General features: G+C 42.0%; 1 protein-coding gene, 1 long non-coding RNA gene and 4 other non-coding genes across 8 annotated transcripts; 1 reads left to right on the top strand and 5 right to left on the bottom strand.

The window, feature by feature from the left end:
• Positions 1 to 48464: 48464 nt before the first annotated feature.
• LOC141762272 (small nucleolar RNA SNORD67) lies at positions 48465 to 48578 on the bottom strand. The gene has a single exon (XR_012592773.1). It is a non-coding gene; the product is annotated as a small nucleolar RNA SNORD67 (small nucleolar RNA).
• A 1408-nt stretch (positions 48579 to 49986) lies between these two features.
• On the bottom strand, positions 49987 to 50100 carry LOC141762260 (small nucleolar RNA SNORD67). The gene has a single exon (XR_012592769.1). It is a non-coding gene; the product is annotated as a small nucleolar RNA SNORD67 (small nucleolar RNA).
• Positions 50101 to 50550: 450 nt separating this feature from the next.
• Positions 50551 to 50664, bottom strand: LOC141762271 (small nucleolar RNA SNORD67). The gene has a single exon (XR_012592772.1). It is a non-coding gene; the product is annotated as a small nucleolar RNA SNORD67 (small nucleolar RNA).
• A 1250-nt stretch (positions 50665 to 51914) lies between these two features.
• LOC141762265 (small nucleolar RNA SNORD67) lies at positions 51915 to 52028 on the bottom strand. Its single transcript, XR_012592771.1, has one exon. It is a non-coding gene; the product is annotated as a small nucleolar RNA SNORD67 (small nucleolar RNA).
• Positions 52029 to 55417: 3389 nt separating this feature from the next.
• lrp4 (low density lipoprotein receptor-related protein 4) lies at positions 55418 to 206282 on the bottom strand. 3 transcript variants are annotated; one of them, XM_074622837.1, is made up of 39 exons: positions 205941 to 206282; positions 142215 to 142361; positions 116407 to 116523; positions 106996 to 107109; positions 106744 to 106860; positions 104878 to 105006; positions 96808 to 96927; positions 96456 to 96581; positions 94681 to 94806; positions 93418 to 93552; positions 91828 to 91953; positions 91131 to 91361; positions 89211 to 89367; positions 88469 to 88686; positions 80763 to 80939; positions 79349 to 79474; positions 78335 to 78543; positions 78046 to 78127; positions 77851 to 77956; positions 76908 to 77109; positions 76475 to 76664; positions 75502 to 75633; positions 73843 to 73983; positions 73661 to 73747; positions 73401 to 73572; positions 72529 to 72691; positions 72044 to 72269; positions 70310 to 70613; positions 69852 to 70070; positions 68966 to 69100; positions 68423 to 68531; positions 67914 to 68106; positions 65654 to 65767; positions 64434 to 64545; positions 63748 to 63809; positions 62040 to 62127; positions 61757 to 61898; positions 61453 to 61514; positions 58423 to 58557 (listed from the first exon to the last, which is right to left on the bottom strand). In XM_074622837.1, exons 1-38 carry the CDS (start codon positions 206002 to 206004, stop codon positions 61473 to 61475), a joined length of 5460 nt encoding a protein of 1819 aa, XP_074478938.1. In that variant the 5' UTR covers positions 206005 to 206282; the 3' UTR covers positions 58423 to 58557; positions 61453 to 61472. The 3 variants fall into 3 exon arrangements, with proteins under 3 accessions (XP_074478919.1, XP_074478928.1, XP_074478938.1); XM_074622818.1 differs by lacking the exon at positions 61453 to 61514 and having other exon boundaries at positions 55418 to 58557; XM_074622827.1 differs by lacking the exon at positions 61453 to 61514 and having other exon boundaries at positions 55418 to 58557; positions 67914 to 68058.
• Positions 80957 to 83832, top strand: LOC141760221 (uncharacterized). Its single transcript, XR_012592296.1, has 3 exons — positions 80957 to 81567; positions 82879 to 82980; positions 83766 to 83832. It is a non-coding gene; the product is annotated as an uncharacterized LOC141760221 (long non-coding RNA).
• Positions 206283 to 288358: the final 82076 nt, after the last annotated feature.

Here is a 288358-nt window from a genome sequence, read left to right as displayed (position 1 = left end):
GTAAACCGTTCCCAGATTGGGATGAAACGGCCCTACAGTGCCCTACATTGCCCATATGTGTAAATGCGTCTGTCTACTTGTGTTGCCCCCTGTGACCGGCTGTCAACCTGCCCGGGGAATATCCCGCCTCTTGCCCAATGCATGCTGGGATAGACTCCAGCCGCCCACAAGCCTAAACAGTAAGCAGTTTAGAAAATGGATGGCTAGATTGATCTATTTGATATATCTTCCCACGATGCTCTCTGCCTGTCAGTATGACGTCACCCCTCGCCATCAGTGTCCACAGGACGCTTTTCCAATTCAAATTCAATCAGGGAGAAAATGAAAATCTCACTGGGCTGTATTATTTATACACAGAGACCCCGCTTTCTTCATGCTGCGATCAGCAGTCTGCCCTCATTATGCAGACACATAAATAACACACACACACACACACACACACACACACACACACACACGTCATGCACATATTTTGCATTCACATGCTGTTGGTTATACTGTACGGCAGAGAGGAGGAACTGGAACCCTGCCCCTGACAACTGTGGTAGGCAGATAAACTGTAAAGGTATTCCTTAAAAGCATTGTTTTCTGTGATCTGTGTTTTTGAGGACAGTGACTAATGTACAGTGACCTAAGGAGTCAATTGTTTAATGAGGTGGTTCGTGTCTTGCCAAGATTTAGAAAAAAAAAAAAAGAAGCATGGCAGCTGAGTGAGAGTAACCTGAGTACACTGGAAAAGTCCAACTACATTTAATGTAAGAACCATTCAAATGGATTCTAAAAGCAAAATCTGAGAATATTATTCAACATGAATTCCCCTGGTAAGATGTGGTAACCTATAACCTTCAACATAAAAAGATGAAGTCTTATGCCAACCAGTTCACAAATTCCAAAAATAATATTTAGTTGTATCTCCCATGACACAGATGTCACTGTCGACAGTTTTTATAGGGACTATTTCTTCAACAGAAAGTGGTTTCAATGAAAACTGTTGGCAGTGAGGTCTATTTAGAGCCTGTACATTTAGAGTATCAGGCCATTTAGTATGTTTTTAGCTCTTAAAACCAGGCGGCAACCTCCGGGTCTGAAAAGTGAAGCCAATGCAGAAGTTCCTTAAACGTGCATTCTTTCTAACAGCCAGCAGGGGGCGACTCATCTGGTTGCAAAAAGAAGTCTGATTGTATAGAAGTCAATGAGAAAATGAGCCTACTTCTCACTTGATTTATTACCTCAGTAAACATTGTAAACATGAGTTTATGGTCTCTATCGCTAGTTTCAAGTCTTCTTCAATACAGCATGATGTTCATTTAGTAAATTATGGTCCCATTAATACTCAAATAGATCATAAAGCAGAGGATGCCCTAGGACGGGGCTACCTTGTGATTGACAGGTCGCTACCACGGAGTTGTCTGGCCACCTAAAAATGTCTTGTTCAGTGTTTAGTTTAGCTTAGATCCAGCCTCTCGTGTAACTTCTGGTGGCAAAAAAACAAGATGGCGACAGTCAAAAACCAAGATGGCAATGGCCAAAAACCAAGAGGGCGACGGCCGAGATGGCGACGGCCGAAAACCAAGGTGGTGACGGTCAAAATGCCAAACTCAAGGCTTCAAAAAAGTAGTCCAAAAACCAATGGGTGAAGTCACGGTGACTACGTCCACTTCTTATATAGGCTACAGTGTATGCATACAGTATATGCGTGGCTAGATACCACTAGGGTGCATAATTAGTTGAGCCGACTCATTAAAGGAAGTCTTTTCTATCAATTTGTTCAGCTGCAGTACATCCATCTTTGTTTACTGCCTTCCTGGCTTTGAGTTATTTTGACAAATGGCATACCAAACTGGTCGATAACTGACCAACTAATTTGTATCCTTAGTAAGTGAAAAAACTTATTTAGTCCATTGGATATTATAAAGTTTTGTGAAAAGTTACATGAACTGACAGTTTCACCCACTGCGAGGTGAATCGTTACAGCAATTAATTTCATGGATCTGTGTTTCCGCCACATCAACTGGGGGATTAGAGAACAAAGGGAGGAATAAAAGAAAATGGGTGAACAGTGCTGAGTTTAGAGGACGGCATGTCATGGCAGCGGGGCCTTAAATTCTGACGAGGAGCAGGATGTGACAGGGACCATCTCCCTGACACTAGAGAGGTTTAATCATCTCTCATGGTTTCACACATCATCGCTCCTCACTCCAGATTAGATAAATCACTCCTTTTAATAAAGCCTTTCTGGGAGTTTGCAGACTCTCAGAGGAAATCGTGATCTACCGTGTCTCAGACTCTGGTAATGTCAAATATCTACATAAGTCCCTTACCAATAATACGCTGGTATATTACCTTGTTGGTCACAGAAGGTCATAGCACTGACGCTTGTCACCATTTTCTGCTAAAATGAAGCAGAAGGTAGAAGACGACTCTGGCAGCTCTATGGCCCCAGAGGGTCTGAAGTCATCAGCCCAGTCTGCTGTACCTTTACACAAAGCCACGGGCGCAGCCAACAGTTCAGGTAGTCACTGTAATGGATGAGCTGAGATAATACAAGATCCTGTCAGGTGCTTTCAAACGAAGGTCCTGTTGAAGTTCAAATCATTCGGCATTTGAACTTTTTCTCTTCTGGATATTTCGCTCGCACAGCTAACTCAGGCCGGATGGATAAATGTGTTGCAGTGTTTTGGTCCCTGAATTTTCAGATGGCTTTTTAAATGTTCACTGTCCACATTAAAGGAACAGTGTGTAGGATTTAGTGGCATCTAGTGGTGTCGTTGCAGACTTCAACCAACTGAATACCCATCCACTCACTCCTCCCTTTCCAAGTCGCCGTGAGCAAAACTATGGTAACGCCGTTTGCCTCGCTCAGAGGCCATCCTTACCATAACAACACTAACTTACTAATTCTTTAGGACAGTGGTTCTCAGACTGTAACAAAGTAGAGCCGCACAGAGTAGTTTGAAGCTTCATTCATAACACCGAATTATTGTTAAACTTACAGAAACATTACCAACCTTCCACCTTCTCTTCCCTCCTCTCTCTCAAACACACACAGAGCGAGCAACGCGGCGCTCCGTCCGTCTCAGTAATTATCTCAGTCCAACAGTCAAAATTTATTGAAAAAAGAGGGATCGAACTATTTCCAAAATTCCCTCCATGGTTTTTATTGAATGGAATATTCTGCTTCAGTCCATATTTTTTGTCGTTCAGCCTTTCAAAAACAACAGTTTCACTGCGGTTAACAACAGTTTTCTCTCCGGCACGCACGTGTAATGGGGCGGTCTAGCAGCAATCCAACAGCATCTTATATTACATTTATATAAATAGAAATAATCATGAAGGCGGTGGGAGATGAGGAGACACCAGTGTGTATTTTATGTCTGAAAACTCTGGCAGCTGACAGTATGAGACCCAATAAATGAAGCAGACATTTAGAAACCTTATATCAGTCACGCCAATAAAAAATGTGGTTTGATAAAGTTTAAACCTCATCCTATCAACCTATTAAACATACTGAGACTACCGACTGAATAAATTACTGTAAGAAACAACCATCATAGAATAGTGAAAATATGTCTTGCTCCAAATGGGGGAATGACGGAAAAAGTTTGAGACCCACAGCTTCAGGAGCAACGGAAGTCAGACGGCGGCTGGCAGTACCACGGTTTTGCACTCTGCGGCTCACATTACCGCAGTTTCACAAGTGTGTCGAAGAACTACGGTGGCCTTCAGGTAATGTAAAAACGTAAAAGGCTGTCTCTAGAGCCAGTGTTTGGTTTGTCCGTTCTGGACTACTGTAGAAACATGGAGGAGCAACATGGCGGACTCTGTGAAGAGGACCCGCTCCCTATGTAGATATGAAGGGCTCATTCTAAGCTAACGAAAACACAACGATTCTTAGTTTCAGGTGATTATACACCAATGAAAACATAGTTATGAATATTAAATTACATTTCTGCTAACAGATCCCTTGAAATGCTACACACTGTTCCTTTAAAAAAAAAAAAAAATGATAATAGTAATAATAATAGCAAGTGGAGCTTAAAAATAAAATTCAAGTAGTGCAAACATAATCATACTTATTTTTCTTTAAATGTCTTGTCATACAAAGGGTATCAATGCAAGCTTTTAGTTCACTACAGTGCATCCCTTTCGTTCATCTCTATCCCACTCCATCTCTCTCTCTCTCTAATGATGGGCCATTGACACCTAAAAGAGACCCTGCTATTGAGTTACAATCGATTCATCCTGCTGCCACGCGAAGTAGCCCGGATGTCCTTTATTTAAATCACAACCTCCAGATTCTCCTGGGGGATCCTGAGGCAGATCCCAGTGTGTGTTGGTTTTACCCCAGAGTCTCCTACTAGTACCTCAGGGAGATGTACAGGAGGCCATGATCAGGTGCCCAAACCACCTCAATCAGGTCCATTCAGTGTGAATGAGCAGTGGCTCTACTCCTAGCTCCCCTGAGGGTGAGACCACACAACCTGCAAAAGGAAACTCATTTTGGCCTCTTGCGTTTTCAATTTTTCAATTTCACTCTCACTCTCTACCCAGAGCTTGTGGCCCCAGACGAGGACATGAATGTAGATTGGTAAATTGAGACCAAACTCTCAATTGACAAACACAATCTGGTACAACACACCCATCGCTGCAGAAAATGCACGTATTGTTTTGTGAGAGTAATTCATTCAAAAGCTCTTTGAACGAGAGCTGCTGAGCTTTCAGTGAGCCACTTTGGATACTGGTGTGTAATAACTGATTTTCTACACAATATCCTTCTTGTTTGAGTTTGGAAAAGGGGATAAATCATTTTAAGGTTCAAGGTCAAGTGAAGTCAAAATCAGTCCCGGCGGCATGGATGGGCACTGGGGGGGCTGGGACCACCCACCGAGTCACCTTGTTTATTGTTTATTGTTTATTTGTTTTGCATAATTTAAGACTATACAACATAACAAAAAAATAAATGAATAATATACAGTGCAGGAAGAGGCAAAAAAAACACTGGGCTTATCTGAAGCCTCCACCTAGAGACAAGTTTAATATAAAGAAATAATATGACTAAATAATAGTGATAACAAACAATTAGGACAAGATATATATAATAAAAACAATAACAATACAGTAAATATATAAAAAAAGACACGTTTGTATGAGTGTGTGTGTGTTGCGTGGAAGTGTATGGTTAGTGTTTGTGAGGAGGATATTGATTTAAATATCTATAAAGACTTTTGGGTAACCAAACAACATTGTGAGTGGGAAAAAATAAAAAACATAAAAACAGATACATGGACAACATGGGGAAAAGCAATTACACAACAGCAATTAAATGACCCTTCAAGCGACTTTTGAAACATTTAACAGATAAACAGTTTATTGATAGATGTGAAACGCTACTCCATAATTTGGTTCCCCTAAATCTTATCGAAAATTGACCTCTACCAGTGAGAAATTTAGGAGGATGAAGATGTAGAGATTGACGGGTTGAGTAAGAATGGACCTGAGAATCTGTTTTAAAATAGGTCTTGAACTGCTCAGGAATATTCCCACCAGAAAGTATCTTATAAATAAAAACACAAATTTGAGAAATATGGATATCATAAATAGTAAGAGTCTGGAGTTTCTGAAATAGAGGAGCAGAGGAGATGTGTGACTCTGATCGAGTTGCAATCCTCACAAAACGTTTTTGGAGAACTAAACATTTTATGAAGGTTTGTAGGAAAAGTACTCGCCCAAACTATATTACAATATGAAAGATAGGGATAAATTAGACTATAATAAAGAGTAAGGAGACAGTTTGAGGTGACAAGAGAACTAACCCTTCTTATTATACCAATAGATTTATTTGTTTTTTTACTAACACCTGTGCCCGCCATGGACGAGCCTCCGTCCCCAAACACGGACTAGTAGTGAATAATACACACACACACACACACACACACCCACACACACACACAGTGTTGCCAACTTGGTGACATTCTCGCTGGATTTAGCGACTTTTCAGACCCTTTTAGCGACTTGCTGCTCAGAGTAAACTCAGTCAGCGGCTCCTCTGGCAGCAGCACAACAACAACAACAGTTTTTATAGTGACTATTTCTTCAATAGAAAGTAGTTCCAATGAAAATGGTTGGCTGTGACGTCTGTTGAGGACCTCTACATTTAGGGCATCAGGCCATTTAGGAAGTTCCTAGCACATAAAAACCAGGCGGCAGCCTCTGGATCTGAAAAGTGAAGCCAATGCTGAAGTGCCTTAAACGTGCATTCTTTCTAATAGCCAGCAGGGGGCGACTCCTCTGGTTGCATAAAGAAGTCTGATTGTATAGAAGTCTATGAGAAAATGACCCTACTTCTCAGTCTTCTTCAATACAGCATGAAGTTCATTTAGTACATTTAGGGAGTTGTCCGTGTTTTCGTCTTAGAACTTTAACCCTTTCCCAGTGTGTTTTCAATTCAAGAAAGTTAATTGTAACATTTTGGTCGCCTAAAAATGTCTTATTCAGCGTTCGGTTGCACTTAGCTCCACCCTCTCGTGTCACTTCTGGTTGCAAAAAAACAATGACGATCTTGAGGCTTCAAACCGTAGTCCACAAACCAATAGGGAAGTCCATTTCTTATATACAGAATAGACTAAAACTATATGCGTGGCTAGATACCAGGAAAACATTTTGCAGGTCATTTTGTCACGGCTTAACCCTGAACATTTTGAGTGTGGCCCCGAAAATAATTTTAAATGTGAAGCTTGAATTTGAGAAAGGCTACTCCTCTTAACACAACAGCCTGTCAAATAAGTGCAGGTCTCTGAACTAACTCTGTGCTTGGGGGTCTGATGGTCAATCCTGAGCTACACAAGTTACAAAATGATCTTGAATCAAAATTAAGGGTGGGAAAAAAAAAATCGATTCACCTATGTATTGCATTTTTCTTTTTTTTTAACATTTTGAAATAAAAATTTTAATTCCAGAATCGATATATTTGCTTCATTTGAGTTTCCGTGGAAGTAGAAGGAAGTTACCGCTTTTATTGTTGTAGTCTGAGTAACGTGACCTCATATCCGTTTAGTATCCTTCAACCAAAACAAACCGCAGCGAGCTGAAACGACAAAGCAGAAAACGGCGAAGGGTCCCCATGGATACGACCTGCACCCTCACATATTAAATCCAAAGTGGTAAACACTACACATCCAGTAACGTATGGAAACACTTTGGGTTTCACATATTGGCAGGAAAAGCAGAGCTAGACATCACGGCTAAAGCTGCATGCTAACTCTGTCATGGACAGGCAACGTTATTGTATTGCAGTAACGTGCGGTCAAACCATATACTGACATTTAATTTAAATGTATTCAAGCGGCTCCGAAGGAGCTGACCATGGCTGTATAAAGAGAACAGAGTTGACAGGAGAGCTTGCGACGGACGTGGAAAAGTATACACGTGTGACTACGTCCGGTTTTCAAAATAAAGTGTTAACAAACGGTACAATATGTACAAAATACATAAACGTCAATAAGACGGATTGGATTATATTCACTAGAAATATAAAACATTACATACCTTATAAATTAAAAAGAAAATACCACTAATTTGTGAGGGAAATGTCTTTATTCTTGGATTTTTGGGTTGCTAGAAAAAAATTATAAATAATGCCTGACAATGACTGATATATTTGACTTCAGGACATCTCTGACTACAAACATGCTGAAAATCAAACATTTTTACTGTATTAATTTAGAGATTTTCCAAAGTAAAACTCCCTAGAGGTGTATGATTCAACTGTTTCTCATGGTCTAGTGTTAAAAAAAATCGTAATATTGAAACGGATCGGAACCAAAGTATCCTGATAGCATCGGATCGGGAGATAGGTGTATTGTCCCAGCCCTACTCAAAATAAAGTTGGAAGTCATGACTCCAGTCCGGACCAATGCCCTGAGCTGAGACATTTCCAATGCACGTTTTCAAATCACACAGATGCATCCAGCCTTGATTTGCACTGCATAAACCAAAAAAATCCGTATCTGATTGCATCCAGCTGCATCAGCGAATGGATTCATGCCTTCTCTACAGTTTGCTCCACATTCAGTCTGAACACACCTTTGAATAAAAATAGACGGAACTAATGCTGCACATATGATATATTTACCGTGCAAGTCATTACATTTGGTGTGTTCTCACAAAAAAAACATATTTTTCATAGGGGAAACCAGTATTCCATAAAAAAACTGGAAACAACACACCCTGATGAGGGCAAGATGCAAATGTATCATGAATAAAGCATGGCGTGCTGGAGAAGAGTTGTGCAACATGTATTGAAGCTCACACTGGTCTGCACCTCGCTGTGTGTGCAGCAAAGTTAGTATTTTCCTCTCAACGCAAGAACACAGATCTTTTGCTGAACAGCCCTTACCGTTCGTAAAAATGCATAATTTATTTGGTGTCAAAAGTTATAATATTCTTACCATACTAATGCTAAATATACTATTTTTTTATCATTATACTGCAGGTACCAATAGCTATGTTAATACATAATACCACCCAGTACAGCCAGCTCTCTCCAGTCGGTTCAAGCATTAGTAATTTCGACTACAAATTCCATTCATTTAACCTTGGTGAGATAACATGGCGAGGAAGCAAGATGTAGGCTATAGCTAATCATGTCAAACACATACGCACAGATTCTGTCAGTCTCGGGGGAGAGGTTAGACAAGATGAAGGGGGAGTATGAGTAGCGCACTGCACAACACCGCGGCGGTGTGAGAGACGATGCACGTCTGACAGCAGGAGCAGGTGAGAATAATTCACAGGTTTTCTCGTCGGAAGACACGGAAGAGATGATAGATGAGACACTGTGGGCTATTCACCACAAATGTGTTACAGTATCCTTGTTCCCTCTCCGAGGCTGACAAGATAAACAAAACTCTTCGTGCTTAACTGTAGTTCCATGCTAATTAATTAAGCTTCCGGGGCCCTCGGTGGGGCAAGTAAAATGTAGATTTTAATTAAGAGCTGAAGCTGCGGGGTTTCTCCGGTCCTCAAATTATTTGGACTGTTCATTCCTTAATTCATTTCTTTAAAAATGCTCTTCTGTTTTTATAAAGGCCCAAATGCAAAAAAAAAAAAAAAAAAACGTTAATCTGAATAAATTTAAAATGTCCAGTTTCTCTGAAAAGAAGTTAGCAATATTTTTTTATAGTAATGAATGAAATGACGACATGCTATGTGAAATATGTCACTTGTACTGTTGTGTCCAATCCACAGAGACTGTGTTCCCCTCAGCTATACGGAGTGTTTTAGCATCTTTTAGCTCTTTGTTTCAGTATTACGGGTAGGGGTGCAGCGATACCAATATCTAAAATCAGGCTGATACTGACTCAAATAGTTGGATTGGGTATTGGTGACATGTTTATATACTATATACATTAAATACTGGAATTTTAATTCCTGTTTAAGTTTTGACCAATTTGTTACTGCATTAAAAAAATCCTGAAAGTTTTGAGGATTTTTTACCAAGTTGCTGGTGTACAATTTATTAATAATATTTAATAATAAATAACAATTCAGTGAAATTTATATCTATGTATTTATTGGTCACATTGTGTTTTACAAAGTTAGGAAAGCAATGTTTAAGTCCAGCCTGATGTTTCCTCACACATAAAAGAATGATCTCAGTCACTTCCACACAGTGAGGCATACAGCTTATTAATCAAACAGTGATATCGGATCGGTATTCGGTATCATCCGATACCCAAAGCCCAGGTATCGCTACCGGGACTTAAGAAGTTGGATCGGTACATCCCTGATTACTGGCTGTAATTTTACTGTTTTAGTTCACCGTCAGCACTCTCATCAGCCTCATTTCCAGCAGCAGCACGCAACAGTTTTCAGCAAAAAGCTCTGATAAAGCATGTACACTACCTGCCCTGCCCCCGATGGCAGACAGACATACAGTAGTTAGCGACTAGCTGGTACAGAAAGTGGAACATTTAGCGATTAAAGAGCCAGGTACTTCCCCAAAAAAACAACAAAAAGGAGCGTGAATGTTGAACATTCACTAAGTGGTCAGAAACACAACTCCAAATGAATGCTAATGTTGCCCCACATAAGTTGGATGTGTAAAACCTTATAAAGGTGCTAAAATATAGTGCTGTGGTTGCAGCTTGTTGCCCTGCCCCCAAGTAGCCAATAAAAAAAGAAAAATGTATTTAATAATTTACATCACTTGCCAATCACATTGAGTGGAACCAGGTGAGCTGAGACTGTGGTGAAGTATCTAGACCAATTATTTGTCCAACTCCATTAAGAGAAAAAAGAAACCCAAGGACTTACTGAACTTGGTGAAGAAGGAGGATGATGGAGGGAGAGACGGAGCCGTGGCCCGCAGCCAAAACCACACTGTCTGTATAGATGAAGGTGACGCTCCGCTTCTGTCTAAGATCCAGATGAAAGAAGGGTTTAGCTGCTCAGAAAGCTCAACAGGGAAAAGTGCTATCTTCAAGTTAACCGTCATCACAGCTGTCAGCTGTCATAATTATCACAGAGGCCTTGAACTGATTGCCATAAAATGATACGAGGTTATCTTCATGACAGGCCGATTGAATATTAGGAGACAAGCCGGGGCTGGCCCAGGCATTTTTCATCGGACCTAGTTTGCCCCCTTTCTCAATTCCCCAACGTCAACCTCTCCCCTGGTATCTAAGCAAATCTAAAGAGGGACATTTAACTATTTAGCAATAGTCCACCATAAATATAACATTTTTGAGTATAAAACACTCACCTCTTGCATCTTTGCAGGGTACGGCAGCTGCAGGAGAGCTTGGATTCGCTGACCCAGTTTCACTGTAAAAAAAAAGTATCAAAAGGTTCATTGAACATTCTTCAACCACGACTGCAGCAAAGTCTTCTTCTGCACAGTCCACCAATTTGGTCAGTGTGATCCAAACACTCTTTTTTGCCAAAATTAGAATAAAGGTATGAAAAGGTTTGTATTATATATTCAATAATTTTTGGGGGATTAATCACATGATTGTCCATAGTTAATGTCGATCAATCGCATGATTGTCCATAGTGTTGTTGAAAAAGTACCTTAAAGGTAGATTTATCAACTCTGGAGTGGGCAAATATGCTTGCATTATGCAAATTTTGAAAATGGCCATGCCAGTTTTTCCTTGCCAAAATTTAGCATAAATTTGGAGCGTTATTTACCCTCCTTCGCGACAAGCTAGTATGACATGGTTGGTACCGATGGATTCCTTAGGTTTTGTGCCCGCTACAACCTAAAAATCGCAAGTTGCATTAATTAAATTAGTGGCTCTAACATGAATTAGCATTAACACGTTATTAACTTTGACAGCCTAATATATATATATATATATATATATATATATATATATCAGCAAACAACTATTTGCTATTTAAAGATATAGTAAATTAGAGTTGCTCTCCCTCTGTATGTGTTGTAATCTGAGCTTCTCTGTGCTTTGTTAACATAGCCGGGCCGGCCCGGTATTGCATGCTTTTTAGTGTATGTGAGTCCCTCCCTTTGAAACTGTTGGCCTTCCTATATTGATAAAGGCATTTTAGCTACCTAAGCATATTTTACTTACTTACTATGTGTCTTAGGTAGCTAGCATTAGCAGGATAGCTGGTGCTCTAATGCACATCTAATGGATCTGAATGTTGTATATATAACCTGTAAGGGTTAAGTTAAGGCAACAGGATGAACAGATAATGAAAAAAGACTAAAAATGAAGAATCTTAATCATGACGACAACAGAATATTAAGGACATGTTGAAATAATAATTGAAATTTGAAAAAGTAAAGGTGTAACATTTGGTGGAAAATTTCCAAGTTGTTATGAGAAATAGACATCATATTAAATTCAATTCAATTCAATTTATTTTTGTATAGCGTCAAATCACAACAGAAGTTATCTCAAGATGCTTTATCTATAGAGCAGGTTTTAGACCGTACACCATAGTTTAGAGACCCAACAAGATCCACCAAGCGCGCTGTGGCCAGGAAAAACTCCCCGATTAGTGGGAAGAAACCTTGATTAGAACCGGGCTCAGGGTGGGCATATCAGGAGACATATCATGAAAAACTCACTTTTCAGTGCTTGTGTTCATACATCTGGGTATCTGGAGTGCCTACCAACCCACAAACTGTGAAATAACACAACCCAGTTAGTTTTTTGTGGGCTGCCAAAATCAGAAAACATGTGATTCAACAAGCCAATCAGAGCAGACTGGGCTTTTTCAGGAGGGGGGCTTAAAGAGACAGGCGCTAAAACGGAGCGTTTCAGACAGAGGGTGAATACAGGTATATTCAGACAGACAGTATGACAAAAATTATGTGTTTTTTGCATATTAAAGCATGGAAACATGTTCTAGCAGAAACCTCAAATACAAGTATGAACCTGAAAATGAGCATGATATGTCCCCTTTAAGAGAATAAACATTTTTCAACAGTGTAGCCTTGCTACAAAGGCAGGTTATGTCAGACAGAATGCTCTTTGGCAGCATTTTTCAGTGGATAGTTAATCTGACCATCATCACTTCAGTGTGCATGTTTTCATAGCAATATGAGACAATTTACACAGTGCCCCAAAGAGTTTCATCAGTTGGTATTTTACACTGAAACCTACACATTTATTTAACATGCAGCATGTAGGAAGTGTTGTGTCTGTGTGATCACACAGTATCTGCCGAGCCCAGCTGCTGGTTCATCACTGTTTAAAGCAAGCTCTTTTTTTTCCTCAAGAACCACATAATGCTCTGCCACAAGTGTAATTATTCAAGCAGCCACGGTCTATGAATAACAATGGTACATTGTTGTTGTTTCCTCCCATCTGAACACAAGTCTTTCTGTAATTATTTCTGTAATTACTGTTGTTACTGTAAATTGCCATAATCCAGTATGATGGTGGCAGTTTTTAGCCACACTAGCGGCTTTGCTCTGGGGATTGATAGCGGTTGAATTGGTCTGTACAGCCTTTTGGTCCAGAGTTAATTGACAACAACTACTATATTGCCATTAAATTTGGCCCCCCGCAGACAAATCCTGATGACTTTTGTGATCAACTCAAGCGCCATCAGCAGGCTGCCATTTTTGGTTTCAAGTGAAATGTCTCAATGGCAATCAATCCAATCAACTATTGGATTGATGATGATGAGATGTGAACTGACTTTTCAGCTGGTGCCATCATCAAGTCCAAATTTCAATTTGTCCAGTTCTTTGATGAATAAGAAGAAGAATAAGAAGAAGAAGTCAGAGCGAGGGGGCTGCCCCTGACAGGCGCCCCGAGCAGTTGGGGGTTTTGTGCCTTGCTCTGGGGCACCTCCGCAGTGCCCAAGAGGCAAACTGGCACCTTTCCAGCTACCAGTTCACACTCAGTACTTGGTTCATGCGTGGACTTGAACCGACGACCCTCCGGTTCCCAAGCCAAGTCCCTATGGACTAAACTACTGCAAACTTTTTTTTTTTGTGTGCAACAAAGTTATAAGCCGTGTTTCCATTCAATTATCAAGCCAATTTTAAGCAAATTTGCTGATAAATGGCACATCTGAAGGTGCGATCTGACCACAGGCTGTATATAAGAAGTGGATGATGTTTTTATGCCTCAAGTTCGGCATCTTGGTTTTTGGCCGTCACCATCTTGATTTTTTTGCAACCGGAAGTGACACGAGAGGGTGGAGCTAAGTACAGCCGAACGCTGAATAAGACATTTTTAGATGACAAAAATGTTACAATTAACTTTCATGAACTGAAAACACACTGTGAAAGGGTTAAAGTTGTAAGACGAAAACACGGACAACTCTCAGACCGGACAACACCGTGGTAGCGACCTGTAAATCACAAGGCAGCCCCGCCCTAAAGCATACCCTGCTTTATGGTCTATTTGACTCTAAATGGGACCATAATGTACTAAATGAACATCATGCTGTATTGAAGAAGACTTGAAACTAGCGATTGAGACCATAAAATCATGTTTATAATGTTTACTGAGGTAATAAATCAAGTTAGAAGTAGGGTCATTTTCTCATTGACTTCTATACAATCAGACTTCTTTTTGCAACCAGAGGAGTCGCCCCCTGCTGGATATTAGAAAGAATGCACGTTTTAAGGCACTTCAGCATTGGCTTCACTTTTCGTTGGCACCTGGATCTGACTAAATGCAAAGCAAATTTTTAAAAGGTGCTCGGTTGCTTTAGCAGTCAAAAAGGCGCATAGGATAAGAACAGACAAAGACTTGAAAATGTTTCAATTTGAGTGAAAAACTTCCCGAAGCTGTACATGAACATACATTATTCAAGCTTTACATATACTGTTCACACCAGAAACAAACTTAAGTAAAACTGCATATTATAGCTTTTTTTCCCATGAACCGAAATGAAAATCCAGCAGTGTCTGCAGAGCCCTCAGACAGTTTAACTGAAACCAGCAATTGCTCCACATCCACCCCACTGCTGTGTTCCTGAACAGACTGAGCCAGACAGGTCGACAGGAACAAATTATCTGGCAGAAACTGGACAGACGGCCGACGAGAGTGACATGAGGGAGGAGGCAGAGAAACACAGCTGCTATCAGTCCAAGAAAGGCATAGAAAGACACGTCATGTTTCACAGTCTTATATGTGGCTGGAGAGAGAGTTGGCAAGAGCACTCATTACGAAGCTACACGGTGGGGGGAGATAGCCTGTAGATAATAATGCTTTTCACCTGCAAACTGTAATCAATCACAACCAAAGAAGTGAGAAAGAAATAATTTTGAATTATGTGGAATATGCAGTTTTTTGTTATTTATATACATACTTCCTTTACATATTTTTTGCGCTCAGTACCTGCACAAAATTGTACGTTACAAGTATTAATTTTACAACATAAACGGCAGCCTTTGCTGAATGGTTTTACAGTAGCTGTGGTTTTATAGAGCCACGTGACAACATCAGTGGACCTGGCTGTGTATTACTGCAGGAGGTCACAACAGGCAGCCAAAAGCCTGCATATAATGCACTATTCTGGGGCAGATATAGCGAGGTGGTATTACACCCATATGGGAAGTACCAATAAATAACCCACATCTAGTGATTATCCTTATGGAGGTGCTATAATTCACGGTAAAAGAATGTGAAAAGGCGAGTGATATTTCAGATACCACTGAGCCAATTTTGTACAAAACATGGTTGAAATGGCCAGAGGAGGAGAAATAATCATCATAATTTTTATTCAAAGTTATGCAAAGGAAATAGTGGACTCCCACACGCTGTCAGCAGTGCATTTAAGGGAGCTTTGGTCGTACACTAGGGCTGCACAATTTTGAAAAAAATATCTATTTGCGAGTATTTTGACTGATATTACAATTGTGATATGATTTGCGATATTAGAGGGGTATGATAGTTTTTACATCATAATTCTCATTTTCAGTGAAAAACATATTGAAATGATTATGGTGTGACTTTTGCAGGGATCTGTACCAAACAAAGACGTTTTCTTAAGTCTGCAGAGGATGATGTGTAGGCCAGGACATCTCTGCAGCACGACAATATGTAATTTAAAATGGTATTTTGACACATATTTCACCTTTAACAATTATTGCGATTTCCTCCTCATCCTGCGATTTGAAAATTGCAGTAGGCCATATTGCCATTTCAATAAAATATTGATTAATTTCCCAGCCCTATCGTAGAGCATCAAACACACAATATAATAAACAGCCCCTTAAAACTACAGTCACCGCTGCTCATTAATGATCAAATTACATGAGAATAGTAGATGTTTACGACAGAAACATTACTTCTTATAATAAAGTCAGCGCTGACAATGGTGGAAGTCAACAACCTTTTTATACTATTTCATTCACCTAGACACACATGTCTACCAAGGTCTGCAATAGAGTATATACATGTTTTGCATTTACAGTTTTGCACCCAAACATCATTACACAAATTGCCACCAGAGCAGTAATTGTATTACCATTACTGAACCTATACTGTCAGTTCAGACATCAGCAGATTACCCAGACACTGTGCGCCTGAAAGGGACAATTCAAAGCAATCTGCTATTTCCCAGTAGAGCCTCTTCTGAATGTATTCATGTGAATGTATCAGGGATGAAAGAAAAAGAAAAAAAATGCAATACGCACATTGCTAAACACCCACAGTTCATTTCTCTGTGCAGTTAAGTGCCGGTCCTTCATGCAGTAATATTTGTAATGATTGTAGAGTTCCTGTCGTAATTACGGTGATGATTACAAATTGTATTGCCTCTTGGATCTATGAAGGGCAACATACGGCGGCAGCGTACAATGGGCCTTGTGCAAGAAGCGATATACAAACAGATTTCCTCTTATTTTTGTTCATAGCCACGATTTGTTCTTATTTTGTTGGCACCCATTGATTTCTGGATTCACCAATGTTTTCTTATTTTTGCTCTTCTCTTAGGTAAGAGAACATTTTATGAGGGCTAAAGATATACAATTGGTCCATGGATCCCAATTAAGACTATAAAAACCCTTGGCTGATATTGCACAGGTTCAGCTTTACATACTGCTTTTTAATTTTCCTGTAACGCCAGTACTGACGCTCTGAAAAATCGAAGTTTATTTTGCGGGATCTCTCCAATTCTTGGTCATATTCCTGATTATTTGCAGCCGGCACAACAACTGCCCTTATATAGTGTTTAGGGGGCGTTACCTATGTTAATATATATAATAATAATAATAATAATAATAATAATAATAAACATATGGCCACATGCCTCCAATTTACGATCATTCAGCACACCTGGGTAAGAGCAGATTTGGATGGTTAAGAATGTTTGGTGCATAATTATTTTTTATCTTAACAGAAAATATGACAATGTTGCTGCATGAGGCCAAATGTGTGTCAAACATGCACGTCTATTGTACAAAGTGAAGTGTAAATAGGAGTTGCTGGAAGTCATATCTGAAGGGATTAGGCTAGCATTTTCCCCCTTCCCCCTGCTTGTCTGCAAAACTAGGCTAAAAAAAAATTCACAGAGCCACCTCTGAGCTGCCAGCCGATAGGACTGTTGTCAGGCTATTAAATAGGCGTTGTCAGTCGCTATAAGCCCCATAGATGTGGGTCAATAGAGCCTTCTACACCCACTAGTAGGTTTTATCATCTCTTCACATGGTAGATCCCCGAAAGAAGGTATAAAAGAACATGACAGTGACCTCTAGCGACCGTAGTAATTATGACAGGAGCAGAAGCGGAAGTCAGGCGCTATAGTATAGACGGTGTGAAACTCCATAATGGGTGGAGGTCGGGGGCGATGGACGGGACACAATACACCGGGTTTTCACCCAGGAGACCAGAGTTTGCATCCTGTAGTTATGTTTGTGTTCATAGTTATTTTAACCCAAAACACAATGCTTTTCCAACTTAACTGTTTTATTGTTGCCTAAACCTAAAGAAGTCATAGTTTGCTGCTTAAACCTAAAGAAGCCTTTTTTGTTTTTGCTCAAAACGCGACATTAAAACGTGTTGCTTTTAAGTTTCACTTTCACTTCTAAAACGTAGTAGACATAGTAGGCCCCCACTGACCCACATCTATGGTGCTTATAGCGACTGATAACGCACATTTAATGGCCTGATAACAGTCAAATCGGGTGCAGCTGCGGAAAAATATATTCAATTTATATTGATTTCCTTATCTCTCTCTCAGGAAAAAGCACATTTCAGAATGTTGTAAGTTTAACAAGTATTCCTTTAAATGGAAAAAAAATAATGAATCTGCCTTCTCACATACTCATACTCAACCAAGCAAAGAATAGTTGAGGAGCTGATCTGATAGCAACTTCTTAACAAAAGGGAAATGCAAAGCAGTTTCTTGTACCCTTTCTCAAACCCAACAACTGCAAAAGTAGACATAAGTTATATATCGTCTACTTTTAATATAATTCTATTCACATGATAACTCTAAAAAGGCCAAGCACAGGAAATTTAAATGAAGAAATTTTCCAAATGTGACCTCAATTATCACTTTCCTGTCTGTCTACTTTCACAGGTTATGAAATACATAGGGTTCACTTTCAGTTCACACTCTCTCTCATAATTTATTTCACTGTGAAGGTGGATGGAGAAATTGAACCGAAGACATACAGCGGAGAAAAGACATCCCTCCGTCTCTTTGCACAGAGCGGCAAAGTAGAAGCCGGGCTTAATTTTTCTTTGCAGGTTCACTCACTTCGTGAAAAGGGGTTCATTTATTCATGACACCTCAGCTCAAATGTGTGTGGACATGTTTAATTTGTGATTTTAGTGTCAATGCCAATCACTCTCAAAACATTCCAAGTTGTTTAACTGTTCAATTTTTTAAAACCTATTTTACAACTCTTTAACATGTTTAACAGGTTTTATCACTCGGTGATAAATATTCACTCGTGGAGTCGAGCTGCCTTGACGTGTCACTTTGAGCTTGGATTGTTGGAGCGTCACATGAGATATTTCTTATAATTTTACACAAGACAAAATCGGATACTTTGTTCTTACCTGGAAATACTGTAAACATATGCAGATCTGCGTAAAAGCAACAAGGCTGACTGATTTTGACTTAAGGGCAGGAAAGCAGAACCACAAGCTGCTTACCTTTTAATCTCTGTGCGGTTCCTGCGGCATTCAAATCAGCAGTGATCATCCCTGCAACAAAAGTAGTGCGTTATTAGCATTTTAATGACAACAGGCTCGCTGCACCGAGCTCATTTGCAATGAAAGTCTATTACCACCTGTCGAATGTTAAGTTAGACCCCCACCAGTTAGTGTATGGGGCTGGTGGGTCAGTTGATGACGCTGTATCCCCTAAATGCAACGCACCCTGGCTGTGTCACAGAGTGTCAAAGGGCTTCACTTGATGCATAGAATGCAAAAATTATCGTATCATTTTATTTATTTATTTATTTTTTACAAAGGGCTTCATAGTTCAATGAATCATATTTTTTTAAATCTACAATAGTTAATAGATTACGTTCTATTCTAACAAATCTATAACTCTTAGAATCTGCAAATGTGTTCAATACATGTCTAATATCTTTCTAATACATTTCTCTGGTGTTCTTTCACATAACTAAGGGGTAAGGTGTCGTTTGCTGAAAAACATTGATAACTTCTGTTCTAGAGAGTTAGACAGACGATGGGTGCTTTTACGCAGCTGAGGCCTGTACTACGAAGCGAGTTCAACATACCCAGGGTATCTTGTCGTTATCTGGCTTAACTAACCCTAACAACCGCGATCACGCTAAATGGTCCTACGAAGGTGGTTATCAACTCGGTAAATCAACCCAGGGTTTCTAAATCTGGCTGTGAGCACGGTGTTTGCAGCATTTGACCAATCACAGACATGGACAGCAGAGTGGCACATTTTCACAAACTATAATATATAATATAATATAATATACAGCATAAGTTACCATGGTGATCTACCCCGGTAAGAAGTGAACCACCGTCGTAGGATGGAAAAACCCTGAAGGGTTAACCCTGATCCTGCTTCGTAGGACAGGCCTCTGGTTTGTGTTGCCTTTAATCTATCCTGCAGCATATTGAGGCCCGTGCCTTTGTTTTGTTTGATTTGTTCATTGATTATAGGCGAGGAAGAAGACTGCAGGTAGCTACTGTAGCAAACATGGGTGTAAACAATGCAAAACAAATTGTCTCCTCAAATAATTAATGGGGAAAGAAATGCAATCACCATGATTATAGGTCTCAAGGATATACACACATCTTGGTGAGAAAGACTAAATGTAAACATAACTGTGTTTATTTACAAGAAAACTCCACAGGGTTCCTTTAAAGGGGACATATCATGCTCATTTTCAGTTTCACATCTTGGGGAAGGTATTTTTCTATTTTAACACGACCATGCAGCCATGCCCAAAGCCAGGTCCATAAGGTTGTTGTGCAAGAATTGAATAGCCTGCAGAGAGCCCTGACCTCAACCCCATCCAACACCTTTGGGATGAACTAGAACGGCGACTGCGAGCCAGGCCTTATCGCCCCACATCACTGTTGGTCCTCTCTAATGCTCTTGTGGCTGAATGGGAGCAAATCCCTGCAACCAGGTTCAAAAATCTTGTGGAAAGGGTCTTCAGAAGAGTGGACGCTCTTATAGCAACGTATTAATGCCCCATGGCTTTGAAAGTAAATGATCAAAAATCACATATAGGTGCAATGATCAGGTGTCCACACATTACTTAATTTTGTCAATGGCAAAACAACGCCAAGCCTTTCCTCTGACAATGGCCCTGTGCCATGTCTTAAGTGGTGGGCACACTACCAACGTCAGGAGCGCGTGGCGGCTGCGTTGCGTGGTGGCTGCGTTGCATGGTGCAGACGTGTGTTGGCTGCGTATCGGCTGCGTGTCTGCTGGGTTTCTGCTGCTGCTGTCAGCCCTTTCTTTCTGCATAGAGTTTGCCTTTTAATGGCCATTTAACTTCATGATAAATATAATTTATATTTATTTTAGACAGAGAAAGGTTCAGAAATGTGTGGTAATTAGCAAATAATAGTAATAATCCACAATTAAAACTCCGTACTATATTCATTCATGGAACTCTCCAATTCACTTCATGTTCTAGAACACTGTCCAGCACATATTTCAGAATAAAATGGCCATTAAAAGGCAAACTCTATGTAAAAAGAACGGGCTGACAGCAGCAGCAGAAACCCAGCAGACACGCAGCCGACACGCAGCTAGTGTGAACACCAGACGCGTGTATCACTTAGCCACCAAGCAACGCAGCCGCCACGCGCTCCTGACGTTGGTAGTGTGCCCACCACTTTATGGTTGCATATTTTTGTTTACGAATACAGTATGACAAATTCCTAGCAACTGTTTATGAGGCAACAAATTATTGAGTCTTGAATCTGAGTGAAGACTATATAATTAATCTACGTTACATCTGAGTACATTGTAAATATCCATTTTAGCCGTCCTCATCTCTCTCCAACCCTGTCTCCTACAAAGTTACATTCCCATACAACTAAACTGCGTTTCTAATTACGTTTCGAGGGAAATGTATTTTCTCCCGGATTATGGTCACAATTTAAAACCAGTTTTAAACCGTGGTTAACGTTGTAAATTGAAACAAAATAAAACAAAACAAAAATACAACAAAACTACTTGTTTAGGTTTAGTAAAAAACAAGTTATTAAGCTACGGACGTAAATTTAAATAAATCAACGTTGACTTTTGGTTTCACACGAAACACAAACAGCCGTCTCCTGGGTGAAAGTCCTGTGTTTGTTGGACCCATCCACCACCCCGACCTCCTGCCTACGTGGACTTCCACGGACTATCATTACAAACGTATTTGTGATACATTAAAGACAAATGTAATCCGCAACAAAATATTTATCGCTCGAAATGTAATTGATAATGCGGTTTCGTTGTATGGGAACGTAATTTTTTGGAGAAAGGGCTGCTCTCTCAGTCTATTTCAAATCTGCTTTGAAGGCCTGGCAGAGCCCAGCCAGCTCCTCATTGACAGTCAGGGCAGCTGCGTCTGAGCACATCTTACCGGCAAGCTCAGCAATGCACAGATGGCATCAAATATACTGCTTAAAGTCATCATTCACTTTAATGTTGCAGCTGCACGGCCGGGCGAAGGCTGCGGCTCTCCTTCTTTCTGTCTTTCTCTGGACACTAAAGTTACCTGTATCACCCCCCCGCTGACTCACATCCACCTACTCTGTATTCTTGACCGAGGCTGAAGGGCGGGAACGCTCACCCCTCACCTGCAAATTCAACAAAGGAAAGTAGACTTCATACTAGGCAATTCTGTAAGTTATCTGCCCACTATATGGTCAGCAGAAATAACAACGTACCAGCCAAGAGCTGTCATGCCCCTTTTAGAGTCTTTCAATGGCTGTTTTCAGAGAAAAAATCCAGCAAACACAGCACTTATTCCATCTTTTGTTCTGCAGTCTTGAGAGATTTCTGCTTGCATGAAAAAAAAAAACGACATCATCGGCACTCATACCTTTAGAAAAATGGATATATTATCTCAAAGTAAAATACTTCAACTTGATTTGACTTTTGTCCTCACGTCACTCCTTTTGTTAAGGAGAAAGTAGTGAGCACTTTCTAACAATGAGAGCTATAGCTGTCCTATGAAGGTGTGATATTAGCAAAATGGGTGACTCAGAGATAATCCTCACTATGAAGTGATGATTCATCTGGATGTGGGGGCTTAAAGTGGAGAGAGAGAGGGCTGGCGGGTCCCCACAGGATTTTAAACAAGATGTAAGGAGAGAAACCAAACACAACCGCAATTGGACTTCGCCACTTTCTAATCACTCACTGTCTGCACCCGCACACTCCAAATGAAAGAAAGCAATTGGACCAAGACATGAATCTAAAATGAAATCCTTTTGTGGAATATCTGTTTCATGCTCGCACATCTGGGGAATATTAATATCCCATCTGGGAGAGAATTTACATTGGGCCTCATTTTTGTTCCTGTTACCTGGCGTCATCAATAGTAGGACTGTCCACGACTGAAAATTGCAATTCTAACCAGTCCATTTGTCTGAAAAAATTATAGACATACATTGTATTTGATTGTATATTTTGGCTGAGCAGTTTCAGCCTGCTTGATAAATTAACACTGAAGCCATGACAGCAACCTAATCTTGGGAAGATAGGCAAACTAACATCAGCTTCTTGGAGAAACCCACGTTTCCCTAGGAGGATGGAAACAGAAACAGCGGTATAAAGCCAACATCAAAACCCACCTGAGGAAAGTGCTTCAACCTCAACAACTAGGACAAGGTGGCTCTCAACAGAAACCTACGGAGCAGGATGATATACGAAGGCAAGGCACCATGGATGTATTAAGAGAACTGGATACAGTCTTTTTGGGCCCAATGGCATCACGTGACGGACACGGAAGTTTTAGTCCCGTCGTTTGGCCACTACAAAAATTGGCATCAACGACCGTAGCTCTTCCTGGGGTCTTGCACGGCACAGCAAGAAAAAAGACCTCCACCATGCCACAGAAGAGAAGAAGCAACTAAGAAAGGAGAGGTCCACCACCAAAATGGCTCCTCAAACCACCACTGCCATTGACGTTTCAACCACCCACAAATGTCCACTTTGCAACAGAACATGTGGATCAAGGATCGGCCTCTACAGCCACCTGAAGACCCACAAATGACCAGACCCACCAACAGGACAAATCATACTTGACTTCGAGGGATCGCCGATGGTGATGGTGACCTTCTTGATATTTCTAATCCAAGAAAATCTATTTTCAATTAACCCGGTCCACGACCTTTTTTAAAAGGTATAATATGTAACAGTTGTCAGTTTGTAAACACACAGCAATCAAAGTTGGCCCCTCCTCCTCCTCGGCTCAACGAGCGAGGAAGGGAGAGAGAGAGAGAGAGAGAGAGAGAGAGAGAGAGAGAGCAGCAATGGTTGAGCGAGCTGCAGAGTGAATGAAGACAGGGAGCGGCGTTAGTGAGAACAAAGAAGTGATTCGGAGAAATAAAACGTCAATGCTGAAACTCAGAAACAACCCGAACACAGCAAATAAGGAGATAAGAGAAAATGCAGTCTGTCTATGTAGATACAGACACCAGCACACACTTCTAGTAGGGCCAGGGGAAAAAATCAATTCACCTAAGTATCGCAATTTCTTTTAATGATTTTAAAATTTATTTTTTTAATGCCAGAATCGATATATTTGCTTCATTAGAGTCTACGAGGAGGTAGAAGGAAGTTACCGCTAGTATTGTTAACCGTCCCGTATCTGTCAACCACAACAAAAGGCAGACGGCTGCTGCGAACCAAAACAACAAATGGCGGAGGGTCTGCGTGGATACGACCTGCACTCTCATTTTAATCCAAAGTTTGGATTAAAATGAGTTGGGGGTTTCACACATTGCAGGAAAAGCAGAGCTAGACATCACGGCTAAAGCTGCATGCTCACTCTGTCACGGACAGGAAACTTTATCGTATTGTGGTGGTAACGTGGCGGTCGAGCCAGCCGTCACTCTCATCTCTGTGGTGAAATCATCCGACGCTACAACTGTAGAGCACCCATATACTGACATTTAGGTTAAATGTATTCAAACAGCCCCGATGGAGCTGACCGTGAATGTATAAAGACACGGGAGAGCTAGAGACAAACTTGTGAAAAGTCAAATGGATGCAAATGTTTTTCTTTGTTTGTTGGATGTGTAAATAAGACTCTGTTTGCCTGCATGTTCGTTATATCAATTTAGGCGATAGATAATGTCAAGGTTGTGTTTACAGCTTGCTGTGCTGCCCGCAAATGAAGATGTTAATGCAGCTTTATATACAAAAGTTTATAGAGATGATGAGTGTAGGGCAAAAGCCTTAGCATCATAAGTTTTTAGTCTACAGTGAATATATCCTTGATCTGTTGTTTACTTGAATTTATTTGCCAAGCGCAGTAAAGTACAGCACCTTGGGCTCAGATTTGTTCTCTCGCTTCAGAGGAAAGGCAAAGCAGTTTTATTTATAAAGCATGTTTTATACGCAGAGGTAGGTTCAAGGTGCTGGAGAGTGTTTTTCTATTATATTTTTATGTCATTCTGATGAATATTCCCTAATAAAGATGGAAAATTTATCGTTGAATCTGTCATTTGTGTGCAGTTTATCTGGCCTGACAGTCATCTGTTGCAGCACACAGACAGTTTATGGCTGCAGTTTAATTAACGCTCAAGATATGAGAGTAGATTGGAGCGTCTATTAATTTTAATCTATACTTTAGGCTGATATAATAACAGTCTGAGTCTCCCACTAATTGATGGCTGCGTCATGACAGTGCACCCACACGGTTTGACTTCCCAATTTTCACATTTTCCCACATTTTGTACATTCAGCGCAAAGTAAAAACCATCAGTATCACTCCTACAAACAATAGATTAACCTAGTTAGAGGAGTGCACTCAGTATATTGCCACTCTCAGTTTTCAGTGGCTTTCCAAAACAAAAGCTATGGGTTTCAAGTTAAAACAACTCAACTGGGACACCACTCGTGACTTGTACATATTACTAGAAAGCAACATGGTATGACGACATGTGCACTGGGTGAGCCGCGTTCATTGGAATGGATGCAATGCTATATAATGTACTGAAGTGTCTCAAGAGAGTATTGGGAAATCTAACGTGCCATTACATCATAATTACCACTTGAGGCTGCGCTTCAGTAAAAGTTAATTCAACTCAATTAAGCGAGCTTTAATTAACAGAAAACACTAATGTCGTTCCCAGATGTCACCTGCATGATGACTGAGCTGAGGGCTCCCACTGCTGCTGTTTGTGTCAAGACTGTCCCTGAGACTAGCCTGACCCACCAGATGGTTTGTTAGACAGAACCATCTGAGAAGCCGTCATTGGAAACTGTTTGGAAAAGGGCAGGCACGTTCAAAAAATACTTGGCAGGTGATTGGATGAACCATCTGTCAATCAAACTCTTGCCGAAGCCAGTTGGGAGAAGAGTGAAAACATCTCTTCCATCGCGAAAAGCCTACAGTGCCGTTCCTTGCTCTTCTTTCAATGAAGAAATACTCTCTAGTTCTGAAGCACGTTCTGCTAGTTCTGCTACGGGGATGACGTATTTTTGTAGGCCAACCAGGTAGTTAGCATCGCCCTGGTTCCCTCGACATTGGATTAGTGCAGAAAATAAGCTCTGTGGCAAACAAACGTTTATGATACATACACGTCTTGTTACGTAAGATAATGAACAAATGAACACTACTTTTATGATTTTTGAAGTGTAAATGCAATCGCCAGAAGTAAAAAGCTAACGTTAGGCTATAAACTAAACGACGGTCGCATGAGCGCAAGTATAAACAACAAGGCTGTAAAGGTGGACTTGTCGGCGTGATGACGTTTAGTAGTGTCATTTAGCCACTTGTTAGCAACCACCTTTTTTAAGACTTATAAAAGCTTAAAATATTTAAAATTCACAAGTGGGATATTTACTGACGTATCAAAAAGTTAAAATCTCTTCAGCTTGTGTTAACCACAGACCTTATTTCAGGCATCTAACTAAAAACCCATTGACTTCGAGACGAGGGACAAGAAGTGCTAAAATGCTAACTCATTTCTGGGTTTTAGGACTCCGCCTCTGTAAGAGCCACCATTGTTCTTTAGAATGAACAGTCGCCTCTTCTTGTTGTCTCACACACACCTAAGCCACTGCCGTAGCTGCCGGTAGCTCCTCACAGGATGCTGATTGGTCCGTGCTCAAGTAAAACGCATTACTTGAAGCCTGACAAGGTGGCTTTTAATGTGACATGTGATCCCACAATTCTCACGTGATCTTGTGACAACGCGAGAATCCAGCTGCTGTGCAAGGTAACCCTGAGACAGCAAGACAGAAAGCAGAGTCGGATAAAGACATAAACCAAGAGACCATGTTGGGATGTCAGATAAGCATCACAACAGGACTGCAGTGCAGTGTATTAAGCAGCGTAGGAATTTGGCGATTTGACGCAGTGTGTCCCTGTACAGCATGGTGTCCTGGTGTGTGTCAGGGTAGAGGTGTGGACAGGTGCAGGGATTTAGGGAACAAGGAGAAGGAGGGGCAGTCTGTAATGGTCAGAGGAGACATTTCATTCCCTTCAATACCACCTGCAGCTCAGGTGAATCCAAAAGTGCTACTGACTGACTGGACTTTAACTGAATATTATTCTACATCTAAAGCTTTCAATAAAAATCAAGGATACCACTCATTTAAGTCATTTGATCCACGATGAGAAACTCCACACTGACATGGACTCACATGCAGATGTGTCAGTGGACCAGGGCTCACTGAATCTGTCTACTGAAGTCTTTCAGCCTGATTTGTCCAAATGCTGTGTTATTTTCATTAAAGCTAACAGTGTGATGTCAGCAGACAGACTGTGTATTTTCTGTAATATCGTGTTGTGCAAATCTGCTGTCTTTTCTCCCAATTTCCCTTCTCTTCCCCTGTCTCTTTATCTCTCTGCCCATCTCCCTCTTGGCTGGTCACACAGTGCAGCGGAGGCTGGTAATAAGCGGCAGTCACACCGTACAGTCTGCTCTCCATCTGGATTCAGACGCCACAGTGGGAAGGAGGAGGAGGACGACGACGACGACGAGAAGGAGCAGACGAGTTGAGAGGGGCAGAGGAAATTTGGGTCACGCTTGAAGCCATAATGATGGTATAATGCACCAGCACAATCTCTGCTGCAGCACCGAATAAATCATAGATGCGACACCCTTCACAGATAATAACGAACGGTTCCTCTCGACACTCCGAGCCAGAGCACAATATGAATCTGCAACCAACAAGTCAGATAAATGGATCTGACATCTGACACTGAATACCCCGAACCACACACATCCTCACCTCTCGAACTCCAGCCAGTGACATTTCACAACTACCTTCGAGGCACCCAAACAAAGATTGATCAGAGCAAACGGTGTCAAGCAGGAGATTATGAGGCTGAGTTCCCTGAGTTTCCATTACCGGCCCCCTAATCCGTTTGTACGGATATGCTCTTAATGGGCATGAGCAGGGAGAGCTGTGTGCGTGAGGAAGAGGTCATCCATCATGGACGGAGCTCTGAGGAGGCGAGGGGGACAGCAGGGAAGGTTAATGTCAACCTGGATCTGACTGAGGCTCACATCTATTCAGCAGCCAGGTCTCCAGTGACAATCCTGAGCGATTTAGCCGCTTTCTTCTTCTGCCCTCGTTGACGTCTGTGATACATACCGTATGCCAGCAGAGCACATGCCACCTGACACACTGCACAACAATATCTTCTCGCGTGGCCTCAGTCAGGCTTAAAATCACCCTTTCCCCCCAAAAAACAGTGAAAATTCCTACCATTATGACATTAAGGTAAGACAGTTCCACCTTATAATGCAACCTGTTACCCACAAAGTCCGTCCGGAATCTGGGTGTCATGATTGACGACCGGCTAACCTTCAAGGTTCACGTGGCCTCAATTGCTTGGTCGTGACGATTTGCCCTGTACAACATCAGGAAGATCAAACCCTACCTGTCAGATCATGTAACACAACTCCTGGTAAAGGCTCTTGTAATATCATGCATTGACTACTAACAACTCGCTACTGGCAGGCCTCCCTGCATGCACATTCAAACCTCTGCAGATGATCCAGAATGCAGCAGCGCGACTGGTCTTCAACCAACCCAAAACAGCACACGTCACTCCGCTGTTCATATCCCTCCACTGGCTCCCAGTTGCTGCTCGCATCAAATTTAAAACCCTGTTGATCGCTGACAAAACAGAAACAAAAACAGCTCCCGCCTACCTGAACTCCCTCATCCAGGTCTACACTCCCTCCTTCCAATCTGAACTCCTTCATCCAGGTCTACACTCCCTCCTTCCAATCTGAACTCCTTCATCCAGGTCTACACTCCCTCCCTCCAACCTGAACTCCTTCATCCAAGTCTACACTCCCTCCCTCCAACCTGAACTCCCTCATCCAGGTCTACACTCCCTCCCTCCAACCTGAACTCCTTCAGGTCTACACTCCCTCCCTCCAACCTGAACTCCTTCATCCAGGTCTACACTCCCTCCCGCCCACTACGCTCTGCCAATGAAAGGCACCTGATAGTGTCTTGTCAACATGTTCTCATCCCAAATCGTCATATATTGACGCTTCGTCAGACCCCTCGGCGTCACTTTTCATTCGCAGTAAACACGTGCTTAACGTTGTGATTTAAACAAAAACACTTGCTTAGGTTTAGGAAATAAAACCAATATAGCTAGGTTTAGGATAAAACAACATGGTTCGCCTTAAAACTACTACGTTTGTACGGCGAAAATGACACTGAACGTTGTGAACACGGGCCACGAACGAACAGCTGATTGTAACGTAACACACGGGACACAAACAGCGGTCTCCTGGATGAAAGCCTTGTGTTTGTGGGAACCATCTACTTTCCCTCCCGCCTGCCCGGTGTGTCTCTTTTCGCTCTTAAAACTATATCATCACAGCACTTTACCTGGGCGTTTAATCTTGACGCGGATGGGTTTCCATTGTAGTTAATGGAAAGTCCAGTGCATCTCATGCCGACGCTCAAGGGTGCCTTGTGCATTGGTATGATACGCCGACGGCCGTGACAAAGCACCGGCATTTGACGTCCTGGGAATGAGAACGGGCTGGTATTTTCTGAAAATACTGCAATCACAAACTCAACTACCCACTGCCGGCGTATTTGCTGGGAATGCTTCTATTTCCTAGGCCCACTGAACTGTCCACTGGCTCTGTATTTTCTGGACAAGCTCCAATCTCCCAGGCCATCTACACAACCTACTTCCTATATTTCACAGTTCGTCTTAACTCCAGTATGTCATCATCTCATCTGTTGAGGTACTGATTTGGAGCTACAAGTCCGCTGATGTGCAGAGATCCCCCCTACTTACACACACAGGCAACCTCTGAATTGTAGGTCAAGTGGGTAAGCTGATGGGCTCACACGCAGATTTCATACCAAAGGAGACATTTTGAACAAATTAGAATTCCCTCTGAAATATTTTGGTAGCTGCAAGTTGCATATTTGATCTGACAACTTCCTGCTGTCTTTCTGATGGCTAGTGAAAAGAAGTTCATCTCCCCATTCGTGTTGGATTAAGTGGGACTGACTGTGAAAGAGTGAAAATGAGAGTTATGAGCACAGCAGAGAGAATAATTATCTGTTTTAATCTGCCCTCATACTCTTTCTGGAGTATTTCGGTGGATGTCTGCTTGGACGCATTTGTCAAAAACGCTCAACTATTCCGACTGCAAACATGTAGCTTCACACCTCGCGAGTGCTCTATCACCTGTCTGCCTCTGCTGGTGCACACGGATACAGAGAAGAAGTCATGATGTATTCATGAGCTTCACATGAATATGAAAATCTGAGGGGACATCCTATGACAGATCTCACCATAAAAATGCAACCAGCGTGACACGATTTCAGAGCAAAGAGGTGTTGCAATCTTTCTGAAAGCCTTCTCTGTAGGATATCAGAATGCGCACTCGTTGCTTTGATTTGCCCAAAGACATGAGCTTTATGAAAATAAACGGCGTGTCTTTAAACCAGAATCAATCTATTGAACGACAGACTATTTTAGGGTTGCCTTTTTCCTGGGGTGAAATAAACAAATGTGCGCTATTCATTTGTGTTCTCCCTTGTGGTTTGTTGAACACCTACACTGGCATGGAGCTAAGAACGAATGTGCTGCGCGTCACACGGCGAACAGAACTTCAGCCAAAGGCATTAGCTGTACCTAATTATTATAAACTGTTTCCAGTTTTAACCGTTTCCCACTTATGATGACTCATATTTAGATAAGCAGCTGTCAAGAGAATCCTCTGTATATGTGTGTCTCAACATAAGAATCCACTCGAACAGGAGAAACTTGAGCGAGAAAGAAAAAGTACAGGAATGATTCATTTGCATCAGTCACACTTTTCTGCACATACAAAACATGTGTTCAGGTTTGAGCAAATACAAATGAAGCACGCAAGAAGAATGTTTTTGAGTGAGGAATGGTTTAGGTGCATTAACATTTCTGTTCTTGTCTGTATCTTTTACACATTTACATGTACAGTATATAGAGCAATGTTGGTTGGTGCACACTCTTGTAAGACCCTCGCTAGTGTTTGTACAACCACTGATATCATATCTGATGCAAAGTGAAACTAGGGAGGACATGGGGAGAGAGACTTTCAGTGACAGTGTATCCATTCAATTGTTAAGCTGAATTTTGAACTGCAAAAAATGCAAATTAGCCGCGTTTCCTTCTACTGGTTTGGAGCGTATATACTCGGCTACAGCGTAGTTTGGTCAGAAGTTGGTACTATAGGCCAAGGACCGCCTCATAATCGTAACACCGATCAAGTATTTGCGTACTACCATTTTTACTCTTACATGTCATTGGAGCTATTTGTATTCTAAAACTTTTCAACCTAAATACTTCAGACCTGTTTGATAGTGATAAACAGAAACACGTTTCAATTTGAATCATGTTAACTCCACTTTGTAATCAGATGTCGCTTTAGCTTGGCCGGCTTCATGGCTTCGTTCGCTAGCACCTGAAGACACATTACACTTTTTGGTCTTTTGACGCTGTTCTCAATAAAACCAAATTCGATATAAGTGTCGTCATATTTTCTCAATTTAGCTAGTTCGGGCTTAGCGTCACATGACGATGCGAACTGACTCAAATATTTTGCCATACTCACCAGCTAGCTAGCTGGCTAATAAGCCAAACTAAGCAGGAACAGTTTGCTGTAGTGAAGTGACTGGTTCATGACCGATTGATGTAATTTGTCACAATCATATCAAAGTTTCTATTGGTCCAAAGCTAACGTGGGTGGGAGTAATGGACACAATATGCTTGTTTTATTGGCGCAAATGGTCCCCATCTGTAGATATGTACTTTTTAATATTACAGCACAATTTTATAATTTATAGCAAAATATTTCACGGACTCCCTGGCAGAGTGCCACGGACCCCTGGGGGTCCCCGGACCTCACTTTGAGAATCACTGCTATAGGCTACACATGGCTGTAATCCCCCAGTAAACCGAGTAGAAGAAGTAGAGGTTTCGAACCGGACACAAAACAAATCGCCTTGGCGGTCTAACCATCTACGAGAGAAAAATGATGAGAGAGGTCTTCAGGAATTTGTTTCAATGGGGGAAGTTTTAATTGTTCTTTCATGTCAGCTAGTATTGGCCATGTTTCATGTTGTCTGGAGACAAAGATAAGCATTCACAAATTATCTGAGAAGATGCCAGCAGCGGAAACAGCTGATCAGTCATGTGAGTTAAATGTTCATTACATCAGAATTTATTGGGCAAAGGCGTTTCCATACTCCATTTAGAGCATCAACTATTTTTCAACAAAGGCGCGCCAACTTTTTTCACAATTAAGGATGTTTTATCGAATTTTGCCGTTTCCATACAGCTTTTTTAATGTGATACTTCAATGTGAATCAAAATTGTAGCTGTGAATGGAAACACTGCTAATGGAAAGTTTGACATTGGACCTTACCTAAAGCCACGGTGTTGGAGGCTGCAATGGTGAAAAAATAAGAGTTGAAAATGAGAACACATTCTCAATCAAATTCATCTGTACTTTTGGATAACCGATAAGAAGTATGAGATGCATACATCGTGTTAATAAAACTACTATAAAAATATAATGTGAAATATTTTAAATGTATACAACTGTACATTATATTCACAAATTGCACACAGCAAACAACTGGTAGCTGGACAACAAGGAGGGAACTAAAAACATCCAAACATGCCAAGCATCCAAAAGAAAAACAAGAGTGATTGAGCACAGCTGGTCACAACTCTCCGACAGACTGCCTTACTGGCGCTTCCACTCTCCACGTATCTAATAGCACTGCAGCCAGTCATATCACGGCAATTTGGAAGGTGTGAACAGCACTTTGAGCAGAGGACCATATGGGGTCATATGGAGCAACGAAGGTTTTGAATGTAAAGATCCCATAGACAACGTGAGGGGACTGTGGTGAAGATTTTTTAAAACTTTGGTGAACTTGAACAATCATCTGCATCCAAACTACAAGACTGCGTCCACGTGGTTGTGAAGTGAAAGGAAATATTTGTGTGTAGGGTACCGGGAGATAAAGTCACATCCGCTTATTGCACAGACAATGTGAAGTGAATGACAGTCTAGGATGGCCATGAAACTCTGCTGGTTGTAAGACGAGCAACTGTGATAGAAAATACTTGGTTCTTTGATAAAAAGTCACAAAGGTAAAAGCCTGTGTTCATAAAAACGTAAGTAGAGAAGTAAACCAATCCCAAGCAGCATTATGATTAGAAACATCCAATCACTGAGCTCAAATGGCGCTCAATGTCGCGTGCGCCAAGGACAGCACACTGAAGCCGAAAGTTAAGGATTTGTAGTTACCTGATAAAACATTCATAGTATGGATTCTGGGTCATTGTTAGATTAATTAAATTAACTGCAGAACTGCAACAACAAAACATTACAAATTTTGTTGCAGCTCTGATTCACGTCCGACTGGTTTCTTCTCCATGGCAATGCCAGCTGTGGCTCATGTATCAAATAAACACGGGCGTCCGTCGAATTCAAAGACCTCCAAATCATCTAAATATTCAGCCATGACATTGAACTACACTTTCTGTACTCCAACACAACAAACTCTTGACAACACCGGCATTCCTCTCTCCAACTCTCCCTCGAGTTTCCACCGTTGTCTCCCGGCAACAAGTCACATGATAATAACAATACAAACAGACCTGATCATGTAAAAGAAGATGAAGAAAAAAGTTTTATTTCTCTGTAGGGTCCTTTCCACAATGCTGTGAGACACTTCTATTAACACGCTGAGCTCGTCAGTGGCAAAAACAAGCACTTTTAGTGGACCTACACTGACTGTGCAGAACTGACTTGCTCCGAGCGATTACACTGCAGCCTGTTTAGCGACTGCCAGCTGCAGCGCTCCGGGTTGAAAAATACCAAAGTTCTCCTTCAAAGGAATACATTGAAATTTTGGAAAACAGTTTTGATGTGCCAGACTATTTCTTGGCTCCTAGCAGTTGCCAGGCAACCAGCGGAGACTCCAGGAAGTTACTGGTCGCGGCCAAGAAATAGTCCGGCACATAACCCCCTGTAGAACGGTGAATTGACGTTTTCACACTTTGTATTTTTGTATGGATTAAACAAACTCAATATAAGTAGTTAATTAGTGAGATTTAGAGGTGCTGGTATGTGGATTTTGTTACCATCTGACCAGGGACGCTGGAAGTCAGTCGGAGTTGGGGGTGCTGAGAGAAAGTGAGTCTATATAATGACCTCATGGATGACTTCATGGTTTTTTGAAAAAAAAATCAATGGCCAGGATGAGTTATATTTACAACATTTTACACCTATTTTAAAACTACAACAGATTGAACTCCGACATACTGTATGTCAAAGCAGCCACACACAGGCAACACAAAAACTGCAAGCAGAGGACGAGGGAATGCAACCGTGCGTGCATGTAGGAGAGAGATGTGAACGTGTTTGATCAGACTTCATGCGAAGCCAATTTTAGAGGCGTGATTGCATATAAAGTCAGTGCAAATTTGATCTGAATGAGGCAAATTGAGGCAAACCCATCCGTGCATGCTGAATATGTTTCATTGATGCTACCCAGTAAATCTGAAATGCAGCTAATAACATCACATGTTCATCACAGATTGATCAGGCCCTTTAAGGCAGAGTGCTATACAACGAAAGTTTCTGCCCTGTGGACCCAACTGGGACTAATTATGTTTGTGCATAGCTCTCCATTAACAGGGATTATGACTGTACTATATGAATCACTGACACCGAGCTGCATCTCATCATTAACATGCGTTGGTGAAACGTGCGACCAGTATGTTTACATATTCATGCACACAGCTCACTGGGAGCTTGGGGGTTACTTCACTGATCTGTCATTTCCAGGAGCTCAAACAACTCAACCTGACCTGGTTAGCAGGAAAAGCCATTCTGGCTGTCGATATACTGTATGACACCTTCCTTTGATCGGCAGCTCACATCTGCAGAGCAACCTGTACCAGTGTGTTCAGAGCACCGTGAAAAGGTGCAGTTCCCCCTGGACCTGCACACTCGCACGGCAGCCTCCTCGGGCTGCACAGACATATTTATCTCTTTTAAGAGATGCCCCCTTCTCAGCTTCTCTCTCTCACTCTCAGGTGTCGGACATATTTTTTTTTTTACTCCCCGATACTCAGGAAACATCTGTGGGCAGCTGGATGTTCCTCGACTCCCCGGTGAGTTCAGTTAAAAGCAAAACAAGAGCTGCCTGCGGTCACAAAGCCTAGTCGATCAGTCCTCTATGATCACTCTCTGCACTCATGTCAAACAGCCCCGAGTCTCGGTTTTCTGCAGGGGCAGAGGGAAATGAGACGACAGCCCTAACTAGGAATGTGTTCTACTTGTTAAATATCCATCTACAGTGATAATTAAATGGACATATTCTACGAGATAAGCAACTCCGCCAACAGCCAATATAAATAAGAAACAACAAATCTGAAACAGCCACAAGGCCTTTTCAGCTACTAAGCCGTCACATTCTGTGGGTCTAAGAACAAAAACATGTTAGCACTGAATTCAGCTCATTTCAATGGCATAAACGCGACTGAAGGTTTCATTTGAGTAGTAAATGTGTGTGAAGCTTTTGTGTCAAGTCTTTAGATAATGCCATTTCATGCTCTGCTTCTCTGCTACGTTTAAAAATTGTAGTGCAAAAAGACCTCTGGTGTTGTCTGGTCTGGAGTCAGTCGTGATATTTGATCCAGGGTGTCATGTGCTACTGTTACGAGTGCATTTGGTGTTTGGATCAGTCATGTCAGTTTTGCTAATTGTAAAATACACCAATTAAACCATTTTTTTTTTTTTAAATAACGTTTATTGCAATTTTCTGATTAAATTCTCATTTTTATTATATATATGGTAAACTGTATATTTTTAGTCATATAAACATATTTATAGATTGAACTGCCAGCCGGTGTTTGTATCTGTCCAGTGTGCATACAGTTAGTGCATAATGTAACACACACCATCATCTATTGGAAACAGCTTGCATGCCAACACATTTTCACTTCCAACTTGCCAAATCCCGTCGCTTGGTCGGTTTACCTCGGCATCGGAGACCAACGCATGGGATACCACTCCTAGTCACCAGGATGACGTGTCAGTATACGCTCGTTACATGCACAGAGTCCTTTAGAAATAACCCTCCGTTTTCACAGGAAGGTAGGTTTAGGCAACACCACCACTTAAGTAGGGTTAGGAAACGGTCGTGGTTGATGTTAAATTCACTGACTAGCGATTCACGTGACTCACAGAGTCGACAATACTAACGACTCACGGGACCGACGATACCGATGAGTTGTGTGACTAACGCTAGTTCGTCACATGCTGCCGATAAAGGGTTTCCGTTATCGGAGGGCATTACCCAATCGACGGTATTTGACGAGTTGGGATTGAGACCGGGTTCTGCACTCAAATGCGTGCATATTTTATTGTTGCTATTACTGTCTCTCTACAATACACGCATGTTTGAATGCAAGCGGTCCTAAGATGTGTACAATTTTTCTACTTTACCTTTACTTTCTATGTCATTGTTACTTTTGACAACAATGTTTAGGAGGGGAAACGGGAAACGTCAGCTAAATGAACACTGTTTAACTAACATTAGCTAAGGTTAGTGGGCTAAGACACTTTCTAGGGGCTGCGGTAGTCCCACCGGATAGATTAACTCAATCAACTAACATTATCTGTGATTCAGTCAGCATCATAAACAGAACACGAACAAAGTGTCTGCTAAAGGTGTAGTGACGGCAGCTGTGTCCTTGTAAAAACCGTCAATTTTACTTATTTTTACTTCAATCTTAAATACACACCCCTCTGTGTTTATCATCTACGCCGACCATTTACATAAGTTAAGAGCAACCACGGACGCTTTCGGCTGAAAGTCACCAGTTAACACGGCTAGCAGACAGTAGAGTCACTTGCCACTAGTAATGCCGGCGCCGCTAGATGGCGGAACACACAAAGCGGTCGCTGGACTAGTCTATACTTTTCCTCCTTTACATTTCAGCGAGACATATTGTATGTTTTAACCACATTTATCTGACGCCTGAAGTTACTAATTATGTCGCAGATCCAGATTTCATATTCAACATGAGATAAAGAAGTCTGTATCCTTTTCCTTCCTCCCTCCCTTTCAATCTTCGACTGACCTGGTGAAAAGAGGGAAAACGCCATAAAACTAAAGACAGAAAGTCTCCACCCGACCCGGAAACTAAATTATTTTAGTCAATATTGGTGCTGAAACAAGTTTAAGGTTAGTTCAACTTTAAAGTAGTTAGTTAAACTAGTCAAGGTTAATCAATTAGTCGATTGACAGAAAATTTGTTGTCCACAATAATTGTTTGATTGATCAACGGTTTACGTCATTTTTAAAGTTGCTGAACATTCTCTGGTTTCAGCTTTGAGAATGCGAGGATGTATTGCTTTTATCTGTTTTCTTTACTTGTAAACTGAATATAATTGGGTTTCGGACTGTAGCTCAATCAACAGTAATCTGAATAAAATCCCCCACAGCTCTGGGAAACGGTGCATTTTTCCCCAATTATCTGTCTTCATGGATGATTTATCAATAAATCGAAGGGGGAAAAAAAACAGATTAAATCGGCAAAGAAAATAATGTGTAGTTTCAGCCCTATACCCTGCATACATCTGACACGGTTACTTCCACTTAAGTACAATAGAGAATGCGGGCCTTCTACCTTACTACTAATGGACTATTTCTGCAATGCTCCGCTGCAATTATGAAATGATTTCACAACTTTGCCTAGCAAACAAAAATACGCCAGAGTCAATTTATTTTGCAAAGCATCGCAATGTCTCGCCCTGAACCGTCGCAGATTCGAAAACAAAATGATGAAAATTGAAGATAATTAGTTTGTTGCTCCCTGACAATCAAACACAGCGAAGTGAATGAGAACAGCTGTCGCAACTGCAGCAGAAAGGAGGAAGAAGAAGAAGAAGAAAAGGTAAAGCGTGGGGGAGGATTGCTATCCTCAGACAGACGAGGGAAAACGGGACTGAAAGACAACACCACAGAGAACAGATCAAACATCACAACCCAAAGAGAGGAGTCTGGTTTATTATCAAAAAGTAAAACTGAAACTATAATGAAAATAAGCAGTGCAAATATTGTTGTAAACTGAAACTAAAGAAGCACGATATCTTTGAACTAAACTGTAACAATAAAATAATGTATAAAAATATAATAAAAATGAATGTAATGTAAAAAAAAAAGAGACAGCATGATTTTCAGTCAACTCCCGTAACATTGAACCACAGAAATTAAACAGACGTGACATTCCATTAGATAGCACTACGCCAATTTCTTCACAATTAATCCCTATTGTTTTTACGCATGCATTCTAGTCTTACATAATTAAAGGAACAGTGTGTAGCATTTAGGGGGATCTATTGGCAGAAATGGAATATAATATTAATTACTATGTTTTCTTTAATGTATAAACACCTGAAAATAAAAATTGTTGTGTTTCCGTTACTTTAGAATGAGCCGTTTATATCTACATCGGAGATATATCTTCACGGAGTCCGCCGTGTTTCTACAGCAGCCCAGAACGGCTTGGGCCGGAGTCTATAACGTAACTTGCTCCCGTTGTCGCCACCGCTCTCTCTCTCTCTTGCTTCACCACTCACTTCCCTCGTACACACACACTCTAAGCACTCTACTCATACAACAACTGGCTCTAGAAAAGGAAATTCTTTTTTTTTTGACAGCCAACGTAGCTCTCCTACACACTTAGCACACCGGAGAGGCTTCAGTTGGTTGTAATCTTCTCACCTCACCGCTAGATACCGCCAGAACCTACACACTGTTACTTTAAATAAGAACATGACTTAAAGGGGACATATCATGAAAAACTCACTTTTTCAGTGCTTGTGTTCATATATTTGGGTATCTGGAGTGCCTACCACCTCACAAACTGTGAAATAAGACGACCCAGTCAGGTTTTTGTGGTCTGCTTAGATCAGAAATCATGTGATTCTTCCTGAGAACTAGCTTTGCAAAGGTGCACCATATTTTTCTCTCAAGCCAATCAGAGCAGACTGGGCATTTTCAAGAGGGGGTCTTAAAGAGACAGGCGCTAAAATTAAGCGTTTCAGACAGAGGGTGAATACAGGTATATTCAGACAGACAATATGAGAAAAATAATGTGTTTTTTGAACATTAAAGCATGTAAACATGTTCTAGTAGAAACCCAAAATACATGTATGAACCTGAAAATGAGCACGATATGTCCCCTTTAAATATTGTAGAAAAATCAAATGCCATTCAGCTGAGATTTTCTCCTGAGGGTGTTAGTGAATGAGTACTCAACTTGATTCCAAAATCAAAACATCTACACAGTTCTCCAACCATGTAGATTGTATGTACTGTATATGTAGCTATAAATACTTCTGAGACATTATACCTGACAACAACAAACTACAACCACAGGGAAACTAAACATATAAGGTAAAATCAGCAAACACTGAACTGAACGAACTCAAACTAAACTAAAATGAAGTTGAAAAGTCAAAACTAAAATTCAATAAACACTAATTGAAATAACCTTGCTTTGAACACACAATTTCAGCAGCCTGCTTGCTCTATGGTTGCTATAGCAGTGGCTGCGGTCTAAAGTCTGTTCAGTCTGACAGGCAAAGTGCCCAGAAGGTGAGCATTGCTCAGCTCCGTGACACAGCCAGACAGCGCGGCTGATGTTGACGGGTTCAGGTGAAAAACGACGACTATATTGACGTAAGCTGGGAATCAAGTGCTAAAAATGACTCCCGCGGTGCTCCTCGGATCTGGAAAGTTAATGACAACGCTCTGTCATAAACAAGACGACGCAACCTTTGAGGCACCACTCTGAAAAGAAATCTGGTGTCAGTTTACAATTAACGAGATGAATAATTGATTTGTCTCTCGTTCTACATCAAATGAAGTCACAGAGTGCCCTTCACTGCAGACTTTCACTTGAATACAAAATTATCTTTTTCATAACGCAGTTGAAGTTGCACAATATTTCATATAATCAGTGCTCCCCGCCGTTAAAGAGATTAAAACTACTGTGAAGAAAGAAATAGTTTAGAACACTATACTGCAGGCATTAGAATTCTTTCCACCAGAATAACATCTTTCATCCCATATTTCAGAGAGGAAAAATATGCACACAGAACAACAAGAAGAAGTTCAGCTCTCACATAGCCTTCAGACCTCGGAGGTCAAAGGAAATCTTGTCTCCTGGTAAAACCGTCACACAGGTATTAAAATATGCACGCTGTAAAATCAGAGCTTGATCTTTGGTACGCTCTCCATTCAGTGCAGGTCTATCTGTACTCACTGAGGAGATGAAAAAGGTACGTGCAAAGGAAAGAAGCAAACACGGGCCATGTAAGCTAGACGGTTAATTAGCTGAGGATCATATGTACTATGTGCTCAAACTCAAAGGGTTTGTGTTAAGTTTGCCTAATCTGAACTCACTATAGACACTATGATCTGCAGACTGTTGTATAATCTTTAAGTTAAGATGATTTATTTATTCATAAGGTGACAATTGAGCTGCATAGAATATTGGTTACATCCAATGTTTGCATTTGATCACTTAAAGTTGAACATTCTTATACCATTAATATTGTTATATTGAAGTCAATCTAGAGCTAATTTAAAGTGTTATACAGCTGGGGCTGTATTATAGATGTAAGATAGGATTTTTCCCAATTTGGTATTACAGAAGCAGATCCTAACTAACTTTAAGAATATTATCTTATCTCAGGTAATCAAATCCTAAATACTCAATCCAACATCGCTCATCAACTTTTATGATTGTTACCTAGCAACCAACACTATTTTTCATCTTGCCGAGCTTAACAACTTTTTGTAACGATTGCTTTTCTCATTGAAACATACCGAGTCATACAGTGAAATGTATAAAACAAAAAAATGGAGCAAACCAACGGCTGGCACTTCACTTCAAGACAGATGAGTTAGAGGTGTTGGTAACATCTGTAGAAGAATCCAAATCTTTTTGGGAAAGTTACAGTGACTCTAACTCTGGAGATAAAAGAAAGAAGAGAGTGGGTTAAGATAGCAGACACAGTCTTCCCCGTATCCAGCATCCAACGGAGCGTTGATGCTATCAAAAAGAAAATAAGTACACTGACAAGTGGTACGAAGAGGAAGGCAGCTCTCATGTCCAAAGAGCAGAAGACAAGTGTTAATAAAGTGAAAGTTTGGACAGCTTAACAGTTATCCTAAAGTTGGGGGAGTTGATTATAAAGGGACTGTATGCAAGTTTTTACACATATAAACATTTTTAAATTGTTTTTTATATTGCCAATGTGTGAACAGGTTGTAACCTAACCTAAAAAATTAGACTTTCAGGGTTACCTCTATCAGCCTGTAGACAGCTTTTAATGTGAAGAAAGCAGGGCGTTTTTTCGGAGAAAATCAAACGGACGTGACGTCAGGCGCGCTCGCGAGTGCCTTTACTTTCTTCTGCTCCACCTCAGGGCTAACAGTGTGCAACCATAGCTAACGTTCAGTTAGAAATGGAGCACGCTTACAACTCAGACTCCAACACAAACTCCACGGGAGTACAAAAAAACAAAGTTATATCTGGTGAAGCCCGTCTTGCAAAACAGGAATGTGACCAATGTCGAGGGGAAAATTAGGATCATCATTGGCCGGGCCTTTGATTCATGGAGAGACCTTCGTCTGGTCAGTCAACATTACTGCCAAGCAGCTGAAATATAGAGTGATATTGTCGTTTTAGCTGGCTAATGTTGCTAACGTTAATCAACACAATGTCTGTCAATCACGTTCAGTCTCGTGTGTCGCCTCACAGTTTTGTCCGACGCTCGTTCACGTCTACGTAGTGCGAGCACAAGTGCGAGCAACAGGACGCTGACTGTCGTTGACTTAACAGCCAATAACAAGCAATTTCTGATTCTTCCATCTAGGCCCTTTAAGACTTTGGGAAGTTATGTTGCTTGTGTAATAAAATGTTTCTGTCTTAAGGTAATGGTTGTTTGCCTAAATCAGGTCCTAACCCTAATTTCCATGGATACCAAACAGTAAAGAGAGGATCTGCACGTTTAGAAGTTTCTGTAATATGGCCCCTGGAGTATATTCTTAGTCTTTCACACTTAGATCTGAACGATGTGTTACAGCATATCTGTGTCAAACTTAACAGCATAGACCTTTGTTTCCATCCAGAATCCTAGAGATCCCACAGGACATTCATGTAAATTAAATGATTCCATTTGAAATATTTTCTTAGCAAATAGGCCTTGGCCAGAGAACCTCTCAACTGTGATCATGTGTTAGAAAAAATATGAATATTTAAATTTTAAAAGGAATTTCAGAATCAAAGAATTTAGTGTGAACATGCCTGCAGGATGAAGCTTTTTATTGGAGCTGCAGCTTCACCCAACAAGATTTTTCCCTGTGGAAGCTATCGGCATTTGTGTGGTGCCTTCAGGCGCTCATGTGTTTCTGTAACAGAATAAATGCAGTGAAATGTGTTGCACTATTACACACCTGTGACTGAAAGAGCATCAGGCCACAAGCATCTGTCCACACACCGGAGGAACATTAATGTTCAACTGCCACCTGGTGGTAAGAATCATACTGTACAGCAGAGATACAGAGAGACATGGAGGGCAGCAGGTTGTCATTTCAAGACACTGTAGCTGCTCATTTCACAATTTCGAGAGCTCTCCAGCACTCGAGGAAGCAGTTCATCCAGAAAAAAGCAGACTGGTAAGACTTGAGTAAACTCCTACAGGATGTTACTTCAACACTGTCAGAGTTACACATGTTTGCCATTGCACATTCAGCTTTTTTTACAGATCTTCCAATAGCCAAACATTATTTACGACTTGCCATTTTCTGAATTTTTCAGAAGGAAATGTGTACTCCGACATAAGCATCATCTGTCCTAAATGTCCTTCTCTCCAAAAAGTCTCCATCATCACAAACAAAGCAATCCAATCACAAACAGCTAATCATAACAAAGTCAAAATATTCCCTTTGCACCTTGAAAAATGTAGCTAAAATTGTAATAGCATCACAATAGTGCAACTAAAGTAGGATTTGAATCAAGTATAACATTAAGTATATGGGCATAAATAACTAAAGATCAGCAACTGTCTCTAGAATTTACTATTTGCCAGCCATGCTTATTCATGCTGTTCATGATGGCTATTCAGCTTCGGTCGTCTTGTTGCATTCATTTGATAAAAAAAATAATAATTTAAAACACAAGTGGCTTAAGACTTAACAAGATATTTGTTTTAATTTTATTTGGTGAACAAAATCAGAAACAGTGGTTTAAAAGGTTTACTGAGTCGTGTCTGGACAACACCCATAGACTGTACTGTATATAAGAAGAGGACGTAGTCACCGTGTCGTCACCCATTGGTTTGTGGACTGCCTTTTTGAAGCCTCGAGTTTGGCATTTTGGCCGTCACCATCTTGTTTTTTGGAACCAGAAGTGACACGAGAGGGCGGAGCTAAGTACAACCGAACGCTGAATAAGACATTTTTAGGTGACCAAAAATGTTACAATTACCTTTCATGAACTGAAAGCACACTGTGAAAGGGTTAAAGTTGTAGGACGAACACACGGACAACTCCCAGACCGGACAACGCCATGGTAGCTACCTGTCAATCTCAAGGCAGCCCCGCCCTAAAGCATCCCCTGCTTTATGGTCTATTTGAATCTAAATGGGACCATAATTTACTAAATGAACATCATGCTGTATTGAAGAAGACTTGAAACTAGTGATTAAGACCATAAACTCATATTCACAATGTTTACTGAGGTAATAAATCAAGTGAGAAGTAGGATCATTTTCTCACTGACTTCTATACAATCAGACGAGTCGCCCCCTGCTGGCTGTTAGTAAGAATGCACGTTTAAGGCACTTTAACATTGGCTTCACTTTTCAGACCCGGAGGTTGCCCACTGCCAACACCCAATCTGTTAATAAGGTCAGTAATGGTGCCAATATCAATCTACATCAATCATTTTGCACTCCACTTATAATTTAGAATAACTGTTTAATAAAAAAAGGATAGTTTTGTGTGTAAAACACTGGTACACCCATGACTCCTTTTCATATACAGTATAAGCACGCCTGACAAACTACACGTCTATCTGATATTTGAGGGTCTGAGGTCAATTAATTCAAGATTCAAGAGTTTTATTTGTCATTTGCACCTATAAGTACATTGGAATTCTGAGCAGTTTACACCGAGTCAGCTTTAAGAAAAGAAAAGGTAGAAAAGGCACAAGGTAATTACAGTACAAAATAAGTAGCACATTCAATTCAACACAATAAATAAATATATTATTAAAACATAAATGAATTCCAGTGTTAATAAGGTTACAGCTGACCATATATCTCAAGTTGTGGATGACCAGTTTTTTTAATTTTCTCATGTACTTTTTGTCTACTTGGTAGAGAATCTTGCTCACAAGTGTTAGGCTATTGTTGCTTTTATTATTACTTAGGTGTATCAAGACTATGATATGGAATCCTGTTATTTCTCAGCCCTAACCTTAAGCACACATCACCAAGCCTAATACCGGCTGCTTGGCTGACAGAACCACAGAGAACATGCAGATATTTAAGATGAGCTGTGGCCCTGTGATGATGCAAGGCAATCCCATAAACTGCAATCCCTTCAGGAGGAATCCACAGGCACTGTCAAGCCATTCCGGTCACCTCTACAAAACAGCCCTCAGTAAAAGCCATTACGGTGATGTATTGCGACTGCGCCGACTCAAAAGGATTACTGAACAGTTGGATGCTGTGACAAGGACTATTTAGAAATATATATGATAGTTGTTTGTGCCTGTTTACTTCAGTATGTGTCTGGAAAATATGTTTTTTGCGGTGATGAGTGAAGCCTAAATGTATTTGAAGATGAATGTAGATTTCCCCTCTGTGTTGCTCACCAGCAATAAGCCCACAATAGAGCTGTAGAGCTGCATGAGGTCTGCCCGAGGTACACAGTGGTCTTCAGTGTTCCTGCTGTGAATGACATGCAGCTGCAACACTGTCGAGGTTGTTGGCCGTCACGTCTGACATGATGTTCTGGTCCAACACCTGTCGTCCATCTGCACGTAAAAATATATAGACAAGACAGAGTAGAAATGGAAAAAAAAAATGTCTCAACATTGCAAATAGTTTCTACAGTTGTTTTGTCAGCTCAGTATTTAATTTGTATTTTATTCACCATTTGTTCTAACTCTAATAATATGTCCTCACCTGTGTGGTCAGGTCCCCTGATAGAATCTGGGATGTAGCAACATGGAGGAAGGATTTAGGTCACGATGATAGGCAGCAGGAAGCAGGCGCAGCCTACAAAGAGAATAAGTCATCACTGAGACAGACAAAAACAAACATTGCTCGTCTCTGATGGTAATTTTGACATTACATGTGACCTTCCTGGTGTCATTGCGTGTTATTTACCAACAGCACAATCTGAACTTAAAGGGGACATATTATGCTCATTTTCAGGTTCATACTTATACTCATATGTATTTGGGTTTTCTGCTAGAGCATGTTTACATGCTTTTAAGTTCATGAAATTCATTATTTTTCCCTCATCCTGTCTGTCTGAATATACCTGTATTCACCCTCTGTCTGAAACGCTCTGTTTTACCTCCTGTCTCTTTAAGCTCCACTCCTGAAAAAGCCCAGTCTGCTCTGGTTGGCTTACGAGAAATATATAGTGCACCTTAGCAAAGGTAAGCCCAAAATGCAATCCGGTCCCTACATCCTCCCTCTCCGTGACGGAGTGAACGCCGTTTGTAGTCACACTCACAGCTCTATGAAGCTCCCTTCTTTAAGCTGGAGGGTAGAATTACAGCGGCCACTTCGGGACGAATTTCCCTTTCTCCAGCAAGGACATAAATAACTATCAGAATCAGAAATACTTTCTTGATTCCCAGGGGGGGAATTGAGTTACATTTTGATCCCAATCTGGAATAGAAATATATATATATAAATAGAGAAATCATAACAAAATACAAATATGAAATATGTATAACAGCAGTGGAAATGATGATGAAAAATAGGATCTATCATCAATTGTGTAAAAATGCAAGAATAGTATAAATAAATACGAATATTAGTTTAAATGTTCTGTATGAATAAATGCAGTGTTAACGCCAGAGTAAACCAGATTATTGCACAACTGAAATAATGCACTAAATTATTGCACAGTTGAAGATATGAATTATGGGGTTATAGCTGCTGATAGGGGTAAAACAATAATATATAAATATATATATACACACACACATACATACATGTCTAACGTTACCGTTTTCTAGACTAGACATTGGTATATTTATAATAAATACAATCTATTTACTTTAAGTTGATAACTTCTGTATGACAATAAAGTAGAATAAGTTAAATGTCTGTCTAATTTTCAGCAGTTTACGAGTAAATGTTTGTATCTGTAATCGCACGGAACTGACACTGCAGGCTCGCTGTTGGAGGGTTATATAACCCACTTTCACTCGCCCGCTGATAGGTTTAGTTTAGCACTTAATATGATGGTCCCTCCACGTGAACGGAAGTGGAAGTGGGTAGGCAGAGGATGTAAGGGGGTGGTTTGGAATTGGGCCGTAGTTCTCAAGCTGTGGGCGATAAATTCTAATGAGCCTGCATGTGACATAGGAAGGGGAGCCAAATCTGATCTAGGCAGCCCACAGAAACCTGACTGGACTGTCATATTTCAGTTTGTGAGTTGGTAGGCACTCCAGATACCCAAATACATGAGCACGAGCACTGAAAAAGTGAGTTTTTCATGATATATCCCCTTTAAATGGCCACAGCGCGCTTGGTGGATCTTGTTGGGTCTCTAAACTGTGGTGTATGGTCTGCGACCTGCTCTATATATAAAGCGTCTCGAGATAACATCTGTTATGATTTGACGCTATATAAAAATAAATTGAATTGAATTGAATTGAAATCACAGGTGACCTGTGGAGCTTTATGAACTCTATGAATCTGTTCAATAATTGAATGTTTGTTGTTCCGACATTCGAGTTACTGTTTCCTCCTTTGTCCGTTTACAGGACTGTTAAAAGCTTAATCATTACTTTCAGTCGGACAATCCGTGAACAAGGTCCCCCTGTCCTGCAGGTTTCTAGCTTGACATTGATTTGATACTACAGAGAGTCAGACCATTTTCAGTGTATGACCACAGGACGCTCTAAACCATTCGTATTATCTAATGTAACCTATTTGAATCCTCACAAAATCCAAACTCAATTCTAAAGTTTCTGAATCTGGAGTTCAATGCCAACGGCCCTACTAGTAGTTAACATGACTTTAGGACCTTATAAAATCCTTTAGTACAAGCACACATACTGGAAATGCGTTCCCCAGCATTGGGTCAATCCAGGTCGCAGTGCTGCATCTTAGGGATCAAGGACAGGTGGTTGTGACCTGGGATTGTACCGGCGGCTGCTGTTGTGGGGCTGAAAGGGTTTTCTGGGAATGAGTCTGCCTGCAGGGACAAAGGAGGGGGGGATAGGAGACAGAAAGAGGACATGGGGAATTTAAAAGTAGAGTAAAAAATTATTAAGTTATGGCAGTAATCGGGACCCAAAAGAAAAAGGAGGTAAATCTAGCAGGAAAAAACGCTACCGTGGGCAATTTTTGTTTTCTAGAAAACTGCAAGAGTCCAACTACCAAGTGGGCCACTGATCACAGCCGGCCTTCAGTTTTAACTGGGTCATAAGTGACCAACAGAGCTGTTAAATGATAAATAGAAATGTACTAAGTTATTAACGCAGTAAGAAATAAGTTTAATGTGCACGACAGACAGCGTAGCCTGCGCAGCATAACCCTTGCCAAGAGCTGACTGAGCATCTCTACCATCAAGCACACTGAAATAGGATTGTTCCGAATAAAAATCAATCATTTATTTTCACAGGATTTGGCCAGATAGCAGCCGACAAATGCAACAATCTGTTATATGCATTGATTAATTTACTGCTGTCCACCTCTACATGGAATGTTACACCACCTAAAATTCGATGGGTTCAACCATCTACTTATGTTAATGTTTTGGATTTCAAGACTTCAGTGCTCATACTCAGTGGACCCAGTTCTCTTATGGTGCTTCCATAAGGGGTGGAGCCATAGTTCTTGGCTGAATGCTAACATGCTCATAACTCTGACAGTTAGGGACAAAATTACACGAATTGGGCCAAGTACTGGCATGAGGCCACAGCTACGAGGAGGAGAAGAGCCTTCTAAAAACAAATTGCTTTCAGAAGGATTTTGTGAAGAGATGAAGGACCTATTTAAGCGTCATCATTACAGTTGTTACAAAGTTAACTGACGAAACAGTTTGGGTCACTTGTATGGAAATATTAGAGCTGCATACGAGTGTCAGCAATCCGTAGATAGTCTTTAGAATTCAAGAAGTGAATCAAGAAGCTGAGAGGAAAGCTTTTGAGCTGTGACTATTTAAATAAGATGATACATAGAAGAGGACAAAATTGGAAAAGATTTGCTCTCCACAAAAACACAAGAGTTAGACTGAATTAGGTCGTGTGTCCTCACCAGCTCTCAGGTTGGAGGTCTTCCACTCATTATGAAGGGAAAACTTTTGCTGGCAGGATACGGTTTTTGTTCATCATGTTCAGAATGGCTCATCCTGCATAACTGTGTCCCTGAACTCCCCCCCCCCCCCCCCCCCCACCCCCATCTTCAGGCTGGGAAAGGAAGAGAGCAAAACAAAAACACACAAATGTAAGAAAGGAAATGCAGAGAGAAAACCTCTAAGAGGTGCCCCCATGTTTCTCTGTCAGGTGTGGGTGTGACTCAGATGGCCCCTGTGCACAATGGGTGTCACCACAGGCTTCTCAGGACGGATCTGCTGTGCTACGGCAATCAGCAACCCGACTAATGGTGCAACTCATCATTGTCACACTACCCCACCTCTCTAAAACACTATATGGTATAGCAGGACTATTTAGGCTTGGATAGGGAAGGCATTTCAATTCATGTCACCCCATTCCGGTTTGTTTCCACTACATTCGCAGAGCTGGAAAAATATAAATAAATCAGATCAATGGACTTTTGAGATGCAACTTTTTTGCACACATACACCTCTGAAAGAGAGTCCCAAAACACCAGGAAGGCAAATATGTCCCTGGTGATGACAGGCTAGCATTTAGTTTCTGGTTTAGTACATACACATACACTGAATTAAACTTTGTTTCCCCTCACCCTCACTCTTTTAATATTAGTTGGGAAGCTATGAAACTGAATGCTGTACACAAGTTCTCACAGCCACAAGGATTTAGTTTGACAAGTCAGCATTACTCAGCACTGCTAACGCTGCCCCCGTAGTCTGAGCTATGGGACGGTTACGGGGCAAGGAACTGAATTTCACCCCGGTTCCCTCCGGTTGAAGCACAGGTTAAGTCCCCTGTCTTCCTAAATAGGTTTGTGCTAAACACTCTGGATGAATAGAGCTATCCGTCATTACTTACAATGTCAAGGAGTGTCATCATAAAACCTCCAGGATAAAAGAAAAATATGATTAAGTTGAAGTGATTCATCTAAAGACATGCTGCTGTATTGACTGCCATAACCAATTAATCTAATCAAATGGACCCAAAAGCAATCTGGTGGACTGAAGCCAATAGAGCTGCCCCCTCTTAGTCCATTAGTCATTTTTTTATGCTTTTTTCATGTTGAAGGACTTATTTCTAAGAAACTCCTGAGCCCATCTCTGGTAAACACCAGATTTAAAGTGGTGCTTTTGTGTGATTCTTTGTGGAGAAACTCAGTTTTACAGATCTGTCGATTAAATCAACTAATTGATTAGTTGACAAAATCATGAGTTGGTCGACTAAGAATGTCTTTGGTCGAGGACAGCCCTAGAAGCTAATAACACAGTAATTAGGGTACGTGGAGGACATTGTACTGGATGTTATGTTATGTTCAAAGACCCTTAGTCAAAGGAGAGGAAGTAATTCTCCTATAGTGAGGTAGACAGTACATCCAGAAACAAACCTTGAGCAATGAAAGAGCTGGCCTCCAGGTCAGTGAGCTGATTGAGGGAAGGGGGGGAGAGAAGCTCGAGAAACTCCACAGCACAGCGTCCTTCCTCTTCCAGACGGTAGACTTAAAGAATAACATGGGGACAGGAGGTGTTAATACAGATACTGGAAAATACACCACATTTATTGAAGAATTAATGGTACACAGTTTACTCTTCTGAAATGCAAAAGTTGAAGGACAGTATTCTTAATATAATATTGATTTAGCAGAGCCAAAGAAATCTGTGTGCACATCCATATGAACAGAACACACTTTAAAAAGGTGGAGGGTTGAGTCAGATGGCCCCTGTGCACACTGTGTGTCCTCAGGTTGGATCGGATTGGGGTATTGATGCCACTGCAACAAACACCCCAACTGATTAGTGCAACTCATCACTCTCACACCCTCCAGCCCTCCGACTTTAACATGCACCGCTGACTTTCCGGATGTGTTGGAGACACTATCATGCCTGCTGGGTTTGTGTTTACCTTGAGTTCCCATTCCCATTTCGACAGGAATACAAGATACTCAACTACAGCATATCTAAGTTACTGATGTTTGCTGGTTAAAGCTGGGTTACATCAGTTAATAGACATATTTTTGAGTATGATTAGTGCAGTATTCTTATTAATATCACATTGATTAAATCAACAGAGCCCCACAAGAAATATCAGACCTAATACAGATATCTTATTGCAAGTATATGATGTAGAGAAAATATTGGTTGTTGAAATCACAACATTTTTGGATAAACTGGATAATAAGATAAGATACGCATGTTACTTAAACAAACTTGTGTCTTGTTATGGTGTGCACCACACACATAGAACATACACTTGTAAATAGGTGGAGGGTTGAGTCAGATGGCCCCTGTGCACACTGTGTGTCCTCAGGTTGATCCGGATTGGGGTATTGATGCCACTGCAACAAACACCCCAACTGATTAGTGCAACTCATCACTCTCACACCCTCCAGCCCTCCGACTTTAACATGCACCGCTGACTTTCCGGATGTGTTGGAGACACTATCATGCCTGCTGGGTTTGTGTTTACCTTGAGTTCCCATTCCCATTTCGACAGGTAGCTCCATCCAGTCTCATCTCGCTGCGATGTGAGGACTTCATAGCAGTTAGCAGCAACGCCTGCGTACAACGACAAACCATGCAAACCACGCAGGTTAGCCAGAGCCATGTGCACAAACAATTACCCAACCCATCGTGAATAACTCAAATGTAAAAAGATAAACTGGCCTATGCGACATTGAACAAAAATGTTGGCTACTAATAATTATTTTTCATCAGCGTTGCAAACAAACAGTAAAAGGTGAAACTTTTTTCCTGTTGTAAACCCGTCATGTGCACACACTCACTTCACAAGGGCAACCTCTGCCGAGTATTTTGGTTTAGAGAAACTCAGATTAATTTGATTTTAAAAGTTGTGTTTGTAACCCTATTTTACCTCACACCTTACTTTTAAATGTAACCCTTATTTATTTTAATTTAAGATTTGTTTTAGTCTCTGTCATTGTGATTTGCAGAATATAAAGCACTTTGGAGATATTCATATTTTCACTCAACTGTGCGTGTGTGTGTAAAATGAGCACAGACACCCAGTGGCTTACCCCGAGACTGAACTTGATGTGGCAGGTTCCAGACCTTAGGTACTCAATACTCACCACAACTGTCCAAAAGTCAACATAGCTGCTGTCACATAGTCATACCGGTATATAAAACAGTCCACATACATATCATGAATATACCATTAAAGCACTTAAATGTAAAAGTATTCCTAATGAGGTCACAATGTAACATATCAACAGGTGCTTATGGGGTAAAGATTCACGGTGTTGCTGTATTTTTATATCTTTTATTACAAAGTTTGAATACAAGATACTCAACTACAGCATATCTAAGTTACTGATGTTTGCTGGTTAAAGCTGGGTTACATCAGTTAATAGACATATTTTTGAGTATGATTAGTGCAGTATTCTTATTAATATCACATTGATTAAATCAACAGAGCCCCACAAGAAATATCAGACCTAATACAGATATCTTATTGCAAGTATATGATGTAGAGAAAATATTGGTTGTTGAAATCACAACATTTTTGGATAAACTGGATAATAAGATAAGATACGCATGTTACTTAAACAAACTTGTGTCTTGTTATGGTGTGCACCACACACATAGAACATACACTTGTAAATAGGTGGAGGGTTGAGTCAGATGGCCCCTGTGCACACTGTGTGTCCTCAGGTTGATCCGGATTGGGGTATTGATGCCACTGCAACAAACACCCCAACTGATTAGTGCAACTCATCACTCTCACACCCTCCAGCCCTCCGACTGTTACATGCACCGCTGACTCTCTGGATGAGTTGGAGACACTATTGAGTTTACCTTCAGTTCCCATTTCTGATCGACAGGTAGCTCCATCCAGTCTCATCTCGCTGCGATGTGAGGACGTCATGGCAGTTAGCAGAAACGCCTGCGTACGACAAACCATGACAACCACGCAGGTTAGCCAGAGCCGTGTGCACAACATGTTACCCAACCCGTACACGTGTTAACTTACACATGACACACTGAAAGAAACTAGAAATGTTGGCTACCAATAATCAATTTCCTTCAACGATGCAGAACAGTAACGTTAAAGGCCGGTTGAACAAACAGCAGATTCTGACCGTTAGCCGATTAGCTTAACGTTAGCTGGTTGCTATGGTAGCATCTAGCTAACATTCGCTTCAGTACCGCAACGTGTCACTGCTCTTCCTTAAACAAAACATGCCAGCCAAAAGCTCCTAATACAGCCTTACCACAGAGGATCAGGTATGTAGGTTATGTGAATAGAACAGTATCTTGTGTTTCTAGCTCGTAGCAGCTGAACTAGCTTCCAGCATGTTGTCTTCTCATTTGAAGCAGAGTGCGTTTAGTGAAGCTCGTCGCTGATTGGCTCACACAGCTTCTTCTTCTTCGTTGGAGATTGACGGTAGCCCGCATCCGTTATGTTGCATTGCTGCCACCTGCTGGAACGAGTCCAGTACTGCTCCATCTTCATTCAGATCCTGTATACTAGACCAGTGACTCTGAAGAAGTCAAACAGACACTTTATTCATTCACATTTACCCCCTATACTTTAGAATACTTCTAATTGGAGGACGGTCTGCAGGACAGATAATAATGCACTATACTCACTTTTAACAGTCTTCTGCACTATATTCACTTTTTAATAGTCGTGTATCACAGCTGTTACCCTGCACTATATTCAGTTTGAACAGTTTTCTTCATCTCCTTGTATTTTTATATCTGGTATATTTTTTTGTACTTTGTACTTTGCACTACTAACCTTTTTACTGCCTTTTTACTAAAATGTTTTGCACTATGGAACTGTGATGCTGGAAACTTGAATTTCCCTCAGGATCAATAAAGTTACTATCTATCTATCTATCTATCTATCTATCTATCTATCTATCTATCTATCTATCTATCTATCTATCTATTGATATTTCTGTTAATCCCATTTTTCTCATTTCAGATAGCATCACTTCACTTTCTGTCCCATATACCTCCTACATTACACAAGTACATACTGTCTCTGGCTGCTGGCACTGTTGTTCTAATGACCCAGTTTGGTGTGTTGTTCAGATTAGTGTGTCCCAGTCTGATTCTGGTCAACTTCACCTGTTCCCCTCTCTGCTTGCTGTACTGTCCACTCTCAGTGTTGCCAGATCTCGCAACCGGGTCTATAGAAACAAGCCCAAAAGAAAAGAAGCAACTCTCCCCCTCAAAAAAGCCCAAAACAAGCGATCTACCTATACCTACCACAATATGAGCGAGAGAGACGACCACTTGATCACTTCATATATATGTATGAATTTATTTTGTATTGCATGCATTGCATTTCATTTTTGGATTGCATCACATTTTTGCATCCATTTTTAACTTGTAACTTTACATTTTTCTTGTTATAAACTTAATGAAGTTGAACAATTAATTACATTTTTGCATTTCGTTTCATTTTTGCATTTTTGCAAATCAGCATCGGCATGATGTGCTCCTATATCACAGTTATAAAAAATGGCAAACTGCATTTGAATCGTCCTCCACTTGAGGGCGAATCCAATCTTAAAGTTCATTCTCTTTTTCACAGTCTTTGTTGTACTTTTTGCCATATTTCGCCCACTTAACATGGTTAGCTAAGATTTGTCTCACAACAACAACTCTCGGCGGGCGGTGAGGAGAGAGACAAGAGCCCAAATAAGCAATGACACTTTAGAAACAAGCCTCAAAAAATGCAACCCGCGACTATTATTTGTAAGCAACTTTTCAGGAAAACAAACCCAAAGTCACTTATAATAAGTGGACTTGGCAACTCTGCCCACTCTGCTTTATACTGAACATAGGTGCCCCCCCTTTGTCTCCTGCTCCCACTTCTGTTGCTACTCCTGGTTTATTTTTTTCTTTCAGGCTCAAACAACTTATTGGATAGTGGACACATTTTTCCTGTTGAACCACCAATGACAAGTTGCATACCTGTCACATGCACACACTCACTTCACAAGAGTGGATTGCCCAGTATTTTGGTTTAGAGACACTTTATTTTAATCTTTAAGTTAATTGATTTTAAAAGTTGCGTTTGTAACCTTCTTTTACATCACTTTACATCTTATTTTATCTTTTTACTGTTACTGGTGTTTTCTGGTGCTGGTTAGTGCTTGTTTACATCAGTTAATAGACTGCAATGAACTGCTTCATCCTCTTTTAGCATCTTGTCTCTTCTCCCTCCGTGTGAATGGTATCTTTGTGTTTTACCTTTGTGTGTTTGTGGGGTATGTCCTTTTTCCAGGTCTTTGTGGTTCAGAGTGAGGTTTTTGGTTCAGGTCCTACCCGCTCTTGGCGGGACCTGGAAGTTGCTTAAAGAGGACCTATTATGCTTTTGTGCTTTTTCCCTTTCCTTTAGTGTGTTATATTGTTTTTTGTGCATGTAAAAGTTCTGCAAAGTTACAAAGCCCAAAGTCCACACCAAAGGGAGTTACTCTCCCCCACAGAAACACTGCTCCTGAAACGCCTTAATTGAAGACCCGCCTTTTCTTCTGTAATGTGGTGATGTCACAAAGTAACACATTTCCTTCGGGATTAATACAGTTCTATCTTATCTTATCTTATTTATACATACATTGTGGCTAGTTTGGCACACCCTCAAAGCGGAGTCCAAAGGTTCGTTCAATTGACCAATCACAACACTGGGCAACAGCTGAAAAATAAAGCGTTTTTTTGAACATTAAAGCCTGTAAACATGTTATAGTAGAAACCCAAAATAGAAGTATGAACACGAAAATAATATATTGCATAATAGGTCCTATTTAATGTCTTCTCTGATAACTTCTTACACTGAATATTAACATGATATTCAAAGTAATGTACTTGACTTATTTTGTCATTTTACAATGTAATTCTACTAATTACTATGTTTTATGCTATAAATATACTACAACTGTCCTGGGAGAGGGATCCCTCCTCTGTTGCTCTAAATTGGATGACTTGGCTTCATGCCTCCAGAACCCAGATTCTCTGATTACATCTCTGCTCCCGTTGTTATGACTGTAATTATCTGCAGAAGCAGACATCAGCTTTTCCTTTATTGCTAGATGATGATTGTGTCTGATGAGGAGGACATTTTGTCTGAGAGCGATACGTGCACAGATGACTGAGCCAAAGGTTTCATTGAAATGCAAATGCAATTTTATATTAAAAGATAGCAAAGGGATCATTCACTATATCACACAACACAGCTTGTTAGTACTGCCATGGAAATACATATACAGTCTTTTCATATTTACACATCAAGTGACAACCAAACAGAAAAAATCATAAATACCTCTTTTTGTTAACTTTACAACAGCTATACGCGACCAGTATTCCATAAGATAAAAGAGCACTATTAAATAACTGGCATCTTCCCTATCATTTACAAGGCTTGGAAACACAGTGGTTAAAATAATCCAGCAAAAAAAAAAGGTTCTTCTCCAGTGAGTAAAATTAATACAAGTCTAAAAACGGTCATGAAATCCCTTTGTACAAAAGACTATACAACTTAATCAACACAATATCTTCAACAGAAATGTTTGCTTATATCCGCATGATAAAATCTGTACAGTTTTTAGCATTTCCTGCAGCAGAGTTGGAGGGACTGTGAGCCGGGATGATTGGTTACTGGGTCGCTGTGATGCTCCGCGGGCCTACTGTCAACCAACCGTCGGAGACCGCAGTTATGTAGCTGCCAAGACCCTCTTTCATTGGCCTCAGTGCTTCGTCTAGCAGCAAATCAGCACGTTGCTGAGCTTGTAGCAGATACTTCAAAATACATGGTTCTATAAAGTCTAACCGATATATTTGTCAATATAGCAATATAGTATTTCCTCGTACCACGTTTCAACGACAGACAGAGAATGGTACTCTAAAGTTAAAGCAATGCATAATATCTTTTTACTTGTATTAAATTCATTTTTCAGTAAGTTGTCAGTGATACATTTCTAAACTATAACCCTCACTGTCTGATGGGGTCAGACATGCACAGTGTTCCTAAGTTACCCACTTGTTATTATATACTGTACTGTGGCAGATACTGCAAGTACACCTTTTGCATTACGGATTTTTGAGTTGATGGATCAAAACTCAAATTACAAAAAGAACACATGTTCTCATTTACCTCTAGTGGTGTTTGGCCATGCAGATACTTTTGGTTGGATTTGGCAGGATTTTGATATATTCACCTCTGAAACTTCCCTCCTACCCCGATACAACAGAGAGCCAAAGTGAAACTGATCACATTGACATTTGTAGTGATGCAAATATCTAAAGATCTAAGCCTAAAAGATAACCTCTCGACAATTTGTTAAAATTGTCGAGAGGTACATTTTTTTAGGCAGCTGAGATTACAGCAAAAATGTTGGGGAGTTGATATTATTAGAGAATGTGGGTAGATAGCGTTGGATAAGGGAATACTGGTGATGACGATGCATAATACACACACTTCCATGCTGGAAAAAAATTAGAGGGAGCTGTTTTTGGTTTTTATTTTTATTTTTTTAGTGCTAAAAACGTAGCGGTAAAAAACTTGTTTTAAACTTGTTAAAATCAAAGAGCTTCAAATTCTAAAAGTAAGTGCTATCGTAGATAATCATTCATCTGGATAGTCAACTCCAGGAACACATATTTTAGAAAGACCAATGACTCCAGTGTTTGGGGCAAAATAAATCTTAGAGATGTATTGTATGTCTAACACCTGGGTAAATAAAACCACAACCATCTGCATGGCTCAACAGCCCTAGTGGTACATGTCTGAGAAAATATGTTTTTTCTGTGATTTGGGTGACCAAACCCGAGTAAAAAGAATGTCACGAACATTTTTAAAACCCCTCTGAGAGAAAAAAATAATTAGGAAACTAAATGTTTGGCACTTAGGCTGTTACTTCATCGTGGCTTCCTCTGCTACGCCCGAGGATCAGCAATGGTTGAATTACAACTTTAAAAAAAAAAAAAAAAGGAGGCTCCTTTCGTGTTACTTTAGCAAAGGATGAATGGACATCTGCACCCAACTGAGACTACCAGCTGCAGAACGTCCATGCTTGACCTGTCGGGAGGCTGTAAAATAAGGAATCAGAAGCAGGTGGTGTCGTCACTGAGGTGTCCCCACCGGCGAGGGCAAGTCAGTAAAAGTCAAACGAAAACAAACATCCCGTAATTAAGATACATTTCTATTGAAGTGTAAATGCTGAAAAGAAGCATGGGGACTCTGTGAATCCCCACCCTTTGGCACTGTCATAAATACAACTCTTGAATACCCGGGTCCTGCGGCGCAAAGTTCTAGAACACAACACTCTCGCCGTTTTCTGAAAGTCAGCAAAACCCACTCCACAAGTACAAAAAAAACGTTCATAAATAGAGTTCATAGAGACATGAGTGGCATTGGAGAGAGAGAGAGAGAGAGAGAGCATCGTGGTTACATCGTCCGGGGAGTGTGTCGTTCTAGCTTCATCCCCCCAAAAAAAAAAGTTCACAAAAAATAAAAGATGTACACACAGAGAAGCGTTTTTGTCGCATTGAGAGTCTGCGTCCTTTAAAAAAAAAGGCTCCAGATAACGCTCGTGTCTCTCTGTTCACTTCCTCCCCAGAGTCTTTTGCTTTCTTATTCCAGCATGCTCATTAGTTTATCATTTTGCCTGAAGGCAGTAGCACTGAGGGTACTGTTGGAGGACTGTACTGCATGTGTGTGTGTGTGTGTGTGTGTGCGTGTGTGTGCGAAAGTAGTACGGAGCCACAGTTTCAGACAGGAGTTGTGTTTATGGGAGCTTAGTTGTGTCTAACTTGTACCGTTGTTAGTGTGTTTGCACCTATTTGTTTTTGTGTGTTTGTACTGGCTATAAATACAAGTGTGTGTGTGTGTGTGTGTGTGTGCGTTAGGTATTGGAGGTTGAGATAAAGCATAAGGGGTAGTGGAGGGTGTGGGGGCCTCCCTCACACTTCGCTCTCGGTGGAGGGCTTGCGCGTGGAGGTCCAGCCGGTGTCGGGCAGGCTGTGCTGGGCGTGGCGCTGCGGGGTGATGGCCGAAGGGGTCAGAGTGGTTATTGAGGAGCATTCGGACGCTTCCTCCTGGAGGAGCTGCTCCGTCTCGCCGTCGTCTAGCGATGCGCTGCTGGCCTGCAGGGACACGGTGTCCGTGCGCATGCAGGTGTGCAGGCCGCCTCGGGACGGCTTGATCTGTTTTAGGTCGTCCCAGTAAAGCTCCTCGTTGGACAGGAGGCACACGCCCTCCACGATGCGGATCTTCTCCTTGGTGTAGCCTCCGTCCACGCCACCCTGGACAAATGAGAGACGAGTAGTTAGTCAGAGTGATGGCCTCTATGTGAGCGGTTTAAAAAGGGATAATCCACCTTCAGGTACTCTTCAGTTTGTTAAAGTAAACACTTTGTAGGAGCCGATTTCCTTTATTTCTTTGTCACATGCACATTTCTGTCTTTCTTCCGCCCTTCCTGAACCCTTACCTCCTTTTTAAAGAATAATTACTGGTTATTGATGTTAAAATCTGCTTAATAAACATCTAGGGATGTCACAATACCAGAAATTTAGTAGTCGATACCAATACCAGCGAAATCCCGTGATTCTCGATACCCAATTCGATACTACGGTAAAAACAACAAAACAATAAATCCCATTTCTTCAACATACTGTACACTCCTTTATTACTGCACATTGTTTTTTGCAGATTTATTATTAAACCCTGATGATCCGCCTCATGTTTATCACCGAAAACTACAGTTTACAAGATTACATTTTAACACATCGTGATAACGTTATAATTTACCTACATGTATGCTCAGTATTTTTTACTAAATAGAGGTTGAACGCATCACAATGTAACTCAATGCAACCTCTGTACGTTAGCTGTTAGCTTTGTTGTTTAGCCAAGCAGGACTGTGCTGCCCACCGGCTGCTAACGGCTAACGTAAACTAGCTCTCCTCCAGACAATTTCAACATGGATTTGTTGTTCATAATGTAGCGTTGCCAGGGAGATATTCTATTGTCGCCGGGACGCAGTTATTCTCGAGCCGTGATCCCCGGTACCTACGGTACAGTAGACAAACGAGTACTGTCACGTTTTTCAGAATTTTGGAATCGACTTGGTGCCTAAGTATCGGTTCTCGTGACATCCCTACAAAACATCACCAAAACTTTAAAAGTTCAACCTGTTAAAGGTGGATTTCCCTTCGAGGATTAATCCGCGGCCAACTGCACAACACTCCAGAACAAATGTCACCTTCAAACACAACCCATGCACAGCGAGTTGGCACCTTTTAGCACCTGCTGTGCTTTCTTCTGGAGTTAGTTTCTCATTGTCAGATTAAGGTGAATAATACAAAAATACACCAGGCTGTCAGCCTAATCTGGAGTGAAATCTACTTCACTGCTTTATGGCACAAAAAAACAGGAGATGGTGTTGTTGCTCCCAGAGCAACAGTGCTGTGTATAACACCGCGGACAAATTATTCAGTCTGTTGTAGCAGGGATAATTTAAACAGGTGTCTCTTCATCTCCAGCATGAAAATACATAGGCGTGGTACACCTGTTGAAACAGAGGCTAAATGACCCAAAGCAGTGAGCTTGCATGAAAACTGCTGCTTTTACTAACAGCCCACAAACAGTTCAGCCATAAAGTTTACAGTATTTTAAATAAAGGAGTATTTTTTTCTACAGCTGGTGTAATGAGATGCAATAAACAGAGATTTGAAAAAGGATTTGGCCTTATTTATACATAGCTCATAATGATGAATAAAATGAAAAGCAGACATCCTTTAATTCTTTTCTCTCTTTTGATAAATAGCAACATCTTACCTGCAGTGGGAGCTAACAGGGTTTATGGGAAATATAGTGCTGAGTTTAAAGGGGACATATCATGCTCATTTTCAGGTTCATACTTGTATTTTGGGTTCCAACTGGAATATGTTTACATGCTTTAAATGAAAAAAAAACACATTATTTTTCTCATTCCGTCTGTCCGAATATATCTGTATTCACCCTCTGTCTGAAACGCTCCGTTTTAGCGCCTGTCTCTTCAAAGGCCCTGACACACCAAGCTGACGGTCGGCCGTCAGACAGTTTGGGGTCATCGGTGAGCGTCTGTCGGCCTAGGTTTTGCGTTGTGTCCCGCACCGTTGACTCTAGTGTGCCCGCGGCGGAGGCTTTTCGGCCAATTCAGCATGTTGAATCGGCAGCGGAGCCTGTCGCTGAAAAATATCACTCCGATTGGCTGTTCAGCTTAAACGAATCAGTGCACGAGAAGAGAAATGGAAGTGAGTAAAGTCAAGTGGACACACACAGAAGGCTCTTCTCATTTTTCATCTTCATCTCATCCGATCATTCATATGGACATGGCCATCTGGAATGAAGCTAAGTGGTGAGTGAGAGTGGTGTGAAAACGCCGCTTTGTTTCATGTACGTATCATAACAACGGCTTGTACAGTGTATCCGCAGTCCTCGGTCTTCCGGTTTCACTTTTTGAAAGATGAATACAGACTACCGCCGCCTGCTGGCAGGGGGAGTTATTTCCTCTCATGCAGGCGCAGAACGTACGTGCTAACTGGCCGTCGGCTGTGGTCTTTGCGGTGTCAAATGCAACTTGTCGGCCAAGACAAAGGCGACGTGAGGCAGCGCAACAGTAGGCCTTTATCGCCGCTAGTTCTTTGAAGTCAGGTCGGTGTGCTGGGCCTTAAGACCCCCTCCTGAAAATGCCCAGTCTGCTCTGATTGGCTTGCGAGAAAAATACGGTGCACCTTTGCAAAGCTAGTTCTCAAGCTGAAGGCGGTATATTCTAATGAGCCTGCATGTGACATAGGAAGGGGAGCTTGTTGAATCGCATGTTTTCTGATCTAGGCAGCTCACAAAAAACTGACTGGGTTGACTTATTTCACAGTTTGTGTGTTAGTAGGCACTCCAGACACCCAAATGTATGAGCCCAAGCACTGAAAGTGACTTTTTTTCATGACATGTCCCCTTTAAGAAATGCTACACGAAGCACCTTTAACAAATCTATCCGTACACTTTGATTCCTTGCCAGTTGAAATGTCAGTTTCACAAAAAAGAAAACCTTGTCATGCTCTGAAGCTGTACCAAAGAGAGAAACTGTTAATTTTGGAAAGCAGGTTGCATGCGGTGAAAGACAAAGAGGACACAACTCCTCCATGCTGTGTAACTACCTCTCCACGGGACAAGTGGGTCAAAAGATAAAGGGAGAGAGGGAGTTGTAGGGATGAGAGTGCTGCGGTGAGGAGAGAGAGAGGGGGGAAGAAAAGATGAGCGCTTGGCGTCTGTAACCTGCTTGTGTCACAACATTTCAACACAATCAATGAGACAAACAGTCAAATCATTTGTCTCCGTGGTTACCCACAATACACCTCCATAGTCTGTGACCATTCTATGGAATTATCATGGATTCACCTTAAATCCATTCATATATTAAACAAAGTGGTTTTTACTTCAGCGTCCAGACTGTTCCGTTACCTCTTTCTTATATCGAAGCTGGTTGTATATTGGAGGCTTTTGCGACGCCTCGATCTTGACCTCTTGTGTTGACGTCCGATACGAGGGATTACTGTAGGTCAGGTTGCTCACTCCCGGGTCGGCAAACTTCGACTTTTTATGTCTGTCGATCAAAAGCAGGAAGAAAACAGCTTAAAAAAAATTATCCGCTGTGTATCAAATGTAAGTTATATTTATAATATTATTATATTATACCTGGCATTTAAGACCAGGGAGTAAGAAAATGAACAAGCAGTGGACTGACCTGTAAATAATCAAAGCAGCGATGAGGATCAGGATGGCCAGGATGGTCAGAACTCCACCAATCACGTAGCTGATATGAAGTCCTTCTCCTGCAACAGATGTTAAAGACGGGTGTGTTTACGGAGCAAATCCATCGGCTTTGCTTAAAGGAACATTATAGACTATTTTAGGAAAATGCAGTTGTTTGCCATTTTACCTAATTTCAGTTTAATCTCAGTACAGAGACAGCTCTGAAAGTGTTTAGCCTGGCTAGCTTATGTCGCGTTTATGTCCTGTGGGACGAAGGTAGCATGTATTTACAACCGGTCAGCGTTCACAACATCAGAAGGTGAACGCCGACAGGTGTCACTGTGGATCTCCTACTACCTCAACACTAAATGAACAACAGCCTCAAACTTTCAGTGATAGTTGTATGACTACAGAGCTGGTCCTGTGAGGGTTAAAAACACTGCCGATATATTGATATATTTATTTATTTATTGTTGTTTTGATTTAGTTTTGTCAAGTTATTATGTTGTTTTGTCTTATTGTAAAGCACTTGTTCATCAAAATTGTTATTCAACATTTTTTTTGCTTAGTTTATAATGTAATAATTGTCTTATGATGTAATAACGTATTACATTAATGCACAGAACTGTTATTTAGTTATGCACTCATGGTTTTCTTACTTTATGCAGTTATAACATTATGAGTTGCTACAAGCACTTTGTTGCTGTGTTTTTGAGTAGTGCTATATAAATAACATTTTATTATTATTATTGTTACATCACTTAACTTGCATTTAATAACTTTTATTACAGACTCTGGCTGACTTTAGCATCCATATTTGTTTGCTTTTTCAGGCACTTCTGTATTATTTGTGCCAAGTCAAGTATATCTACAGAAGCCCTGAAAGGCAAGCAAGATTTTTATTTTATTTTTTTCTGGTGATCTATTTTTCTTAGTCTGATCGAAATTATTTTCTCCTCTGTGTTTACGACTTAAGAACAAGTGTTTTTTTGCCAGGATAATCTCTCTACGGTCCTTATTTGTCTGTGAAACAGGCAGGTTTTTTTTGCCTGATTTTTCTAATTCCTTTTTTTTCTTTGCCTCTTAGTTGATACAGATGGAAGAATTGTTTTTTTGATTGTTGTTGTAATGCTTATTTTGATTTAACTTCTCCATGCACTCTAAACACGAGGTACGTATAAACCAAAAAAAAATCAAATTAATTCTCGCTTGCCTTTCAGGGCTTCCATATATATCAAAGCTTTCAGAAAAAAAAAAAGTTTCCCACTCGTAATTGCCTGGTGGTTGATGTGAATGATAGTTACAAGTTGGAAATTGGTAATTACTGAAACTCTTGCGTGACGTAACTGTGGCATTAGCAAAGCTAAACTGGAAGCAGGAGGAAACTGCACCCTCTGACAACTCCTAAGCTGTTATCGTGTTAGCTAGCAAGCTAATAACCAACTTTGCCTAAATCCCCAGCAGAGCTAGGCTAGCAGTTTCCCCCTGCTTCCAGTCTTTGAGCTAAGCTAGGCTAAACACATCCTGGACCTCTCTCTGTACTTTACACTCATGGAAAAAAAATTAATACAGTGCTTTTCTACTGTGGGTAAGATGGTAAACTTGAATTTCCCAAACGTCAGACGTGAATGTCAGACTGTTCCTTTAAGACTGCATGTAGTGTGCAAAGTGCTGAGGAGAGAACGTTCTGGTGTACTGACCGTGAGGAGCCGTCACCACGTTGCTCAAGCAGCCTTCTACGTTCAGGTTCTTGTCAGTGCAGCTGTAAAAAATAAGACAGAAACCCAGATTGAGAATAATCAATGTATTAATTATTATTATTATTATTTATTTAATTGGGCAATTTACCTAATATCAGCTCTTAACAAGCTTATGAAGTCAAAATATTATAGTTTTTCCTGAAGATAACTCTGCAGGGCCTTTGGGGAGAGGCCCTACAGAATCTCACTGTGTATTCTGTTGAAGATGAACAATTACATAATACTCCTCTGTGGGATGAGAACATTATCCAACCTCTATAAAGGCTTCAGAGCACTCAGTGTTGTTTTTTTTCGAGCAAGGACAACTTCACTTCTCCAATTATTGCTATTTCTGATAAAGTAGTTCTTCACATTAGCTGAACAAAGTTGAAAAGAAGTACTCAAAACAGAAAACCTGGCAGCATCTGGTGTGGGACAGCACGCTGCTGTTTGAAATAGTTTTAAAAACAAGGCATGGGATTCTAAAGCAATGATGCCAACACTGTGTTTCTCAGTGGGATCATGTGAAAGTACTCTGAGAAACGTTGATTAAGTTATTGATCACATTTTTGTATCACTACTCAGTTCAGAAAGAAGCTTTCCTGTTAAAAAAAAAAAAAACGATTCAAATGGACAAAGAGACGTACTTGACCGGTGAGGCTCCTCCGTGTGGCGTGTCTGTTGGAGCTTTGGGGATCTTGTTGGGGACTGGAGTGCTGCTGGTTCCTCTGGTAGGAGAGGTGGGGATGTAACCTGAAACTGATAAATATACATGCGGGTCAGAACCTGAGTGTACTATTTCTTTGTGGATATATTTTTTAACTGCTCCTAGGATAATTACGGAAGCTCAAATAGGCAAGTGAGAAAAATAATAATTGTGGTGATCCATTTTCTAAGTCTGATCTGAATAGTTTTGTGTGTTAATGACTTGAGAACAGGTGAAAAAAAGGTTTTGTCAGGATAATCTTTTTAAGTTACTTTATGAAAAAAAGTTTTGCTTGGTGAGTTTTGATTTCTCCGTGCACACTAAACACAAGGTACAGTACATACCGTATATTGTGTGTTAGCAAGTTATGTAAATTAAAACTCACCTTGAAGAAAACATGAATGCTTTTATTCCTATTTAGAACATGGGGTAGTGGAGCACTTCAGCCTCTTGTGGCCGGAATGAGAAGTACAACAAACACTAAAAAAATAAATACTTTTTCACCTGCCAAAACTTTTTTTCCCACCTGTTTCACAAAAAAACACTGAAGGAACTTCAAAAAGACTATCCTGGCACATTTTTTCACCTGTTCTCAAAGAGGCCGTGTTTAGGATCTGGTGGCATCTAGTGGTGAGGTTGCAGATTGCAACCAACTGAAACTTTTCTAGTGTGCCAAGCGTGTAGGAGAACTACAATGGCCAACGCGAAAACGTGGTTTGTCCGTTTGGGCTACTGTAGAAACGGCGGACGGCTCTGTAAAGAGGACTCGCTCCCTATGTAGATATAAACGACTCATTCTAAGGTCATTAAGCTCAGTCTAACGAAAACACAATGGTTTGTATTTTCAGGTGATTATACACAAAAAAATAATTATATTATATTTAATTTCTGCCAATAGATCATCCCCCTAAATCCTACACACTGTCCATTTAAGTCATAAACACTGGAGAGAAAACATCTAGATCAGACTTAGAAAATGGATCACCGAATTTTTTCTCTCAGGGCTTTCGTAGATAATCCTAATATGACAATTTCTCCTTGACTAAGTATATGGGGTTAACGCTAAAACATGTAAACACGTGGGGCAAGGTTATTTTTGGTCAAACGTCAAAAAGTCAGCACATAAAACAGTCACACTGCACAATCACAGTGTTCACTCACTGGTGGAGCACGGTCGCCCATCTGGTTCATCAGGGCAGGCGCACACAAAACTGTTGGTCTTGGCAAAGCAGAGGTGAGTGCAGCCGCCATTATTTACCCCACAGAGATTGGTCCCTAAATGAGAGGAGAGGGGAAACTTCACAACCGGCAGCAAACAGTCAAACCAGGGAGTGTGTTCTCCTCAAGTCTGGTTCATTTCAACAGGTGAGAATGATGAGATCTGAATTCAGCTCGCATCAAGTAACAGCACTGTGAGACTGGAAAATGAAGGTCCCAGCCATCTCAGAGAGACCTGTGATGCTGTTTGCTACTAATTGAAATGCAATTCAAACTATATACCGAGGCTACGTCAAGTAAAATACTTTTTTCCATTAATTAAAAGCTTAACAGATCTATCCCGTTTAGCTGATTAACATTAGAGTGACTGGAATCAGATTTATTTTGACCACCCAAAAAACAAGCTTCTGTCCAATTAACAAGCTTCTTGTAAATCCATGTGACTTCTAATTAAAAGTGTTGCTTCATTTTTACCAGGGAGACAAAGATAAAGAGACTAATTATTTTGAATTTATTATTACATTTTGTTTTGATTTTGTCGAGACTTTTAGAGACACTGATTAAATTCAGTGTTCATTTTCGAGGCTGTAGTTTGTGGTGTTGTAATGAAAATAGCCTGTTATTACAGAGGATAACAAAAATCATTCAGTCTAACACATGATATGATATGAGATGCTTGTGCAGTCTTACAATTAGGGATGGGGGGGGGGGATTCTAAAATGATTAGCACCTTCCGAAAATCGATTTTTAAAAAACCAAGTCAATGTTGTGTCAAACATTATTTTGTGATTTGTTAAAAAAAAATCCCCAAAAAATCCCAGTTTTACAGTGTTAAATTTACGTACAATTTATTTTTGAAATTGGCAAGTTTCTGCGAAATAAAAAGGCAGCTAGCCTCAGCCTACCAACTGTATTTATGGAACAGGCAGCATTTTTATTTTTTGTATAACTTGAACTTGTTATTGTTGAAGTCACTGAGAACTGAGAAATGCTAAAAAAAAACGTTTTAAAAAAGTGTGGTAACACTTCTTTTTACAGGTCTGCAAATTTCATGGTAACTAGGTGATAATTAGTAACCTATTTGAAATTTATTTGGAATTACTGCCAAATTACCCCAACATTTGTGTAGACAATAAGTCACACGATGATGAGATTTGTGCCTGATCAGAAGTGTCTTCTATTATTTTTGGTTTTCCACCTCCGATGAAGAGCAGCCGCTTCTCAAGCCTAAGGGCCCTATTATAACCATTATATGCTATTTTAGCATATAATTATTAAATCCCGTTTATAATAAAGTCATTTTCGATACATTTTGAGGTAAATATTGGGGAAATTTGGCAGTAATTCCAAAGAAATTTCAAAAAGGTTACTTGCTAATTATCACCTAATTACCATGCAATTTGGGGACCTGTAAAAGGAAGTGTTGCCAAAAATGTTTAATCATGCAAGTTTAACATTTTGTGTTTACATTTTCGCCATCAGTTGATATCACTTTTTATTTCAAATATAAAAACTCTATAAATCGTATACACACTTTACTCTGCTTACATGCCATAAATTGCCACACTGCCAGTATTCGCACACAGCAGACTGGAAGAGATGCTGAAATTTGAATCGAGAATCGATTTTGAATCGAATCGTGACCCCAATAATCAAAATGGAATTAAATCGTGAGAAAGATTCCCACCCCTACTTATAATGTAATCAAGCAAAGTAGAAACATTTTCTACTCAGTAGAGGTTATACTGACAGACCGACAGATTCCCACATAGCACTGAGTGACTGAATATGAATATTTTAGAGCTGCGACAATTAATCAATTAGTTGTCAACTATTAAATAAATCACCAACTATTTTTATAATCGGTAAGAAAAAGTCAAAATTCTCTGATTGCAGCTTCTTAAATGTGAATATTTTCTGGTTTATTTACTCCTCTATGACGGTAAACTGAATATATTTGAGTTGTGGACAAAACAAGAAGTTTGAGGACATCATCTTGGGATTTTGGAAAAAAATGATTGACATTTTTCACCATTTTCTGACATTTTATAGACCCGCTCTGTACCTGCGTTCATCGCCTGCTACACATCACACATCCAAATCAGCCTCTAGCTGCCGCAGCGCTTTACCGGCCGAACACATCAGTGTCCTCCCAGATAAACACAGTGAGGTCTTTGGTGTCTCCACCTGTCAGCCTCCTTACCTGTCTGTCTGTGAGGCGATACCACTATAATGTCCATGAGGCCCTCCACGTTGGGCAGCACGGTTTCCTTGTTGCGGCCGGTGTGTTTGTCCACCCGCTGGATGGACTTAGTCTGCCAGTCCGTCCAGTAGATCCAGCGGTCTTGCTGCGAGAGTCGGGAGAAAGGGGTTAGAGGGGAGGACACCGGCTTCAACTGGGGAAACGAGGGAGAAGAAGAGAGGAGAGGAGAAAAACACAGACAAGGAGAAGGGGGATGAGGAAGAAAGGGGGAGGGGAAAAGGGGAGGAAGAAAAATGAGGGTCAGAGTGGAAGAGAAGTAGAAGAAATGGTTAAGTCGAATGGGCTCAGCATGAGTTGGAGGACGCAGAGACGAGCAGTGACAGTCACACGGGGAGCCGATGAGTGAAAGAGAGCAGGTGAGTGGAGGAGGAGGAGGAGGAGGCAGCCAGGAGGAAGGGTCAGCCCAGTCATTGACAGCTGAGGGTGAGGAGGGGTCAGGGCGGGGTTACCTGTGTCAGGGCGAACGGGTGGGACACCGGGCTAACGAGGACCTGCCGCAGTTTCCCGTTCAGGTCGGAACTCTCGATCCGGTCTAAGTGGGCGTCCACCCAGAAGATCCTGCAGAAAACATCACAGAGTCAGAAACACACTTCTGTCTGGAAATACGCTGTACATCTGACTGCACTGTAACCGAGAGTTTAAGGCTCTCTCAAGGCCAAATATACACAAAAAGTTGAGAAATAACTTTTTAACTTTACATTTTTACGTTATTATTTGTGGGTTGTGTTGTTGCCTAAATCAAAAGTTGTATCCTCCAGCTCTAGTTTGATATATATAGTGGCAGTTGTATAATGAATAACTCTACTTGCCTCGTAGATATACTTTCTGATACTGTGATGATCTGATTTCCACACAGGGATAATCACATCATGAAACATTCATAATAACCTAATCTATTTAAATTTACAAGGCTCTTATGTGGAAAAAAAACAGCCAGACAGGTAGCTCCTTCAACAGATATTCTTCTCTCTCTCTCTCTCTCTCTCTCTGACCTTCTCGTGTCGTAGTCCAGCGTGAGGCCGTTGGGCCAGCCCAGGTCGGTGTTGATCAGAACCTTTCGGTCCGAGCCGTCCAGGTGAGATCGCTCGATCTTTGCGATGTGACCCCAGTCAGTCCAGAACAGGTACCTGCAGAGATGAGGCGAACTGGTGAGCAGACCTTCTACTGTACAAAGTTGAAAAAATATCTCTCTTCACGATGTTTGCCTTCTTTCTGCTAATATCCCGCTTTTTCTTCTGCCAATTTCAGCGTAGTTCATCATCTGGACATCGTTTAACAGCTGCAGTAAAATTCTGCTAACGGCTCATGAGTCAAAACCAGGCGCAAACCTCCGGTTCTGAAACGTGAAGCCAATGCTGAAGTGTCTTAAACGTGCATTCTTTCTAACAGCCAGCAGGGGGCGACTCCTCTGGTTGCAAAAAGAAGTCTGATTGTATAGAAGTCTATGAGAAAATGAGCCTACTTCTCACTTGATTTATTACCTCAGTAAATATTGTAAACATGAGTTTATGGTCTCAATCACTAGTTTCAAGTCTTCTTCAATACAGCATGATGTTCATTTAGTACATTATGGTCCCATTTAGAGTCAAGTAGACCATAAAGCAGGTGTATTTTCAGCTCATGAAAGTTAACTAACATTTCAGGCGCCTAAAAATGTCTTATTCAGCGTTCGGTTGCACTTAGCTCCACCCTCTCGTGTCACTTCTGTTTGGAAAAAAACAAGATAGTGACGACCAAAATGCAGAATTCGAGGATTCAAAAAAATGTAGTCCATAAACCAATGGGTGACGTCACTGTGACTACGTCCATTTCTTATATACAGTTTATGGTCAAAACACAAATTCTAATCTGAGGGTTGAGCCCAGTTCCCTCTCTTACCCTTTGCTCGGGAACACTGCGATGGCTCGGGGTTCATCCAGACTGTTGTTGACCAGGACCTTACGGCTCGTTCCATCCAGACGGGCCACCTCGATGGTGTTGCGCCCGGTGTCGGTCCAGTACATGTTCCTGGACACCCAGTCTACAGCCAGCCCATCTGTGGTCTTCAGGCCCTGGCTGATCACTGTCTCCATGCCAGTGCCGTCTAGGTTTGCACGCCTACAGAACAAAGTAAATGATGGACATCATCATTATGACAAAGGGCTACTTTATTAGAGCAGATAAATGAATCCTGATAATATTATTTATATGTTTCCATAATCTACTGTATTTCTAAATCTCTGAGTGATTGACAATGACTGACTTTGATTAATACTGATAATCATAAAATCCTAATTTATGTAATGAAAGCTAAAACATAAATGGCAAGAGGGTTTGCATGTAGACAGGGTTCTCACCTTATAACATCCAGGGTGACGTCGGTGTAGTAAAGTTTCCCGTCCACGCTGTCGTAATCCAGCGAGATGACGTTGTGCAGCTCAGGCACCGGCACGTGCACGTCGGTGTGGTCGTTGGTGTCGAGCGAGATCCTGCGCACGCTTACGCGGTTGGAGAAGAGCAGGTACGACTCCGGGGAGTCGTCGCATGACCTGCCGTCTCCCTTCAGCAGGATGCCGGTGGGACAGGCGCAGGATGTGTCGTTGGGTCGAGGCAGGCACAGGTGGGTGCAGCCGCCATTCCTCCTGCCGCACTTATTAAAACCTGAGGAGGAGGAGGACAGACACAAAAGGATTGATGCAAAGAGACTCTCCAAGCCACACGAGAATCTGTGTTGCAGATTATTGTTTACACAGAGACGTCTTACTGTTTCTAGGCAACATGTAATCACTTGTCAATCACCTGGGGTGCTACACATAATACAATCAACAGAAGCTATATTTGGGATCATCGTGTAAGGATGCCACAAATAGAGGTGGAGAAACAAAATCCAGAAGAACTACAACAATTGCTATGGTGAGAGTGTAACAAAAGCCAGTTGGATTAACTGTGAAACTGCAGAAATGTACAAACTGCAAACAAACAAAATACATTGTGTAGAGCTGGTCATGATATAAGGAGTAAGGAATCCATTGGTACCATGTCACACTAGCTTGTCGTGAAGGAGGCTAAATAACAAACTTGAGCTAAAATTTGGTGAGGAAAAACGGTCATGGCCATTTTTAAAGGGGTCCCTTGACCTCTGACCTCCAGATATGTGAATGTAAATGGGTTCTATGGATACCCACGAGTCTCCCCTTTACAGACATGCCCACTTTATGATAAATGCAGTATCTGTGAGGGTTTCTGGACAATATCTGTCACTGTTTTATGTTAATAATTAATTTCTAATAATAAATATAAACATATATTTGCATAAAGCAAACATATTTGCCCACTCCCATGTTGATAAGAGTATTAAATACTGACAAATCTCCCTTTTAAGGTACATTTCGAACCAGTAAAAAATGTGTGATTAATTTGCGATTAACTATGGACAATCATGCGATTGATTGTGATCAAATATTTTTATGGATTGACAGCCCTACTAATTAATAGTCAAATTATCTCATAACATTTATTATAAGACAAAATCACCCAGCAAGTTACATTTCAGTGAGATACAGGGACTTGTTTTTTAAGCAATGATCTTGAATATCTTAAGTGAAAAAAAACTACTTTTGACCATTATAGGCTTATTATGACACACAACACTACTAATACAAGTGAAATATAGCTCTAATGAGTTTTCCCAGCTAATTTCAAGATCCTGAAAGGCCTGAATATTACAATTTTTTCAATAATTTCAAGAAATCTTACTAAGCAAATTTTCACTTGTTCCATTGGCAGATTTTTTTACTTATTACAAGCAAAAACATCTTGTATTAATTTTTTTTTTTTTTTACTTATTTCTGAAGTGACCTTTTTTCCAGTTTGACTAGGAGATGGAAATGAATGAAATGAGCAGTATAAATAGATGGAAACAGCTTTCCCATGAGACAGCAGGGCTGTTTCCATTGTACCAGTCACACAGCAGACACTTATGTGTGAACTAATTGTTGTTGAGTCCAATGATTTGAACATTTTTTTAACACAAACATTCTTTCATTCATGCAGCGACTACAGTGTGGTCTGTTCGTGTTCCTCGGACTCACCCAGCGGCCTCTCCCGGTCCACAGCCTGGATGTCCATCAGGCCCGGCAGGTTGGCTCGCACCGTGATGGTGTTGGTCCCGGTGTTCTTGTCGGCCCGCTGGATGCTGCGGCTCTGCCAGTCGGTCCAGTAGATGTGGGGCCCCAGCAGGGTCAAACCGTACGGGTGCTGGACCGGAGTCACGAGGGTGTGGCGATTCTGCCCATTCAGGTCGGCCGCCTCGATGCGCTGGAGAGGACCGGAGAGGTGAGAGGGATTACCGCCATGACTCCATAATGTACCGTTTGCATTTTAGTTTTAGCAATTTGACCTTTACATCTCTATTCATTTCTACAGACTTTAGTGCCTGTTTTTAATTATCTTGGTACATCTTTATGAATCTAAAAGGTCCTTAAAAACACAGAGCAAACCAGGGTTTTCATCCTATTACAATTTATGATTTGCGAGGTGAAAATGCGTGTGAGTGTCAGTAGGAGTCCGTGCTGACCTCAGTGTGAGCGTCGGCCCACAGTAACTGGGAGCCGGCCATGTCGATGGCCAGGCCGTTGGGCCAGCCCAGGTTGTTGCTGATGAGGACAGTGCGGTCTGTACCATCCATCGCTGAGCGCTCCAGCTTAGCGTGCTCTCCCCAGTCTGACCAGTACATATAACTGGAGAAGAGAGAGAGAGAGAGAGGGACAGAGGGACAGAGGGGTCAAAGGTCAGACACTGTAAGGAGACTGAAGCTGTGTTCAATTCAAAGTAGGACGTAAAATTGAGTATGTAATGCGTTCCAACTACATAGTAAGTGGATCTTGTGTACACGAGAAATGCCTGGATGTATACTACAAAGGCAAGAACATTTCTGAGGATGAGACGTGAGCTTACTGCCCCAAAATGCATTGCAGCTCTTCAGACTGTCCAATGGCGGACTGTGAGGCAGACAGTTTAAATAATTAACCGTTGGATAAAATAATTACATACGATGGTGAGTGACATTGCTTTAAATAATACAGGAAAATATTAAATTGAGTGGAGGACGTAATGCTTGAGAATACTTCAGTGTGAACAGTCGTGACGTGGTAATGATATACTTAATCGTTACTTTAGTATACAGTATGTAGTATGCACAGATTGAGTGTGTAGTATACAGTACGTTAGTATGTGATTTCGAGCACAGCCTGAAAGTAGGACAAATATAAGATGACCAGGACATGCTGGATCTAAAGACCAACAAATATTAGACATGTAGTTTAGACAAACAGGTCCAGATCCTGTACGATCATTAGTGATCACAATGTGAGATCTCATTTAATCTTTTCCAGTGTAATCACCCAACGTTCTGAAAACTAAAAAGCTATCCCGCTGTAGTAGCCTCACCCCATCTCGTTGTAGAGGGCGATGGCTCGAGGACTGTCCAGGTTTTGCCAGACGAGAACTTTCCTCATGGAGCCGTCCAAGTTGGCGACCTCGATGCGGTTGGTGCCCGTGTCCGTCCAGTAGATCTTCCTGCCGACGGCATCCACTGCCAGGCCATCGGTCGTCACCAACCCTACAGAGAGAGAGAGGCAGAGATGGAGACGTGCCACCAGGACTGGGTGGAGTAAAACAGCATCGTACATGTAAGCCCTCCTCCTCACCTGTAGATACGACTTCTTCTTGTTCTTTTCCGTCGATGTTGGATCTGCTGATTTTCTTCAGTGTGCTGTCAGACCAATAGACTTTTCCTGCAGGAGGCGCCACATACACACGTAAGGACTCTACATCACTTGTCTTTTTTGAAACGGTGCATTGTACATATACTTTGAGAAGACATACAAACCTTCTTTGGGGTCGACCCCGATGGCGATGGTGTTTTTCATGGAGCCGTTGACGGCCAGAACCACATCGGCGAAGTAGGGGATGTCCAAAGAGACCATCCTGATGTCCGTCCTCCGTGCAAAGATCAGGAAGCTGCTCATCCCTGCACACATCAACACACATCACAGCACCTTCCAGTCAGAATACAAAAGGGGGCTGACATGCTTTTATCATCCTGGAAGCAAAAACTTTGGAGTTTTTGAACTCGGTTTTGGTGCAGTTTTCTCTCCAATCATTCGCAGGCTTGTAAAAGATATTTGCTGTATTCGAAACCGCCTACTACATACTACTGACGAACACAGTATGCACTATACAGTACACACTGTATGCTGCGTTCCTCAGTAGTATGCAGTATGCGACGGTTAAAGCGATGTATTTTGCAGCATGCTAGACCAGGCTGTAGCATTTAAACCAGCTCTTAAAGCACTGGACAAAAAAACAAACTTGTACCACTGTTGCAATATTATCAAAAAATACAACTTAAATTTTGTTGTTTATGTTTGTTTACTTTATAGGATACTGCAGGTTTAAACTATTTATTCTAACAGCTCATAGTGAAGTGAGACAAACAGGATCATCAACAAGGGGAGACGGGAAATATAAAACATTGCTCAAGAAAATTTACGTCACTCAAACTGCTATCAGTTACAGCAACAAAACAGTGGACTGTTCTCCCTCCAGATATTAGAGGAATGTTAAAAAGTGTTGTGTTGTCTCAGCAGGTATCTCTCTGCCCCGTCAGAGGCTGCTCTTTCCCTCGCCACTCTGCTGCTCTGTAGCCGGTCTGTGAGCGTCACTGGCCGGCTCTCCAGCGAGCTACGCCCGCGGGCGATTGTGGAGCTTTTCAACTCCAAAAAGGCAGATAAATAAAGGTTCCTTTTAATTTCATTATTGATATTTGTGTTGTGATATTTAAACAAACTATCCGTCAACAAGGAAATAAAATCCCCTCGTCTACGAGACCGGTTTCTAGAGAGAGCTCCGGCCAGCTCATAGCGGGGTTTGTGAGCGTGACTACCCGGCTGGAGAAGCAGCGACCCTAGCAGGCGCTAGCTAGCTGTCCCGGCAGTTTGTGGAGCTTCTAACTCGGACAACGGTGTAGCCATCTAATATTGTAAAACTGTAAACATTCAAAATCTACTCAGTTGATTTCTCGCCTCAAAAACTTTCAGAAGTGAATTTAGTGATGAAATAGCTACGAAAAATGTAGAAAACGAGCCATTTTTGGCTGCTGTTGTTGTAACCGTAGCCTGTACCGTTCCAGTGCTTTGCATTGTGGGATACAGTAGGCGAAGTAGACTGGTCCGATACATACTGGAGATTTTTTCCAAATCAGTACGACATCCCGGTACTTTTGGCATACTGTAGATTTTGCTTTTGTTCACATACCACACACTACATTTTGGCCAAATCAGTACGCACTACTAGTATAGTATGAGGTTTTGAACACAGCCATTTTTTCAAGGATATTGTTAGCCTGTACTGTATGTCTTTGTACTTTTGGTTAATCTGCACCATGAAAATCATTTGAATTAGCTACAAGTCTTTACTGTTTGCACCATGAACATGTACGGGCAACAATAACTGGATTAGTTTTGACACTGAAGATGAAGTATCGTACCAGGCGTGCAGGTCTTCCCATCCGCCTGCAGGTTGATCCCAGTGGGACAGGCACAGCTAGAGGCTTTGGGAGCAGGAGCCAGGAGACAGAGGTGGCTGCAGCCTCCATTATTCACCGCACACGGGTTACGCACTACAGATGGGAGACACACAAAGCAAACTCAGCTCACACACCGTCCTACTTTCTGGGGTTTGCTTTGAGGCAAGGGGGACAAGGGGGAGAGGGAGTGGGAAGAAATCGGGGCGAACAAAACAGAAACACGCAGCGTCCCTTGAGGGAACACGGGAAAGCCCCACACATCAGTGAGATCAGTGAGGTTTCACTTTGGTATGAGCCCCCTGAGGCTCTCTCACTCTCTCAGCCACTGATCCGGGTTCGGTTTACCTGTAATCCTCTCAGTGTCAGCAGAGACACAGCGTCTGAGCTCTGAGAAAAGGCGGCAAAAATCAGAAAGTGACAGGAGGAGTTTTTTGTTTTTTTCCTTTGTCACAAGAGACTAAAGTTCCAACAGGACACGATAAGTGCAGTGACACAATTCTCATTTTTTTTGGTAAATTTCATATCTATACTGCAGCACTCTGGATTTGAAATGAAATAATGAGTTGAAGTGTTTGTGAAGTGAACTGAAGTGTTTTTGTTTACATGAATTCTGGATGAACAGTGTCAGACTCAACTAATGCTAACAGGACAAGCTGCTCCATAGTTCAGAGCCCTGGAGGGCTATTGGTCAAGCTTGGGCAAAAAACAGTAATTAGCTGCTAAAATTGGCTCAAGTTCCGACACTGTTCATCTGACGTGGATATAGACATCCTCAAATTACAGCTGAAAGTCTTTAGTACTTAAATCTCATTGTCATTGTTTCATTCATTTCAGATCCAATGTGTTGCAGCAGCGAGGCAAAACACTACACACACTACTTGCCGACTGCACCGTACATGTATAATCTCGATCTAGCATGCGGACGCACACGGACCTGTGTCTCTGTGTTGGTGGAACATGTGAATGTCCATGAGGTTCTCCAGGTTTTCGGCGAGCGTGTGTCGTCCCAGGCCGGTGAGCTTGTCGGCGCTCTGGATGCTCTTGGACTGCCAGTCTGTCCAGTACAGCTTGTCCTCGTGTACAGTCAGGCCAAAGGGGTGAGGCAGCTGGCTGCCAATCAAAACCTGTACGCAAAAACAGTCGCAGAGGTGCGGTGAGGTCTGGAAACATCTGTTTACAGTGTTGGTTCCACATGAACGGAGAAAGCTTGAAAGCAAATCTCAACTAAAGATGAACAATTCCTCAAATTGTTGCTAACAAAATACATTAAATTACAAACTATTTAAAGGAGAATTTCTCTAACAAATCAGCATGAAGACATTAACGTTGTGAGAATGACTGCATACTGTCATAAAAACACCCTTTACCTGTCGGTCAGAACCATCAAAGTTGCCAAATTCAATGGTCTTCATGCCAGCATCAGCCCAGTACAGGCGTTTGGTCTCGTAGTCGATGGCGAGCCCGTTGGGCCACGTCAGATTAGACGAGATGATGACGATGCGACTGGAGGCGTCCATTCCTGCACGCTCGATCTTTGGGTTGGCGCCCCAGTCGGTCCAGTACATGAAACTATGGAGAGATAATAAAACAAATGAGAAACAATGAGACTGCTAAATTCAGATTCATATTATGTCACAGCTAGGGCTGTCAAAGCTAACGCAATAATAACACGTTTCTGTAACGCAATAATACAATAAAGCAACTTATGATTCTTAGCTTGTAGCGGGCTCACTTTTAAAGCTAGAGTAAAGATCCTGATATCATATGGAACTAGAAAAACCTAAGGAATCCATTGGCACCAACCATGTCATACTAGCTTGTCGAGAAGGGGTCAAAGGGGTCCCTTGACCTCTGACCTCAAAATATGTGAATGAAAATGAGACATGCAGACATGCCCACTTTATGATAATCACATGCAGTTTGGGGCAAGTCATAGTCAAGTCAGCACACTGACACACTGACAGCTGTTGTCTGTTGGGCTGCAGTTTGCCATGCCATGATTTGAGCATATTTTTTTTATGCTAAATGCAGTACCTGTGAGGGTTTCTGGACAATATTTGTCATTGTTTTATGTTAATAATTGATTTCCAATAATAAATACATACATGCATTTGCATAAAGCAGCACATTTGTCCACTCCCATGTTGATGAAAGTATTAAATACTTGACAAATCTCCCTTTAAGGTACATTTAGAAGAGATAAAAAATGTGCGATAATTGGCGATTAACTATGAACAATCATGCAATTAATCGCAATTAAATATTTTAATTGATTGACACCCCTAAGTTCAACCTTTAAAATCATCTCACCCTCCAATCGGGTCGACGACAATATCCCTGGGCCGGTCCAGGTTCTCCCATATCAGGACCGTCCGCATGCTCCCGTCGGCGTTAGAGACCTCGATACGATCCGTACCTGAGAAACACAACACGTGACACCGTCAAGCAGGTGACGGCATCAGGAATATGATTGTATGTGACAATATGTGAAATGAGGCCGTTTACCAGCATCGGTCCAGTAGAGCTTGTTGGTCACCCAGTCAATTGCCAAACCTGCTGGGCTCTCCAGACTGGTGTCCACCACCACCTGGAGAGACGGGGACGACAAAGATCTCAATTACCCCCCAGTTCTAGTTCTCAACTACACCTACATTATCTTCTACAGAGCATGAACTGCTGTTGCACTGTCACATCAGCCCCAGGAGATGGCAGTATTGCCTAAACTTAAATCCTGCTGCTTCCCTCTGTTGCAAGAGATGAGTGAAATTTCAGTTTGACTGTGGACGTCACTGACCTCCTGCTTGGTGCCGTTCCACAGCGCTCTGTTGATGGAGTCGGTGGTGACGTCCGTCCAGTAGATGTAACCGTCTTTGGCGTCCCAGTCCAGCGCCACGGCGTTGCGCACGTCAGCCAGAGGGACGACATCGTCGGACATGTCCTCTGTGTCGAAGCTGATTCGTCGGATGTCCGTCCTTCGGGCAAAAAGCAGGAACTTGTCAAGACCTGATTAAAGACCAAAGGTCTTCTGTCAGTCTTCTAGGTTTAACAGTGGGGGGTCAACAGTGAACACAGCAAAAAACAGCACACTGACACACAGACAACTGACTGATTAATATCATAAATCATAACCCTTCCTCTAACATTATTATCTAGAATGATGATCATAGATGTTTTTTATGACTACAGGGTGTGTAAATGACAAATTATTCTATTTCAAGCGATGCAATAGCGTAGTGAAAAAAAAACTAAAGAAAAGGATTTATTAAAAATTTCTGCCAACATAAAGTCAATTTTAGTTCAGCACTTCTTTAGCTGCACTGAACCGTAACATGTCATTTAACTTGTTTAATTTCACTTTAATGGATGTCTTGTAATCCTCAGCATGTATATTTCTTTCTCGAAAATTGTATTTCCTTTTACAGTACGACCTTGACACTGACACTGACTGTTAAATCAGTAAAAAGTGCAGTCAAGTGCAGGATTTGTCTTTAAACTTGAACTTTTTGACTCTTTCTGAGCCACAGCAAAGATAGAGAGCCTCTGGCAGAAGACCAGATATGACCGTTCATAGGTTAAAAAAATGTTGTATTGATAATCAAACTTCTTATTCCAGATTCCAATTGATGAAAAATTTATAAATTCAACCACAACCACTAAAAACTACATACAAATATTAAATTGTATTTTAATGCGTTCAATAATTGTCAACTGGCTAAAATTGTTGTTTTTGGCATTTTTTTTATTTTTATAAATAAATAAATATGCAACATCCACTCAATATTAAGGATCCAGATGTTGAGGGACTGACCGTTGGCACAGTTGGAGTGGTCCACCTTCTTGAAGCCGGTGGGACAGGCGCAGGTGTGTGTCTTGTTGCTGGGGAGACACAGGTGGCTGCAGCCGCCGTTGTTGGTGCCGCAGCGGTTCCTGCCGCCTGAAGGAGAGACAGAGACACACACACAGCTCAGTATATGATGCTTTATGTGGTTAGAAAACTTTTTGAGGAGGCTATTTTTTATAATTTTAATTTAAATAACACTTTTTTTCACATTAAGATGCGAGCAAGAATCTGCAAGCCACTTTGTGACATTTTCCTTTATCGTGGTATCGATCTTCTCATCTAATTCTCGCAAGAATAAACTTATTTCCCATAATGTCAAAGTATTCCTTTAACTCTGAAGCAGTTACAGTGTATACTGAATGCATTTCATATTGGAAATAAATGATTTTTCTATTTTAGAAACATAATGAACTACACATGGACAGGCTCTGGATTTAACTTGGAGTTCTGAACCCTCTTTGTTCAAATCTATCCCACTCACACATGAACTCACACGACTCAAAACAAAAAGGAATAGCGCCAACACAGAGGCATATTAGTGTCCGACTGTTACAGTATTTTATCAGCATGATAACCAAAACTTTCTCTTGGACAGAACTCAACTTCAACACGGCGTGTTAGCAAAGAACACAAGTCCTTTGCTACCATGCTGGTAAAAACAGCTCAACCGGCCAGTTCACCACAGGGTCCGACACTAACAACAAACCGTTCTCTCATCTCTGGGTCGGCCACCATGTGGGGAAAAGTCTTCACTTCTGTGTGCGATGATACGCTTTAAAGACCGTTCCTATTTTCCGTGTCTGTCCTCAACCGGCTCATCTTCCAACTCTCTAATGGGGGTCGACTTTGTGTTTGATGTTTTTTGTTGTTCAGCATTTTGTTCTGCTGCATGACAACATGTTCTACTGCTTAGGGCTGCAAACTTTTCAAAAATAGGTCCATTGTTCTCACAACTGACTTTAAAAAAAAAAAAACCCCACAATGACAGAGAGATTTGAAGGGATGTGGGATGAGCAAGTGACCATAGAAGGAGCCTCTAAGCCTCATGAATGGAGAAGTCTTTTGCTTTCAACTCCAGCTGACATTATGTACAGTATAATATCTCTGCACGTCTTTTTGTCCATGTCCAGTAGGGCTGCTCAATTACGGCAAGAATTCTAATCGTGATTATTTGGCTCAATGTTGAGATCACGATTATTTAACACATTTTCTCATTTACTTTGGAAACATGCATTAAGAAATAAAATGTTGTACATTTAGCAGGTTAAATGCATCTATCTGGTGCACTTTGAGAGCTAAATTAAGATGCTATCACTGGGACATTTCAGGGATATCTAACAAACTTAAAAATGTAGCTTCCGACACGTGGCTGTGTACCGACCTGCTGGCTGCCTCTGGGGGTGCAGGGTGTGGATGTCCATGGGGAAGTGCAGCTTGTTGCGAATGATCTCCTGGTTCTTGCCGGTAAATTTATTGGCGCTGTTGATGCTTTTGGTGTGCCAGTCGGTCCAGTAAAGACTGTCCTCGAACACTGTGATGGCAAACGGGTGGGGTAGGCCTACAGAGAGAGAGAGAGAGAGAGAGAGAGAGAGATTTCAGAATGGCTGAGAGATGCTTGATGAAGTGTGCAATAAAACCAGAAACAGGCCGACGACATCTTTCATGAAACAATGAGCTGTTGTTTAAGGGATGTAAATAAACACAGGCGTTAAGTTCGGCGCCTTTATAATGAACAAATAATGATTCTGTGAGGTTCGTGTTGACGTTTAAATCCAAACACACACAAAAAATGGAAAGAAGAAATGCTACATTTGGCTCGTTCCACCAACGCTCTCCAAACATCCTCCCATTCAGCGCTGTGGGCTTGGCTGATGTCATAACGTCCCCATTTAGAGCTGCTTTCAATTACCCTGCCTCTCATTGGCCTGTAGCTGGTTTAGTTGTGGCCAGAGCGGCCAAAAGCGGAGACGCTCCATCGGCCTCCTTAAGTAATGTGACTTTTTTTCCGTCCAGAATCTGAAAGCAAGATCGAGAACAGCCCATAAACCGGGTCAGACGGGTGCAAGAGACTGATACTGGGATGATATACACCAGCTCTTGTCTTGACTTTGTAGATTTTAATCATTTTAATGGGAGATTTTAATCTGAAGGACTAATATATGCCAGAATTTCTCTCCATTTACAAGGTCTGTATACAGTGTGTGTGTGCTCTAATCCAAAAACAATCCCCTAAATGTAGGTTTAATTGGAAAGTTTTAGTGTCTGTTGATGGTCTGAATGCCTTTTAGGAGGTTTGAGATTAAAAAGAGAAAAAAACGTTGGTGGAAATGGGATTTTATTTATTGGTTTTGTTGTCTTAAAGGTCCCATATTGTAAAAAGTGAGATTTTCATGTCTTTTATATTATAAAGCAGGTTTAAGTGATATATAAATTAAGATAAATACTGTGAAAGTATCAAAACACTCAATCCATGGAGAAATACACACAGCCTATTAAGAAACTGTGCGTTTGAAATAAGCCGTTAGGATTTCTGTCCATTTGTGATGTCACAAATCTACAATATTTACACCATTTCACAGTTTTAAACGTAAACATACTAAATGTGTCCCAGTTTATTTCCTGTTGCAGTGTATGTGAATGACACCAGCTGACAGGATGTAAACATGGACCCAAGCTGTTTCCTAGCAATGCAATTTCGTTGCAATTCCGTTGAAATGCGCTAAAACGGAGTGTTTCAGACAGAGCATGAATACAGGTGTATTCAGACAGACAGTAGGAGAAAAATAATATGTTTTTTGAACATTAAAGCATGTAAACATGTTCTAGTAGAAACCAAGAATACAAGCATGAACCTGAAAATTAGCATGATATATCCCCTTTAAAAACACTTTTTTCATCTTAAAGGGACAGTGTGTAAGATTTGGCGGCATCTAGCGGCGTGGTTGCAGATTGTTTTGTGTTGGTGATTGATTTCCAATAATAAATATACACAAACATTTGCATTAAGCAAGCATATTCGAGTATTAAACACTTGACAAAATCTTGACGCGATTAATCGCGATTAAACATTTTAATCGATTGACAGTCCTAGTAAAAACACTAAAGGCTCTCTCTGGAGCCAGTGTTTGGTTTGTCCATTCTGGGCTGCTGTAGAAACATGGCATGTTACACACTGTTCCCTCAAGCATAGAATGTCATGAACATTTGTGACTAATCAAAGTTAAAGTTAGAAAAAGTCTAGCTGATGTCACTTTGTCCGACGGCGCTCCCACCCACTTCAAAGCAGTGGGAAGAACACAGAGAAAACACAAATACAAGAATCACTTATGTGATATAAGCGTGTGTTGTTGTAACTTTGGCAGCTCATAATGTGCTCATGTAAAACCCCGTTGCTTATAGTAAGACAAGTGGATTGTAAAAAATGAGGTTCGGGCCTTTAAAAAGTTGGATTTTGCATCGAGGCTTTGAGTCTTCGACTGCTTTTGTCTTTGTTACAGATTGTTGACAGCCCGTATCAGCGGAACCCCCGGCCTAAGCACTAACATGTGCAACGGGGAACTCCTTGCAGATTTGGCCTCCATTGGGAACATCTGCTCAGGGTGACTCCTCCACACTCGTCCAAATAAAAACGTTCTCTTTCTCGCTCCAGCTTAATCCTCCTCCGGTGAAGTAGCTGCACAACCAGTTGCAGGAGAGCGCTAAATGGATGGAAAAAGTGATTTCTGCTGCTCCACAGAGCCGCGGTGGTGGTGGAGGTGGTGGAGGTGGCGGTGTGGCGAGCGTGCCGGCGCAGGGCTTTTAAAAACAGCGCCGCTCATTTAATGACAGTGTTTTACAGCACGGCATAAATGTCAAGTGGTAAATGGGCAAAACTGGAGAGAGACCAGAATAATAATGAGCCACGAGGATCAGAGTAATTGTGGGAGTGCTCGATGATACAAAACGTTTTACCGTTTTAATCTATTTATATGTTTTATGAGCAACAAACTATTTGCCTAATGCCCCTTTGGTCTGCGCCTACATTAGTGTATACAGGAACAAAGAACGTATTTTACCTCTGTTTTCATCCAGAAAATGTTTTTCCTAATACCTCGAAGCTTTGTTATAAATTAGAAGCTGAAAGATAAATTCATAAAGAGCGAGCGTGTCATGTCCTGTTAAGAGTTTTATTGCAATAAATAAGGTTCACATTTGCAAACGCTGGCAAGAGAGAGATAGAGAGAGGGAATGGAGTTCAGATAAAGATACTTAGAGATAAAGATACGAAATATTTTATCCTTGGCAGAAGTTATGTCTGTAGATTCATGACGTCATCTCCTGAGTGTCTCTGTCTGTTGGGAATTTCATAGTTGAAGGTTTAACTTCATGACTTTGTTTCATACAGAATTGGCAGTGAAGCTGAAGGCCGGATTCAATGGGAGACAAAACGAGACAAGCCCTTGGGGAGGTAGGCCTAATATAAGACGGTATGATGTAATCAGAAGTGAATGAGGTTTTAACCTGCCAATACAGAAGCGATTTTATCTTATTAGAGGTGTATCAGGTTCAGCACGTGTTGGCTGATCGCCAGTACACAGTTTGTCCACCAGAGAGCATCGACTGGTTTATTTTTCAACTGTAAAATGGGCTTTTCAGAACATATTTTGGTCACAAGTCTCTAATAACTAATTGCTACGGTAAAACTCCTCGCATCGCGCCCTGTTGAAACGTGGATGTTACAGACTTTTTGGAGGACATGAGAAGCTCTATACGGGCTGGCTGTTATCTCAGCTTTCAGGGTACTAAGCGTGCAGCGTGCACATCTGATAAGACGGGGGCACATTGAGCAAAGACTTTATCAAAGATCACTTTATTAGATACATTACTTGGCTCCTAGCAGCTTGCATGTGTAAATGTGGATGATACACATTAATCATACTACAGATCAGTGGTTACCCACCTTTTTCCTTAAGGGACCCCGTTTCATCATTCATCAGTGAGTAAACTGATGACTCCTGACTAAGTGACATATTTTATGGATATATTCACTGCATAACAATAACAGTGCAGAACAACTGTACAATTAACCCAAATAGTGAACGCAATAACTGCAGGAAGTTTGTGTAAAACGAGCAATTTGGATGAATTTTGAGCAGATTATTTCCTGTGAATGTTTCATCAGAGATGATTTTTTTTGTGTTATTTTTAGTAACAGTTAATACAATTCTTTGTCTGTATTTTTTTTTTTTCATTTTTAACAATCATACAATAGGCTTCTTTTTTTTGACAAATTCTGTATTTTCTTCTCCCTGATGATTTGCTATTGTTCTATCAGCTCTTTGGTTGTTTTAACTGCGTACTTTTCTAATGCAGCACGAGGTTGTTTAGCAGAGAGGGAAGGCTCTGTGAATAAAAACTTGTGTTCAGTTATTAATCTGTTTATATCTTAAATAATTATCCAAACTTTAAAAATTATAATTTCACAGAAACAAATGAAATAATGAGCTATTTTATTACCTCTAATGTGTATTTTATTTTATTTATTTATGTATTAAATGTATCAACCTTTTTTTTAGCAATGTGTTGTATTTGCAGTCTCTATTGTACTTGGACCTTGAAGACTACAATTGTGAACTGCATTTCCCATGTGCACTTGCATGGCAATGCACAAAACGTACAAAGCCCTGACATCCATTTTATAAAAAACGGCACTGAAAGTTTGGCTTTATCATTAAATATGAAAACTGGACATAAATGTGTTTCAAGTGTTGATATTATACCTGACTTTCAGGACTAATCCCCAAACAATACTAATTCGATACCTTACTTTGAGAAATATATAAGTTAAATTAAGAAGTATAAAGTAATTTCAAGTTATTACTAAACAAAATATTTTAAGAAACAGGTGAAAACAATGTACTACGACGTCTGTACATTTTCCCTTGCCCCTCCTCCTCCTCAGACAGGTCCAGGTGTGTGTGTGTGTGTGTGTGTGTGTGTGTGTGTGAGCTGATATCGGCTGAACGTGTGTGTTTTCTGATCTTATCCTAACATGAGGGAGAGAACAGTGCACCCTGTTCCCTCCTCTGAGTCAAGGCGCCTGGTTTTGATACGGTCACCTTCTTCCTTGTCGTCTCTGCGCCCCCCCACGCTCCTGTTTTCCGGGACAGCTGGAGGAGCAGCTGCAGGCCGACAGGGCATCAAACGTCCCACCAGCCTTCACAGTAATGTCCCCTTTAACCTACATGTGGCACCTCCCAGTCCTTTCACGCCTCGCCTGAATCTGTCACACTCTCTATCTACAGGTCACCTGGTCGCAACACAGCGTCGCCTCCAGCTGGACACAACGCTACTCAGACTACAGTGTGACGGACTGCAATATATGGAACGTTTAGTGGCTTTTAATTCATGGAACAATTCAAACGGGATCAAAAAATGATTTGTCTCTCGTCGTTGACTACCATACATGTGTTTTTGCTTCTCTATGCGTTGTTGTTTTCAACGGCGGGAGGCAGCAATGAACTTCCCACATGGATGTATTAAGAGAACTGGATACGGCGTCGGAGGCGGGGCCCCGTTCATTCCTATGAGAGTTGTTCAGTGGCGCCTGAAGCAAAAAAAACAACCTGACTTCCGAGTATAAAATTACCCAGATCATTCGGCGATCTTCCGCATTCATTGGGCCCATAGAGCAAGCGCAGTGGCGTTTCCTTTAACTCCGCCTTCCAGCCCTCAGTCCAGCCTCGGTCCGGGTCTCATTCAGATGAGACGGAGGAAGAGAAATAACTCTGGATTCGGCTATTAGTGCATTTTACAACTTTTAGGACCTAATGATTTAAATAAGGGCTCTTCAAGTGTTCGTACTGGGAAGTTGATTTACCTCAAAAACAATTATCAACCGAGTTACAGACGTCTCTTTCCTAATGTCTAAGGGAAAAAGTGTTTTTGGGCCCAGTGGCATCACGTGACGGACACGGAAGTCAAAACAAAACAAACTGGGTTTATTCCTTGGTGTGTTCCAGCCAAACCAAATCGCCTAAGACGTTTGATACACTTGAGTCGTAATGTTACAGAGACTGTGATGAAGGCAAATGCAGATCCCACTGTTCAGATTGCATTAAAAACATTTTTAAACCCAGATTGTATGCATATGGTGGTGTTCTTTTTACTATGACAGTTTTCCTAAAATCAGGTTAAAAATCTTGCAATATATGGCCTTGCTTACAGTATCGCAATATATTGAATCGTAACCCCTGTATCGTGATACGTATCGTATCGCCAGACTCTTGCCAATACACAGCCCTATTTAGCGCTGTCCACTTATGATCCTAGATGCATTTTAAAACCGAGTGTAACCAGGGCTGTTGTGAATGAGGTATCACTGCAGTACACATGCAGCATTTGTCCTCAAGCAGATGTACTCTATGATCACGTCCGATACACACACACACACACACACACACACACACACACACACACACACACACAGCCCCTTCTCTTCCTGCCCCCTTCTCTTCCTGCCCCCTTCTCTTCCTGCCCCCTGCTCTCCCCCCCCTCCCCACCTGCACAGGTGCGCAGACTGGATAGCGGTGTTATCCGTGACACCTGCCCGCTGTCCAGCTCCAATGACAGAGGAGCTGGCACGCATCCAGCTAACACACACACAGAAAACTATAGGTGTAGGGAGAAAGGCACTCGTTAACATTCCTGGGCACAGAGGCTCAGAATGTAACCATGCACACACACACACACACACACACACGTCCTATTTGTCCAGTGTGTTGTCTCAGCAAACAGAGGCTGTGGAGGACGGACAGGGCCAATTACAGCTTTTTATCCTGAGAGCACACATTATTAAGGAGAGCGCACACACACCCTCATGAAACATTTCCCCCTGTCCCTCTCTCTTTTCACACCCTTAAACACTCTTGATCGTCGTTTTTTTTTTTTACTTACAAATTGGAATCTACTATGTCAGCTAAAACTGTACAGAGGTGCACGGATCAGCCAAAACCTGAGAAACACATGGAACTGCAACATGAGGTCTCAGAAGCAGGCCAGAGCGTGTGTTTGTGACACATCAGTACCCTCCTAGCCTCCTTACGTCTGGAAATGCCAGATCCACATGAAGCAACATCAGCATGCTACATCCTATATATAAATATCCCCTTGTGTGTGTGTGTGTGTGGTAATTAATGAGAATCTGAACTCCGGCCAGACCTCTGTAGACCACATCTCTCCTGTTTCTCTCCAGCTCACTCGAAGCCTCCAACGAAAAAAAAAAAAAAAAAAAACCCACCAGAAATGCGTTAATATTTTATCAATTCCAATTCTGCTCATCGATTCTTAGTTCCAATACGTCCAAAGCCTCAATTTCCTGAAGATTTGTGTTGCCAAAATTCTGTGATTCTTCCGTGCTTCCTTTTAAGTAGCTCAACCAAGTGCTGAATAATCTCCATTAATCATACCCTTTTTCCCACCAAAATTAGCACGTCTATGCAGGTTTTTTTAAACATAGGAAAACCTGTTAAAAATATGCGATTGACTCCTTTCCCATTGACAGTAGACAAGTATGCCTTTCTGGTTTTTTTTTTATTCTGGTGTGTCACGTTCGACATCACAAATCTGGTGGAAAACAAAGTTAGTAAAAATGTTACGCTGGTTGCTTCTTTTTTTTTATATCTGTTACTTAGGGCTTTAGTTCGGTTGAATTGAACCCTGGAGCGTTCACCCTCTCGGTGCGTTTCGTTAGGGCAGGTGTGAACACAGCAATTGCACTCGGGTGCAGCTCCAAAACAAGCGAACCGAGACCTCCTTGAAGGGGTGGTCTCAGTTCGCTTCCAAACGAACTGCGGTACGGTTCAGTACGCTTCGTTTGTGGTGAGAACATGATCTGACCTCGATCCGGCCCAACTGGAGAAAGCATTGCGCCTTTTTGGATTAAACCAGCTCCGGTAGCAAGCAGCGCTGTGCATGTCAACACCAGACACATCAGTACTAAACAGGTGTAACGTCAGGCTGTGTTGAAGACCATGGGCATACCTGATGGATCTTCGGTTCTTGATACCCAACCCTCGCCAGAAAAAACGATAACAGGTAGGAGTTTACCTTGGCTGATGACGGCCTTGCGGTTGCGTCCGTCCAGGTCCGCCCTCTCAATGACATGGTGCTTTGCGTCCACCCAGTACATGCGGCGGCCGGCGTAGTCGATGGTGAGGCCGTTGGGCCAAAACAGGTGTGTGTCTGCGATGACCCGCCGGTTGGAGCCGTCCATGTTGGCGTACTCGATGCGAGGCGTGTTGCCCCAGTCTGTCCAGTAGATTTTACTGAGGAGGAAAGTGGGACAGTCACGGTTAAGTTTACTTGTTGTTAAGAAGTAAACAGATTGCTGTCGGGATTCAAGACACAGCAGGTGTCTCATGGAATTAAAAGTCTCCTCTGTCCTCGACATTCACGTCCTCCCCATCATCTGCTCTGACCGACCTCAGAGGGAACTTTTTAAAAATATTTTTCAATTATCCCATGCAAATGAGCTACCTAATACGCTGAATGAGTTTTCTAGCTTAACATTTCTCTGGGGCTTCATCTAAAACTCCTTCCTGCCACTGCGGCATATGAAGCCGGGGATGAAAACACACTTAGCTGCTGCCCCTTTCATGAAATACTGGTTCCACACAGATGCTTGCCTGTGGGCACTGCTGTGTTGCCAAACTTTAATCCCTGCTCTGCTGCTACACTACAACTGGGACACATCCAGAGGGGATATGCATATATGAGTGTGTGTGCATTTGGAACCATCTGTAGTGAATTATAGTGGTGTGTGTCTGTGTGTGTATGTTTGGACTCGTACCCCTCTATGGGGTGCAGCGCGATGGCTCGGGGCTTCTCCATGCTCTGCCACAGCAGCACCTTGCGGTGCGTCCCGTCCAGGTTGGCCACCTCGATACGAGACGTCCCCGAGTCTGTCCAGTACAACTTGTCATGGATCCAGTCGATGGCCAGTCCACCTGAAGGAGACAAAAAAAACATTTTGAAATTGTCTGAATTTGAACCCATTTTTCAATTTAAAAAGGGACAGTGTGTAGGATTTGGTGGAATCTAGGGGTGTGGTTGCAGATTGCAACCAACTGAATACCCCTCCACTCACTCCTCCATTTCCAAGACCGCGGTAACGTGAGCCGCCTCATTCAGAGGCCACCCTTACCATAATAACACTTCTTTAATAGCAACGGAAGTCAGATGGCGGCTGGCGGTACCACTGTTTTACACTCTGTGGCTCACGTTACCGCAGTTTCACAAGCGTGTCGGAGAACTACGGTGGCCTCCAGGTAACGTAAAAACATGAGGCCCTTTCTAAAGGTTTGGTTTTTGGTTTGTCCGTTCTGGGCTACTGTAGAAACATGGTGGTGGACTCCGTGAAGAGGACCCGCTCCCTATGTAGAAGCATTCTAAGCTAACAAAAACATGTTTCTTAACTTCAGGTGATTATACACTAATGAAAACATAGTTATGAATATTATATTCCATTATTTGCTAATAGATCTCCCGATATGCTACACACTGTTCATTTAAGTCATGTTTTAAAACACAAGATACAATGTGTTAGCAAGTGAGCTATAAGAGTGTCTGTAGATGTTTTTTTTTTTTTTTACTACACTTTGGACTGAGCCAAGCTAGCTGTATCCCTCTGCTTCCAGGCTTCATGCTAAGCTAAGCTAACTAAGACGCCAGCTCCATGCTCACACAGACATTGGATTGATATTGATCCTCTCTGCATCGCTTTTACAAAAAAAGGAAATCAATGTATTTTACCACGATGTTGAACTATTCCTTTAAGTGTCATCTGTAACTAGTTGTTTCATTCTCTGATCTTCATATCACTATTTTGCATGTATTCATTGTATGCACTATTTACTTTAGTCTATGTATATGCTACCACAGCTTGTGATCAGAACATCACGTCAATAATTGCATTGAATTGGTTGTGTCTAGATGGTACCCCAAATTTGCAAAACTCTTGCAAGATGGTTAAGGTTAGGCATTGACCTTGAATGTCTAGGGTTTGTTTATTTTATCTTTATTTAATCAGGCAGTCTCATTGAGTTCAAGATCTCTTTTCCAAGAGAGACCTGAGAACAAGAAACATTCACAAGAACACACTCAGCAAAACAGAAACTGCACAATAAACAGGAATTAAAAAGTTACAAGAGTCATAAAAAAACAAGTTTAGGCATTGAGCTTGAATAGTTAAGGTGAGGATAGGAAGTTGGGCAACATGTCTCGCGAGAGTTTTTGCAAGTTTTTCTGCAATTTATGGGTTACCATCTAGACATGACCAACTGAACTGAGGCAGAGAGAGGAAGACAGGAAGCGCAACTAAAAAGAACAAAACAAGAGATGAAACAGATGAACAGTGAAACATACTGGAGAGAAAAAGGATGAAACCGACCAAAAGGGCGACCCAGAGAGAGTTCAAGAGACACTGAGGCTGAGAGAAAGCAAGAAAGAGAGAGACAAACTGTAAAAGAAAGAACAAAACAAGAAGAGTGAAAATAAGAGAGAAAGAGAGAGCAAAAAAAAAAAATACTTTTGAGTTTCAACAGTATTGATGTCGTGCTGCTGAACTCATACATGATCAGGGTGATGGATGAGGTGAGGGAGAGCAGAGTGTAGTTGGACAGAAAGCAGCAGAGTTAGATCAATTGGATAAAAGATAAATGGGCCCGTTGTCCCACATCTGAACCTGCGTTCCATTGGCTGCCGTACACACCTGGGCTCTCCAGACCGGTGGAGACGACCTCCTCCACGTTGGAGCCGTTGAGGTTGGCCTTCATGATGCGGTCCAGCGTCACGTCGGACCAGAAGACCAGCTCGCGATTGTGGTGGAAGTCCAGGGCGATGGCGTTCTCCAGGTTGTTGAGCAGCAGGGTGTACTCGGAGCGATGCGGCAAAACCTGACGGATGTCGATGCGGTTGGCAAAGAGCAGCACCGGCTCCGGACCTAAAGGACGGACGGGGGATGGAGACGACGAGAATTAAAGTGGAAAGGAAAACAGCGAGGAGCCAAACATGACTGGAATGTTGAAAAGAGACAAAACAAAAAAAAGTCTGAGTCAGGAGCGATGGTCACTTTTAATAACAGCGAGCATTAATCTGACAGGAGGTGAAGGTCGGGGTCATGGTAGATGTCTGACAGTCAGTCCTGACCTGGGTTTAGCTCTGGTCTGGTCTGCAGCAGATTGATGGGCTGCTGTACCAGGCCTGCACTCTACCTCATATCTAAATCTAGTCCAGACCCTCCAAATGAGCCAGCCTCATTCAGAGTTAAGACCCCGCAGCAGAGGAATGGATACAGTTACCGCTGAGCATAAACACTATGCAACCACTGTTTTTATTGGAGGTCAAACCCCCGCGACTTCTCCGCGGTCACATGTCAAGGTTGAAATACAGTACGGTGGTTTTCTTACCCTGGGCTTTGCAGCTGCGCTTGTCAGGTCGGAGCTCGTAGCCCTGAACGCACCAGCACTGGAACCCCCCCTGCGTGTTGGTACAGCCCTGGCTGCAGTAGCCTTCTTCAGCACACTCGTCCACATCTGGAACGGACCACGGAGGCAGAGGACAAGAGAGGGGAGGGACGGAGAGATGTTGGCGTCAAACTCCCGCAGGGTTAACAAGACACAAAGCAAAGGCCCAATTCCAAACCACCCCTTACACCCTCTCCCTACCCGCCATATTAAGTGCCATTCCAAACCAATCAGCAGGGAGTGGAAGTGTGTTATATAACCCTCCAACAGCGAGCCTGCATCGATGCTGACTTAACCAGCGGCCCTTACTGACGACATGCAACGCCGCTTTGTGTTCCTCATGGAACACGCTCCAATGTCAGCTCCGTACGACTACCTTACAATTATTTACTCATAAACTGCTCAAACTGATAGACATTTAATTTAATCTACTTAATTGTCATACAGACGGCAACAACATAAAGTAAATAGATTGTATTTAGGATCTAATATACCCTCGTCCAGTTTAGAAAACAGTAGACATGTTCATTAGATTGTAAATTGTTGTATATTATATATATATATACACACACACACACAACATATATATATATATATATACAACATATATTTATTATTTTTTACCCCTATCAGGAGCTATAACCCCATCATTTTTTAGATCTTCAACTGTGCAATACTGACTTAACAGTACAATAATTTGGTGCAATAATTTAGATGTGAAATAATCTGGTTTACTCCAGCATTAACACTGTATTTATTTATACAGAACATTTAAACTAATATTGTTATTTTACACTATTCTTGCATTTTTATAAATGCATGCATTTATATTATTATTCAGCATTATTTAGCATCAGCATTATTAATTGCACTGTTGTTATATATATATTTCTTATTTATATTTTCTTATTATTTCTCTATTTTTATATATTTATATTCTAGAACTAGAACTCAATTGCCAATCAATAGAAAAAGTATTTCTGATTCTGATATTTATTTCCTTGCAGGAGAGAGGGACGTTTGTCCTGAAGTGGCCGCTGTATTGATACCCTCCACCTTACAGAAGGGTGCTTCATTGAGCTGCTAGTGTGACTACAAACAGAGTTCACTCCGTCACAGAGTGGGAGGGTGGAGGGACCGGATTGGAATTGGGCCAAAGTGTGCAGAGGTGGCTGGAAGGTGAAAAAGTCACTCACACTTTGGGAACACATTCACGTCCAACTTCTTGTTACGCCCCTTAAATTCTAGATTAATTTCTTGACCTTGCAAAACACACTTGCATAGAATGGAAGATTGTCTCCACGAGTTTAAAAAGTCTGGCAATATGACTTTCGGCTCGAGGCAGAAATCCCAGATTCAGGTCCACAACAAATTCTTAATATCAATACTTTCTTAGCCCAAACCTTCATGAAGTTCAATAGAAATGTGTTCATGCTTTTGGGAAATATCCTGTTGACATAAAGATAAACTAACACACACACACACACAGACACACACACACACACACACACGCAGACACACACACAGCAGTACCCTGGCAGGCTTGGCCGTCGTCCATCAGGCGGTATCCAGTGTGACAGGTGCACTGGACCAGTCCTCTGACCATCTGACACTTCTGGGAGCAGCCTCCGTTATTCTGGTTACAGTTGCCCTCGCTGGAGCGCGGACCTGCTCGCCGCACAGAGACATTACAGGAACATAAACACAGCCTGCTGATTCAGTACGAATACAACCGCACACTGTAAAAAGTATGACTCATGTGGTGGTGAGCCTTGAAATATTTTAGGCCCGCGAGCAGCGACGCCTGAGGACGGTGATGTCGGTCAGGAAGCTCAACTAGAACAGTCCAGATTGTCATTAAAGCATTTCGGTGACATTTCTTCTCATGCCACCATTTAGGCCTAAAATCTCACCTTGACAAACATTTTCATGCTCCCCCACACAAGATTGTCAATGAATCTCAATAAACATCCGATAAGTTAAGTGCTCGTGTCGGTCTTCATAACTTAGACATTGGTATGCGAGTCTTATCCCTTCCAAGTAAGTGTTATTGCAGAGTCTGTGCATGCTTTAAAGAGGACATATTATACAAATTTTCAGATTCATACTTGTATTTTGGGTTTCTACTGGAACATGTTTACATGCTTTAATGTTATTCGTCTCATCCTGTCTGTCTGAATATACCTGTATTCACACTCTGTCTGAAACGCTCCGTTTTAGTGCCTGTCTCTTTTTGGAAATCAGGTCAGCTGAGTCATCGGAGACCCTCCTGATTTTATTTGAGTTTTAATTTCCTTGAACTGTCTTTCTATTTCTTTTAAATAATGTTTTATTTTTTGACATGTCCGTTTTATTTTACTGCCCTTGTGAAGCACTTTGTAACGTGGATTTTGGAAGAGTTTTATCATTATTATTATTAAATCCCCCTCCTAAAAAAGCCCAGTCTGCTCTGATTGGCTTGCGAGAAAAATATGGTGCACCTTTACAAAGGTAGTTCTCAAGCTGTGGGTGGTAATGAGCATGCGTGTGACATAGGAAGGGGGAGCCAAATCTGAATGGCTTGTTGAATCACATGTTTTCTGATCTTGGCAGCCCACAAAAAAACAGACTGGGTTGTCTTAATTCACAGTTTGTGTGTTGGTAGTCACTCCAGATACCCAAATGTATGAGCACAAGCACTGAAAAAGTGAGTTTTTCATGGTATGTCCCGTTTAAGGAAGAAAAAGGCTGAAATTAAATTCTTAATGTTCAGTCTTCACACCGCGGTACAGACGCAGATATAGTGCATCAACTCACGGCAGTCGTGGTGCGGGTGTTCGTCAGTCCCGTCTCCGCAGTCGTTGACCTCGTTGCACACCTTCCTCTGACCGATGCAGCGTCCGTTCCCACACTGGAACTGATCAGGAGCACATGGAGGACTCTCTGTGGGGACATGAGATAATAATAATAATATATACAGTGAGAAGGCAACAACTCTTTATCTCCCATTCTGCCCTTCACTTACCAAATAATTGTTACTCATTCATGAAAAGTTTTAGCTTTAAGTACAGCAGTACATTGTTTTTCATACACTGGTCAATTTTGGGCTTTTTTGCTTCTATAACATGTCTTCTTTCAAACTAGTGGAAAGAAAACATCCAAAATACACGTTTAGATGTTTATTTGACTACTTTGACTATTTTCATCTGTAGATTTCTCCTAAATTCACTAAAAGTTAACATCAGATAATACCTCATTTGCATATTTAAACATAACATTTCAGAAAACTTGTAATACAAAAAAGAATTGTCTTAATGTAAGTAATCATCTGGGGAAGTTTCATGGTGATATCTATTAGTTAACATTGTTTACCCTATTCACCTGGAGTGTCTTGCAAAATGTATGGAATTTCACAATATAGTATATCTTTAAAGATTGTTTTCTCAAAATTAGCTTTTTCTCAGACTCTGAGCCAGAAATCTCCACCTCATCAGCACTTCCATCCACCAAACTTTCCAGTTTCTTTCCCATCTATATTCTGAACGTTTTTACAGAGGGGTTTGTTCATACATCATTCATAGCCTGATTCATTCAACATTTTTTTCCAAAAAACATGTCGAAAATGGATTTTTCGAGTGATCCAAAATTCCCTCTGTAACAAACCTTTGACTCTAACATGTCAACACAATGAAACAAGAATTTTGAACCTGGCTGTATCCAATATTCAGATTTCTGTTCTGGAAATATACAGCACATATTTGATAACATAATGCCACATTTGCATATTTAAACATAACATTTCAGAAAACTTGTAATACAAAAAACAATTGCCTTAATGTGAGTAATCAACTGGGGAAGTTTCATGGTGATATCTATTAGTTAATTCTTTTACCCCATTCAACTGGGGTGTCTGTTTTTTGTTTTCCACTAACCTCTCCTTCCACATTAGGCCCACTACCTTAGTCCATCATTACATTTAACTGTTCATTAAGAGATTATTTGAAAGTCTCACAGAGGTTCCAGTGTAGCCAGAAACTCCTAACATGTCAGGCTGAACTACAGGGAAACGTACGAATGATTAAGTGTGCCACCATAAAGATGACATCATGGATTTGAATATTTCATTACATATGGATGAAGTGCTGCGACGAGCAAAAACAGAAAGACATTTCAGAAAAGTAAAGAAAGAAATACTTGGAGTGAGTACAAAATGTATTAACTTTGAAGCTGGGAATTTAAGGGAAATGTCAGGGTTCAAGAGGTTCATGCAAAGCGATCTGGAACTCCTCAGGTTATAGGTGGATAGCATCCAAACATCGAGTAAAAACGTTCCGTCTTTCTCTTCATTGTTCGATTCTATCTCAATACACAGGCCGGTTTCTGTAGTTTGTCTACAGGTTGGTGTTCCAATCAGCAGAGGAACTGCCAAAAAGATAAGTCAATATTGTTTGAAAGCAACTGTGTTTCTCAACAAAAAGGAAAAAAAGTGAGTTTGTGAGTCGAGGAGGGCTGTTCTGAGCTGTTGTCATGACTACGATTGAAGCTGGTGTTATATTTAGCTCCTGAAAACAAGATAACAACCACAGTCTCACCGGTTTTCTCGCAGCCCTCTTCATCGCTGCGGTCGGAGCAGTCGGGCTCGCCGTCGCATCTCCATGACAACCGGACGCAGCGTCCGGTTCCGCAGCGGAACTGATCGGCCGTGCACATGGACGTGGCTGCAGGACACACACACACACACACACACACACACATTTCATTCATTCAATCTCAGATGAGATATTGATTGCCTTGTTTTTCCATCAGTAACAGAAGTCAGATAAAAGGCTGAAATTGACAGAAACACTAACATGATGAAGGAATAAAAAACTATTTTGAGACACACAAGCCTTTACAGACAGAGCACATGTTTGTTCCGTAAATGTGACGAAAGCAGCTACTCACTGCAGTTCTTCTCGTCTGATTGGTCGTCACAGTCGAATTCTCCGTCACACCTCCAGCCCGCGTTGATGCACATCCCGCTGCTGCACATGAATTCAACTGATCTGCACGGCTGGTGGGAAGCTACACGCACACACACACACAGATACATACAGAATGACATCAGAAACACAACAACTACAGCAGCTGTAATTTAACCATCTTTATGGGGTTAAACAAATCTCTCGCAACATGATTTTTAAAGTCACAACTTTATTCATGGGGTGTTTATTATTATCACATCAGTGATGTCACAAAAATATTAATTTTCTATACCATTTTCGAAACCACGGTGAAAAATTGACACAACATTGAGGACATAAAAATTGGGATTTTTATTAAAAGATAAAGAGCAGTGTGTGTGTGTGTGTGTGTGTGTGTGTCAACTTGCTGTCTGAGAGAAAAGAGAGCAGAACCCACAGCTGGTACCCGTGTATCGATACTGTGGACAATCAGTATTGAAACCGTTTCACCTATTCAGTATCGATATGTATTGATACTTTTTTGACAACACTATATCATGTAAAAAATGCTAAATATCTCTCTGGTTCCTGCATCTAGGAGTAGGCATCACCTTGCTTTAAAAAAGGATTTTTTAAAAAGTTGAGATTTGTTGGGTTACATTTGAATAAAGGTACAAGATAGTTCCTGGTAACCAAGACACCAGCCCAGGCCTTATCCAAATGATATTCAGTGTGATTGGGTCGGGTAGTGTCCTGTTGTATCTTTCTATCAAAATGTCCAATAGCCTAGTGGATCCAAGCGGGTCAGCTCTGATCACTTGTTGTGTCATAAACATTGCAGGAGGAAAAGTTTGGCCTGTAAAATGCAAGAACCGAGGGCTGTCAATAGATTCAAATATTTAATCAGGATTAATCACACAAAATATTTTTCTTTTCAAATCTACCTTAGAGGAGATTTATCAAGTATTTATAACTCTTATCAACATGGGAGTGGGCAAATATGCTGTTTTATGCAAATGTATGTATATATGTATTATTGGAAATCAATTAACAACACAAAACAATGACAGATATTGTCCAGAAACCCTCACAGGTAAAATAAAAAATATGCTCAAATCATAACATGTCAAACTGCAGCCCAACAGGCAACAACAGCTGTCAGTGTGTCAGTGTGCTGACTTGACTATGATTTGCCCCAAACTGCATGTGATTATCATAAAGCGGGCATGTCTGTAAAGGGGAGACTCGTGGGTACCCATAAAACACTTTTTCATTCACATATCTGGAGGTCAGAGGTCAAGGGACCCCTTTTTTCCTCGCCAACATTTAGTGTAGCTTTGGAGAGTTATTTAGCCTCCTTCTCGACAAGCTAGTATGATGTACGACAAGGTCGGTACCGATGGATTCCTTAGGTTTTCTAGTTTAATATGATGCAATCTATCTTCACTCTAGCTTTAAAACTGAGCCCGCTGCAACCTAAAAATCTCAAGTTGCGTTAATGCGTTAAAGAAATGAGTGGCGTTAAAATAAATTTGTATTATCGTGTTAACTTTAACAACCCTACAAGAAACACAAATCTCTTACAGACTGTTGCTGCTTGTTGATTGGTGCAGCACTGTGCTGCTGCACTATTTGGGTCTGTTCGGGTCGACCACATTTTGGATCGGGTCCAATTATCCTGGGGTCTATTGAGATTGGGTCTCTGCCTCTATCTTTTTTTGGAAACGGATTGATGCACATGGGATTCAGGTAGGTTTTCCACAAACCAGTTTCGGATCAGATCCAAATGATGCACCTATAAGGTCCTCTAATACAAGATTGAAAGCTTTATCGTCATATGCACAGCAAATAAGTAAGCAATCTTAAGCTGCCCATACACTGTACGATTTTAGAAACGTGGTTGTGTAACTGTAGGTGGAAAATAGAAAGAAAAAAAAAAAGAAATTCATCCGACCGTCAGGCGGGAGGAGTTAATCGGTCTTCAGTCCCCGCCGTACGCTGCACGGCAAACGACGCCTAACGAAGCTGAAATTCGGTCCGACTCTAAAATGAGTCTTGTGGCTAAAATGGTCCAGTGTATGCCCAGCTTAAGTCTGCTGTTCACTCTAAAATGCTGTCCATAAAAAGTGCAAAACAAAGTGCAAAGATACAGTGTTTTATACCAGTGATGTTTCCTTCCCCATAGACATGAATTGGTTCTGTTTATTTTGGCTGCCATATGATCATCTCTGACTGCAGATCATAGCTGTCCCACCTTTAAATCTCCCACCACATCTCAACATGTGAGCGGATCAAAGTGAAGCTCAAACTGGCAGCAGATGAGGACGGAGGTGGACGAGAAGATTAAAGCTGAATCAGACATAAGCATCTTAAATCCCGAGTGTGTGTGTGTGTGTGTGTGTGAGCGCGTGTATGTGTCTTGGACATGTTTCCTCCTGACAGCACGAGTCGGCTCCCATCAAAGCTGTGGTGGGCGTGAGATAAGGGACGAACAAAAGTGACAAACGAGGGAATTCAGGGGAAATAAAAAAAAAAAAAGAGGAGATGTTGTAGAAGCTTCAAGCAGTCCGCGTGCGGGCTTATCAGCCGGGCGAGAGAAGAGAGAGAGAGAGAGAGAGAGAGAGAGAGAGAGAGAGAGAGAGAGAGAGAGAGAGAGAGAGATGATCAAAACAGCAGGTGGCTCTCCCACAGAGAGAGAGAGAGAGAGAGAGAGGTCAGAAGAATCAGCGTGGGATGCCGACAAACACACCGACGCCCACACACACTCAAATGATTCATCCACACTCTCTCTCTCACTGTCTCACACACACACGCAGCAACGATGCGCTTTCATCTGCTCAGCTATGCAGCCGAAAGCAGTATCAATGTTCGCAAGCGGTAACGAAGCATGCAGTTGTGAGTGTTTTGGGATGTGTGTGTGTGTGTGTGTGTGCATTCACATAAGGGAGAGGGAGGGAGGGGAGGCTTCTTCTCTAACAAAGCGCCCTTCATGTGTCTGGAGAGTCGATGCCAAGGAATGCTGTCTGAGGATGGGCCGTCTTATGCTTGTGAGGAATGCCTCCTCTGTGTGTCCACAAACTATCTGCATGTTTTGTAAAGCGAAGACGTCGTCAGACTTTTTTTTTTTTTTGACGCTTCATGAAATGGAATTAGTTTAAAACACTAAAAAACAGACTCTGGTCAGAAATAACATAAAATGAAAATAAAATAGCAAGCATAGACGGGCAGTTTGAGAGAAGAGGACATCAGGAAATTGATAGTTCGGGGACATGAGGTCCAGCTGGTTTCAGTACACCAGACAGGATGTAGATTGATCTATTAACCTTGTTGGTTTTTAATACAAAAAAGAAAAACATAAGAGTCCTGCAGAAGTAACTAACAGGACTTAGGGGCATTTTATGTGTTTGGGTTTATTCTGAAATCATTTAAAGGTCCAGTGTGTAGGATTTGGTGGTATGTAGCGGTGAGGTGAGGAGATTGCAACCGACTGAAGCGTCTCCCGGATGGCAAGCGTGTAGGAGAGCTACGATGGCCGACGCGAAAACGCGAATGACCCAGCTAGAACCATTTGGAGCAGAGCCAGTGCGTAGAGTGTGAGTGTAAGTGGGAAGTGAGTAGTGAGCAAGAGAGCGAAAGCAGTGGCGACAGGAGCGAGTAACGCTATTGATTCCGGCCCAAGCAGGAAAAGTTAACAGTTTTGTTTGTCCGTTCTGGGCTACTGTAGAAACATGGCGGTGCAACATGGAGGACTCCGTGGAGAGGACCCGCTCCATATGTAGATATAAACGGCTCTTTCTAAGGTAACGAAAACACAACCATTCCGGGGCCGGGTTGCATCGGCAGCAGGCTTAGCAGGGTATTCCAGACGTCCCTCTCCACAGTAACGTTTTCCAGCTCTTCCTGGGTGGACCCCGAGGCGATCCCAGGCCAGACGAGATATATAATCTCTCCAGCGTGTTCTGGGTCTACCCCGGGGCCTCTTGGCTAGTTGGACGTGCCTGGAAACGTACCTCCAAAGGGAGGCATCCAGGAGGCATCCTGATCAGATGCCCGAACCACATCAGCAGGACCCTTTGGGGTGTCCTGATGTCTGAGCTCCTCGCCCTATCTCTAAGGCGGAGCCCAGCCACTCTACGGAGGAAACTCATTTCGGCCGCTTGTATCCGCGATCTCATTCTTTTGGTCTCTACCCAAAGCTCATGCCTATAGGTGAGGGTCGGAACGTAGATGGACCGGTAAATCAAGAGGTTTGTCTTCCGGCTCAGCTCCCTTTTCACCACAACGGTCCGGTACAGCATAACTGCTGATGCCGCTCCAAACCGCCTGTCCATCTCCTACTCCATTTTACCCTCACTCCAGAACAAGACCCTGAGATACTTATATTATATAACTCCCTCGCTTGGGGTAGTGACTCACTCCCAACAACCTGGAGGGTGCAATCCACCGTTTTCCAGCAGGGAACATTTCAATAGATCCCCCTAATTGTTCCACACTGGTCCTTTAAGACTTTTCAAAGACCCCCCCAAAAAATAAACCAGGGTGTGTGTGTGTGTGCTGCACCATTATTTTAAGTATTTTTAGGACCAATCTCCTGTCTCTTTTTTTTGCTTTTTTTAAAGCTTTGATGCCAGCTCAACTTTCCAAAAAGACATGTCAAACACTTCAGAAGCGAGGCAGCAATTAAAAAACCTGGACGTGGGAGGAGACGAGGGAGAAACAGAGAGCAGCTCAGTCGACCGACATGACCAAAACCTTGAAGCTGTGCTTATCGCGCTGCAGATAAACACATCAAAGGGGGAAACCACTGTGTATGAGTGTGTGTGCGTGTGAGCGAGAGAGAGAGAGAGAGAGAGAGAGAGAGAGAGAGAGAGAGAGAGAGAGAGATGTCATGTGGTGGGCGGTTATAGACAATAAGCGAATGAAACAAACATGTGAGAAATCAGAGATGAGAGAATGAGGAGGGAGATGCTGAGAGATTTGTCAGCAGCAGGCAGCGTCTCTGGAGTGAGGGGAGCGAAACATGATAGTCTGTGTTAATCAGGACCATGGCGTCACGCTGTGCGTGTGTGTGTGTGTGTGTGTGTGTGTGTGTGTGTGTGTGTGTGTGTGTGTGTGTGTGTGTGCGTGTGATACAGTGACAGAAAAGATCTAACAGACAGTTCTGACAGATGCTGTGGAGCGGCGGCCTGCAGGAAGCAGCTGTTCCTGAGCTCAACCTGACGTCGACAATCGACACTGAATGTTGTGATGCTTTTCGGATGTATTTCTGTATAATAGCAAATATTTATGACTGAAAGGGCAAAGTTAGTGATAAAAAGTGAGGGCTGTCAATTGATTAAAATATTTAATCACGATTAATTGATTTTGAGATTTGTCAAGTATTTAATGCTCTTATCAACATGGGAGTGGGCAAATATGCTGCTTTATGCAAATGTATGTATATATTAATTATTAAAAATCAATTAACAACACAAAACAATGACAAATATTGTTCATAAAAACCCTCACAGGTACTGCATTTAGCATAACAAATATGCTCAAATCATAACGTGGCAAACTGCAGCCCAACAGTCAACAACAGCTGTCAGTGTGTCAGTGTGCTGACTTGACTATGACTTGCCCCAAACTGCATGTGATTATCATAAAGTGGGCATGTCTGTAAAGGGGAGACTCGTGGGTACCCAGAGAACCGTTTTTCATTCAAGTATATTGAGGTCAGAGGTCAACGCATCTGTTTTTCCTCATAAAAATGTAGCATTAGTTTGGAGCGTTATTTAGCCTCCTTCTAGTTTTCTAGTTTCATATGATACCAGTATCTTCACTCTAGCTTTAAAACTGAACCCACTACAACCACTAAAAACCCCAAGTTGTGTTAATGTGTTAAAGAAATTAGTGGCGTTAAAATTAATTTGCATTAACACGTTAACTTTGACAGCCCTAAAAAAAAGTTGAACCCCTCAAACCGTTTAATCATTCTGCTTCTTCATGACTGTCCGTGTTGTTCCAGCTTCTCAAATGTAAAGATTTGCCTTTTTTTCTGTTTTATGTCACTGTAAAATGAATATCTTTGGGTTCTTGGACTGTTGGCTGGACGAAACAAGCAATGACGGCAATGTCCTCGATGTCCTAGGCTCACAGGACTCGGGGTGGCATTTTTCCTAATTTTCTGACATATTAATCGAACACACTGACACTTTAAGATTTAAGTGTCGGTGTACTGAGTCACTGTGTCCACTTTGGATCTGATTCAGTTGGTGGATTCACTAAAAAAAAATGAGTAAAGCCTAAACTTAAGACTTCCTGTTCAGATGAACCTGTAACATACTTTTAAACTCCAGTTGAACTAAGTGCAGGAGGACAGGAGGATGACTGGCTGTTCTGGGACACATGTGCAGCAGTGCCACTGGGGTAAGTGGAGGGAGAGAGTGAAGCAAAGAAGAAGAAGAAGAAGAAGAAGAAGGGATGGAAAGAAGAAAGGCATCTGCCAGAGGGAGAGAAGAAACTTAACTCTCATCTGACGGCATAACAGAGGACTGATCTCCCGGAGGAGCTTCATCTTCTCCTCCTGCACAAGACGCTGTTTAGTGAGAGCCAGGAGCGCTGCCACGGATCATACAGAGTGTGTGTGTGTGTGTGTGTGAAAGGAGATAACAGCAGCTCACTGTGAGCTTTACACCGGCAGGACAGGCTGGATCAGTCACTCTACTGGAACAATACCTTCTGTTTTCTTCTTGGATTTCCACCAAGTTTGTATCTTGGATGTTCAAATTTAGGGAGGTTTTTGTGTAGTGATATATTTTGGCCAAATCTTTCCCTCTGCTCAGAGTTCATCTGAAGATGGAGCTTGCATTTAGGGTTGAGTTTGACAAACTTTGAGGTTAATTACTGTCTTTAAGAGGCTGTAGCGGGCTCAGTTTTAAAGTGGTGAAACTAGATGATCTTAGGCACGCATTGGTACAAACCATGTCATGCTAACAAAGGGGTCCCTTGACCTCTGACCTCAAGGTATGTGGATGTAAATGGGTTCTATGGGTACCCACGAGTCTCCCCTTTACAGACATGCCCACTTTATGATAATCACAGTTTGGCTAAAAAACATGCAGTTTTTATTTTCGCCTATTCTAAAAATGGTGTATTTGAAAATGAATGCATACTGGGGTCCCTAAACAGTCTTGAATTACATAAACTGGGTACCACTGTAAAGCTGAGACCCTTGTGGATTTAATTAACCCCATTATATTAATATGTGATGATGTTAGTCTTGATAGTAGCCATTTCATTGTAGTGAGACCATTTTTTTTTTTTAAATTGACCTCACTGTATAAAATGACCTGTGGTGACCTCTAGGATAATCACAGCCTCTTGAAACTTTACAACCACAAACTACAGACCTAGAGCATTCAGAGGATGGATGGCTTTCCTAGCTTTTCTGAGCAGTTTCCAGAACAGAAGTGCTCGCCATCTAATCGCTGAAAAATGCAATTCTTGCAGAAATCTCGAAATGTCAAAAGTTTTTAAACCAAATCACAGCATGGCTTCTTCTATGGTGTTCCTCAATGTCTTGGTGTCATAATGTGGTATTTTGGAGGGATTATTGATCTTTTTTATCAAATCTGGAGTGGTAAAACATGGATAAATTTAGCACCAAATCTGTGTAACAAATGGTATCAACCCCCTGACATAAGTAAGCATGGGAATGGCCATCATATACTTCCATCATAATGTTCTAAGCCCTTATACACTTATGATTAAAACAACTTGGCAGACGGTGCTGAGCAGCATCTCAAATTAATCTTCAGGTTCCCAGCTTTCAGATGATGTACTCCACTTCTATGTGACATCTACTGCTGACCTGCTATCTCCCCCTAAAGACCCCCCTAAAACAGACAAAAATGGGTCTAGAGGGTTAAGGTGGAAAGATTCGAGCTAGACTGATATATCGGCCGGTGGATTGGTGTCTGAGGGGGAAGATCTTTCCATTGAGGTTCGAAGTTAACGAACACCTAAAGCCAATGCTGGGTCTTCATAATGTTGGAAGTGTGTTTGTGTGCGTGAGCGATGGGGAACTTACAACAGTCCGACTCGTCCGACCAGTCTCCGCAGTCGTCGTCTCCGTCACAGTGGTAGATGTCCAGGATACAGCGGCCGTACGCACACTGGAACTCCTCCACGCTGCAGGTGGCTGCCATCACATCTGATGCTGCACACACACACACACACACACACACACACACACAGTCATGTTAAACAGATGCTGGATAAGATGGTGCAGCAGCTGGCTGTCTGAGGCTCTTTGAAGCCTCGACTCTTCTCTGCTGAGTCCGTCAGAAACTATACATGAAATGAACGAGAGGCTCAGCTCTCCGTTAAGACAGCGAACACGTGTATATGTTCTGCAGCTACTGTAAGATCTTAGTTTACATGCAGCTGGTCAGTAATTACCAGATTTGTCCCCTTCTTCTTGCGTCAACATCGTTTGGAATCATGAGGCTGCAGCCTGAGGAGTGTGGACTGACGTCGCATAGAGACAACAGACTCTCTTGTGATGTTTAAAGTTTACAAATAACGTATTGTTCAGATGTGGAAATGCTTGGATGTGGCTTTTCTTTTCATCTTGCTAATGATGCCACAAAGTTTCCTATTTGATTCACTCTCTTATGAAACCCCTATTTAAAAACCCAGTTAAAAAAACACAAACAAAAAAAAACAGCAATGTTAACCAGGACTCTTTTACATCGATTTGGGTAATTGGGCTTCTCATCGGGCGGCATCCTCCAGTACTGAGAAGTGAAACCAATCCCAAAGTGCCTTAAAGTTAAATTCTTTCTAACAGCCAGTAGGGGGCGACTCCTCTGGTTGCAAAAAGAAGTCTGATTGTATAGAAGTCTATGAGAAAATGAGCCTACTTCTCACTTGATTTATTACCTCAGTAAACATTGTGAATATGAGTTTATGGGCTCAATCACTAGTTTCAAGTCTTTTTCAATACAGCATGATGTTCATTTAGGGGATGCTTTAGGGCGTGGCTAACTTGTGGGTGACAGGTCGCTACCACTGCGTTGTCCGGTCTGGGAGTTGTCCGTGTTTTTTCGTCTTAGAACTGTAACCCTTACACAGTGTGTTTTCAGTTCATGGAAGTAAATTGTAACATTTTGGTCGCCTAAAAAATGTCTTATTCAGCGTTCGGTTGTACTTAGCTCCACCCTCTCGTATCACTTCTGGTTGCAAAAAACCAAGATGCCAAAATGTCGAACTCGAGGCTTCAAAACAACAGTCTACAAAGCATAAGCTATATTTAGAATAGTTTCACCGCTTTACGTTGACGTCAGACAGCCCTTTCTGACGGGGAACGGAAGCCATTACGCTCTTTTCAAAGCCACCAGACTCCATTGACAAAAACAGTCATTTTTCCTCGCAGAACACAGGAGTTGCTGGTCTACCGCTGCCTCGATCGGTTAGTTTGTTATTGAGTGAGTTTAGTGTTTTAAAGGGTCAGTTTGGTTTCCCCAAAGTCACACAATAACACAAACTAACCGATCGAGGCAGCAGTAGGCCGGCAACTTCCGTGTTCTGCGAGGAAAAATTACTGTTTTTGTCAACGGAGTCTCTCGGCTTTGAAGAGAGCATAGATGGATACAATGGCTTCAGTTCCCCGTCAGAAAGGACTGTCTGACGGCGAGGTAAAGCAGTGAAAATATTCTAAATATAGCGTACGCTTAAACTGATATTGATTTTATTAGGTGGCTAAATTATGTTTTGCTGCTTTGCTCCCGTGCTGGTACTCTCATCTGTTTCTCCAAACATCATCTACTGTAGGTAATACACTGACTATGGTATAAGTACCTCATACAACCCCACTGAGAAACACCTGAACTATTCCTTTAAGCCCTGTTTCTTACAGTGTCTTTCTTAAACACACAAACTCTCAGTAACTTACGGCAGTTTTCCTCGTCTGATCCGTCCTTACAGTCCGTGTCTCCGTCACAGTACCAGTGCTCGGCGATACAACTGCCATCTGTGCAGCGGAACTCCTTGTCCGAACATTTACGCATGTCTGGTATGGAGAGAAAAACAAAAACTCACAGTTCATATACAGCATATATATATATTTACATATATAAGATGGTGTGAGTGAATATGTGCTTGCATGATGGTGTTCACATGTGTGTGTGTAGATGTGTGTACCCACCACACTGTTCATCACTGTTGTCCCCGCAATCGTTGTCGCCATCGCAGTGCCAGAGGCTGCGAATACAGTAGCCATTTTGGCAGTGAAACTCGTCCTCCTCGCACTCTCTGGGAGCTGCAGGGGGAAAAAAAGAAAGAGCGGTATCAGAGGACAAGTAATGAGGATACAACAAAAGCAAAGAGCAGATACTGTACGAGAATGCGATAAGAGGCAGCCGTCTCTGAGCACCGCTGACATTATATCTACAGCTGCACTGACACAAGGGAAACCGTGGCCTTTTATGTCAGGCTCAGAGAGAGCCGGGGAGGGAAGAAGTAACTGAGATTTTTTTTTTCTCTCCGTAAACAGGCTGAACTCTCCCGAGGCTGCAGGTCCAGAGCTCAAAGACTGAATATCCTGTGGTTCCATCTCAGCACATAAGACGTCCCACCGACAGCTACTGCAACTCGGTGAGGAGGAGGAGGAGGTCTGAGGGAAGTCATACCGAGTGTGTGTGTGGCTGTCTTCACGGTCACCGACTGAGCAGAGCGAAAACATTTGCTATAATAATACCTTTATTTATACAGCACTTTTCCAAGACGTGTAACAAATGCTGTACAAAAACACATGAAACCAAACCGCCTTAACGGCTGGCTGTAAAATAAAAAATCCTCCCTCAGGGAGCACAAAGGCTGTGGTCAGCTTGAAGCAATGTTGGTTACAAACGGATGCCAATAGTGACAAGCTTCCATGGCAAAAAAAATCTCAAACCACAACTGAAGCATAATCCTCATCTCCATTGTCCCTCTGTATCTGTACCAGTTGTCGCTTAACCAAAATAGGTCTAAATACTCCGCATCCATTTCAATCCTCGACCCCGTTGACCTTACAGAAAGGCTGTTTTCCTATTGGTCAGAAGACGTTTATAGTTCAACTGTAAAGCAGTCAGAATGTTCAACTACAGTGCTTGTCGGATGGTCGAACAGCCTCCTCCCGCACCTTTAAGATGCCGGAATTGGGGGACTTGCATCCGACAATTTCTGCAACTCACCGGAACCGTCAATCATTCACACACATTCACACAGCGATTGGCCGGGTGTGTGGAGATGAGAAAGTGGGCAGGGTTTGAACTTCTCTCTCAAGCTCTCTTTTTATTCATTTTTTAACAAGTACTTCTGTCTCTTTCTGTGTGAACAGCCGAGTGCATCACTATGAAAGCCTTCCTGGAAAGATTGTTCAAAAATGTACACACTTATCTCCATATTTAAACAATTGTTGCGTCCAACCCCCCCTCTCTATGACGGTTGACTTGTCACTAGAGCTGCAACGATTAGTCGACTAATCAATTAGTCGATCAAAAGAAAAATAATCGGCAACTAATTTGATAATCGATTAATTGTTAAAGCAATTTTTCATGCAAAAAAATTGCAGAAAATTCTGTTTTTAGCTTCTCAAATGTTGCATATCTTTGGGTTTTGAACATTTTATAAACCAAAATATTAGTCATTAATCTAGAAAAAGATCTGCAGATTAATCGATAATGAAATTGATCGTTAGTTGCAGCCCTACATATAACTAGGGTGCACTGATCCAACTTTTTCAGTCCCGATAGCGATAGTGATACCTGGGCTTTGGGTATCAGCCGATACCGGGTAGCGATCCGATACCAGTCTTTAATTAATGAGCTGTATGCCTCCCTGTGTGGAAGTGACTGGGATCATTCTTTTACATGTAAGGCAATATCAGGCTTGACTTAAACATTGCTTTCCTGACTTTATAAAACAAAATGTAACCAATAAATACATAGATATCAATTTATTTAATTCTTCTTTATTACTAAAAATAATAAATCGTGCACCAGCAACTTGGTAAAAAAATATTTAAAATGAATGAGAATTACTTTAATTCAAGTGTAAACTTTTTAATGCAGCAATAAATTGGTCAAAACTTAAACAGGAATTAAAATTTCAACACATAACGTATATAGTATGTTAACATAGAATTGAATTTAATAGATCGGCCCCATTGTCACCGATATCCGATCCAGCTATTTGAGTCAGTATCGGCCAGATATCCGATCCGGTACCGGTATCGGTGCTTCCCTATTTTTCACCTCGTCTTCGAGTGTGGTTGCTTGAAAAAACTATGAAAACTACTTCATTTTGAGCATAACGACATCTTAAAATATCTTCATTCGGTACAGTGTGCAGTCACAACTCTTTGAGAACAAGTTTGAGAGATGTAGACCAAAAAACTGTAATTTGTTAAAGATATGGCCGTATAGAACATATCGGAAGTATATTCTCTATCTTGCCGTGCACAAGTTAAATGTCGTTTGTTGAGGTGGATGTCCGACCATTATTTGATTCTCCTACATCTGGTTAAAGAAACATGCAAAGGAGGAACACCATTCTTATTTCCATGTTTCAGTCCACCATATTGTAACAATATACAGTAATGAGCATTAATGTGTATAACGTGCAACATAGACAGGTCCGAACTCTTCTGTCATTTTCAGGAATCGATAAGTTGCATTAAAAAAACGTCCTTTTAAATTTGAAACCAGCTGAATACAGGCCCGGTTTAATCTACCAAAGCTGAGCTCCGGCAGCTTGTTGTACGTCTTAATTAAATATACTGGCTGCTGTACGTTAGTTGTTGTCTCACTAGACAGTTAACCTTGAGACTGAAGATAAAAGACACATTTGTCATTCACGCCAACAGCCGCGACGACGCAGTTAGACACGAGAAGTCACTCCCTCCAGTGAACTTCCAGCACTGTGACATTGACGGTGTTTCAGTTTCAAACCCTTTCATTTATCCAAACAACTCCTCCGCGCTGCCTCTTTAATCACACGGCCATTGAAAAAAGACCGAATGGATTTTCAAAACGCCGCCTTCTACTGTTACCGCCGGCAATCGATGGCAAAAACACAGCCACGCTCGCCTTGGGGCCGAGTAAACAGGCTCGTCAAGGAGAACCAATGATGGATGTCCCCTGGCAGGAGGTAATCTATAATTCATCGGTGCCGTGTGTGTGAGTGTTAAGACAGCGGAGACAAACAGAGAGAGATAAGGAGAGACAGAAACAGAAGGATGCCCACAGAATAGACGGGGCAGGGAGAAGAAGAAACAGAGGATGAAGCTTTTCTTTATTTCAGTGAGATTTTTCATCTTTTCTCAGGTGTGTTGCATCACAGCACGAGTCAAGGCTGCCGGAGACGCACTCCACTTCTGAGACATGACATGACATGAGGCCCCAGAGCCCGTCTGTTTATGTGCGTGTGTGTGTGTGTGTGTGTGTGTGTGTGTGTGTGTGTGTGTGGGTGTGTAAGCTGTTCTCATACACTGTTCTTGCTATACCTACGAAAAGTAATTAATTAGGGATGCTCCGATCTGACTTTTTTCAGTACCGATACCGATAGCGATACCTGGGCTTTGGGAGTCTGCCGATACAGAATACCGATCTGATACCATTGTTTAATTAATAAGTTATCCCATATTTAAACAATTATTGCATTTCACCCCGGTTGGTTGGAACAGCTGTAGAGTTGTCAGAAGACTAAGAAGAATAATGAAATATCAGCCGATATTTGTTTTTTCACACAAGCCCATAACATAAACAACATTTTTTTTTATAAGGATGCCTTAAAGGGCCAGTGTGTAGGATAGGGGGGATTTAATGGCCAAAACGGAATATGACATTCATAACTATGTTTTCATTAGTGTATAATCACCTGAAACTAAGAATTGTTGTGTTTTCGTGAGCTTAGAATGAGCCCTTCATATCTACACAGGGAGTGGGTCCTCTTCACGGAGTCCCCCAATGTTGCTCCGCCATGTTTCTACGGTTGCCGAGAACGGACTAGGGCTGTCCTCGCCTGAAGAAGTTCTTAATTGACTAACTTGGAAATAAGTAACTCAGCATGAAAAAAAAGCAAAAAGAATGACTAATCGACTAGAGAAATCGTAGTCGAGTAAAACCAAAACCACTGATTAGTCGACTAATCAACTAAGAGGGGGGGCAGCCCTAGAACAAACAAACCAAATACTGTGTTGTTTTAGTTTTCTTACGTTGCCTGAAGGCCACCCCTTAGTTTTCCGATACGCTTGGAAAGGGAGGTTGCAGTTGATTGCAATCTGCCACCTCACCACTAGATGCCACTAAATCACTTCTCCTTTAAATAAGGTTATTAAAGAGCTGTGAGCTACGTACTGAGCAGGGCAGCTGGTCACTACTATCTGAACAAGTAAGTAATGATAATAGAATACATAATGACATTACTGTTTATAAATTAGCGCAAATATATCTTTAGCGTTGATGAGCTATATATCGGCCAATTTATCAGCCCGGACGATTTATCGCTCTACTTTTGACAGCTAAACCTCAGCTGACCTCACCCACATCGCCCCCCGGTAGGTCCAAATGAAATTTTAATTTTACGTGCGCTGCACTATCGACATATACACTCATTTAATCTATTATTCAACTTGTAAGCCAATAATTGATTTTCTCCCCCTCTCTCTCCCCTCCCATCAGCGAGGTAAACAGAGAGAGGGGTCGGAGGTCAACAAGCCCCGAAGACGCTCATCATTCACACAGCAGCCAAAACGTCAAAGGGCAAAGGGCGCTGGGAGTCATTACCAGGCTCCCTGCATGTGCGTGCGGTGAAATGGTGTCATGTTTTTTCTTCTGCGAAACGTCTTTTAAACTTAAAGAATTCAGAATATCTCATGTTCAGACGCACACGTCCGCACCGAGACACACCTCAGTCTGCGTGTTTGTCTGAAAATCTTTGACAAGTACTCCGGTTCCAGCCGAGCGTGGAGGATTGTCTCCCCGTCTCTCTAAATAATGAAATAAAACCACTGCATCGCGGGGAGACACACCAAAAATATATATTGGGAGGTGAAAGACAGACCGGGGGTGGAAAAAAAAAAGTGGAGAGAAAGAAAGAAGCATGAAATAATAAGTAGTTTGGGGAGGGAGGGAAATTTACTGGGCATGAGGATGAAAAATTCATAGCTGGCTCGCAGCAGACAGACCCCCCATCAGGAAGTGATTCAGTGTCTGGCTGCTGATACAGCATGTGGGTCAACAGAGGAGGAGGAGAAATCACTAGATGACAGACTGATGTGAAAAATCATTCAGAAGAGAAGGAGCTAACCTGTACCTGCTGTACACACAAACTGCATGAGGTATATGATACAAGAGTTACTATGGAAAACTATTTTTCTGGTAGCAGATACCGCAATACTGACAAGTCAACTGTGGGGGATGGCAAGCAACCGCCACGCTATGTTCACGTTTTTTTCTTTTTTTGAACTCTTTCCAATGGGAGCGCTGCATTTTTACACTTTGCTGCAAACGGCAGCAGCGTGATGAGGTGCTGAGCGTCCATTCTGCGCTGAGGCCCACACGTATAGTGTTTTCTTCTGGTCATTGAGAGATTAAAAATTTTCAACTTTGGGTAAAACTCCACGACGACCAAACATCACATCACTACATGTTGCTACATGTGCTGGACAAAAACAACAATGGTGGAGAAATGAATACACAGACCGGCGGGTCCGTCCTCTCTCCCTGCGTGTTTCAGCCTTCCCTTCATCCAGAGCATGTACTGTATCTTGTGCCGATATTTTGATATTCCGTATCATAGCAACCGGATGCAACCAAAGCGCAGCTGAAAAAAATAAATAAAAACCCTGTGCCTCATTTCCCTTCTGTGTTCTGCATTTAACAATACGTATTTAATTTGTTTTAATACTGTCATCTTTGTCATTTAAAAAGCAACAATATACCTAATAATAGCCTAACAGTACAGCTTATTTATATAGTATTACAATCAGGATAAATACTGTGCACGTATCTGACTCTGTGTACTTTGTCAGTTTATTAAGTCCATTAAACATTGTGACAGCCATCCCACAGCAATAAGCCCTGATTCATTACTGTCTCTACCTGTTAGTCATTATTCATAACATGCAGGTCGATTTGCAGTCCGATAATACTAATAATGCTTCTAATCACTTATTTCTTTGTGACACCAAAAAACACAAATACAGAAATTAGAAGCATTAAAGTGCTGCATATACTTGATTTCCCAACGTGGGTTGCCTAGCAACCTCACAGTGATGTCAAGACTCCAGGAAGTTCCCCCCGTTTCGGTTACCATATTTTAAGCTAAGCCAAAGTGTTTTTTTTTTGTTTTTTTTTACAACAGCCGCTGCTGCCATTCTGGACTAAAAACACGTATTACATTTATGATATTTCATTGTTCAACTCAGGTGATATCGATAGAATATGAAGGCTTAGCTTTGCTGCTGGGCGCTGACGTTGCAATGGAACTAACAATTGACTTTCACTTCTTGGCGATATACAGTACGTTCTTTGGCTAAGCTAAACATCCACTGTCTGTAGCTTAATAAGTACCGTACAGACATAAAAGAGGTATCTATCTTCTCATCTCACTCCCAGCAAGACAACAAATAAGCATGTTTCCAAAAAAACTATTCCTTTTAGTGTTTCTTCTGACCAAAACTCAGTTGTTCCCACACTACCTTTCTCCTCTGCACATGTGAGCAGCCTCAAACTCAGAAATAATTTGAAACAAATAAACCAAGCTTTCATGAGCTAGATAAAAGGAAACCCGTTATGAAATCAACAAAACAGATAATTATTGATGTTAAAATGTTGCAATGAGTTATCAATCCTTTTCAGTTCCAGGGAGATGTAGAGGGGGGAAAAAAGAGCCTGTATTGATCTGGAGACTAAAGTTAGTCACTAAAAGGACACTGTCTGACTCCGTCTGCCATGTGTTGTCTCCATCAGGATCACGTCACGCCCTGGAACTATTCCTGTCCCCGCTCAGAGTGTTAAGTGTGATTAAACTGAGTCACCAAACTGACACCGGCAGTGTGATGGAACGACTCTGGCGTGCGGTGTACATTCACATGGATCAGATGGCACACATGGAGGCATTATGGGTAAACACAGAGACTAAAAGAGGACGATGTGTTCACAGAATATCTGACCACCGACTCCACCGAGACTAATGAAACAACACACACGTTCCCCTAACCTCACAACTCCAACCTAAACTTAACCTAATTCTAGCCTAAAAGGGTTACTATGGCGATAGCACTGACCTTCTATAAAGTTGGGGTACTGAAAGAATGAATAACAAATTTGACCAGACCTTCAGTACTTCTCAGTTGTTGATACTAGTTGATACTAGTTTTGGATCCTACATTTCCTATAATGCAACAGTATATTTTCTTTAGACCCTCCCTGGCTGGTAAATGCCCGTGTTTTTCAAACTCAACACCGACAGGTAGTCAGCTTTCAAGTCAGCATCCTGGTTGTAATTCAAAGTCTGAGCTCTAACTAGAAATCAAGGAATCTCTGTCCGTCTCTATGTACGTCTGTGTGTCCTTCAAATAGCTCAAGAACTATCGATCCGATCTACTTCATATTTGGCGAGTGTATTGCTGGATACCCGAGGACGTGCAGTGTCGAAGATGAAGCAATTTGTTCATGTGACACGTTCAATATTAATAAACTTTGACTAAAGGAGCGAACGGCGCTTTGTGCAGCAGCAGGGTGGGGGGCTTCGGGGCTCTGCGGACCGAGTTGAGCACGTCGTCCGCGGCGAGTCTTTACAGACCGCTGCTCATTGAATGCAATTCACTTTTGCTGCTGGATGGACGTTACAACCAAACTCTTCACTTCCCTGGAGTCAACGAGCGATGAGCGCTCCTCGATAACGCCGCAAGCCAGACGCAATCGGCCCGATCCGAACGGGCACGTCTTCCAAACGACCGCTCGCTCCGAATGTGCACGTCCTTCCACAATGCCGCAAGGAGCAATACCGGGAGCCGAGCAATCGGCTGGTTCCAAATGGGCACACGCTCCGGACGGGCATTGTAAATTTCTGCGACGGAAAACTACAGAAGCAACACAAAGGAATGCTGGCAAAATGGCTGCAAAGCCCTCATTACTCCAGCATCGACACTAATACAAAGTGTTCAAATCGCTCTAAATGTGTAACGCAGCAAAAGCATCTCATTTATACGAACGACTTCTGTCGGGCGTCCGGCAGAAGATTTTCCTGTTCCCTTTCCTTTCTGCTGACATTGCGTGAATGCAGCATTAACAGACCTTCTACAGATAACGCACAAGCTACGAGCACGCACAAAGGCGTTTACGCACAACGCGTTGTTCGTTGCAGTGTTCTCCGAAACGCCAGAGAGGCGTACGAACAAAATGTTCTTTGAAGAAGCAATAAGTCAAGGAGTTTTACCAGCACAACGCCACAAACCAAGCTCCTCAATGCCGGAGGAGGAATTGTAATTAACTGCAGACTCGTATCTCATATCCATGGACTTTATCACCTTTATACAATCCCTGTAAAGAAAGGAGTCAAGTATTATAATGAATTATAATGAAAGAAAGGTTGAAAGGTTTAGTATCCTGAAAACAATTTCATTCGGTTGGCAAAATATTTACTCAAATGTAGTTTAGATTAAGATCTCCTGCTCTAAAAGCATTTAAAAATGAATCATCCGTCTTTCTAATTCATTATATTTTTGCTTTTATTTTATTGTGGTAGTCATGTCTGAAAAGCCCTGTGCGCGGGCGCCTGGTTACAAAAAATCAGAGGTGCACGACCAAGCGCTGCGACAGCTTGCAGAGCATTTGTGCTTCACGCACAATACATGTCATTTTTGGTTCGCAAACCCTGGTGCCAGAGACACTACGGCGAGCAACCCCGGCTTTAACTCGTTAAACAGCCCTTTGAAGAAAACAGGAACAGACAAAAGGGTCTCCCGTTCCAAAACTGTGGTCACTATCAAACTTAACATGGTCCTCACAAAGATAGAAATACAGTAGCACAAACACACACACGCACACGCACACGCACACACACACACCAACCCACCAGGCAGCGATGCATACATGCATAAATACGACTGCAGAAATAGACACTCTCCTTACTTCACCCGCTGCAGGCCACATTCTGCCTGGCAAGCAGCTGAGGGGTATTTTGAGTCGAACACACACTCATGCAAACACACACACACACACACACACACACAGATAAGTCCACAGATCCAAAAAAGAACAGGATAAACTGAGGGCAAAGGTCAGAGTGTCCTGTGTGGTGACCGTGGGAGTGCTGACCTTGTGTGTGTGTGTGTGTGTGTGTGTGTGTGTGTGTGTGACAGCCTCCTTCAGACTCCAAACAAACACCTCATTGCACATGGCTGCCTCCAACATCTGTCCACTTTAATAACTCATCGCCCCCCCCTGGGCCTGTAAGAGTACGTCCAGAGTGTGTTTGTGACGACACATATCAGCGTGACTGCCAATGTTTGTTTGTATGTTTGTGTTGATGAGAGAGAGAGAGAGAGGGGAGGTGTACTACTTACGACAGTCCAGTTCGTCGGAGTCGTCCTCGCAGTCGTTGTCTCCGTCACACACCCAGGAGCGACGGATACATTTGCCGTTGTCACAGTGGAAGTCCAGCGGCGAGCAGGTGGGAAGCACTGCGAACAAACAAGGCCAGACAACAAGTCTGTCAGCAGGAGCAAACAAACAAACAGACAAACTGTGAGGCTGAAAGGAGAGGAGAGGAGAGCTAGCGGTTGTTTTCAAGAAATACACCAAATATGACTTTTGGTGCTTTTCTGTTAGTATTTTCGACTTTTAATGTCACTTTTCCTTTTGCTTTATTCTGTATTTCCCTGCTGGTTTCATATTTGTATGTTATGATACATGATGTTCCTATCATGTATGATACCGTAATGTTGCCCTGAGTGACATTTAATCATTAATATATGTTAATGATTAACATAGTTAATATATGATGTGTGACAGACATCGCGATGTGAGATAACATTTTGCCCTGATCACGGCCGGATTCCAAGAGTTTCCCGAAGTCTAGTCTCTGGAAGTTACTCTTTAATTCTGCATGAGATGAGTCAAAATAAAACACCTACACAGCCATACTGCATCGATTGAAAAAGTTGGGATTATTTCAACGCTTTATATGATGATGAAAACCCTTATCAAGAACTGAACTAAAAGTAAGTACACCGGATCAGATGCGATGTCAATCCAACACGGTGATGAAGCTTTGACCCACAGCTCACAGTCATCACTCCTGTATGGCAGCAGGCTGCAGTAAAGGTCAGGAAAGGTCAGAGTTTTACAGACACAGTTTAAATGCTGTCTGGTCTCAGCTCATCCAGAGCCTGAGCCTTAGTGGACGTCCTCCTCTTCTCTCTCCCACCTTCTCACCCTGAGACCTGGAGAGCAGCACCGAGCTCAGCTCAGCTCAGCTCAGCGCATTCCTCCTTAACTTCATATCCGCTCTAAGTGCAGCTACTCGCTATCTAAGCAGAGCCCGAATGACTGGCCCTTTGTCATCCGCAGACAGAGCTAATTTAATTACGGGCCAGAGAGGGATGGAGGGAGGAGGAGAGGAGGAGAGGAGGGAAGGGAGGGAGAGACTACTCAGGGTCGACTCTCACCCGCCTGTCGATACCAGATATGAAATATTGACCGAGCAAAGCAGACTTTATGAAAAATGTATGACGTCACGCGGCGAGTTAACCAGCGAGGCAGACAGGCGGACAAGTCGGGGCTCAGTGAGTGAATTAAGTAAGCGTGTGTGAGTGTGTGTGTGCGTGTGTGAGTGTGTGTGTGTCAGGGTGTGGCTCTGGTCTCCAGGGGAAGTAAAGCCCCACTGACCCACATACCCCTGAATGGATATTACATTATTCAGAGAGAGAGAGATAGATAGACATAAGCAAACAGAACCCCTTATTCTCTTCACCTTCTGATGACCTCTCTTTCTGTCTAAATTAAACCACCATACTGGCAGTTGAGCTAAATTTGCATATATAATACATTTATGCAAACAATTATTTACATCATACCTTCAGTTTCTTTATTTCCTTCCTCACAGGCAGCCACTGGTTTCAGTTCAACATTATGTCAAAATCAACTTAGAGATGTGCTAGAGACGGGTGATTCTCCATTACAGAAAGAAAATGACCACCTTTACATTTTTGCCACTGTTTAAAGGTGCTCCACACCAGGGGTTCTCAACCCTTGTCGTGTCATGGACCCCTACATTGAGACACATTAGGTCGCGGACCCCCCTTTTGATAAGATTTTGCTTCGAGGACCGCCATCTGAAAAGATTTTGGTTGTTAGATTAGATATGATTAAGACCATAATTCTATATAGTTGGCAGCTATAAAGGAAGTGAAACCTCTGACCAAAATAATCACTGTTCTCCGAGGGTCTCCGGACCCTAGTTGAGAACCACTGCTCTATATGATATCCAGAGCATTAACATAGCAACAAACAACTATTGTCTATGTAAAGATATAGAGGAGTAATGTCTACCTGAGCAGAGAATGAAGTCGCTCTCCAACCATGTCGAATGGACTATTTTTTATTAGCGGAAGCAATAAAATAAATTTTCTTTACTACATAGTCGTGTAATAAGTGGTGTAATAAGGGGTGAAATGTACTTACACATAATAGAAATAACAGGTAGGAACAATAATGACCACAATAAAATAAGAATACAATAATACAAATAAAATGGCTATATACAAGTCAAGTGTTCTGGAAGTTGTAAACAATACAAATAGTGCAAAGAAATAAATACTGGATGGATATACATGGACTGGATGACTATGTACAGTATGCACATGTAAAGATGTTCATATAGTTTAGCTTCTAAAACCTAAATATCTGTGTTTTCTTTAGTCTTTGATAGTAAAACTGAATATATTTGGGTGTTAAACTACGGGTCAAACAAAAAAGGTGATGTGTCGACTCGGGCCATGGGAAAGTTCAATTGGCTAGAAAAACAATCAACAGACTAATAAACTATGAAAATAATCACTAGTTGCAGCCCAAGACTTTAAAAAATACAACTTTGATTGAAAGTTGGCTCCAAGAGTCAAAAATCTAATTGCAAAATGATTAAAGATTCCCATAAAACATCCGAAAGCTACTCGTGTGTTCCTATAAGTTTAACAGATAAAAATCCCTCTCAGTTGACATGATTCACTTTCAAAAGGTACAAAGCTCAGCCTAAACGAAATAACGTCTGAGTCCAATATTTGCCAGAACTGCTGCAATAAGCTGGAAGTAAATTTCGTGGTGGTCCATTAGTGAAACATCCAGAGAGTCTGTCAGTGGAGTCCTGACGCCTGCACACCGTCTACAAACCGCTCTTTGTCAAACTGAAGCAGTTTTTGAAGCATTTTTGGATGCTTTTCCGACTGGACGTCAGCAGATTCATGGCCTCAACCGTCAAGAGTGGAAAAATGCTGCTTCTCAACATTTCAATAAATAATTCAGCTTATCAGAAGAGGAAGAGAGCGCGGCGTTGACACACACACACACACACACACATGCAGACATAAGCAAACCGTCGCTGCTCGGGCTAAATAAACACACTCGGTGCAGAATTGTTTAGGCACACAAATTGGGAGGGAGGCAAATTGTATGCAAATAAATACTCCACTCGCTCTCTTACTCATATGCACACACGCAAGGACGCGTCGTATAGATGGGGCCTGTATACTAGAGTATCAGGTGGATCAGCAGGGGAGCATGCTGGGAAGGTTGATGAGGTCTCTGGGCGCTTTGATCTCTCTTATCACACAGATTGTGCTCAGCTCAGCACTGCTCTTGTTGCTACCGCTGCATTCCTCTGAGGCTGACGCACGCACGCACACACACACACACACACACACACACACACACACATTAATTAACACGCTCGCAAGAGCCTTCCTAACATTAGCTTTGTCCACTTTGTGTTGTTTGTTGCATTCCAGGAATCATTAGGGCTGCGTATTGGCAAGAATCTGCCGATACAATACGTATCATTATACAGGGGTTACGATTCAATATGTTGCGATATATTGCATGACGATATATTAAAAAAAAAATTTTTTATCTAATTTTAGGAAAACTAAAATTAGATTTGCCTATAAAGAACACACCATCATATGCATAAAGTTGGTAAAAAAGTCAAAGTCAAATCACAGTCCCTGTAACATCCAACATCAGAGCACTACTTTGAGAGGATGCATATCTTTGAAAGAAAGGTATTGACTGAGTTAATCTTTGCATGTATAATTAAAAATCTATATTGTTTTTGAGAATCGATACAGTATCACAAAACATAATATTGCGATACTCAATATTTTTTATATTTTCTCACACCCCTAGGAATCATTATATGATGTTTTCTACTTTCCGTCCACCTGCCTCATTCCTACACAGAGTTCTCCAGGGATGATGTAGTTTTGTTGGCCAACCAGGAAGTTAGCACCGCCGTGGCACCCTCGACAAAAAGCCAACCGGATTTTTCCATTGAGTTTTGGATTATTGCAGAAAATCATAGATTCGTTCCGATACGGATACCAGAATTGGAAATACGTCCTGATACTGCCCAAAATTCGGGATCGGGTATCAAATTTGATCGGTTAAACCATCATTTATCAACCCAGAAAATTAAATCTACTTGTTTAAACAGATATTAATTCTTCTTCGCCGCTCCAAAACAGCAAACTTCACTGTGCCGTCGCCCTGGATGTATCATGGCTGCCAATACTGTTTTAGAGCAGCGAAGAAGAACCGATCGCAGGTAGTTTGTCACATCACGGTAGCAAACAACAACAATGCGGTGCTAGTGGAGAGGGTAACGTAACGGTAGTCAGAGCGAGGAAAATGTCAGCTATTTGGCAATACTTTGGCAAACACACATTTATGATACATCAGCAGGATAATCTCTACAAATGAACACCACTTTTATAATTTTTGCAGCCCAAAAACAGCTAACCATAGGCTATAAACGAACCGCACCACAGTCATATGACCACAAGTATACACAACGAGGCTGTAAAGGAGGACGAGTCGGCGCGATTACGTTGAAGTAGTCTCATTTAGCCACTTGTTAGCAACCACCTTTTTTAAGACACATAAAAGCTTCAAAATTCACTATATTTACTGACGTATTTTATATTGTAGAACAAAACAATAAAATCTCTTCAGCTTGTGTTAACCACAGACCTTATTTCAGGCATCTAACTTAAAAACCCATTGACTTCCAGACGAGGGAACCAGAAGTGCTAAAATGCTAATTAATTTCCGGGTTTTAGGACTCATTCCTGCAGCACTCTATTTCTCAGAATGCTTTTCCACCTCAAAAGGAAAAGAGGGGGGGTCTAGTGCGCTCACTTAAGCTGACGACAACATTGACGATGTAGATATTTTCCCCAGTTAAGAAAAAGGCGGTGAGAGCGCTGACAGAATTGTGCCACAGCAGAACCGCATCAAAGACGGTGCCACATTTCACAGGCTTCTGACGACAGATGCACAACACGTTGCATTCTGGTCCGTTTCCTGCCCCGGTGGTGCGCCATTAATTATGTAATACTGTCACATCCTCTTGAGCATATTCACACAACCGTAGTAGATGATACTCATGCATCCAACTTTTGGAAATTTGCTTCAAAGTTTGCATAACTACCTGTTTGACTAGTTCATTCACACAAACCCTGACCTTCACCAACGGGCTTTTCTCATCCAACCTACAGAACTCCCACTTGCATTCGACAGGTCATTCCCACACACACACACACACACACACACACACACACACACACACACACACACACACACACACACACACACACACACACACACACACACACACACACACACACACACACACACACACACACACAGTGAAGGCCTGTCTGTATGGACCATAGAGCTGCTCACTCAGTCTTCAGTGAGCGGTGAGTTCATTTTTAACCCTTTGAACTCTGCAATGGAGATGGTCCGTCTGTGCCTACATTGGTGTCTTTGCTTATTGCGATGTCATTTCTTAGAGTATATTCAAATGCTGCATATTCCTAAAATCTGTACAACCTAAGTTAAAGTCAATAATTGGTTCTATGGGTACCCACGAGTCTCCCCTTTACAGACATGCCCACTTTATGATAATCATATGCCGTTTGGGGCAAGTCATAGTCAAGTCAGCACACTGACACATTGACAGCTGTTGTTGCCTGTTGGGCTGCAGTTTGCCATGTTATGATTTGAGTATATTTTTTATGCTAAATGCAGTACCTGTGAGGGTTTCTGGACAATATTTGGCTTTGCCTTGGCTTTCTACTGCAAAAAAATTAATGCTCTAGCTATTATAGTTTTTATTTTACATCGATTTAAACAGGAATACGCAAACAGCGATCTCCCGTGGCCATTACGGGGCAATACATTGGCGCTACCGCGCGTTGTCACTGCGTATTACACCACCCATAACATAACATAATGACACCATCACGAGCATACAACGTGCGACGCGAAAGACAGAAGCCTTAATTTTCCCCTGCATAGTTAATGAATGCTTTAGCTGTTACGTTTTGTTTTTTTTAGATCGATTTAAAGCGGATCATGCAAACAATGATCTCCCGCGGCGTCCGTTTTTAAAGGGTTAAAGAGTTGATTCGCCCAAATTATGAGAAAAAACAAACATTTTATCCTCTTTTATTCATTTGTTTTATTTCACCTCTTGTGGTATACAGTCATACGGATAGTGTTTGTTTAAGTTGCTTTAAGACTGTCATACAAAAGTTGGTGTGTTTGTGTGTAGCAGTCTACTAATGTCAAACATGCACACAGATGCCCAGATCACCATAAATGTTTCCAGTACACAAGGGTAACCTTTGGGTGAACCGACCTGCTTTGGACTGAAAGAGAAAACCTTTATTAAAGCTCCTTGGATGAAGTATACTTGTTAGGCGTGCAGACTCCTCTGTCCTGCTGTGAGATTTCTGCCTCGACCCCAATATAATGGACCTGATGGAATATGTGTAGTGAGTCTGAATTATTACACGGTTACACGGATGCTGTTTCTGGAAAGAGATGTTGCTGTTGAGTTTTTTTTTAAGTGATTGTTTGGATAGTTTGAACTTCAGGTAGGGTTGTATGAGGTACTTATCTATAGTCAGTGTATTATCTACAGTAGATGACGGTCGGCACGTCCCCAGTTTGGAGAAACAGACAGGAGTACCAGCATGGGAGCAAAGCGATGTCCTGCTGTGGACGGGGGGCAGCAGCAAAACGTATTTTAGAAAACTCCAAAAAAATCAATATCAGTTTAAGAGTATGCTATATTTACAATATTTTCATCCCTTTACCTTGCGGTCAGACAGCCCTTTCCGACGGGAAACTGAACTGAAAGTGAAACTTATCCATGTTCTCTTCAAAGCCACCAGACTCCATTGACAAAAACAGCAATTTTACCTCGTAGAACACGGGAGTTGCTGGTCTACCGCTGCCTCGATCGGTTAGATTGTTTGCGTTATTGTGTGACTTTGGTTAGTTTGAGGTCACCAAGTTAAAATGCAAAGGCAAGGTAAAGTAGTGAAAATACTCTAAACATATATCGTACACTTAATGAACGAATGTTTTGTGCTGCCCCCGTTCACAGCAGTACATTCCTCTGCTCCCGTGCTGGTACTCCTGTCTGTTTCTCCAAACTGGTGGCGTGCTGACCGTCATCTACTGTAGGTAATACACTGACTATGGATAAGTACCTCATACAACCCCACTTCAAAAAATCGGGACTGTCCCTTTAATGTAGCTTTCTTGCTGTGCGAGCGCCGCAAACTTCAGTCCATTCACCTTCATTGTAATGGGGCGCAAAGCGATCTGCGTGGCTGGATATCCCTAGAGGTACGTGAGAAAACGTGTATTTTTAGGTGAATAAGCCCTTTAAAGTCCGTCATATATGAACACCTGGATTTGTTTTTGACAGGAACAGATTGGTTTAAAAGGATTTTTCAACATTTTTTGTTCTCCCATACTCAAGAGTTGATGTGTTTTCTGCTGTAAGAAACCGCTGATCATCGTAGTCCTCAATAAACAACCCTGAAAAACTTGAGCTGTTGATTAGTTGCCAGAAGCCATTTAACTAAGTTTAAGAAAAAAAGCTAGTGAATTTTTGTGTGTAAGTGTTTTTTCTTTATCTGTTTCAAAATAAACATTGGTATATCCAAGTTTTCTTTTTTAATCATCATTTTCTGAAAATAATGAGCCCTATGGATTTTGCATGCTTATTGCTGCTGTGTCATGTGTGTGTGTGTGTGTGTGTGTGTGTGTGTGTGTGTGTGTGTGTGTGTCCCAGGTCTTTAAGAAGATGTATGTGTGCGTCTTTAAGTGGCCTTGAGCAGCGGAGTTAATGGCCTCCCCTTTGCTGTAGAGCAGCTGAATCAAGTGGCTCTAATGGGACCAATATATCTGCCTAAACAGTGCTTATCACACCGGCTCAACGGATGGGAGGATGGACAGATGCGATAGAGGGAGAGAGAGTGAGAGAGAGAGGACGCTGTGTCTCACTGAAAAACAGATGTGGACTCCAGAGAGTCTGCAAGTCTAACGAGAATATTTCATCCCGAGGAGCTTTAATAAAGGTTTTCTCTTTCAGTCCAGAAGAGGTCGGTTCACCTCCAGATTACTGTCGTCTCCACTGGAAACATTTATTCACACTGGTGGTCTGCGTCTGTTTTCATTATTCTGACTCCGTGTTTGACATCAACCAGCCATTACGCACAGACCAACACACACCTGCATGACTGAGCTCCGCTGCAGCAGTTGAGGGTAAACTGTGTTGGCAAAAAAGCACCTTGGTGGTGCTGCCAGAGATGGTAAAAACATGTCTCAAAAATAATACATAAAAAAATCATCCCATGAGAGGGAAAAGCAGCAACTCCAAGAAGAACAATTTATGTGTAAAAATACTAAAAATACTTTTACTGAAACGGCCTCTTACTTTTTTTTCTAATTTATTTTTGAACAGCAGTTGGTGCGTCTCATTCTTGGGAGTTGCTACATTTCTCTTTTTTCCTAATACGTTTGTTTTTATATTAAAGTTTTCTTTCTAAACACCCCTAACCTGGAGGAAGCCCCTTGGTGCGCTGTCACATCAGAATACCGTTTTTTATTTTTTGTTTCAAACTTAGATAAAACTGTGAGAAGTTGCTGAAGGTCACCTTGAGCTTTTCGTGCTGCCTTTTGGTTCATGACTGCATCACCAGCAGCAGGATGTGGTATAAACACAGACTTTTTAAGAGATACAGACAGAAGTGTAAGGGTGTACACAGGTATTTTACAACACAAAGAATACACAGAGATAAGGTTGAAAACTGATGACATGTTCCTTCAGCAACAGATGCAGCAGGTATTCAACATGAGAAGTCATGCCCTACACATGCCCTAAACATCACTGACCAATACAGACTTCAGACAGATACAACAAGTCCAGAGACTTGCCTACAACTATACAATCTAGGTGGTTACAATATAAAATCTTACTTTGACTTGAACAAAATGTCTCTGTGTTAAAATGGGCCAAAGGCAGAATAATCCCACAACTGTCTCTCATTCCTTCTCTCATTGTATACTAGCGATGTTCCGATACCAGTTTTTCCTTCCCGATACCTGAACTTGCGTATCGGTTGATACCGAGTACCAATCCGATACCAGTGCATGCAGAGAATGAATGCCATAGAACTTTCTGTTATCATCTAGTCTGACAGATTTTCCAGTGTAAAATATTGCCAAATTCCTGACATTTTGCTAGCTCTGGCTAACGTTACACTCTCCGCTAGCACATGATCATGATATGATCATGTGCAACCCGATATCACACCAAAGCATGTAACAGACCCGCCTGTCCACCAGAAGATAGCGTGTCAGTGTCACGTTTTGCCTCGCAGAGACGTAAATATCACACGCCTGTATTAAAGTGCAGTACCAGCAGGGGGCAACAAAGCCACTGACTTAGGATCAGGCAAGAAAACCACTTAGTTAGGTTAAGGTAAAACATCATGGCTGGGCTTAAAATAAGTACGTCAACTAAGTAAAAGCTTTACGGAAACAACGTGATATCAGAATTGGAAACATGTGACAAATGTCACATGACAACTGTCACTACAAAACATGTGACAAATGTCACTTGCAAAACAAAACACCGGTCTCCGCCCACCATAAGTATAACTCTTTCTCACTTTATATATTGCATAACTAGCTCTTAAGTTAGACTTCCATCACTATACAACACGTGACAAACTCACTTGCAAACAAAACACTGGTCTCTAACCCATTTGAAAGTCCTGTGTTTGTTGGACCCGCCCACCATAAGTATACGTCTTTCTCACTTTATATATTAGGTAACTAGCTCTTAAGTTAGACTTCTGTCACTATACAGCACGTGACAAACGTCACTAATGTAACTTGCAAAACAAAACACCGGTCTCTAACACAGGTCTCCCATTTGAAAGTCCTGTGTTTGTTGGACCTGCCCACCATAAGTATACGTCTTTCTCACTTTATATACTACGTAACTAGCTCTGAAGTTAGACTTCCATGACTATACAACACATGACAAACCGTCACTACAAAACACTGCACCTTTGTGCAGGTGTGTGATATTCATGTCTCTGCGACACAAAAACGTGACACTGACGCTTTCTTCCAGTGAACAGGCCGTGAGACTGAGCTGTAATGTGATATTGGATCGGTGCATGAATCACGTATACTCGTGGATACCTGATCCAGCTTTGTAGACTGTATCGGAGGTGATTCCGATACTGTTATCGGTATGGGATAACTCTGTTATACCTTTGACACTCTGCACCCAAATTATTCGTGTTCTTGCATGTAAAGAGATTCTCCTCTGAAGCTCCAAACATTTGTCTGCCTTCGTTCTCTGGTTTCCACTTTTCTCTCTTCACTTCTCTCGGATTTCCTCAATTCTCCTCCTGTTTTTTTCATTTCTTTCCCAATTTTAAAACCAAAACAGGTGCAGTCTGTGCACGACAATTCAATAGTTCTTTTTCAGATTTTAAAAGCATCTCCCTTGTCCTGCCTAAAACACCATTCTCCAACTCAAACTAATCCCCTCTGTTCCTCTCATCCGTCTCAGTCCCTCCTGCTCTGCTCGCTCTTTATTTGCCTCTCATAGTCGGTCCCAACAGAGGCGGCTTATCTGATTCGAGGCAGCTCTGGTCGGTAGCCAGCGCATATTTCAGTCCGTCAGAGTGGAGTGGCGCTGCTGCCAGCGGAGTTTTTCTTGGCAATGCGTCCGGCGGTGTGGCCTGTGTGATGGGCTCTCTCCACCCTCCTCCACCTCTACAGTAAACAGACCTCCTGCCTCGCCGTGCACAGCCGCCGCAACGCCGCTCTGCATTCAGAAAAATCACTGCAGAATCACTTTTACTAGCTTTCTGAGTCTGGCGTCAATCTTTATCACCTCATTAATAAGCGTTAATCATAGTCTGGTGTATCAAACCCAACACCTCGGACCACACACTGTTTATCCATCTTTAACTTTTTATCACTCTCTGTTTTGTGAAGTAGTAAGTGGATAATATTTCCCTCTGAAATGTAGAGGGGTTTAACTACATCAGAACCGTACTTAAGCATACAGTACTCGTACTGAATGAACTGCAGACATCGTCACAAGACATTTTACTGTCCATCAAGGCAGATTAATGCAGAAACATTTGCTTGTTGCCATGACAAATCTCCGCTGAGTGCTTGACACCAGCGAGGAACACTCTGTCATCCATTCAACCCACACATTTAGTTCTTAAGAGGCTGAATGACGGGAGATACTCTGCTGGGGTCTAATGATGACATTATAAGACTATTATGATTATCTGTCACTGGCTGAATGAAGTTCTAATTTCTCCAATGTTACCTTGCCTATCCTTTGGACACCCACGTGCAGCAGCTAAATCATCTCTTTACGTAGATTATGCTTGGCCTACTTGACCGCTTACTGGCCAGGATAATTAGTTGTGCATGTGTAAAGCAAGAGGATTAATAGTCAAATAGAGGGCTTGAAAACAGATCGACAGCAAAAGGAAACTGTCTCAAAAGAGGTCAGAATGTGAAAAAGAGTGGAGGAAATGCATGTGATATCCTGTAGGAAAACTCACTAAATGAATATACATCAGACCGGCACATACGGGTACTTCGCAAAAAGTCAAGGCCACGCCCCCTTTCGGAGGAAAGACAACCAAAGATCCCCCAGACTCCAACGCCATTTGACGTATCTTTGGTTTGTAATTTTGACATGTTTGTATGCATTCATCTCTTGTTCGCCAAACGTTTGTTTTACACACGTCTGATGTTTTATTTTGTGATCTTGCCTGAACCTGAGCGTTCACGATACTGTCATAAATTAGGGTTAATCGCCGTCATGTCCCTTCAGTCTTACCCCGTCCAACACAGTGGCTAGATATTGCTCATCCAGACATCTCTACATATCTGATTGCATCACATTAGGCTAAGTGTTGTCTGTAAATAACCAACGTGTTAACAGCCAACTGTTTGATCTATAGGCTGAGATTTAGTCGGAGACGACAGTCTGATTCTGCTATAACGTTAATGTATGCCTGTATCACTGCAGCAGCCTCCCACTCAAGCTAACTTTAGCTAGCCATGCTAGTCACTGTCACTAGCATCATTTAGCAATTTACCACACTGACAGTGAATATTCACGTATCGTATGGGCCTCAGATCTCAGTGTGAAAGCCTCGGTTAACCCGCTACACAACAGCTTTTCATCATTTTCTCTCCTGTGACGGCGAGTTTCTTTCCCCCCAAACAGGAGCGCAGCCTCGGCGATGACGCCATGCTGGTCTGGTCTATAGCTTGGAGCCATAAAGCCCCTCTATTAGATCTTTTTTAGGACACGACAGGGGAACAAATCGGAGATCAGTGTTTTTGGGAGTTATTGTTGGTGCAACTAACTACACTGCAACTCTTCGGCATAGCGTTATTACTATTACCGGTTTGTTTGAAGTAAAAGTTTGGAGACATGTTTCAACTTTCTTCTGTTTGCTCTGTTGCCATCTCTGGACACGGGATTGTTTTCCCACTAAAAGGAGGTGTGGTCACGCGAGCCTACTCTGGATGACGTACTGCCGGTCTGATGTATAAAATAAAATAAATGAATTCCATTCCTTGACATTTCTATATATTTTGTGTACAAGTGGAAATTGTGGTTTGATTAAATATCAGTATCACCAAAATCAGCATTCTCTTGGGTGATTACGGATATTCATATCAAATCTTCCGATAATCTGCCCAGCAAGTTGTCGAGATATCTCACTCTGGATCAAAGACGTTGACTCTGTGTGTCAGTGCAGCTTTGATTTTAGATAATAAGGCAGTTTGAGAAGAGTTCAGGCAGGTAATAAACACACTGGCACACAAAACTGATTCACCCAAAGCAAACACAGCTGCGGTTGTCTGTCTGGTTATGTGACATTAGATGAATGCATTTGTCTACTTCAGACATCAACAGTTAACCTGTTGTTCTCATTGTGAGTGATGATGATCAACAAGTCACCAAAGTTCTGGTCAGGGCTGCAACTAATACATCCATCAATCATTATTTTCAATTAGCCCATTAGTTATTTAGCCTATTAAATGTCGAGCACAATGACGAGTGCCTACCACAAGTCCTCAGAGCCCGAGGTGATGTCTGCAAACTGTTTATTTTGTCTGGCTGTCGAGAAATCCAAATGAAGTATTGTAGGTTACATCATTATAAATTACAGTGATGAAGAGATGAAGGAAAGCAACGCTAAAAGCAAAAGAGCTTGACACACTCAGCAGTTAGTGGCTGATTAATTCTTACAGGTAAAATACATCCTCTCTAGCTGCCACTTTCTTCATGTAAATCACAGCTTTATCCACTTTAGTTGCACTCTCCCTCCCAAAAATGCAGCCAAACTGCAGCAGCTGTAGGTTATATATTTTACCTTTCTGATCTGTGGAGGAGAGGTCGCATGATGGTAACGAAAATGATGCAGTTGCTTAATTCACTATATCCACCTCAGTCCTGTTCAATGTTTAAGATCCTTATTGATTTCCAAGGCTCCAGACTAACTTTTCAAACTTTCTCAGGTTTTGGTACAGCATGGCTCAGTGGGTCTCTCTCTGCCTGCACTTTGATCATCAGTGGCATCACACCTCTTCATAACATACAGAGACCACGAACTGTGGCAAATGGAGCACAACAAATTGTCCAGATTAGGTATGCTAATTTAGAATTATTTTTTTTTTAGCCAACGCTCGTTAACCGATTATTAACTGTTAATCGACAAGATTAGGTGCTATTTTTAGTGCTAACAAACCGCCTAGCTGCAACGATAAGCCGATGCACAAACAGGTTAAATCCATCGTTTATCGCCAGCTGCGGGGTATGAGCACAACTGAGTCCCCAGGTCACCCGTCAGGAGAGTTACTGTAGCAGCCATGACGCTGTGTGTATTGTCCCAGTAAGTCTCCACCGCACCATTTAACGTTGCGAGGTTGTCAGCTGTTTGTCTGCCTGACGTACTCAACGAGCACGGCGTAACTTTAGCGAGTGTGTGACGACGGTGTACTCTTGTCAACCCGGGGAGCGAGTGTCCAACAGACCATGTGTGTGTGTGTGTGTGGCGGCGGTGAGTGCCGGGTTGTCGGTGGCGTTATAGCTGTGAACGTAGCAGTAGCGGTAAGTGTATTTACCAGTGAATAAATGCTACAACTCCTCAAGACCCAAGCCAAGCTGCTGTGTCTTGCCAGCCGCCCGCTGATAAAAGTGAAGGCGGTTTGCCCCGGCGTTAGCAACAACACCGTCTCAGATTCTCTTAAGGTGGGCTGTTAAGGTGGACCAGCTATTCTCCTTTAAGTGACAAGCTGCTCCTCTGAGTTTTGCTCGGCTTTTTAATTAATCTTTAGAATATATTTGAACCGTTTAACCGATAGCATTAAATCGGTTAAAATTCTTAATGTCGGTTAAACGATTGATTATTAACATCCCTAGTCCAGATATACTACTAGCGATGTGATATTGATTAACTGTCAGTTACTATAAAGGTTGATTTTAACCAATGGAAATAGGTTGGAGGCACACAAAACTTTGCATAAATAGAGCCAGGGTGAGCAGTTTTTCAAACAAGTGACACGTTGCAGGTTAGGACACGGGGCAGGTTAGGAAATCTCCATTGGGAAAAACTGAAACAATCCGATGCTCGCATCGCGGCCAGTTATGAAGAGGAGTAAGTCGGAACCTCTCGTTGTCTCTCCCTCCCCAACAGTCTATTCCGCTCTCTCCTCATTTTGCTTTTTAAAATAATCAGCTATAGGCCGCTTCATTTTTGGAACAACGTAACAGCTAAATGGATTGTTATGTAATGTTCTACGCCGCTACATATACGTACACACGCATCATGTGCTGTGCACCGCTACATACTGTGTGTATAGCATTTAATTAATCTCAAAACCCGTGCACATAAAAACCAGGCACGTGCACATTATACGAGCGCACAGAGCCGTATCAGTCTCCAGCAAAACAACACAGGGTTGTCTTGGAAATGCAACGTTTTTGCCAGATGAAAGACATTCCAGGAAGAACAGATAAGAATAAGAATAATCACTTCCAACATGTAGCATGCCAACCAATGTTCCCCACTTGCAATTACATTTTTTGTTCATATATCGCATGATAAGTTGATAACGTAATCATGACAGGCCTACATCTACAGTATGTAGTACATAATAATAATGTTCCACATAGCACTTTTAAACCTTAACCCATCACCTCGGTTGTGTTTAATTACACACAGAACACATTTAAAACCTACTCAAACAAGCATAAACCCTCCTTTACTGAGCAGGGAGTAAATATTTAGGCAGGAGGCGGAGGACAGAGGACAGAGCGAGCATTTGGAGGAAGGGGGATGAAGAAAGAGGAGGAGGAGGAGGATTATGCTAATGTGTCCAAACAACTACGGTCATATCCTGAGACAGAAAGACAAGAAGAAAGAGACAGGAAGACAGACGAACTAAGCGAGGGGAACAAACTCAACCACATAGGGAGGAAATAAATGAGAAGGCCTTGGGTAAAAAGAGAAGGGAGCTGGGGTAGCAGGTTTCCTGTGGTCAGAGGGCAGAGAGGAGAAGGATGCAGAGACAGAGGGAGGTAAGGAGGGAGGAAAAAGATGAAGGGACGGAGAGAGAAACTGACACATAGAGAAGGAGGGAATGGGGTCCTAATCTTCTCCGCTCCTGCTTTCGGATCAGCTGAGCTCCCGCGGTCACAGCTTCTCTCTGATTGGCTCAGACTGCAGAGAGCGGTAGATTAGAGGACGGAGGGGGTATTTCTTATTTTTTGGTGGTTTATATGTGTGTGTGTGTGTGAGTTTGTATCAATGCCCTTGTGAGAAGCAGTTAGAGTTTAAGAGTTTTGGAGCAAGGACGCTGCTGCGGTCATTCCTCACTTGTTTTGTTCAGGGGGGCTATAGTTTCAAGTTTGATCGAGGGTTAAAGGTCAAGATTAGACTTAAGTCTATTAAGCCAAAAACACATTTTAAGCCTTTCAAAAGCCTAACTCACCCTTAAAAGACTTTGCAACAGACACAGTCTGAAAAAAGAGCGACATTTGGAGATTAGAGTCGTCTTAAATTTAGAGTTTAGATTCCTGTCGGAAAAAAATCGAACGTGTCGGATAATCATGAGAATCAGGACATTCCACCACGTTTGCAGCCTAGTTAACAATCATGAAATTCTGACATTATGACATAATTGAGGTTTTTAAAAGCTGTTTATGATTGAATACACCAGAAACGTTATTATGTTAAGTCCAACTGTGTTTCAATAGCAAATAAGAAGCATATTGTACAATCAACTCCATGCTGAATTCTTCTAAACATAGTCTGAAGAAAACAGCATTCAACACAATGTAAAGGCACGGTCACAAATGCGCGAATGCAGGCGAGTGACCATCGCCTGGTCACCCCGCGATTTGCCGGAAGGTTCACCAGTTTAACTCGCAAAGATGCCGATTTGCTACGCCACAGGGAGCAAATGTTTTTTTCGCCCCTTCTCTCGCATGGAATGGAAGTGAACGGGAGGCAAATGTTAATTTTGTGCATGTGTCACCGTGCCTTAAAGGAACAGTGTGTAGGATCTAGCAGTGAGGTTGAGATTACAACTGATTCTGTGTTCCTGACGTGATGGATTGCTACGGTGGCCAACGTGAAAACAATAATGGCCCTCCCTAGAGCCAGTTGTTGTAAGAGCAGACTGCTTAGAGTGTAGTGTGTGTGTTTGTGGGAAGTGAGTGGTGAAGCAAGAGAGAGAGAGAGGTAAAGTGAACAGTTTTGTTTGTCCGTTCTAGGCTACTGTAGTAACATGGCGGACTCCGTGGAGAGATGACCCGCTCCCTATGTAGATAGAAACGGCTCATTTTAAGGTAACAAAAACACAACAAATTCTTATTTTCAGGGGATTATACACTAAAGAAAACATACACATTATTAATATTATATTCAAATTCTGCCTATATATCCCCCTAAATGTTTCACACTGGCCCTTTAATACCTTTGAAGGACTTGGATTCAAAAAAACATTCATTTTAACACTGAGGCTCGCTTCTAAAAAGAACTCGAGAGGTTGTGATTTCCAAATGGGAAGTCAAGTACACATTATGCTTGGCGTTGAATCGTTTTAAAATTGTGAGAACACTGTTGCTAGGCAACTGACAACAAAAGCAGACTTTGCCTATAGGTCCCTTTTCAGAACTGGTGAACGATTCTGTGTTTCTTGCATTTCAACATCATGTTACAGACGGAGCAACAAAATACATATATGTAGTTTGGTGAAAAGTAACTTCCAATCACAGGCTTCGGAAAAAAATTTTAAAACATCAGCATCGTTCAAATGGATTCTTCTCATAAATATGGTAAATATGACACCACCGGGAGGCCCCGTTATACCTCACAGATATCCTGAAATACATCCAATAGAGGGTTCTTATAAGTGTGCATGTGTGTGTGTGTGTGTGTGTGTGTGTGTGTGTGTGTGTGTGTGTGTGTGTTGAGTTTATACACCCATTTCCCAAACCTCACAGGCTTGTGTGAGCCGACAGCAGAGGAAGCCAAACCTCATGCAGCGCTTTCAATCACGCACAACACAGATTTTCCTCTTCCATTTCATCTCACATCCACCTAAATAACACACACACACACACACACACACACACACGCACACACACCTACATGTATCTCCTCTGCAGCTCTGTCTCCTCACTCTGGCCCAAAGCATTTACTCTTTCACAACCTCAGCTGCTTTCAACTCAGCAGGACTCCAACAGTGTGCCCATGCATGCATGTGTGTGTATGTGTGTGTGTGGGTGTGTGTGTGTGTGTGTGTGTGTGCTCACGTCCTGCTTCCTTCAATGTAAGTGGAACACAGAGAGAGGAATAACTTGAAGGATGATATAAAAAAACGGGGGAGGAGGAGGAGGAGGAGGAGGAGGAGGAGGAAGTGGGAGGAGACGCCTGGTGAAGTAACAGAAGATGTATAAGTCTTCCAAGGTTATCGAGCCTTATCTGCTGTGGTTACTGTTGTTATGAACATCTTATATCAGTGTGTTAATAAATCTTATTGCCTTGAAACGGAAGGAGGGATCAGGAAAACTGAGAAGCAGATAAGATATGAGAGAAGAAAAAGAAAACATAAGTCAGACTCAATTAGACTGTTGGCCTTTAAGTGTATCTGTTCTGGGTGCATCGTGGATCAACTGCACGTACAAAAAATGTAAATGTAGTTGGACTGACGGCCAAAACTACAAAAATAACATCCAGATTTTTAACGGGGGAGAAAAAAAGCATGTCCTTTGAGACTTCTTAAACATGACACTTGGAACTGAAGTCAAGACATATCAAAACAAAAGCATGTCAAAGAGTAATAAATCACAAGTTATAAGAGAAACTATAAATCAGAGAATGAATGAGATCAACAGGTTATAACCATAGACCGTATAAAAAGATGGACGACATGACGGCTCCCCAAAAGTGAAGCCAAAACGTCTCATATACTGTATATACACAAGTATAGATCATAAATCCTGCCCCCTCCGTGTTAGCAGATGGGACATGGGCCAAACTAAAAACTCAAAGTACACGTCACTTTGTCATTTTAGGTAGTTCTTAATCACGCTGATGTTTGTTCAAGTGTTCATTTTTCTGATGAAGTTTGGTTTTAATTAGTTATTTGATGCTATAAAAAAGGGGGTGGGACGTCATGATTGGCAGCTGTGATTGACAGCTGCTCTGAGTGAAGTAGTTGCGCGGCCGGAGGCTCGGGAAATGTACGAGAGAGGAGATGTGACTTTAACTTTCCATTAACCGTCACGAGTCTGTGTAACGGAACATGTGTCAGTTTGATCATGAATGAGTTATAGAGGTATTATGGTAAGTTGTTGTGTCCTTCTAGCCAAATGGCTACCGTGGTGCTAATGTAGCAGCTCAGGCTGGTCTCATACACCGTTCGTAGCTATACCTACGAAAAGTAAAGCACTGTAATTCGGATATATCACGTAATAATTCACGTAATCGTGGATCATGGAAATATAAAGAGCAGCGATCACCACATTGGAGCATTCGTGTCCCGTTTGAAACCAGAAGTCAGCGTTGATTATTTGCCACGTTAGTTCCGTTCTTAAGTTACGCCACCTCCGGAGTTATTTTAAGCCAAACCACAATCTTTTCTTAAACCTGACTAAGTAGTTGTGTTGCCTAAACCTAACCGAGTTGATATTTTCCAAAACAGAACTAAGTCGTTTTACTGCCTGAACCTAAGAATGTTGTTTCCTGTGAAGACGGAAGTTTATTTTGAAAAGACTGTATGCATGTAACAAGCGAAAATTGACCCGTGTTGCTGGACATTCATAAGAAAACAAAACTTTTTCGGAAGATATCATACGAACCGTTGATTGAGAATACGTTGAGCAGCTTGGTGGCTTCTGCTAGCAATCTGCGGCTGTGCTCGGATCGTGGGCGGGACCGTGATACCGTGGTTCCCACCCCCCCCACAATAATAACATTACACTTGTTGTGTTTCTTTACAATAAAAACCTGATTCTTAGATAGAAGAGCTTCAGTGAGGTAGAGGCTGGATTGTGAAGAGAGCAGTAAGAGGTTTAGCTGAAAGCACCGAGTGACCACAACATGAAGAATCTTCCTTTTCCTCACTTTCTCTGTCCTTCTCCCTTTTCAGTCACTTTTCACTCCAATTTCCCTCCATTGACTGGAGGGAAACAATGAACACTTTGCTGCCATTTCCATAGGAACCAGATTCATAAAGGCAGAGTGTAACCTTTCCTTCTCCTTATGAGGGTTTATGAACGTGGAGCCGACTGCCAAGAACATAAACATGTAGCCCTCTAATGGAGCAGCGCTTCGTGTCATGAGTCTCTCACAGCTCATACATTCGGCCTTACAATCAAACATAGCCAAAGTGTGTTATTGTGTCCGTGCGCCACCCGGAGCTGTGTACGCTTCCTGAGCTCAGACAGCTGGATCAATGAGGAAAAAGGGGTGTTATTAATTTGATGAAACGTCCGTGAGTTATGTCTTCATTAAATTGCATCAGGGCTAATTAGAGTCCTGTCCTTGAGATGTGTGACCCTGTAACGTGCTCCTTCCCGCTCTTCCACTAGCGAGGCAAAGATACCGCTATCGTCTTCAGTAGGGCAATACAAAGATGTAAAGTAATCTAATCTGTTTTTCTACCTCTTTTGTGCACTGCGGCTAACGAAGATCATCTGTGCATCCAGTGACGCCACATCTTCTGTCTTAGATTTAACTCAGAGGACATCTGCTATACAGCCATGTTTATTTGGCTATATTTATTCAAAATCACCCCAAAGCAATGCACTTCTCAATCAACCTGCTCTTGAACTGTATTTCCATCAAAACAATAACGTAACATTGACAAAAATAATTCAGATAGTGAAGGACTTTACAACAAAAGCAAGGTTCAAGAGGGTATGTTGATTTTCATAGTTCATACCATGGAAATGAATTGAAACCGATGGCTGCCTGGAACTGTAGGAATAAAACACCAGAAATGTAAAACTGTACTGTCATTTAAAAAAATATAATGAATGCAGGAATTGTAGATACGGGCATAAAGGGAGATAAAACTTGTAAAACACACCGGCATGGTCCGTTAAAGGCACAATGAGTAGGATTTGTCAGTTGCGGTTTGTAAACACAACATTCACAGTTGGCACCCCGGCTCAACGACACCAGAAGCTCACGCCCCCCGACAGCGGTTAGGGTTAGGATGCTCGCCAACGGGTGAAAGCCAACCCAAGATTCATTGTTGTTCTGGAACGAGCTTCGTCTGCTTGGCGTTTCGCCTCACTATTAGCAATGTCACGATACCAGAAATGTAGTAGTTGATACCAATACCAGTGAAATACCATGATTCTCAATAACCAATTCGATACCACGGAAAAAAACAAAAGTAAAACAATAAATCCCATGTACTTCAACAGACACTTCTTTATTTCCGTTGGCATACTGTTTTTTGTTAGGTAAGTTAAATGGGTCATAATTCCCTCTCTATTATCTATTTTATATTGCTGTGAAAACATCTTCAAACAACTGGATCTTTTCAAGTTTCTCACCAAAAACTACATTTTACAAGATTACATTTGAGCACATCATGACACCTTCGCCAAATACAAATTTTTACTGAATAGAGCCTGAACGCATCGTATTGTAAATCAATGGCATCTCCGTGTTGAATTCGGTAGAATGAGAGCTAGTTAACGTTAGCTCTTAGCAGCCGGTAAGTAGCACCGTCCGGCTAAATAACTGAGCAAACGGCTAACATTAAGTAGATCTCGTCCTGCCGATTTTAACATAACTTTGTTGTTCACAATGAAGCATTATCAGGAAAAGAAATAGGGTGCGTCCCCTGGACACGTCGATAGTGAGTTTACCGCGTCCCAAACACATGGGACGTTAGTCTCGAGCTCTGACGGTACCTGAGGTACCTGCGGTACTGTAGAAAAACAATAATTTGTCACGTATTCAGAATTCTGGCGTCGATTTGGTACCAAAGTATCGGTTCTCGTGACATCCCTACTCGCTGTATTTGCATTTTTTGGCACTATGTCCGCCATTTTTGTAGCTTCCTCTTGGATGCTTGCTTACGATCTAGCACCTGGTCGCTACGTTTTTATAGAAACACACCGCCACACACTTCTAGTGGGTCAGAAGTGATGATTGAGAGGGATTCTTTTTGTATGAGTCTATGTATCATTTTTTTAAGAATTCCTTCTGCCTTTAAGTTAATGAGTGATTTTTAAATGAGTACATTTATGATCACCTTCTACCCAGCGTGGTCCGCTACAAACAGACAGATGTTACATGCGAGGTGAGGAAGAGAGCGGCCGGCTGTAAAGGCCATTCCCTCCTCACCGTCACACACCAACAACTCCTTCTGAGTTCGATAGAGTTCCTACACTGACATTCACAACACCACATGCTCTATCCTTCACTCAAACACACACACACGGCTGTACAAAGAGAATTCCCTGCATGTTCTTCTCAGTCCCTCATCAACTCTTCTCCACTCCCTCTCTGGTCTCTGTGCAGCTATGAAACTTTATACGAGGGAACGCAAGCTCACGACACACACACACACACACACACGTGAGAACACACACACCGCACACAGAACAGCCACATCTGCACTACACGATTTCCACATGATTCCCACATCGTAATTAGATCAGAAGTTTACACGGATAGCTTCATAGCCACAGTGGGCCACTTTGCCTCCACTCCTGAGTTTCACAAACACACACACACACATTCCTCCATTGTGATTCAGGACAATTGTCGCTTTCTCTAGAAATTGTTAAATTGGTACAAATGATAAATACGTTAAAGCTCAAACAAAGTCTGGATGCCACAAGCTACACACTGCTTCAATTCTGCAGAAAAAGAGATATTCCTCTGTGTTCATCTGTGTGTGTGTGTTCATTGTGATTCGGCCTTCTCACGGTCACAAACGTTTGACTCTCTCTCCGCCATGCACTGAATCTGTGCCTCCGTAAATTCAATTCATCGTCGTGTTTGAAAGACGTCGTTAAAAACCATAAAATTTCACTCCACCGTTTTACGATCCGAATTGCCTAATTCAATCAGTGTAATGAGTCACGTGGGCCTCAGTGACACACAAACACACACAGAATGGCATTCAATTTCCAAACACACATGACACTAACAAAGTCCGTTACCTGAGGAAATCAATCTTCCAGTTCCAGTCGGGAACTATTCAACTCTGACAGCTCTCTGCTGGATTTACTCTCACCTGATGTTTGGAGTTACAAAGGTGTGTACACACCGAATCAATAGGTGATTAATCGAGTGCTCCAGGGATGACGTGTTTTTGTAGGCCAACCAGGAAGTTAGCATCGCCCCCGGTTCCCTCGACAAAAAGCCAATGGGATTTTTCCATTGAGTTTTGGATTGTTGCAGAAAATAAGCTCTGTGGCAAACGTTTATGATACTTACACATTTGGTTCAGCAAGATAATCCTCACAAATGAACGCGGCTTTTATGATTTTTGAAGTGTGAATGCAATCACCAGAAGTAAAAAGCTAACGTTAGACTATAAACGAACTACACCGCGGTCGCATGAGCGCGAGTATACACAGCGAGGCCATAAAGGCGGACGAGTTGGCGTGATGACGGTTAGTAGTTTAATTTCGCCAATTGTTATCAACCACCTTAAAAGGCTTCAAAATTCATGAGTGGGGGATTTATTGATGTATTTTATGTCGTAGAACAAAACGTTAAAATCTCTTAAGCTGGTGTTCGGAAGTGCTAAAATGCTAACTCATTTCCCTGTTTTAGGACTCATTCCTGTAGCACTCTATTGATACAGTCTATAACCCAACCCAGTTCCCACCCTTTTTGGTTTGTGCCCCCTTAAAGGGACAGTTTGGGTGTTTTGAAGCGGGGTTGTATGACGACCTGATCCCTATCCCTTTAAAACAAATCAACTTCTATTTGCAATCCCTCATCACAGCGTGTAGTTTAGATTTGAGCTCGGAGAAGTCCAAAAGCTTAAAGAGTGATTTTTCCTTCATTGCTGGTTCAATTAGAAAGATTTTCAGAGGCCTCAAGATCTAAAGTATCCATCATTTCACAAGAAAACAGTAAATATTAAGTACTGTAATGTCTGAATGTCTGAAATGAGCTCCGTGGTAACAAGATTAACTGGAGTGAGTCCAACAGGGCGAGCGTCCGGCTGCGTAGCGGTGGAGCAGAGGATCGATCAGACCGTACTAATGGATTAGGGAAGGTCCAGCTCGATGCTCTGATATCTGTCAGCTGCTTCCATGTGTCTCCTTAAATAAGTAACGCAGCGCAGATCGATATGCGGCGATCAGGCCTCGCTGAACATTCAACTGGCCAGAGATCAATAACACTTAGCATCCTCTCTCCCAACCCCTAACTAGCTTAATGTGACAGAGGAAGACTGATGGGTTGGAGACAGAGCGTCAACACACACACAAACACAACTGCACACCTCTCAGAGAGGCTTAGGAAGTGTCAAACAAAGGGGACGGCATCTGCTTTTCTGCTCTACGAGTGAGCGGGGGAAAAGAAAGACCCTCACACTGACATTTCACATCCAAGTGTAAAAGAGGAGCGGTGAAGATCTCCTCCACTTGACAAACTGACATGCTCTGCAGGAAAAATACTCCTGTCTGGCTCCGCTGCCAAGACTTCCCCTCCAGCCAAACGCCGTCTGGTGCCAGAAGTCACTCAAGCATATTTGTGCACGGGGCACACACCACGCAGAGCGCCTCGCTCTGCCGCTGCATCAGAAATACTACCCCGCCTGGACCAGTGACCCATTCACTGTTTCACTGGGTGATGATGGGATCCATATGGACCCACTTATATTTTTTCTTACTATTCTGGACTAGTTGCAGGAAAACTCTGCCTGAGCACACTTGTACCTTTCTGGCGAAATTCAGAAGTCCTGCTTTTACTCAAATTTGCAGCAGAGAGCTGCCAAACACAACCAGTCTTGACTGAGTGTTGGGACTTTAAGGCATTGCTCAAGGGGAGATTTTCTTTAGAGCTGCAATGATTGATTGATTAGTTGTCAACTATTAAATTAATCACTAACTATTTTGATAATTGATTAATCAGTCGGAGTAATTTTTAAGGGAAAAAGTCAAAATTCCAGCTTCTTAAATGTGAATTTTTTCTGGTTTCTTTACTCCTCTATGACAGTAAACTGAATATCTTTGAGTTGTGGACAAAACAAGACATTTGAGAATGTCATCTTGGGATTTGAGAAACACTGATTGACATTTTTCACCATTTTCTGACATGTTATAGACCAAACAACTAATCATTTAATCAAGAAAATAATTAACAGATTAATCAACAATGAAAATAATCATTAGTTGCAGACCTACTATTCTTTAGAACCACATTTGCAAGCTAATTCAACCTGCAACTTCCAGTTTGAATTTTTTTTAAATTACAGAATATCTTTAAAACCAAAATTGCATTAGTACAAATTAAATATACATATATAAATATTTGTATCAAAATTTTAAATACAGCAGTCTGAGTATCCAACCTTAACACTGGTTTGGTACTGACCAAAATGTGTCTGTAGAGTCCCAAAAAACTGTCATGTACTGAAAGTTAATATCAAACGTCTGGTCAGATTTGTAATCTTATGTACTTATTTTTTGATCAGACTCTTTTTTTTAAAGATTTTAAGACTATTTTAGACTAACATCTTGTACAGATGCTTGTGTAGGGGTTTGTCTACTTCTATATGAAAAGAAAAAATGAAAAAAAATATGTTTACATTAATCAAAGAAAGTTAAAATTTAAAAAAGTACCTTTTAGTAACCTCCAATAAAAAGCCGACAAATCCTACGCCGGGTTCTCTAATCAGTTCCGACAAATGTTTTGAAATCAGAGACAAAAGTTTGTATTACAATCTTTTAGAAAAACAGAACTCTCTGTCCAACTTCATCGGCATCACCAACGGGGCATTCATCGATTTCTACTTGATCACGGAGACAAAGTAAACTAAGAGCAGACGCATGGATCACGTCAGAGCCGGTAAACGGGATTCTGTTTGATCGAGTTTCAAATTGGACCAATTCAGACTCTGAATTTCAGAGTCAATAAATCTTAAGTAAGGTAAGTCAGGGTGAGATAGAAGCAAAGAGAGAAGGAGAGAGAGAGAGGAGGACAACATAGTAAGACGAGGATTGCCAACTCACTGCATCCGTCCTCGTCGCTGTGGTCCCCGCAGTCGTTGTCTCCGTCACACTGCCACTGAGCCGGGATGCAGGTACACTCCCCGAACGCACTGACCGCACACGTGAAGTGGTTCCTCCCACACGAGCACTCAGCGCTGCCCTGGACTCCTGAACACAGAGAGGTAAGAGAAGGTTAGAGATGATGCTTACTGACCTTGTTTTGTTACTGGAATTCATATAATAAGCAAGTAGTGATTCTGCAAGTTATACATATCTGGCTCATTTTCTCATCAGTTACTCATCACTGGTAGTTCTGTGTGTTCCCGGGACAAAACCCAGAAAATTCGGGCTGTCCCGAATACCATTTTTTGGGCTTCGAAGCTTCGGTGAGTAAATATTCGAAGGTATTCAAAGCTTCAGTACAGCGCCGCTGCCACACTACTGTACACACACACACACCTCTGCACACAACAAACAGTGATATCCGTCTGAGAATAACTGATAATAATTAATGATGAATAATGAATAATGTTGTTGGATTATTCCTTATTTCGTGGGCTATTTGGGGATTTATACATTATTATTACATATATACATATATATATATATATGTATATATTTAAAAAAAACTAAAACGAAGCATTCGAATACTGATTCTGAGGTTGATTACCATGGCGACGGTCAGCTCTACCAGAAATCCAGTGGAATATTAAAATTGACTTTACCCATGTGAGTTATTGCTTTTTTTTTTTTTTTTTTTTTTTTTACTATGATATGATATATTCGTCCTCCTTAAAAGGGACATATCATGAAAAACTGACTTTTTCGGTGCTTGTGCACATCCATCTAGTTATCTGGAGTTCCTACCAACCCACAAACTGTGAACTAAGACCTCCCAGTCAGTTTTTTGTGGGCTGCTTTAGATCAGAAAACATGTGATTCAACAAGCCATTCAGATCTGGCTCCCCCTTCCTATGTCACATGTGGGCTCATTAGAATATACCGTCCACAGCTTGAGAACTACCTTTACAAAAGGTGCACCATATTTTTCTCGTAAGCCAATCAGAGCAGACTGGGCTTTTTCAGGAGGGGGTGTTCTTAAAGAGACAGGCGCTAAAAACGAGGCGTTTCAGACAGAGGGTGAATACAGGTATATTCAGACAGACCGGATGAGAAAAATAATGTGTTTTTTGAGCATTAAAGCATGTAAACATGTTCTAGTAGAAACCCAAAATACAAGTATGGACCTGTAACTACTCCCTACTTACCCATCTGTATGTGTGACAAACGTTTCAGAAAACCACAGCCATGTGTGCGAACATCTGTTTAGAGTACTATAATGTGATTGTCTATTTGATTTATGCCATAGCAGTAAAGATCCACCTGTCTGGGACTCTGTGCAGATTAAAATTAACGTGGTTCCACTTCTCTGAATCACTGCTGCTCACGTCGGAAAGTTTGTCAGTCGTCTCGAAGGCGGTGTTCATGAAAAGGTTCCCCGGATGGAGAAACAACAATAGGATGCTATCAGGGCCTTTGGTACACGGGCTGCTTTACACAGCTACATTCATGTGCTGCTTTCTTTCTTTTAGCTGCATTTGCTGGGCTGCCGTCTGCCGCGCAGCTTCTCTGTCAGCGCTCCAACGAGCTGTGTACTGCAAACTGCGGCCTAATACGCTCCATACAGCCACACACTATGTCACCGTGTAGAAATGAGACTTCACAACCCTTTTGGGGGCCGTAAACATGCACCCATCTTCATATTGTGAATGGCTTTTATTAAATGAATCTCTCTCTGTCAGAACATAAACATGTGTGTTGAATGTGTCACAGAGAGAGACGGTATTACGACCGTGAGTACAGCTGTGCTCGTGTAGCTTCGGGGAGTTTTAGCCTCTCAGGGTCGGGAGGTTTTATAAATCGGTGTAAATTTGCATGTGTGAACGCGTACTGTGGTGTTTCCAGCTGAGACGCTTTGTGAGAAGAAGGACAAGCGTCTTTTAAAAGCATCAATTTATACATTTATTTAGTGGATTTTTCGCATGAAGGTTCTTTCTCGTCCTCGAAAAAATAACCGATATGACAGTGTTGGTGGACTGACACCCATCGGTATAATGATTAATGAAGTGATTAATTAAAAAAAAAAAATTATAATTTAGTCAATTTACCTGTCGGACAGAAAACAAAGGTGTCACTCGAAACACAGATACAAGCACAATGGCACAATATTTCTATTCATTTCCAAGGTGTAACATTATCAGCGTGCTATTAGTGAGGGTATAAATATATATATATATATATATTAAAATAAAATTATTTTGTGTCGACTATTTGATGTAATTATTCTAGTTATGCGTGTAGCTGTTAAAATGCACCTTTCTCTTAATATTCTGTTGCAAACTTAAACAACTTTCTCCGGAGCTACGTAACATCCGGTTGTAAATTCCGTCAGAGGACAGCAAAAAGTGAAAATATTTTAACTTTGGACAGCAATGCCGTCTCCCTTTACTAGGGGGTGGGAATCAACAGAGTCCCCATGATACGATATTATCACGAAACTTAAGTCACGGTACGATCTTATTGCGATTTAAAAAAAAGATTGTGATATGCAAAATGCATCCGTTTTATCTAATGAGATCCAATTTGCACTCTGTTCATCTCAGAGTTTTCATTCACATATCTTGAGGTCAGAGGTCAAGGGACCCCTTGGTCAAGCCAGTTTTTCTTCACCAAAATGTTGCGTATTTTTTCGGCATTATTTAGCGTTCATCCCAACAAGCTAGAATAACATGGTTGGTACTACTAACAATCAATTCCTTAGGTTTTCTAGTTTCATATGATGCCAAGAACTTCACTCTAGCTTTCAGACTAGCGGCCGTCGGATTGTTAAGAGGTTAATACTTTATAATAAAAGATTGATACTTGAAGTCCGTCTATTGATACACTATAACTATGCAAAATATTGCGATACTATGCTGTATCGATTTTTACCCCCACCCCTAGCAATTACTGTTGTTTTCTCTGCCGACATCACCTAATGTTACCGTCCTTCTCTCGTCCACAAACATGATATCCGGTTTGCCCTCTGCCTGATTCCATATGAAAGCAGCAAGTTTAATTTTGTGTAAACTGATGAGATATGGTCTACTTTCATTTATTGTCAACATAAATTCTTTAATACTGCCCTGATGTGTAATCACTCACTGACTGCTCAAACAAAGCAATGTCTTATTTGTTGCACCTGTCCATGAGTTGTGAGCAGTTAGCTAAAGACTCACTCATTTTTACTTCTCTCCTTAAGCTGCCTTCACATGAGCTCTTCACTCACTGTGAGGTATAGTATGCAGAGACTTGCAGACACAACAGGTAAAAGATCTCCCCAAAAAGAGCGCAAGGGACGCCATTCGCTGTTTCGAGGCAACAACAACGGTTGCGGTTTTTATCTAATTGGTTGCGCTTTTGAAAAGGTCATCAGCAACCGAGCTCAAAGTTGAAATAATCAGAACTTTTTAGCGCAGCGCTCTGTGGCGATTTTGAGCATAGAAGAACAATGGCACAGCCAGAGCAGAGCGATTTTACACCGCTGTGTGGAGGCTTTAGAGGCCCTAAGAAATAAATCCAGTAAATCGTAAGACAAGAGCAAAGATTAGAGCTAAGTCTAGGGGGAAAAAAACAAAAACGTTTTTACAGCCATCCACAAAATGGAGAGAGGGCTTTTTACTGCCTTGACCTTGGACTCCCGCTCAGGGACTTCTAAACAGCAGGAGCTTTAGCCAAAGAGGAAATTATGAATCTATGAAACATTTTTCAATCTCTCTCTACTGCAACTCAACCATATATTGCATTACATCAACAAGAAATATATATTAATTCTGTTCTATATCCCATAACACGTTACTTACTGGCCCTTTAATGTGGCCCATTTCGCTGACAGTATGCATATGTACACAGACAAACATCCCAAAATACATCGTCAAACACACAAACGCACACACAGGATCCATGCGTTCTGTACACTCTGCTCCGATTTCCCTCCACAGCAGAGATAAAACTCAGAGTCACCACATTCTCAGGCGCATCACAGCGAATCACGAGCAGGAGAGGAAATAAATAAAGGTTCCCCATTTTGCTCCCACTTTGAAGCCCATTAATGACCATCTGTGTGTGTGTGTATGTGAGTCTGTTTTGCTCAAACTGGCCTGCCGCAACAAACTCAGAGTTTCTTGGAACGCGCATGTGTGTATCAGTGTGTGTGTGTGTGTGGTTCCTGGCCTCCTCACAAAGGCATCAGTCAACCCAGGAGGGCCTGGCAGAGAGAGCTCAGTAACCTTCAGATCCCTCCCACAGCACTAAATTAATGGCCTCTTTCTTTTCATTTCCCTCTCCGTCTCCTCATTCTTGTCTTCCCACCATCCCCTCGTCACACTTCCCCTTCAGCTGCCTCCCTTCTTTTCTCCTCTTTCCTCACTTTTTTTCCCCTCTCTCTCTCTCCCCCCCTCGTCACCCTCGCTTCGAGAACTCGCCGCTATAACAGGAGGGGAAACGGGGATGATGGCGTCATCCAAGTCTTCCCGTCTGCAAAGTTGTCTTTCTAATATTCTTGAGCGGTCTATAGTTCCTACGGTGTTCAGACCCCGAGGGGGAGAAACGCCAATTTTTACCCCCCGAGACACAGACAGGTACAGACTAAGGCCTGAAAATCCCACGACTAATTCCTGAGACTACAACATAGATTAACACTGCAGTGTTGTGAGTTATGCTGGATTTGTAACTTTAAGCATATGTGTGTTTTATTCAGATGTGCATGTGTGTGCGTGTGTGTGTGTGTGTGCGGGTTTTCGACGAGCTAAATTAGAGTCCGTGAGCTGGAGCAGAAGTTGTGTCAACACGAAGCCACATCACAGGCCGTGCATTTGTCAAACATGCTTTAAAAAGCAGAGGCCGCTGGCTCCGACAAGAGCCAAAGAAACCGCCGTACGAACTGTGCTGCTGCACGTGCATGTGAATGTACCATAACTGAGAATAGGAATAGGCAATGTGACAATAACTATATGGCAAGATGAAGTAGGGCTGGACGATATATCGCTATTATATCGATATTGTGATACGAGACCAGATAACGTCTTAGATATCAGAATATCGCATAATGGTGTAAGTGTTGTCTTTCCCAGGTTTTAATAATAAAGTGATGTTATTTTCTAAACTTAGCAGACTGTTCTAGCTGTTCTATTATTTGGCTTTACCCACTTATTCATTATATCCACATTACTGATAATTATTTTATAAATATTTTGTGAAAGCACCAACGGTCAACCCTATAAATATCCATATCAAGGTATATGGTACAAAAAAATATTGTGTTAATTGATTTTCTTCCATATCACCCAGCCCTAAGATGAAGTATTTTGCATTTGTTATCATTTTTGGTATACTGTTTTCTGGTTGTATCCATTTCTTTAATATTTCTGGTTGTATCATCAGACCATTGTGGGAAGTGTTGCAAATGAAGAAGCAGGACTGTTATTTTGTCTATTAAATGCTTTCTCAAAATACTTTTCCAAAAAGATCTACTAAAATTTTACAAAATATGTCACTAATGCAATATGAAAATGACATTGATGTGACAGAAGATTGTATCCATAAGTCTTTCAGGATGCTCTTGGAGAGTTACGAGTTGTACCAATTCACCGAAAGTAATGCAAACACGAGGCAAAAGTGAGCATGGCTAACATTCCCCCCGCTCACTGCTTGACCCCTGCTAAAGTAGGGCCAAAGGTTTTGCCCTTTTGGAGAAATTTAAAAAATTTTGAGCACCATGAACTTCTAACCCCCAAAATGGACAACTAGACCAGACTGTCAACCATCATACCAAATTTGAAGCTCCTAAGTTAAATAGTTTTCGAGTTCTGCTCCGGAAAAAACAAAAGTGTGACACGTGAACGGACGGAAGGACGGACACGCGGAACGCTATATACCCCCGACTACGTTGTCGCGGGGATATAATTAGTCTCATACAAACATAGTCTTGTAACCCTGCCACCAAAAATAATCACAACTCCTAACTCCTTGGATCAAGGAGGACAAAAAGATCCTGATGAGACTGATGATGACGAGTGAAAGATCAACACGCACATTAGTTTAAAAATCAAGTATGAATGTGTCACAACCGGCAGATCAAGGATTTATACTGACAGCTACTGAAGAAGTAAAAACAGAATCATCACCACTCATTACATTGTTATGTAAGAGTCCATACAAACACACACACCATGCAGTAGCAGCCAGGCATGGCAGCCCTGCCTGCGCTTTCAAGAGCGCCAGCATGACAAGCCTCTGATGCATCGCAGATCACATGCCGGGCTGTGTTGTAGAGACAGCGGATCACTTTGAGCTGTAGTGCAAGTTAGGCGACAACACATCATTCAGTCTATTAGAGGGTGTTTAAGTGGAGCGGCTACAACCTGAGCAGTTAATTGATCTTAAACAAGATTTCCTTTTAACTGCCTGAAAAGCTGAGTTGAGAAGAAACTGAACACAGGCAGCAGCAACAGAGGGGCAAAGTGCTGCCAAAGTAGAACAGTACAACTTTTCTGAAGTTGTCGTGCTTCTTCTATAGCTGCCTTTCACAACAAAAGCCTTCCAGCCAAGAGAATGTGTTGTTAAGGTGCCACGGGAACCGTCAGTGGCAGAACTTTAGCATAGATAAGCATTAATCAAGTGGTCTAAAGCTACAAGTAGACATTTTTAAGCCACATTTCTATCAGCGGATTAGTTTGACACAGTGAAAATGTTAAGCGAAGAGCTGCAGGTGCGTGCTGCAACTTGGGTGAATATTTAAAAGGGAACTATTATGCGTTTGTGCTTTTCCTCTTTCCTTTAGTGTGTTATATCGTTTTTTTTATGCATGGGAAAGGTTTGCAAAGTTACAAAGCCCAAAGTCCACTCCAAAGGGAGTTACTCTCCCCCCACAGAAACACTGCTCCCGAACTGCCTGAAACGCCTTGATTGAAGTCCCGCCTTTTCTTCCGTAACGTGGTGATGTCACCAAGTAACCTTTGCATAATACCTGTCTAACAGCTAGTTTGTTACGGCCTCAAACAAAGCTAGAGCTGGAGCGGAGTCCAAGGAGTTTGATTCGGTTGACCGAATGGGCCAGCTGACCAATCAGAGCAGACTGGTCTTTTTCGGACGGGGCAGGAGCTCAAACAGAGCATTTCAGACAGAGGGTGATAAGAGGTGCTGTAACACAGCCGGTATGAGAAAAATAAAGAGTTTTTTGAACATTAAAGCATGTAAATATGTTCTGGTAGAAACCCAAAATACAAATATTCACTTGAAAATAAGCATAACAGGTCCTCTTTAATATATACAAGTAAGGTGAACACTGCCTGTTCTACCTGCGCCTCTGCTTTTAGCGCCTGTAACGTTGCAAGGATTATAAGAAAAGGATGAGTCAGTCAGCGGCCTCGTACAAATATTCATAAGAAGGTAACACTTCCAATTTTGTTTGTAGATTTGAGAAGTTGAAACTTGATTGTCAGCGTACCAAACCCACAAACAACCAAGTGAGAAAAGCTTCTATTTCAATCCAATAACAGGTGATGCAGGCTGACGCGATGAACCCACTCTTGAGGCCAACAGTGAGACAGACAGACAGACAACTAAATTATCACGTCGCCTGCTGCTGCCAGAGGCCGGTGTGTGAGTCAGAAAGAACCTCCAGTAGAGAAAAAGAAAACAGAGACCACCAAAGATCCTCTGCTGCTGGTTACTACCGCCTGAAACTGTCTAAACAGGCCTGGTGTGGAACAAGACAGGTGGTCCCCCAAAAGGTAAACAGAGATGATCCCGCAAACCAACCGGGACACCACGTCTCAACCTGACCCCACCTACAGCAGCCTGCGTTCACCAACCCAACCGAGCCGGAAGCCGCCACGTCGTACGGGAGTCTCAGATCTAACCAGGTGGCATTCAACCTCCATTTCACCAATTCACAATTTGCTGCTGTTAAATAGTGAAATGACGAGTGTGAAGAGTTGAGGGGAGAGCAGTGGGGCCAAAACACACAATGGTAACTCAGCCCTGCAGAGAGCGGGTGGCCACACGCTTTGAACGATGTCAAAAGGCTGCCAGTTAATTAGGCGTGGACCTCCCCGGAGACTACCTGGAGGGTCGGAGCTTTCGTCTTTCTTTCAGCGTGCGAGTGCGCCGCTATAAAAAGTGATAAGCGGGAAATTGGGGGGCGGAGGGGAAATGAGTCGTCTGACAATGTGAAGGGGTAAGACAGGAGCACGGACGGAATGAGTCAAGCCTTTTGTCCCGTCCTCTGTCTCCCTGCCACCCGTCCGCCGCTGGTGTCGAGCTGTAAAGGCGTCGCCTCGGAGAGACAGCTGCGTCTCAGCGTGTCGGCAACTGTTCAGCCCGAACCGTCCCAAACCAGCTGCATTCAGCTGCGCCGCACGGCGTCGCGCAGCTCTGCACAATGAGAATGGACACAACTGGCGCCCCACCTCGCTGTCAGGCAACAGTGTTCATCCTTCGTCACGTGTCGCCTTGCGAGACCGCTGACAGAACGAGACGCCCGACTGATCGCCGTGTACAGGACGGCTGTTCACCTGTGAGAACTGTCATTCAGCAGTTCACACTGAACAGAGACGGCTGACTCTGTGTTCAGGCTTTCCTGGTATTAAGATAATGAAAATACTGTTCCAAATAGAAGATAAACACTTTGGCAACACCTGTTTTTAGATAAAGACATTTAAAAAAACAGGTTTTGATATCCTGATATATCTGGATAAAGGCGGCAACTAACGATTATTTTCATTATCGATTAATCTGTCGATTATTTTCTTGATTAATCGATTAGATGTTTGGTCTATAAAATGTCAGAAAGTGCTGAAAAATTTGATCACTGTGTTTCCCAAAGCCCACGATGTTGTCTTCAAATGTCTTGTTTTGTCCACAACTCAAAGATATTCAGTTTACTGTCATAGAGGAGTAAAGAAATCGGAATATATTCACATTTAAGAAGCTGGAATCAAAGAATTTAGACTTTTTTATAGTATATTATCAAGAAGAAATAGTTTTATACAATCAAAGCAAGCAATCTTTTAGCTTATCAGGAAAAAACAAACCTGTCTAATTTTAACGTGACCTCAACTCACACAGCAGATTGTGTCACTTCCATCTTTCGTCTTGTCTGTCACATTGAGATCGAGTCGACATCGACGCTTCATTCATTTGAATAATTGTGAATCTGCATCAGAGGTGAAAGCCAATATCAGAAAGCAAACTGTTTATCTACCAGACTTTTTATGAGAAAGACAAGCTTTGTGTGTTGTGAGGTATGGAAAGCTGTAATAAACAATTTGATTCAGTTTTTTCCTGCTCCGACATGCCAACGGTGGTGGTGGTGGCAGGTTAGCTGTCTTGACGTGCTAACACATCTTAACGTGTCAGAAAACAATTAGGCAAACATGAAGCAACAGTCATTTGGAGTTGTGTTTCTGTCCACATCCAGAAATCTTTCCTTTAGATCTAGAACTTAATGATGGGCCACAGGCCAAAAGCATACACCTGTTGTATTATATTGTTAAGATGCAAAATGGTACTAGGATCCCAAGTTCCCCTAATTGAATATTCTTTTAGATTCTTACATTAACCCCTTAAAACCCACCTGTTGAATACAATTGGGCTCATTTCCAGTAATAACCAATTTATATACTTCCAAGACTGTTTAGGGACCCCGGTACGCAGAAATATAATTTTTGTAGAATAGGTAACACATTTATACTGCATTAAAAAAAAAGCATGCTTTTGCTCAAAACTGCATGTGATTATCATAAAGTGGGCATGTCTGTAAAGGGGAGACTCGTGGGTACCCATAGAACACATTTTCATGGTAGTGGCTAGACGGGAACCAGTAAACTGGGTAAACTCTCGCAATATTGTTAAGATTGACCTTGAATAGTCGAGCAGCGAGTCAAGCGAGAGTTTTTGCAAGTTTTTGTAAGATCGCAGATCAGATTTCGCAATTTTTTAGCTCCCGTCTAGAGACGACCCATTTTGCCAGTTTTTCCTCGCCTAAAGTTAACCTAAATTTGGAGCGTTATTGAGCCTCCTTCCCTACAAGCTAGCATGACATGGTTGGTACCAATGGATTCCTTAGGTTTTTCTATTTTCATGATACAACAGCCAGCTCTCTGAAAGAGAGTAAAGTTGGCAATCCTGGCCGATTGGTCTTTTAAATTAAAAATAATTAAAAATTTAAATTTGAAAAAATTGCTAGAAACATCTGGCGGACCAAATCGAATCTTATGGCGGGACAAATTTGACCCACGGGCCACACTTTAGGTAGCCCTGCTTTAGATGCTCCAGTTTCTTCACCGACTAGTCTGTAACTGAAAAAAAGCTGCCTCCTGCTGCTGCTCAGGAGGTTCCATAAATTAAAACAATGAGCTTAAAGAGGCTAAACAGCTCCATAAAGAGATGGTGATAATTGTCAACGGGTTGATATATACACGTTCGTTGTTGCATTAAATATTGATTGGCGGAGCTTTAATGATTGTAAGTACCATTTTCCCAGGCTCCTGCTCCTTTTTTATCTCCATACTTCTCTCCGTTACAACATATGGGAGCTTTACAGCTGCTCCGACACTCATTCGCTGAATTCCCTGTGGTTGTGCGATGGCTCTGGGTGACGCTGACTCGGCTTCACGGTGCCAAACTGCTCATCCTCCCTGCCCGTTCCCCCCCACCCCCCCTCTCCGTCGGCTCATCTCCACCTACTAATTTGCCCACCGTGGGTCAGGCCGCCCTGATGCGGCGAGCTGGTGACCACAGCAGCACATGTTGAGCTCTGCTGGGAACAAAAAGCGCAAAGGAACAACAACATGCATGAGCAGATGTACACATGTACCACTTTTCAACCGGAGGGGAATTCTAAAAGAAAATCGCTTAAAATATCAGGTTTGCGCACTCGTCTATGTAAACAGAGTATACCAGACAAACAAGTTCAGATTGATGCCAGCTCTTCTAAAGCATTGCTAAAAATCTTCCCGGACAGGCCCGTCATCACGAGCTCATCCCTCTGGTTTGCTCGCTCGCACACGAAACACACACACACGGGAGTGTTTGAAATGTGCAGCAGTTGGTCGGCAGCGGGGTTCTTTTCACGCCTGCTCATCTCAGACTTTCATTAAAACTCCAGTCTTATCACACTGCAGCGCTCAATCACTTTCTTGTGACGTAACTCAGCAGGAGGGGGTGTGTGTGTGTGTGTGTGTGTTGTTGGCTCCCCAACCTGACTGGATGCTTCATTACAGAGCCTCATTTCTGCATGCTCACCAAACGCCAGACATGTACACACACACACAAACACAGAGACACACTCCGCCAAGTCATTGCCTATTAACTAAGTGCAACCCAGAAGCTTGTGGGAGGATACTGTCCTTTATTCCCTTGAAATGAGCGAAAACAACATAATTACACGCTTAGTGATGTATCATCGTCCTGCTGCTGAGGGTTAAAAATAAAGGCCTCCGAGATCAAACGAGGGGGGGGGGGGGGAATGAAAGGATAGTGCTGCTACGGAGCTGTATACAGTACACACACACACACACACACACACACACACATACATACAACACACACAGTGCCATCATCCGCGACCGGCCAGCAGTCTCTCTGAAGTCAGTTCAAAGATAACACTGACTTGGCCGGGGATGAGTGGATGGCTGCTGGACGGGCATGTGGGCTGGCACTGGGGGGGTGGAGGGAGGGGTGGGAGTGGTGGCTACATGCAAGATAGAAAGAGGGAAGAAATGTCCACACAGTGGAGAGAAAACAAATGTTTTAGTGTGTCTTTTCATTTGTTATTTTACTGAAACCAAGTGGAAAAAAATCTGCCAAAAATGTTGAGATAATCCAACATAATCCCCCCCAAATCTTATTTTCTCTGGGCAAAGTGTCAAGATCTCAAAATAAAACATGATTACGCCAACACTGAACAACCCGAGCTGCAGCCTCCGCAAATCTTTACATTTGTTTATCATTTACCGACACTATGTGAACGCAACATGCATGTAAATCTATTTTATCCATTTCGGTGATGCATTTACTGCACAGTACTACAGGACTATGTGCCAAGTTAGATCTATTTGTACGGAACCATGTGCAATATTAAACAAATGCTGTTATTTGCTGAATTGCACTAGAGTTACCTTAAATAAATAATAGAGCTAAAAAGCAATAAATATCATCTAATAATGAAAATCGTGATTCTTTGCTACAGCCGAAGTCTAATCACTTGATCTTTGGACCGAAGCAGATGCATCCAGGAGAATTAAACCAAACCTGTAGCTTTGGGAGATATTTCGCTGACTGGCTTACACCATAGAATGTACTGTATGTAAAAATGGACGATGTGACAGCTCCCTAAAAGTGAAGCCAAAACATCTGGATCACCCCCCTGGTGGCTGGCTGCAGTATAGGTCATAAACCCTGCCACCTCCATGTTAGCGAATGGGTGATGGGCCAAACAAAAAAATAAATAAAAGTACACGTTAAATTTGTTCTAAGATTGCTTCTGTCATTTTAGTTAGTTCTTATCACGCTGGTATATGTTCATCAAAATCTCAAGATGGCAGCTCACGTATTGGGATATTTGGCTTCACTTTTGTATTGTGGGAAGAAGGGAAAACGCTTTGCCCATCTATATATACAGAAGTAAAATGTTCCCGCTTGGCAGACTTTTTAATTGTTTAAAGAAAAAAACACAAATGTAAACTTTTATAGCGGATGACGTCAGTGTTCTTGTTGTGTGTGTTATGCGGTGCAGTCTGTCTGGTCACAGGGCCATGAAGGGGTTAAGGAGGGAGAGGGACGAGCGCGTCGTACTACGTTTCATTTTCCACTACTGTCAGCCCTTTGTCATGACTCGGGCCTCCGCACACTGTACTTATGTGGGTTTGGGACTCAATATGTGTGTGTGTGTGAGTGAACATGTGTGTGTGTACTGTATACAGTATGTGAATGAGGGAAGGACTCTACTATGATCAAAGAGAAAACACATAAAAGATCCATCACCGCTACTTACTCTGTGTGGGACACAGGCTTTAAGGGGTTTAATGACCTAATGGGAAACCGGACGACTGCTTTTCCACAAAGACGACACACATGATGATGATGATGATGATGATGATGATGATGATGATGATGATGATGATGATGAAGCTGTTGTACAGGGTGCGAGCTGCATATGGGCAGATGAAGACCCGCAGGTCTGACTGTCATACGCCAGTGTGGGAGGATTCTTGTGGTGTTTTTATGAAGTGCGGGTGAGAAAGCAAGTGAGTCAGAGAGGAGGGGTTGAGGAGGGCAGAGAGAGACGAAGGGCGTGAAAGTTGGGTCTATTTGTTCAGCGGCTGTTGAAGCAGCAGCGCGAACGCCACACCACTGAGATGAAAGGGATGCCGTCGGGAGGGAAAGACAGCTCTGACTAGGGCCCGCGTGGTATCGAACCTCAAAACCGTTGCACCAAAAGTTGATATTGAATGTTTATAGCATCACTTATTCATTGATCAACACGAAGTTCCAAATTTCAATTTGATGCTGTAATTCATTTAGGCAAGGTCCTACGGTATGGCTTCTTGTGTTTCAACAACATTTAACATTTGAGAACTTTGGCTTCTTTTGTTAAAAGACAAAAGTATACAAGTATTAATAAAACGTTTAGTGTTGTTTTTTTGCTGTATCTACTAGAGTTGTTTCGACACAGATTCCAGTATCGAAAGTGAGTCCAATACTGCCCAAAGTTCAGGATATGGTATCGGCAAGTACGGCAGTCTATGCCCCGATCCAATACCAAGGTTTCTGCCAGTGTATTGCAAGCCCGGTGGCCTGCTGGGCCTGAGATTACTCCCTGCCAAGCCAAAGCAATTATGTATTTTTAAGATGTTTTTAAAACTAAAATGTGTTATACAAGTAGCCAACTCCTTTAAGGAATAACTCAGTGCGGTCAAGAGAGAGAGAGAGAGAGAGAGAGAGAGAGAGAGAGAGAGAGAGACACAGACGGATCGTACTTGGTATCGGCCGCAAGTTCAGGTATCGGAATCGGTATAGGGGAAGGAAAAAATGGTATCGGAATATCTCTAGCGTCTACAGTTCAAAGAGCATCACTGCAGATTTACAGTAAATGTGAGACTTTGAGCATTTCAGTGCAAATATGTATTGGTGTTGGTATGAATAGGATTGTTTGAGTGTGAGTGTGAGTGTGCGTGTGAGTGCGTGTGAGTGCGTGCGTGTGCGTGCGAGTGCGTGTGCGTGCGTGTGCATGTGTGTATGAGGGGGGTCAGCTGGCCAAAGAGACAATCTGTGGATTAGAGCGAGCTTGGACACCAAGTGCTCACTCAGCACATTACCCAGCGAGTCTAGTGTTCACAGCCAGAGGCAGAGCTCAGAGCTCCTCTGTGTTTACACTGCTGCCAGGCCTGACACACACACACACACACACACACACACACACACACACACACACACACACACACACTGAAACACAGACGCACACACACACACACACACACACACACACACACACACACATACAGGACTCCCCACCATCCCCACTTTAACCCCCAAAATCCTCCAACAGGGGCCTCTATCAGGGATACACGGGTCAGAGCTTCAGCTGAGCTCAGAGCTCAGAGCTCCCTCCTGGGAAGAGTTGATTTTCCAGTTTGGAGTCCAATTTCCAATTGGATTATGCTCTATCAATTCTTAAAATGCCAAGATCCATCTTTCTGTCTGTACCTTTTTTCAATGAACACTAATCGTTCTATGTAGAGGTTCCCCCCTAGAGGACACTGTACTGAGACTTTTAGTCGATTAAATGTTTAATGGCTCAAAACTAATTGACAAGTATTTTGATAATCAATTAATTGTTTATGTCAGTGGTTCCCCAATCCAGATCCTGGCTAACCAAAGTCCTGCTGAGTTTCCAACTCCCCTGCTCTGCCCACACATGATCAGATAAAGTAGAGGTTTGCAGTCAAGATTTGGAGCCTTCCAACTTGGGTATTTTTTTCACAATTTTCTGTCATTTAACAAAATGAAAAACAGTAGTTTGACTTGCTTCTACAGAAAATGAAAGTATATAAATGACGCCGGTCCTAAACCAGACGTCAACACAATTTAACATGCATCAAACAGTCGTCTATTTCACTGATATAACCCGAAATTAATCTTCAAGCGTGAAACCAAATAAAATCAGGACATGGTGAATTTAAAAATCAAAACCAAATCTGGAGATCAATGCCAACATGAGTGCAGTGTTCATGGGACGCAAACCTCAAAAAATGTCCTCCAAAAACCCCAAACTAAGCGAACCGTTTCCACTGCAAACATCTATTGTTCTGTGGAGGCAAATCAAAACCATGTTTCTGGTTTGTAAAAGCAGCGGACCTCACTCAGCTCAAATTAAAGTAGCTGAACCAACAGGAATGTTAACATCGCCGTGCTTGAACCAGAGTCCAAGTAGAATAAAACTGCAGAATAGCTGAAACAGAGAGAAAAGGTGAAAGTGAATTGGCTGTCTAGTGGACTCTAAAATCTCTGTGTGTGGGACAATTTGACTATTTCCAGCGGGACGTCTCTGCAGCACGCGAGGACTGCAGGTGAAGTTTTAGATTTTTTTTTGTGTGTAACTAGTTTCTGGATCAGGTCCAGTCCAGTGGAGTCAGTCTATAAGTTATACACGAGCCACATGTCTGGGCCAAAACTCCAGCCTGGACCCTCCCTGTAATAGAAACCCCCTCCAGAGATCAGTACCTCTCCCTGGGATTTATCGATCACCTGCTCTAGGGCTGCACGCTGACAGACTGAAATCCATCTGACGTACAAATCAAAGTCAGACCGTGGCAGCCTTCAGGAGAAAGTACAGCAAACCAGGATAGATGGCTGAATAACTTTCACAAAAACAGCCCTAAAAGCTAGGGGGGTAGGCGATTTATTTTAGAAGCACTTTTTTGTTGTATTTGTCGAAATTCTCTTTACATCCTGACAGCAATCAATAAATCAAATGCTCTGGAAAAAAAAGAGAAAGATACGGCATCTGTGGCTGTTGCATACCTGTAATAAACTCATCCAATCATTTCATTTGGCCCGCATGAAATGATTGGATGGATGGGCTGCCTACCTACCTACCTACACGAACTCTGCTTGTGCACTGAGCTGCTAGGCCATGGATGTATTATAAGAACTGGATACCAGACCCCAAGTCGGCGCCTATTCAGTCCAATGAGAATTGCTCACCTGGCTCATACGCCAAAAAAGTTTTCTAGCTTCCTGGTTTACTTCCGGGGCATGCGGCCCACTGAATATGCGCAGTAGTATTTCTCCCACTAGCCCCCGCCGATGAGTTCCCGATCGGCCCAGATTTTACATTGTGACGACATAACTGATTTTAAACATCGCATTTCTTGGCTCGAGGAAAGTTTTACAAATATAAAACCTCCATGGATCAACAGTTCACAATAGAAAGAATCATAATCAACCTTGTTTGCAGTTTCGAGGTGTCCTGTCAACAGTTTTACAGACGTCTCTTTGATAATGGTGGTCTATGGGGAAAATGCTTCTTGGGGCCACAGGGGGATGTTTCGCTGCAATATCGCTGCAATGACCACTTGGAAACAAGGCTGAACGGTGGTGCCGGATCCAGGTCTTATTATACATCTATGGGCGAGGCGCACATATTGCGAGAGCTAGCAAGCTAGTTGAATTGTTTATGTTCATAATGATAATGTCAGGTGTTCTCTCACGTGTGAATGAGGTAGCTGGATACAGTTAGCAAAGACAACGATGTGCTCGTGGACTCGTCCTTCAGCAGTAGTCAGGAAGTGCTGTCCGTCATGTGTTTCGGGGGAGTTGCTTTGGAGGAAGGCCTTAAGACAGGGGCTGGGATTTTTTCGGCTCGATACACTCAATATATACCTTACTCTTGTTGGTTGCTCCAAAGTTGCCTACCCCAGCTTTAAACCTTTCATTTTTGGAGGAGCTGGTTTTACAACACTAAAAATTGCAAGTATTAGTTACAGTACAATTGAACAAACAAATCTTTACAACAGGATGAAGTGAGTACACTGGCTCAGCAGTGTCAAAATCTGTAGCTGTTTGCGTTAGAGTGAACTTTGTTCACTTGTAACAAAATGCGGCACCATTCAACTGTCTAATCAGCTAATACAAAATGTTCAATTCCTGCTCAAAAGCTTACCAAAAGCCATCCACCTTGACTGAATTATAGGTCACAACTTGTCGATACCTGATCCACTTAATAAGATCGATATCGGCACGGATACTGACCCAACATATCGGTGCATCCATATCTATGAATCTAAACTAAATGACCAAAGTCGTCAGCAGAGTAGGTTGTAGATGTGTGACCAAATTGTGGTGTAAATGTCATCCTCTAGTCATGATGAAACCATTTTTTTTTTTTTAACCTTGTCCAAAAATGGATCTATTTATCAACTTCTTTATCACCAAATTGCACATACAAATCACATCGTACCCTTATCTGCATTTAATTGTGCCATCAGAACACCTGAATCAATCACAACTTCAACCACTGCAAAAAAAGAAGAATAACCTGAGCTTTGTAAGGTACCGAAACCAGAACGAGAGCAAGTAGAGTGTTCCTGAACAGGCCTCATGGCAGCACCGGATGCCAGATCAGTATTAGCAGCATGTCTGTGAATGTGAACTCGCAGCGAAGGGATAAGTGTAATAAGAGGAGATTATTCCATGCGGGCGATCTGTAACTCACTTTATGGGCTCTGACTGGATGAGGAGAGCAGGCGCTGAGGTCCAGCTCGGTAATATCCAGTTATAAACTGACGCAGCATGAAGGGCTCCGCTCCGCAGCTCTAACCTCCTCCATGTTGGCACCAGACGCTCTATGATGTTAACATTTGGGATTTGGGGCAAAAACTGGGCTTGTAAATTCCAGATCTCCGAGTGAGAGTTTGCCAGTTTCGGTATATTGACCTCTCTGTTTTCTACATCAGTCCAACAGCCAGCCGTTAAAATGAGCTGCTAACTACGAGGAGGGCTCGCACAAGAGCGCGCAAACACACACACGTCTGTACAACTGTGCACACTGTCAAAGGCTTTAAGTCTTTCTATTTATCAGCCAAACTGGTCAAGAAACATCGGAATAGATCCAGACCGATGCTGATATTTGAATTTTTGTTTTAAATGTTTGTTTGACGCAGAATATGAACTTATCACCTCAAGAAACCGCAAGAGGTTTTCAGAGAAAATTCATAGACGTCAGTAAAACTTTGTCAAAGACACAAGCAACTGTGTATATTGTTTAATTCCAAATTATTTTGAACTTTGAGAGTACATTTTTATCAGCAAGCCTCACAAACATTTTTTTTTATGAATGAAAACACAAACACAACAAATCAAGTAAAATGTATGCATACAAATATAATCTATAAAACATCTGAGTGCAGTTTTGTTTTGCTAATATCATATACACTCATATTGCTGTGGTCAGTATTGACCAATATCATCTCAGGGAGGTATATTGGTCAAGCTCTAACTGGAAACTAGACCATACTTGTCATCCACGTTCATATTTTCATTCAGTCACATCTCAATCCTTTGCCAACCATGTAGGGTATCTTGACGGATGGTGTGTAGGGCTGGGTATCGTTTAATCACAATGCCAGTACCAATACCAGTACCCTTAAAGTAATACCGATACCACAGAGTACTACAGTTTGGTAGTTCGTTCAGGCAATCCTGGCTGTATGTATAGTAGCTGCTGCGGGGACTGGCTGCAAGCAAAACCATACAAATAGTCTTTTTTTTTAATAGATCTGGGCATAAAAAGGATCGATTGCAGGTGTCGTTTGACTTGGAGAAGTTTTGATACTACTTGGTACTGGGTTTTTCGGTCAATACTTTAAAAAGGTATTGAGTACCAATATCCAGTCACGGGTGAGGCTACTGGAACTTCATTTTCTTTTTCACAGCATACTTATAGTTATCCGGGCTTCTTATTCTCATTAAGAAAAAAACTATTTTCCTATTTGAAGTGTGAAAACAGCTCCAGTGCCGTTCTATATCAGTGCTGAATGACATCCCTGTCAATCACCAACCTGACACCAACAAGAGGAAACAAAGTCTTCACCAGGAAATAATCCCTTCAAACAAGTTACCTGACAAACGTCACTGTCAAAATCTTATCTGGGGCGTCTTTATTAGCTGGAACATCAGTTATTTTAAGGCCGACTTTGACACTGTGAAGTTCATCTTAGAAATGTCTATTTACACATGAAACAATAAGTAGGGGAATGTAAACTAGACGTAAAGAACGATTTAATTGGGTTTTTAAAGAGGTACCCTAGGTCATACATTTGTTGATATTTAGCAAGAAAGTTTGTGAATTAATTTCTCTGAAAGTAATTAAATGTTGGCTTAATTTCATATCCCGTACCCTGATAAGATTACATGCACATCTTGAAGTTATGAAACCTCATAGGACACACACACACACACTCACACACACACACCCTGGTCCCCGCAGGACAACAAAACCCCGGAGCATTCCAGAGGAGGTGGGAGTGAAGAGGTTGGAGGACGGTGGGGGTGGAGGGACGTTAAATTGGTGACTTGGAAGGCAGAGCCTTTCCAGAAGCGAAGCGGACAACCTGTGGTTGGGGTTGAATTCTTTCCCTCTCCGGCTCCTTTTAGAAAAAGAAGGAGAAAACGGCAAACACAGAACCCTCCATTCAGAGTAATTTATCCCTATGGCCAGGCCTTCTTTACCGGCTGCAATAGCCCCCTTCCGGGGCTGCCCAGCAGGATGCCTGCGAGTGGCGTGTGAAACTCTCCTGTCTCCTTCAGCTCAAAAGGGAAGGATGAACAATGGCCCTCGCCAGGCGCTGGCTCCGAACAATCCCTCTCTCTCTGCTTCGCTCTCTGCCTTACTTTCTCCTCCGGCTCTAAAAGCAACCGCAAGCTATTCCCGCAAAACCCACATTCCTCCATCCATCCAATATCGTCCGTCAGAAGCCATTTCCTTCAACGTAAACTGTTTTCTCTCATGCGTTCCTCCTTGCTTCTCCTTTACCCCAAAATCTTCTCTCGGTTTCCGCATCCATTTATCTTTGCCTCAACTCTTCTGGTCTCTCTTTCTGGTAACACGAAGGCAAACGCTCTGAATCAAGGCGAAGGGGAGCACGAAGCGCCCCCACATTTTCCTTGGGTTCTCAGGACCCCGTTTGACCCTCCCATTGCCCCAATAATCAAAACACGGGCGACTCATCCTTCATCACCATGTCTCACCACAACCATCTTTCCATCATTGAAAAAGCACTGCTGGATCTTTACTGCCTGAAGGGGGCTTGGACTAATCTCAGAGAAAGGGTGAACAAAGCGATTATTGGTCTGATTAACAGCATATTTGTCAGGGACGACACTACAACTGACTTTGATTTACCGTAGCCTCATGTGCGATTTCCCCCGCAACACATGGAACGCAACAGTGAAAACAATGAAAATGAGCGTGGACAGCGAGACAGCTTTGTGCCATTACAATAAACTCCATAGCATGTCTCTTTCCCCAGGCGGAGGATGTTAAGAGAGCGAGCCGGGCTTCGGCGGAACATGTGGTTCATCAGTTCGCATGGCGGCACTCCAACTGGTTCAGGCTGAGAAACAGGCAAAGTACATGGCAGTCGGATCAATCAATAACAAAAAAAGAAATGTTTCTGGGCTCCTCTGTGGGAGTCAGCAGTTGGGGGAAAGAAATGTGGACAGTTTCCCCCACAGAAGGAGCCTCAGCAACAATCTGCACAGCTCTTGCGGGAAGCCATTTTCCCCCCCAGCACTCAGCCATTCACCAGTGGCTCCTACAGAGCTATTGAGCATTCACCAGGCACCTCCACATCCCCGACAAGCGCAACAAAAAGCATTTTAAAGCAACACTCCCCGCAGTTCCCACACTATTTCACCTGTCAAACGCTTACAAAACAGTCGAGGAAGGCCAAATGCTCCTCAGGGGCGCCCACAGCACACCTCTTGCCAGCCTCGGCCCCACTAAAGACGTTGTTATTCCTCTTAAAGAAAGAATACACTTTTATATACACACTTTCCCACCTACTACTACCACGGGCGACTATTCCGAGCCTCAAGGCCCAGACGGGACCTTCCACCTCGACGAGCACCACCTAAAAGTAGAGCAGGAAACCTGAAGAAAGCGTTTCCTCGCAGAGCCAGACTCCCAGAGAGAGAGAGAGAGAGAGAGAGGATGAGTCATCTGGGAATGATGTGCAGGAAATCAATACAAACCAATTGTCTGTTTGAAGAAGGAGACAACAGAAAAAGGAAAGAAGGGGCAGCGCCGGAGATCCGTTGTGTTGTAGGAAATTAAGAGGCGTCCGCGGAGTCGGGACCTTGTCCGGCTGATTGAGCATTTGAGTAAACTAGAAAGATGTCAGGGTCTCGCATAGCTTCATGGAGGTCTGATGGAGAGAGTGAGAGCGACTCCTCGGGTCATCATTTACTCAAGTCTTCTTTCTGAATTCAGAGGAACGTAGCTCTGCAGACTAGGGGTGTAACGATACAGTCAGCTCGCAGTTATACTGCTGTATAAAATCTAATTAATATTAAAGTACAGCTTTATAGAGCCATATAGACACACACTACATCTTAGTACTTAAACTCGGAGAAAAGAAGGTACAGTTTTGTTAGGTACTTTGCACACCAAGTCCGTATTTTTTGTCCAAAATTGTGGCATGTTTAAAATACAAGTTGAGTAAATCCCGTTTGCATACCGACTCAGTTTGATTTTCTGCGTTTTTTCCGCATCTGTCAGAGTTGTTTGACCACTTAAACCACCGTACGTCGTCATCCAAAAAGGCGTCAGATAAGCTAATTCACTGCGTTCATTCATCTACCACCGTTTATATACATCCATGGTCTCCCAGAGTGGCAAGTGATTGCCCAACAGATTGGAATCGGGGACTGTCACAAAACAAATTTGTAGGAAAGATCAGAATGTAGTGATTGTGCTCTATTGGCAGGTAAAAGATAGCTTCTTGCTAATGCCACGCCGTGTTTGGGACTAGCGCTATCCATCGCACCCATGTAATTAATTCAGTTTTATCTTGTATTGTGAATTTCCACAACGAATAGGATAATATCAGACTCGGTGTGCGAGGTTGCTGTACGTTGAACGTTTTTTTATTGGATGGCGGATTAAAAAAAAAAAACATTTGAATAATACGGACTTGGTTTGTAAAGGCCTTCTTTATAAGTGGTGTTTGACAATGAGGTCACCAAAGGTGCAAGGCAGTACCTTTTTCAATTACAGGCTTTTTTCTCCCTCCTGTTTGAATTAGAGAAAATCCGCAGCTCTCTAACTCATTTTTAAGAGGAAAAGCAAAACTCCCACTGAACATACTTTTTCAATTTTCCGCTGTGTGTGTGTAGGATGGAGAGGTACAGATTCACTTGGGCTAATTATAGGCCGTGTCTAACTGGTTTTGTTGCTATGGTGCACATATTCCATTATCTGCGTACCACGAATGTCAAAATATAAAACCGGCTGAGAGTACATTTGCTCTGTGTGCTAGAAATTCTGCAAAAAAGCACAAGCTGTTAATGCAAATAGAAAACAGACTAAAAATGTAAGTGGGTTTTTGGGGTAATGTAGCTCTGAAACAAGGCAGTCACTTGAGCAGCTCCAGTTGACTCCGGGGGAGAAGTTAAACATGACAGAAAGCTTTTCACACTATCTGCAAGTAGAAATGACAGCAGCCCACTCCGCTGCCCTAATAAACCCCCCTGTTTAAATAGACGGCGCAAATATTTGCTCTGCCAGTCTGAGGTGCTTAATGCGCCGCAGCCTTCGGATCGCGTTGGACTCGGAGATGCAGTTATGTATCCCCTCCGGCTGGAGAATGATTACGCTCCGGTGTTAGGACAACTGTTAATGGATCATCAAGAGCCCATAAGGAGGCGGAGGCACAACTCTCATCAAAGTTTAATTTGTAGACGCTGCAATCACCCAAAATCACAACATAATCCCATTCTTCGAGTTAAGATCCCCCACCTTGATCAACAATAAAGGCCAAAACAATCAAGTGTGTGTGTGTGTGTGTGTGTGTGTGTGTGTTTGTGTGTCTTTCGGTCCCAAGACATTGTGTATTTTTTAATATCTTGCCCAGGATGACGCGAGTGCTTTCCAGTTTTAGACCCTCATAAAAGGAAAATCAGGATGTAACTCAATAACCGTTAATTTGGCCCAAGGCATTTTGGGGATATGAAGACATCAATCTTCATGCTGCCCCCCCGTCAGCTTGTGACAGCAGCTTCAGCAGATCAAGTAATCACCCAAAACAGCTCTGGTGTAATGAAGGAGAGGGAGGAGAGAGCAGAGAAAGCAGCAGAGAGGATGATAGAGAAGAAGACATTTCAAGGGTAATTCCAGTTTATTACAACTTCAGCCTCGTTTTGATCGATTTGGCCATCATTCTCTAACGGTAATAATAACATTGTTCTCACCAAGGTAATGAGATTCAGCAACACAGCAATATTGCCAAAAATAGGTCCAGTGGGGTAAGAAACATGAGCAGTCGGGCAATCAAGATTTTAAACAAAGCCCCAGGCAAGTTAGACAAATTAATTCGGAAGAGAAAATGAAGACGAACTGTAATACATTATTGCCAGTTTCCAGACCGACTTCCAACTTTGAGCTACCGAAGCTGTGCACCCTTTCAACTCTCCTGTGAAACCATAGACTGTATATAAGAAGTGGACGTAGTCACTGTGACGTCACACACTGTTTGCAACCAGGAGTGACACGAGAGGGTGGAGCTAAGTACAACCGAACGCTGAAAGACATTTTTAGGTGACCAAAATCTTACAATTAAATATAGGGTCGACGATGTTGGAAAGCTAGCATAACTTGAAAGTAGTACCGCCTCAGGAGCTCCGTCTAAACCCCCACCCTCCTCTCGGGGCTCCTTCCAAGGCAACGCCCCACACACACACATGAACGAGCACCGCCGCATCGTAACTACTTCACAGACACAGAGCGGAGAGAGGACTTCAACAACGCTTCCTCATGACAAGTAACTGCGGCAGTGCTGCTGCAGGGCTGACTTTTCTCTTCCATTCTCCAGTAAACTTTCTGCGGCGACGCGCTTTGAGTTCAGGCTGGAGCATGCCAAGGGTAGAGTATACGAGCAGGGAGGCAGAGAGGCATCTGATTGGTTCTTTCCAAGCGGACCGCGAGGCAGTGATTGGTAGACGCATCCCCTGCTTTATGGTCTATCTGACTCTAAATGGGACCATAATTTACTAAATGAACATCATGCTGTATTGAAGAAGTCTTGAAACTAGTGATTGAGACCATAAACTCATGTTTAAAGTGTTTACTGAGGTAATAAATCAAGAGAGAAGTAGGCTCATTTTCTCATAGACTTCTATACAATCAGACTTCTTTTTTTGCAACGAGAGGAGTCGCCCCCTGCTGGCTGTTAGAAAGAATGCAAGTTTAAGGCACTTAAGCATTGGCTCCACTTTTCAGAACCGGAGATTGACGCCTGTGTAAAATGAAGGCTTATTACTGACATTTCAGGTACATTCACTTTCAGTTGTACCTCCAAAATAATTTGGATAATCAGATTAAACTGTTTTTCTTCACAATACTAACTGCAAAAGATAAGATCTGCCATTTTCAAACAAAACAAAATATGTTTATACAAATAAATCCCAAGTGTCCCATGTGGTTCCAGGTGCAAAAATCCTATTCTGTCCCATTTTCATCCAGGAGGGAAGATGAAGCTCATTCATCAGAATACTATTGTTGACAATGCATCAACATAGTGAGCACGACGTGACCGTCTTGCAGTCATCACATCTTTCATTCAGATAAATCTCTTTCGGGGGTTCAGCTATATAACAAACGGTGCCTCGGAGACCGTCTGCCTTCGGACGGATGGATCGACGGAGTCATATTTTACTGTTAGGGAAGGAAGTAAATCGCTCTCCTGACACACACACGCCTCAATTATCTGCCCCGCTCTGTCCTCTCCTCACCTCCATCTTGCTGTCTTAAATCTTTCTTTATTACATCAGATCCTTCCTTTCCTTCCTCTTTTTTCCTTCCTCCCTCCCTCTTCTTCTTCTTGCTCTCTTGTCCTTTCCTGAAGCTGACTGACAGCTCCAGTCTGTTTTTAAGCCAGCCTTGATTCAAAGAATGGACCTGTCTGGGCCACTTCGACACACACACACACACACACACACACACACACACACACACACACAACACACCATACGGGCAGAGTGCTGTGGCCCAGACTGGGAGAAGACAGAAGAGGTGCTGCCTGAGGTCTGATCTTAGCGTTGGGCCTGCTTGGGCCTGCCTGTCGGCTCAGTTCCCGCAGGCTGCTGGCCTACAACCGAGAACACACACACACACTCACGCACACACACTGCTTCCTTGTTGCTAACAGTCAGGTGAACATGGCATAGGATTGATTTGATAAATGAAACTGTAATAATCGTCTGTTATTATCGCATGACGCAGTTTGTAGGGCAGAAAGTTTACAGGAAAAATGATAATTGCACAGATTATGTTGCTAAGTACCGTGATCGGGGTGATAAATTATGATCGTGTCAGTTTCTGGAATCAGACTTGATGAACTTGTGCACCTTCACATATTTGCACTGCTTTCATTTAGCGTTAGAACAATCGTGTGAAAAGAAGTCGGAAGAAGGAATTAGGGCTGTCAAAGAGAGCCCTGCAGCTGTTGTTGCCTGTTGAGCTTCAGTTTGCCATGTTATGATTTGAGCATATTTTTCATGCTAAATGCAGTACCTGTGAGGGTTTCTGGACAACAATTGTCATTGTTTTGTGTTGGTAATTGATTTCCAATAATAATTATATACATATATTTGCATAAAGCAACATATTTGTCCACTCCCATGTTGATAACAGTATTAAATACTTGACAAATCTCCCTTTAAGGTACATTTTGAACAGATTAAAAATGTCCAATTAATCGCGATTAACTATGGACAAGGAATGGACAAGAAAAAAAAGTAATAAATCTGAAGTATTTCCAAGGATGTGACAAGAGATATCTTGTCTTCTTATTTTTCCAATGAATGACTTAAGGATGACCTTTAACTCATCAGTCTTAATACCCCACAGTCAGTTCATGCGTCCAGCGCAAGTAAAAACAAGTGGATGACAGCCAACATTTAACTGAGGGGTCAAAGTTCATTCTCGATCATGAAAGCAGCAGTTCAGAATACAAACTGCAACTTTCATTTTTGGTAGCAGTTCTGAAGCTTTTCATCACATCACATGATCATTATCTGTTCATCAGATCATCACTGCCCTCACAATACTCCCAAAAACTGAAATATCAACATTTGTGCAAGCTCCCTCTGCTGATGAAGTTTATGTGATGTGATTGAATCCTTTAACACAGCAACTGAATGGACTTTGTGGTGAGACAGCCAACAATTAAATCCGTTTTTTTCATTTTTCCAGTTTGTTTTATCTTTAACAGCGTCTGATGGGAAATCAGGTTTGGTTTGGTTTTTACAGATTTACACCAAAAAAGAAAAAAAAAGGGAAGTATTAATTTGTCCTCACAGCGAAACTGTTATATAACAATCATTGCAGCATCTCTGAAGTAAGAAATCTATCATTAAATCGCACAGGCCAGAGAAGATCAGGAAGGCATGAAGGAGGAACACCATGCAGAGATATCAGAGTTGGCGCAGAGAGAGATAATTTACTATTCTCACTTTTCTCTATTTCAAACTACTCTCCTTCAATCCCCACGCCCTCCCCCATCCTCCTGACTGGCTGTCATGTCCTTCTGTGGTGTTTCTCCCTCATTCTGCAGCATCTGAAGATCTTTACCTTCACACAGAACAGATGCAACCCACTTTAGAGATAAAAGAAAGAAACCAGAGGATAAGTGCAGAAAGAGTTACAAACCGCGGTGCTTTGGAAGAGAGAGGAGTGTGGAGGAGGAACGTTGGCAGCAACAGAGAAACACAGCGCCACTGATGGAATATTCTAGACTTTGATTAAAGACGAATCAGAGCACAACTAACGTCTTCCTCTTCTTGTTCTGGCTTCTGTTCCAGCAGCCACCCGGCCTCCCCCATCCCACAGCCTAGTTCTTTTTCTACTTTTTTTTATAAAGTAAGAAGAGGTGAATGAAGCGGAGCATTGTGGGGGGGGGGGGGGGAAGCAGGCCTGTATGAGATGCAAAAGGAAGCGTTTCATGACTCCACGACGAGCCGGGAGTTGAGATGTGTGTGGCGTGAGCAGGCGTCGTGCATTCACTGTAACAGCATGTGGGGGAGCCGAACAGAGGAGGAGGAGGATGGTGATGAAGGGGAGGAGAGGAGGACGGGGACATAAACAAACTTGCTTTCTTTCAAAGCCGACGCCGCTTCCTCTCTCTGACGGGATATTCTAGTCAAGGCGGCTTTGAGGCGGAGAGGGAACGGGGCTTCAGCAGGATGCCGGCTTCAACGCTGTTTTTGTAACGGAGTTTTCTTTTTTGGCATCTCTTTCCTTTCCTCGGTGACAGAGCAACATCTGTGTCTCCACATTCTGCAGGACAACAACAAAGCAGCTCAGACTCGGGAGTGATGTTTAATGAACAACCTGCTGATCCTCATCAGACCTGCAGGACGACGAGCTGAAACGTCTCCTCCTCCTCCTCCTCCTCCTCCTTCTCCTCCTTCTCCTCTCTGCTGTCAACAGCCCCCGATGACAAACAGAGCTCCTTTTGTGTGGGAAAAAAAGACGATTACTGACCTCCAGACAGGCCGGGGAATAAAAACCTGCAATGATTAAAGGACCTTTTAGTAAATCATTGGCTGCTTTGCATGGCAGAAGCCTCTGAAGTCGCCTGAAAGACTGGAAGTGGAGGTGGAGGAACTGAAGAAGAGAAAGGAGGGAGGTGGGGGGGGGACTATTTTTCTTTTTTGAGTGCAACAGCCAGTGAAATGAGATGTGCTTGAGGCTCATTAAGAAGAGAGGGCCTGAATTCATTTAACCCCCACCAAAAAACACACACTTCAGAACTGATCAGCTGTGGCCATCTTGGACCCGACGTCAAAACACACACACGGCTCTCATTAGCTTGACAAAACGGTCGCGTCAGTTGTTCTCGTTAAAGAGGAAGACAGCCGGCCGTGTGATGTGCGGCACATTTCAGCTTTAAGATGAGGATTTAGATACACTCTCCCTCCTCCGTTTCATTTGCCTGCCTGACATCATGCTCCTGCGCTTCTGATCCGATTAGGACGTTTGGAGGTGCGCGGCGTTGCCAAAATTAGATTTAGGATTAGTACCAGCTGAGGTGTTCAGCTGGGGAAATATACATCAAACTGTGGGCGTGAAAAAAATGGGTAGTAGTTTATAGTTTTGTGGAGGTAGCATGTGTGTGCCTATAAAAAAAAACAGGATTCAGCACTGTTTGATTGTTGAGATCCGGGGATGCAATGACGTCTCTACAATGACATCATGGCAGGAACAGGACTCGTGAGTGGTCGAAACATCAGGTTCACATGGTTGTAAACAGACCAGACGTTCTACCAAACCTTTTGGGAAATGAAGGAAAATATCTACCCTGTAGTACTCCACACATCTAAGCAATTAAAGTGGTGAGTAAAACCTCATAATAACGGATAGGGACTGATGGCCCGACCCGGTCTCACGGGAAGCCATATAAATAGCACGTCATTACACGGACATTTTGCGTGTCATGAGGATGCATTTAGGCTTTTAGCGTGTCATTTGTCGAACACAAAACTACGGTAACATACACAGGTAGATGTAGGCAACAAAAACACTCACTTAGGTTTAGGAAAAAAACGTCATGGTTGGGCTTAAAATAAGTACGTAAACTAAGTAAAATACGTACGGAAACATGTGATAAACGTCACTAACTTACAAGATGAAACACCGGTCTCGAACACCGGTCTCCCGGATAAAAGTTGTGTGTTTGTTGGAAACCATCCACCTCCTCTCCCGCGTACAAATGACACACAAAACGCAAAAATAAGACCTGTAAACGTGCAGAATCCGGCCAGGGATTTCTAACACACACACACAGGGTGCTCAGGTGTTTAAGAGGTATCCCAGTATAATCTGGTTCAGATATCAAACCCGTGGATTAAGTAAATGAAGCCGAGGCCTCTTTGTCCGTCTGCACACTTCACCACTGAGCTGGGAGCAATTAGCTACTTACTGCACTTGTGGTGGGACACACACACACCGACACACACACACACACACACACACACACACACACACACACACACCGACACCGACACACACACACACACACACACACACACACACACACACACACACACACAACTGACCAAGAAACACATGTTCTCTCTCTCATATCTCGTATTCACACACGCACACACCTCTCTCCGTCCGACACACACACACACACCTCATGTCTATCCCATTACAGGAGCCCCCAGGCCCAGCTTGCAGGCTGAAAAGCCCAATTTGTTTATTCCTGTGGGGATTATGGTGAGGGGAAGGGGGGCGGGGGGGTGAAATGCATCTAACAGAGAGCATGGGGCCCCTCTCTCAAAGCTCTTTAATTACTGCTCCTCCTCGCCCCCCCCACCTCCAACACCACCGCCTCCCGGAACTCAGCCACAATGAACTTGAGCTAGAGTTAACCGCACGGCCACTCTCGGGGTGTGTGAGTGTATGTGTGTGCATGTGTGTGTGTGTGTGTGTGTGAGATATAGACAGAAAGGGAGGAAGAAAGAGATCACTAGCCAAACTCCCATCCCCCCAAAATACTCCCTTCCTCCTCCTCCTCCTGTCAAGGCATTCCAACCTCACAGGAGGCCAACACGGAGCAGTGAACTGGAACTAAACCAACAGCATCCCATCAACACATCACCTGCATACACCTGTGTTAAGAGTGATAAGAAGTCGGTGCATTTGGATTGACATTTGTGTCCAAGACATGTAGCTTCTTAACACAGTGGGGAGGGCGCGAAACAGAAGCTCCAGCAAGGATGTCCATAAAACGGTTGAACCTTTGCTGCAACGCAACGCAGCATCATCCCCTTACTGGCCTGTGTTGGCCAAAAGTGTTGAAAATGACAGACTTCTGAAAGCAAAATTCGTGCACCATCAATAGTTACGAAGGAATGGGCAGTACAGGGAGTTTATCCACTAATAACCAGAGCCCAATTGCGGAACCCATCGGCCATCGTCCCCCCTCTAAGGGGCAAGGGGTTATATTTCTGGGGTTCCGAGCCAAGACGTGCTTTTGCTCATTGTTTACAGTCCAATCAGCAACTACAGATGCAAGACTGGAGTTGGAGTTGAGAGGTGTTGGGTACGACCGGATTGTTGAGCTAATTTTAAAACAATAAAAAGTTAAATCATCGTCAGACAATAGCCGGTGAGTTCCGAGATTGTATTTCGACCAACTGCATTCCACTTCTTTTGCTCTCCACAGGACCTGCATTCAACCAAAGCCTGCTTGAACGCGATTGGCCAATATCACCCGAACTACAAACAAAAACGAGTGCGCTTCCAAAACCAAAATCTTGTCCCCTTGCCTACAGATTCAACATTCCTATGCAGAATCTATTTATAGAGATTAGCCCGGTGCCTCGTTTCCACATAGCTCTGTGTACGTATGCGAATCAACCAGAAGTTCATTCATTCCTGTGGGAACCTCCGACATCTCCGATGTGTTTGCGAAACTCCTCCTTCTGTTTTTTGTCGGCCCCTAATCTTCGTTGAAAAAAAATTACTTTTGCGGCAGATAACACACAAACCACATGCACATGTCACAGGAAGTCAGCATACATGGATATTAATAAATTAGCAAATTCATAAACTGATAGATGAATTCAATACAGCTCTATTTATAAACAGCTAGCATTCTACCAATGTTAGCTAAATATGCCGTTGAACTTCATACAGATAAATCGTACGAACTTACGGATACAAAACAAAACCCTGTGGAAACACTACACAATGTCTTACACAGAAGAAAACCGCTCATCTCCAATGCTCCACTGTGTCTTTTCAACAAACATCATTTAGATACATGATGCGTTCAATGGTTTTCTAATCCAGTGGTGCAGTGTAGTTTTGTAAATGCAACACGCAGTAGGACAAGCAGAGCTTATGTCGCTGCGAGCACCACATTCACCTCCCACGTAATATGTCAACTGTCACTAGTTAATGTGGTGGCGGTGACTTTTTTCCCTCTGGAACGGGCTTCAGAGCAAAGGTTGGCTTTCTGCACACAAAGAGCATGAACTCGTAAAAACTCCAATATTGTGAGTTACGAGGTTTTTACTAAGAACAATGGATGATGGTGGTGATGATGATGATGATGATGATGATGATGATGATAGAGCTCAGTTCCATATTCCATTTCATTTGTTGATCCATGTAACTGGTTCAATGGATTTTCCCACAATCCCCTGCTGTCCTGAGCAGCTCCCACAATGCCCAGTGGGGATCTGTGGGTCCCTAACAAAAGCCCCCGGGCAGCCTGGACCACAGTTAAACATGTTAAAGAAACACTGGAGGAACTCTTTCTCGTCTTCATGCACTCCTTTCTCTCTGTATTTCACTCTCTCTCTCTCTTTCTTTCTTTCTCCAACTCACCCCCCCATCATCACCACCACCACCACCGCCACCACCACCGCCACCTTCCTCTTCTCACTTCATAAGAGGGACAGAGGGGGGAAAGAGAGACTCTTATCCCACAGAAAAGAGAGGAGGAAGAAAAACAGTGAGGGCAGGCAGGGAGAGGGTCTCTGTGATTGATTAGAGGCAAAGAGGAAGAAATGGCGGAGTCTCACATGAAACACAGAAGCAGCTAGAGATGACTCTATTCACACTTGTTAAAGAGCATTTTCCAAAAGGCTTCCTCCCCACACACGCATAGAGAAACCGACTGACTCCTCTGCTCTTAAAGGCACTCTGTCAGGGTGAAAAAGCAAGTTTTCCTCCATAAAGACTCCCGGATCCAAACGTCTCTCTGAGCCCAGCAAAAAAAAAACAGACAGAGGCTGAAAGCAGCCGGCTTTCCACTCGCAGGCAAACTCTAAATATAGATGTTGACTTTGTTTACTGAACTTGGTATCAAATGCTTCTACAATAGCACAACAACAACAAAAATGACACATGTCCCAGGATGTCCCGATAAAAAACAGACGGTTTACTTGGCCCCGCAGACCTGACGTGCCATCAAGAGCAACCTAGAGTCCCTTGAAGCATCAGTATGCTTCAAATGAAGTGCCTGTCAGATTGTCAAGCAGCATGTGAAACTCCACTCCGACACAGGAGCTGCGGGAAGCAATTTTAGAAACTTTCTGAAACCGACAATCCAGCAAGCATGCACACTTTACGCAGCAATTAGCCAGATGTGCAGAAGTGAGAAAGTATGCTGAATAATTGAACTTCTCTCTCGAGATTTTTCTTTTCATTTCTCATGCAACTACATCTGTTACTTTTCATGTGTACAAACGGGTGCGATACCATGAATGAATGAGGAGAGGCTGGCCAAAAGGATGCAACATTATCCACGATTCATTGTGTCTCATGTGCCTTTACCCCCCCACACTCAAGTGTGGCCATTAAGAACACGTATAAACAATTTTTGCCTTTAGATGTGATTGGACATCACAGTCTTTGAGCTTAGCTAGCTTGAAAACTTTGTCTCCTCTAGACTTAACCATAAAGCCATCTTCCGTCTCAAAGATCTCTCCTAACCTTGGCTCGCTGCAGCACGGGTCAGGATTTTTAATGACCCGCACCCACCCGACCCATTATGAGGGCCAAGCAAAGCCGCCCAACCCACAGAAATATGCATTAATCAACCACCCACACCCTACCCAACCCTGCAAACTGCCAACTTTATGCATTATAGTATATATTATATATAAATTATAGTATATATATTATAGTAGCACAATTGTCTGAGGTCTGAGACAAGGACAGAGACAAGCGGACTTGAGCACCGCAGCTTGCAGTGCGTCTGTGTGTCTGTCTGTGTGTGTGTGTGTGTGTGTGTGTGTGTGCGTGCGAACAACGTCATCTCAGACATAGGCCTACATGAAATGACCACAACAGGCAGAGAGAGGGAAGGAGAAGGTGGACTATTGCATGCAATGTTTCTGTAAGTTATTAATAACTTACTTGGAACGCTGATTTGTCAATTTGTCACCCGCCTACCCGACCCCGCGATATTTTCTAGTAAGCTCACCCGACCCGCGGGTTCCGGGTCGATCCAAGCATCACTACCGAATAGAATAGAATGACGTCAGTGTGATGCCTTTGTTTTTCTTAAAAGAAGCCCTTCACCCTCAGCTCAGCTCCAAGGGTATCCAAACTTTTGCAGCCAGGGATCCTTGGCTGTGAAATTCCCCGCCTTAAAGCCTTTCTACAATAGCGTCTTGTACTTTTTTCCTCATTTCAACTACCGCCTTAACCTTTAATCCTCTTTTCTTGTATTTCATGTCTTGATTTACTTGTATTGCATCTGATATTGTAACTATATTACAAAAGACCTAACCTTCTTATTGCCGTGTTATGCGTTACATAAATGTGTTGTATAAATAAATGTATGATCATAGTTATTTGATTACATCTGGCCATAATTTGGCCAACTTTGTAACACGTTCTAACATTCTGACATCCATTGGGACGGCTGTTGAACCCCAAATTTGCTACTGTGTAAGTTCATAAGGTTGCAATACTGTAAATCCCCCCAAAAACAGTGGTGACCTCCCCATCCACCCCTGGCCAGGCTCCCTGTCTGCTTTTGATGATGAAGGAATGACAACAGGTGGGCCAATGGCTCCAGACGCACGGACACGCATGTAATCGTCATGACAGAGGGATTTGGACCCGGGGCAAACATCCTCTAACCCCAGGACATACGATATTTCCTGACATCATGCTGGACAATTGTCTCTCTCTGTGTACAACATGTGCGTGTACGTACAGAAAGGTCTGTGTGTGTGATTCCTCACTGCAAACCTTTGGATGGTTTGACTTTTTGACCTCTGAGGAGCCCCAAAGTTGAGGAAATAAACAGCTACAAACATACACTGTATCATTACTTCTTTCTTGACTTTTATCATCCACCGCCAGGGGAAATATCCACTGACTCATCATGTTCTTCAACTAACTATAAGCCTCTGAGGGCTCAGGCATCTTTAAGCACAGTTAACTGAGCTGCCAGTGATATTGTGTAATCCGGTTTGTGGCTAAAGCTCAGCTTCCCCCTCACCTAATCTACTCATAATGGCTTGCCTTGATAACCTGTTTCCTTCCTCTCTTTGCAGCACCCTGGCCTTTCCTTTCCACTCTTTTCAGTCGGCTCGTCCTGCCTTCTCCTCTGATCTCCGCATCCACTGGACCTTTAACCCTCAGTCTATTTGCTATTCTATTCGGTCTTCAAGTTTCTCTTCTCTGGCCCTTCCTCACATATTCCTTCCTTGTTCCTCAGTCTGTCGTCAAGAGAGCAGAGTTTTTACAGCGCCGGTCGTGTTTTTTTCTCATCGTACATGTGGTGGCCCCCCCAGCTCTGGGACGTCTCATCCAGACGCCGGGGATGAGAGACTACCTCTTTTTTTTTATTTGCCTCTTAAGTTACAAGACAGACGATTGTTTAAGCAGAGCTCTGCTCCAGCCAAGCCCTGCTATAAATCTGGGGTGATTTAGACTGCAAAGACAGCTTCCTGGAGAGGGCCGAGGCTGCGGGGATACACTGAGATTTGATGGGCTTGATGGTCAGGCCAGTGGTTTTGCGGAAAGTGGTGTCACATAAGAAAAGAAAGAAGCGATTGAGTCAGAGACAGAAGGGCATCACTGTTGCAGTCCATGCAACCTGTTTTATAATGTTAGGGTCAGTTATGTGGTCGAAACCTTGTATCTGGGTATATGTTATATGCAATTTTATATTTCAACATATAAATCCTTGATATGGCAAATCTTCTAGAATTTTTATGAAAACATGTTCATAGATAAACTATCTTGATGGGAATGCTGAGTCATGTTTCTAATCCAATTAATTAAACACCAAAAGAAAAAGAAAAACATCATCACATCAATGTCAAAATCTAATATTGCCATCCCGAGCTACTTTGGTATAAATGGTATAGGAAAAAAAAGACATTCGCCGTTTTCTATTGTTTCAGTATGTACTCATATCACCCGACTTTAGTTAACGTGTGTTTGAGCAACCTGCTACAATTGTGTGCATGTGTAAGCTCCATGTCCACGGCTAGGCATCGGGGGCATTTGCAGAGCCGGTCAACGTTCTGGGAGGAGCTTTGTGATCGATAGGCCTGCCAAGCGGCATTAGTCCTCCCGGCCCACAGGGCCCGTCTCTGGACACAAGAGCACGGGGACTTTAACTCTGATCTTATTTATGAGCACACAAAGGGCAGCACAAGGGGCCTTTTGGTGGGGCCTGTTCAAACAGAAGGCCGATGCGGATGGGTCTTTGAGGGGGCTGGGTCGCATTGACTCTGGGGAAGAGAGAGCGGCTGACAGGTCAGTCTTAAAGCCTTAAAAAATGGGGCCGGGATCAGGGGGCTACCGAGGGAGGGGAGACCGAGGGAGCCTCAGCCTTCTCCCCTCGGCTCCCCAGAGACGAGCGGGGGGCTTAGGGACAATGAGTCTGCGCCGTGGAGCTAAGAGGAGCCAAGAGCGAGCGCAGGCTAGGGGGAAGTTGAGGCAGGCGGGTGGGGCGCAAGGGGGCGGCCGATCTGGAGAAAAGGGCCTCCACCTTGTCCCAGCTGTCGCACAGCCCCACACAAGTATGCGGTGTACCTCTCGAACACTCGGGCCTCCCCCAAAGGCAGGGGGAAACGGTGCTAAATCAAGGAGCGATCCGGCCCCCTTCGCCAGGCTGGCAGGGCAGGGCTGATTTGGGGGGTGAAGGGCAAAGGATCAAAGCCCTCAGGAGAGGAACACAACAGTTCCATCCAGCTGGATGCTTCCCCTCCTGTCACCTCAGTGAGGGGGTGCTGACCAGGGAGTCATTTTTGGGGGGGTGGGTTCAGTAGCATAAACCGCAAACCAGCAGGGCACTTGGTTGTGTGTATGTGTGTTTATGTGGGAGGGGGTTGGCTAAAGTCAGATGTGACACTGTGAGCCAAAGCACAGATCTGTCACGGCTGTCATTGTTGCTTAGCAATGAGGCGAATAGAAGGAGAAAGAGTGAAGAAAGAAGGGAGCAGGAGAAAAAGCTACAGCAGTAAGAAGAGAGCAGAGGATAGTAAACCATGCAGATCAGCTGGGTGCACGTGTTCTCTCATCTCTGCATGCAAAAAAAAAACACATTCATATATTCTCACGCACGTGCCGCGCACATCTGCGCTTGTTTTTGTGCGAGCTGACCATGAAAGGTTTCCGAATTCATCGAGCAACACGGAAAGTTGCCCAGTCATCCAGTTTATGGCTTGCCTCAACCCAACCGCGACCCTTCACCCCGAGTCCACTGACCTGGAAGTTACGTCCATTCGGGGCAGCCATTTCCTGACTCTATAAAGGAGGCAGCGGAACTGAAGGAGACTGAGGGTGAAAATGGAGGGGCAGAATCATTAACTACCAGCACAATGACCACAACTGTGTCCGAGTCCAGCCCAGCGTTTTGGAGAGGTCAACCTCTAAAGATCTGAGAGCCCCACAGCAAGCGGCACACTGAGCCTTCACAGCTGAGGGGAAAAAACAGGCCTCTGACAGGACTACAGGCAGAGGCAAAGAAAGTCTATAAACAGCTGGCCGCGCTCACAAACAACAAAGGAAGAAACTGCCAGGGGCACTCTTTTAGTTTTCCAACAAGTAAAAACCAGAGCCAAATTGGACAAGGCGCTGCTGTGAGAAGTGTGTATGATAATTCTGGTGTATCAAATGTCCAAAATCTGATCAAATACGAAAAACATGTTGGATGCATATCAAGGTCTTGATCCTCAGCTACCATTAGCAGAGTGTTTCCCCGCCCCCTGCCCTCCACTCGCTGCGCCTCGGCTATCAGTCTTCACAGCTCCACGGCTCGGCATCCAGCCTCGGAGTCCGTGAGCTAAGGCCAGACTGGAGACAGAGGCTCTTGTCTGGGCATGGCAGTTTGGCGCGCTGGTCCCGGCTTGGAGCAGATCTGCAACTTGACGTCAGTTTGAGCAACGATCTCCGGTGCAGTCAAGGCCGCATCAAGGACCAGACAGCTAGACTAGTCGACTGTAGGAAGAAAGAGTCTGGCAAACCTCCAGTCTTCTGCAAACTGCTCCTAAAATCGGAGCCGCGTTCAATCCAAAGTCCGGCGCGGCAGATAACATTCATGCTACTCTATCGATGGCGCTGCCCCAGTGTCCCTGCAAGGGGTTATACACAAAGGACTGGTGTTTGGCAATAGTTCAGATAAGCATTTGGCAAAGTCAACAGTGTGATACAGAGATGGGTGTGTGTGATGGATAAGGAAGTAATGAAGTGGCTGGATGGGAGACAGGCAAAGTGGAGAGAGAGACAGAGCGAGTGAGTAAGTGTTGAGGTTCATGGGTGAGGTAGTATTACTCTTTCCCTTCCTTCACCTTTCATTTTACTCATCTATTTTGGGGTCTGTATATTGTCCATCGTCATTTCACAACCACTGTTCAACAGTCTCGTCATCACTGACGTTCAGCTGTAAAGCTGGATTTAGACCTGCAAGTTAGAGGATGACGAACCTACACCGTGGGGTACACAAGAGCCGCCCATATGCCCCTGACCAAAAACTTCATGCCGGGCTACGGCAGACACCACGTGAAAACTGTGAGATCTGTGATTGGTCAGTTTGACTGCTTGCATTTCTGATGTCTCGGTTTCTAAGACCTTTTTGGTAATGAAAGGCATATTGTTAGGTCTGGGTATTGTTTGAATTTTTTGATTTTACTACTGATACAACAAGTGTCGATACTTTAAGGAATATAAACATGCTTTTCTACAAAACCATTTATTCCTTTATTCATACTTCTCCAATGGTAAAGCATAAAGGAACTAAATTAAAAAAGAGAGTCTGTACTTGCAGTACTTAACAGTATGATACAGACAGACTTAAGTTGGTACAAAAAAACAAAGTGAATGACAGAATACAAGTTTGATAATTTTTGGGTGTATCTCTAAAGCACAACATGGCCTGATAATGTAACATAACCAGCTTGTGTCCAGTGTTAATTTTGTTAATGATAACTACGACGAAATATGTTCGTCAACAACCTTTTTTTCCATGACTATAACAAAGATGACGAGACAGCACCGGTGTCATTAAACACTAATGGTGACGATATCAAACATGCAATATTGTTGACGAAAAAAAGACGAGACTAAACTGTAGTTTTAAAAATAAAAAAAACTTTACCAAAATCTCAGTCCATCTCTGTCCTTCTTGTCTCAGACCTCATTCCTGACAATTGTGCTACCATAATGCATAAAGTTGGTGGTTTGCGGGTCAGGTTCGGACGGTTGATTAACGCATATTTGGCATGTTGGGTGGGCAGATTGGCTCTCATAACGGAGCGGTGGGCGCGACTGAACCGCACATCAGTAACGACCACAGTCAGGAGGTCTCAGAGTAGAAAAGCTGCATTCTTAAATCATTCGAACTGTGTTTATCATCAGATAACGATAAGATAAAATCTTATGTGAAATAAGTTCGACTAAAATTATTGGTTTGGCTAGATAGGATTGACTGAAATGTTTAATATAATCTGATGACTAAAAAAGACATTTGACACAGGACTAAGGCTAAATAAAAAAAATAGCTAACAACATTGGGAGAAAACATTTTGACTAAAACTGGACTAAACTAAATTTTATTTTAAGACTAATCTAAAATAGCAGCCAAAATTAACACTGCTTGTGTCACAGCGGTGTTATCAGCGGGTTGAATCCGACACTGGATTATGAATCGATTCCTTTGCCAAAGGCATCTTACGATGGGAACGTCTCCGTCGAGAACCTCTCCGCAGAGTGAATCGGTTAAATGTTGAAGATTCAGTTTCCTCTTGTGAAGCCCCCACACACTGAGATATAGATGCACATGTAGAGCCAAAAATGGGATGAGTATATTTAGCATCTCTTCCTTTTGATGTTCTCCCCCCTCCCTCAGCCTGCATCTCTCTTTCTCTCTCCCTTTCTAGTGCCATCGCTTAACAGATAAGAAGTGCTTCTCTCTATCCCAGAGGAATGGAAATATCTGCAAGGACATTGTAAACACAGTAAACAGGGCACAACACCATTAAGTCGTCCATGACTCAGCGCTGGCACGGAGATCCTGAGCTGCTGCTTTTAAAAGCAGCGGTAGATTTGTCTTTAGAAAAAGGAAAGCAATTTCAATACGGAATGCGAAGCATATTCAATGATGTAGTAGCCTTCATGTGAAAATAAGCCCACTCAACCTTAGCAGCGGCAAACAATTCTAACACTCGTCACTGCTCTTCGTTGTTCTTGATGATCAATGCCGCCTTTCTGCAGTGTTATTTTCAGCTCGTTTTCTGAAGAATAAATGACTTAAAAGGTCAAACTAGGGCACTCGAAACACTAAAGCATTCAGAGAAGTAAATACGTGTTGATGTGTGTGATGCGCTGAAAAGCTCCATCTATTTGGCTTTATCCTCGGCCTTCAAGTAAAAAATCCACTCTAACACATTTAAGCACTTTTGACAATAATGAGTCAATGTGACCTTCTGACTCTATTTTGTTGCTTTCAAATAGTGTTCACCAGCTTTAAATAGATCAGACAGCGGCACAAGAAGACTTTTTGAATAAAGGATGGGATTATGAGGGGTTTGTTTTCATCAGTGGAAAAAAAAGTCAATGTCTTGCCCTTACTGTGCCATCATTGCAATCACTGCTACTGTTGTTCTCTCCGAGAAGACATGAAAGCCATTGCTGAATGTAACATGTTCAGGCCCCTTCTCTGGAAGTTTTACAAAGTGCTTCCAGCTAATTGAGAAAACCATGTACTTAAGTAGTAGATGGGGCAGACTGAAGAAAAGAAAATGGGTACAGAAAGCCATAAATTACAACACGTTGTCAAAGATTAAGCAGTTGAACATAAGGGTATGTGATCGCGGCGGCGGCAGCAGTGAGTCAGAGGGTGGGAAGAAATCTTTCCTAAAACTCTAACCAAGAACCAACCAGGAAACAAAAATTAAGAAATGCTTCTCTTTCTTTTTTTTAAGTTTTAACCCCTTTACTACAGATTACGTCTTCTTTACATTACCATAGTAATGTTTTGTGTTTTTCCAACTTTCTCGTTCATTCATTGAACCCCCTGAGACCTGACCAACTTTACTGTCTTTCAGAGGCTAGCAGTTTCAGTTTTCGAGCTAGACTGAAGCTACAGATATCATATGAAACTAGAAAAACCTAAGGATACATTGGTAACAATGTAAACAGTAACCATGTCATGTTAGCTTGTCAGGCAGGAGGCTAAATAACGCTCTACAGTTAGGCTAAAGTTTGGCATGGAAAAAGTGAGATGGCCATTTTCAAAGGGGTCCTTTGACCTCTGACCTCAAGATATGTGAATGTAAATGGGTTCTATGGGTACCCACGAGTCTCCCCTTCACAGACATGCCCACTTTATGATAATCACATGCAGTTTTGGGCTGAAACCATGCTGTTTTTTGAATGCAGTAAATGTGATATTTTCACCTATTCTAAAATGATGTGTTTCAATATTTCTGCATACTGGGGTTCCTAAACAGTCTTGGAAATGCATAAATTGAGTATAACTGTAAAGTTGAGACTTTTGTGGATCACAAATTGTATTCATGTGTGATGTTGGTAGTCCCTATAGTAGCAATTTCATTGTAGTGTATTTTAATTAATAAATTCATTCATTCATTCGTGTTTATTTCTGATTTGTGACTAGAACAACCCGGCACACGGTGCTGAGCTGCATTTCAAATTAATCTTCAGGTTCCCAGCTTTCAGATGATGTACACCACTTCTATGTGGCATCTACTGTTGACCTGTTATCTGCCCCTAAAACAAACCCTGTACCCCAATAAAAGAGACAAAAACAGGTCTATTGTGGGTCTTAGAGGGTTAACTACAGCATGAAAAATAAAAATTGCAGACTTGAAACAAGTATACAATTCAAAACTTGGAAAGACAAAAGAATTAAGTGATCCTTTTTATTTCTACTAGTGCTCATGTGTTTGTCTCAGAGCTGTGTCAGCGGCAGTTGTGTCTGGGAGTGACTGGTTTAGCCGGTCTGTCGCTGCAGTGAATGGCGGCTCTGTTGCAGAACGGCGAGCCCTGAGCCGTCTGACTGATCAGGAACACGAGGTCAGCACTTGATGTTCACTGGACATTGTCTCTGTGTTATCTCGGATCTTCCTCCCCATCAACATGTGACTCGGCGGCTCAGTGTTCCTTTCAGATCTGACATCTTTGAGGGATCACCCTTGTAAAAAGTAATTATGCAAAACTACAGTTTATGTGCACACCGTCATTTGACCTGCTACTGGGAATATCTCTGGGGGGGTTTTGAGGGACTCGCATCCTTATGGACCACAGACAATGAAAACTAATTATGTGATTGAAAAAATTCAGTCTATGTACATGTCAGCAAGGGCTTCCGCCAGTGTATTACCTAAGTTGACTCCCCGCCGGGCCCAATCATTGGGGAATTGTGTATTTTTAAGATGTTTTTTTTTAACTAAAATGTGTTATACAGGTAGCAAACTCGTTTAACGTTAGCGAGTGTCGGTGTGCTCGGTCGAGGAAGAGAGAGATATAGAGAGAGAGAGCGTGTGTGTGTGTGAGGCGGTGAGTATGAAGTCAGCATTAACGTTATAGCTGTGAACGTAGCAGTGCAGTGTTTGTACAGTTTAGGCTGTCGGTTATTAAATGATACAACTCCCAGGCCGAGTTCCTGTCACGGTGTCTTGCTCGTCACCTGCAGATTAAAGTGAAGCCCTGAAGTTATTGACAACAACGGGTCTGGCTCGCTTGCTTAACCTGGGCTGACCAGCTATTCTCACTTTAGTGACAAGCCGTTCCTCCTCCATTGTCCACAGCCTTCGTTCTCTGTGAAGAACAAAACTAAGAACTCATTAGGGCTGTTCTCGCCCAAAGAAATTCTTAGTCGACTCACACTCGACAGATCTTTAAAACGGAGTTTCTCTACAAAGAATCACACAAAAGCACTTTAAATCTTGTGTTTACCAGACATGTGTTCATAAGTTTCTTAGAAATAAATCATTCAGCTGGGAAAAAAAAGCATAAACAGATGACAATCAACTACAGAAATATTAGTCCGCTAAGACCAATAAATCGACTAAGAGGGGGCAGCCAACTCTCAATCTTTGAGCATTTCTGATAAACAAAAGATAAGATTTTGGGTGGAGTATCAGTTGGAGTATAGTTATGATATACCAAAATATCATAAGGCCAGTCCAGAATATTTAACCTGTGTATCAAGTGTGAGTCACCAAAAAATAAACACTCTTCAAGCTCTAATTCTAGCTGGTCCCATCTGACCACACCTTTATGTTGTTTTTGTGTTGGACTAACAGCAGTGAAGCAAAGTGATATTAAGATGAAGGGCATTTCACACTCCGGTTGTTCCACAGAGACACTGCTCCAGAAGGTGGATGACAGGTACAGCTACCCACCCATTATCCTGACCGTCACTCCCTTCCCCGAACACGAACCGAGGTCAGAGGCAGTTCAAGGGTAATGGGAGCGTTTGTTTGCATTCCAGGGCTGCTTCGATGTTGCTTAAGTGGTCAGACAGTCAGTGTTTGAGAGTCCTGGAGGCACGTAACCTCTGCGTCCTCCTCTGAAGGGCAACAGGTCATCTGATGCAGGGGGGAGGGGAAAGGGTTTTGGGGAAGGGGTGAGGCTGTGCGGTATAGTGAAAGAGCACGCTCCTCCGCCGAGAATAGCCGTCACCCAAAACCCCCCCGAGGTGAGGGGGGAGGAGGGAGCGGGGCGCTGACACCCTACACTTGAGAAAGACTGAGCGGAGGCCGGGTGGGGGGGTGTTTGGGGTTTACAGTAACTGGAGGGCAAGTGAGAGCCTTTGTGGTATCCAGTTTTCAACGAGACACTGGGATGGTGACGACGGTTGAGTTCTGATAGCTGGTTTCATTTAGGATCTGGTTCCAAGAGAGTAATGTACAAAACATTCAGGTAGCAATTTAGCTAAAGAGCATACATGTAATTTATTAAAACGTAATGAGAATTTGTAGGTCAATCAAGTTTTAGTTTTTTTGTTCTTAAACTTTTGATACTTTGAAAAAAGGTACAGTTTGTAGGATTTGGCGGCATCTAGCGGTGTGGTTGCAGATTGCAACCAAATGAGTACCCCTCTACTCACTCCTCCCTTTCCAAGACTGCAGTAACGTGAGTCGCAGAGTGCAAAACCGTGGTAACGCCGTTCGCCTCGCTCAGAGGCCATCATTACCATAATAACACTACTTTGGGAGCAACGGAAGACAGACGGCAGTTTTGCGGTACCACGGTTTTGCACTCGATGGCTCACATTACCGCAGCAAAAACTACAGTGACCTTCAGGTAACGTAAAAACGTGAAAGGCTCTCTCTAGAGATGGTGTTTGGTTTGTCCGTTCTGGGCTACTGTAGAAACATGGCGGTGCAACATGGCAAACTCCGTGAAGAGGACTCGCTCTTTATGTAGATATGAAGGGCTCATTCTAAGCTAACGAAAACACAATTCTTAGTTTCAGGTGATAATCCACCAATGAAAACAGTTATCAATATTATATTCCATTTCTGCTAATAGATCCCCCGAAACGTTACACACTGTTCATTTAAAGTTGTTGAATAGAGCTCATATGGGATTCGAAAAGATTCTGATTTGATAAGCAGGTTTGATACAGGATTAAGATTCTATCAAACGGCATTATGTTTCATCAGTAATGAGACCAAGCTATGAAAACAAGAGTCATCCCGCAATTCCCATCCCAGTTCTCCGGCCAAAAAAACAAAACAATACCAGCACACCAAATGCAACTGACTTTTAATCAGCTTATCAGATAAGGAGAAGTACTAAAGTGATATCACGCACACCGATCTAAATTAGTAGTAAGTGTGTAACCAGATATTCAGCGCCGCTCGGCTCAGTGACAGAGGAGAAGCTAACAGCAGGAACAAAGCCTTCAGTGCGGCGCGATGCTGGTTGGACTCGGTCACATACAGTCTCCCAGGCCTCCCTCATAAATCAATCCTATCCGGCTGAAGGGGGGGGGGGGACGGAAGAGTGCCAACACTAAATCCAATTATAAAGCGGGCTGGCACCACTCAGCCTGATGACGGCGTCTACCTGAACCCCCCCAGGGGGCGACAGCAGAGCCGGGGGTGCCAGCTTCAGCTGTGGCAGCAGAGAGGAAGAAAATCAAGAGGAAGATGTGTGCGTGGGATTGTGTGGGAGTGTGTATTTGTTACAATCAACAGGGTTAGTTGAGTGGTTCCTGGTCGGTGTGTGTGTGGCGGTGTGGCACGCTGCCAGAGGCACATATCTGAGCAGAGCACTATGGGCGCCAGGCGCCAGCTGAACCTTTTTTATTTCAGCCCGCTGCTGCAACTGCTGGGCAACTTGACTGCACCCTGGCACCTGTCTCGCATATATGCATACACGCACCCACCACATGAAAACACACACAACAGAGCCAAATGCATGTAGCGTGGAAGAGACTTTGCATTAAGCCGCGCCACCTGTCGGGGATTTACCATGAATGACTGTGTGAAAGTAAAAGGAAGGAGATAGCTCTGATATCCTGAAGCCACAAGTCGTGACCTTTCCTTCCCTGCTCTCATCTCTCTACTTGGACAGCAGTGGTGAAGCACAGTACAGCTCCTGACAACCTAGCTGAAAGAAAAAAAAAAAAAAAGCCAGCCACTTCTGAGCCTAACCATGACCCAAACGTGGACATAAAATTAATGCTTCACTGCAGAGTGGGAGGAGGCAAGAGGAAGAAAAACCTTGAAATATGCTTTTAGAGCCTCGTGCACGGCTCTCTTAAGCGAGCGAGAGCCCACACGGCGTCCCTATTAAATGAGCAATTTCAGAAGCGACTGTGTTTTATGAACGCTGCTCTAAAGTGTGTCCCTGCCTCCCTACTGGCTGCCAAGGTTACGGCAATCAATCGAGCATCTAAAGTAGCCTGCAGGAGGAGAGCTAGTCGGAGAGGACTGACATTGTCGGGAGGGATTTGTAAGTGTGCCCTGACTGCTGTCTATATGGTACACACAGGAGGGTGGCTATAGGGCTGTTGGTGTACATGTATACTGTCCTTTAGAACTGTAGGATGAACTTTACAGAAGGCCAAAGACCCCAGGCCATCCTGACAGACGGTTACATATCTGACAGTAAACAGGCTGGTAAGAGAGATCGGATTGCAATATACAGTATCTCATTAGGCTTCGACCTAATTCACACCTGACAATATCATGTATTAGGGTTGTGAATCACCAGAGGCCCCGTGATGCAATATTATCACGTTACATAAGTCACGATACGATCTTTTTGCAACTTGAAACATTTTGCGATATGCTGAGTATTGCAATACGATTAGGGCTGTCAAAGTTACCGCGATAATAACGTGTTAACGCAAATTATTTCAGTTTTAAAGTTAGAGTGAAGATGCTGGTATCATATGAAAATAGAAAACCTAAGGAATCCATTGATACCAACCATGTCATACTAGCTTATCGCGGAGAAGAAATAACGCTACGAAGTTACACTAAATTTTGGCGAGGAAAAACTGGCTGTTTTCAAAGGGGACCTTGTGACCTATGAGGATGGGTTCTATGGGTACCCACGAATCTCCCCTTTACAGACATGCCCGATTTATGATAATCACATGCAGTTTTGGGGAAAGTCATAGTCAAGTCAGCAAACTGACACACTGACAGCTGTTGTTGCCTGTTGGGCTGCAGTTTGCCATGTTATGATTTGAGCATATTGTTTTATGCTAAATGCAGTACCTGTGAGGGTTTCTGGACAAAATGTGTCATTGTTTTGTGTTGTTAATTGATTTCTAATCATAAATATATACATACATTTGCATAATGCAGCATATTTGTCCACTCCAATGTTGATAAGAGTATTAAATACTTGACAAATCTCCCTTCAAGGTACATTTTGAACAGATATAAAATGTGCGATTAATCGCGATTAACTATAGACAATCACGCGATTAATTGCGATTAAATATTTGAATCGATTGATATATTCCTTAGGTTTTCTGGTTTCATATGATATGATCTTCACTCTAGCTTTAAGACTGAGCCCACTACAACCTCTGAAAGAAAGAATAGCAGCTATTATTATAGTTTATATAATAAAAGATCGATACTTGACGTCTATCTATTGGTACATTATTGCCACGCAATGCTGTATAGATTTTTTCCCACCCCTATCATGTTTACAAATTCAATCTTCATCTCAAGTTGCTGGTAGTATTAGCAGCAGCCATTGAAATACCTTTTCAATATGCACCCTGAAATCTGACTCTCTCAGCAAAACAACACACATCACTCTGTTTCATATTCTCAGCGTCCTTTATGTATTCCTTTATTTGGTTTCTGCATACTTTTTGGGGATTATCAGATGTTCAATGGATTTTAACCAACATTTTAAAACAATAACAAATGAGCCTGCAACTGGAGAGTGAGCTGCAGCAAACAACTTTGGCTCTTATGGAACTGAAGCCATCAAACTTACCAAGGACAGTGAAACTGTGAAAATGAACAGGCCAGTTTGGACACTGACCAGAGAGCTTTTTCAATAGCCCAGTCCAACCCCAGCGTGCTGCTCCAGCCTACGGGGCTGGGTCCAGGCCTGGCTCTGATTTACCGGTGCCCCAGATTTCCTCTCCCTCCCAGGCTAACACCTGGACAGGATCTGTAAGCAGCACCAGTCCTCCAGGTCTGGACAAAAACATCCCTGGCTGCTGCTCTATCCCCAGTCACCTCATAACTTAGGAGCAAGGAAACACACTTGGCATCTGCCACCAATGCAAAGCTATGCGAGAGCCTCTGTGCTGCCTGACGGTGCAAGATTTATGCCTTTGTCCAATCTGAGCAAGAGGGAAAAAGCAGCATAAAGGAACAAGACAGGCAAATTGTTGTTGCTGCCAAAGTGAAGCGTTTGACATGTTCCATATGACTACTACTCAGGTCAAACCTTTTACTACTAAACTAGGTCTTCTCTCCTTTAATCACAGACAAAAATGCAGGCATACTGTATGAATTAGATTTAGGAAAACCACCGAGTCCCCTGTCTGTTACCGACTACGGATGTCACGAAACCAGAAATTTAGTAGTCGATACCAACACCAGTGAAATTCCACAATTCTCAATACCAATTTGATACCATTGTAAGAAACAAAAGTAAAACAATAAATTACATGTACTTCAACATCGGAAACAAAACAAGTCGGATTTGTTTCAATTTGGAAAGTTTTAATTACTCTTTAATGTCAGCTAGTATTGGCCATGTTTCATGTTGTCCATAGACAAAGACAAGCATTCACACGTTATGAGAATATCCGAGAAGACGCCGACAGCAGAAACAGCTGATCGGTCGTGTGAGTTAAATGTTTGTTACGTCAGAATTTATTCTGCAAAAGTGTTTCCATAACACATTTAGCACATTAACTCTTTCGAAAAAGTGTAAGGACTTTTTTTTCGCAATTGAGCAAGTTTTATTGAATTTTGCCGTTTCCATACGGCTTTTCTAATGCGATACTTCAAAATGCGCATGAAAATATGCGAATGGAAACACGGCTAATGTAGCATCATCAGGAAAAAAATAGGGTGCAATGCTTTGATAGTGAGTTTATTGCGTCCCAAACATGCATGTCTTTAGTCTCGAGTTCTCCCCATATGAGCTCGTGGTGTCCCTGCCATCTCAAGCGGACACCCAGGGCCAAGATCTCAGAGTTAAATGCCACGTATACACAAAAATCACAAAAGAAGTGGATCAAGCCTTTGAGAGAACCCATTTTGGGCCACGACTGCGATTTGGAGCGAGCTCTCTAAAATAAATGTGGGCTAAGTGAAAATGAGGACGACGTGAGACGACGGACTTTGCCCAACATAGATGGATTTGTCTCTTGATGGCCGATACAATAACTTTAAGTAGGCGCTTCTCAGAATAGAAGCCCCATAGATCAACCACCTAGCAACAAAAGTGGAAAATCATGCTGACCCAATTAGTGCCGATTCTCAGCAGAGTATTGTTGCGGGCCCGCTTGAGTTCACTTCAGTCCAGGCAGATGGTTCCCCTGGTTCTGGTGGAGAGTTGTTGTTGTTATTATCTTTCCTTTAGTTTTGCCTCAAGGCATAAAGACTAACTCTGGCCCCTGGGAGTGGCTACCACAATCCTCAGGCAAAGTCACTGTACCACTCATTATTCATCCTATTTTCCTCTCCTTTCTCTTTTCTTCCTTCCAGCAAATCTACTGCTTCTTGATCATTTATTAAAGACTTTAAAAAATGCCCACTTATGTGCTGACATCCAACTATTGGACCTTTCAAAATACATTCAAAAGTAGAAAGCACCGGAACATTATTAATTATTTTGGTTTTGCTAAATGTTAGCCTCCATTGTTTGCTTATTGATTGCTTTCTGGGTTTTTTACTTTCCAACAACGTAGGAATGCAATGTTGTTTAGCAGCTGACGTGAAATCCCTGTATACCGGACATTTCCTTAAGCCCTGAACACAGCGTCATGGCTCAAAAAGATAATCACAATGGCAAAAATCCATGACGGGGATCAAAACAAATTTCTAGTGAATCAATTCTGCAAGCAAGGGGTTATCTTTCCAGGACACATCAGCCAAACATACTTTTTGAAGTTGCAGCTACACCGTAAATTCAGATCACAAGTTCAAAAGAGTCTCAATCTTGCAGCGAGTGCTGCTTACGTTTACATGGACGTTTGTAATTGCCCCTTGTTGTAATCACAGTGCTGCATTTAGGGTCATTTGTGTTGATGACAGAGAGGTCCAAAGTAAATCAAACATCTGAGTACAACATCGCAGATAAACAACATCTAACAATAAGGCTTTTGTTTGTCACGCAGAGCTCCAGTGCTGCGAGACTGATGTGGGACATATGTACATTTCACAGCAAACACAAGCAAGATGAGACAGAGATGCCTACAACATCCTGGCCAGTTCAGTCTGGGGCAACAAATGCCAATTAATCGATTATTCATTTAGCAGATAAAATGTCACAGATGATGCCAAATTCCCATCCCATGTTCTGTTATTTAGCTATATGTCAAGCCTTTACAAAGGGCTGTCAACTTAGGGCAAACCACTAATCTCTTTAACGCATTAACGCAAATTGGGATTTTTAGGTTGTAGCGGGCTCAATTTTAAAGCTAGAGTGAAGATACTGGTATCATATGAAACTATAAAACCTAAGGAATCCATTTGTACCAACGATGTCATAGCTTGTCGCAAAGGACGCTAAATGACGCTCCACACTTGAGCTGAACTTTGGCGAGGAAAAACTGGCATGGCCGTTTTCAAAGGGGTCCCTTGACCTCTGACCTTAAGATATGTGAATGTAAATGGGTTCTATGGGTACCCACGAGTCTCCCCTTTACAGACATGCCCACTTTATGATAATCACATGCAGTTTTGGGGCAAGTCATAGTCAAGTCAGCACACTGACAGCTGTTGTTGCCTGTTGGGCTGCAGTTTGCCATGTTATGATTTGAGCATATCTTCTATGTTAAATGCAGTACCTGTGAGGGATTCTGGACAATATTTATCTTTGTTTTGTGTTGTTAATTGATTTCCAATAATAAATATATACATACATTTGCATAAAGCAGCATATTTGCCCACTCCCAGGTTGATAAGAGTATTAAATACTTGACAAATCTCACTTAAGATACATTTTAAACAGATTCAAAATGTGTGATTAATTTGCGATTTATCGTGATTAACTTATTATTCGTATTATTGTCATTGTTGTTGTTAATTTATATGATACTACATTGGTGTATGTTCTTTAACAATGTGGAATATATTTGCCCAACCTTGGGGAATTTTTGCTGAAATTTTCAATTAAAAAGATTTTTGAAAAGAAAGAAAATGTTGTCTTATCAGTTGCTAGTGAGCGATTGATCGCTGCAGCACTAGTCTAGCCATCGATCCCTATACTACCAACTGTTCTTTCACCCTTGCAGGTTTTAGTTCTATTCAATGCACAGGAATAATTTAACACCGTCTGCTCTACTTATTATAAACTCTGGCCATAAAACAATCGTGGCCCCCCTTTTATGGCACCAACTCTCGATCACTGCACCGTAAACAGTGGACTCAGCCAGCCGTGGGCCCTTATCAGGCGCTGCTGCGCTCAGTTCTATTCTGAAGGTGCTGTTATGAAACACTGAGTGGGAGTTGTAGTATTATACATAGCTGCCTGTGTAGGCCAACTCTTTAATCAGTCACTGTAATTGCCGGGATGGACTTTGAACCACAGACATATTTGTCTCCGCTTTTCATCCATGGCTAAACAACCAAGGGGAGGGAGGGAAGGCAGCGAGCGCTCGGGCCCTCGGCCGTGCACGGCTCCCGCCCCGGCCCCCGCGAGCAGCCGAGCATGGAGGAGCAACGAGAGGGGTCACAAACAGAAGAAAAGAGTTTTGGCTGAGGGTGGGACGGAGAAGGAGAGACGAGGAATGGAGGGGGTGGAGCGGCTCCGAAAAAAGAGGGGAGAAGGGAGTGTAGAGGCGGCGGACGGAGGGGACATGATGGTACACAAGTCCCCAGTGGCAGATTGAGTGCTTTTAAGAGCCCAAACAGGGCTCTCCTCTGAATACTAAGGCCTTTCATAGAGGCAACACTGCTACAGAGACGCAACTCCAAAGCCTCTCCTTTGAGGCCCCTGCGATATATGGGGCTTTCAACTGCTTGTGCGAGAGTAGGTCTAATTGGAAGTCGAGGCGATACAAGGAGGGGGTTAGGGAGGCGGGAGCGGAGGAGCTAAGGAGAAGAAGAGAGGCAAGGAGGGGTGCTTGATTTAAGAGGCCATTGTTTTAACAAGTACATTCTGCCTCCCCCTCCTTTCTCCTCATGGCCTCCCCTTCAGATGCCCACACTCCACAGAGTCAAAAGGCGGCGTTTAGCCCCTGTGAACGAAGAGGGGCTGGGCTTGTTTTGACACTTTGTCCTCCTTGGCTTCTGTGAAAAGGCCCCGCTTCTATGGGCCACTCGAGTTCATTAGGGAGTGCAGCGCTCTTTCAGTCGCGTCCCCATTCCGGCTCCAGGCCTCAAAGGGGGCCTCCAAAGCCCTTCACTGTTTGTATAATAAAGACCCTCACCACCTTCACAACTACCACCTCCATTTCCTTCATCACAGGCCTGGCTGAGTTCAGGCCTGTAGGGTAAGGGCGCACTGAAAGGAAATGGTGAAGAAGAAAGAGTGCGAGGGAAGAATGTAAAGAAGAAGCATGAAGACATACAGCGTAGAAGGAAGATGCGGGACAAACATTTTCCCCTCTATGAAGTATGAATTACACAGGTACCGTGCATCACTTTCATCAACGGCTAGTATTGTGTGTGTGTGTGTGTGTGTATGTGTTTGTCGAGAGTCAGGTTTCAGCTCTCACACTTTCAGGTGACATCACTGTGCGTCAGTATCGAGGGGACAAAAGTGAGAGATGTCACTCTAGAAGGGCAAAGGCACTCTGAGATCATACGCGCCCCGAGGAAGTCTCAGCTGCCTCTGTGAGTGTGTGTGTGTGTGTGTGTGTATATGTGTGCGTGTATATGCACACTACATTCAGAGATAATTATAGTGAGAGAATAAAAGTGGGGTGATTGTACACCTCTGCTTCTGCTAGCTAGCAGATCATTATGGTATGGTATATGTCCTAATTTCCATTAAAGTCTATATTGTACCACAGGCACAGCAGTCTTGGTTGTTATCATGAACTTGGGACTGCTATGGGAATCGGTTATGTTATGCACAGGATCTTAATTGTGTTTCATGCTGGCCCAAAAATGTGACTTCACAGCAGTACGTAAGAGTAGTAACCAGACACAGCTGGTGTTTTTTAGGGAGTCCTTTGTCGAAGATCTAAAGATAACGACGTACGGAAAATACTCTGGAGGGAGCAGGGTTTATTCAGTTTTATGTCATATTTTAGTTTTAAATGTTAAACGCATATTTGCATTTTATAGTGGATTGCAAAAGCACAATAATATGATCATCTATCAGCACATCTTGCTATATATTTGAATCCACAAAGACAAGAATATATAGCATAAATACAGCATGATGTGTCCACAAAGAAAAATATATAGCATGTGCTATATATTTTTGTCTTTGTGGACACACATATTGAATCCACGTTGGTTGGGGGTACATGTATTTTTGTAGTGCTGAAATGAAATGGGTCTATTGACAGATATTTTGATAGGCTAAATCCATGAATATTTTAAGTATTTATTAAATCAAAAAAGCCAAATATTACCTGGTTCCAGTTGAAATGTATTTGCTGTTTTCTCTGTTTTATATCATAAATAGAGTATCTATGTGTTTGGACTGTTGATCGGACATAACAAGACATTAGATGACGTCACCTTGAGCACTGGGAAACTGTGATGAGCATTTTTCACTATTTTATAAAAAAAATGTATCACAAGGCTTTGTTGAATACTGAATTCTGATTGGTAAATTGCAGCATGCGGTATTTAATTATGACAGACCATTGCCATGAAAAACAGGCCGTTCCTATGAACGCAGTTCTGATCTCTGTACGCAGCGAGAGGACTATTTTTTCTTAGTGGAAGCAATAAAATAATTTTTACATTTTTCAAATTATTCATCTCTTTAGTAAGTAGTCGTGTAATAAGTGGGATAATGTACAGCGAGCCGGTCATTATTGTGAAATGAAACCCTTCATGGTGATTCAAGACCTACTCATCCTGCCATGGTTCATTTCCTAATAATGAGAGGCACGCTGTACATTATCCCTTACATAGAATAAAAACAACTAATTGCAATAATCAATAGAGAAATCAATACATTAAATCAATGAAGAAAATAAGTGTCACAGCGCCAGACTTTTGAATTGTGTAGATTTCTGCAACTATGTTATATATATATATATACATTATTTTATGAGACATAAAACAAATCTGTCAGCTATCCACTCTTACACTTTTATCTTTGAGCCAAACATTCAACAGACACTGTAGCCTTTGGAAATCGGTGTCACATTAAATCAGGTTTTTGAGAGTGTGTCTGACATTTCTTTGGACGTGCTTTTAATTCCATAGGTGCTGCAGCGTGCCTCATCCTGGTTTCAACAGCTAGAGGGACATCAGATACGTAGCAGGTGCTTCCCCGCAGTTGTAGAGTCTCGGGGAAAGGAAAGGCAACACTGATCCACCATGTGCTCATACTGTACGTGGTGTGATCGGAAAGTTACCCAAGTCTGCTCAGCTGTTTCTCTACAGAGCTGAGCCACACGCCGACATCAGATGATACATGGACAGCAGCTAAACATGAGATTTGGAAAAGACAGAATTACACCTACAGAATTCACCTATTGTTCAGATACATCAGGCCTTTAAGCTCTCTCTCTCATTAGGTTACCAACAGTGTAAATGTACAGGATTTGTTGACGTGTTACAGGACTTGACACTCACAAGTGTGTGTGTTTGGAGAGAAAGCATGCCGAGTGAAGTGCGTGTGGGGGGTCAAATCATATCGCACTCTAATCTTATCTGTAGCTTGAGATGGAAGCTGTGGGTGTGTTTGTGTGTGTTCCTGAGCATTTGGCTGAACGGGCTTGTTTGTGCATACAGGCGTGTTGAGAGAGACGGGGGGGCCTTCATTCAGGCACCTTTTGGAGGTGAGCTATGAGACAGCTGCAGGCCCCCCCATCTGCAGGACCACCACTGGTGAACAGAGAGAGGGTGGGCAGGACGGTTAAAGATGGTGACCAGAAGCAACCCCGGAAGAGTTTAAAGTGCTGAGCACGAGAGGAGCAGAGATATGATCAGGAAAACAGAAAAAAAAGAAGGAAAACAAATCCCCATCTGAGAACAAAGGCAGCTGTGTTGCAAAAAAGTAAAAGAAAAACCTTGAAAAGGTGGCACCGAAAAGTTTGCAGCTTACTCCGGCAGCTTGGAATCACAGCAGTTTACAATGTCGCAAAATATGCTATTAGCGTGCAATGCTATTTTCTGGTGAAATGCCGATTATTTGGAACTTTTGGATCAACAGAGGATGAGTTAATGAATTACACTGCAGGAGTGGTCTGATTGAGACTGTTGTGAATCGAAGCTGAAGGAGGAAGGAGAAAGCTACAAATATTTTGAAGCCTTAAGGCAGTGTGTTTAATACTCAAAACATAGATTTCCATTGAGAAAGATGTGCCAAATACTAATGGAGAGGAAGCAAGTGTGTGTGTTTTAGTGTGTGTGTGATGAATATTGTGCAGAGAAACAAAAACCGGAGTCACAGCTCTGACATCAATTAACAGAAAAAGCGTCCCGTTCTATGAGGCTGCTGTAGTAGAAAGTATGTATGCACGCACACACACGTCCGTGACCTCGGCGGCAGTGAATGAGGCCACGTCCAGTTAGTAAAAGAAGCCTGTCTGTCTCCGTCTCTGGAGTTATTTATATCCAATAGGCAGCTGGGGGCTTCAGTTTTTTAACAAACAATACTCAAACAGGGAAACAGTGAGCACTTGTTGTGGACTATTTTCAGCAGCAGAAACATTTGGTGCTCTAGTGGGTATCTATATCAATAAAGTTTATTATATCTAGTGACGACGATGGTGTGTACAGGATTGAGTGGCCATGTTAGTAGTAATAATAATAATTCAGGAACATATCATCCAGTGCAACGATGTGACTCGATGTATTTTTAGTAAGGTTTTCTGACAACGATGGATCTATGGCACGAAGGAATACGTTTATAATCTTTGGCTACAAAGGCAAAGGATCATGGGATTTGTTGACAATAAGAAAAAGACACAGTAGGATACAGGGCTGTGTATTGGCAAAAATCTGGTGATACGATACAGGGGTTAGGATTCAATATATTGCAATACTGTAAACAAGGGGATATATTGTGTCTTTTTTTTGTCTAATTTTAGGAACATTGTCATAGTATAAAGAACACTGCAATATGCATAAAATCTGAGGTTACTTTTCTATGTAATCAGAACAGTGGGATCTGCAGTTACATTTATCACAGTCCCTGTAACATCCAACATCATAGCACTACTTGTTGTGCAATCTGAGCCACTGTTTGCCACAAATCTTTGCATGTAAACTATTCATTAAGACGTTTTTTGAGAATCGATATACAGTATCGCAAAACACTGCAATACTCGAGTGTATCAATATTTTCTTTCACTCCTAGTAGGATATCACCATATTTCCAATTTTTCTAAAAGCTTTCCCCTGTGCGTTTACTCTCAATCTTGACAAATCAAAAAACATCCTGGACAATTTTGGATAATTGAATTCTTCTGCTGCAACAACAACAAATCGGCCATCTAAGGAGTTTCATCACTTGTTAAGAGATGATCATCCAACAGGAGGGATGTTCATGATTCATTGATGTCTATTCAGAGATAAAACTTTCAACTGGCCATTCATTTCCAAGATTTATTGGACACCCCCGCCCCAAAAAAATGACAAGGGGACAACTGTCCTGCGCTGAAAAATTGTTCAGATGTTTCTACTGGCCGGAGACAAAAGTCATCCCCAAACCATATGTTTGTGTGTGGCCCTCTAGGCGGTTTAAGCCATTAGACACGCTGAAAATATGGCTGCACAAATCCCCAGTCGCCACTCAGTAGACTGAACCCATACAGACACTGGCATCAGATAAATGTCTCCTTTTTGTCTGCAAAAAGGATCCCATGAGGTCTTGGTTACGAGACAATACACGGGAATAAGTGGCTTATATTTAATGAATGGCTGAAACCACATTTGGGGACGAAAAGAGGCCTTTCGTCACACACAAAAAAAAAAAACTATGCCATCATTTCACACTGACCAAATTTGCCAGAATATCATCAGCATCCCTGCAGATGCTTTTTCCCTTAAGAATTAAGTTACTATGGATCTGCACAAGTGTGTGTCCTTCAAAATGTCTTTGTGTCCCCCCCCCCTCCCCTGGTTGTGCTCAGACAGCGAGTCTCCAGCCCTGCTTATCTTTCTGTCCTCCACAGCAGACCCCCGCTGAGACAGAGAACCAGAGTTTATTACAGTCTCTCCAATAATCTGCAACCCCCGAGGAACTCGGATTCATACATGGCCTAAAAAACGACGAAAGTCCCTTCTGATACCAAACCTCTACGGTGACGTGGCCTCGATTTCATGTAACAACATGTTTGAAAGACAGTAGATAGTAACAGTATCACAGACGTCTTGTTGAACTAACTTGTACCCTGTGGGCATATTTCTCGTGTTACCTGAGGATTCAGAGAGAAAATCTGTCATCAAAAGGTGATGGGAATCTGTCTCTGGGAGGTTTTTTTGCTCTAGGAATTCAAACATGAAATGTTCATTAAACTGAAACCTACATTTTTTATGTTTTGTAATATGCGTTTTAAGAATAATACCAGCTCCAGACGATAACGGACTGCATTTATGTAGCACATTGTCTCTCATTCACACTCACACACCGATGGCCAATTGCTACGCCATTGGGAGCAATTTGGGGTTTAGTGTCTCGCTCAAGGACACTTTGATCCCTACCTCTTCCTGTCCACATGGCAAACACCAAGCCTACGATTAATTGCGACCCACAGCTGCCGACAGACCCGATGCTTTTTACTGAATGCTCAACAGAAAAACTGTAAATTGGTAGTTTGGAAGATTAATTTTCATCTGTTGTCCCTGTGCTAAATATTAAAATCTTGAGGTCCAGATACACCAACCCGACATCAAAGAACTAGCGGCTACGAAGGCCGACACACCGCAAAGACTACAGCCGACGGCCAACTACCACGTGAGATGAAATAACTCTCCACACCGGCAGGCAGCGGTTGTCTGTATTCGTCATTCAAAAAGTGAAACCAGAAGACCAAGGACGGCGGATATACACACCGTTGTTATGATACGTACATGAAACAAAGCGGCGACCACTTTCACACCACTCTCACTCGCCACTTAGCTTCATTCCAGAAGACCATGTTGTTGTGAAAATATCCGTGTATTGGAATGATCAGATGAGATGAAGATGAAAGCCCTCTGTGTTTATCCTCTTGACTTTACTTGTGTGCCTGCTTTCCTCACTTTTGTTTCTCTTCTCGTGCACTGATTTGTTTAAGCTGAACAGCCAAATCAGGGTGATTTCTCTCACTGACGGGCGCCGCTGCCGATTCAACATGCTGAATCAGCCGAAAAAACTAGAGCCGACGATGCCAGACGCAATGCAAAAATTAGGCCGACAGACGCTCACCAATGCTCGCAAACTGTCCAACGGCCGACCGTCGGCTTAGTGTGTCAGGGCCTTTAAGCCTTTTAGATTTCCTTTGGTCAAAGACCAAGGAGCTGAACTGCCCTAAGAATTCTCTCAAACATCAGGTTATTTGGTGGCAATCTCTCATACCCTTGTAGTCTGTGAAAGTAGCAGCAAAAATAGTATAACGGATTTACAACACATATTGTCACCAGTAGACCATTGCTGTTGTTACTGCTCTCCACGGAGGGCTGCCAGCGGTTGACTTTGTTTGTTTGCTTGCTTGCGCTCTCTCAAAGCGGACATCTGTGACATATATTAGCGCTGTGAACATAATTGAAATGGGCCCCGGGGCCGTGGCATCATGTTCTGAAATCAGAAACGACCCCAAAGACGAGAGCCCGCCCGGGGGTCTCTCGCAGAGGAGGCCGGCATCGCAGGGAGGGAGCCAGGTGATTTATAGGAAGGTGGAGGAACATGAGGAGCGGAGTGGGGGGGTCTGACATTTATCCACATGGGAATGTTGAAGGGGGGGGGGGCTTCGAATCAAGTAATCATAGGTTACCTCCACTGCTACCTTGGAGGTGCAATTCCATCCCCTCAGCAGAGACACACAAAGCACAGTGGGGGTATCAGGTGGCCCAGTCTGCCTTCCCCTGGAGAAAGCAAAAGCCTGGCTGACACCAACCTAACCAGCTAGACCAGAGGAGGGCACACACACACACACACACACACACACACACACACACACACACACACACACACACACACACACACACACACACACACACACACACACACACACACACACACACACACACACACACACACACACACACACACACACACACACACACACACACACACACACACACACACACACACACACACACACACACACACACACACACACACACACACACATTCACTCAGGATACAAAAATCACATACACTCATCCAACGCGGCAGCTCCAGTCTCACGTCCATTATTGAAACTTTCACCCCTCGTCCTTCCCCCTGAAGCCCCTGAAGAAAGTCACCAGAGTGGAAGGTGAACGTGCATATATGCCAAAACAATCAAACCCTGCCGGGAGAACAGACAAAGGAGTCCCGTTTCATAGACCTTGAGCCGCGGCCACATCCTCAAAAACAACCTCTCTCTGTCGGAGCAAAGTATCGTCGCCTGCAGAGTGGAATCTGTACCAAAAACAACTCGTGGCGAGCAATAAATCTGTCTGTAGGATCTGAGTTATTCTGCAATATCAACATTGCAACACCATTAATACCAACACAATTACTCTGTGGACACTTCATCAATTGTGGTGTTGGAGCGATTTCGCAAGACAAAGTCATAAATTGACATTGTAATGCTTGATGGGTACGCAAAAAACACGCCTGAGGACTCTGTGAAAAGGCCACAAGTGAAAGAAAGTGTGTGTGAGTGTGTGTTAGTTCAGGAAGAGGAGGACAGTGTCAGGGGACTAATCAATCTGATGAAGGGATACAGGCGGCAGGCAAGGGCACAACGACCGGCAGCAACTTGCCCCGCAGAGCAGAGCAAGCACAAGGTCAAACTCCCTACCTCAACGCAGGTTATCCCATTCATTTTGAATCGGGGTAGTGCATTTGGGCTGTGGCTGCCGCATGGGGTGCCGAAATAAAACGCAGCGGTCTGCGGCGGAAAAGTAGAAAAATAATCAACTTTCAGAGAAACGCAACCAGATGTCACACTGCAGTGGCCAATCACGTAACCAAACTTTACAGCCCAGCCATGAGGAAAAAAGAAAGACGTTAATCGTCGCAGTTAATGGGCCATTAGTGTGGCTCTCCTACACCTCCGCACAGCCTTACGGCGAATCGCCACAACGCCTGATCTAGTGTGAATGCAGCCTTACTCCTACTGTATGCTAGTCTTACGTCTGCGATTTTCTTCTTTTGACTTCTTCTGTTCTCCTTTCAATTACCACCAGTGATGAAATGATTAGTCGATCAAAACAAAGTTTATCAACAACATCTTCAATAACCATGAAATAATTCTGCAGTGATAGCAAAGCGGAGATGTGACAGATCCTGACGCACCTCATCTCTGGGGCTTTGTATGGGTTAAACTATACTAAAGAAGTACTTTATTATGTACTAGTGAGGATACGATTCTTGAGTTTTGGTGCCGAAAACCAATAGAGAGGCTCAGTCCCGCCCCTTCCGGTGGACCACCATGGGACCTTATTTTGGAAAAAATACGAACGGCAGCAAACAACGAGAGACAAATATTTGTTTTGATCCCGTTTGAATTGAGCCATGAATCACACAAATGATGTTTGTCAATTTAAAAGATAAGTTTGCAAGTCATGAAGGTTGTAGTTTGTTGTAAAACTGTTGAAGTATCAGACTGTGAAAATACTAATAAGAAAGACTACACACCCAAAAGTCACGTAGTGACGTCTCTCTCTCTGAAGCTACGAAGCCTGTGTGATTAATACTGGGATGTACTCACACCAGCAACGGTGTCTTATCGTTCTTTCTCTTCCAGGCTGATAAAAGACCAGGAGTCGCTGGATAAAATACATGAGGTAAAATAATGTTTCATTTGTGCGTGGACATGGCTAAGTTAGCTATCTAGCTAGAGTTGGTGACGCATGTTGTGCGAAACGAGAGATTTAGTTCACTGAGCGGTTTCACACAAAACTAAATGATACTATGATAAACTGAGACTTTCTACAAACATCATATGTGTGATTCATGACGGAATTCAAACGGGATCAAAAAACATTTGTCTCTCTCCGTTGACTACCGAACATATTTTTTTCCAAAATAAGGTCCCATGGTGGTCCACCGGAAGGGGCGGGACTTTGCCTCTCTGTACCACAACGATACCTATTCAACACCTTACCTTAATTAATACAAACATCTTCTACAAAATCCTTTCTTTCGTTCAACAAAAGAAGTTTTCAATACTCCTTACTTGTCTGACTTGTGATCAATTTACTGTTATTAATAGATTGCAACCTAGACAACAGCTATACTTATTGAAGTGTGGCATTTGCTCTGCTATTTTTTCCCTGAAGGTTAATGTTTAATATCAAAAGTTTGCTAATTATTTCAAGTTAGCAAAGGCTCTCTTTATTTCTGGTGAGGTGACCCACCTCCGCTACAACTCACTGAAGCCTTTTATCAAGTAAAAATGCCAAAACATTCACCGCTTTCAGCATCTCAAAGGTGAGGTGGTGCTGCTTTTGTCTGGCTTTATAGCATTTTAAATTAAATACCATTGGGTTTTTCGGACTTCTTAGCTGGTACAAAAGCTATTTGAAAATGTAGCCTTGAATTCTGGGAAACTGCAATGGACATTTTTTTTAATGATGTAACTAACTGCAGCCCACCACTTCTCCTTGTATTTCCCTGTCACCCCTTTTCTTTTCTTCTGCTTCTTTGTTTGGCTGCAGTCAGAAGCTAAAACCAACCAACCCCGTGCACTCAAGGAAGGAGTTTTTTGGACAGATGCCCAGCTGTCAGATTCATACAGCAGCACTGTTTCAGTGTTGTAGTCCTGCTCAGTTCTGCAGCAGGAGAAGGATCGCGATGCGAGTTGAATATTTCATCCCAATCCCAACATTGGATTATGGATTCATCCGTCAATGATGCTTTAATGTAAGTACAAAATGTGATCTAAATGTGTAGCGATGCCTTCAGTGGAACGACACCAAAAGTTCTGACTCAACCTGTGAATCCAATCGATAGTTGATGAGTAAATGAGGAGGGTTCAGTGGGGCTCGCAGGGAGCGGGTGAGGGGTTGTCCTGTCCCAGACGGCATCATTAAACCGTAAGAGACACTCCCCAACACGCCATTAAAACCAACTCAGCCTATTACTGCGAGGCCACTAGACTGAGCTGAGGAGGCATCTTGACCTCGCACACATGTTGGAGACGCTCTCTCTCTCACACACACACACAGGCAGGCAGAGTAATAAATCGTAGCCCCGGGTCATCTACTGTCAGCTGGGACCGGCGGCTGGTCTTTATAATGCCATTCACAGTACACAGCTTAGAAATGATAGCCTTTACCACTTAATTCATCTTTCCATGAGCCCATATGTTGTAATACAGAGTCAAGAGAATAAACAGCTGATTAAAAACGATACATCACTTTGCCAATATTTGTGGCTAATTATAATTATTATTATTATAATAATTCCCCCACTGGAATTTCATTTTTGCTTTGAACATTTTATTTAGTTGATTCAATGTTCAAAGATATATGTATCTGTGTTGTTTTTTCATGTGTCCTGGAGTTTCCCAACCGCTGGATAGCTGTGGTATGAGATCCCTGTCTTTAAGCGCCACTAAAATAATGTCATTATTGCGAGTCTGACTGTCACTGTCATGAAGGGTTTAAATGCTATTTCTGAGGATTTTCCACCCGGACAAAAATAAAACTCTGAGAGGAAAATGTTATATTTGGAATTCCTGGCATCGCATTTAAATATCTTGAATTGAAAATTGGAATTAAACACCCTTTATCACGCACTGGCCTTACAAAAAGAAAACACTATCAGTTGAGCTGTATGTTGTGCCACAATGGAAAAATGCCACCAGCTGCAGCTCACACTCACGCACGACAGACGGCGATGTGTTTAAGACATGATACAGGCCCGGCGGACTTAATTGCTTTATGACAGAACAAGTCCATTATCAAAGGAGCACGGCCTCCCCTTCCCGCCCCAGATAAAGAGGGGAGGCGGGGGGAGAATGTTGATAACTATATCTGAAAGGATGAAAGACCCAACTATAAATAGGATGTGGATCATACAGGGTGAGCTTTTGTTTTCAATTGGATATTGAATCTTATCTGGCTGACATTTCGGAGACAGTCTCCTGGTGACATTTAGGAGTCGCCGCAATTACAGCAACCTTCCTTTTTGGGGTCCAACCAGCCAATTACAGATATAATGTTTGCTATCCTGTAGGGTAAATCTTTTCATATCATGTCAGAGAGTACAGCACCCGTGTGTGTGTGTGTGTGTGTGTGTGTGTGTGTGTGTGTGTGTGTTTGTGTGACTGTGTGTGCATACTGCCGCTGTGTGTGTGTGTTTAGAAATAGCTTACGTAGGGTCTTTGCATTCCAGCGGCTGTCCTAACATGTTGTAAATACAAGGTGTTAGAGAAAACATAGGAAGGGGGTGGTGGAAATCACTCAGACCTATTACAAGTGCTGCTTGGGGGTGTGGGGTTTGGGGAGGGGGCAGGATGTAGGTTATCATAGATAAACAACGCAGTTCACCTGCAATCACAGTCGACTCTACACTAGCAGTGTGCTTGGTTCTTTTTTTTTTTATATATATAAATCTGAATGGAAAAATAAAGGCTGCATCCACCAACATTGCTGTCATATCCCAAGGACACAGTTTTTGCATAACAGAGACAAGTGAAAAGTGCATTTTTAAGTGACTGTACAGAACTTTCTACCAGCTAAGAGCACAAAATCCATCACATGTTGTCTTTCGTACATTGCATGTCTTCTAGGTATCTGCAACGAGCCACAACTTTAACCAGCATTCTAACTGATTTGGGATTTTATTCCCTCATCAGAGTTGAAGGCAATCTGCCTGAAGGTAGAGATCTGACAGGACATCAGACATATGCATAATACACCCCTCATACTGTAGTAGTAGTAGTACACAACCTAACCTGCATGCAACACCAACAAAAACAGTTACAAAACCTTCCAAAAACCCATAAAATCCAAGTCACAGTTCACAGAACCACAACATCTCATATCCATATACTACCAACAGCATGTATATATAGGGGCTACCTGGCGTGCAGGATACAGTGTGCAAAAAATAAGATTTAAGACAATAAAACATAAAACAAAAAAAGAATTTATAAAATGAAAAAGCAACATTTTCTCAAGTGAAATAAAGAGACGAACTGCTGCAGATCTGATCGGCATCGACACACCAGCATGTCAAACACGATTTAAAACAGCTCGGACACATTTTCCACTACAGTTTCTATTTTAAACCACCTAAACTGCGCTCTCTAATATGGGGGGAAACTTGGCTGCAGGGTTTCTACGAGTCAAACCAGTTCACAGAAAACTAAACACTGTTAACAAAAACAGTCAGTGCAACAAAAAGAAATAGCTCCGTTCACCTCTTCCAAACACGCCGTTTCAACTCTTAAAACGACATTTTCTTACCTGGACTCTGGCTGAGCAGCAAAGTTACCATGGAGCCCCATAGCAGCACCGCGGCCAGCTGCATCTTGTACCCCGCTTTAGACTCGCTTCTCCGGGCTTCCCTTTTCCCTCTTCTCCCCTTCTTCTTCTTCTTCTTCTACTTCTTCTTCTTCTTCTCCTCACAGTTAAATATCAACGGGCTCCGGCTTTCACGCTAACCTCAAAACCATGACTGACTTTTTTAGCCCCTTCTCTCTCTCTCCGACCTCCTCCTCCTCTTCTTCTGTGTGATAACGCGACAAACCCGGGATTAAAAAGTGAACTCTGAGGAACAGCAGCTCGGCTCCGGTCTCCAACATGTTGTGCTCTAGTTCCTGACGCTGTAGCTATCAAAAGGAGCTGTGGGCTGTACCAACAGCAAGGTGAGGGGGGAGCTCGCTGTGTTTAACGCGGTGTATTTAAGATAACTTGAGGGTAAATGAGCGACAGTGACAAATAATTTTCATAAAATAATCATAAAATACAAAACAAACACTGAATCTCCCCATTTTGTAGTTTTTTGACGTTGTGTTTTCATCATCGCTCTCCCTACTTCCCCATCCCGCAAGAAATTGGCTCGTCCAAAAAATCTCCTGCTCTCGTTGTGTCATTTCTTAAATTACAATGTCTTTTGAAAAGAGAGGCTGGTGGTCAGCAAATCAAAGGATAAATCCAGAGAGCATCTGGAGGCATGAGTAAATTGTTTGTGCTTCATCCCCACAGCAAGGAAAAAAATTATTTGGCCCCTCTCATTCTGCTTTTCTTTCCTACACAATGTGGGTTTAAGAAGAAGAAGAAGATGAAGAAGATGAAGAAGAGGGGAAAACATCTCTGTTGTCACTTAAGTCAATGGAGGCAAATGACAGAGCAGTGGTTCCTACAGTGGGTTGTAATGGCCATGAGATGAGGTCATTACACTGCCATTATTCAGTACCACAGATTTACAAAAAAGTTACAGGAGGGATATTATGGTTTATATTAAAATGTAATTAAGTCCAAAAAGGTCACTGTGGACTCATGGTTATTTTACCCTAGGATTAGCTGCTACAAGATGTTCCAATAGGGATGATATAGTTACAACCACAAGTTTATGCATGCAGTTTAGTCCAAACAGTCACTATAAAGTCATTATTCATTATGACACACGCATTGCAAAATCCTTTAGGAATGACTCCATCAGACCAAAAACAACTCTATTAAGTACAATGAAGTCACTTTACATTCGCTAATTAAGACTGGAGATGCACTGCAAGCTCCCATAGGGACATTATGTGGACACTAGGAGCTTAAAAATGAGAATTATATCATAGAAAATTACAATAATCTCACTGTTAGACAAGTTCCTGTAGTATTACAGCACTACAACAGATGCAATATATTTTAAGTATAAAGCAAGAAATTAAGTAGTACAATACACCAAAACATCCCATGATAATGCTGAGGGTATGAGAGACACAGAAGTACATTAGGTCCCATAAAGTCACACTTCAAGGCCTTCCAGGGCTCATCAAAACAGATCAGTTTTGATCAGTTTCAGCCAATAGGCAATAATAAAGCTATAAATAATAAACAATGAATGTGAACTAAATACTGTTACCTCATACCAGCAGCATAATAGGCTATACAGTATAGTACATGCAGAAATATTCTATATACCAAATGTTTCATTCACAAACAGAACTTTTCTAAATCACTTCCTAAATTGTTACCTTTTTTTCTTAGAATTGAACTAATCAACTCAGTCAGTTTACTAAACAACAAACACAATTATGCTATTGAAAAATGATGAAACCTTTTTCCTTGAAACCTCCGATTGAATTTGTTTTTATCTGTATGTACTCCTGTATTTATTTATTTAATATAATTGTCCTTTAATCTTATTTTATGCTCCTCATGTGTATTTTTATTGTACCACTTATATCTGCTCTGTATGTGCTGCTGCTATTTACCTGAATTATTTTGCATATTATTGTTTTGTCAAAAAGAAAAACACCAAAAAACAGTACATAAAAAAAATCACACTGAATCTGACATTTTCAAGTCTAATTCGAGCCATCGTTATTTAAGTGGCTCCAGATTTGATGCATTACCCATTTGTCAGCAAAGCTGACTCTGCGGTTCCAGTGAAATTTGGGTGACTTTTGTGTCAGTTCAACCTGACATTCATTATGTTTCTGCACTTGAGTGTAGAGAGTGTTGGCGGAGGTACTGTAGCAAGAAAAGGACAATAGCTGTGACGGCTGTGATTTCACAAATCACAGTTGAGCATTACTGCCTGCAGTGAGAAATGAATGTTACCATTGTATAATGATTATCTGTAATTATTTGCTGTTGGCTGTGCTGCTAATTGGCAACTATTAGTTGTAATAATGAGTTTGTAATGGCCTTTCTGGTATACAATACTGTTAAATTTGAATTATGATATAACTAGGTTTCTGTCCTTATAAGATGACTGAATCAGTAGCACGTGCGCTGCTCCACAGTCTACATATTTATGTCTCTCCTCTTTCCCTGGAATGAAGGCTTTAGACCCCACTTCCTAATTATGAGGCTGCTTCGGTTCGGATGTGAGCTCCATCGTCTCTAAACAGGACATCATCATTCAGCGCACGCCTCCCCTGCACTCTTCTGTGGAGCATCCATCAGAGCATTACATTTCATCCCAATAAAAGTGGTCTGGGCTGTCACTTGTTCATGATTTGATACAGAGCATTTTAATAAACAACGGTTTGGACAAAGAACTGTGGTAGTCTTGCGAAAGATCATAGAGACGCTGAACAATTTTCAGCTTTTATTATCTATGTTTTCATTCATTATACCGTTAGATTCCTGCTGCATGTACGATCCCATAAGAGGAATAAGAGGCACAAATAATAAATTAAGTACAGTACAATAAAACATTAGAACATTCCTGTAGGAAAACTGTATGGATAATATCGACAAGGGCATGATTAAGTGCCTTAGACACCATCTAAGCCCTTAAGTCCCTTTTAGAATACTTTATAGGAAATACAAGGAAAAGTATCTTAAAGTTACAGTATTTAACATTTAAGTCTTGGTTGATCTGGCAACAGCATTTACTGATGGTAACAGCAAATGCAGTTTAACAATACAGGTCCCAGATTTAAATTCTAAATCACACCTGTGACAATCACTGGGGGGCACTGCCAAACAAACCCTGAGCTCAGAGCATTCATTCACATTGTATTAATAGAGAAGACAGTCAATAATGTTGTCCAACACGCAATTATAGTGTGCAAAATACCTCCAAGTCTGAGAAGTGAAGCCAATGCTGAAGTACCTTAAATTTGCATTATTTCTAATAGCCAGCAGGGGGCGACTCCTCTGGTTGCAAAAAGAAGTCTGATTGTATAGAAGTCTATGAGAAAATGAGCCTACTTCGCACCTGATTTATTACCTCAGTAAACATTGTAAACATGAGTTTATGGACTCAATCGCTAGTTTCAAGTCTTCTTCAATACAGCATGATGTTCATTTAGTACATTATGGTCCCATTTAGAGTCAAATAGACCATAAAGCAGGGGATGCTTTAGGGCGTGGCTACCTTGTGATTGACAGGTCGCTACCACGGCGTTGTCCGGTTTGGGAGTTGCACGTGTTTTCGTCTTACAACTTTAACCCTTTCACAGTATGTTTTCAGTTCATGAAAGTTAATTGTAACATTTTGGTCGCCTAAAAATGTCTTATTTAGCGTCAGGCTGTACTTAGCTCCACCCTCTCGTGTCACTTCTGGTTGCAAAGAACTAAGATGGCGACAGCCAAAATGACGAACTCGAGGCTTCAGAACCGTAGTCCACAAACCAATGGGTGACGTCACTGTGACTTCTTATATACAGTGTATGGTAAATTTCATTAAATGAACATTACTGATATTTTTTTTCATAAATAGTGTAAAAGAGTTAAATAATGAAAATCGTAGGGATTGTTCCTTTAATCCGTTAGGCCTGAGTATGCAAAGAAAAGGCAATTTTTGATCATCTAATAGCACCTTTCACATGGTGGGCGACCGCTTCCAAAACTTTTTGTGACTTTTGGAAACAGATAATCCCACAATCTTGCCCTTATAATGCAGTGATTGGCCAGGTGTGCAGAAAGGTAGGGTTTGAATTCTCTCGAACTCTCCATTTCATTCTTTACGCACCTGCTTCCTTCACTTGTTGCGTGTATAACTGAATACAACACCGTGAATGCATGTGAGGAGAGACTGTTCGAAAGGTGCACCGCTCCGCAGACATAACATAACTCTCTTTAGGAATATCACACTGGTACCATAACAGCTATAGAGGCCATTAAGATGCACTACTAAGTACCCTCCTATGACAATAATAAATGTAATATACTGAAATATATACTCATTAAAGCCAACAGAGTCCAAATCTGAGGCTTTAGGAGAACGAAAATAAAGACAGGATGAGTTTGACACATTTCCCCTCTGTGCGATACGCCGCCAGTTTTGTGGTGACTGAGCGGTGAGCTGATCCAGCATCAGAACCTGGACGGGCTGAACTCTGGGCGGCCGGCCTGGCTGCAGTGTGAGCGGATGGCAGCTGTGGCCCCTTTCAGCTCCCATCTTGTCTCTGGGTGAAGAGATGGAGACATTTAATTATAACCTGTGATTAATGTGTCCACAGCGGGCCAGGAGCCTGTCTGCGCAGCACCGAGGGCTTTCGTTCAGGTCCCAGACTTTGTCTGACACACACACACTCATACACACTCTGAGAATGACTTTGCATACTCTACTACATATTGTTTCAGCAATCTTATTGAAGAACCTCATCACTTAAAGTGACAAAAAGTTACACTGCTGCTACTCTGACTTTTGTATCCTCGGCCTCTTTCTAAGACGCCACTGGTGGCTGACACCTTTTGGCCAGTGCAACATATGGCTGTCAGAAAAACTGTGTGTGTGTGTGTGTGTGTGTGTGTGTGTGTTCGTAGGTGCTGGGAGAACAGCTGTGGGCTTATCACTTTAGCTTCCGCTGATAAATAAAGAAGCGTGCTGGGAGATGAGGAGGCCGCCACAGAAGATCAGGCAGGTGTTGAAAGTTTATTTATATTTTTTATGTGTTTGTGTACTGTATGTGTGTGTTTGTAAAACCCAGATATGACCTTCCCTCTCCACCGCTTGCTTATTATGAACATTCTTCTCTGAGATTAACACAGGACGTGATTCATTTCCTGAGCATCTTTCTTTCTCACACTCTCACACATACATACAAGGGAATGGATATTTATAGTGCTGTACTAATGTGAAACAAGAGTCATATATTTGCATGAAAGTTATGCCACAGTGACCCCGCCAGTTTTGTAGGACCTTACATGGTGGGTTTGTATGATTTAGCTCATCAACTAATATTTTGTAAATAAAGATGGATGACATGACAGCGCCCCAAAAAGTGAAGCCAAAACATCTGGATCGCCCCCTGGTGGCTGGCTGCAGTATAGCTCATAAAGCCCGCCCCCTCCATGTTAGTGGATGGGACACTAAAAAGTCTAAGTACACGTGTAATGAATTTTTTCCCAAAGATGGTTTCTGTCATTTTAGGTAGTTCTTATCACGCTGATGTTTGTTCAAGTGTTCATTTTCTGATCGGTTTGGTTTTAATTAGTTATTTGATGCTATAGAAAAGGGGTTCAGACGGGATTGGCAACTGTGAGTCTCTCTTTCTGATAAGCTGCAACCGCGCTCGACTCATGATTGGCTCGGGCGGGTGACCTCGATGCCGCGGCTCAACCGCCCGATCAATACTGCGCAGGCTCTGGCTCCTAATGATCCCGTATCCGGGATATTTTGGCTTCACATCTGTGCAGTGGGAGGAAGTGTCGACGCAACGTCAATCTTTATATACAGTCTATGGTTCGAACCCACTGGCTGGCTTGGGCCCTTCTAGGTGGAGTTTTATATGTTCTCCCTGTGTTAGTAGGTTTTCTCCAGGTTCTCCGGCTTTCTCCCGAAGTCCAAAGACAGTTGCCGTATGTGTGAATGGGAGCGAGAACGGTCGTCTGTCTCTCGTGTCAGCGCTGTGATTGCCTGGCGACCGGTCCAGGGTGTACCCCATGTTGCAGGCCAAGTTCTCAGACCGACTTCCTACATACCAGACAGCCATTTGTTTCCATTTATTTCAGTGCATTATGAAAATCAACTGGCAGAGACTTGGAGCTTGTTTGAGATAAACAAATCTATCACTGGGAACAGTTTGTACTTTTAGCATTGTGTAATAATAACCCAATTGATAAAAAGTACTCTTAAGAACTCTCATTGTTGGTGCTTTCAAGGACACTCAGACATTCAAGTCACTTGGGAAGACGCATTCTCAAACTGCTGCCTGTTGTCAGGACTGAGACTGAACCTAGAAAATAAAACATGAGCAAAAATCAGAGAAAAAGGTAATGTCAATTTGGCTGTTGCATTTAAAAGTAGGCTTTATGCAATTCAGCAGCTGATTCTTGACACTAATGTGGGATATACAATAAATAAAAAATAAAAAAAGACTAGACTCGTGTCTTGTTATATGCAGTTATTGGGGTTAATAGTATTTTATCAAATCTAAATCCACGATTAAATCAGTTTTTCAAATTCAAATCTGAATCCTTACAAAGTAATTTCAAAATCTATTTACTAAACAATTATAAAACTTACGGAAGCCCTGAAAGGCAAGTGAGAAAAAACTCTGATCTAAATTGTTTTCTCTTCTGTGTTTATGACTTAAGAACAGGTGAAAAAAGGTTTTGCCAGGATATCATGGATATGTGGATGTGCATCTGTGAAACAGAGTGTATGGATAAATTAAAACTCACCTGGAAGAAAACATGAATGCTTTTAGTCCTATTTAGAACATGGGGTAGTGGTGAACTTCAGCCTCTTGTGGTCGAAATGAGTATTGCAACAACAAACACTTATACTGACCAAAAGGAAAAAAAAAAAATACCTGCCAAAACTTTTCCCCCCACTTGATTCAAATATCAAAATAAATAAATGAATAGATGAATAAATAAATAAATAAATAAGGAACTTAGAAAGATTATCCCGGCAAAACCTTTTTTTCACAAACACAGGAGAGAAAACTATTTAGATCAGACAATTGTTTTTTGTCCCTTGCCTCTCAGGGCTTCCATACATGCCCCTACAGGTACATGTAGAATTTGAAAATGTCTAACTTTGGTGCTCCTCAGTGGAAGCATCACAAAGACAATGTGCCAGACAGCAATTACAGTCAAGAACAGAGATACTGATTCATATTTTCATTACATTAATAACTAAACCTTCAATTAGTAATTGATAATTTAATTGAGGATCATTAATTAATTATCTTTTCTATTTTAATTAACATATGACAAATGATCATGTATGATGTGAAAGGAGTCACTCAGTGATTAACTCACAGGGAATTATCACCAGCTCTGCAGCTCTGAGGAGGTTTTTGCCCTCTTTAGCTCATTGTGTTTGCTTTGACGGCACCTTTACTGTATGGTTCAGTCTCAGCACTCTCTAGTTTCAGCAGGCAAGCTCTGATATACCCACAGTACGCAACCAGATATTTCTTCCAGGAGTTGGAGACCAAAATGGTGCTAAAAGGAGAGTGAATATTGGACTTGTGTTCATCAGTTGAACAGAAACACGACTCTAAATGAATGCTAATGTTGCTCTGTGTGGCTGGATGTGTAAATAGCATATTGCTAATATGTTAGACAAATTTATAGGTCGTGTCTATAGATGTTGCCTCACAATCTGCGAACCTCTTGCAAGATGGTTAGGCATAGTCATCGAATAGTCAAGGTTAGGATAGGTCGTCGGGCGGCGACAGCATTTAGCCACTTGTTAGCAACCGCCTTTTTTAAAGACGCTTCAAAATCCACGTGTGGGGTATTTATTGATGTATTTTATGTGGTAGAACAAAACTTTAATCTCTTAAACCACAGACCTTATTTCGGACATCAACCTAAAAAAACATTTTTATAACCCATTGACTTCGAGACGAGGGAACCGAAAGTGCTAAAATGCTAACTCATTTAAGGGTTTTAGGACTCAGTGTCTGTCAGCTTGTGGTGGAGTTCTCCTGCCCCCAACGTGCCAGAAAATATGAATGCAGCTTTAATTTATGGTAAACTAATTAGATGAATTAAACCCGCTAATCCATCAGAATGGACATTATAACGCTGACGGCAGATTTTCTACTTCCTGTCTCTCTCTCTCTGTTTCTCCTGGCCATGATGTAACCAGAGACACCCTTATTAAATTTAGCAGGGGAACCCGACCACACCACAGTACACATGGACTGGCTGCAGTGCCACAATCATACACCCCCCCCCCCCCCCCCCCCCCCGCCACCCCCCCCCACACACACACACACACACACACACACACACACACACAAACACACAGAGTGTGTCCTGCTGTGGTGTGGGTCAGAGCCCAGCAGCCTGTTCTGTGGCCCGTCTAACTACAGGGCTTTTCTGTGTGAGGTTTATTTTCGTGGATGCTCCGCTCTCTCCATGTTCTCCTCGCACAATGGGCTCGTTTACATGTGGCCAAAATCAAACACACACGCTGACATGGACGCAGGCCTTTCGCCTCGCTTCGTTGTTGGCCTTTCGAAGCACGGAGACTCGGGTTCTGACCACACGGCTTGTCCTCGGTCGCAATGAGAAGGGCCTTTATTCTTACAAGCTGGTGTTATTTTAGATCCAATCATAACTCGTCCTTTGTGTGTCTTAAAGGAGAATACTGGTGTTGTTCAGAGCTTACAGTCCACTGACTTCTGTTTTAGGTTTCCCGTGCGATCAGATCTTGTGATGTTTAGTTATTTCTTTCCATGTCAAACCTTCGGTATTTTGGACTGCGCAGCTGTCCTGGTTAACAAAGATGCCCTAAAGAAGAACTTATGGATGCAATGCTTCCAGGATTTTTTTCCAACTCTATGGTTCTCTCTGTTTCCTAAATGACCAGATGTCAGTGGAACACGTGCATGTCCAAGTTCACCAAAGTCGCTACGTGCAAATTGACTTCTCCTCCACATGTGAAACCACTGATTGTGGTGGTTACATTGCATTGAGCGGATTTCAGTCTGAAATTCCGCAATTACAGACCTTTTCATTGCCATTCTGTTGCTAGGGCAACAGCTTTGGTCCAAGTTTACTTCCTGTCAGCTACTCCAATAACTAACATTGACACAGGAAATACAAAGAATGTTTATATTGTCAAGTTTGAAAAGGTCTATAAATGCTGGTGTGACCAAGCCCTTAGGGCAACCCTGTCACCTACCAAATTAAGTTCCCATACAACTAACCTGCATTCTCAATTACGTTTTGAGTGAAACATGTTTTCGATTTACAGTCGCAGTTTTAAACACATATTTAACATTGGATTGAAACAAAACAAAACAAAAAACTAGGGCTGTCAATCGATTAAAATAGTTAATCATGATTAATTGCAAATTAATCGCACATTTTTTATCAGTTCAAAATGTACCTTAAAGGGAGACTTGTCAAGTATTTAATAATCTTATCAACAGTGGGCAAATATGATTGCTTAATGCAAATGTATGTATATATTTATTATGGGAACACAAAACAATGACAAATATTGTCCAGAAACCCTCACAGGTACTGCATTTAACAGAACAAATATGTTCAAATCATAACATGGTAACAACAGGTAACAACAGCTGTCAGTGTGTCAGTGTGCTGACTTGACTATGACTTGCCCCCAAACTGCATGTGATTATCATAAATTGGGCATGTCTGTAAAGGGGAGACTCGTGGGTACCCATAGAACCCATTTACATTCACATATCTTGAGGTCAGAGGTCAAGGGACCCCTTTGAAAATGGCTTGACAGCTTTTCCTCGCCAAAATTTAGCACAAGTGTGGAGCGTCATTTAGCCTCCTTCACGACAAGCTAGTATGACATGGTTGGTACCGATGGATTCTTTAGATAGATAGATAGATAGATAGAAACTTTATTGATCCCAAGGGAAATTCCGGTTTCCAGCATCACAGTTCCATAGTGCAAACATATTAGTAGAAAGGCATAAGTAAGTAATACAAAGTATATCAAAAAAATATAACAGATATAAAAATAACAGGAAATGAAGAAACTGTTAAAAATGAATATAGTGCAGGGTAACAACTGAGATACGGGACTATTAAAAATGTGAATATAGTGCAAAAAGTGACATAGTGAGGTTTAGGTGTTTTAGTTTCATATCATACCAGTATCTTCACTCTAACTTTAAAACTGAGCCCTCTACATCCTCCGAAAGATCGATTTCATTAATGCATTAAAGAAATTAGTGGTGTTAAAACAAATTTGCATTATCATTATTGCGTTAACTTTGACAGCCCTACAAAAAACGCAACATAACTACTTGGTTAGGTGAAGTGAAAAAACATCATGGTTTGACTAAAAATGACTATGTTTGTTATGTTATGTAAAAGAAGTGAATGTTGACTTTTAGCTTCACACGGGACATGATCAGATCCACCCACCACACCTCCCACCTGCCCATAGTGGAGACAAACATAATCTGCAACAAATTACGTTTTCTTCCAAATGTAATTGAGAATGCAGTTTAGTGCATTAGTGAACGCAGTTTTGTAAGGGAGTATACTTTTTAGGAGACAGGGCTGCTTAGGGAGGAGGTCTGGTGGATGGTTGGGTGATTTGGGTGACATGGTAGACCCCAAATTACATCTTCTTCCCTGCTAACAGTAAACATTGATTTCCTTTAACCATTCAGCAGATCTTTCACAAATCTTACCCAAGTAGGTTTAAGGCGTTTTCACACCTGTAGCTTGTTTGCTCTGGTCTGAATCAGGGACCAAATTGTTGCATATTGCCTTGAGTTTGGTTTGTTTTCACACAGCACCATTTACAAGCGACCAAAATTTTAATGCGCAAAGAAACTACTTTCTAATTGGTCAGAATTTCCATTCGGGAAATCTCTCAGAAGTAAACAAAGAAGAGCAGAATTCCAGAACGTAACAATGGAAGGACAACTACGCTTTTTTTTACCTTGTAGCAATTTTTCACTCAAGGCAAACGACACAGTTCGAAAATGAGGCGACTGGAAAACAATGTATTGATGCACTGGAGTTGCCGAAGGCGCATATCAAGACAGTTCAGGAGGAAACGTGGTCATCGGCCGAAAATATTTCCGAAGATCCGTCAGGTATGCCCGTGGTCTTCAACACAGCCTGACGTTACACCTGTTTAGTTCTGATGTGAATAGCGAGGGCAAGCGTAGGCTCTGTTGTAGTAATGTTGTCTGGTGTCTGGTGTTGAGATGCACAGCGCTGCTTGCTACCGGAGCTGGTTTAATCCCGAAAGGCGCAATGCTTTCTCCAGTTGGGCTGGATTGAGGTCGGATCATGTTCTCACCACAAACGAAGCGTACCGAACTATACCGCGGTTCGTTTGGAAGCAAACCGAGACCACCCCTTCAAGGAGGTCTCGGTTCGCTTATCTTGGTGCGCACCGGAGTGCGATTGCTGCATTCAGACCTGCCCAAACGAACCGCACCGAGAGGGTAAATGCTCCAGGGTTCCATTCAACCAAACTAAACAAGGCCGGTGTGAATACGCCCTTAGTTTTCCACACTTAATCTAACATAAAGCTCAGGGAACACTCGTATCAGTCATTTTTGAAACAGTTGTATATGTCATTTTGGAAAACACTGACACATTACTTTGTTGTTTAGATGTGAGGACTTGCTTGTTTACTGTGAAAGAAGGACAATAAACGGCCGATGTCTGTTATCGCCAACTCTTACTGTGAGCAGAAACAAGCATATACAAGCAAGTTAAACCTGGATCACTGACAATAACTTAGACAAAGCATCACGTTCACCTGTTAAAACACTCACACTTGAGCTTTGTTGGCTTTTAATTGAGTTTTATACAAACCCCAAATGCATTTTACAGGAATCCGATTTTGACATCTTTCAACATGAGTGATCCACCGTTAACATCTGCGGCAGGCGCAAGAAAGATTTAGACCTGAATGTACATAATCAGCACCTACACACAAGCGAACACACACTTGTTCCTGCAGGTGTACATAATTTGAATGAATGTGCGCGTTCACACAGGTAAACACACACGCACATTCCTCCCCTGCACAAAGTACACACGCAGCAAAACCCACCTATACAGCCTCATGCACCTGGCCTGTTGGCATCGGGTCTTAAAACCTCATTAGAAAGCCATCAGATCTTCCATGACTCACAGCGCCGGAGGGCGCCGCTGCTACCAAAGAGGCCCCAGCTCTGAGGGCTCCGTACCCAGAGGGAGCGCACCGAGGCCTGGGTTGAGGAGAGGTGAAGCTGGGGCAGCTCTGGAGGCTCTGGATGGGGCAGGGCCGGGCTTTCTGATAAAGCCGCTGAAATGGAAACAGAGGCCAAGAGCTTTGATACGGCTTTGTGGGCAGAATTATCTCTGAGGGCGAGATTAAGATTTTGAAGAAGGATAAATTGCTGCTAATCATCATGTGCTTTCACAACGTGTCATACTGCACGCATACATGGATCTCATGCACACACACACGGCGCTGTATCTGAAATGATGAATCCTCAGGGGTCCTGTGGGCAAACTGGATACCGATCAGAAATTAAGTTCAAATGTACCAAAGGGGGGTTTATAATTTGTATTATCTGTGATCTCAATAAGTACACAGCAAGCATCAAAAGATGTCGAAGTTAAAACTGGACTAAACTTGTTGAAAAGTGAAAGTGGGACATAGATAAATGTTTCAGCATGTTCAAAGAACTGAGAGAGTAGAATAGAATGGAAGAATAAAACATACATGTTATTTCCGCCTATTCTAAAATGGTTTGTTTGAATATTTCTGCATACTGTATTCATGGGTAATGATGTTTGTCCCCATAGGAGACATTTCATTGTAGTGAAAGCATTTTGTTAAACTTGACCTCACTGTATAAAATGACCTGTGGTGACCTCTAGGATAATCACAGCCTCATGAAACTTTACAGCCAGATAGATTTAACAATGGAAGAGAATTTGAAGACGGAATTTCCCTTTAACTGTTGTATCGAAACAACTTTTATTTTGCATCGGCTCTGTTCAGATCACAAAGAGTCGTTTCTGCTACCACAGTGTTTTTCATAACGGCTTGTGGTTTGGGTCAATAAGATAATAAGGCATTGTATTTGCTATTGGAATGGGTATTTGGCTAATGTAGAGCAGCTTGTTTGTTCGCCGCTGGCTGGACGGCCTGTGGAGGGCCGCAGCACAAATCCAACTCCGGCTGAATGCGTCACAGCCCCGACCACAAGGAATGGGACCAAATATTGACATCCAGCTCTGAAAGCCAGAGCTGCTATAAAGCTCACATGTTTACTGTGGGACCGCTGGTGATTTAGTGTTCCTGCATCCACTGGACTCCACCCAGGGGAGACGCTCGCCCTGCCTACCCGGCAGGCTCAGCTACATTTTCAGCCTCACTTCATCCCCACATCAAGACCCATCTACAATTTGTAAGTCATTTCGCGTGCCGATCTTGCTTTTGGCTTGGCATTTCATGTCATACATGGCAGTCTGTACTGACTGCAATGTAAATGTATCCGCGGGGATATGCTACGCTCAGAGCTAGTGATGTAGAATAAAAAGTGAGAGAGACTGCTTATGGTGGATGGGTCAAACAAATACAGGACTTTCAATCAGGAGACAGGTGTTTGTGTACTAAAGTGTTGATGAGTTATTTTGAAGATATGTTAGTGACGTTTTCCCTACTTATGTTACATTGTTGTTACGAGGCTCTTGTACAACAGCAATGTCAAGTCCGTTCCGCTATATGGCTCAGAGAGTTGGCGAGTGATCAAAACTGATATGAGGAAAGTGGAAGTTTTTCACAATGGATGCCTCAGACGAATATGCCAGATCTTTTGGCCAAACAAAATCTCCAACCACCAACTGTACAACAAAAACGGGTAGCCGGAGCATCACCAAGGAAATTACACACAGACGTCTGAGATGGCTAGGACATGTGCTGAGAATGGACCAGGACCAGATCCCGAGGGTTGCCTGAAGATGGACACCACCAGAAAAAATAAAACCCGGGAGGCCCAAATCCACCTGGAGCAGAACTGTGATACAGGAGCTGGACAAGATGAACCTGTCATGGGGAGAGGCCCAACATGCTGCCAAGGACCGAATGCAATGGAGAAAGCTCATTGAAGCCTTATGTCCTATAGGGGATGAAGAGGAGTGAGTGAGTGATGTTACGTTGTTTACGTATGTATTTTACTTAGATTACGTACTTATTTTAAGCTCAACCATGATGTTTTTCCTAAACCTAACTAAGTAGGGTAACACTTCATTTTACAGGTCTGCAAATTTCATGGTAATTAGGTGATAATTAGCAAGTAACCTATTTGAAATTTCTTCCGAATTACTGCCAAATTACCCCAATATTTACCTCAAAATTGATCGAAAATTACTTTATTATAAACGTTATTTAATAATTATATTCCGCTATTTCCCAATAGCTGGTAATTTATTTAATACGTTTCCAGGAAAAGAATACAAAGTTAATTGATATGATTTATTTCCATGTCTGCTGATAAAGAGATAATAATTAGCAAATAACTTATTTGAAATTTCTTAAAAAACTCTAAAACAATGAGTCACACAATGGTGAGATTTGTGCCCGATCAGAATTGTCTTGTATTAGTTTTGGTTTTCCACCGCCAATGAAGAGCAGCGCATAGCCGCTCCTCAAGCCTAAGGGCCCTGTTTTAACCATTATATGCTATTTTAGCATATAATATTATCTAATTACCATGAAATTTGCGGACCTGTAAAATGAAGTGTTACCCATAAGTAGTTTTGTTGCCTATACATAACTGTGACCATTTCACAGTAACAACGTGGCGTTAAATGACACGCAAAAAGCTTAAAATGCATTATCATGACGTGCGGAACGTCCTTGAAATGGCATGCTATTTATACGGCCTCCCATGATATTAGGTTGCCTAATCACTGCAGCTTTACATCAAACCTGTCAATGATCCACTTCACAACAAGGATGTTGACTAAACAGAGCCAATAGTAGGGGTGTAATGGTACACCGCTTCGGTTCATACCCCGGTTTAGGAGGTTCGGTTTGGTGCAGCGGAAAAAACCCAAATGCATACATTTCTTTTCATTATTTTGAACAGACAGTAGCGCCAAAGACAGACTAAATCCTGGTGATCCTTGCTGACTGAGGCAGCATTTTGCCCAACAGGTCACAATAGGCTATAAAACTAAAAAGCATCTCTTATGCTAAAAGCTTCCAGGCGGGACTCGTGCTTGTGAACTTTGGTTCCGCATTACATGCACTGGACCGTGACCATATGAATGTTAAAAAAAATCTGCTTTGCAAATGTTTCATGAGGAAGGAAATTTACTCAGCATGTTTTTTAGACCTCAAGGATACACACAGTGTGTTTTGATGAGTAACACTCGACGTAAACAGAACTTTGTTTGTTTACAAGAACAATCTTCAGGGCCCCTTTAAATCTTTATGCTCTTCTCTTTTGGGTGGCATCGCTGTCATCATCTGGTAAGGAGTGGGGCTGTTACTCTCTGTTTGATCTCTGCTGTGTAAACCTGCGTTCTGTCTCCTCTGACTCGGTGATTACTTACAGGATTTTGTGTTTCTGTGTTGCTGAGGACACAATACCGGTTATGATACTGACATATCTGAAGACTGTACATATCAAATATTTGATGGAGGGTTAACTAATCATTACGACATTGAGACCCAGTCCATCAATGAACAGGTTGGCTTTTTTCGTTAGCACTGCATCAAAAATGCAGCTTTCTCATTCATTTCAATGTGGACTTCATAGTCATAGACATTGTTGGTAGATTACTTTGTAACACGAATAATGCATTTTTGCTGTTGCATGTGGAAAACTTTATGTTGGAGGATAAAACGATTGTTGCCGTGATAACTTTAGAGTAGTAAAATCCTCTCTTGCAGTGTTATGAACTTCTTTAGCATCTGATAAACCTTTAAAGGTGCCCAATACGAAATTCAGAGCTATTGCATCCACACGGCTCTCAACATGGCGACAGGTGAGCCTAGCTGCGGCTTGCGGCTAAAGGTGATAACAACGGCAACAGTGCTGACAGAGCTAACAGTGTTAACCTGGGAGGGAACCGGACGGTGGGCGCTACGCTTCCATGATGACGCCATCGATCGGGACGGCGTTATCGGCTGTAATCGCCGTATGAGGGCAGTGCAGAGCAGCGGCCATGAGCTAGCCAGTGGGGCACGCTCACATGCACGGCCAGCCCGGCTATGTCAACAAAGCACAGAGAAGCTCTGATTACAACACACAAAGAGGGAGAGAGACTTCATTCTCTGCTCAGGTAGACATTACTCCTCCATATCTTTACATAGCAAATAGTTGATTGTTGCTATATTAACGCTATGAATGTTGTACATACAACCTTTAAACTCATTGATCTATTACTCAACTGGACATCCTGCGTCTTATTTAATTTCTCACTTGAACCTGTAGCTACACACCTACAGTACATCAATGACACTTTAACACAGTGACATTTTTAGTCTGAATGTAACTTTACTGTTGAAACCAACACGTTCTCATCCCAACTCATCATAAACTGCTGCTTTGTCACGCCCCTCCGTCACGCCCCTTTGTCACGCCCCTTTGTGTCATACCCCTTGGCGTCACGCCCCTTCTTGGCACCCTGCCCCTGCATCACTTTACGATTAGGCAACAAAACCACTATAGTTAGGTTTAGGAAAGAACGACATGGTTGGGCTTCAACAGGACACGAACGAACAGCTGATTGTAACGTAAAAGTGAAACTTAACACACGGAAATGCACGGGACACAAACAGCGGTGTCCTGGATGAAAGCCTTGTGTTTGTTGGAGCCATCCACCTCCCCTCCCGCCGCCTGGTGTGTGTCTTTTCCCTTTAAAACTACGTCACTACATTCCCGGCGCACTTTCAAGGAGCATTTACTGTTGCCGCGATTGAGTTTACATTGTTGTTAATGTAAAATTTTAAATGTTAATGTAAAATGTACTGACGTAGTAGAACTGTCTCCAAAATCTCTATTTTCTGTCGTGGAAAAACACCCACTGAAAGCCCAAGACAGAGAAAAAAAGACATGTTTTCAAGTGTATCGACATAAGTGTGGACATGGCCTGTTTGTCACTGCTGGTAAAAGTGGAGTCAAGGTCACTGAACCGATTTTCTTTGCATTGAAAAATCAATGCCGTATGTGCAGAGATGTACTCCAGTGTATGTGTGTGTTTGTGTCCTTCAAATCACACATTGATTGATGTGCACTTGATTCAAACCCTTTTTTTCCTTCTGTTTGAAATTCTCTGCCATCGTTGATAACAAGCTCTCGCAGAATCGCCCCTTTCGCATTTCAACGAAATGACAGGTCAGATGCCTAACAGGGTGTAATTACGTGACAATTTCCTTCATCCACATGTTCCATCACAAACACAAAGCTGGCCGTGCGCTGTACAGGCCCAGGAGTCCTCTATAAATACGCGTCTTTTCTATCGGCCCTTTGTGCTCCTCAGAATGGAACTTGTAATTGTGTGCTGCTTCTTTTTCGAGGCAACGGCACTTTCCCTGCAACAGCTGGAGAGTTACCGCACACACAAAGATCCCACACACATAATAAAAAGCACACATATACAGTATACACCAGTATGTATGCATATATGTGTCTAGGCATGCATGTGTACACAGAGAATCCTAATTTTCTGCTTACAAAAGCTTCTGGATCCTCTGGTGATTATAAAGGCTTGTCGGGTTTTTGTCTGGCTTCTTCAGAATGTCTTCTACCCGCTTGGATTTTCTTTTAACCTTCAAAATAACAGATTGCGGTGTATGCAGGCTTCCATGCGAGCCTCTTTTCTTTAGGCGATATGGGCAGAAGGTGGGGCCTGCAGCTGTGTCAATAGGCTACCGAGCGATCCTAAAGCAGCCTCAAAACCCTGCAAACTGCCTTTTATGTTGGCCTCCTGGCTAAAAGACGGGCCTGTTTACACTTTGCTCTTTGTAAAGACTCTTACACCTGTGTTTGGGGGAGGGGTGGGGAGGAGGGCATGGGGGCGTGTACAGCTTGGTGTGAAGGTGTGTGCCTGTACCTGTTGAATGATGAACAGCACCTGTTGCGTACATGGACCCTGTGAACTTGGACAAGTCTCGTCTTTGGCACATTTAGTAAAATTTAACTGGTAGCTTCCCTTTGATCATGTTTGTTTCATTGTATGATGAACAAAGATTTATTTTGGAACGCTGTATCCACAGCTTTTTAACTCCTGCATGATGCTCCACATTATATTTAAAAACATCTGCACTGTTAAGTTCACATTTTTCACTTAAAGGTGCAGTGTGTAGGATGCATGTAGCATCTAGCTGTGAGGTTGCAGATTGCAACCAAGTGAAACATCTCCCGTGTGCCAAGTGTGTAGGAGAACTACGGCGGCCGACACGAAAATATGAAAAGGCGAACGGTCCTATCTAGAGCCAGTGTTTGGTTTGTCCGTTCTGGGCTACTGTAGAAACATGGCGGTGAAACATGGTGGACCCGCTCCCTATGTAGATATGAAGGGCTCATTCTAAGCTAACGAAAACTCAATGATTCTTATTTTATACAAATGAAAATATACTTATTAATATTATATTCCATTTCCGCCAATAGATCCCCCTGAATGCTCCACACTGGCCCTTTAAAGGTTTGCTCACGTGAATTACAAAGCAATCTATATTTTCACACTTAAGCCTGCAGATAGCTTTGGTTGGTATTTTTCCAGGCATTAAGAAGATTTTGATTCTCATAATTTATTAAAAAAAAAAAAATAGCTATGAGGCCTTCTGGTGTCCCTAAGGTCGGTTTCAACAAATTTGTCACATGTGAGCTGTGATTTGCTACATGGGATCATTTCCTCACTCATTCTGACACTTTTCACTGAAAAAAACAAAAGATATATCATCAATATTAACGTTGAGGGACGGTTTTCTTTACTAGAACTACTTTAAACTGTAGAAATAGTCCCCATGAAAACTGTCGATAGTTTGCTCTATGCGTTATGCAGAATAACTGCAACACTGTTTCTGGAAAGAGATGTTGGTGTTGTTTTTTAAATGGAATTTTACAATGCTGTAAGCGATGAAATATTCACTTCCATTGTATTGGGTAAGAGAATATCTGAAAAACTGGTCAAATAAAACTAAAACTCTATGCATGGATACATATTTTGTGATTTGGGTGAACTGACCCTTTAAATTGTATGAAGGAGTTTTAATGTTCTCACAGTGGTGTGGGTTTCCTTCAAATGTGTGAATGTGTGAACGTGAGTGTGATATTGGTTGTCTGTCTCTATGTGTCAGCCCTGTGATTGACTGGTGACCTGTTCAGGGAGTACCTGCCTCTCCCCCCCGATAACCCTCTAAAGGATGAGCAGGTATAGTTAATGGATGGATGTAGAATATCTGTATGTCTTTCTTCCCACAGTCCAGACACATGCAGGTCAGATGGATTGGAAATAGCCAACACCCAAATTCTAATTAATTTCATAACATTTCTACACTTTAACCAACTCTATTTTTAAACAGATTTCTGTCCACCTTCTTTTTTTTTTTAACTAAATTACCGCATAGAATAAGTGAAGCAGCTTTTAAAGATGTAATAAACATGTTTTGTCCATGCTTGAATTTACAAGTGACAGGAAGGTTATTTTACTGATTGTCTTTAGTTACAAATATGAGCTCTTCCACCTAGACGTCATTAAAATGCACCTTTTTTAATTTTCAACGCCATCAAGCATGTGATTGAACATTTGAATGCCCTTTGAACTAGATTCCTCCCATACTGTACTTTGTCTTGTTTTTTTTCTGAAAAAAAGCAAGTAGAAACGCTACTATTATTTGTGCTAGCTCGGCTATAACTATAACTGAGCATACCAAGAATATAGAATATTGAAATGCAGACATAATGAGGGTTAAGGCCTGAGGACACAGTAACCTGAAGTTTACGCTGACAGTACTCATTAAATATCAAGAGAAACAACTTCATAGCAAAAGCAAATAAGTGCCCTGGCACTGGCCCAAGCCATTGTGTTGGCACAGTCCAAATCCAGCTGGCCCCGGCCGCTGGCCACAGAATTCATTTCATGCTCCATCTCTTGGCCTAAAGAGCCGAGACTGAAAAGGCCGCAGTGATAATTGTGCCGCTGAATCCGCCGTGAACAAAACATATTCTTTTACAAGGAGGGGGCTGACGGACGAACATGCTGACACATCCACATCACATCAGAGACCTTTAATCAACAGCGCAATGTAATGAGAGTGTTCTTCTCATTACATTCATTTACCCAGAGCAACAAACAAACACACACACTGGGAGCTATTGAGGGGGTTCAGAGTCGTGCACAAGGATGCTTGGACATGACAGGGGAATTGAACCACCAACCCTATGGTTCATATTAACTCACCACCTAAGCTATAACCGTTCCCACAAACTTTTACAAGATACACACTGCATGGATGATAAGGATTAATGAAACTGTGGATCCCATGGATACACACACATAAACACACCCTATGCTTGCACTTATAGCTGCTTTGATGCAGCAGCTAATGGGGATCCAAACTAATCCCTACAGTTGTCTGGCAAAGAAGATCATTTGGATTGTATATATTTTGTTTTTTTGGATGAACTGACTCTTTTCAACTAGTCTGATGTCTTTTTTTTCCTCCAGGAAACACTTGCTGGAGGTGAACCAACAAGAAACCAATCCCTGATGAACAGCAGTGTGCTGAGCAGCGAGTTTGGCTGGCAATGTGAAGCTCTTAGGCCCAGAAAGACTTTACTTCATGCACATCCATTACCAAGTTTTACTTGTAAAACTAAGAATTAAACTTCCTTATAGCATCCATCAATAAGAACACTATCAAGATATTATATCAACATTGAACTAAGTCGAGTTCAGCTGAGTAAAGTTAAAAATATAGAGTAAAAGAAAAGATGAAAAAGGTAAATAACTTCCATTGGTTTCAAATTTAAAAAAAAAAACTGCACATGTCAATGAAAATTCCACATGAGAAATTGTTAACACCCCAACAGTTATGGATTTGGTGTTGAAGAATGCCCAAATGTTATAGGCACCAGGAGCAAATAGAGTGTTTTGGCATATGAGTTAGGAAATCGCCCTTCATTGGCAAGTACAGGACAATGTTTTTGAGTAACTTATTCTTTGTTTAATAAATTCCTGAAAGTTTGGCATTGAAAGTTTTAAAACCAATGGACAGATACAGTTAGTGAATAGCTGGTGGAGCATTTAGCAGCTAAAGACACATATTTCCCCCAGGAGTTGGTAGAGACCAAAAGCAGAGCTAAAAGAGAGAGAATATTGGACTTACATTCATCAGATGGACAGCAACATGATTCAAAATGAATGATGATGTCGCTCATCAACTGTTGGAGGTATAAATAAGCAACTTTTCAGGCTGTTCTCATACACCATTCGTAGCTACACTTACGAAAAGTAATGCACTGTAATTCATATATATCCCACAAAATCAATACGTATCCAAGTTGTGAATCTGTAAGTATAAGGAGCGACAAACACTGTGTAGAGAGGAGGACAGGGTGGATGGATGGGTGAAAAAAAACACTGGATTTATTTGTCACGAAATTTCCGTACTTAAGTAACACCACTTCAAGAGATATTTTAACCCAAACCACGATCTTTTCCTAAACCTAACCAAGTTGTTTCCTGTGAAGACAGAAGTTTATTTTGAAAAGACCGGATTGCATTTAACATGTGGAAATTGACACGTGTTGCTGGACAGTCATTGGAGAATGCATGGAAAATGAGGAATAACTTTTCGCAAGATTTCATACGGACCGTTGTACGAGAATACTTTGAACTGTTTGCCAACAAATTCACCATAAAGGTGATGGTATGCCAATGTTGTGTTCACAACTTGTTTTCTCTGCCCCCAAGTGGCCAAAGAAACTGTTATTGAAGGTTTAACTGCTTTCCTCCCAAAACTGTTTGCTAACCAAACAGGTTAAAAATGTCCACTTAATCCTATTATCATATCATTCAATGCATGAATTAAGAGCATAATATTCACATAATTCATTTCAGATGATCTCATATTCAGTTTTATGGGATGTTACAGCAGGTTAAACCAATACAAACAGACCACATTTTGAATGTTATCAGCTGATTGAATGGCCGTTATCAGTGGTTATCACTCCCATTCTAATTCTTTAGACGGGCCAACCTGCACCTCCCACATTGTGAAAACTGAAACTTTACGTTGTGAATTTAAACAAAACAACTTCATGTTTGGGTTAAAATAAGTACGTAAGTTACGAACAAAAGTATGATATGTTTACTATTGGTTTCACACAGGAAAACGAACAGCGGTCTCCCGGTTGAAAAGCCATCTGTTTGTGTCGCTCTTTATGTTACGTCACCTGACTTCCTCCTTTGCTTCCGTCATAATTATTATGGCTACTAGAGGTTGGCGTCGTCTTCTTGTATTCCTATCGGCGATCAACCATGTGAATAGATAACGGCCCTCTGAACCTACTATGGGTGTAGCAGGCCCCTTCTAATCCATAGCTATGAGACTGATAACCACTAATACTCCCATTCAGTCGGCGGATAACATTTGAAGCGGGTGAACAGACACAGAACCACAAACATTTGTTTGGCAGCCGGACTCTCAGCCTTTTTGCAGAATGTCTTTTTTTTTTTTTGAGGGAGTACGGAGGCAGGGAATGTTGGAGAGGTCATCTCAGGTCACCCAGGTTTGATCCATGAAAAGCTCCCTGTCAATGTGTCCTTAAGCAAGACACGAAACCCAAAGTGCTCACTGTCTGGGTTGCAGGGGTGAAGAGCATCAGCTTAATGAGACATGAAGTCTGCCGGCTTCAGCGTTGCTACTGCTGCTTCTCTGTGAAATCCCTCAGAGGAATATTTAAAGTAATTACACACTGTCTGCACTGTCTAATATTGCGACTGGGTGCTCTAAATTCCTGAAAAATTCATAAACATGCACTTCGGCCCACAGCATTTGTTTGGACTGTTTGCTTTCATATGGTATTATTCAGCGCGTTGAACACTTCTGACTGAAACAATTCTGTTCTCGAATTATAAGTGTGGTAGGGGTCTACTGAGCTGTCTGGCGCCATCGTCCTACTAAACATGTCATTACTGTAACCACGAGGTCCGCACTACACAACCTCTGAACTACATATCAGGGCTGCCACTGTATTAAAACATGAAAAATATGTCAACAGAAGCTTTATGAAACACACCACAAATAAACCACGGCACTTATCATGCCTGTAGATTGCAGTCTGTCAATCTACAATATGAGATATTAGGATGAGATTTTGGAATGATTACTTGATATGTCTGCTATGAATATTATTTCTTTGGCAACAGCTTCAATTTCTAGGCATTTATATGAATATAGCAAAATCTGCTATGGCACTGTCCAAAGGTAACAAAATCTGCATACCATACCGGGCTCAGACTACAGGGGTTTTGGGCCGGTTTATCCCCGATTCACCCTTCTGGGACCTTGGTCAGTACCGATGTTCGGCCCAGATTATCTGCTAATGTGAGGGGTTTACAGATTCAGTCTTAAACCTCCCCAACTGTTCTCTGACTCATCAGGGCCACCCTGATTATTTTAAACAAGATGGACCACTATAGCCAATAACAGAGACAAGCCGGAGCAGCTGTCGGTGTTGCCAAGAACCATAAGAGAACTGGATACATCATTGGAGGTGGCGCCCCGTTCATTCCTATGAAAGTTGCTCAGTGGCGCATGATGCCAAAATGGCTCGACTTCCGAGTGGAAAAGTACCCGGATCTTCCGGAGATCTTCCGCATCCATTGGGCCCATGGAGCAAACGCAGTAGCGTCCGCTCGGTCACATGGCTCGGTCACGGGGTCACAGCCGTCATGTTGTCATCACCACTTGCTAACCCCGCCTCCCAGCCCTCGCTCCATCCCAGCCTCGGTCTGGGTCTCATTCACATGAATGGAGGAAGGGACATAACTCTGGATTCAGCTATTAGTGCGTTTTATAACTTTTAGCAGCTAATGTTTTAAATAAGGGCTATTCAAGTGTTCAAACTGGGAAGTTGATTCACCTAAAAAAAAAAAAGGATCCGCAGAGTTACAGATATCTCTTTCCCAATGTAAGTCAATGGGAAATTTTTTTTTTTTGGGCCCAATGGCATCACGTGACGGACACAGAAGTTGTAGTACCACCGTTTGGCCAATACGGAAATTGGCATCAACGACTGGCACTCTTCCTGGGGGCTTGCCAAGAATGGTAAACATTCTAGCCCTTGATGCTAACGTTAGCTAGCATACTACTGTTGAGAGATATTAAAATGGACAGTTAAAATTTCACCTCCAGTTCTCGCTGAAGAATAGAATGCTCAAGGGATGACGTATTTTGTAGGCCAACCAGGAAGTCAGTATCGCCCTGGTTCCCTCGACAAAAAGCCAATGGGATTTTTCCATTGGCTTTTGGATTACTGCAGAAAATAAGCTCTGTGGCAAACACACGGTTATGATACTTACACGTTTTGTTAAGAAAGATAATCTTCTTAAATGAACACCAGAAGTAAAAAGCTAACGTAGCTATAAACAAACTACACCGCGGTCGCATGAGCACGAGTACACACGCTGTGAAGGTGGACTTGTCGGTGTGATGATGTTTTGTAGTCTCATTTAGCCACTTGTTAGCAACCGCCTTTTTTAAGACGTGTAAAAGCTTCAGAATTAACTTGGGATGTTTACTGACGTATTTTATATCGTAGAACAAAACATTAAAATCTCTTTCTTGGCATCTAACTAAAAACTCATTGACTTCACTCAACTCTGGGAACTAATTTCTGGGTTTTAGTACTCATTCCTGTAGCACCCTGTAGACGACCCTTGTTGACTGCGTCTCCACAACCATTTTCTCATCCAGACATTTTTAACCTTCTGCTTTTGTTTTTTTCTCACTGCAAAGCATTACTAGCCTACAGCACGTTGTTACATCACGTCGTCTCACCTTTATTTTCAAATCTTGTAGTGTGTTACGTTTGACATTAGAGATAGGAACATCTGTGAAGTTTCTCCTTATGTGATGCAACACAATTTCAAAATGGGGTAGGATTTTAAAATCCATGTAGTCTGAACCCGGTTAAAAGCTCACTGTTTAACACATATATCTTCTTTGTTTAATCCATACAAAAAACAAAATGTAAGCACAACAAATCTATCAGAGAGATATGAGAGTAGTATTGATTTTCTCATCTTACTCTTGGCAAGAAAGTGAATAAGCTATTTCCCAAAATGTCAAACTATTCATTTAACCAGACCTCCGTGGCAACTCGCTCAGACAAGTTGTTTTTTTAAGAGGATTTGTTGTCTAATTTTGCTTTGCTTGTTGCAGTCTTGAGGCTCAACATCCATTTGCTTGGGACAGACGTCATTTCAAGGCTGTACAATCGATGGCTGACCCTCACTAAGACATCAACATGTTTAATTGATGATGTTTGTCTGTAGAAATGTCACAAAATAAGGATTTCAGAAATTAAATTTGAGACAAATGAGAAGTAACATTGGAAATCTTCACATTTAAGAGGCTGGAACCAATTGTTTGGCATTGTTATGTGATGATTTACTTAAAGGACCAGTATGTAGCATTTAGGGGGATCTATTGGCTAAAATGGAATATAATATTAATAACTATGTTTTCTTTAGTGTATAATCACCTGATAACAAAAATGTTTGTGTTACTGTTACCTTTATATCTACATAGTAACTCTTCACGGAGCTGGCCGCCACGTTCCTACAGTAGCCCAGAATGGACAAACCAAACACTGGCTCTAGAGAGGGCCATTCACGTTTTGGCGTCGGCCAATGTAGTTCTCTAACATGCTTGGCACACGGGAGAAGTTTCAGTTGGTTGCAATCTGCAACCTCACTGCTGGATGCCATCAAATCCTACACACTGCACCTTTAAAACAATGAATCGATTCTTAAAATTGCAGCCAAAAACACAGCCAGTGTGTTCCAATCTACGTACTTCCTGAAGTACACTTCAATGTAGTGCACTGTGTGCACTCTGTACTTACTTGAGTATTGCGTGAATTTCAACAGGGTAGGGTCTTCTCAAATCGAATACTCTGCGGCACACTAACTGGAAATGACGATCGCAACATTTGACTGCGGCTCGTTACCCGCCAAAATATCTTCTTCTTCAGGGTTTTACGGCAGCTGGCATCCTTTGTGTTGCACTGCTGCCTCCCTCAGGATTTACCCGTATACTACCCGCAAAAATATCTGCCTGCTTTGTTGATCCAGAATACACAGAAAATTAAATCAAATGAGTAGACATGAAACCTTATAACTTACATCTATAAGGTACGTTGTTCAGCACCGCAAAAGCTCCTGCATCATCTGCCACCATTTTCACATGTTAGAATATGTGGTCGTGGTCCCGCCCCTTCCGCTACGTAGCCAGGATGGCGACAATTGAGTGTGAAAAGTGTCCAGCGTACCACACTCAACCATTTGACCGTTTTGAGTACAACATCCGGGTACTTCCGGTTGCACTGCATTTTGCCATACTTCTCAGTGTGAACGCACTTGTGCACTCAAAATAGTAAGTGTAAGTACGGAAGTACGTGGATTGGAACACACAGGCGTCTAATGTTGCTTTGCTCGAGGTGAGGTTGCTGGTTTGCACTGAAAGGTCATAGGTCATCAACCTACCAGGTTGTGAGAATGCAAATTAATTTACTGAGGTGATGAAGTTAGACAGCATTAGCGTTGTCAACAAAACAAATCAACATTCTCAGTAGCAGAGTAAAGAGGAGGACTCCAACTAACATTACAACATTTTGTGGATTTCAGCTTCAAAAGACATTTCAGCAGTTCACTCTTTCCTGCCGTAGGGCAAACGGTAATTTGAAACAAAGCCAACGGCTTGCACAGTAACTCCCTCTGTGTTTGTACCAATTGGTAAATACTCCTAACAGCATCTCTTGGGTGACTGTGTGGCCTCTGAGGCGAGGAGGAAGAGCACAAGCTCAGTTTTGCTTAGTGGTATAGTTTACCCTGCAGATCTTAAGGGCACACCTAGCAGTGCTTGAATGCTAATCCCCGCTCTGTGAGCATGCTGAGAGTGTGAAGAGGTTATTTTGTTCTGGAGACGGGAGCCAGAGGAAGAGTAGAACTTCATAGATCCCAGCATTGGAGGAGAGAGGAACACAGCTAGCTGCTCTGTGGTCTCCAATCCCCTGGAGTCTCACTTAGCCTTATTTCTCCTCGCTACTCCCCCCGTCCCGTCCACTCCTGCTCCCCACTGCTCCCACCGCCCGCCCTGACAGATTGGAGGAAATGAACGTCTGCAAATTGGCCTCAGTGGCGAGGCGAGGGCGACTCCAAGACCACGTCGGCTCTGCTTTCAGACCAGCTAGCTTGTGGTCTCTCGCCCAGCTCCTCTGTCTCTGTCTCCTGTATTGAATTAGCATCAGAAAGCAGCCTGTTTGGACGTATAGCTGTCTTTGGGCTTTATGTTTATATTGGACCATGTAAGACTGCCTATTAGTGGTTAATAATCATGGAGTACCACGTGAAAGGCTGCAATGTGGACTAGTTTATGTCTTAAGCAGCCCTCAGCCTGTGTGTGTGCTTCAGACTGGGCCTTCTTATGTGAATTAGGTTTAGTGAGGTTCGAAGCAGAAGTGTTTTAATGCACTATGAAGTGTTTGTACCGTTTTGTAAATGATAAACGCATTCTGATCATAATGTGATTTAATCTGAGTTCTGGAAACAGTTGCATTATTTATTGTCCCTACATGAGTGCTCTTTTCACAGCAGCATCTTGTTTTTCCTTCTTGTTGGACAAAGAACCCTCCATTTAAAGAACAGAAGACTGGGAAAGTGAGATAAACTTAATTTGCATCATTTTTACAATATTTGATTTACAATAACCCCAATTCCTGTCATCATAGAAACACAGGAGTCTCCCGTTCAGTTTAACAATATTTTAAGCACATGTCATGACAGCCAAGTTGCACGAAAAGGCGCATGAATGACAACATAATTTGCAAGGCAAAAACGTGCAATAAGAACGCCGTTCTTGCTTTTGGCGTGTTGTCTGTACTGACTGCAATGTAAATGCATCTGCGTGAATATACTACGCTCAGAGCTAGTGACGTAGAATAAAAAGTGAGAGAGACTGCTTATGGTGGGTGGGAGGTGGATGGGTCAAACAAACAGAGGACTTTCAACCAGGAGACCGACGCTGGCGTTTTGTTTTGTAAGTTATGTCAGTGACGTTTGTGACGTGTTTTCCATACTTCTGTTACGCTGTTTCCATATGTATTTTACTTAGTTTCCGTACTTATTTTAAGCCCAACCATGATGTTTTTCTTAAACCTAAGTGAGTGGTTTTGTTGCTCCCTGCTGGTACAGCACCCTCATACACGCGTGTAATATTCACGCCTCGGCGAAGAAAACGTGACACTGACACGCCATCCTATGGTCGATAGGGGGGATACCGGGTTGCTACACCATACTATTTAATTTACAGAGACCCAACATCCCCTCATGAGCAAGCACTTTGCAATGGCATTAAGGAAAAAACTCCACTTAAGTAAGTAAGAAACCTCTAACTGAACCAGACTCTAGGTGGGTGGCCAGCTGCCTTGAACACATCACAGTTAATAGTGTCAAACTGATATATACATTAATTGCTTTTCTGTTTGACAGCTATGACTTCGTAAACCATATAATGGTAGCATTGTGAATGCTAGACTACGCACCCGATTTGAATGTTATCAGGCCATTAAGTAGGTGTTATCAGTCACTATAAACACCATCTATAGATGTGGGTCATTAGGGGCCTACTACACCTACTACGTTGTAAAAGTGAAAGTGAAACTTAAAAGCAACACATTCTAACATGTAAAACTGAATGAAACGTCACGTTTTGAACACAAACAAAAAGGCTTCTTTAAGTTTAAGCAACAAACTACAACTTCTTTAGGTTTAGGCAACAAACTACAACTTATTTAGGTTTAGGCAACAAAACTACAACTTCTTTAGGTTTAGGCAACAAAAAAACCCCCACTTAGTTAAGTTTAGGGAAAAACATTTTGTTTTGGGTTAAAAAAATGAACACAATGACAACTACACGTTGTTGGTTTCACATGGGATGCAAACTCTTGTCTCCTGTATTTTGTGTCCCATCCATCGTCCTCCACCCCCACCCCACCCCTCATGGAGTTTCACACAGTCTATACTACAGCGCCTGACTTCCGCTTCTGCTCCTGTAATAATTACAACGGTCACTAGAAGTCACTGTCGTGTTCTTTTATACCTTCTTTCGGTGATCTACCATGTACATAGATGATAAAACCTACAAATGGGTGTAACAGGCCACTATTGACTAGAAAACAATCTAATCAGCTGGACTACTGGTTATGTATTGATCTATCGCATTGATCTGTTCCCACATAAAAAAATTAAGAATAAAAACAAGCAGTCAGTCAATCCTCTGATCCTCAGCATCGTCGGAAGACACTTTCTGGCGCTTCTCCATTGACATAGAATTATAAACTGGATTTACAGTAACTGTGCCATTATGGTTTCTGTCAATATGAACTCACCTTCTGGCTCTACAAAGAAATCAGCTCAAACAAGCTTCCCACGACCCATGACAATTAATTGAAAAAGTTTTCACTTTGTTTCCAACACAAAAGTAGTTTCTTTGTCAAATGACAATAAATGCTAAAACATCTATGAACCTCAGTTGATTTTGCTGTTGTTCAAGTTAAGTTCAAGTGTCCACATGCTTTTAGCCTCATAGTGTTAATCAACACTGTCTATTTATATGGCATTGTGTCTTATATTGTATTTTTTATTTTTTTGTTTTTCTGTAAATTGTGCTGCCAGTTTGGCTACGACTTGCTTGAAAAAGAGATATCGTGATGCCAGGACACTGCTCTGGTAAAATAGATGTTTAATAAACATTAAACATGGATTAAAGGATTAAAACACTGTGGAATTAGCTCAACATTGCAAAATTCTGTATTGGCAAAACATAATTTCTAAACTTTTGATTGGATATTTCTCTTTATACCTTTATACCATTTTGCAACTTTGATATTTTCTCTGATGCACATGGAATTTTTTTTAAACACAACTGGTCATTATTTTGAACTGATGATTTAAACAGGAGAGTTTGACGTATTTCCGGATGTTGGAAATGCTTGAACGGTCAGTCACCTCACATTTTCAACAGTAAGAAAGGAAAAGGACTTGAAGAACTTTGGCTGCCCTCAAACTTCTCTCCCACCTCTCATGTCTGTTGATTAGATCTCAGTGATCCAGAACTGAGATTTGGACACGTTCATGCTTTTTGTTTTAAATACTATTATACTGCTCATGTGTTGTATTCACCTTTTGATGTTGATGTAAATAATTACTCAGGGTATGCAGAGGTTTATCATTATCAGTCTTCAGAAAATATATTAAAGAATACTTTTTTTGTTGGTTTGTTTTGTTCTGTTTTATTTATTTTTTGTTTACTTGGGAGTATGGGGATGGACGGAATGGACGAGGGATACGAGGCTCAGACTCAGATATGTTTGTATGTTCACCCATTGATGATTGATGATTATTGTACACTCTACCGAAATAAAAAGATTATGAAAAAAATACTTCCTGAATAAATAAACGAAAGTTAATTATTCATTTTGTCATGCAGTTGACATGCATGAAGAAAGTGAAGAAGAGTGGATGACATCCGAAAACATCTGACGACATGTCAGTTCTCACCTAACACACTACTGTATCATCTGAGATGGCTGTTGGACACATACAGCTTTTCAAAATTAGCCCAAAGATAAAAATATTACAGATCACTATCACCATAAACATGTGTTCAAACACTCATCTCTTTTGGCAAAACCGGTGAATTTCATGTGCATTTCATACGTATCCCTGTCATATCACTGTCATACAGGAAATCTGAAACTGAGAGCATGCCTGCAGGGAAGCCTCACCTGAAATGTAGAATTACAAAGACTTAGCGTCTACAGCCATGCTAGCAGCTCTACGAGGTCGTATTTAGGCACAGTGATGCTTTGAGCTAAATGCTAACATCAGCATTCTAATATGCTCACAATGACTGTGCTAACATGTTAATGCTGACCATGCTCACCATAGTATTTTAGCATGTTAGCATGCTAATATTTGCTAATTAGCACAAAACACAAAGTTGGGTTTGCAGGTATTTGGTCATAAAACGTATTATTATGTTATTAAGTTATTGTACAAAATAAATATTTGACCTGATGATGGCTCTAGAATAAAGTTAAGGGATCAACAAAGTTTCACAATTCTTCCTGAAGGTGAATGTGTGTACCAAATTCCAAGGCAAGCCATCCAGTAGTTGAATAGACTTCAAGTCAAAATGTCAACCTCATGGTGGCAGTAGAGGGAAAGTCAGGGGATCGCCAAAATCATTAGGAGCCATCCTCTGGGGACCATGAATATCAACATTTTCCAGAGACCGGTGTTCATGTTCCAAAGTGTTGTTGAGTTGTTTCAGGCTGGTCTCATATACTGTTGGAAGCTATACAGTACCTACGAAAAGTAATGCACTGTAATTTGTGTATGTCCCACAAAATCATTGCATGTGTAATTAAGGTAATCGTGAACCAGGAAATATAAAAAGTGGTGAACGTCGTGTAGGGAGGAGGTCGGGGTGGATGGGTGGGTCAAAAATACCGCACTTTCGCCCAGGAGAGCATTCGTGTCTTGTGTGAAACCAAAAGTCAAAACTTATTTATTTGTCGCGTAAGTTACGTACTTTAGTAACGCCACTTCCTGATTTATTTTTAAGCCAAACCACGATCTTTTCGTAAACCTAAACAAAGTAGTTTTGTTGCCTAACCCTAATGAAGTTGTTTCCTGTGAAGACATAAGTTTATTTTGAAAAGACTGTATACATGTAACAAGCGGAAATCGACACGTGTTGCAGGACATTCGTAGGAAAACTAACGAAAAAGGAGGAATAACCTTTTTGTAAGCTATCATACAAACCTTTTGAGTATACGTTGGTTATTTTGAAGTTACATTTATGACGTTTGTGACATGTTTTCCATACTTATGTTACGTGATTTATGTAAGTATTTGAGTAGTTTTCGTAGTTATTTCAAGCCCAATCATGATGTTTTTCTGTGACCATTTCACGGTAACGACGTGGCGTAGAAATGACACGCAAAAAGCCTAAAATGCGTTATCGTGACGTGGAATGTCCTTATTGTCCTATTGACACACCTTCCCATGAAACAGGGTTGGCCAGACAGACCGGCAGACCGACTGACATTGCCATCCTTTCAGCTTTTAGCATGGGTAAAAATTTATAGCAGACAACGCCAGGCAGTCAGTGACTTTTATCCTTTTCCATCTACAAAATGTTTTCTTTTGCTTTGTTTGCTTTTTTCATTCCAAACACAAAGCAAAAAAAAAGAAAAACGGCTTTGCACTTTGATCATGAGTGATTTGTTAAGCTCTGTATTCCTGAAAACAGAAGCCCTGACATTAGAAATTCTCACTTTCCTCCCTCGCTCTGTTCTTCTCTCTCTCTTTCGGTCTCTCTTTCTTGTTGGTCGGGCCTCCTCTTGCCCTGTAGGAGTAAGATTAAGTTTGCTGCTGCCAATTTTTTTTTCTGAAGGTGGAAAACTCACAAAAGCCTCAAAAGCCCTGCAGGCTGGTTTTCTCCCACTGCTGATAGATTTCACGTTGCAACTTTTACCACGGCACACACCCACCCACACACACACACACACATACATACACACACACACACACACACACACACACACACACACACACACACACACACACACACACACACACACACACACACACACAAATCATCATACACGGTCTCTTGCCAGCAGTCCCTTAATAGTCGGTGATTGTCCTACACACGGGGGACAGCTCTGCTAGAAGCTGCACAAGGCCCGAGTCTGAACCTGCCTCAACGGAGCGATCTGTTGTGAAAGTGGAACAGGCAGAAAGAGATATTAAGCTCTCCCTCCCCGTATTCAGGACTCATAAATCCACATTGTGAGATGAACTGCGAGGCACATCAAAGAAACAAGAAAAAATCATCCCTTGATCTGTTCAATTATGCACTTTTTATGCACTTTAAAGGTTAATAAATTACATCAAATTGACTTTGATCTCATTCACAGCTATTATCTTTGACAGAACATTTTACTGGATGTCAGCCTGCTGGATGTGATTTCATATGACATTGGTTATTATAACGACAATGGCAATGTCTCTCGGTGAGCAACTCTGCAGGCTGCTTTGTGCTTCTTCATAAAATAATGAATGTTACAAATGCTATAATGGAGGTTTTATTATGTTTAGAATTTGAAACTGATGTTCGACCTGATATCTGACCATTTTCAAGCCTGCATTCTGTATCTGCACCATTATACTCCAACCAAACTATTTTCATCTAATTGTCTTCGTATTTCTACCCTGATAACTACACTGAATTAACACTTTCTTTCACTTTTCTGTCACTATCTTTCTATATAATATATGTAGGAAGATGACCCGCCTACAAACCTCTGATTGGTCGACTGTTTCTCCAACATCTTGTGAAAAGTTATTCCTCATTTTTCATGCGTTTTCCTATGAACGTCCAGCAACACATGTCCATTTCCGCTCGTTACATGCATGCAGTCTTTTCAAAATAAACTTCTGTGTTCACAGGAAACAACTTGGTAAGTTTTAGGAAAAGATTGTGGTTTGGGTTAAAATAACTTTGGAAGTCGCGTTACTTAAGTATGGAAATTTCTTTTTGGGATACATATGAATTACAGTGCATTACTTTTCGTAGGTGTAGCTACGAATGGTGTATGTAAGTTACATGACAAATCGATGTTGACTTGTGGTTTCTCACGGGGTACAACACCGGTCTCCTGGGTGAAATTCTTGTGCTTTTTGACCCACCCATCCACCCCGACCTCCTCCCTACACAGCGTTTGTCCCTCTTTATACATCCTGGTTCACGATCATATGCTGAAAATGCAAACCTCTTCTCCTGCTGTGTCATTGAAAACGTTTTTCTGTGGCTCAGTGTGCATGATCACTTCTGCGGAAGGATATTACTGCAAAGCTGCTGCTCATGGTCAAGTTTAAGGCATTTTAATATTGCAAACTAATTAAAGAGGATAATCAGTAGAATGTACTGAGTTAAGGCCTTTAGGCCTACACAACGGGTGTGTGATGAATAAACGCCGTAAAAATGTGAAATACTCGCTTGTGAATATTTCGCATCCAAACTATTCATACCAGCAGCGATGCGAATTTGCGACAGTTGCAACACTTTTTCAGTAAAAGGTTTGAAAAACAGAGGACAAAAACGGGATCCTGTTGACCCAGAGCAGCGGCTGGCAGTCCGTCTGAGGAAAATTGTTGTGTAGCCTAAACATGATTGGAGTGAATTTGCCTCTGGTAAACAGATACGCAGTGTATATGTCTCAGGCTTTTATTGTGAAAGGTAAGAACAGAAGGTGTGGATCTGGTTGAAAGGAGTAATATGACCTGTGATTGGCCAAAGTCTCCCATCGCAGGCTAGATTTTTTAAAGCCTGAAAACAGAGCCTGAGGAGGTGCAGAAGTCTAGTTGTCTCCTTCAGAACACTTGAATTACAATATGCTGAAAGGTTATTATAGGATATATGCCCAATGATGCCAAAATATACTGCCTTCTGGCACTTTAAGAGCAACCGAGTGATAGGAATGGCATGACTACATTGTACTAATGTGTTATCTATGATGCTGAATTGACCACCTTAAACCAATTACTGTCAGATCTTGATGAATTCGATGTTAATTTTTAGTTCAAAGTCTGCTGCAGTGTATTTTAGCCACGTTAGAGGAGTGGCTCAGTCATTCTGTCGATCACTGTGGTGCAAAGCGAAATATCTTGGCAACTATTGGATAGATTGCTACAAAATGTTATACAGATGTTCACAGTCCCCAGAGGATGTGTTCTAAGGATTTTGGTGATCCCCTGACTTTTCATATAAAGCTATAAAACTACAGCAGGACTAGTGTTGTTTTGATCGTATCACCAGGAGTCACCAGAATGTACAAATCCTACAGTTACGGCGTGTCGACACGCCCGCGTGAGCAGCACATGAGACGCGCATGAGACACGGTTCACAGCAACAACAGACAGTGAAAGTGATCATTTGATAGTGTATTGACATCATACCAGCAACAGTTTCAATGTCTTGACATCTGTAGAATATGTCACGGACATGAAAAAAGTAAAGATTTATTTTTAAATCAACACTTCCTGCCTTCATTTCAAGATAAAAGCCCTCAAGCGTTTTTTTTCTGTGGACAAAATTCCTTCATTGTTAACACAAGGCTTTTATTCTGAAATATGTGCAGGACAGTGTTGTAGAACATGCAGTGACTTGGAGAGCTCCACGAATTAATAAAGCACGGGGTTTAATTGTGGATTATTACTATTATTTACAAATGAGCACACGCTTCTTAACCCCTTTCTGTCTAAAATAGATATAAATGACATTCATAATAAAATGAAATGGCCAATATGAAAGGCAAACTCTACGTGGAAAGAAAGGGCTGGTAGTAGCAGCAGAAACGCAGCTGGTGTGAACACCCGACGCGTGAATCACGCAGCAGTTCAGCGTGGCAGCCGTCAGGCGCTGCTCACGCGGGCGGCCTGGACACGCCGTTAGACGCTGTAAGGCAACAACATCTTTCCTTTCTCTGAGAAGCCTGTGAGTGTGTGTATGAAAGCGAGATCAAAGTGTTGGCACCTGATATCACAAGTAGGAGAAAGGCAGTGATTATGTAAACAGAAATATTCAACACATTTCTTTATTCTTAATATAGCCACGCAACGTAGCAGCAACCGCGTCCGGTACAACACTGCTGCTAAAAACAGCTTCCATGTTTGAACAGGGACAGCCTTTCATTACTTCATCTAGAAATATTCACTTCAACCAACTGAATATTCCACCCAATCCTACATACACACCGCACATACAACACAAGGGCTTCTATGTTAGAGTGATGTTTCACATCAGTGATGCTGTGTCCGTGTTGTTGTTGTTTTATTTGTCCTTATTTGACTTGTATTTAACTATCTGAACAGGCCACACATCCTGATATTATTTGAGAATTTATAATTTCCTTTTAATGGGACAATAATGTTCACAATTGTCAACATGACACACATTAATGTAAGAGAAATTACCTTACTAAAGATCCTATTTCTTGGGGAAAATACAGATGTTTTCTACAGACGTGTTGTGGGGTGTTTCCCATTCACTTCAATACCGCTTGGATCTACTGTAGGCACCATTAGAGGAACTGAACCCGCAGGCATGCACCATTTAAGATAATAGATAAATGGATTGTTATGGAGGGTGTGCATTGAGCCTGGTAATCAGAACGGATCGCCATTTCTTTTCAGTTGATTCATTCAGTCTGACATTGTGTTCGGGTTAGCCAATTTCTTGTTAGGAGGGGGAGTGGTTTGTTCTGTTTTTCCTCTAACTAACCAGTAGTGAGTGACAAATACATCCCACCGATGCCAGTTTTTGTTAACATGAAAGCTACTGTAGCAGTTGCTAGGAGCAGTTAACTTACTCTTTTTCATATTTATCAGAGAAATATGTTGATTTCAGAATTGTTATTTCGACTTACAACAACTTGTATATATATATTCCGCCATTGTTGTTTAGAACGAACAATCGCCTCTCTGTTTCATCACACTCACCTAAGCCACACCCGTAGCTGCCAGTAGCTCCTCACAGGACTGAATATTACATTATAATTTTGCCATACGTCATTGGTCATTCGTTCAGTCTTTTGGCTAATTAATCACTCAGCTGATAGCAGATGTCCTAGTGCTACTAGCAAGGTGTATCAACACAGAGTTTGGACATTGCAGTAGCTTTGAAGTCGTTTTCCCAGTTCCACCTGTCCAGAAGTGCATTGCATTCACCAAAGGGGAAAAATAAAAATCACTTTCTCACAATTGCCAGATGCCACATACCAGAGGTCATAATTACAGGATATGGAAGTAATTATTCACAAGTCATAATAAAAATGTTTTTCTTTGGTGGGTGCCATGTGCTTGTGGGCTGGGCCTCATGTTTTGGTGGTTGACTTCTGAGTATGAAGTGGTTTGTTGTGTTGAAACGCACCCAGTCGAGGAAGATTGAAGTAGATTTATAGTGAAGCAGTTGATGGAAATGTGTCCAAAAATGATCAGGGTGACGGGAAAGGTTTTAAAGTTGGGTCCATATGAAACGTGGCTGAAGTTCTGCTTCAAAATAGGAAAGAAATCCCATTTGAACGTATCCCAACATAATCACATCCCCCAACAACAACCTCCTCCCACACAAACATACATACTCCCCCTCCTCATGTAATTTGTGTTGGTTCTCTAGTCCTGCATGCGTTCAGCAGCGAGGGTGTTAATGGATGGGGGAACCCTCTTTGTGGATTATAGATGAGGGTTGGTGACCTGCTTCCGTGACTGAATCTGTGATGAGGTTATAGAGCTCCATCAGGCTGTTTTAAGTCTAAATTATTCAGGAATTGCCTCTGGCCGCTGAGGTGCTGCGCTCATTGCGCATTTTGATTGAGAAATAACACATTGAAACTAATTTCATGACGGGAAAACATTTTCAGGTTAATTTTACACAACAGCGGGCAAACCGGTGGTGTATGAAGCTATGAGGGTTTTGGAAATAGGTATCCACATTGAGGAAACCAATTTCACCCTCAGATCATTATTATACGGTTGAATTTGATCAGACTGTGATGTTCAATGCATTCTAAGAGTTGTTTTTTTTTCAGATTAAGTGTGGAAATTAACATTTTTGGTCAACCTGCCTTTCCTCTGCTACTTCTACTCCAGTTAGTGATTGCTAGTCTTTTGACAATGCCAAGTAAGGGTTGTAAACATATGCTCAGCGGTACATTCAATATATACATGGAGGAAGACCTGCTGATGTCTGAATATGTGCCTTCTTTCCAAATAAGATGGGTCAGCCTCACAGAGACCAAACTAACAATGTGTTTGGGTGCTATTTGTCAAATGATATAAAATATAAGGGGTTTTAGGAAGTTGCCCTTGCATGGCTGACATAACGCTGTGGGCACACTGCCCGCATGAGGCTCGCGTGACGGCAGTGTCGCGTCGTGGCTGCGTGATGCACACCTAGGGTGTTCACACTAGACGCGAGTTAGCTGCCTGTCGGGAGCGTGTCTGCTACCTGTCAGCTGTGTTTCTGCTGCTGCTGACAGCCCTTTCTTTCTACATAGAGTTTGCCTTTTAATGGCCATTTAACTTCATGATAAATATAATTTATATTTATTTTAGACAGAAAGGTTCAGAAACGTGTGGTAATTAGTAAATAATAGTAATAATCCACAATTAAAACTCCGTACTGTAGTCATTTATGATGCTTTCCAAGTCACTGCTTGTTCCACATCACTGTCCGGCTCATATTTCAGAATAAAAGCTTTGTGTTAACAAATAAAGGGATTCTGTCTATAGAAAAAATGCCTGAGGGCTTTTATTTTGAAATGAAAGCAGGAAGTGTTGATTCAAAACAAGTTTACTTAACTTTACTTTTTTTTCATCTCCGTAACATATTCTACAGATAAACCTCGAAACTGTAATAAATTCTTGCTGGTATGAAGTTAATATACAGTCACTAGATCACTTTCACTGTCTGTGACATATTCTACAGATGTCTAGACATGTAAACTGTATTATGTAGCTGATATGTTGTCCATATACTGTCAATAGATCACCTTCACTGTCTGTTGCTGCTGGGACACGCAGCTGAGACCCGAGGGGCTCGCGTGTAAAATAGGCAAGCCTTCTATTCTATAAAATAGACGTGCGTCTCATGCAGGCAGTGTGTCCACTCTAACCTGTTAACATGGACGCCGAAATAAAAAACAACACGCCACGCGAGACTCACGCGAGCCTCATGCGGGCAGTGTGTCCACCACTTAAGGGTAAACAACAGTGGTAAACTGGGGAATGTTTGATGATGTACTCTGAATTCACAGTTATTATACTGAAATGAAAACAAGAAATAATAGTTGCAGAAGAAAATTTCAATTTCAATTTTTTCACATCACATCTGTCTATATTCGTTTCAATGTGCAAATATTATTTTCACATTTGTAGCCCAAGGCCACACGTGAAAAACAAAACAAATAAAATCTCTATTCATAAAGTCTCTATTACACAGAAAACATTTACATTTTTATCAAAACAGTCATATGTTCATCATTTCTTAGTGTGTTAGCAACCCTACCCGAATCAGCGGTGTATTTGCTCTCTTGAACACAACACACTCCTGCAACCAAATGACTTGAATCACTCACTCGGTGAGTCCCTGGCTGCACGTTCGCTAGCAAGTGAATCCTTTTCAGGAAGTTATCCAGTTTAGTTCGTTCACCCAAAAGATTTGTTCTTTTGAACGAATCGTTCAACACAGGTGATGGTAAATACAGTACATCCATCCACTGTAACTTCCATTCATCTGCAAGTGAATATGACTAATGTTACACCACTCACACACACGGTTTGGTGTAGAAGAGAGAGTTCAACTTTTATTAATTCACCGGCAGAACTGGCAAAACAAAACTAGCTGTCGAGCAGCACCGGGCACACGCACTTCACAGAACAAGGGCTCCGTCTAACAACAGAAACTTCTTCTTCTTCGCTGGTAGTCATTTACGACAGAGAGTTTCACCCTGCCCCCTGCTGGCGGGTGTAATTATACATATTTAAACAAAAGACTGAATACCACAGCATATTACTGAATGACATATTAGATAAATGTAACTAGGAATAGATATAAAAAATGATATATCTCTCAGGTGCTACACTAACAACATGTTCAGGCTGAACAAACGGACATTATTTACATCCATAGTGGCTTTTCATTGGTCCACCACATGTAAGGTATTTACAAATGACTGATGACTGCTTGAAGGCAAATACCTGGTAAATATGATGCGGTTGCGCGATGTTTCCTGGCTTTGCAATTAGACAGTGGTCACTTAAATGGATCACTAAGCACAGGACTGACCCAGAATGGATTGTGGGATACTCCCAGCAGTAAATTCAATGGAAAGAAAGCTGCATTTCTAAACCACATTGAGAGATCCTTTGAAAAGGAACAGGCCTTGTCAAATCATTTTCTATCTTGAAATGCGGACGTCACAAGAGGACACTCTTACATTGGGATGTAGCAATGGCTACCATTCATGAAGACATGATGTCATCTTGTTATTTTCAGTCCTCCGAGCCTGTCTCAGAGTGCACTGAGGACACGGCCGCCATCGACACAAAAAGTTGACTGTTGACTATGCTGCATTCACACAATGTTGGTAGAATGGGAAGAACAGGAATTAAGCATCCTGTTATTACGACTTGTGGTCATGCGTCATTACAAGACGGCTTACCATAATTACCGACACACCAGTCACACCAGAGAAATAGCCTAAATGCTGCTTTTTTCGTCTTACTTTTTGTTTTTTACAAGTGAAACCAGACATAAACAAACTCCTTTAATAGATGAATAGACTAAATTCAATGCAATATTGGATTTTATTGAAATGTAACTAATCAGCCACAATAATTAGCTAATTAAATAGATTAGCCTGCTTCAGTTTGCAGATGTCATGGACCACTCAAAGACTTGAAAGTGATTGAGCGGCTATAAACCTCTAGCTAGCTAGTTGGCTCAGTAGCTCCTTCACTAACCGCTCAGCTTGTTAGCCAACAGTCGACAAGTTCCAGTTTGTACCGATGATTTTGGGCTTTCAATAAAACGCAGCCACGTTTTTATTTCCACAACTGTCTTGTGTGTAACCAATGAAGACCTGTTTATTCACGTTTCTACAGGAAATACACTCACCGGCCACTTTATTAGGCACACCTGTTCAATGCTTGTTAACACAAATAGCTAATCAGCCAATCACATGGCAGCAACTCAATGCATTTAGACATCTAGACGTGGTGAAGACGACTTGCTGAAGTTCAAACCGAGCATCAGAATGGGGAAGAAAAGGGATTTAAGTGACTTTGAACGTGGCATGGTTGTTGGTGCCAGACGGGCTGGTCTGAGTATTTAAAAAACTACTGATCTACTGGGATTTTCACGCACAACCATCTCTAGGGTTTACAGAGAATGGTCCGAAAAAGAGAACATATCCAGTGAGCGGCAGTTGTGTGGACGGAAATGCCTTCTTGATGTCAGAGGTCAGAGGAGAACGGGCAGAGTGGTTCGAGATGATAGAAAGGCAACAGTAACTCAAATAACCACTGGTTACAACCAAGGTATGCAGAATACCATCTCTGAGCGCACAACATGTCGAACCTTGAAGCAGATGGACTGCAGCAACAGAAGACCACACGGTACTAGCAAGGTGTACCTAATAAAGTGGCCGGTGAGTGTACTTGTACATGCGTCGCTGTTAAAGATCCAGTGTGTAGGATCTGGCGGTATCTAGCGGTGAGGTGAGGAGATTATAACTAACTGAAGCCTCCCTTGTGGGCCAAGCATGTTGGAGAGCTACGGTGGCCAACGCTAAAACGCAAATGGCTCTCTCTAGAGCCATCTGGATCAGAGCCTGTGCATAGATTGGGAAGTGAGGGGTGAAGCAAGAGAGAGAGAGCAGCGGCGATGGGAGCGAGTAACGTTATCGACTCCGGCCCAAGCAGGAAAAGTTAACAGAGTTTGGTTTGTTCGTTCTGGGCTACTGTAGAAACATGGCAGTGCAACATGGTGGACTCCACTCCCTATGTATAAACAGATCATTCTAAGTTAATACAACAGTTCTTATTATCAGGTGATTATACACTAAAGAAAACATACTTATTACTATTTCATTCAATTTCTGCCAATAGATCCCCCTAGTTGTTAGACACTGGTCTTTAAGAGTTTAAAAGTGCACTGTTAGCATCTCTGAGAATTCAGAGGTAAACAAATGACATCATTTAGTTAATTGTCTCTTATTTTCCTTTATTTAGTTTGTATTGACATGTATTTATATTTTACAGGGATGCAAACACATGGTGAAAAAAGAGAGAGCTACCCAAATGACCATGTGATGAAGACCTGTGCTATATGCTTAAATAAATAGGAACTTCTGTTTTTCAGTCTGTCTGTTTTTTATTTTCAGAATTAGAAAAGAAAACGTAACTGCAGTATTGGGGGAATTGTACATTGTGACAAAGTGGGTGAGAAAACACCATTTGTCCCCAACAAAAAATGTCATTCAAATCCATTGCGGACTTTTGGAGTAATCCTGCTGACGGACAAACAAACAAACAAACCAACAAACCAACGCTGGTGAAATGTAAATAATACTAGTAATAAAGTAATAATCAGCCAACAGAAAAAAGTGAATGTCCTTACCCAACCCAGTCTCATGGGAAGGCGTATAAATGCCACGACAGTAGGCAGACATTCTGTGTGACATGAGTACGCATTTTAGCGTTAACCCGCGTCATTTGTATGCCACGCAAACATCCGCAGTTAGGTTCAGCCAGGAAAACCACTTAGTTAGGGTAAGGGAAAACGTCATGGTTGGGCTTAAAATAAGTAAGTAAACTAAGTGAAACACTTATGGAAACAACTACAGAAAACACCTCACAAACATCAACGAAGCAAACACGACAAAATCAATCAAAATCTTGCTACTCACCACTAAAAGTAGAGAAAGGCGAGAGTGATGTGTTCAAAGACATCCCTGATTTTACCAATTTATATTGTTAGGTTGTTTAAAAAAAAATTGGGGGAAGGTCCTCCGTGTACAGCAACTACACAGCCTACACTTACTTGTTGACCTCTTCTTTCACAATTCTTGTTATCGACTTTTCTGATGTTTGGCTAAAAAATTAAACCACTGTTGAATTTAAACCCGACATTTAACCCAAACATTCAAAACACTGAACATTTGTTTTTTCAAACTCAAACGTAGCTCCTGCCATCAGTGTTTTACGGTGGATTTTCCCTTCACGAGGCTGTTGAGGCCTTCAGCAGTGTGTTGGAACGATGAAAGATGATTACAGGTGGAAGCGCCCAGGAGCTCAGGAGTTCCAGAGGGAGGTGGACGAAGAGAAGAAGGCACGAAAAAGATGTCGACAGTGGAAAAGTTAAGCATCTCTTTCTCTCCAGTATATGTGTCATCGCTGTTAGTGCTGTCATGTTTAGTCCAGGCATGCTGTGATCAGTTTATGATATCCCACAGCTACAAAAAATGCTCCATACAGTACAGTACGTGCAACAGTAAAACGTACAGTAGGTTTGTCTTTGTGTGAATGCATATAATTGCTGGGTTCTTACATCAAATGCTTTTCAATCTGCACTTCATTATTGCTGCACTCCAGCGGGTGGGGAAATCAGGTGTGTTAATGTGAGTTATGTGTGTGTGTGAGCGAGAGAGTGTGTGTTTGTAACCCACGGCCGTTAAGTGCTATGAGCCTTAGGAAAACATTTCCACCTCTCCACAGCTATGACTGCTCGCACTAAATCATCACTAAATCTCCCACGTGCCCCGCCCTCATACTCCATGAATTACATGCTCTCTCACAGTTACACACACACAAACACACATGGGCCTGTAAAAAAAAACTAGAATACCTCTCTGCTCCAACACTTAATCCCTATGAAGTGTTTAATTATAGTAATAATGTTTTCAAATCTCTCACAGTTTCTGTCGTAGCAGAATGAGGGCTCAAAGGGAAAATCCGCTCTAAAACACTGTTGAAAAGCTGCTATGGTGATGCATCTTTGTCCGTTTTTTAATGCCGTGTGATGTAACACAAAGATAAATATCAGGTTTTACAGCAGAGAGACCCAGAATGCAATTCCCAAAAGCTATACACCCAGTGTGGCCGCTCTGGTGGGAAGCTGGTGAGGGATCATGCCCTTGTCACTGCATTAGTGACGGCTATTTGATGGGTGAAGTGGGCATTCTAGACCGGAGGCCGGTATTACGAAGCAGGATTTGGGGTTAGCGAGGTAACTTCAGGGTTTTCCGTCCTACGACGGTGGTTCACTTCTTACCGTGGTAGATCGCCATGGTAACTTATGCTGAACACCTAACCAGCTCCTGAGCAGGTTATGTTCCAGATAAGAGATCAACTCGTAAAAAGCACCGCCTACTGACCAATTACAGCTAGATGCCCGGATCATACTGTATGATAATATTACACAAATACAAAGAAGTTTAAATAATAATCCATCTGAAAAGCAACACATTTTAAACTGACTAATGCAGGAAGGACAGCTGGCTTTATGCTGGGGGTGTTTACCGCTTTGAATTTTGTTTTTATTTAATTTTTTTTACTTGCTCTCGAGTCCGTTTCACACCGCCGGAGACGGGGACGCAGCTGAAAGAAGGCTGAAATAGTCACACAAGCCACAACTTTGTCAAAGGACATAGCAGTGTAATTAACTCACCCATTACACTTCTGAAAGCTATTTATAATATCACTGCCCCATCTAGACGACTATATCTGACTTTTGAGTATTCCGTTACATTAATAAGTCTGTTAATTTACGCATTCACACATAGGGAGTTTTTTTCTTTTGCCAGTTGTCCTTCCTGCATTTGGCAGCTTCAACTGTGTTACTTTTATTCTGGATTATGTGTTTAACTTCTTGGTATTTGTCTAATATTATAGCTTGTAAAATGTGCCGCTCTGCTGACAGTAGACTTGTCCATGTCTGTGATTGGTCATGTGCTGCAAACACCGCCCCCGTTCACCTGAACGCGCTCATAACCAGACAGAGAAACCCTGGGTTGATTTACTGAGTTTATAACCACCGTCGTAGGACCACTTAGCGGGATCTTGGTTGTTAGGGTTAGTTAAGCCAGATAACGAGAAGATACCCTGGGTATGTTGAACTCACTTCGTAGAACAGGCCTCTAAAAGTGAAGCGAAAATTTGCTTTAGCCTTCCAGAATGTTTTTGCAGTCTGTTTTTGTTTGCCACAAACAGCCAATATGCCCCACCAAATGCCAAGTATCCTCCCTTTACTCCAATATTTCAAAAATAAAAAGTATTTTATGTGTTCCGTGTTGATTCAACCAATTATACAAATGTCACATCAAAATAATATGCTGCATTTTCCATATATACACATATATACACCACACAGATGTTTAAGGGTTTAATGAATGAACGAAGAATGAATTATCTTTATTTACATTTTGCTTTTTACAGCAGAGCCATGTCTTTTGCAAAACACACTCTACAGTAAAACAGGCAATGTTGTCAAAGTAACAGGCCTATGTCATATGAGGAAAATGTGAGCCTCAGCCTCACACTGTATTTTTTTTTGCCATTGACCAATTATGCGAACTAATGTTAGATGGCCCAAAACATGTTTTTAAAAAATAAAATATGATGTAATGGAACTTCCTGTAGTAATATGTATGATTAAGTAAATGGTTTTCCACATTTTATCCATGGTTTACATTTTTGGTTATTCTGTCATTCAACAAAGTGAATGTTCATTCTTAAATCATACCTTCTTACTGCCCATAGGTGTGAAGTATATCAATAGAGAAGATGAGGGAGCGAAGGTGTCAATAAATAAATAAATGTCCAATGATTCTTAATAACAAAAGTTCTGATCAGTCAGGAATAGGTGTGGATTTAAATATCGCACAAGAAGTCTAATTCTCCTATACAATAATTCACTACATGTTTACGCAAACTCATTAAAATATGCAATAATTAATATCAGTGTTTATGATGGAATAGCGGCATCAGAATGTGCCAGAGGAACTAAATTTGGGCTTTTACGGCCAAAACGTTTCTCCAGGGGGGGTGCATGCCCCGGACCGTCCTAGCTGGCTACTTTTCCCCAATGGCTGGCTACTCCATATCTTTGTGGAAAGCCCTTCTTAAGGTACACAGCCTGTCTGTACTCGTTGGGAGCATACTCGCCAACCTTGTGACCTCAAAAATAGGGAGAAACCAAAGCAGAGTCCCACTGTGCACTGCGCATGAATTATACCCTGTGGTCTTAATGCTCATGCTGATCGGAATTCTTAAAAGAATTGGCTATGAACTGTAACCAATCACGGCTAATAGAGTCTGTAGCTGTCAGAGACACCAAAATCGAATGGATTGTTCATTGTGCTACACTCCACCCCTCCAAAAAAATGTCGTCCCAATCCATCACAAACTTGGAGTAATCCTGCTAACAGAAGGACAGACAGACAGACAGACAGACAGAAACAAACCAACAAACCAACGCCGGTGAAAACAAAACCTCCTTCCAAGGCCTTTGGCCTTGGCGGAGGTAATTATAAAAGTACACTGCAACAGCAGTTTTGTGTTAAATACTTTTAATTCTCAGAAACAAATACAGAGTAATTGGCCCCTCTGGTCTGAACTTGTGTGGATCTCTGGCATCATCAGTTTTCATTCATTCACGCATTTATTCACTTTCTGCCTCTGATTTAGTAGGCCTGTTTCTTTCTCTTAGTACTCTCCATTTTTTTTTCTCTCCCTCTCTCACTCACCTTCCAGATGTGACAACAACACTGCTGCTCTCTGAAAACCCGTTATTTCCAATGGCTTTGCTGCATCGAGCAAAGCCCAACTTTAGGTGCAGCGCACACTGACAATGTGCGCTGAACCCAGTGGCGAGCACAGCTCAACATTTGTCATAAATCGGGCGAAATACGTAAGAATTGTGACCCCAGGAGGAAACCGGGAGAGGGCGATGAAAAACGGTACGCTCTTGGGAAAATCGTGAGGGTTGGCAAGTATGGTTGGGAGATAGCTTTAGATAAAAACAAAACAGTGCATGTTATAGCTTACAGTCCTAAAGAACACTCATATTACCACAGTCGTTGGTGACCAACCAACATCTCTTACTGCTTGCCCATTCAAAGCAATCTAGAACCGGCCTGATTCCACCTGAAAGAATAAATCTCCAATGTCAAATGTCTTTTGAGAAAGCATCGAATCCTGAACAACCTGACAACAGTTAAAACAAAACCACACAAGACGAGTGTACTTTTTCGTAAACAACACCTTCGAGAAAATCCCACAATGAAAGTGGGATTTCCCTCCTTTTTCTCCCGAAGCCCAACTGAACAAAGAGCAGCACAAAGTTGGACAGCCAGGTTTGAGATAGCACAGATGTTTATTTAAGCCTTTGAAGTTACACCATCCGATACCTGTCACAGTACAGATACAGCAGGTTTCACATTGCAGCTAATGTGAGTTCTTCCCATTTTTCTGTGTGTGTGTGTGTGTTTTTTCCTCGGAAGGATCATTTCATGGCTGTGAACTGTAACCAATCACGGCTAATAGAGTCTGTATCTGTCAGAGATAGAGACGGCTGGAGAAACAGAGCGAGATAGGGGGCGACGTCTGTGGGGGGGGGGGGGGAAACAGACAGGAAGACAAGGAGAGAGAGGGAGATAAAATTAGAGGGAGGCAGCGGCGGAGATTGGCTCGACGCAGCCGTTTGCTGTGAAATTACAAAAGCCATTATTTGATGGAGGCTTAAACGTCCCGTGCCGCCTCCGCCTGCCTGTAAGCCCGTCGTGAACCCACACGCGGAGGAAACTATTTCCAGGTGTGAAATGGATCCACCTCGGCACTGCTTTAGGGATTTCAGAGGGAAGGAAAATGGAAACTTCAATTTGATGAAGACTTCAGCTCAGACAGACTTCCTCTACCTTCGCCGGGCCTCTGTGGCTTAGCCATGAAGCCATTATGACCTGCTCCGACTGAGTGGACGGGGGAAAGAAATCCTGCAATATACCACAACCCCCATTATCCAATAACAGTAATATAGATACGCACCTCAATGTCAACCACCTGAACCCGGTGATACACCTGACACAGATAATAAAGCTGTGGGCTGAGGATAACCAGGGTTCAATGGGTTTACGGAAGCTCACATACATATTTATAAATTAGGTCTGACAATAACGGAGGGAAACAGAGATGATTTTTATTAAAAATTATTTAATGGTGTTTTCCCATTACTCCAAGAAATGCACTTTATAACAACTATTCCTTAGTGAGACTATCTTCTGATTATGTGTAAACACTTTTTCTTCCTAGAGTAATCAGTAAATGATGACAAGACGTCAATCACATTGTCACACAATCATGGAATAAATAGGTCAAAATCACAAAATAAAAAGGTTTTCTCATGATCACTTACTAATTCATTTATTTTGAATTATTTAATTTAACAAAAAACAATGCAATGAGAAATAATAGTAATCTCTACTTTTGTTATTTTTCTTCTACCATAGTGTTTTTAGTTTATGCCACATATAAAAAACATATTGTTGGGAAGCTTATTTTCTGGCCTCTCAGTTGATGCTAGTCCTAGCTGTCCTTGTTAACAAATCAACAAAAAGCAGACAAAAACAAGACAAAGGCTTTTCCTTATTGATTAAGACCCACTGTGAAGTCACTGAGTGAATCTTTACTAAAGTGGCAGACAGTCAGAAACCCTTTTTTTTTGCCAAATTCCATATCTCAGTAATTTCAGAAAATATATTGATTTTACAAATCTTTTCTTTTTCTCAAAGAAATATGTGACCAAGTACCATTGTAAATATAATGTTTTCAAATTTATACTGCAATTTTTTTTTTTTATTTAAATTATATTTTTTTGAACAGAGCAAGTCCAAACCCAGCATCCCAGAAAGGAAGAACTTTGGGAAAATGCATTCCTTGTACATTTAAAGCAGCCGTGGGTAGAAATGGAGCAAATATGATTAAAAAAAGTTATTTTTAATAAATATATATATCCTGACAGTAGTTCATGAGACAGGTAATCTGCCTCTGCGTCCTCCGGTGCTCCTAATGGCCTCTGCAAGATTTCACATACCGAAGGAAAACAACCAATCAGTCTGCCGTCCAGCTGCCATCTCTGAGCAGCTGTCAATCACTCGCGAACTCCGACCAAACAGTCAAACTAGGCAGCGCTGATCAAATATGAATCAATATTCTGTTACTGTGATTATATCATCCCAGATTTTTTCAGAAACATCTTGTAGTGTACTGTTTAGCTGTAAAATGAGAAAGTTTGTGACCCGGCAGCCATGTTGAGATCTGCTGAGGAAATACCAAGCACCGCCCACCAGCCGGAGCACAGCCAATAGGAACACTCTCTCTCTGAAATGACCTGTGATTGGTTAGTCTTCCTTCACTGGCTAGATTTTTTAAAAGCCTGAAAACAGAGCCATCAGGAGGTGCAGAAGTCTAGTTATCTCTCAGAACAATTGAATTACAATATGCTGAAAGGTTATTATGGAATTTTTTCCCAAAGATGCCAAAAATATACTTTAACAAAGTTATGCCTTTCACATTTGAGTTGGGCTCTAAAAAACTTGATAAACTGTTGGCAAACACCTGTATCTGTTCAGGGATCAAATATTTCATTACTGTTCAAGTAGTCTGCGAGTAATGGAAGATTATTTGGTGTTGATGCAAAAGTGTCCCAACCGCCCCCGCTCTCCCCTATCTAAGCACATTTCAGGAGAGTCACTTGGAAATCATTAGGCTTTGCCTGAACTTGCGTAGATTTCTTTGGACTGGGAGTGTGAAAGCAACAATTGAAAACATTGCAGCTGAGAGCTAAGCCCAACCTCAACTGAATACTGAGTTTGTAAAGATGGAGCATCTGTGGCCGAGAGGTTTATGAGGCTAATTTAGATAGACTCAGTGAACAATATACTTAATGACAGGCTGGTACATCAAAGCTAACAGCTTTTAAGACATTTTTACCTCAGCTGTTTGTTTTTTTCTCCCATGCCTGCACATGAAAACAGTCGATGTGTACATATATAAAACTGGTGTTACCTGGTGATGTCTATCAAATAAACCTCATGGGAACAGCTGTATGGTGTCTCTTTGTTTCATTCAGTTTCACTTTCGCCTGTTTGGTTCAGTGCTAAATGTATTTTCTTTTATGGTGCTCCTATTTAAACCAACAATGAACCTGATATAGCTTAAGGCACCTGAGTATGCTAACACAAGCTTCCAATACAAACTGCATCATGTCCATCAGTTTCAGTAACAGGATGTTTTATAGCAGCAGGACAGCAGCTTCTGCAGAGCATCCATATTCATCACTGTTCTGATGTGTCCACTCTCTTTGCTCTTCGTCCTCCTCACTCAGGTGGACTCACCTTGGAGGGGGGCCACCACACCTCGATGCTCCGCCTCCCCCAAACAGTGCATTCATTAGCATCGAGACAGGGACTGTGGAACAGCAGGAGACGGCAAGGACACCAAACTGACTTCCAAAGGAAATATACATGTAGTTTGTGTATGTATTTTAAGGTTTCACTATGGGAACTTGAAAGCTGATACTAACTGCATTACTTTCTGTTTGATTATTTCTTTAATTATGACCAATTTTAGGTCAATAATCTCACAAGAAAAGGAAATTTAGATATTCATGGGACGGTAAAACTCTGACCAACTACCAGACTGGTGAAATTATTTTAGGGTTAGCAGCATGTGGACCCCTCCTCCATGTCAGGGAAACCTTCAATTTACAGAACAGAATTACATTTTACTGCAGGCATTTTACTGTAGGTCAGGCAATAACATCCATCGGTTAATAAAAGACCAATATCAGCCTGGTAGCCTAACCTGCATCACAGTTCACACAGGAAATAAATAGTACAGAACAGTTTACAACGCCAGGATGTTTCTGTCCGGGGGAAACATGTTATTAATCCCTTATAATTTGTTATTTTCTTCTGCAATTTACATTAATATATTCCCTTCAGTTAATAGCATTAAGATATCACCTTCATCTAATTTGTCTTTGTCCCCTTGCCACTCTCTCTGTGGGCCACTTAGCTTTAATACAATTGTAGTCCCATCTTGGCATTGACTTTGATTAAGTGCATTCTACTGCTGAATTATGTTATTTTAATTGAAATAAAGTTTAGATTGCTGCTTTACTTTTAATATTATTATTATTTAATTGTTGTATTGATGTTCACTTAAATAAAAGATTTGAATATTGTTTTCACCACTAATGAGTCTAATGTATAATGTTGACACTTTAAATAATAACTTTTGCAACTTTTACAGCGGACAAGTACAGCTACATTGACAAGAACACTTCATGGTGGCCCGTTAATGAGAAAAATGTTAAATTTCACAACAGAGAGGACTTGACTGGCTAATCAGAGCAGAGATCCAACAGAAACAGAACAAAGACTAAAACATTAGCATGCTGGACAGTATAATAACAAAACTGCTTTGGCATTTGCATTTCTGGCATGAGAACAAAATCTGTTGCGCCAGTTGGAGAGTTTTTATTCCAATATGGATTTCGTGCCTGAAAGGGCCTTTTGAAATCCAGAAATGTCAGCACCACCTAAAAAACCCTCTGCACAATTGTTTTGGTTATTTTTTTTTGTTACCAAAATTGTTTTTGAATCTCCTTTAATCTCCCACCGGCTTCTCGGAGATCCGCGTGCGACAAGCTGCTGTATCTCTGACATTTTCAAACATGCACACAACTCTCCGTGACATTTCATATTTCCACTTCGACAAGGACGCGGTAAAGTCATCTGAAAGGACAGGAGGAGGGATTCGGCTTCTTCTGCTGCTCAGGCAGGCATCAAAAGCCCGGGGCCCTGCTGCTCTCCTCCTGACGGATGAAGGCTGCAGGATGTTTAGTCATATCACCGTTAGCCTCATTAAAGCTCACCCTTGGGTGCTGTAAACAGAGAGAGGACGATTAGTCTGTGTTCGGGACACAGTTTAGCTTCAATCTCTGCTCTCAGCGGGGGGAAGAGCCAGACGGATACTCATCAGACTGTCCTCTGTAGTTTGGCCTGGATGACAGCGTCACACTGACCACAGGTCTGCCTTTCTCTTCCAAAGGTACAAAAAATAAACTACAAACAAACAACCAACACCTGTTACAACTGCTCCGGTAATACTAAGGGAATGTTTCATTTCCCCACGTTGTTAACTTCTCATCACTTTATTTTCAAATAAAACCTGAGGATGACAATTTTCTTCATTATGTTCTATAGCAAAATCAATTAAATCCACCCAGTTAAATTTATATAATTTAGAGATGCAAAGCTGCATTTATCTGTATTTTTTTTTATAGGCGCCACTCATGACAAACCCACAGTTATCGCCCAACTCTGCAAGAGTACAGAGCTTTTATAACCTCTCTTAGGTTATTGTTCCGGCTTTGCGGCTTGCAACAGTAGACGAAGTTAGCAACTGGCTGGTGATCATATTGGAAGCCTCTAGCAGCTAAAAAGCCAGATATTTTTTCCTCGGGAGTTGGTGGAGACCAAACCAGAGGTAAAAGTGAATAGACTGACAATACTGTCTGTAAGAGGTTGTAGCAGGCTCAGTCTTAAAGCTAGAGTGAAGATATTGGTATCATATGAAACTAAACAACGCAAGGAATCATCATTGGTACCAACCATGTCATGCTAGCTCAGAAGGAGGCTAAATAACGCTCCAAAGTTGGGCTAAATTTTGGCAAGGTAAAAACTGGCATGGCCGTCACCACAGGGGTGCCTTGACCTCTGACCTCAAGATATGTGAATGAAAATGGGTTCTATGGGTACCCACGAGTCTCCCCTTTATATACAGTACATGCCGGCTTTATGATAATCACATGTAGTTAGGGGCAACAAATATGCACAGTCTTGGAATTGCATAATTTGGGTATAACTGTAAAACTGATACCTTGGACTACTACTACTACTGGATTCAATGAGCCCAATTGTGTTCATGTGTGATGATGTTAGTCCCCAAAATTACCTGTTGTGACCTCTAGAACAGTGGTTTTCAAACTGGTGTCCGGGGACCCCTACGAGTCCTTGAAGGGATTCCAGGGGGTCCCCAGCAAAAAGGGGAAGAAACTATTTTCACTTTAATTCCATCCATAAGTAACACGATGACAGAATGTATGACCATTTTGTTCATGGGTTTCATACACATTCTGTAATAAAACATCTAAAAGCAAAAATAATATCAAATGGGGAACCTGAGACAAAATCTTATCAAATGGGAGTCCGCGGTCTAATTTGTGTCAGCTTAGGGGTCCTTGACTTAAAAAAAGTTTGGAAACCACTTCTCTAAGATAATCACAGGCTCATAAAACTTTACAGTCACAAACTACAGACCTAAAGGATTCAGAGGATGAATGGCTTTCCTAGGTATGTTCACAATAAGGGGGTTTCTGAGCAGTTTCCAGAACAGAAGTGCTCACCAACCAATTGCAGAAAAATGCAATTCTTGCAGAAATCCACAAAAGTTTTTGATACCAAATCACAGCATGGCTTTTTCTATGGTGTTCCACAAGGTCTTGGTGACTTAATGTGGTATTTTGGAGGGATTATTTGTTTTTCTGGAGTAGTAAAAATGGTTAATATTAACTGCTCAACATGGACACAAACACAACTCCAAATGAATGTTAATGTCTCCGTGCCTGCTGGATGTGTAAAAAGGCAATTCTTTGCCAACACATTCACCATAAAATCCCTACAAAGTGACAGCACCTCAGATATGTTTTCCCCAAATAATATTTTTACCCCAATGTGGCCCCAAAAAATCAATTAATGCAGCTTTGAAATGAATTAAAACGTCTTCTTAAAACTGCCGGACAGTCTATCCATCCACAGTAAGATGTCTCAACAACTACTGCCATCAAACGAGAATATTCTTGGTATCCACTGGATGAATCCAAGCCATTTTGGTGACCCCCCCTCATTTGTTTTTCTACTGCCACCCTCAGTATAAAGTTGCCACTTATTCAGATGAAATATCAGCAGATAATGGAAGATTGCAATCAAATTTCCTGAGCAAATTCATGGTCCTCAGAGGATGAATCCTATATATTGTGGACACTCCCTGAGTTTTCCTCTCGTGGCACTCTCAGGACTAAATGTCAACAAGATATCCTCTAACCAAATAAAAACGATGGCAAATCGATCCGAAGCGTTCACGTACTGTACTGGGATGGAGCAGATTGTCAGACATCCTGAGATAATGGAAATCAATTTTTTCTTTGTCAGTTTCCCTCATCTGCCTGACAACTGAGAATACTCTCGGATTCTCTTGGAGAATACTTGGATCTCCTTTGTTCTGTTAAGGGGATGTGCCAGCCTCTTCCCACTAAAACTTCCTGTCTCCTCTCAAACGTTGAATATAAGAATTCTTTCCGCCCCCAAAATATCGGACAATTGGCCTCTGGTTGCAACAACATGTGCTTTTACTGAAGTATAAATACAAAATACTGTTTGATTAAGTCACATGACACTGTGTCACTTTTGCTTAATTAAATGAGTTGAGTAATAAAATAATCTAAGGTCAAAAGTTCTCTTTACAGGGTTTTCTTTGACTTTGTGGTCTTCTTCAGCAAATGGAACTGGTTCAGGTGTCCCTAGACCAGGGGTGCACACACTTTTTCAGCATGCGAGCTACTTATAAAATGACCAAGTCAAAATGATCTACCTACTATAAAAATGCAAAACATATATTTATTTATAAATATATTGAGTATTCTTTATATGTACAATATATGTTGGTGTACCTTGCATAACTGCATGAACCCATATTGTACAATATAACTCTGTAAATTTTTTGTCATTACCTTACTCTGATGACTTGCACTGAATGGAATCAGCCAGGGATGCATAGTCCGGACAGTAGCTGCTGATAGCCAGCCTCAAGCACACTTCCAAATGATCATCAGTCAAGGTGGAACGGTATTTGGACTTAATAATCTTCATGTGGGAAAAGGCTGACTCGCATAAATAAGTGGAGCTGAATAATGCAGTCAAGGAGGTAGCATATTTCCTCATGTTGAGGTACTTTTCCTCTGTGAGTAAGTTCCAGAACTGTCCATGAGCCCTGGACTTAAGCTGAATGTCAGCTTGTAGTGTCAAAATCTCATCCTCCACTCCAGATGAGTTCAGGTGAAACAGTGTTGCAATTTTTGATGCAAGTGAATCAGCCTCAGCATCTTCCCGAAAAGGGTAGCACATGAATGTAGCGACTGGCTCCAGTAAAACAAAGTCTTGAAAGCGTCTGTCAAACTCTGACAGACAGTTCTCAATCTGCTCTGATAGGCTGACGTCTATTTTTTAATTATTTTTTATTTTTTTTTTAATGCCATGCGATCTACCCACACTACCTTTGCGATCGACCGGTAGATCGCGATCGACGTATTGGGCACCCCTGCCCTAGACTATAAGAAATGGACGTAGTCACCGTGACGTCACCCATTGGGTTGTGGACTACAGTTTTGAAGCCTCAAGTTTGGTATTTTGGCTGTTGCCATCTTGGTTTTTGGTCGTCGCCATCTTGGTTTTTTGGAACCAGAAGCGACACGAGAAGGTGGAGCTAAGTACAAAATGTTACAATTAACTTGCATGGACTGAAAACACACTGTGAAAGGGTTAAAGTTGTAAGACACTGACATCACCCAGACTGCACAACGCCGTGGTTGCGACCTGTCAATCACAAGGTAGCCACGCCCTAAATCATACCCTGCTCTATGGTCTATTTGACTCTAAATGGGACCATAATTTACTAAATGAACATCATGCTGTATTGAAGAAGACTTGAGTTCATGGTCTCAATCGCTTCTTTAATGTTTACAATGTTTACCAAGGTAATAAATCAAGTGAGACGTAGGCTCATTCTCATATAGACTTCTATACAATCAGACTTCTTTTTGCAACCAGAGGAGTCGCCCCCTTCTGGAGAATGCAAGTTTTAAGGCACTTCAGCATTGGCTTCACTTTTCAGACCCCGGAGGTTGTGCAAAACTGACCCGACTGAATGGATTTTGGTATTTCTTTATTGAGGAGAGCCAACAAAGTGCAGGTTCAGGCATGACATATATCCTACAGTTAGACCTGTAAAAACTTTTAAAAAAAATTATAATTTTCACAGCTGGAAAATTCATTACATAAAAAAATGATCATTACATAAAGTGATACAATGCTAACAGAAGTCTTTCAGGTATGTGAGGTGTAGACCGTGACCTCATCAGTGCGGCACGGAGAGACGTCAGGGGACACGAGCCGGCGTGTCTGGTTGTTGTGAATGTCGAGTGTGATGTGACGTTGATCAGAGTGCAGCCAGGCACCGAGAGCAGGCGGGAGGAAACTTCTTTAAGAGTCCCGTCACTTCCCCAGTCGCTGCCCCCGTGCCAAAGTCAATGTTGTGTTAACGTCCCGGGCCCAATTTCAGGAGGTGAAAAAAGCCAGTCTACGCTGAAAGGATCCGGAGAAAAAACGAAGTTGAGGCCTGCAGCGCAAATTAAAATATCACTTGGGTAAACAGACTGGGTTTCCTCCTGTGGTTACACACCCTCGTCACCCTTGTCACCTTTTTCTGCCTGTCACTTCTCACCCTTCTGCTTCTGATCGCCCTCGTACCGCCCAGCAGCCAGCTGTGGTGGGTTGTATAGAGCCATTCACAGAGTGGCTGGCCTTAATAGGCTGTATTACATGGAGCCAAGGTTCATTCATGAGCGCTATATACAGAAGTATGATCATGAAACATGACTTCATAACTAGTAGCCTACTATAAAGACAATTTCCCCCCTTGTCAGGTGTAAACATTGTACCTTGATTATAAGGTATATCAAGCATGAGTGTAATTTTACTTTTTAAAATCTTTATTTTTGTCCCCCTAACTTTTCTTGTTTCAGGTTAACAATGCTGAGTTTTTAGCCCCAGGTTGTTGGGGCCATAAACAGTATTTAGCATGTGAGGAAGGCTACACTATTCAGTGCAGAAAAAAGTCCCGACTCCTCTGTATTTTCTGGTTGAAAAATTATTTTGCTTCAGTCTTTTTTACAGCAAATTCTCCTAAAAGTATTCTAGAACTCACCATAATTCAAAGATAATGCAACTGAAGACAATGCTTTATGTAGTAAAGATACAAATAAGACATTATTTAGTGGGTTCCAAGCAGCCTAGTCTCCTAAAAATTACGCTCCCATACAACGAAGGTGCATTGTGAATTACATTTCGAAGGAAACGTGTTTTGTCATCATATCTGATTTTGACGTATCACAAATGTGTTTGTAATGATAGTTCAATGCGTTTGTCAGACCCATCCCACTTTTCGTTCTCAGTAAACACGTGCTTAATGTTGTGATTTAAACAAAAACACTTGCTTAGGATTAGGCAACAAAACCACTTAATGAGGTTTAGGAAAAAACAACATGGTAAAATGACACTGAACGTTGTGAACACGGGACATGAACGAACAGCTGATTGTAACATGAAAGTGAAACTTAAACCTGCTAGGTTTAGTTTTCAGGTTGGACCCCAAAGCAGAGACTGGCACAGGTAAGTAAAAAATTAAACAGTGTTTATTTTCCAACAACGAGGAAAAAACACAAGCAAGAGGGCATGGAGCTGGCCGGCTCGTGGCTAGTAGAGAATGGAACACGAAGACTGAGCGCATGGGAAATCTCAGTCACTGGAGATGCGGAAGCAGCAGCAGCAAGGTAAACCGGGAGATCTGACGAGAGGACAAAAACCACAGGTAAGTCAAAAAGTCACGAGCGAACACTAGAAAAATTGCAATCTTGGAAAAACACTCAGAGGAAGGAACGTGATGCACTACCGAACAAGACAGAATTATCTGGCAACGTAGTGGAGAGATGACCAGGCTTTTATGGGGAGGTTGATGAGGTGATTGGAACCTGGTGTGCCTCGTCTAGAATGTTTTTGTTTTTTTGGCATTATCGGGCAAAAAATCCCAAATAACCTTTCAGCATATTGTAATTCAAGTGTTCTGAGAGAAAACTACACTTCTGCACCTCCTCTAACTCTGTTTACAGGCTTTAGAAAAATCTAGCCCGTGATGGAAACCGTTGGCCAAATACAGGTCATTTCAGAGAGACAGCATTCCTATTGAGTGTTCCTATTGGCTGTGCTCCGGCTGGTGAGCGTTGCTTGGTATTTCCTCAACTGATCCCAACATGGCTGCCGGGTCACCAACTTTCTCATTTTACAGCTTAACAGTACACTGCAAGATGCTCCAGATCAGCTCTGACTGTTTTTTTTCCTCCGGTCTGTGAAATCTTGCAGATGCCATTAGGAACACCGGAGGACACAGATGCAGTTTACCCGTCTCATGTATTACTGTCAGGATATAGCGACCGTTTTATAAAAATAAGTTTTTTTAATCATATTTTCTCCGTTTCTACCCACTGCAGCTTTAATGCACGATACACGAATAGCGGTCTCCCGGAAAGACTTGTGTTTGTTGGACTAAAACTGTGACCGTAATCCGAGAGAAAATAACTTTCCCTCGAAATGTATTTGAGAATGCAGTTTAGTTGTATGGGAGATAGTAGATTTAATTTCAAGGAAATATCGATGATTATTGGGTTAGTGCATTAATATGCAGCAAATTACCTTTTTTATGATATATCATTATTATGGAAAGCATGATAACCAATGTCGTCATTAAATTTATATGAATGAAGAAAATTAAATTCATATGCTTGATTTCTTCAGTGAAGAATCTCTCACTTCATTGAAGCCCCCCCCCATTTCTGAAACTAAACATATGCCCTTGACATCCAGCCCAGTTGCACAGCAGTTCGTGAAATAGTCGCGAAATGTATTGATTCGTGTACATAGACACAAATTTTTTTTTTTTTCGTGATGGTCAGCATGAAATCAATTTGTATGTAATCCACGTAATTGTGAACCGGAAGGTATAAAGAGTGGCAAACGCCATGTAGGGAGGAAGTCGGGGTCGATGGGTGGGTCAAAAAACACTGGAATTTCATCCAGGTGACCAATGTTTGTGTCCCGTGTGAAAGCACAAGTCAAAGTTGATTTGTTTGCCACGTAACTTCTGTACTAGTTAAGATACGGCACTTTCAGAGTTATTTAAACCCAAACCATGACCATTTTGTAAAACTAACTATGTATTTTTTGTCAGTAAACTTCTGTACTTAAGTTACGGCACTTCCGGTGTTATTTTAACCCAAACCGCAATCTTTTCCTGAACCTAACTAAGCAGTTTTGTTGCCTTGGCTGTTGCCAGATGTACTTTGGTTAGAAGTGAAACTGAGAGATTGCTGTTGAGTTTTTCTAATGTGATTTCTGGCTCAAAAATAAGCATTAGTATTAGCTAATGTAGCTTCTCTATCTTGACAAATGGAGCGAACTGCAGGACACTGTTAAGCAGGATTATCTTGTAGAGCTGGATTCTGTGTTATCACTAAAGTCAATAAAATTCACTTTTATTTACTCACCCTCCATGGAACCACTGGGTCATCGTCACAGACACCACGGCCATGTTTTTCCACTGCTTAAATTGAGTGCTTTATGAATTTTATATGAGCGAATTCATTTCCATACAGTCACCTCTGCACTCTGGTTGGGCTGTCGGCATCTTTGATGTCCAGCTGGATTTCAGCCTCTTGCATTGGAAATGAGTCTTTTGGTGTTTTTACGTGAGCCATAACTAACAGTGTCTTGACACCGCTGGCTGTTTCTTTTAAGCTGTTTCAACAGGGTGAGTATGTGTAGTGTGTGCTGTATGTGTGTCGCTTACTGTTTAGCCTGAGGCTAAGTGTCTTGATTGACAGGGTGAGCAGCAGAGTCCAATCCAGTGATCCCAAAGGTAGCAGGTTTCCACTGAGGTTTGACCCGCCCGCTTCCCCTCATCATCATCTTACTCCGCCTGCTCAGGTGCTTATTTCCCAGAGGCGTCTTTCATGCTTCAGTCTTAAGAATACTGCTGCTTCGCTTTTTCTGTTAGTTTCAGTGGCCCGTTTCCACTCTTCATGTCAGTTTGTGCACACAAATTAAACATTTGTTTTTGCTGTGAAGCAGTGAATGTTGAGCTATGTTGTGAAAAATATCTTAACCCTAAGAGACTCCCACATACCTGTTTTTTCGTCCTTTTTAGGGGGGGGGGACAGGGGATTTTTAGGGGGAGATAGTATGTCAACAGTATGCGTCACATAGAAGTGGTGTTCATCATCTGAAAGCTCAGCACCGTGTGCAAAGTTGTTCTAGTCATAAATCAGAAATAAACATTTAATTTATTAATTAAAATACATTTTGAAAGTTAAAGTGCCAAGAACATTATGATAGAAGTATATGATGGTCATTCCCATTCTCACTTATGTCTCATTAGTTGCTGCAGCATTTTTTGGGTTGATACCATTTGTTACACAGATTTGGTGCTACAGTAAATTTAACCATTTTTTACCACTCCAGAATTGATAAAAATTATCAATGATCCCTCCATAACACCACATTAAGACACCAAGACCTTGAGGAACACCATAGAAAAAGCCATGCTGTGATTTGGGATCAAACACTTTTGACAGTTGGAGATTTCTGCAAGAATTGCATTTTTCGGTGATTGGATGGCGAGCACTTCTGTTCTGGAAACTGCTCAGAAAACCACTAACTTATGGTTCAGTTAAGAAAATGCTTAAAACGTCATGGTTGGGCTTAAAATAAGTAAGTAAACTAGGTAAAACACGTCCGGAAACAGCTATGAGAAACACGTCACAAACGTCAACAAAAAACATGTGACAATCGTCACTAACGTAAATTGCAAAACAAAACACCGGTCAACAACGATATCGAACAACGCTCTCCTGGTTAAAAAGTCCAGTGTTTGTTTGCACTGACCAAGCCGCGGTAGTTGACGAGTTGGGAGTGAGAATGTGCTGCGCAAAACCAAGGCATGGTCAATTGACGAAGTGCAGACATTCTTCTGTTCAGCTGCCGATGAAAGGATGCAGCGAGAGCTGGATGGAGCAATGCGCCATGTGTCGCGTTGAAGATGATGTCTATGGCAATCAGCTAAGAATCCCACCTATATTGGCAGGGTACTATCTGCAGCGGAAAAACGAAAAATGAGTCGAGCCAAACCATACAGTGGAAATGAGGCAAAAGTAGTTGGTGAACTACTGTAACAATAACAGGCTAGAAAGCCAGGAATAGCCAATCACAATAGCTCTCCATTTTCCATCTTCCACTTTGTTACCCCCCCCGGGCATTTAGTTCTCCAGATTGCACATTATATCATTCAACAAGCTTGTTTGTTTGGTCGCAAACAGGACAATAAGTTCTGTTTATTCAACTATCATCGACTCATAATTGTCTGCAAACCATGCCCCCTTAGTGGAGCGGTTTATACTCTGGAGGAGCATGGCTGAATAATAGTGGATGGTGCAACACATCTAATAAGCTACGACAGCTTTCTCCACTGCGGACTCTCCAGCACTTCGTTCCTTTGGGTCAGCACTGTCAACACAGTTGGTGAAAGCCACAAATTTGTGAGCCAAACGTCACCAAAGTTGAACTCGACGTGAAAGATTAGTGCAGATTTAGACGACCTCATGTCTGCGAGCGAACCCACTAATTGTGGAAATTCCATTGAAATAAATTGATTTTGCCATTTCAAATGCTCGTGTGACCAAGCTTCAATAAAATTGTTGTGGCAAACATAATGTCTCCTTATTTCTGCTAGATATAGTCTTCAAAAAAGGCCAAATGCTCAAATGCCTGGGGGCTGTGCTGGGACATTGATGAGTGCACCTTATGCCAAAAGAGTTAAAAGTGTTAACTACAGACAACCCAGGAAACTTTGAAGGGGACATATCCTTTTTTCAGTGCTTATGCACATATATTTGGGTATCTGGAGTTCCTACCAACCCACAGACTGTGAAATAAGACAACCCAGTCAGTTTTTTGTGGGCTGCATAGATCAGAAAACATGTGATTCAACGAGCCAATCAGAGCAGACTGGACTTTTTCAGGAGGGGGGCTTAAAGAGACGGGCGCTAAAATGGAGTGTTTCAGACAGAGGGTGAATACAGGTATATTCAGACAGACAGTATGACAAAAATAATGTGTTTTTGAACATTAAAGCATGTAAATATGTTCTAGTAGAAACCCCAAATAAAAGTATGGAAATGAGCATGAAATATCCTCTTTAAAACATGTTGCAAGAGGGGAGTATATCTGTGCAGGACCACAGGAAAACAATGGTCTTGGAGACATTTAGGTTTAAGTGTCTCGGTGAGACTGTCCCAAATGAGATTATACAAAAGAAAAATAAAGAAACAAGAGATAAATACAGGATTTTGGGATACAAGCTGTGATGGTGCAACATTAGGCTCATAGAATCTTTCAGTTGAAGCCAACAAGTGTCAGGGCCAAGATGATTTATTCATCTGGCTTTTCCTCAAGTTAATACTTGAAAGTTCCGTTTTTTTTTACACAAAATGATCTTAGTACTGTATCTGCAGAGGCTGACCAGGTTCAATTCCAATCCAAGATTTTGGAAACTGATGAATGACTTCCAGTTGGTACTCTGTGTTTAGCCCTTCATGTGCTCCCAGTTTGTGTCTTCAATCAATTAAATTTATAGCATCTTCCGGTCTTCATTTCCTGCAGCTGAACATGCTTCACAATAAATCAGTCACATACCAGGAAGCTATAAACAGTGAGAACAAAGAGGCGGGAATTGTAAGAGCTTTGAGAAAATAGAAGGAAATAGAAATAAACAGACAATTTAAATGCAAAGAAATAGCATTGGTGAATCAAAAGCTATGCAATCAAAGTGTATATCTAAACATGCAACGTGTGAATCAGCTGTGTTGGTCGGATCAGGAAGCTTCTCTACTAATTTTAACTGGAAAATTAATGGAAAATAAAGAGGACTCTTGTTTGTTTATCTCAAACTGTGAACAGGTCTGTGGTCCTTTAGGCAATCTGATATGTTGTTTGGTATGCAAGGCCCTTTAAAAAACAAGTTCCACCATGTTAACATCAACGCTGAAAGAGAAAGGAAGCCGGTGTGAGGTGGCCAAGACAGGTGCGATGTGTTCATTGTCTTTTGTCCTGTAGTCAGCACTCTGGTAGGGGCATTCAGCACAAGCTGTGCTCTTGTCTATTGTCTGCTTTTAGTAGAGCGGTGAAAACTGCATGAAAGAGTTCAAGACGAGAGGAAAGAAAAGCACAAGCCAGCTTCTTTTTTTGCCTCTTCTTAAAGCAAGAAATAATAATAAATAAATCATTTAAAAAAGTCTCCCCCTGCAGTAATTGAGATGATAAGAGGAAGTTTTGATTACATAATCAGAATGAAATAAAATGATGACACAGCCGATACATATGCATCTGATATCACATTTGATTTGAAAGCGGCATTATGTAACTTTTTACACGTATAAATAGTTTTTTATTGTCAATGTGTGAGCATGTTGTAACCTAACCTAAAAAATTAGACCTTACGCAACTTTCTGGTTTTCCTCTATCAGCCTGTGGACTGCTTTTAATGTGAAGAACTCTGGCCTGGGTTTCTGGGAAAATCCACATCATGCACGCCTGTGAGTGCCTTAGCCCTAGCTAACGTTCGCTTAGAAATAGAGTCGCTAACGGCAACAAACGACCACCCCCCACCACAGACTCAACACAAACTCCATGGGAGCACAAAAACAAACAAAGTTATATCTAGTGAAGCCCGTCCTGCAAAGTGACCGACGTCGGGCGAAAACTGGTGTTGTGGGAGTATAGCAGAGGGAGTGCGAAGACTGTGTGTTAGCCATGGATGTATTAAGAGAACTGGACACAGCATTGGAGGCGGGGCCCCGTTCATTCCTAAGAGAGTTGCTCAGTGGCGCATGATGACAAAATGGTTCGACTTCCGGCTGGAAAAGTACCCGGATCTTCGCCGATCTTCCGCATCCATTGGGCCCATGGAGCAGGCGCAGTAGCGTCCGCTCGGTCACATGGCTCGGTTACTGGGTCAAAGCCGTCACGCTGTCGTCACGACTTGCTAACTCCGCATCCCAGCCCTCGCTCCAGTCTCGGTCTGGGTCTCAATCACATGAACACAGGAAGGGAAATAACTCTGGATTCAGCTATTAGTGCATTTCCAACTTTTAGGACCTTATGATTTAAATAAGGGCTATTCAAGTGTTCGTACTGGGAAGTTGATTCACCTCAAAATTTATCCGATGAGTTACAGACGTCTCTTTCCCAATGTAAGTCTATGGGAAAAAATCTTTTTGGGCTCAATGGCATCACGTGACGGACGCAGAAGTTGTAGTACCGCTGTTTGGCCACAAAGAAAATTGGCACCAACGACCGGCGCTTTTCCTGAGGGCTTGATGTGTGCACGTGGGAAGTGAGTGGTGAAGCAAGAGAGTGAGAGCGGCGGCGAGCCTGTGAGAAAACGAGCGATGATGCCTGTCAATCACGTCCAGTGTGAGCAACAGGACGCTGACTGTCGTTGACTTAACGGCCACAGGTGTCACTGTTAACAAGCAATTTGTGATTCTTACAGAGTCCCTTTAATTTGAGTTTGAAAGGTTCATTCTCAGCCTTGGAAGAAGTGGCATTTGGCTGTTGCAAATTAGTAGTATAAATGTAATGAGACAGAGTTGAAGTCAGACATGAGCAGCTTTGGCTGGCATGTTTTTAATTAATCCGTATGTGCCAAAATAACCTCTATGCTAGACAGCCTGAAACCATTTCTTCAGACCACAGAAAGTAAATTGGATCACCTGTTTCATCTCTTTGTGTCTCTGAAACCCTCCAGTATCTAACTTCTGTTCCAACTGGTGTCAAACTTTAAACAGATGTTCAGTTACAGTATTTCCCTGCTGCTAAGTGATGGAGGAGAAATTTAATGTGGAAAAAGTCCCCAAAACAAAACAAGTGTTCTTCTTTTTCTTTCACCTGATCGTGTGCTCAGACCACACCAGAGAAGTTTCCACTTCTGCTTTCAGCCCCGAGGAAAGAATGTTCAAGAACACAATGAGATTTATTGTCTTTCTATAACTTGTGGCCGGAGCTTGGCAAACACGTGATTTGAACATCTGAAGCCTGACCAGAGTAAAGTGATGGATTACACTTTACGCTGGATCTCCACAGCTACTCTGACCCCAAATCTTCACGAGACTCCCGCACAGCAACCATCGGTCACCATTAACCAATCAACGTGCAGCGTTTTTTAGAGATGTGAGCAGACGCAGATGGAAATCCGGCAGCAGCCTCTGAGTCAGTGAAGGGAGAGAGTTATAGGTGTATAAACACAGGTACATGGAAGGTTCAGCTCACCAAAATTACAAAAAAAGCCACATGTTCTCACTTAACCTCTAGTGGTACCTGTCCATGCAGATAGTTTGGTTTTGAGTTATCTGTGTCTGAGATTTCTGCCACCACCACAGAACGCGCCCGTTGCATCTCAGACCGGCAGTCAAGGGTACCTTGTGCGGCGGTATCGAACACCGATGGCCTTGACAAAGCCTCGATATGTGACGCCCTGGGAAAGAGAACGGGCTGGACACAGCTGTCTCCTGGATGAAAGCCCTGCGTTGTTGGATGCATCTGCCTCCCCCACCCACCCGCCCTGTGTTTCTTTTTTCACTGGTTTACTTTGCTCCCTGGTTGGCTAATGGCAGGTTTTAAAAACGGAACTAGGGATTCAAAAGATCAGCCTGAAAGCCAAAGCAGGAATGACATCATGAACTCTGAAAACGACATGGAGCTAAAAATGGACGAGGAGCCTTTGAAGAACAACAGGCTCCAGTAAAGATGATTACTTCCCTGTCAGCTGTGATTTAAAGCTGGCTTTCCACAATCCGATGAGTCATGGTCAAATAGTAGCGAGACGAGGCTCCCCGTATGAAATCCTGCCAAGATCTTTCTGTCTTTACAGTACAGTGAGGTGTTTTAATGACCTCCAGTAACCATTAGCGTGGGAAGGGGGGGTGCAGCTCCCCCTGCTGGCCAGAGTGAAACACAAGAATTTAAAATCAATTTCTGTTGAAGTACTAATTTGAAGGACAGCCATATATAAGATGTCCTACAGAGGTATCCTGACATGACTGTGTTCCTTCACCCTAAGCTAAACGTTTAGAAGCACTGCTAAACATAATTGACCATAGCAGACTCAGCCCGTTCTCATTCCCAGGGCGTTAAATAACGAGGCTTTGTCACAGGCGTCAGCACCCTTTAGCGCCGATATGAAATGCATTGGACGTTCCATTAAAGGGACTGTTTGTAACTTTTTACACGTATAAATCTACCGGGTCGGGATCCCATGCGTGTTCGCATATGCGTGCTCGCGTGTGGCCGTAGTCTCTCCTCCTCTGCCTGCTTGCCTTCACTCACACACACCGCGCGCGTTCTCACTGTCTCGTTCCACCTCTATTAGACGTGCATGCGTGCTCACTACACACTGCAGAAGAGTTAGTAGCTCTGAGAATATCTAGTAAATGTACAGTGGACGTTTGTGCAGAAATAAATGCTGCAGCTCCTCCAGACCAACAGAGGTTTCCCATATCTTGTGAAGTGACGGGGCTCCACAGCAAGAAACGTTATCGCCTCCGACCGGGTGCCGGTGTCTCCCTGCGGGCGCAGTCGGAGACGATAACGTTTCTCGCTGCGGAGCCCACACTGGTATCAGCATTGATTCATGGAGAGACCTTCGTCTGGTCAGCTAATATTACTGCCAAGCAGGTGAAATATAGAGTGATATTGTGGTTTTAGCTGACGTGTGTCGCCTCACTGTTTTGAACGATGCTCGTTCCTGTCTATTTAGAGCGAGCACCAGCGCGAGCCCGACTCTGACTTTCGTTCACTTAACGGCCACAGGTGTCACTGTTAACAAGCATTTCTTAAAGTGACAAATAGTCCCTTTAACTATAATGTAAACCCATCTGCGGCAACAATGAACGCTCCGAGAAAGTGCGCCGGGAGTCTGGTGATGTACTTTAAAGAGCAAAAGAGACACACCGGGTGGGCAGGTGGATGGGTCCAACAAACACAGGGCTTTCATCCAGGAAGCTGCTGCTCGTGTCCAGCGCATCACGTTACAATCAGCTGTTCGTTCGTGTCCTGTGTCCCCACGTCCAGTGTCATTTTCGCTGTACAAACGTAGTAGTCTCAAGCCCAACTATGCATTTCTTTCCTTAACTTAACTATAGTGGTTTTGTTGCCTAATGGTAAAGTGACGCCATGGGTAACTATAGTGGTTTTGATGCCGAAAATAAAGTGACGACAAAGCGGCGGTATGTGACGAGTTGGGATGAGAACGTGTTGGCCAACTGAGGACGCAGAAAATAAGCTAAAATATCATATTTCTTCACTGTAAATAGTCCGAAACCAACTAAAAATAGGCTTCTTGGAAAAAGGAACACAGCGTACAGTAGTGACAGTGAGGCTGCATGTTATCTGTACATCCCAGGCACATTCATGCAAAGTTTAAACTGGTTTTTACTTAATCCAGGGCAGCCCCAGCCCTCCAGCTAAGATACGTTCCTGCATGCATGCCAGCAACTCCAGTGCAAGCAGCTCATTTTGACCAGGAAGTGTGATATGGAAGCAAAAAAGTTAACAACACAGCCTTGGGCCAAATTAGTGTAGTTGTGGAAAGGAATTTATGACATACATGCGTTAACACGAGTCTAACAGGCCTCTGTTTTTGTGGACATAGTTCATCAGTAGAATGACCTCATTGGTTACTGCCTTGTTTGTGCCTCGGGGAACGTTACTCTGATTTCTCACTGTTATTACGAGGTGTAATAACTCCCACTGTGTTTATAGATTCAATAAAGCTTTCTCTGTGTGATGTCTCTATGCAGACTTTCGTCTCCACAGCTCTTGCATTTCTTCCTTGGTCCCGCAGAAGAAGATCAGGTTGCTCTCCGGGGCGTGCTGGGTGGTTCTGATCAGATGGGTTGGTGGGAACCCTTCATATCATCGCCATCTGGGGAGCTGAGAGGTGAGGCGAGGGCCAATGAGAGACAGCTGTCATTACTCTGATCGCAACAGACTACTGATAATGTGATGAAAGGAACTTCTGGAACAGATCAATGACACATCAACAACCAAAACATGTACATGACACGCTCTCACAGAAGGAATGAATCTGTTTCATATGGCTGTGATCTCATTTTTTATGATCACATCTTCATCTTTCTCTCTGTTATTTTCAACAGTTTGGTCTTGTCCACAGTTTGGTCTTGTCAACAGTTTGGTCTTGTCAACCGGTTTAGACACAGTGTGTACAGTGGTCCTGGGCTCCGGTGTTTTCACCAATAAACAAGTGTTTTTGAAACCCCACTACAAGGAAGACACTTTTGAAAATCCATGGTTTGTGTAGCAGCGTGGACAGGTGCACAATGAGCTTTCTGGAAATGTTATCATATGATTATGTCATTTAATGTCTCGCTCCAGTTTTCAATAATTTCTTAAAAGTTTTTGCCTTTATCTGTCCTTCTAGATGGACGACGGTGAAACGAGTCGTTTGCAGACAGAAAAAACTTCACTCATCTCCTCAGCAGACAGTGTTCAGGTGGTATTCAGTGTTGATTCCAGCTTGGCTGTGCGGTGGTGGGAAGCTGGTGAGGGATTGTGTCTTTGTCACTACATTGGTGACGTCTTCTGGTTGTCATGGATGCCTGGATGGAATGGGGTTTGATCTGATGGGGAGACAGTGTGACTATAGTGTGAAAGAAAGTGACTAGTGACAGCTTACTATTTCACCTGAAAAACTGCAGTCGTATGTTTAAGTTTAATTGATATGTTTTTTTTTAAAGCAACATAACGTCAAATGTTCGCATCAACACATCTGGAAACCTACACTGTAAAAGTATTTGATTTGATTTCCCTACAATAACTGATCTCGGAATTTAAAAATATGATTGACGTTTGATAAATGTTACGGAAAGATCGAGGTCTTGGTTAAATTGGGAAGAACTCAACGCTGACTTTAAGCGTTAGACAAGACAATTTGACTTCTAAATATAAAAACAAAAGTGTTTTAGTAGTCAAAACCAGTAAGACGCAAGAAGTATGTCTCAGGGTTGCAACACACTCACTCGCAACTCATCAAATACCGCCCATCGGCATCAGAGATGACACACGGGGTACCCCTCTTGCGTTCATTTTGGACTGACCGGGGACAGCGTGTCAATATACGCTCGTTACATGCATGAAACGCATGGTGTCCTTTCAAAATAAACTTCCGTTTTCACAAGAAGTTAGGTTTAGGCAACACAACTACTTAGGTAGAGTTAGGAAAAGATTGTGGTTGACGTTAACTTGACTGACTAGCGACTCACAGGGCTGACGAATGACGAACAACTAACTTAGTATATAAACTTTAACTTTTACTTTAGCAAACGGTCGTGGATGTCGTTAACTTCCCTGACTTAGCGACTCATGTGACTCACGGGACTGACGACACCAACGAGTCACGTGACTAACGACGGACTTGACAAAATAAGTCAACTTTTAGCTTCACACGGGACATGAACAGCGGTCTCCTGGTTGAAAGTCTTGTGTTATACCCATCCAACACCTCTAATGCCCAGCCTTAGCGGACTCTCAGGCTATTTATACTACGTCACTTGCTCCGACAGGTTGTGGGTGGGTTTATATTGGAGTTAGTTGAAAGCCCGGTTTGTCTCATGCTGTTGGGTTCCTCCGTGCGTCGGTTTCAGATGCCGAGGAGCCCTTACCAAACGGCGGTATTTGATGAATTGGGAGTGAGACTAGGTTTGCTTCTGGTGTCAGAGTCATGCGGTTTGTTCTACCAGCCATCCAGTCCTGCCCTCTTCACTAGGACTTCTGTGCTGTTTGAGAAACGTCACACTTCCTGGATTGGAAAAAACACCTCGCCAGTGACTGTATTCCACACAGCAATTAGGTTTCCTCCAAAACATATGTGGCAAAGCAAATTAAAAATACATATAAACATTTAACAGCAGCAACAACAACAACTGCAGTACACATAAAGAACTGGCCAATCTACTGTATATACGTGTGGGAGAAAAGGGGAACGGATGCAATCATAATTGATCAAAACTACGAAAATTGACTCAGGCTGTAAAAAAAACCCCCCCAAAAAAACGAAATATATTTTTTCAAGTGCAACTTTCCTGCAACTTGGAAACTAGAGTATCCATCTCTGAAAGACGGACTGTAAACAGAGTTAAAGAGACGGGAAGTGGCAGGATAAGAGCTCAAATAGATTTGTTCAGTCGGACGGGGAAAGTGGCTTTGTTGTCCCCCAGACTCATCATCTCAGAGATGGCTGGAAGATTAGATAACTCCAGTAAACTGAACAAGCTCCTTCTGTATCCCTCAATTAATTCCATCAGTCCAGTTTGACAGAAGGGGAAAGTGGGCATCCAGTTGACTGCATACAACTCTGAAGAAGTTCTCGGTTTGGGCCGAAGCCAAAGGCTCAACGCAAAGACGCAGGGCTCTGGTGTAAACAAACACTTGGAGCGGTTTTCAGGAGATAATCATCATTAGGCTATAAAGGTTGTTTTTGTGCAATCTTGGCTTGAGATGCAGAGAATAATTACATTAAGAAACTGTAGTGAAAATAGTGTTTGTGAGTGTGTGTGTGTGTGTGTGTGTGTGTGTGTGTTCTTTTTCTAGACGCTATAAAATGATAAAAAGGGTTTTATAGGTACAATAAGGAGGGCTGTGCCGAAAAGCCGTAAACACTCTGCAGCCATGACTCAATCATCCTCCTCTCTTCTTGGGCCAGCCGGTTTCAATGAATCACCGCACACGCACGCACGCACCCATGCACACACACACACACACACACACACACACACACACACACACACACACACACACACACACACACACACACACACCTCGACTCCCTGGTATTCACTTATCATTGTAACGGCACAACAGGGACCGACAGGAACTATGGATGTGTTCTCCACTGTATTTCTGCTCTGTTGGTCCGAGATTAAAAATCAATTGTTGGCTTTTAGTTTTAGTCCATTTTGGGACAACAGATTGTTTGACTTATTACTAACAGCCAGTGGCTTGTAAACATTACTTTTCACGGACTGACAGGTAACTCATCCGTGGGACAGTTTTGTTGACTTGACATCCTGCACCATCAGCACTAAATTGACCTGTGAGTGTATTCTGGAGACCTGAAACATGTTTTGATACCATTAACTGCACTTGAAGACTTTTATTGATTTTCTCTGTTGGTCACAAATAGTTAACCTGAGAAATACTTAAAGTATAAGTCTCAGAAATCTTGTCAGCAAATTCCACGAAAAGACCAAAACCAACAAGGATTTAATCTACTCCATTGTTGTTCGAAAACTATTAAAAACACATCAAGTGTGTTGCACTGGGTGACATGTTCCTTCATTACCAATCACATTATGAAACGTCCCGCTGCTGTAAGTACTTGCTAGCTCACCAAATCTGTGGCCAAAACAGCCTGATCTCACAGAAATGTGAAATGACCATCACCTCATCACCTCCAGCGCATTACGTGATGGTGGTACGTAATGTGTTAAAACGATGTGCAGGCACCACAGAAACAATGCCAATGGAAAATCAATTAGGATCCTTTGTTGTGGTGGACACACAAATTCACAGATTCAACAGAAATATGTTTAATTAAAGTTTGCGTAGGGAGGGGGTCGGGGTGGGGTTGGTCGGTCAAACACAGGACTTTCATCAAGGAGACTAATGTTCGGGTCCCGTGTGAAACCAAAAGTCAATGTTGAGTTATTTTAAATTACGTTGGCTATGTAAGAAGTAACGTAAAAAGCGTAGTTATTTTAACCTGATCTTTTCTTTGCTAAACCTAACAACGTAGTTTTGTTGCCTAAACCTAATGTTAAAACCATGGTGGTGGCACTTGTTAAAATTAGGCAATCTTAAGGGGTCATGGTCATTTCATGTATTTATATGAGATCACGTTGGGTCAAATACAATCCCCAACAATTGCACGACTTACTCGTGTTGAGTAATGATTGTTAGAAATGACAGTGCCCATCTGTTTTAGGAAATTATTTAGCTTTAAAAAAGAGAAAGAAAAAAGAAACTATATATATGTGATCCATTTTTAAAGATTCATGTCTTTAGTAGGAATTAATGAGCTTGGGGGTGAGTGCAACAAACAAGCTTGGGGAGTTGGAAAGTATTGAGAGAACACATTGTTGGTTTTGTTGACAATAAGAGAAATGTAGAGTACCACCTTTAAAGCTCTGACATACTCCAAAACTGACACGGTTCTGTTGATACTACATTGGGTGTCAGAGGAACTGTTCAGACCTGGTATTAACATGCATCCTGGGTTTAAGTACAAATGTGAATGCATTCAAGACGCATTGAGATCCGATCGCTCAGACCACATTCGCAGGTGGTCTGGTCCGCATATGCCCACATTCTTCTAACATTAACATTTCTTTTGAAATTCATATACACATTTTTAAGCGCTTGAAGATACATTCATCACTAAAGCGTATGTCACTTAAGAGAGCCAATAAAAACAAATGGAATGGTCAAAGTTGTCATATTGACATGTGTTGATTGATTCACAACGTCAACTCGTGCATTGAGTAACATGCAAGAAAATGTTCCACCTTAAAAGTTCCCAGTAGCTGCTGGTAGCCACAGTAAATTAAATAATTTGTTCTCAGTCTGTAGCTAGCTAAATGCTTCATTTGATCAGCACAAACAAGTAAACGAAATCATTTAAAACCCAAACTGGTTAAAAAAACAACAACGCATTTGGTCTTTGCAAAGAAGTGAGATCCGACCATCACAAGTGGTCACTCCATACCCATGTGGAGACGCATTTTAATGCCAGGTCTGAACAGGGCCAGAGTATGCGTGTTAGTAGCAGTTAGCACATCTGTGTTAATGAATCATGAATATTGGGCTCACAAACATGGGCGGACCCTCTTGGCTATAAGATGTGAGCATTAACCAAATCTGTACTGGAATTTGGGCGTTAACAAAGGACAGACCAGAGGAAGAAGATGACGCATACTGTAGTGCAACATGATGGGAAAATGTCCGCCACCAAGACAATAAACCAAATAACTAGATCGACTTTCAAAGTTCGGGAGTTTTGAGACAAAAATGTTGTGCTTTATAAATGGCCACAAGTGGGGTGCCCAATTGGCCTTTGTTGCATGTCATTCCCTATCTCTTTCACCCCTCACTTCCTGTCAGCTCTCTACTGTCAGATGCTTCATGTTGACATACAATGCCACCAATACAATCAAATAAATGAACACATGGCCAAGTCTAAATGGCAAGGTTTTAAAAAAAAATATACATGACAAGTAGGGCTATCCAAATCAGAAACATATCACTTGTTCCTTGGCTTACGGTCTGGCTTTCCACTAATTGCAATCATTTTGGAGATATTCTGCTAAAAAACAGAAAATCATCCCAATTTCCAAGTTTTGTAATCATGTTGTTGTGATTTCATTCTTGGTGGTGCGTCGCCTCTTCAAAAGCTCTCCAGGAACAAAAACAGACCTTGGAACCCGAGGAAAGCTGGCAGCCAAGCTGGGGATCTGCTCAGTGTTTCAGCCAGCCGCAGATCAATATTTTTTTATTGTAATTCCATCAACCGTCATTACAGCTACAGCTCCCCGGGTGGAGGGGGTAGAGGGCGTTTGTGAGGACAGAAGGATGGAGACATGGAAGAGCGACAAAGATTAGTTGCAGAGCAGTTGGATGCAAGAGAATCTGGATGGAAGGAAAACTAACAAAAGGACAGTTGAGAAAAAGAAGAAAGTTGGCTTTTCTTTGGTCCAAACTGGAACAGTTTATTGAATTTTATTGAATTTTTCAATTCCTTGCTCCATTTAATTTCACACACTTCAATTACAAGCCAGCCAGGACTCGTAAACAGCAGCCACATGGACTAACAGGTTGTTTGTTTATTGGATGGAAGTTTTGATGACCTTGTGAGCTTACTGTTTCTGGCAACAGGTAAAGGTCTCTAGACTTCATTTTGTTCTGCTTAGTTTTCAACAACGATCTTATGAGAATATTGTACAAACTATCCAACTACTGAGATCTGTGGATGTTTGGACGTCATTTGAAGCCCATTAAGCACTGATTTTATGATTTGCAGGTCAAAAGACATTCCGATGTCTGGGTTAAAACTAGATAACATTTGGTTTAAAAGTTAAAGTTTTGTAGACGTCTAGGTTAGATATTGGATGGGTCAAACAAACACAAGACTTTCAACCAGGAGACTGCTGTTCGCGTCCCGTGTGAAACTAAAAGTAACGTTGACTTATTTTGTCACGTAAGTCGTGGTATCGTCAGTCAAGTGAGTCACGTGAGTCGCTAGTCGAGTGAGTCGTAAGCCACATGAGTCACTAGTCACGTGAAGTCAACATCAACCACGACCGTTTTCTTAACCCTACCAAGCCCAAACCTAACTTCCTGTGAAACAGAAGTTTACTTTGAAAGGACACTATGTATGTAACGAGCATATATTGACACGCCATCCCTGGTTTGTCCAAAAGTAATGCAAGAGGGGTACCCCATGCGTTGGTATCCAATGCCAAGGGACACTGACCAAACGGCGGTATTTGACGAGTTGGGAGTGTGAATTTGTTGGTTGATATCATGGTTATAGGTAATCTCCATGTCTAAAAACACTTTAATTTCAAGCAAAATTTCAGACATACAGTATTTTGAGGATTCCCAACATGTTCTCATCCCAACTCGTCACATTATGATGCTTTGTCAGACCCCTCGGCATCACTTTACGGTCCACTTAGTTAAGTTTAGGAATTAACATCATGGTCGGGCTTAAAATTACTGTTTGTAAAATGAAAATGAAACTGAACGTTGTGAACACAGAACACAAACTAACAGGTGATTGTAACGTGAAAGTGAAACTTAAGACACGGGACACAAACTCACAGAGCACGGTTTCACAACAGCTTCTTCCCAGCTACAATAAGACTGGTGGCAAAGGACATTAAAGGGGGACACAAATACCCCTCACCTTACCTCGGTACCATTATTGACACGCAGTACACCTGAACTGAATGGACTGAAATGCTGTGCAATATGCTGCCTTCCACTGTGTAATTCTCTGAAATACATTAATTATTAAAAAATATATATATATTTTTATGAGAGCTACAAGTTCTTTTAACATGGTCATGGAGCATATACACTGTATATTTGTATTATGGGGTATCGTTCCTATGCAGAGGGTAGTTTAGTTTATTTATTGACTACACTGAGGGCGCTTTATGTTTTAATAATTTATTTATTTATTGTGTTGAGTTGAATGTGATACTTATTTTGTACTGTAATTACCTTGTGCCTTTTCTACCTTTTCTTTTGTTAAAGCTGACTCGGTGTAAACTGCTCAGAATTCCAATGTACTTAGGTGCAAATGGCAAATAAAACTCTTGAATCTTGAATCTTGAAAAAGCAGTCTCAAGGATGAAAGCCTTGTGTTCGTTGGACCCATCCACCTCCCTTCCCACCCGTCCTATGTGTGTCTCTTTTTCGCTCTTTAAACTACGTCACCACACTCTTAGAGGACTTTCTCTGAGCATTTAATATTGCTGCGGATTTACATTGTAGTTACTTCGTCTCATACAGCTGCTAAAGTGCGTTGGTATCACATGCCGATGGATGTGACAAAGCGTCTGTATTTTAAGCCCTGGGAATGAGAGCTGGCTGGGATTCCAGTATGTTACAACAGATGATCTAGCAATATAACCATGTCCCCAGATTGGCAATATGTACAGTGTTACATCATGCCAATAAAGCCATTTGAATTGATAGGTGCCAGATACATATATCAGCAAGAGTGCAAGATAAAGGTAACATGTACGCGGTTATTTGCCTTTGAAAGATGTGAGTCGGGTCAAAATGTCACTGATAAAAGTTAAATGAGCTCTGAGCGTATACCTTGTTCTCTCTAAGCTGTTATCACAACCTGGCCAGCCAAACTGAAGTAAGAGCCAAAAAACTTCAAAGATCAAATAAGCTGCCCAGAACCTGCTGGGTGTGAACTCTGTGTGGGCCTGATGCCTTCATTTTGCCGCCCCTCTACCCCATAAACAGCCTCATGTGTTGTTTGGATTTTATTCGGAAACTCTACATTCCACTCAGAGAGAAATTTCACCTTCGCTGGTTTTGGCAAGAAGCAGCACCATTGCTGATTCAGACCCTGCAGCCTGTAAAATAAAGGGAATAAAGAGGCTGGGATGGCAATGAAAACACTCACCACTTTTTATGATCCACTCATAACACACACACACACACACACACACACACACACACACACACACACACACACACACACACACACAGAAAAGCTGGTCAATGTGATGTGGGAAGCCGACTGAGAAACAGAAGACACACAGAGGGAAAGAGAAGAGCTCATCAGCAGATAAATATGTAGTGATTCATTATGACTTTTGTGATTTACATGCGGAGGCATGCTGTTGCCAAAGATGCACTGAAAATAACCATTTGTTTGTCAAAAGTTTTATAAATTTGGCTAAAAAATCCTGTTTGTAAAGTGAAAGTGAAACTTAACATTGTGAACACAAAGACAAATGATACATTGTTGGTTTCGCCACGAACAGCAGTCTCCTGAGTGAGAGTCCTGTGTTTGTTTGACCATTGATCATCGTAGACCACTGGAATGTTTTTTTTCCTCTTGTGGGAAGGTAAGAGCATTAACAGTGAAAAAAAGGTTTTTTATAATAATATAACAATTATAACTCAAACAATGAAAACAGTACAATGTATAAGTAAACAGCAGCATCGCATGCAAACGTTCACTTTGAGCATGGACATCATAATGATGTAGAAAGACGAGCATTAGTGAAGACCCTTTCAGCTCGTCTGTAAGGTCAAACATCTCTGTGTTTTTGTTAGCTTGTCATGATGGCAGCGATAGCATGAATACTTGATTATACATCCGAGAGTTTGTAATAAATGTGTGTTTGAGCTCTTCAGTTTGAGTGCAGAGGCACAGATAGCAGGCCGGCTTATAATGGCAACTATCACTGCTCTCAGAAAGAGAACATGAAAAGATGTTTCCACAGCAGCAAACGTGGAGCATCGAAATTACGGCCATTATGTGACACTTTAACATCTACAATTACATGTGAGTCTCAGAAATGAGCCTTGGCTTTTGTCAAAACCAAATCAAAGGAAACAGAAGACACAGAGCAGGTTGTTAATATCATGCTGTTTGTAGTTCATTATACACCAGAGTAAAAGGTTCTTTGAAAATGTTCTCACCAAACTGGACGCACAAGTCTTCTCAAAGGTACAAAACACTTGAAGCTCGGCCATTGGCGGTTGTTTTTCTGAAAGCTGCACTATTCACTATTTCTATGTTAACAATGGATCAAATTACTATTTGTAATGGGTTACTTGTAGTGGTGAGCCAACAGAGATTTATCACCCATCTTTGTATTTCCACTGAGCTTCGAGCAGAGCATTTAGCCTCCTTTAGCTCATTGTTTTGAATTTCTGGCAACGTCAAAAAATCTTGCTTAACCAGATATTTTTCTCAAGAGTTGATGGAGATAAAATCAGAACTAAAAGTAGAGTGTTATTGGACTTATTAATCAGATCAGCCCAGTCTCACCAAAAAGAGTATGAATGACACAGTCATTTGTGAGTCATTTTGCGTGTAATAACAACGCCATTGTTGCTTTTGGCATGTCACGTGTACGCCATGTAGTCTGTACTGAAGGCAATGCAAACGCATCCGGGTGAATAAGCTACGCTCACAGCTAGTGACGTAGAATAAAAAGTAAGAGAGACTGCTTACGGTGGTGGGAGGGGCGGTGCATGGGTCCACCAAACACAGGACTTTCAACAGGGAAATAGTTTTTTTAAGACTGGTGTTCATGTCCCAAAGTGTTGTTGAGTTATTTTGAAGTTGTGACGTGTTTTCGGTACTGATGTTATGTTGTTTACGTACATATTTAACTTCGTTTACCTACTTATTCTTAGCCCAACCATGTTGTTTTTCCGCGACCGTTTCACAGTAACAACGTGGTGTCATGGTTTCATAACGTCAAGCTTGTGGCGTATGAATGACACACAAAGAGCTTAAAATACGTTATCGTGACACGCGGAATGTCCTCAAAATGTAGTGCTCTTTATATGCCTTCCATGAGATTGGGTTGATCAGGTGGACACAAAATGAATGCTAATGCTGCTCCGTATCTGCTGAATGAGTAAATAAGCAACCGTTTGCCGACAGGTTAGCCAAAACAACTTCGTGAGGTGATAATATGTCAGATGTTGTGATTTCAGGATGTTCTACTGCCCCCAAGTGGCCAAAAACTGCAGCTTTTAGGACAACTCGTTACTTTGTAACTGTTTTGATTGTTAAAAAACAAGTTGTTGTTTTTTTATTTCTGAACAATAACAAAAAACAAACATATAAATAAAATGTTGAGCTCTATTTATAGTTATTACACAGTTTATAGTGGGGTGATCGTAAACATGTTGCTGCTTGCCCACAGACCTCGTGATCGGGATGTTTTATGCAGAGGTATAAGTAGGAAAATGGCATTAACATCATCAGTACACAGCAACCAACACTGAATATCAAATCATCCCCATCCTCATCCACAACATGCTCCCCGAGTTCTTTTGATAATAATCTATTCATCAGATACAGATTGTGCCATTAAACCAGATACACAACAAAGTATGATCGAAAGAGAGAGGCTTTTTCACACCTTATAATTTATTCAGAACCTCATTCCAGTTATGATGATATGACTCCATATAAGGTGTTTATAGCATCTGATAAATTCTGTATAATAGCTTATTTGTTTTTGCAATGTACGTGTATTATTTTGATTTCTTGATTTTATGTTTTTGGCATTAAAACCCCTTATAAATGTCTTATTTTTACTCAGAGTAAATGTGCAGATTCACTGCCTGTTTGAAAGAAAGAGGAGAATTCACGTGCAGGCGTTGTGAGGCTAAATCAAACATAATAGAGGCTGTTTTCATTTCTGTGTGCGTGACAATCACTTCGATTGACAGCAGCTGAGAGGCAAGTGGCCACACTCCATATCATATTGATTGTAGCTTAGAAAAGGCTGCTGTGTGCAGACGGAGGGATGGAGGGAAGAAACAGGGGAGAGATTGCTGATGGTGATGATGATGATGATGATGGCGGGTGGAGTAAAGAAACAGAGCGGTTTGATTGACGTGGGGAATGAGGGAGTGCAGCAGAGGAACAATGCACGAGGGACATGTTTAGTGAAATGTGTTGATGTGTTTGAATCCCATAAATGCAGCAATTTGTCATAATAACTACAGGGGAAAGAGGTGGGATTGATATATTTGCTGGTTACATACCAGTGCTGCTGTTTTCCAGTAAGGCCACCCACGGCCTCCCACATTTGCAGTGAATTGATCGATGACTGATTGGACTGAAAATTGCTCACGCTAATCACTCTCAGTAATCAAAAGGAACCAAATCAGAAGCCAGAGCATGCAGCACTGAAAAGTTATTTTGGTGAGTTTGTTTTATCTTTCTTGCTTTAGGATTTACAATATCTGCTGTCGATCCAGTTTAGAATTGAGTATGCAACTATTATCCAAAAATGAAATCCAGTCTTTTTAGCTGTTCAGTGGTATTATTTCTTGGTCACGGTTTGGTAAACATTTGCGAACTTTAAAGCTTCAGTAAGCAGTATACTTTTGGCATCATTGGGCAAAAATTCCATAATAACCTTTCAGCATATTGTAATTCAAGTGTTCTGAGAGATAACTAGACTTCTGCACCTCCTTATGGCTCCGTTTTCAGGCTTTAGAAAATCTAGCCCGTAACGGAAGACTTTGACCAATCACAGGTCATTTCATAGAGAGAGCGTTCCTACTGGCTGTGCTCCAGTCATGTGATTGGTGCTTGGCGTTCCTTCAAGAGATTTCAACATGGCGGCTAGGTCACAAACTTTCTCATTTTACAGATAAACCGTGCACTACAAGATGGTTCTGAAAACATTTGAGGTGAGAAATAGGCATTAACGTAACATCATATTGATTCATATTTGATCAGCGCTGCCTAGTTTGACCATTTGGTCGGAGTTCCTGAGTGATTGACAGCCGGCTCTCATAGACAGCAGATGGACAGCAGATCCCAGGTCAGCTCTGATTGGTTGTTGGTCTGTGAAATCTTGCTGTTATGTTCCCCTCAATTTAAGGTCCAGGGGATGGAGAAGGTAACAAAATAAATTTGTAAACCCGGGAATGAGAGCACTGGCAACAAGATTGTGTGAAAAATAATCCTACAATTTATTAACAAAAAATATGACAAAAATGTACAAAACCTATGAAAACTACTCTCTAACAGAAAGCGGAAGGTAAGTGCACAACTAAATAAATATGGCAGTAACGAAAAATAAAACACTCAAATTAAAGCTACTGCTTAAAAAGTGCAGTGCAAAACAACCCAAAGGTACCCAACTTAAATCTACTGCTCCACAGAGACAGCGAACAATCAGGTGCTAAACAAGTTAACGCTACTTTCTAACAATATAGCAATAAACACACTTAACAATAAACCACTGCCGACTCTTGACACTCCCCCGCCAACCACGACACCAACCACGACGTCAACCACCACACACAGTATTGAATACTGCCGTTAGGCCCTCTGGCCACTTCTGCTCTGTTCTCCAGCTCTCTTAAAATCTGCCCTGATTGCTGATCAGCTGCAGCCGTGTCCTTCCATGGACTACAGCTGCACATGGGAGGAAGAGGTTGGCACCTGAGGAGACAGAGTAGAGGGCACAAAAACACAACATGCATGCATCGGAATGAGGCACGTAACACTTGCAGATGCCGTTAGGAGCACCGGAGGACACAATATCACGCCAAAGCGTGTAATAGACCCGCCTGTCCACCAGAGGATAATAATAATAAATTTGACTTATATAGCGCTTCTCAGGGACTCGAAGACGCTTAAATATAGGATAGCGTGTCAGTGTCAAGTTTTGCCACGTAGGGACGTGAATATTACACGCCTATATGAACATGCAGTACCAGCAGGGGCAACAAAGCCACTGACTTAGGTTTAAGCAAGAAAACCACTTAGTGAGGTTAAGGGAAAACATCATGTTGGGCTTCAAATAAGTACATAAAGTAAGTAAAACATGTAGGGAAACAAAGTAAATTCGGTACGGAAAACACTTGACAAACGTCACTAACGTAACTTGCAAAATAAAATACTTGTTTCGAAAATTGGTCTCCAGCTTGAAAGTCCTAAATTTGTTGGCAAGAAAACCACTTAGTTAGGTTAAGGGAAAACGTCATGTTGGGCTTAAAATAAGTACATAAACTAAGTAAAACAGGTACGGAAACAATGTAACGTCAGTACGGAAAACACGTGACAACCGTCACGTACAACCGTCACCGCCACAACCGTGCAAAACAAAACACAGGTCGGCTTGAAAGCCCTGTGTTTGTTGGAGCTGCATCTGTACTTTATGTTTATTGCTAATTTAGGGAACATAAGGATGCTAACATGCCAAACTATTACAGCCTATATTTTCTATTTATACCTACCCCATTCTGTCTCAAAATCATCTTTACTTAAAAATTGATGTATGTTTCAATAAAGTAAGCCAAGTTGAGATTTTTTTTGTTTCACTGTAACAACGGTTTCTTTCCAAACAGAAGTCCAGAGCTCACAGTGAGTGAGAAATGGATTTTTGTTTGACTGGCAGAAGGTCATTGAACCATGAAACTTTCAACTGAGCGTCATCTCAGTGTAATAACAGACCTGAATTGTACTCCTGAAAACACCTGAAAATATCCACTCAACCAACCTGAACACCACACACAGTCAGCCTCCAGTTCACCGCCAGCAACACAGCTACGGGGGAGCAATTCATCACATCTGTGGTGTAACCAGAGATTAACCCTAACCACTAACTGAAACCAGAGTTCAGACACCTCTGAAACTCTTACACAGGAGTCACAGGATACTCAAACTATCAACCTAAGCAAAACAAGTTTACATTCAGTCTGCATGTCAATGTTTTAATTATTGTAACTTTTACCACACTGGAAACAACAGGGTCAGCCCAACACTTTGGTCCAGAGCAAGATATTCAAACAACTGCCTTTAATTTACGGAAGCCCAGAAAGGCAAGTGATTCTTTTTTATTTCTGGTGATCCATTATCTAAAATCATCCATCATCTAAATTATTTTCTCTCCTGTGGCTAGAAATGTATTTTAATCGGCACTAATCGTAGTGTTAGCTATACTGCCGTTAGCCGTTAACCCGCTAGCCAGAAGTGAAAAACATGTTGTTCATGGCTAACCAACAGATACAACCTAGGTTAAGTCGACTGTCTAGCTAACGGAG

The sequence above is a fragment of the Sebastes fasciatus genome, chromosome 2 (assembly GCF_043250625.1).
Source record: "Sebastes fasciatus isolate fSebFas1 chromosome 2, fSebFas1.pri, whole genome shotgun sequence".
Classification (NCBI taxonomy): domain Eukaryota; kingdom Metazoa; phylum Chordata; class Actinopteri; order Perciformes; family Sebastidae; genus Sebastes; species Sebastes fasciatus.
The sequence above is the reverse complement of the archived record's forward strand: the minus strand, read 5'-3'. Positions and strand labels throughout refer to the sequence as shown.

What these genes read in the sequence shown, in the direction of transcription:
- lrp4 (XM_074622818.1), bottom strand. Translation starts at nt 206,004, where the DNA reads ATGCAGCTGGCCGCGGTGCTGCTATGGGGCTCCATGGTAACTTTGCTG. An exon ending in ACACCCGCACCACGACTGCC is followed by an intron (nt 93,553 to 94,680) that starts GTGAGTTGATGC and finishes TGCGGCGAGCAG; the next exon opens with GTCCGCGCTCCAGCGAGGGC. An exon ending in ACCCGTTCGCCCTGACACAG is followed by an intron (nt 68,107 to 68,422) that starts GTAACCCCGCCC and finishes TCGTTTCCCCAG; the next exon opens with TTGAAGCCGGTGTCCTCCCC.